Raw genomic sequence first — 243,793 nt, 5'->3', positions numbered from 1 at the left:
CACTGGAGAGGCTGCAAACCATGATGCTGGTCAGCCTTGGAGTGCTGGGAACCTGGTCTGGGAAAGGTCACACTTGTGTCTCAGCTCCCACATGCCTCTCAAATTTAACCCCAGCCTTCAGCAAAAAGCCAATCTCACTCCCTCCAGCCACATAGATCAGACCCAAAGGGTTAAAAAGTGTTGCTTTCCAGCAAGGAGAATGCAAACTATCCCACCTCCTTGCTTTTTCCAGCAAACGTATAAAAGCCATTTACAATATGAATACGGAGATGGTCAGAATTTCATGGCCTAAAGGTGAATTTGGAAAGATTAATCCTCTATTACAATTCAAGCTTTGATTTCGTAACCTTAGAGAGCAGATTCCCTAAGACTCTACTGGGCTGTGGCAGGATGCCTGAGTTGACAACACTGTGACCTGACAGAAGCCAGAATCTGACATACTTTAATTCTTCAAGAAAAAAACAGCATCAACACGGGTTTGAGGAAGGAGGGAGATGGGAAATCCAGCCCTAATGGAAAGGCCTGGGATGTTGCCAATATTTTACATTCTTCGTGACACAGTTTGCTGCTGGCTCCATTGCCTGATGTGATTAGTCCAAGAAAAAATTGGCCACTGCGTTCCCATCCCAGTGCTGTCCAGATGGTTCTTGCCTCCCTCTCTGCCCACAGCCAGAATCCCTGCAGTCACCAGAAGCGCTGCAAGCCCCCAGGGACCCATCCAGGAAGTGCATTATTCCTTTCCCTTGCATTTGGTGATATTATCTGGAAAAGCACTGGCACGATTTCAGTCCAGATCTTATTGACACGGAGACCAAGGCGGGGAAAAACATTCCTAGAGGAAATGAAAAGGTCTAACATGTAGTTTAGTTCCAGAATAGACCTCCTAAATGCTTGCACATCACAGCACAGCCTATCTACCCACTTAAAGAGCAAAGAAATTCCTCCCCATCCCCAGCTCCTCACAAACCTGGCACCAGGTTCATAGAAATTTTTTTCTGAGTCAACATGGTCAAACTAGTGTAAAGCCTCTGCACAACCAACCTTGCATATGTTTCCACCACGGTTATGCAAAGTGATTAGTGATAAACCTATAAAAATCTGGGGTGTGAACCAAAACAGTTGGATGAGCCCATCCCTGGGCTGCACTGGAGCAGCTGTACTGTGCACACCAAATGCAGAGCAGCTCGTTACCACTGAAAGCTGAGAACCAAACCACAAAACCACACTGATTTCTCCCAAACCCTCTTCCCTGGGCTGGCTGAGGAATGCCAAGTGCCAGCACTGAGCCCACTGTGCTGCTCTGGGGACTGGAGTTTCCATGGACAGGGTGATCCAAAGCAAGAATAGATCCTCCAAATGGCAGCACTGCTATAAACAGGGACGCTGTCTTGGCTTGCCTCTTTGCTAGCTGTACAAATAATTTCTGGGCAGCAGAAGCGTAATAGACGAGAAGCACATGAGAGGATATATTTCTCTAATTTACTCAAGTCACTGAGAAGCACCAGGGCAATTTTTAAAAACTGCTCACCGCTTGGGAGGTTAAACTCTGTCAGTTTCTAAAAAATTTATTATTTCTGGCTGTAATTACAAATCTGAGTAAGAGACTATCTAGAAAAGCAGATCCATTTAGCCTCTGTAGCAGAAGTGTATTGGGGACTCAGAGCACATACTGGGGACCCAGAGGAACCGCACTACTGTATCATCCATAATTCAGACTTTCCCCAGATATCCAAGCTCACAAGTCAAAAACTGCAAAAAAAGCATCCAGAATCCAGCGCAGAGAAACAAGTTTCCTTCATCTGTACAGCCTGGCACAACAAGAATTCTTGTTTGCTGAATACTTGTGAAAAACAGTGCCCATTTTTTGTGTCTCTGAGAAATTTCATTAATTTGGCCTCAGAAGTCCATGTTGCAAAAAGCAGGACCCTTTCAGGCAGCCAGAATTCCCTGACACAGGCTCAAGCAATACCCTGAGTTCAGCCTTTATTACATCATTTTTTTGATTTGCAAAGTTGGTAAACACAGACCCATTTTCAGGCTCCTGCGTAGCTTAACCATTTGTCATATCAGTAATGTGGGAGCTGGGATGGGCTAAGGGTACAGGGACACGTAGAGAAGAGTTACAGCCACAAAGGTGACGACTGTTATGTTAACAATTAGCATCTGTTGCCATTAGAGCTTGTAAGGCAGATCCAAGCAGGGAGGAAAATGCTGTGCCAGCATCTCCATTGGGTTTGCAGCTGGTCAGTGGGACTCTCCAGCTTCCCACCACCAGGAGGGAATAGTGAAAGCTCTTGGAGCCATTGACAATTGTAAGTTCAGAGCAGGGCCTGCACATCTGGCAACAGGAGGTCCATCCTTTTCCTTGCCAAATGAATCCCAGAGACTTTGCTTAGACCTTTTGCACAAACCTGTTTTGGACAAGAGAGAAAAAGACCACACCACAATGAAACCTCATGTTTCTTGTACTGGAAAAGCCCTTTATTCCCAAAGCACAGAGCTAAACACAGCCTGCACTGGCTCCTGAAGTAAACCTCCCTCAGTTGATTCATCAAGTGATGTGCACACTTGCTGCCTGAGGGATTTCCAGCACTGGAAGTTACTCACTCCGCCTGCGAGATGGACTCCAGGACACAGTTGTGCTCCTGCCACTTCAGGGGATGGTGTTTTTCCCCTGCACCTTGAAAAACTCTGTCCTGCCACCACCTCACACAGCTCAGGAGCTGAGCTGGGCAGAGGTTTTTGCAGGGGCCCAGGCACATGCTAGCCACATCACCCTGCTGTCTGACTAAACAGAGATGAATAGCAACACTCCTGTCATGGCCCTCTCTGGTGTTTCAACAAACACATAATGAATATCTCACTGACTCTTGGAAAAAATGCTCTGGAGTCACCTTTACTAACTGCAATCTTTTTCCATCTTGGTGGTCTCCTGACAACCAGGATTGCAGCTCCAGCTGTGAAGGTGCTGTTCCCCTGCAGCCAGCCCTATCCCCACCACCTCTTCCCTCTGCCAGCGGAGCAGTGCCAGGCGGGAGGTTTGCAGAGAAACCAGGAGTTCCAAAGCGTAATCCCGAACAGATGGCAGCTGTAGCCGTGCAGCCTCAGAAGGGCACTTTTAAAAGTAAATAGCAACAAATGTTTTGGTGTGTAATGCGTTGAAATCTTGATCTCACACAGAGCTTATTTTCTTTTTTTTCCTCTCCCAGCAGTGGCAAATGGCTGAGGACAAATGCTGCTGAAAAGAATGAAGAAAGAAAAAACCTCAATCAATTAAATGTTTTAGAAACAATTGTGTTTCAAAATCAACAAGAAGAATTCATGAAAATCAATCCTAATTCAAGAGGGCTGTACTGATTTGTTCATCTTTCCCTTTCCCTGCCTAAGCAACCAAAGCAATAAAAATGATAGCTCCATCTCAGGCAAGGAAGCAATTGAAACTTCAAAAATGTTCAACATCAGCTGATGAAGCTTGATGCAGTCTCCATGGCCTGAAAGCTAAATATTCTGCAAGAGAAGCAATGTACCAGGCAGATGAGTGGGAGTTTCAGATAACTCCTACCCCTTCAGCTTGTTTCTCTCAATAAAGTCAAGCAAACCAAGGTAAGATTGCCCTGTCAGAGGGGAAAAGCAAAACTGTATCAGCAAAGGCACTGCACAGACAGGAGCTGCCTCAGTTGCTCTTCACCAGTAGGAAACAACTGCTCTCTCCTATGGTGCCCACTCAGGGCCACCACCACAGGGACATCAACAGGGCAAATCTGGAAAAAAAAATTAGGACTTGCAATGCACATCCTGATGCACCTTCCTGAAATGCTACAGTCACTAGGACACAGGCAGCGTGCCACAAACCTGAAGCTCTTCATCTCATCATACCAAGTGGTCCCAGAAAAAACACGTCTTGGGAAACCCAAAGAGGAAGGATTGGGCACCTCCTGCTCCCTACATCTGGCCCCAAAGTAGTGTCATATGAAAAAAGCATTTTTCAGGCTGTCACACTGGCATGGAGGGTGTCTGGGGGATCACTACCAGGTGTGTTGATATTGCCCCAAATAATGACAATTTTTCCAGAACCTCCCACTCAAACGTAGTGTGGGGGAACACATCCCCCTGCCAGGATCTGCCCTGCTCTAAGCTGAAGTCATGTGAACATAATTCTTGCAGCACCCAGCCTTGTGCAAATAAACAGTGTCCAACCACCTTCAGAGAGCTTCCTGGCAGTGCAGAGAGCAAGCAAACCCAGAGCAGAGCACTCGTATCCACAGGCTCACATCATCTCACCTTGGCACCACCAACAGCAACTACTGAGTTTTGTCTTGAGACAAGCAAACGCAGACTCAAGTGTGGGTTTAAAGGTATTTGGAAGATAAAAGCTTCTTAGTTAGCAAGGACACACTCCCAAAGGAGGGTTTCTCTTTAACAGGCACCGACTGCACCCTGTGTCATTGCAAGGCAAGATCTGAAATAGTTACTCACAGAGGAGATTGTTTATCTGTGACTCACAGACATCTTTCCAGCTACCCCCATGCTCTCTAAAACGGAGCAGGAATCTGAGCAAGAAAAAAAACTGGGAATAGCAGTGTGGAATGAAATGAGGAAAGGCAGTTAAGAGAGAAGGAGAAAAAATCTGGAGACAAAACATCACAGGAAGAAAAGAGGAAATGTAAAACATGATCTGGAGAAGGATCTCAGACACCTGAGATTTTTACAGGTTCAGATTTTCTTCAGATAAGGTTTTATCACTTCTTTCTATAAAGTAAGGAATTTTGTTAGACTTCCGTCTGCCCCATACAATCACAAAAGTTGTTCAGACACACTCCATCATTCTTCCTATGTGTCTAGTGGAACCAGATGGAGATTTTAGGAGGGAGACAGTAGGGACCCACATGTCCTGCTATGGTCATAACCCAAGGAACTTAGATACCATTTGATAACTCTGTATATACTTAAGGATTCAGTGCCCTGTTCTTCTGTTCCCTGCAATGCTCCCTGTTACTGCAACTTGAGCAAATGCTTGAAGACTTGGGATGTATTTCTCCATAGCACTGCAAAAGAAATTGTGAAAATGATTTTCAGAGAAAAGAGCAGCCCCTTTTGAGATGGCATCCAGGATTCAGGGTTCTCTTTGTGACCCCCTGGTAGTAATGCACAGCCTAATTTCCGTTTTGTCTTATATTCCACAGGAAAACACACTGCAGTTTCACTGCAGAGACCAGGACCCAAGAGTAAGACATGGGGCTGAAGTTCCTACAAGCAAAGAGAAAAACAGGCAGAGATTTGTGCTTTACCAGCCCCTGCCTTGGACCAGCCCAGCAACGCAAGCATGTGTTTGTGCTGCTGTTCAGTGCTGCCATCACCCAGCAACCACGGAAGCCACTTGCTCATCACAGAAGGCTCAGGATGGTGACCAAGTATCCCATGGCAGGGTGGCCTCCTGGGCTGCTCCTGGAGTGGTGTGATCAAGGGGTGCATCACTGTGCAGCCTCACCATGACTTGGTCATTCCCAAAATCCTCTGGCTTGCCTGGGCACACAGGAACGGAGGATGAGCCCAGCAACCCACTCACCCAGCAGCACAGCCACACTGCAAGCAGATTTTTCTTTCTGCAAATATATCCATTATATCTCTTCATTTAGCTGGGATTCACTGAGACTCATTTGCTGAAGACTTGGTTAAGAGATTAAAACTGTATTTATTCCTGAGCCAGCCAGTATGACCCATTTGCTATAATGGATAGAGGAAATACATGACCTCACTATTTTTTTATGTCAAAACTGCCCAGGATATATCCTCAGTTCCTTCCTGAGCTGTGGTTTGATTATTTTGTAATCACATGCTAAAGTAGACAGGGCTGATGTGTGTGGGGGGGCACATTTTATTTGCTTGATAACACTTGTGGTGCTGAGCTGCCAGAGACCCCTCCAGAACCATCTTCCTCCTGCCAGGAGTACAGGTCCATTCCAGTATGTGCCTCTGGTGTTCAGCTCGTGCAGGTCAGGGCTGTCCTGGGACAGAAGAGATCTATGAACCTCCAAACCCTCTACAACCACTGATTATCATCAGGAAGAAAAAATAACTGCTAAGACCCTTACTTTCTGCTGTAGAGAAAACACATTTTAATTCTACCTTGGAATCAGCCTGTTGAAGGCAGTGGACTTACATACAGCCAGAATTTTCTCTCTTCCAAACAACTTCCAGCTTTGCATACAGGTTAAATCCTACCACATTCATCTTCAGTACTTAAAAAACCCTTTCCATTGACCTGTTTTGTTCTTCATATCAAGCAAAGAAAAGGAGAGAGGGTAGAAAGAAATACCATTCTTATATGTATGCTAATGGATTATCTACCTTTTCCAAAGATTTTTAAAAAAATCACGAGGATATTAATAACTTATATTTACATATCTGTTCATCCCAAAAAGAACACCAAACTATAGGACTACCTGCTGAAAGGTGGAATAGGACAGGTGGTTAATAATTTAATGTAATTTTTTTTTTCAGCAGTAAAGGAGGTGAAGATAAGAATACAACATTTCATGAATTCAACAAAGCAAGAGCCAGCCAGCTTAATACCCACATGAACTATTGATGCAGGTTGCCAGAGATCCCACCCCAGCATCCAAATCTCCTGGACACAATTCTGTTAGGAGATCAGGGAACTCATGCAGTGCATTTGAAAAAACCCTTCTTCAGCCACAGAATAAGCATTTTCAGCCAATTTTCGGATCTTCTGGTCCAGGCAACAGTCAAATATATCTCAGACAAGTTGGACCACTACAGAAATTGAATTCTTCATGCTGTGACAATGCATTTTTCAGCATCTTAGTCATTAATGTAGAACTCTCTTGAGCTGGCCAGACGCTCAGTTTCTGACATCACTGAAACCAAGGGGAGTTTCACTGCTGCCTGGTGAAACCCAGAGAAACAGCCAACAGCAGCTCCCAGGCACACATCCCCCTCTTGGTAAGTTTTACGGTACTTGGTGGCCACAGCCAAACTCAGTAGGTAAGAATGGCCACACCATGGCAGACTGATGAGCTGCCCAGCCTCCTTGACTCTCCAAGGCTGGTGGGGGATACAGCAGCTTCTCCTCCTGCACTTATGCTCCTGACAGTCTGTCACCCGGGGACAGCTTTTGCCAGAGGCAGTAATTTTCTGTATTTAATAACCTTTGATGGATCTTTTCTACAGGACTTTTTTCTTCTGCTTTTTGAACCTGGATCAGATTTAGCATCCAGCCAATATTTTGATATTGAGTGCACTGATACTCCAAATACGGAGCTTCAGGTACTGTTTCCTTCTTGCCTGAGATGTCATTTCCCCCAACATGACCTTCTCAGAATACCACTGCCTGTTTTGCATGTGCAGAATTTGTTCTCCCACATCCCCTCCCTATGAAAGCAAGTCCTTGTCTCAAGGCATTATGAGGGATACTCACGAAGGTTAGCTTCAGCCAAGGACAGCCAGTCTGTGGGCTCTCTTCAAAATCAGAGGTGAGAGATGATGCCTGTTATTCATCCTCCAGAGGAGTGTCTCTTTTCCTCCACTGATTACAGCCTCTGTCAGCTAAAGCCAGCCTTTGTGAATCACATCAGTACTTAGAATCAGGAAGCACTGCATAACATTGAAACAACACTTGGTAGAGCTGATGCTTCTTTTAAATATTTTAACAGATATTTCTAATAGAAAAACAATGATAATTCTGTTTAAAAAAATTGAGAGGTTTCTGCAGAGAAAAAGTGCAGGAGTTGTAGGTAACTAATGGTATATTTGTACTTGGAGTTAGCTTCTGAGAGCTGTGAATCTTATAAGCATACACTGATATTTTCAGGGACTGAATTAGCATTCCTCAATAAGATCACTCATCAGGACTACTTGTGTGAATGAGAGCTGCAAGGTTTCTGGATAGCATTTATACAAAAACAGGAATGTTCCTGAAGTGCTGTAAATGGAGCCACTTTAATTGTCTATCCAAGTCTTGCATCTGATGACAGTAGCTGAATGAAATGACACTTGTGTGCAATCAGTAACATGTCTGAGCTTGAATGCGCAATGCAGAAGGTTAAGCTCAGTTTCACCAAGACCAAGCAATGACTGATTTTCCTACACAAAGTAATCAAGACTTTGACTCTAACCAGCACTCCTGGATTGTGGCTGGAACAATTTAATTCCTACTAAATCATCACCTTTGATGTTGTGGAAACAGAAGTAGTAAAGGGCTGACGGATCCTTGTCGTCATTAAGCTCCAAGCCAAGGTCAGCTACCCTGTCTCATTTTTGGCATCATTTCACCCTTCCCTGAAGGGCAACATTGCATAGCTTCAGTTTTGTGGCTTTTCAAGGTTACTGGTGCACCTGCTGAATCAGCCATGCTATTATATATTTCCTACTGTGGAATGTGGATAGATGTCAGCTTCTTCCCCACTTACAGTTCTGTTCCATTTAGGTTCTTCCATCACCATTGAAGCAGAAATATCTGCACTACCTACCATACAAGTAGAAATTGGATCAGATAAAGGGGCAGAAAACAGCCCATCATTATGTAAACCTAAACCTAACAGTGAAAAGACCCACGAGGGAAACTGTACTGATCTCCTCTCAATGACCAGCAGCAAAAGAGCTAATCACTTCACTTAGGATTTTTTTTGTAGGCCTCCAAGCCTTTTAGCCACCATGTGTCCCTGAACCACTAGAAAATGGAAAACATTGACACTGCAAAGACTCCTTAGAGCTGGGAGTTGAAAGTCATTACAGAAAAGAGAGAGAAGCTCCCACTACATCAAGGGTTATTGACAAGTTCTTTCTCACTTTGAGAAACCATAACTTGGGGCTCTCTGCTGATTTAGGTAATCTCCTATTTCAGGCCACACAATAAATGTCTTCTTAAAATAAGCAGTAGAAGCCTTTAATTTTATATTAAAAAGACTTTATTGGGCAGAAACTGATGTGGATCCTCAGGAAATCGTTGGTTTGAAGCACAGTACTGAGCAGTGCTTTCATTCAGCTGCTGTCTTCTGGGACTGGTAGACAGCCCAGCCCCAGGACCTCCTCCAGCCCTGGTACATGCAGTTCTCCTCAGCTTCCTCTGCAGATCTTCTCTCTGGCATTTGTTACTTTCCCCAGAACACATCCCGTTCTCCTCTCTGTGGCATGACAGACCTGAACAGAAAACTTTCTAAGGTTAGTTCCAAGTACTTTGAAGACAGGCTGTTGTGTCTCTCTGCCATGCAAATGTGTTAACCCCATGAGCCCTAGCCCAAAAACTTCATCCAGTTCCAAGACAGGAGCTGTCAGTGACTCCCAGGTACTGTAGTTATCATCGTCCACCCAGACAGGCATGAAAAACTAACAACAGAAGTAGCTTTTTCAGCATTTCTCTAGACTCCATCAGGCTGTCCAAATTACTTCTTGACACCAATTATACTGCAAGTCATACTCTTATTGACAGGTCACTTTTTTTACTCTTGGTGTCTCATTCTTTTTTTATAGCCAATTTTCTATACAATAAATCCACCCCAGACCATCTCTCCCTTAATATTCATCTCTACTTCTCTAAATTGCTAGTCAAATTCTAAGGTGCTACTTCATTTGATTTGCTGGAGTAGAACATATTTGTGGGGTATGGAGTAAGAGTGAAGTACGGATATCTGCAATTTAACCCAGTATCTGTGCATTTCATTAATCCTTCCTGCATCAACCATTTAACCTTTATGGGCGTTCTTATTGCCTCTCATTGTATTGATTTCTGTCCATTTCTCCAATTTAGTGAGATCATGCAGTATTTTAAACCTGTCTTCCACTGCATAACTAGGTTTAGCTGGTGGGTAATTGACATCAATTTAAAGAATGAAAAATTAAGCTGAATATCTGGGGAAAACTTCCTAATGGTGAGATCTGCTAGAATGCATCGCTATCTCTCCATGGGATTGGTGGCCGTTCCATTAGCACGTACATTAAAACTGTACTGAAGGAATATAAGATTATAGATTGGACAGAACAATCCCAAAGTAGCAGGGGAAAGACAAGCTGCAAAGCTCTGCAGCTTTCCTCCTACAGTCACATCATTCTGGGCTTGCCCCACTCCCTCCTCATCCCACCCACCAGTTCTCTGAGGATGTGCTGATCCCGCAATATCAACTAATTACGGGGATGGATCCAATGTGGTATTCCCTCCAATACTATTGCAACCTCAGTTGTGGTGGTGGGAGTGTCATGGTAGCCATGAGACTTTTTCAAAGCCCACAGAATACTTTTCTCACCCCTCTTTACTACCTCCTGGCTGTGGGAACAAACTTTTCAGTAAGATCTGTTGCCATAAGAAAAGGAGTAATGGTTATACACCAGAAGAGGGTAGATTTAAATTAGATATAAGGAAGAAATGTTTGATTTTGAAGGGGGTGAGACATTGTAGGTTCCCAGAGAGGTGGTGAATGCTCCATTCCTGGAAACATTCAAGGCAGGACTGGGGAGGGCTCTGAGCAACACAGTCTAGTTGAAATTGTCCCTGCTCACCGAGGAGGGGTTGGACTAGATGGCTTTGAAAGGTCCCTTCCACTCCAAATATTCTGTGATTCTAGGAAGAAAGCCAGAGCACTCTACAAACCCTTGAGCTGGGTAGCAGAGCCCAGGATGGTGATGTGTGCTGGAGGGTTAGCCACCATGTGTCCCTGAACCACTAGAAAATGGAAAACATTGACACTGCAAAGACTCCTTAGAGCTGGGAGTTGAAAGTCATTCCAGAAAAGAGAGAGAAGCTCCCACTACATCAAGGGTTATTGACAACAATAGGACAACACACACGAGATCATAAAGTTGTCATTTACCCCGCAACATCACTTTGGCACAGTCTTTTTCAAAGGCATCCATCAGTCCTGTTACCACCCTTCACTTCTTAAAGAAATTACTATCTGATTAACTTTTCTAGCACAATGGTTGAAAACTGATTGCAGAAAGAAGCTGGGTTTTGCTGAGGCACAGATCAGATATAGGAGAATAAAGACTTCTGTTTAAAATACACTGCTGACTCTTAGGTTTGGAAGAGAGGACTCGAGCAGAAACAAGTACGTTCTTTATGCACCTTGATGAAATAGTTTAACTGCAGGAACAGCCAGAAAGAAAGTTCCTCCTCTCCACCTTTAATGGAGAGGTTCTCTCATTTACAAGGGGAAAAAAAAGAAGCCTATTTTCATCTGAAGTTGTTACTACCAGCAACCACTTTTTATTAAAAGAGGACTTCTGTCAGCTCCTGAAAAAGGGAAACATCTTTTTCAGCAACAAAACCCTATATATTTATCTCAAAAGCCAAGTAGGCTGGAATGCATTTTGTTTGGTGGAGGAGGTAGTCTTTTTTCTTTCAGGTTCTTGAAATTCATCTGCCATGAATAAGCAGATTTTTTTAAAAAATGAAATTTCCCTCTAAGAAAATTTCAAAAGAAACATTTCCTACAGCTCTGCTCAGTTAGCAGCAGCAAAAAAAAATGGCTCAGAAATGGTTCAATTTCACAGCTGCTCCCCTGAATTTTTCTGAGAGCTAAGAGAGTAAGGAAAAAACTTGCCAATTTCTGATTTTCCCTTAAGAAAGAAATTAGCAGATTATTGTGTAGGAATGGGGATTTTCATGGGACAAAGGGCTGAGTGCAGACTCCACACTGGTCAAGAAGAAGAGAAATAATTTTCTCCATGGCAGGAGGCTTGGGCTACAAATTTGTCAGATAACGAGTAGCCAGAGGCTGATACAAAAGACTAATTCTCTTAGTAAAACCCTTGGAGAGTTTCCCAATATGAGTCCAAGGCTGGCAAGCTGCAGGAGGAGACGGGAAGAAAATGCAGCCATCTCATGAGGACACCGCCTTTGGATTTCTTCATTGTGTTTTTCCTATACAGCACTCCTCATAATTCCCTCTGGCTAGAACCATTGAAATGAAACTTATTGATTGAAATTCTGATCTTATTGATTTTGCACATGAGATTTGTGTGAATATGAAAGAGCAGGAACTGCTCTACAGCCGCACCCATCTCCATTTATTCCCTGCTGAACACATGGTGTAGGCTTGCTTGTCCATCTCAGCTCCCTGAGCTTCCAGAAATAAATCACCCAAAATTCAAATATACTGCATCTATTAGCTCACAAATGTGTGGTAAATATTACTGGTCCTTGAATAGACTGAGTTACCTTTTACTTTCTTTTGTCTGCTCTCCTTTCATATCCCCTCTTTACCTCGTTAACCGCATGTCCTGTTTTTCCCTTTCATTTCAGAGGTGAGGAGGGAAAATGGGAAGAACATGTTCTGAGAGGAAGAAGGGATGGGAAACTGGGAGGAGATTATGGTTGCCTGGAAGGAAGAACATGACAGCTTAAAATGCTCTAAGTGCTATTAGAAATGGTATTTCTACCCCTAAAGAAAGGGTCTTGGCTATGGGAACTGGTGAACGCAGGACAGCAGGTAAAATGATCACAGGGGGCAGCGATCAGAGGTTCCAAGTGGAAAACCAACACAGTATAAGCACATGGTCACCCCCACCCAACAGCAGGAACAGCAGCCCCCTGCTTTCCCCAAGCTTTGTGGGGCAGTCCTGCATTTCCTGCCCACAGCACAGGGACGTTCCTGTCAAGCCTCCTGTAGTTGGGTGCTTTTTGGCAGAGAGGTGGAGTGGCTTTTAGAGGCAAAATCCGCAGCCTCAGCATTCACATCTACTTCCGAACAACCAAACCTCCCTTTGCAGATTTCTTGTTTACTGAAATGGTGAGTGTCCTTTCCACGGATCAGGTAGCAATCCTTTATTATCTTCATTTTAGTTTGATGCATTTTACTTCGCTGTGCTCAACACTTCCTTCTTTCCTCTCTAGATCTTTTTATAGCTAGATTATCAATCATACATATCAATCAATGTTATGGATTAAAGTTGAGTATATTGTGACTTGTCTGGGCCTGTAGGAAAGCATTTTAAACAAAGTTCTATTTATTTTATTTTCCCCATTGACATTTGTTTTCTTCTCTCTTTTCCAACCTTCTGAAATGGCAAAGCCTGCCAGGAAAATTGTGGGATTTTAACTCACTAGAATTCTTAAATCACTGTTAGATGTCATGGAATGGTTATGAAAAGAAGGCAGGTCATCTGGTGAGATCTGTGACCACACTGCAACACAAAAACCCAAACCATCTGTTAATTACGCTGATGGAAAACATAATCCAACATGGTGGTGAAACCTGATGCTTTGCATCGAGCATGTAAACGATTCATGTTGCAAGTGTTGATCAAAGAGCTCCCAAAGGGCTCCTCCTCGTAGGTCAGGTCACAAACACGGCACTGTGGAGCAGGGGCAGGCACAGGGTGTGGGTGCAGCAGCTGTGGGGAACCCTCAAGGCACGTGGGGAGCCAGGGCCTCCGCAGCACATGGGGCAAGGTCCAGGGGAGCCGAGTGCCCACGTCCACACACTGCTGTCCCATCCCCAAGCACTGAGGCGCTCAACCCTGCACTGCTGGCCCAGACCACAGAATCAAGGAATGTCCTGAGTTGGATGGGACCCACAAGGAACATCGAGTCCAGCTCCTGGCCCTGAACAGGACATCCTTGAGAGTCACACCACGAGCCTGAGAGCCTTGACGAAATGCTTCTTGAACTCTGTCAGGCTTAGTGCTGTGATCACTGCCCTGGGCACCCTGTTTCAGTGCTCAAGCACATGACGGATGAAGAACCTTTTCCTAATATCCAACCTAATTCCCCCGGCACAACTCCAGCCGTTCCCTCGTGTCCTGTCACAGCAAGCAGAGATCGGTGCTGCCCCTCCACTGCCCCTCCTGTGGAAGCTGCAGCCCACGACGAGCTCTGCCCTCAATCTCTTCTCCACGCTGAACAAGCCAAGCGCCCTCAGCCGCTCCTCGTACGGCTTGCCCTCTAGACCCTCCACCAAGGCAGACCCCAGCCCTGAGTCACTGGGAAAAGGAGACAGCAGCCCGAGCCACGGCCTCTCCCGCCTGGGGACAGGCGCCAGAGCCTGGGGCAAGGGACGGGCACCGGGACCGCGACCTCCGTCCGTGCCGTGCGGCGGTGCCGTGTGGCGGTGCCGTGTGGCGGTGCCCTGCCGCAGGCAGCGGGAGCGGGCCGGGGGCCGGGTGGGGCCGCCCCGAGCATGCGCGAGCCGCGCGCGTCACGGGCGCGGGCGAGGCCGGCGGGAGCGCGCAGCTCGGCGCGCCCCCGCGCTCCCTCCTCCCTCCCTCCCTCCCGTCCGCCCGCCGCCGCTCCCGCGCCTCCATTCGGCTCCGCCGCCGCCCGCCGAGGAGGGGACAGCGACAGCCGGGAGCACGAGAGAGGGACGGACCCTCCCCCGCCGCCAACCCGCTTCCTCCTCCTTCTCCTCCACCTCCTCTCCCGCCTCCGCCTCCGCCTCCCGGCCGGGAAGAGCTCGCCGTGCCCGCAGCAGCCCCGCTGGATGCACTGAGCGCTCGGGCGCGGGGAGAGAGGGGCAGGAGGGAGCCGGGAGCCCCGCCGCGGAGGCGCTGCGCTACCCGGAGCCTCACGGCCATTTGCTGTAATTCTTTTATTGCCCCCCGGCCGCCTCCTCCTCTCTGCCCGCGGGAGCCAGCCGAGGCGGCGGGGGCTGCATCCCCCCTCCCCCCCTTTTTTTTTTTTTAATTTTTTTTTAAATTTTCATCGCCGCCATGGGATGTACCCTGAGTGCTGAGGAAAGAGCCGCCCTGGAGCGGAGCAAGGCCATCGAGAAGAACCTGAAGGAGGACGGGATCAGCGCGGCCAAAGACGTGAAACTCCTCCTGCTCGGTGAGAACCCGTCGGTCGCCCCCCATTGCCCCCCCTCCTCCTCTTCCTTCCCCGCGCTTATCCCACCTCATCTCTCTTCCAACAGGAGCCGGAGAGTCGGGAAAAAGCACCATCGTGAAGCAAATGAAGTAAGTCCCGCAGGTGGGGGGGCGAGCGAGCGGCGGTGCGGGGCGGGAGAGCGGGGCGGGGGCTCGCGGAGGTGAGCGAGGGCCGCGGGCGCCATGTTTACCTGAGGGGACCGCGCAGGCACAGCGCGGCGGGGCCGCCGCCGCTCCCGGCGCTGTCCAGGGCCCGCTGGTGCTGAAGCGTCGCCCCGCGGCCTCGCCCCCGGCGGCGGTGGGGGGAGGCCGGCAGCCCACCTTCCCCCTCCGCGCAGATGTCCCCGTGAAGCGAACCGCTGTCAGTTAAGCTTAATGTCGGGGTGTTATCTGCCGGCTCTGCGGATTTAAACCAAGGCTCCCTATCACTGAAAGCCCCTTTTATTGAGCTTCTACCTTCTCCTTTTAATTAATGAACGACGAGCTTGGCCGCTCATCTCATTCAAACCTCTCCTGCTCTGGGATCCGGGTCTCCCCATGGTACTCGGCGCTGCTCCTCGCTGGGGCTTCCCGCACCCTCTTCCTGTGTTTAATTAGATGTAACCGTGCAATAAACAGCAGTGAAAAGCCCCACCGCAAGGTCTCTTCCAAGCATCCCTGTGGCTGGTGTAAATGCACCCCGTAGGAAAGCAGGCGCAGGGAAGGCTAATAGGGGTGGAGGTACACCCGTGGTGCGACTATTCTTCCCCCCGCTCCTTTCTTTTTTTTTTTTTAATTAAAATACAATGAAATACCCCGTCCTCCCACCGCTATAAACATGACGGGCTGGTTGGAGGCGGGCGCCATCACGGAACAAGCCTGGGCGCTGGTTCAGGGTCTGGGTTTCAGCTGGGAGCGGTTGCCGCTTTGCGATGCTGGTGGTTGCAGAGGGATCCGTGGCTGGGAGGGGCCCCCCCGGGACCGGGGCTGCTTAGCGAGGGGCAGAGGCTGAGAGATGGGTGTGGATGGGGCGCGGGGAGCGGGTCCTGGCGCGGGAATCCGGGGCTGCGCGGGCCGACGGGCGGGTCCCGGCGCGGCGTTCAGGCGGCTCGCGCTGGACAGCGCCCGGCGGGGGCTCGCACCGGCGGCGGCGGGGCCCCTCCGGCACCGCGCGGCTCCTCCCGGCGGCGGCCGCGCCGCGCTCGGCTGCCTCCGGAGGGGCCGGAGAGAAGCCTAAGGGGCTCCGGAATAACCAAAGGGGCCCGCGCCCCTCGCAAGCTGCTGCCCTGAGCTCCCGTAGCCGCCCCCGGTGTGCGAGTATGCGTGTGTGATTGTGCGTGTATGTGAGTGTGCGTGCGCGTGTGTGTGAGTGTGGGTGTGCATGTGCGTGTGCATGTGCGTGCACCACGGGGGCAGATTGGGGCCTTCAGCCCAGCTCCCCTCCAGGCAGGGTGGTTTAGCGGGTGACCCGGATATATCTGTATCAACTCTGTGGCCGCTGTGTCCACCCCTCAGGGGTTCAATGAAACCATCATCCCCGCCTGAGGCAGTGCTTTTCCCAAGGCGCTGCGGGGCTGGGAGGTCTCACTGCGGGGAGACTCGCCTCCAGTGCACAGTAGTGTCCGTGGCTTTCCCCATCGACGTTTGTGTACCTTATTCTGTAAAGGATCTGAGCACCCCCTTTCACTGTTTGAAAGGGGATTTTCCCACCTTTCACCTCACAGTTTGGTTTGGGGCTGGGCTGGGGTGGGGTTGGTTTGCTCTTGTTTGTGTGCAAAAGGTGGATCAGGAGACATGTCACTGCAGATGAACACCAATAAATTATTTAATCTCTAAGAATTGCTTCTGCGGAAGCATGCTGGAATGGTAGGCGATGGGTTTTGGTTGAAGGGAGAGTCTGTAGGTCTCACAACAGCAGAGTGCACACACAGAGCCCACAGGCAGGAGGGCAGGCAGTGACTACACTGTCTACACAATTAGTGTACAATCACTCTTGTTTTCCAAAGAGCAGAGCTCTTATTTTTTGAAGAAAATCACATCAAGATAATAACCTGTTTGCTGCTCTAGATTGGTATATTGAGGTCTGAAATATACCCTGTTTTGTGTGTGTGTGTATATATACACACACATTTCATTAAAAAGAGACAAAGTAAGGTATGCTGGGCTTGCAGCTTTGTACCTGCTATGAAAATGTCAAGGAAGCTGCCATGGTGGATGGGCTTATAGTGCTGGAAATTGGAGGCATCCGTGAGTGTGGAAACTCCAGTGAAGTGTGCGGAGGCTGGGGTGGGGACAGCGGTGTTGCTATGAGCACGGCAGCAGCATCTGGAGAGAGCCGCGCAGCCGCGGGCATCGGGGAGAGTGATGTGCAGGGAACAACGTGGGGAAACTAACATTGCTGAAAATTAATTTAAATATAATGTGGGCATTAGCATTTCACCTGGTCAAGCTCCATTAGACAGGCTTGCTGAGAACCTAATGAATTCTTAATAAAGATTAAATCGCATGTTCATTAGATTTTGATGAAAGAGACTGCTATTTTTTTTTAATACTGTATTATTGGTGTGCTTCTAGATAATAAATCTCATCCTCTTGAATGGCTAAAGCAGCTTCACACTTGGATATTGCCTTGAAAACAAGCACAGGAATCTATAGATAGATTGGAGAATGCTAAGACAAAGGAACAGAGAGCAGACATTGTTACATAGGACTAGAAGAGGTTACACACTGCCCAGTTAATCCTTGAAATGTTAGGTAGCGGGAGAAGAAGTAGAAATTACAGTAATTTGACAGTGTAGCCAGAATGGAGATAAGGATTTGTAAATTTAATTCAGGATGTTTTAGTAAAATATTTGGATACCTTTTAGCTGGTGAGCAGGGGGTTATTGAGCAAAAAAAGAGGTACTGGTGAATGACAGAGAGGTGGAACTGGAGTCTGGAATGTACATCTCAAACAGTGGCACCACAGGCTAGGAATGATAGTTTTCTTAGCACCCATGGTTGTTTTGACACCCTTAACCCTTGCACACCTCCACCTTGGCTGATTAATTTTGCTATATTTTTTCACAGCCAGTCCTGCAGTCCAGGTACTTTCACCCATGCCTCAAAATGAAGGGTCAGAGCCAAGCTAGTCAGAGGAACAGTCCTGAAAGGCATGGTTGTGCCATGCAAACCAATGAGACTCCAGAGTGTGCCATAGCATTCAGAATCAGGCTGTGACCAGATTCTGTTTTCACTCAGCTTAAAAAACCATCTGTAACCAAGCAAATCTGGGGCTTTCTTTTAAAATCCAAGCTAGAAGGTTAGAGTTACCGGACAAGAGAAATTCATCTTCCACTCACACCACCCTATCAGTAAATTCACAATGATGTAGGAGTGCAATGAATGTTAACACTTTTTAGATGTTATATATTGAAATAAATGTCAAGCACATGCAGAATTTGGAACTTACAATCTTCTTTTCTGGAATACTGGACTGTAGTAGCATGAAGTCGAGACTGATGTTATTTTAAGATATTTTTGTGGGGACTTAAAACTCTGGTGAATGTGCTTGTTCATCAAAAGCCCCAGCCTAGCATACCGAGCATATCTCCATCTCTTACTACTTAGCAGGACATTTAAATGTCCATGCAACGGTCCAGTGGTGAGCAGGGTTGGACTGCTCGGGTGGGGACACCATCCGCTGCCATCAGCACAAGGCTTCCAGGGAATTCAGTGTTTAATCGTGCCTACACAGAGAGGCTGAGTTAGCTGGCATGGCTTCAAAAACAAGGTCCTGCCACCTACTCAGCAGCCACTGTTCTGAATGGTGAGCCAGGGCAATATTTCACCTTCCCAAACGAGGGGTTAGTGATAGGTGTGGCATTCCAGAGGAGACATGGCTTCACCTGCACACTGGAAAAATCTCAGGGCTTGGGATTTGGTTTTGGATTTTGCCTTTGCAGAAGCAGCAGCTTCTGTCCCCTGCGGAGCTGAGCGCAGAGAGCTGGGTCTGGCTCCTTTTCACAAGATGCCGGAGCTTTCCAGCCCTGCATGTCCTCCAGAGCAGCTGTGTGTCACTTCACCAGCAGTGCTGGCAGTAACTCAGTTGATAAGCTTCTGTGCTGTGCCATTTTTCACAAAATGTTTTTATGTTAAGTATGAGAAGGATGGAAATGTACAATCAGGAGAAAAATACACTAGTGTACAGTGCTTCTCTTGAAATATCTGCTGTCTTCTCCCCAGCAGCCATCAGTCCCAACAGCCGGCTGATAGATTATTCTGACCTTTTTCAAAAAGCCCCTCAAAACAGCCCCAGGTTCTACTTGCTCTGTGTAACCAAATTACTTATAATCTAATGAACTTCTTCAGTGAGAAGCAGTCCCCGCCCACAGGTTTTACAGCAATTTGATGCCAAATGCCATTGAAATGAAACGATGTGTTGTGAACACCCACTTGAGTGCTCTTTGCTGCATGTCTGTGTCTCAAATCCGTAGTGATTTCACACTTGCAGCCCCTTCCCCCAGGAATACTTCACCCCACAGGGGCTTGCAGCCCGGAGTTGCTTCGCCTCTGCAGCATCTTTCCGGGGACAAGACTGGAAACTGCATCTTCCTGGTCTGTTCCACTCCCCAGCACAGCTCTTCTGCCCTGTGGCATTGGGTGCAGAGCCCCACTCGGCTCTGCTTCTGTCTGGGAACTGTTTGATTGTGCTGTGAGCTGGCAACCCAGAGGCATGAGTCTCACTAGAGCACCAGGTCAGGCTGAGCCATCCTCATCCTTACTTGTCTCCTGCTCTGTTTCCAGGATTTCTGTGACTTAAGACCCAAAGTAGGGCAGTGACAGGCTGCACCTGGGCAGTACTTGAACTGGGTTTCAGTAAGCAGGGGAAAGAGCTGCAGCCTTCCAAATGAAGTTGTTTCATTCTCCCAAGACCTGCCCCAGTGCACTCTGCCCTGGGTGTGGATTTGGCACCATGCACGTGGCACATGGACCCCAGCAGGGAGGAGCCTCTAGTGGAGCTGTTTTGGCAGTGAAACCTGCAGTAAAACCAGTAGAAAACTGCCTGCTGGGGCAGCTCTGGGGTGTCTGGATGGCAGCTGGGCAGTGCATTACCTGCCCTGAGGAAGGCAGGGTCTTCTGCCAGGGTGTCAAGAGAATATCCCAGTGGAGGCTGCTGTAGGAGGGGGCTCTCTTCTTACTGCAACTTTTTTCCCCACCTTCACAGATGCTTTCTTGCATCCCTCGATGCTGTGGGTGCCATGTTTCACACTCTGCAGTGGCACAGCACAGGGAGATTGCCCCTGAACCAGTCAAGAATAAGAGTGGGAACAGAGGAAAGTGAGGCTGTTCATTTTGGCTTGTAGTTGCAAAGGGTAATCATATTTTCAGCATTTATTTCCTTCCTCTTGGATTTTTAATTGTGCTAAAACATTAACAACCATAGTTCCTTCTTTTATATTTAAGGTTCTTGTTATTAGACTGAGAGAGATTTCAGAGAAAAGCAGTAACAATATTAGGAGGCAAGATGGAATACATTTTGAGTTTGTGTTTTTTCTTTTTCCTTGACAGTTCTTAATTTGTTTCTTGTTTTAGGGACTCATAAAAGTAAAAATATCTTTCAGTGACAACAGTGAACTGCATAGCTTCTCCTCTTCCAACCCAGTTTTAAAACCTTAAAAGAAATTTGCCTGTCATATTCTGACATGACACATCTAGTCCTGTTGGAAATGTTTTAGCAATCTAATGAGATGAAAGCAGTTGTTTCAATGAGCTCAGAAGAAAGAGACAAATCTGCTGCACAATTGTAACCGGGGATCTGTTTTGTTTTATGACTTGGCTAACCCAGAAGTTGTAAGAGACATTAGATTGACAAATGAATTAGATAATAAATGAGAAAAGGTTGTGGTTTTCCTCTTCAGCCTGTCCTTTCCCATTTGTCTGGTATACAACTTCATACCTGATTTGAGTTCTTCGGGGTGCTTACCTGGGGAATACAGGGAGGATAATCAAAATGGGTGAAGAGTGAAAAAGAGACAAGTAATGGAGGTCAAGGCACTGTGTTGGGTCTTCTGTCTGGTCTGGACAAGAGAAAGAGTGAAATGAAGAAGTGCTTCACTGATGGCCAAGGCAGGAGCAGGTTGGTGGAGAGTAAGAGCCAGGCAGTCAGGAGTGTCTCGCACACTCATAATTACCTAGTTTTCTTCAGTTCCCTTTTCAGAGTTGCAGCCTGTCTTTGCAAGTATCAAGCTCCCTTGGTTTCTCCTGGATCTGCAGGATACAAAATCACAACTAAGCATTGAAGCTGGTGGATATGCAGCCAGAAAGGCTGATGCCAGTGCAGGGTCCAAGAGCTCGATTTTGCAAACTCCTGCTCAGGTAGCAAGGAAGGCAAAAAGCTTTTCCAACAAGGCAGCCGTACACAGTGCACAGAAGGACTCATCCTCTACGCTCTGAAGTCTGTGGTTACACCCTGAGTGCAACTGAGTGTGGAAGATGGGATTTGGTCCTTTATTTATAACATTGGTTTAAAGAGGAGCTCCAGCAGGTGAGAATTGCCAAAATCTCAAATTCAGATGGCCAGGGTGTTTAGGAGTCTAGTCACTTTTCCTGGTGCTATTGCAAATCTCCTGATATTTGTGGGTTTGTGTAGAGCCTGAAATTATTTCTATGGAGCCTGGACTCACATGATGACTGGATAAGCTCTGTTTTCAGGTGGTCTTTGCTTAGGCATGTATTTTGTTTTTGAAAGAAAACTTCCAGCTCTCCTCACTTCAGAGAAAAGTTAAAAACCAAATTACCTTATTCTAGCTTGAGGACTCAAGAACTGGGAGCAAAATAAAAAACATCCCAAGTGAAGGTGAGGAAACCAAATACATCTCAATTGCTTGGTTACTTTTGAAGCCTGATTCCTTTTTTGCATCGGTGATATTGAAACCAGCAACCTCTCTTATTTCAAATCAGTTTGAATGCTACTGACCCCAGATCCTCTCTTTGAGCTCACTGGACTTTGGGCCAAGTTCTTCCTACACTGAAGATGATGTCTGTTCAATCTGCAGGTTTTAAGAGAGGTGATGAATTTCAAATGTTTGTGTGACACTTGGTGGGATCCTGGATATTGCTAAGTTTCATTCACAAAACCAAAACCAGGAAACAAAAAGATCTGGAAAGCATCGGCACATTAAACCTACAGCCATTTTCCTTGCCTTAATTTTTTTTTTCTTTTGTTCTTAGAGGGAAGTACTAATGGTTTATGCCATGTTTTTCTAATGCTGAAGAAATGTTGTGCCTAATGTAAAAATCCCCCTGAACTGTTAATTGAATCATTCTCATTTTAAGACCATTCAGGCAAATGACAGATGTAAGGGAAGTTGGAGGATTACAGTCCTGATTATAAGATACTCTTAGGAATCTGCCTAAAATCAGAAGATTCAAAAGGCTGAAAAATGCTACCAAGTAACACAAAGCAAGGGAATGGATGGTTTTCTAGTGCTGAACAAAAAGGAGAAAAAAGTATTTTAATTCAAAACTTAATCATTGTGTACTTATTGCAATATTAGAATAAAACTCTTGATGGAGGCACTTCTTACCATTAAAAATGCTTACTCTCCCCAGCTTTCACGTTAATTGAGAAAGAACTGAGGAGTGCTCTCAGAAGGGAGCCCAGGAAACTGTGTAGTAAGCTGACATCGTGCCTGTTTTCAAATTGCTAATCAATAACATTTTTGACATTGAAAGGGAAGGACTGGCAGAGCTGAAATTACTTTGTTTTTCTTAATCTTGGACATGTCCTGCTTTGCCTGGTCTCCAAAAATTGTTTCAGTTCATCAGCACACCTTTTATCTGAGTATAAAATCTGTAAGTTTAAAACAAAGGAGCTGGAATATACCAGCTTGAGAGGGAGACAAGAGGAATGGGTAACACAGGGTCCTCCTGCAATATGAAGAGTTTGGGCCATGGCTGTTAATAACCCTCCTCTCCCTATCAGGCCCATCTGTGGGGTCTTGTGTCCTCAAGAGCCAAAGACAATTTATCATCTGTTCTATTTGTTACAGGATAACTTCTGCAATCTTTCAGCAGAAATTCTGCTGGTTCATGTTGCAGGAGTTGCTTTTGGGAAAAGGTTGGGAGATGCTGATCCTAGTAAGTGCTTTGAGGTGTAAGTCACTGATCTCTTGACTGACTGTTTAGGACTGTGGTGTTCCAGGAAAATCGGGAGCAGGTTTCAGAAGAAGCACGATCCAATGCTGGTAGGAAATACAGGGTTTGGTAACAAGGAAAGGGATTTTCTTCTCCTTGGCACATGTCAGGATACTCAGCATAGGAATGGGGAGATCCGTGTTTCCATTGGGAGACCATGAGTGATATCTTCAGCAGCCTTTCACTTGTCCGAGAGAAAATATCCTCTTTAGAGAATTCATGACCCTAGTCTTACACCTTGGCAGGGAGGCTGGCAATGGACATTTCACCTCTGTGCATGTCCCTCCTCTGAAACATAACCCCCACCAAGTGCTTAAAACAGTCTGCAAGGCAGTGCAGTGACTCAACATGCTTTGAGATTCCAGCAACTTCAGACTTGTATTAAATGCTCTTGTCTACAAGAGCATAATCAACAGCAACTTGTACACACCATAACAGTCTGGTACAAGACTTGGAGTATTTCTGCATCAGCTGGAAATCATTACACAAGGGAATGAGATGAGAATGGGCCTCTATTGAGGAAAATACCACTTAAATGATAAATTGTATACTACCTCCTAGCAGAATTTGGTGGTTTATCCTCACTCTCTTAGAGCTGACTTGAGTTAGTAGCTCCAGTTCTAAAGCATTAAATAAAAGTGCTTAGGAAAGGCTGAGTGCACAAAATGGATGTTAAGCAGAATCATCTAGGTAACAAATGAGAAGTTTTATAGGTGGATTTCTGGAGCTGAGGTGTGCGCTCTCTCGCAGTGATGTAGAGATGTTTCCTCACTGCCAGGACAGTGTTCCTTATTTATTACAGCTGGACCTTGCTATAATCCAGCTCCTGCCTTTACAGCAAAGGTGGTGGAGTATCTAATTTTGCTGTCTCTCCATGAAGTAGTCCCATGGATATATTTCTGGAGGAATTTTGTGTGGAACTGGTGCATAGCATCTCCGAGTCTCTCCAAAATTCATGGTGAGATCTTTACATTACTTCCAGGGCACCACAATGTGGATCTGCATGCTCTAATTTGAGATTGCAATAACTAAGACTACATGAATTTGTCATCCTCTCCTGTGCTTCTAAATGGTTGGCATGACACAGCACGTGTTCCTCCACAGCATGAAGGTTTCTGCTCAGTTTCATCCACAGGAGGGAAATACCATCCTCATAATGAGTTTTAAACGTAACACAATCAGCTTGGCTTCTTAAGTAGTGCAGAACTGAGTATTTGATTCAGTATATTTTGGGAATCTGTTTTTATTTACTCACAGCCTCTTTACATCTATAAGCAGAGCAAAAGGATGTTACAGCAGGGGTGTTTACAGGGTGGTTTAGCTTGCTGCAAATAAACCAGCTCTTTCCACTGGCCAAAGAGAGCTCTAACTACAGGGCCCTTGGTAGAATAAGAAATTAGTCACTCATTGGCAGGCTGGTGCACTGATGCCCAGGCAATCGATGCTCCTTCCCAAGGTTTGGTGGGGACCCCATCTCACCTCCTGTAAGTTCAAAAATGAGCAGAGTTTTATCATTGGAATATGTGTACCCCCAGCACTACACTACACCACAGACACTACAGAGCCTTTATCATCACATTTTGTCAGGAACACCAGCACAAATCACTGGGATGAAAGAAAATTGCCATGATGAACATACACCTCAGAAAGTCATCATAGTGTTCATTAATCGCCAGTCACTCTTTGGTGATTAATTATTTAGCCAAATTGGAAAAAATTTTCCACATGAATGAGAAGATGTTTACTTAATAAAGCAGAAAGCTCCTAGAAGCATGCCCTTGTTTTCCTCAGTTTAGTGGTACGATAAATTTATATCCTCCTGCTTTTACAGCTCAGGAAAAAAGCCACGGTGCTCTATCAACTTGTTGCTGTTGGTTTCTGTCCAGCCAGTTCTTCAGCAGGAAACCTGATGCTGCTCAATGTGTGCATTTAAGATGTTTAAATGGTACATACATGAGCTGATGGTCATGGTTTGTTATCTGCATCTCTCTGCATGCCCTGAGCCCTTGTGAAACACTGCTAAGGAGGAACAGGAGAGTGCAGTGCCAAATCCCAGCTCCAGGGTTGGCATTTCTCCAGCACTGACTGATGGCATCAGGGTCATGTTAGAAAAGAGGAAGGGCCCCCAATACCTTCATCCTGGCAACAGCCTTGTGCTTAATAAGGACTCCCCTGGAAGCATGTTGCTGGGACCAGCCAGATCTTACGTCTGCAGTGAGGTGGGATGTGCAGGAAAGAGGAAAGCCAGTGCTGGCACTGGAGAATCCAGGTACTGATAGCAAATCAAAATCTTTGTATGTTCCATGGTAATATTGATGTCTGTTCAGTGTCTTTCACTATAGCTAATTATTAAAAGCATTCAACAATAACAAACATGTGAACAGGATAGAAACACTAAGAGAGCCCATAAATGGTCAAAAATTAGTAATTAGTAATTTTAATACGATTCAGAAAATAATTCAGAATCTAGCTTTTATTTATCTAAGTTTTTACTTATCTACCACTTCTGTTTGCTGATACTTTCAAGAAATCTCTTTATTTTAAATCCATATTCAGCTGAACAAATTATGAAGTTTTTCCTACATGACAGAGCATGAAAATTGAATTATTACACTGGTACTTTAAGTTCTAATCAGTGAGATCAAATTGTACTAATTTCCCCATCTGTGATCAAACAAATAGGTGAGGCCTTCTGGCATAAACAGATACACAGGATTAAACTGAAATTCTGATTTTCTTCAGTACCCTTCATGGTCTTTGAAATAGGTTTTTGGAGTTTCCAGTAAAAAAGTTGGAAAAAAATTTGTACAAAGTGTCCAGAACAATGATACAAACCCAGCCAATGTAGTGTATTTAAATTCTAAAGTAACTGGATAAACATACTGAGATTTTTAAAATAACCAAGACCATTTTTAGTGGCTCCCTCACTAACTTGGGCACACACCGGTGCAGCGCAGAGCCTGTCTGAAGCTCTCAGACACATCCTGCTCAGTCTGTTCTCCAGGAGAATCCTCCTCATTCAGCAGAACAATTGTCTGGATCCTCCTGAAGACTCACTCTGTGCTTAACCCTCCGCTGTCGGTTTTCAGCAGCCCCGCAGCTGTGTGACAGCTGTACAGCTCAGCACTGCTGCAGCGAGGCCACAGGACTTGTGGGGCTTCCAAATTAGAGCTGCTATTAATCTGTATGTGGTTAAGTCCCAGTGTTAGAGGTAGCTCATGTTTCATTCATGCTCAGACCCCAAACCCCAGAACAACTGAGTTTTCTAATACTGTGGACATCAACATCAACAGGCTTGAACAGAACTGGGTTAACACCTGAGCTTTGCTGAAGACCACATCATCTCTGCTTGTGCTGATTGCTACCCAGTTTAACATCACTCTGTGTATCTAACCATTGTCCAAATATTATTCTGTTTCTTACACCTTTTGGAAAATAAAAGATCAGGGGAAAAAAATTATTCTTCTGTTGTGGGCTTTTTCATGCCACACGCATTTCTCTTTTGCCATAGAAGCTCTTAGGTACTAGCTTTCAAATTTATTTCAGTTATAGTTCTTTGCCATGTTACTTGTATAAGGAGAAGGAAAAAACACTGGTTTTAGGAAGAGCAGATTTAATTGTAGCATTTTATACGTATTTAATGACTTCAAGAAATGAGGTCGTGTGAAATAATCTGGAACTAAATCTTGCTGTTACCCCCCCACTTGGTGCTCACAAAGCAGCATCTGAAATGTGTTCAGTTTTGGATCTCCCAAGTCAAAAGGTGAATCACTGATAAACTGGGCCCTCCAAGGTGTTTGGGGCTGATGCACAGGGTCAGTAAAGGGGGGCTGAGGAGCTGAAGAAGAGAAAGCTGAGGAAGACCTTGCTGCTCCTTTCCAAAGAGGGCCAGAGAGAAGGTGAAGGCAGACTCTTCTTCAGATACACAGTGAAGGGATGAGAGGCAACATACAAGCATTTCATGGAAATTAATGGAATATATATAAGGAAAAAGTGTTTCATGGGAAGGTTGATGCAAAAGTGGAACTGGACCCAGGAAAGGGGAGAGTCATCGTCCCTGAAGATTTTCAAAACTCAACAGGACAAGGACCTGTGCCTACATGCGGAGGTAGCTCTGCTCTGGACAGGGACCTCTACCCCAAGTTATTTGATGATTCTATTGTAAGAAAATCCAACTTAGTCTCCTTATTCAATGTTCCTAACGTCAGTGTTGACTAAAGATCTACCTCTCTTAACTGGAAACCAGAGGAACAGCACTACCAGAATTTTCCCTGCAAGTGCATAAAAAGCCAGGCTTAGCTGGGACTGTTTAGTTATCATTTCTAGTTCCCCTTCACACCACTTTGGTTTGTTTCTTTGCTTCTGAGTGTTGTCTTCTTGGAGATATTCCATACAGCATTTTATAGGCAGCCTTCTGAAATCCTAAGCTGGGGTTTGACTAACATTTTGTTTTGTTGGTGATGTCTGTCCCTACTCAGCTACGGTGGTATGTTGGTATGGTCGCACTTCTGTGGTGATGTATGGCAGTGCAGTGAACCAGACTGTGGCACTGATATGGGTTAACATAACTCAAAAAAAAAAAAAAATCCCAAAAACTTGGAAAGAAATGTCCATCAAATGTTCCCTTAAGGCAGGAATGTACTGAAAGTTGAGATGTGAGATTGTATTGAAAGATTCAGTCACTCCTGGCTAGTTCTGTGTGCTAGAGCTTAATTTTTGAGGGTAAACCAGTCACATTCAAAGATTGAAAAGTAGTTTCTAAGTCCTTCTGTACCTTTAGGCGTTTAAACAGTGGGGTTTTTTTCCTAAACCAGCCTATTTTCTCCATGAGTTCTTGTAAAAGAAATGCAAATCTCTCACTGGCTTGAAATTTCTGTGTTGTTTTAAATAAATATTCCTGTGATGCATAACGCAGTGAAAAGGAAAGTGCAGCCATTTGTTGCTATTTCACTGTATTCAGACCATCTTTCGTGCTTGTAGAGGTCAAATCCATTTAATCTGGTTATGCTATTTCAATCACATTCACATTTTTAATGCAAAGCTCAGGTTTGCTCCACACTAGAATGATCGCTCTGGTTTTGTAACAAGCTTTAGTTGTCCTGGGCGTGGAGACTTCTCTCTTCTATTTTCCCTCAGCCTTAGACACAGTCTTTGTCATTTATCAGGTAATTTTCCCTCTTGGAGAGCCAAAATGCTACAGAATCCTGATTACAGGAGTGCTGAACAACATTTTCAGATTCTGTGTTATTGGGAGCAAATTTTGAAGCCTGCATGAAAAGCCTGGCATTGATGTGGTTACCCTAACCATGGTGCTCAAGGTGGTTTGCGCAGGTCACTGCTGCCTTTTAAAGGGAGATACAGAATCGCGTCTTCACACCCTAACTCATTCAGACAATGAGTTATCTCAGTGCTCCCCTGGCCTCACAAGGGCTCACCAGTTCACAGCTTCATTAGGACACCTTTTGTGCTCTTACTGTAAATAAACCAGGCTAGAAAGTCTTTCTTTCGAAAGATATTTGTCACAGTCATAGCTTCTCAAAAGCTCCAGAAGGAACCTGCCCTATCCCTTTCCTCTGTAAGTTTTGTGTTTCCTCTTTTTCTTAAAAGAAGGCTTCTCACTTAAACACCTTTTTCCCAAACAGAAGATGCTGTATGTTAAGGAACTTAGGAAAAACCAAGAAAGCACACCAGGCAGTTTAGTGTTCTTTGAAGCCCCACTTGCTTCTGAATTTGAACAATTCACCGCTCCCATTGCCTTTTGCAGTAGTAACCTTCTGGCTTCAACTGTGTTCCTGCATTATCCCCCAAGGAAATAGAAAATAAGGCCCTAAATACTTCTTGTTTTTTACTTTTAACATCACTTACAAACATGCAGGAGAGAAACGGCCAGCCTGGCAGAGGTTTAGCACTACCAGGCAAGACAAGAACTTAGTGTAGATAGTGAAAAAGAGGCAGAAAGAGACAGAGCATGATGTTTTGAAGCAGGAGTCAGAAAAGGAATCATGACCAAGTTCAGGCTTTGGATAACAAAATGATGCTGTTTGCTAAGCAGTCATCCAGAAGACTGACAGCAGCTTGATAAAACAATGCATGGACCAGACACTGACACCTTTATGTGAACCTTGCTCAAAGCAAGTGCCAAGAGTAAGTGGATCAGAGCTGTCAGAGCTGTTAATAAGGGTAAAAGCTGGCAGGAGAAATGGCAACCCCCATTTGCAATGTAAGATCTGACCATAAGAGATTGCCAACAAGAGAGATCCTAGCAAGCTTTCTTTTCATGGTAAGACTCTAAGACTAACTTCCTAAATGAGGTTTCCGAAGCAGGACTCAAAACTCTGCAAGCTAAAAGATACAATGATATGATGTGCTTTTCCTTTTTAAAATACATCCTTCCATAGCCGACATCAAAACGTGGGGGAAAAGGAGAGGAACTGTTTCAATTCAACTTCAGTTACAAGCAAGCTTTCTTTAATCTCTGATTTATTCTTTCCTAGAAGACCTCCTTAATACATATTATCATGAGTAGTGGTCCTTACTGTAAGTGGAGGGACACTGACAACCATTTGGCCAAAGTTCCTGCAGTCTATATCCAATAGCAGTGTGATGAGTAAAAATAAATGCCAACGAACATAGCTACAGAAGCAGATCTTATATCCAGTTGCAAACTCACACTTAATTATTAATGACTGAAGTGCTGTAGTCTTTCACTTAGTAGCAAAACATACCCTGAATATCTCTTGGGTTATGTCAGATTGACAGAGCATCAGTGCCAAAGACAATGTCAGCTTTTCACTGATGGATCAAGTACCGTGTACAAGAGCAAGAAAAGTGAATATTCAAATGAGAATCCCAGTTTCCTCTGATAACGAGCCAGGAATTCCACATTCAAGAACTGATTGATGGAAGTTGCCCGTGTCATAGACAAAATGATAAACAGCTTCAGAATAATGAATTACAAGCAGAAATTATACTAGTGAGTGATGGAGTAGATCATGGAAAGGTCATTTTGTCCATCTCTGTCCTAATGCAGAATTCTTTTTGACTACACATTCCTCAGTGTTCTGCATGGTTTACTTGTAAATGACTTAAAGACACGAGTATTTGGATTGTTATATGAATTGTACATCACTCAACTGCAGATAGATTTCACATTAAAGAACTTTCTCCAGTGGCCTGATACTTTTGTGTGAAAATTTCTCTTGCCTCTCCTAATCACTTCTCAGCACAGAAGAGTTCTTATCACTGTCAGCTGGAGTAGTAAGTATGACTGGTGAATCTGGGAGGAACTGTATCTTTTCTAGCCTTTTTACCAAAGTTTGGATGGAGGAGTTGTTGTGTTTTCCTGTACTGAAGATTTCCAGTGCAAGAGATACCGTCCTCAACCACAGACGGGAATTGTTCAGTCCTCACAATGAAAGGAAGTAGTTGGAGGAAGCAATACCAATTCAAGGTGGGAGATTTTGCAGGTTACATCTCAGATCCCTCTTAGTGAATTTGTGTCTAATAAAGCAGACTCAAAGCTGAAAGAAAGATTATGCTGATGGCAAACAAATCGGAAGTGAAGAGGTTGTGGCTAGACAGTGTTTGGAGTTTGCTGGCCTGCCAAGAGCTCAGGGCAGTTTTTGGGAAATGTGGAGGAGAAATCTCAAAATAACTATTTAATGCTACTGCAAAGTCCTCTTTGGCTATGCTGACCCAGCAAAACAGAGACTGTAAACCCAGACACGGCTTTTCGTCCTCTGCAGCGACAACTGCATAGCTCTGCAGCACTCCATGTCTCATATGTATCTTCCAGAGGGCAGTGGAGTTAATAAAGAGACTGGTCTTTCTGAAAAGCAGACTTCAAGCTTCACAGAACAAGCACGGGTGTTACTTGGGCTCTTGGTGCTTTTCTAAAAGTAGAAGATGCCCAAGAACTCGTTGTATCTGCAGCTGGTGCTTGCCAGAAATGCTTGTATGATCTATATGGATGAGTGGAGAAAAGGGGGGAGAGAGGGGGGGAAAGGCCTTGGAGGGGAAACAACTGAGGAGATACAAATGAAAATTCAATTAAACAGAAGAGAAGGAAAATTCAAACTAGCATTGACACCCTGCTCAAGGCTGCTGATGCATCTTGATTTCATCTCTAAACCTAGTGAATGAAGGTGACAGTGAAGAAAACAAATTACCTCTCTGGAAAGAGCTGAATTAGATGACCAGGAAGATGAAAACATTCAAATACAGATATTCCTCTATGATATGCCCAGGGCTTGTAACAAATTCAACCAGAACAATAGCTCTTGGCCTTGTAACCATTCCAAAGCTTGTTCAATATATGAGATTTTTTTTTTTTTTTTTTTTTTTTTTTTTTTTTTTTTTTTTTTTTGGTAAAGGACTCAGTTTATTTGCCAACTGGAAGACTTGAAATGGACAATTAATGTAATCCCCTGTTGTCCTCCACCCTTTGTAGCCATCTGTCATGGTTTGGCATAGTTTGGGTTTGTAGTTAAAGAGGGCTCCATCAGCCATGGAAGTGATTCTTTGCAAAGAGGTGCTTACAGCTTCCTCTAGACCCAGTAGAACCAATCAACTGGCTAGTTTGAATACTGGCAACTTTTTAAAGCCGCTTAAGAAGCTTGACATGCCTCTGTGGTCCACATTTAAGAACGAACAAAGCCCAGGAAAGCTCTCTTGCTTCCAGCTTTTGGACAGGTAACTGGGAGGCCGTGGTGCAGCCCAGCGGGGCCAGGCCAGGCCCTGCTCGGTGCAGCCCGGCCGGGTCGGCTGCGGCGCGGCTTTGCTGAGATCTCAGCCACTTCTGCTCGCTGGACACCCGGCGCAGCCCCTCAGTACAGGCCGGGCCGGCCGGGAGACAGCCACCCCGGAGCCCTGCAGCCCTGCTCCATCCGCAGCCCTGCTCCATCCGCAGCCCTGCTCCATCCACCACCCTGTTCTATCCACCGCCCTGTTCTATCCACCACCCTGCTCCGTGCAGGCGGCCCCGCGGCTTGGCCAGCCCCTCCCAGTGCAGCCGCTGAAATAAAATGCCACACCAAAACGAGCTCTGGCTGCCACCCGGCAGAAATTAGGTGACCAACAGCAAAAGGCGAATTCCAGCTGCAAGGCCCGGGTGAGATTAACTCTCTTAGTGCTGTAAGATTCTCCAGAACAGATGAAGCCTGCAGACACCAATCCTCTCCCAACTCAGAGGAAAAGGAAAGGTGAAGGCACATGAAGAAAACACCATAAAGATACCAAAGTCAGTGAAGAAGGAAGAGCTGAAACCCCAAGAGAGGAGAAAGAGTAGATGCTTCAAACCTAGAAACTGAAATTCTGTTGTAAAGCTATGGTGATGGACTATGGTACATCCAAGTACCCGTTGTAATTTCATGAAAGCATGGGGGGGTGGAATGTTCAAACTGCAATTGTGATCAAAAGTACCTGTGCTGAAACAAGCAAATGTTGAAGTAGCTGTGATTTGATGAGAAGCTTAAACAGAGAGAGATGAAAGTGATGAAGACCCTTGCTCCCAGGCAAGAAGAAGACCTCTGTTCCTAGAGATGAAGATGCTCCCAGAGATAGGTGAAGAGAACCTTTGTTTCTGAACAGCTCAGCCTTAAAATGGTACCCCATTAGCTCAAGATTGAACCCGCAAAAACAGTTGTGGGGAAAGCTGTAAGTCAAAGGAAAGGACTTTCACATGCGAGCAGAGAACCAACCCGGGCGGCTGTCTTGCTGTGACATTGAAGCCATGAGAGAATTGTTTCTTGTGGACATGTCTCTATAGCATGAGCAAGAGAGACTCCTCTCCCTAAGTGAACTGAAAAAGATTATTATAGAGGTGGTAAACTGTCTGAAAAAATCTCAAGGGTTGTCTTTTTACATTGTCAGTGGGAGAAGGGAGAAAGGTGGGGGGAAGAGAAGTGTTCTGAAGGTTTAGTCTGACTTTTTTCTTTCTTTTAGGTCTGTTAATAAACTTCTTTATATTCTTTTAAGTTTTGTGCCTGCTTTGCTTTCTCCTAATTCTTATCTCACAGAAGGAAAATAAGTAAGTAATGGATATTTTGAACCAAACCACTACACCATCAGAATGATGCTAATTGGACATACTGAATTCAGAATGGTGGCATTTTGCACTCATTTTAATTTCTGCCCTCAGTTATGCTGGTGTGGGATACAGAAAGTGATCTGTTTTGGTTGTTCTGGTTGCTACTGGTTTTCTTGTTTGTGGGAGAGGTGTCCAAATGCTCAGTGTCATAAACTGTTGTAGCAGAGAAGCTGAATGTTCTTTTCTCTTTTAAGATAAACTGTCATTCCTCCAGAATGTGGTCGTCATCAATTTATTTCAGCTTTATTTTGCTCTTTGCCAGCTGTGTGAGGAGCATGTTCAATATAACCAGTCATTCCAATAGCTTAATTTCTCCCCTAAGTATTTTGCTTCTTTCGGGTTGTCACCACAATCCTGTTTAAAAGCCTGCTAATAGTAATTGAAAGCCATTTTAAGCTTGCATGTAGTATCAGAGTTTGAGCTGTGTTTTATTTCTGTAAAACAGAAATAATAGTTAGCTATGACAGATACTAGGAAGCTAAACAACAGCCAAGGCTACCACACTTTTGGAAACATACATTGCTAAAAGAAACTCATGGATCCGGAATCCAGTGAAATGAACATGAATCTTCCCAAGGACTTCAGAGGGATTCTGATCAGGTTCTGAGTGCAAAGTGTGATCAGCAGTGGCCAGATGGAGTTTAGGCACAATATAACCAGGAACTCTGCCTTTGCCAAGAGGGTCCCTGGGACTTCAGCCTGTGTTTAAGATGAAAGTTATTGATACTTCTACAGAAAGCAAAGGGCAATGGAAGTGAAAGGGTGCTGGCTGGGTTGGACTACTAAACCAAGTAGTCCTCTCCACTACTTGCAAAAGGATACCAGCTTTGTTGGGAAGGAGGGAGTTAGCTGATCCTGTCTGTTCAATTCCTCGTTCTTAATTATTTTGGCTGATATCATCTATATGCTAAGTCAGTCCCAATGAATGGCATTTGAAACATCCTGACCGAAGTCATTACATTATCACATTCAGGCCAGGCTTTAAGTAAAAGAGATTTGGCTTGTTCTTTACACTGCTTGGCCCCTCTCCCGAATGTACGGCCATTATAACAGAGGATTATCTACATGGAGGTTTTCTTCATTTCCATTAGGAGAAAAATTTCATTCAGTGCAGCAAGGGCAGCCTGAGATGGCAGGAGGAGATTGGCTCCATGCTGACGCCTTTGTTATCCGCTGAGCAGAGCCTGACATCCCCTGACACTGCCGGGGCCTTGGTGAGGGGCTGTTATTTATTTCAGTGTGTGGAACACATTGTTTTCTGAAAGGGAGGAGAATCAGCCCTTTATGAACAGGAGTCACTGGGCAGCATAGTCACCAAGCTGCAGGAGCTGGGGTTTGTTGATATAGTTGGCTTTTCAGCAAGTGCCTTTGTTGGGCTTATCTTTTCTTTTAGTCTGCATCTCTTTGGTGGTGTTTAAGGTGGATCTAGACTCTCTCTGTCTTTCCCAACCCCTCTGCCTTTTCTAACACAAAAACACAGGGATAGGGACAAAGGGACTTAAATTTTTTCAAGCTTATGGATCTCCACAAGGCCACTTCCCTGAGATACATAACTTCTCATCTAGAGACACTATCTGTCCTGCCGTGAGTTGCATTAGTTCAAGAGGTTCCTCCAGTCCATTTGCAGACCATGAATAACCCTACTGCATTGGTAGGCACTGCTCGCTGGTTTTCAAGAGTGCATGACACCCACACAGAAAGAGCTGCTGCTTGCTGGTTGACACCAAAGCACTGTGACCTCTGCATCACACAACTCCTTGTTACAATCCCCGTGATGTGTTTGCATTCAAGTGGAAGCCAGCTGGTGTAGTGTCCTCATGTCTTCCTAGAGCCTACACTGCACACATATGATATGTTCCCCCCCTCTGAGAGACATCATATGAACAAAGGACAAACTTCTGGAATCCTTTGGAGCAGTGACCAGTCAACACTGAATTCACTTTAAAAGTCAAGAAATCAGGCATTTGGTTTTGGTATTAAACACTGAACCAGCACCAGTGTAGGTGTGGAAACCAGGAGGTTTTCTCACAGGTGTCACAGAAGCATTAACCTAGCTTTGTGTGACACATTGATCATGCAGTCATCTCAACCTGCCCTACTGGGAGTGTTTTTCCAGGGCTTGATCTTCCCAGAAAAGTCTTGGAAATATAAACCCAGAAGTGAATAGAGACATAAGTCTCAGACTGCTCTGGACCAACAGCTTATAGGGCAGTTTCTCCAAGACACGCCCATAAGGGAAGAACAACTTTCTTTCTGCCAGATAAATAGACATCTGGTTCCAAGAGCCATCCGGTGACCCTCTACATGAAACCACGTGCCCTTCCCCCTGCTGCCTCATATCCTTGCTGAAAGGCTCCAGGTGCAGCCAGTATGCAGATCAGCCCTCAGGACCAAATGTATCCTGCAAGCCTGCACCACACTTCAGCATAGAGTCTGGCATGTGCCTTGTTCATGCTCAAGACTAAATTCAGGTTGCTATCTTGTTAGCATGGCTGCTAAGGTAGATTCAGAGGGCCAGGTGCCACCAACCAGTTCACCAAGTGTTGTGATGTCTTCAGTTAGGAAAAAATTTTAGCATGAATAGGAAAACACATAAGCATGCAGATCACTTTTAGTTATCTTTTTTACCCTAGAGACATGTCAACAGTAAAGCTGAAGGGGCAGTGGCTATAAGGAATAGCAGTAAAATGCCATTTGCTGCCCAAGATGGAAGTGTGACTTCAAACCCAAAATGAGAGAATTTACAACTGTGGATTTGTGCTAAGATAACTGATTCAGAGCTTGATGTCTCTGGGAACCTAGTAGATAAATATTTTGTGTCAGAGATAGCCAAACCAATTTCATCTGATATTGAACTTTCCATTTCTGGTTGATTTCTTATGTTATGAACCTTTTAAGTAAATCTTTTTGTGGGTGCTGCAAAACGTGGGGAAACAGTTCTTATCACTCTTAGTTTTTCAATGCCTGCACAGAACAAACTGATAGTGTCCTAGTCTGCTCCCACCTAGCTGAGGTGTGGGGGTTCTGGACTTTGGTCAGTCCAGGAACAGGAAGGGGAGTCTGTCCCAATGGGCAGAAGTGCACGGAGCAGGAGTCTGCTGCACACCTGCAGATGCAATCAGGTTGTGCAAGAACATATTCCACAGTCCAGGAAAGCCAGGTTGAGGTGCAGCAGCTCAGCAAATTCATGAAGTACCAAGGCAGATTTTATCCAATGGTGCTGTTTGATTATTTGTCGGTGTTGCTCTGATCAAATTTGCTTTGTTGCCATAATAGTAAACACAGTACATGTGAAGCTCAGGGCCATGAGCCTGTATAAAGGGATAAGATAATGGATGTGGCTTGAGCCTTTTACTGTCTTTGTAGTTAGAGCAGTTATTGGAAGGCACTAATCCCTTTCTGCTGATTATTGACTTTTGAATGAATCTTCATACACTCTCCAGCAGCAAAACTTGTGGGTTTTCAGGCTCACTAAAGCTCAGCAGAACCAAGACCTTGTCATTTATTTTCACTGTTACTATTATTTTTCTATTTCAAAGCAGAGTTTTTTGCTGTGAATTCCCCACTGTTTGATCACAAAAGCAAGCAAGGGAAATTGTTATTTTTCATCCTGAAGCTTTTGTCCTTTTTACTTTTCTAATCCACATGAGGCGACTTTGCTGGTCATTAGCCGAGTCAGTAAAGCGAGCTTTCTTTGTTGGGTGATAGCAGGGAAACATCAAGTGTCTGGTTCCATGGTAGCAATTTGCTCTTGAAATAAAGCAAGCGTTGATAAGTTGCTACCCTCAGCTATATTTGTCCTAGTAAATAAACATCAGGATTTGAGCACAAATGCAAGTTGTTTTGCTCTGTTTAACTGTTCGGAGATTGTGTTGGGCTAACAAGATTTCGTCTGCATCAGATAGGCTTGTTTTGTAGCGCGCTCGTTTCGCTGATGATGTGTGTTTCTGCACACCTAGCCAAGGATGTATTTTTTAAATCATTGATCGGCACAGCAAATATGCCTGGAATGCATCCCATTAATGCAAAGCAGTACATGCTTTTGATGGGTTTGCTTTTTAGAGGCCAAGGTTTCAAGCAGTGGAATGATTTGCCTCTGCAGTGCCTGGGAATGGTGGATTTGCTTAGAGGGTGCTGTGGTGTGCCAGCACTGGTCACGCAGAGGACATCACACCCTCAGTGCCTGCACTGCCAAGCCAACTGAAGGGCAGCAGTTGATACGTGCTGGCTTACGCAGGCCAGGAAAAGCCCTTAGGATCTGTCATTGGGAGAAAGATTCAATTTTTCAGGATACTGATAAAAACGGTCATTAACCCTTTGGCAATGGCCTGTTCAGCTTCAAAGTGGAATGCTCATGTGAACCTCACAAAATCAGGATCATGCTTCTTCCCTGACAGGCAGCAGGACCCAAAATAAAATAAAGCAGCAGCAGGAGACCAAGTGAAACGTGACAGTGACATTTGTTCCACTTGGAGCAGTGGAGCCACCGCTAATTTGGGCTGGAAGAACGGAGCACATGGCAAGAGATGGTTTGATGGTTTCAGTAAATTAACAGATTGGGTCAGTCTGTAGCTGCAGGTGCCACATACTCTACAGTGAGATGAATCACAGCAAAAATAGGCCAATTCCACCCCTTTGCCATCACTAAATTTCCCATAGCCTTTTCTAGAAAATACAAAGGGATTACACAGCTTCCAGATGAAATTCCAGCATTTGATGGGGGTTTCAGCTGCTTTGACATGCTGCAGGATTTGCAGTGTAGATTGCTTTCCCTGCCCTTAAAAAAACATATGTCCATACTCCACAAGTTGGCTGCCCTGCCTGCTGTGCACCTGAGACCCAGAGAAAATGCTTTTCTTCACACTTCTGATTAGCAGTAATTAGATTAGAGAAGTTCACAGTGACGGAGGAAGGCTTTCCTCCATGGAGAACCACCCAGTGGAAGGTAGTAAGGGATCAGGACAGCTCTATTACAGTGATTTGCCAGAGTACAAGCAAGCTGTAACTTGATCCCATCACGCTAGGAGCTCTACATCCAGCACAGAGAGATGGTGCCTGCTGCAGAGAGGTGTGCTCTCACTGATTCTCCCTGCTCCTTTTAAACCTCCCAATCACTCAAATCATGCCTTGAGTCCTGGAAATGGTGAGTTCCCGCTTCAGTGAGTTCTGTCTCAAAAGCGAGCATCCGTTTGGTTCCTCAGGGGTGCCTGTCCCCAAGAGAGGGATCAGGGAGGGTTTTTCTCCTCTACTACGTCTTGTATAACTCATCTAGGAGCTCAATACCTTTGAGGTCTCCACCAGATTTGCTAAAATGGGCCAAGAAACGGAACCATTATCAAAAGAGGGGCAGGAGGATCATGCAGGAGCACATGGGTGTCCATGCAACAGGTGATGCATGGAGAAAGAGCAGACTGAGAAACACTTCAGGGGACTTATCCCCCAGGTTTCCAAAACCACTGGACAAATATTAAGCCTAATTACTCCTAGGCAAGTAGACATGCTACTCTGAAATCATTCTTCACTGAAGCATTTTTTTGAGAAGGAAAACTAATTCTGGGCTTATTAACCAGTTTCAATAAATAGAATCGCACTGACAAACAGACACTGCTAATTGCCTTCTGTAAGATAGCTGGGGAAGTAGAAAACAGGAGCTGAATCTCCAGGCACACAGCCCCCTTCTTAGTGCCGCCTTCTCCATCTCCCTGAAAAACAACAGAAAAGCTGATATCCGCCTTCTGGGCAGGAATCAGTTATGTACTGCTTTTAGCAGAGTTTCAGTGTATTATTCTCCAATTTAGGCCAAATTCATAAGTGAAGCTGAAGATGGTTAAGATGCATGTCAGAAGGAAATTGGTCAGAAAATGGCTGTCATGTGGGTGTGAGTAGTGCGGCACAGTGTAACTCACAACACTTTGGTACTCAGTGGGAAAGCAAAATTGGTTTAAGTGAGAATAACTTACACAGATTTGGGGCGGGGGTGGATGTAGAAGTACAAACTCTGAAAATGGCCTTTTTCTGAGAGGAGAAAAAAAGGAGAGGCCGGGAAGGGATCTGTTTGTGGTGAGAAGTGGCTACCAGCCGCCAGGAACAAAGGGCCCTGTTTGCAGGATGTGCCCTGAGGAAAATGCAGATTTCTTCCAGGCTCTCAGAGCTTCCTCTTTCTCCTTGTGTCCTGGGAGCCACCCACCCTGCCAGCCCCGCACCCAAGCAGAGTGCAGAAGGATTCTTGGGGTTTGTTGACTAAAACAAAGCCACCAGCAAAGCTGGAGGTGACTGGCAGCCCCCAGCCCATGCAATTTCAGTTTGTAGTTTCCTAAGAAAGGAAGGGTTCTGTTCAGTGCTGATTGCTTTGGGGTAAAGAAAAAAGAATTGCTGTAGTGACAGAAAAATGCAGAGCTTAGATTTTGCGTAGATGGCTTATTAGGTCAGAGCTGGAACACACTTTGATTTGTATTCCTGATGATTGTACATGGGCACTAATTGGCCAAAGAAGCAAGGGATGTTTGTAGTTTAATGAGGAAAATACTGTGTAATGTGATGATTATTTTCTAATCAAAAAGCAGAGGAACAGAATGGGAAAGAAAACCTGTGTGTGAATACAGACTGTAATTTTAATTAATATTTGCTTGTGCTAATCAGTTTTTCTGTTCTGCAACCAGCTTTTAGCCCTAAATATGCCCTATTATATAAATATTATAGAAATTAATATTTAATATTATATTATGCTTAATATTATAGAAATAGTTCCTTTAATATGCTAAGCATTTTGCCTATGCATACTTTTTACTCACATGTATGAGCTCATTTAAGCCAACAGGACTGGCAATACTAGGTGGATAAATGAGAATAATACCCATCAAGAGCATTTTTCTTAGTGAATCTCAAAGCACTTCACAGGTGAGACCAGTATCATTGCTCTGTTTTACAGGTGGAGAAACTGAGGTAGGAATAGGTTGAGGGACTGGCTTGTGCATCTGGCAGCGTGTTGGCCAAGCCAGAGGTCAAACCCAGAGGGTCTCCCATGCCCTCCTTCCTCCACATCCTGATCACTACTCCAAAACCTGCCCCCTTTCAGCAAGCTCAAGGTACATGCTCGTGTCTTCCCACTCAGTGCCTCTGGGAGAGGAGCTTTGTAACTCTCCACAAGTGGCCCATTTGCCCCACAGAAAAGAGCTGATTGCAAAGCTGAGCCTATGGAGGAGGGAGTCACACCACTCTGTTTTAAACAAAGAAGACGTAAAGAGCCAGTGATCCCTGGGAGCATTTGGAAGAACAGGTTGGTGCTTCTCTGAGTTGGAAGGACTGTTTGTCATGGCCGCTTATGTTCCCAGGAAATATTCTTTGCTGTCTTTGAGTCTTGGTGGAAATGAATCTGATTCACTGAGCTTCCACGTTGCATAGCACTGTGACACTGTGCTGGCCTGAGAGCCTCCTAGCTGATTACCTCCTGGATTTTGAGTAATAAAAAAATCCCAGTCCCTCTTTGAAGTGTAATCTAAGTAATATTATTTGAAATGAAAAAGAAATAGGGTTGGTCATCTTTAAAACATAAAGGATTATTCATTTCAGTTTGACAGCCAAAATTTTGGAGCAGTCAGTGAACATAACTGGACTTCTAGTGCAGTAAATAATTGTGGATGATAATCAATTTTAACTTGGTGATTTGTTTTTTAAAAAAAAAAAAGCTAATGTTAAGGTTCTGTGGCTCTACTCTCATAATTTCAGTGTTGACTATGCTCAGAAGTCACTGCAGGGTTCTCACTGTTCTTCCTGCAAGCCTTGTGATACCTCCTGAACTTTCCTTAAAAGCCCCTGGAGGCACGTGAATTTGAGAAACCTCAATTCCAGGGTTTGGGGTTTAAAAAAAAAAAAACAACTCATCCTACGTAGCAGCATAGAAGTTGATGGTGGACCCAAAAACCTTAAAAATCTAAATACAACTAGAAAGAAGTGTGTTCATCATACTTTAATATAAGAGATCTGAGAAATGCAATTTTTATATGCTACAGAGCAGCAATTTCATATGAGTCATCTCTTTAAACACCTGAAAATCTGCAAAACCTCTCATAATCAAGATTTTTTTCTGACTCGTATACATACCATTGCCAGTGACCATGGTCGTTATGTGTCATCCTGCCCTGAAGAATTTTGCCTTGCACTGGCATATGTCCTGGCAAGCGATCAAGTCAAGAGATCCCTCTTTCTGACTCTTTGCTCTTGGTGTGGAAGTTGCAAAATGTAATTTTTGACCCTAAAAATGAGCACCCCCTCCAGGAACAGAGCTGCTACATAAACACCTATGATTTGCAGGCAAATGTTTTTTGAAATTGCTCTTTTGGAGTATGACTTCTTCCATGTAGCCCTTCAATTGCTAAAGTGAGAGTCATGCCTGCCAAAGAAACCCTGTTTTAAAAAGGAAAGGAGGGGAAGGGGAGAAACTTCATCCCCTTTGCTGGCATTTCAAAGCGGGCATTCCCTCGGAGAGGCAGAGCCAGGGCCGGGGCTGCTTCCACTGACAGAACGGGGCCAACGGCCCCTGAGTTCTTTGCACAACGTGGCCTTTTCCGTGTAAAACTGCAGAAGTGTTAATTATCCGGATTGGGCAATAGCAGGAGCTGTTTATTGAGTCTTGCTGCTTTCCCGCCGGAGCAGGCTCTGGATCCCCAGTGGAACCATTCATCAGCGCTTTGACAATGACAGTCTGCTGCAGGGCTTTCAGAGCACAACAAAGATTTCCTCACAGCTCCGAGCGACCGGAGCTGGCTCCCGTTATAGTACGGATTTGACAAAGGCAAAAGGAAAGAGAGTCACTTGCTAACGCGTATTTCTCTTTCTGTACTGTATTTCTTTCTCTCTCATAGCACTTCACACAAGATAGAGAAGTGATGTTGCTCGCATTTTACAGAGGGGAAACTGAGACCCAGAAGGGGAAAGCAACTTGTACGAGCTTTTTCAGCCAGTGATGGTTAGAACAAGGAGCAGGAGCACTGGCCAAGTCCTAATTCCTTAGCAGAGCCATGCATTCATCCAGCTGTACTGAAAGCCACTGTATTTCCATTCACTTGCAGTGTGAGGTACAGGCAGTAGGGGAAATACTGGGGGTAATGCAAATTTTTACACCCCTTTTTCATCATCTGTCAAGACTCTACTTTCCTTCTCCTTCATTATGTCATTTACTTTGGGGACAGGCTGCACATGCCAGTACAGTGTACTTTGGGCACTATGCATATTCATAACAACTAAGCTCCAGTTTCACTTTGAACAGGCTTTTCTCCAAGCAATTCTTGCTGCTGTTGTTGCAAAACATTTTAATTAATCAGGAATTTTAATTAATTGTACCCTGCTGAAAATGCCAAGACAAAAGCACAAATACAAGGAGACAGTTGCTCAGGTCAGAGCAGCCCATCTTCGGCTGGCTGTGTTTTCTCTGAGATCATGCAGTGTGATTACAGACACAGGCACAGGGAAAACACTGGATTCTGAACAGCATTTTAAAGTCTTAGAGAAACAGGGTGGTGTTTTCATCAAGTCAGGAAGCCTGTATTGAAGCTCTGACGGTGACACTGAGCTGGCATACTGCTAACTGGAAAGCTGCTTCCCAAAAGGATTACAATGGCCTTTTTTCTAGTCCTCCAACTGCTTCAAACAATCAGTTTCACTAAAGCACTTAAAATGTTCTGTGTTTTTATAAAACTGAAAATCGGGTCGTTTCTAGATTGATTTCACGAATGAAACTAACGAATTAGCACAGCTGCTTATTTCCACCTTTTGCTGAGCGCCTTCCCAGGGACACGTACAGTTTGCAATGTTAGTGGCTGACAGAGATCCACTTCTTGTTCAACATGTTTAGAAAAGAAAATAATCTCATTCTGGTCTTGTTACTTGTCATTTTGCCACAATGCCCAGCGAATTGTGGCACATTTTGTACTGAAGTAATTGGAGTTCATCTGTCCAGTGATACGAAGGCCTGGACCAGCACTCAGCACACAACCTGATTCACCTTTCTGAGCCTGAATGTCATTTTCTACCCTCTTAAAATGGTTTTATGCCTTGGTGCACAGTCTAGACAACCCCCAGCATACCATGAATAATAGATCCCAAAAATCTGTTTATTTATTTAAACAACTAAATATTTAGAATTTGTTCATATCATTGGCATATTTACCTTCCTTCCCCTGCAGTAAAAGGTCTCCAAAGGGTTTCCACCTTGTAAACCTGCTCTGAGCAGTATTTACAGCCTGTTGTGTGTTTAAGGCCCACAAGTGAAGCAAACAAGATTTCACCCTTGGTGACTGCAGCCTTACCTCTTTCTGGAGAACCAGTGGGTTGCATTTTTCATCATAGAAGCTCCTCCTTAGAAAGCTAATGACAAAGCCACGAGGTGAAAAACCCTGAAAATGTGTCTTTGCTCACAAAACCATTTAATGCCCCCGTTTTCTTCTAAATGCTGCCACGGGTCTCATGTGAACTAGTGCAGAGCATGGAGATCTGGGTTCTGCTCATGCCTTTTCCACAGACCCTCTGCTGCTTACTCCATTTCCCCTTGGCACATGCTGTGTCCTGCTGGAGAGCAAGTCCATCTGCACAGGGAGACCCTGCACAGGGAGCTGTGCCCTCTTGAACATGGCAGCCTTTCCAGGCTGGTCTCAGGCCTAGGGATAAGCTATTTGGCAGCTTAGCAATAAGCAGGTGTGAGATCCCAGTGACTCGCTGTAGGGGAGAGCGGACAGGTGGGAGGGGAGGAACCCCATCTCAGGGCTTTCTTCCTCTACAATAATTTTGTTTTCTTCTGAGCTGTGCGCTTGCTTATGGGCACAGCTGGCCAGGTCAGCTGCATCCCTGGCCATGTCAAAGAGCTTTGAGATGAACTTCAACAGGAGCAGGACCACAACCATTTTCTTGCACTGAGACTATTCCTTCTCTGCTGTTACTGATGTAAATCCACAGAGCTCCACGGATCTCAACAGTACTGCTTTGGAGGGTGAAAGCAGGAATAGCCATGTGTATAGCCTGGGGCTGATGGCTTACTCAAATTGATGAGCCCCTTGTGAAGATAGCTCTAAGTGACTCAGCTCTCAATCTGTTTAGACCAACTTCATGGATTGAGGTGGAAATTGAGCCTGAGTAAAGTTACTTCTCATCCCCCAGGTTATGCCTGTAAAGGTACACTTCGCCTGTGCACATTTCATTGTCACAGGTGGTATCTTAGTGGCAAAACCCCCCTGGCTCAGAACTGCTCAGTTACGCATTTGTATCATTTAAGGTAAGACTGGGCACCTCAGGGTTTTCCTGTGCTGCCAGATTATTGTCCCGTTTCTGCAGACCAGAGTTACTGCCTGGCATGCTTAGCTGAGCCCATTCTTCCCAACACAGCCCAGGTAAGAGGTTCTACACCACGGGGCAAGAGGCAGCTCGCTGTTTTGTCTGTGTGTTACACGGGCACAGGCACAGAGTGAGGCTGAGCTCACTCTGCCTTCTCCTCCGCTGTGTGCCACGGATCCAGCAAGAGAGCCGTTTGTGTGTCAGCAATGGGATCCCTGGTAAAAGGTGTCTAACTGCAGAATTAGTCACAACAGAAGTTGCTGTGCTAAGCACTGAATGTCTCTTGGCTCTGCAAATCTTTAGGTTGGTGGTGGAGACGTAGGGGTGAGGCTGGAGCTGGTATTGTGACGAAGAGAGAGTGAGCAGGCAATTTGCCCTGGACAATGGGTGCAGGGAACAACCCCTACCAGGTTCCGGCTCTCCTTTCCAAGCAGGTACTTTAAATTTCAGTCGTGTTTAACACGCTGTTAAACAACAGAACACTTACCTTCCATAGGGAGCACCAAAGGGAAATGCAAAGGATTTCCCTTGGAAAAGGAATGTCAACACTAGAAGCTCAGTCCTGAAGAGCCAAGGAGAGGAAAGGAGACAACATGTTCTGTTACAGGGTCTGTTAGAGGTGCAGAGGAGGGAGACAAGAGGCTGGTTTGGGGTAGTGCAGACTGAAGAGGTTCGTGCACTGGTTGTGGGAGATAAGGAGAAGCACAAGCAGGAAACCAATTTCCCTGTGATCACCTCTGCTACGTGGCAGTCCAGCAAGCTGGGTTAGAGAGCAGACTGCAAGGCTGGTGCTCAAGGTACCCCCCAGCCCTATACTTCTGGGGTGCCTAAGGCACAGAGCTCTTTTTTCTAAGGCAAGTGCTTTACATGTCCTGGAAATCCATGCTATGTGAACACACTTCTGGCGCTACACCAGGAAAAGATGATAACTTGATTTTCCTCTTCCTCTAAGTTATCTCCACTCACGAGCTCTTATTTTATTTTCTCAATTTTCAGGGTTTTTTGTAAACAATTATTTTTGTTATTTTTCCCTATACTCGATTTTTTTCTTCCTCTATAACCATTTTTCTAGACATTTGGGGTTTCTAATACTTTTGCTTCTGAACAGATTTTTTTTTCCCCTTCTTTCCCCCATCCTGTTTTCTTTAGCCCCAGGTTTTTGCAGCTCTTACAGCTTCATTATCCTCTCCCAGCCTTCCCGGGAGGGGGCTGGAGCATACATCCCACTTGCTTTCCAAATGTTGACAAGAGTGTTTTGGAGGACGAGTGACTGACAGACAAACACCAGCCCCAAATACTCTGAATGCTCTGTTACTAATAGCTTTATTCTTGTCAACACCGTAAGCAAAATAACCCTTGAAAGGGATAGGCCATATTTTTAGCCAACCTTAAACTCAGCTTCTAAAAAATAACTTTATGCTCAGCTGTCTGTCTTACTCCTTGGCTCTGTGTTCCCCAATCAGATCTTTAGAGGGTGGCTTTTCATATTGGGGATGCATAATTAGACTCTTGGAAGCTTGTTTTCTTCAGGCACCTGGCAGTGCCACAGAAGTGGGGTTCTGAGGCTAACCCACAGCTTGTAGCTGAGTAGGAAGTAGAAGGCAGGAGATACTCATCTGGAACTTTGCTGCATAATTGGTCCCATGGCTTGGACCTGCACAAAGGAACCAACAGGGTGAAGTTTGAACTCAGCTAAAACTAACTGCTAACAAAGTGTCTGGGTTTCTCTATCACCTGCAGTCACCACCAAATTCAAAGCTTGACTATTTCAGTATATTGAAGGAGTTAACATTTCAAACAGCTTAGGGAAGATAAATAAGGATGTTTCTGTGCTGGCCTTGGATATGCATGACCTTGCCTTTCTCCTCTCCTATTGGTTTTAGGACAAGCCAGATTAAGGAGTGATCTCTTTCAAACAGTCTTCAGTTTGTTAAGCTTGTAAACAACAGCAAGGGTGGAAACCTTCGCAAGATGAATAAGGTTTAGAAATGCTGGCCCGGATTTCCTTGTGAGTGATGTAAGGAATGTGTGCTAGTTAACAGGGCTAATTCATTTTGCAGGAGCTCCTTTCCTGATGCTCCATGCATTTCCTTTTCCAGACAGGTCCCTGAGGTCCCCTGTTGCTTGTCAAGGCCACCACAGCCTTCAAAAAACAGGCCTCTGTGGGACATTATTGGGAGCAAGGAGGGGAACCTACCCCTGGGAGAAGGGACAGGGGCTTGGTCTCTGTAGTTTGAGCCTGGCTGTGAAAGCTCAGCATTGTTCCCCTAGCCAGGCACCCTACACTACCTGCCCTTGGATCAGCTGAGCTCCAAGCAGTGCTTTGACACCCAGCCAAGCTGAGAGCATTTCAGCTTGGCTCTGCTCTGTCTTCGCACAGCATTTGGTGTCAACACATCCTTTGCTGGAGCAGGGCAGGATCGGAGGCAGCGCGCTCAGCAAGGGTTTTGTTCTTGCTACTCTGTTAGGCTGGAAAGAAGCCAGGCATCATCCGGGTAGTAGAGGCTGGTTTGTTGCTGATCAGTTTGGGATTTTTTTCCTCTGCTCTTTCAGAAGGGATACAAACCAAAGACACTTTTGCAGTGGCAGCATTAGAGGCTGCTGTGTTTGGGGTGCTCTCATTCATTTGTAAGGGATTACCTGCTTATGGCAAAACAACTCAGAAGCAATCATTAGGATAGAAATTGAAAGGTACACTGTTTTCTTTTATGGATTATCTGTAAAGGGGGTAGAAAGCAAGACCACTAGTTTAGAAAAACAAAGAGGGATTACAGAAGTGAGTGTTGCTGTACCTGAACTTGGTAGTGAGGGATGCCATCAAAAATTACCAAGCAGCCTATAAACAGCACCGTGTAAGACATGGTGTTGAGCATAGAGTGAGTGTGCAGTGGGCTTGTAAGTGCCCACATTGTTTTTATTGCCTTTCAAACTGAGGGGATGTTTTTCCTGACATCATCTGGTCGTGCTCCCAGTGCTATTCAGTGTTGCCATTCGTGTTTGGTGTGGTAGTATAAAAAGAGTACAACTCAGAGGAAGATATAGCTCAGAAATACTGAGGAAGAGCTGGAAGGGTTTCTGCAGACAGCAGGAGTGCTGCTGAAACAGCCCAGGAAAACCAATGAGGTAAAACTCAGTAACAAATATAAAGGTGCTGCATTTAAGAGGGAGAAACTACATTGTCCCAGAGCTGCAACTGTGCTTCACCCAAGTTAAGCCAAGTTCTTACATGGGTACAGTCTGTACCAAGCAGCTGCCATGTGAAAATAGACTCAACATTTCGGAGCCAAGAGCCCAAATCTAGGTGAATATAGCAAAGGAAAACCACCCTTGTTGGTCACAGGAACTGTACCATTCCCTCTGTGAAATACCCTTTATCCACAGTTCTGCACAGCATGGAGCAGAGCAGACTCCCTTTCCCAAGCATACTCTGCTTTAAGATGCCACAGCTGCACATCCACTCAGGAGGATGGCAGGCCATGTCCACTGCTCATAGACAAACTGCTGGGAAGGCTTTTCTCTCCAATCTAAGAGGCATCTTTTCTGCTAGCAGGGCTTTAGCTGTTCTTTTGGCAGTTTCAGCTGGATATGGAAAATCCTGTCCAGATGCAGACTTTAAGACATTGTTTTAGGACAAGACCTGTCAGGAGGAATGAGGCATTTTGATGGCGAGTCACTTATGTGGTGACTGTCACATGTACACAGGAGAGGCTATGTTTGCCTTTGTGCCTGCTGTCCTTTCTGTATCTGAAAAAAGCAAGAGCCAGTGCAGTGTTTTCCTTTGGCCATTCAGCATTGAGTGTACCAATAATAGCACAGTCACACAGAGTTTAGGGGAAGGGACTGTGTCCTCTTCACAAGGGACATGGCCCTAGCACACCGGGGATGGTGCTGCTACTCACATAATGAACAGAACGTGATTGTCCTTAGCACTTTTCCCCAGTTCCCTTTGATCTTGGCATAAAGCTTTGGTGCCCCTGGTACTTCTGTGTGGTATGGGAATGTAAATGTAAAAGGCAGATCAGAATTCATATGCAAAAGGTTCCTCCAGTTTAAGAGGAAAGGTCAGAACAAGTTTCTTCACCCTTCAAGTGAGTGATGGGGTGAGGGACAACCAGGTTCTCTCTTGTTTATTTCTATTTCAACCCTAGCCCATGGTAGACACTGTGTCTAGTTGGAATCCAGCTCTGCAGAATTAAGACACCTTTCTTCCCACAAATCAAGGAGAAGTTGAAGAAAAGCTCTTGGAGGACTGGATGAGATGCTTTCAGGCTTCCCAGGTTAGATAGGTTCATGATGCGATGTAATTGATTGCATTGCAGGGAGTGCCTTGGGAAGTCCCATCACTCCTGAATTTTGCAGTGAACAAACCCCACACATGGCCACAAAAATACACATTTTCCTGTCTCATGGGACACCCATCCTGTTTGTAGTGCATGCCCGAGGACAGGACACGTTGCTCTGACCAATAAAGAAAAGGAAGCTATATTGGAGGATGGTAGGGCAAATTTTTGTGCTAAAACTTAACTGACATCCATGCTGACATCCAGCCAAATTCTTGGCTAAAGACTTGCCAAGTTGAGCAAATCTATGGAACCAAGTTTTTATGCAGGTGTGAATGAGCATGAGACCTCAGAAGCCAAGTGATGAAAGTTTACCGAAGTCAGAGATTTTGCCATGGAGTTTCTTCAGTGGATTTTCACTCACCAGAATTTTTTTTTTTTCTCTGACCACCCTCAGGTTTTCATCCCTGTTTTCTGTATATCTCACATCTGTTCCCTCACCGTGTTTTTTTCTTGAGCAGTTTTTAAAGCCTGCTGCAAATCCAACAGCCCTCAAGTTCATGTTGAACTTCTGAACCTACCCCGTTCAAGTGGGTGCTAAATCAGGCAGGACAAGTCAAGCCAGCTCTAATTCTGATGATAGCAATTGTGCTTTTGGAAAATAATTGAGAAACATTCTGCATTTAGACAAAGCTTGTCTAAGGGAGAGAGAACGTTTGTATTCTGCAACCCTGGTCTGCAGAGAGCCTGTGTTCAAGTAGGACATTTTAATAACATCCTTTATAGACAAGTGTTTTGCTTGGAACCCTTTTTTCCTCCCTCCACTCAGACAATTGTCAGAGAAGGGACTCACAGGGAACAAAATGGAATTACATCTATTCAGAAAATTAGAACAGCCTGCATTTCTTTCTTTCTGTGCTGAATTCATTACTAGCGGGGCTATAATCTGCATTTTTTTGCCTGAAGCACACTCCCACTCTTACCTCTTCACAGCAGTGCTGCTATTCTCACAGATAAACAGGTCCTCCCTGAATGGATTATAGCTTTCAGCCAAAGGCAGGCTGATGACAAGGGAAAAACAAACAAAAGCATTCCCAGGGCCTGATCCAACTCTTCGGTAAGAAACTAGAGACACTTAGAGATTTCAGTAGAGTTTCTATCCAGCACTTAACAACCCCTTTGCTGATGACTAATTGCACAGGGCCCAGGAAATTTGCGTAGTAAGGACTCAGCGTTAAGTACATTGTGTCTTTCCATCATCTGGCAGGTAGCTCAGGGGGATCGAGCCCATGGTCCCCCCCACAGCTGCACTGCCAGCCGGATTCGACTGAACTCGGACACGTTGGCTTTCCATGTGACAGGATTCCTTCTGCTGCCGCAGGTTTGCCAGGTTTTATGAAGCTGTGAGTTCCTGGGTGGACAAACTGATAAAAGGAAGGTTCCAAATTGCCAAAGGTGGTTCCTGAAGGGAGTGGGGTAGCAAGAGGCAACACTAAATGAGCCGAGATTGACATTAATATTCATGCTTCAAGAAAAGGAGAGTGAGTAAAATAAGGAAATGAGGGGCAATTGAAAGAAAAATATGCCAGAAATATGTATGTTGAGTTAGGAAGATAGTAGGGAGGGGACAAGAGAGATCTGAATTGAATGATCAAGAAATCTTGTTGGTTTTGAGGTGCAAATAGTCCTCTGAGGTGACTCTGTTCCCCCAGCCCTGGCAGGGGGGCCTGCCTGCCTTCTGCTGCCGCACCAATGGATCTGTGCCGCTCCTGTGTACATCCTTCCATCCCGGGTGTTTAGCCAGCCAGGTTCTTCTTCTTTCTCCCACTCAATTCTTGTGTGCTACTGCAGCCAGGGACCAGTGCTTTCAGTAGTAATAAGCTCACTATTGCTTTGAATTAGGAAGACTTTTATCAGCCCACTGTTCCTGTAATTTACCGTGGTTTAGAGTGATAATGAGGATTTGGGTATGTAAAGAAACCCTAAAGTACACATGGAAATCAACACAAGGGAGTGCTACTCTGAGCCTTGGGCATTAGTGACTGTGAATGGGTGAGTGAGTGCTTAGCACAGGAAACCAAAACAGGAGAGACAAAAGCCACACATAATCTTCCTGGACTGGGAAATGCTGTTTATCTTATTGTTTAAATGACTGGAGAACAGAAAGCTTTTCTTTCCTTTTGTTGCTCAGTAGCTGTGTTGCAGTTTAGCCTTAGCTGTGCACAGTTGCTTGCAAGACTTTGGCAAGGAAGCCCTTCCTGGGCTGGTCCTGTGTGGGACTGGGAGGTGGTCTGGGGAGTTCTGGAACCATGGGCATGAGTCCATCGCACCACCACAGAAACCAAAAGAATCGAAGTACTCCTTTCAAGCTTATTATGTCTGTAGAACCACAAATAAAAAACAAGGGGAGGGGAAGTTCTTTAATGTTATTTTGGGGTAAAATGTGAAATGCTTTCTTGCCAGGGATGGTTTCTAGAAACAAATGTAAACTGGCCACAAATACTCCTGCCAGTGGCTATGCACCCTTTGAATGGACAGTGGCATAATTGCATGTGCAAGTGGGGTTGGAAGCACGCTGGTTTGCTACCAGATTCCAGAGCGGTGCAAATCGTTTGTAACATTCTTGGTACTCAATTAGTGCTCCCATCTATAATTTCAGAAGCCTCATTCTAAGCCGGGGGGAGGAAACACCTCAGGCCTGTTATTTCTGCTGGCAACACTGGTACTAAAAATAGCTGCGTGAATGACATTGTGGAAGCTGTTTTTGAGTTTGTCAATAGATAAATTTTAACTGGATGGCAGGAATTATTTATAAGGGATGAAATGTGTTATTCTATGGATTATTATTCCTAGAGAAGAGGTGAAAACCTCATTGCTGAGGATCCTCTAAAGAAAGGATATAGGAATGAAGAAGAGGGAACAATCTTGCATCATGCCCTGATATTCTGAGGAATGTGGGATATTCTGGGAGGTATCAGTGAAAAACAGCAATAGAAGTTTCACTTCCAGATAAAGCAACCTCAAGGCCAGTCTGGTTCCTGGGGTTGGCAGTGGCAGATGAGCTCCAGTGCCCAGGTTCTCCCTTCAGAGGGCCAAATCCTGACCACTTTGAGCTGTGCATGGGCTGCCTGCTGCCACACATTTCTGGCAGGATCTGGTATGGCCACAACACCCCCAGACCAACAGCGTGGTTGGGCTGTAGTGGTGTCACATGAGCTGCTGCAGAGACCAAGTGGGTCACTTGGCCTGCCCACGAGAGAGGCCCCTGGCTGGCCTGCAGGTGTCTGCTGTACAGATATGTCTGCTCTCCATCCCTCAAAAGGGATGGCACCTTCATGCTGAAGTCCTGTGTGGCTCAGGCTCCAGGGTGTGAGGTGTTGGATGGGAGTCCCTCAGGACATCACAGCCTGCATCTTGGAGTCTTCCCTCATGCTGTGGTTTGGTCCCAGCAGGGTGTATTGGAGTTGTTTCAGCATGTGGCACCTTACAGAAGTCCCCAGAAGGCCAGGACACCAAGGGAAGAGAGAGGCTGTGTCCCATCCGTGCCTAGTCCTGGAGATGCTTGCAGAATGGTTTTCTCAGTGGACCTTTGACCCTGTCTCAGGCTCTTGTTTGGGCATTAGTTGGAATAAATGTGATTTTCAGGTCTCCAGTTCCCATGTGGAGACACTTGTGACAATCCTTCCCGAAGTGGGGATGGGCTCATCCACCCCGCCTGCCTTCCCCAGCCCTGCCAGGGCAGCAGCAGTGTTCAGCGTGAGTTATTCCATTTAACATTGTCAATTGATTGGTTAATGAGCCACTTGTTTGCCGAAGGTTACTCAGCACTATTGCCTCTGCTCACAGATTAGGTGCTGCTTTTTATCATGCATTTTCTCATATTCTGTCGGTTGTAAATCTGTTACATGGATATTAGTAAGCCACGATCACCCTGTTTAAAGGGGACACTGGCAGACCTATTGGATGCTAAATCAGCAGTCCCTTACCTATGTTTCCTAAGATTAGATCACCATTGTATTTGTTTTCTTTTCTTCCCGCCCACATCCCCCAAAGGGCAGAGGTGCTCCCAGCTCACCTCCCCACACCAGTAGTAAAGCTGGGAGCAGTTCCTGTTCGTGGGACTGCAGGTGACAGGAGGGAAGCCCAGCCAGAGAGGAAAGGGAAGGTCTGTGCTGCTTGGAAAACTTGAAAGTTCTGAGAAACAAATGAGTTGTCCAAGCTTTCCTAGATACATTTCGGAAAAACAGAAATCTACACTATCAAAATGGCTCATCATCCAAATACCAGCAGTGCACCCACTATGTGGGTGGGAAGAGAGAGTCAAAGAAGTCTATGCTCATTAAACCTCAGCCTCTCTGAATCTAATCAAACCTCTTCAGAAGGCAGTAATCTTTTACACTGGGGACAGTAAAATAATACTAGAGATAAGCTTAAACTCTGATGATCAGATGTGGAGTAAATTTATTACAATGCAGATTTACCATATCTAGCTGGATGCTTTATAAGACAGTTCAAACAGTCACTTTGAACTGTCTAGCATCTTCTCAGGTACTCTTGGGAGAGACTTATAGGCAAATTTGCAAATTAAATCAATAAGGAATTTTTCAATTGAAGATGAGGACATGGGGGATGACAAAGACTGATGAAAGCAGTAGGAGGAATATACTCATGTTCTGAGGTGTTTGCAGCAGCGGTTGCTTCCCAGCGTAATGGGCAAACACATTTACACATCCATTTAAATGTGGCTCTGCTCTCAGTTATTGTGTCTCCTGGAAAGACAGTGGTGGCTGAAGCAGAATGAGTCTGTACAGCCAGGGGCAGCTGCTTGCACCATGGCACCTGCTGCCTCTGTGGGGTCTGGTGACCACGAGGCAGTGCAGCCACAGGAGGGGATGGGGAAGAGGTGCCAGGCGTGCTCTCCGATGGCTGTCCCCAGACAATCGCTTCCCAGCAGTCTCCACCTTGGTTCTTGGTAGTGCAGTGCTCCTGGGGCTCTCATTAACAACGAATGGGCCTGGGAAGGAGAACTTAAGTGCCGGCCTGGCTGTAAGCCAGGCTTTCAGATGGAAGAATGTCTGGCCAAGGTACCCCAGATACTTGATTCTTGATCACTCCTTTCTCTGTTGGCAGGAGCTGCTGTGCCAAAAGCTGACATGAAGCTCTAGGAAAGTGCAGGGACCCATGCCTTACCCAGCAAGGGTGTGAGAGGTGTGCCTGGGGCACAAGGGCACTCTACAGATCCCATCAGGGTGGCTGAGTCACCCAGGGATGCAGGGGAGCTTGTCTGCTTTGTGCCAGTGGCCAGCCCTTGGTCTGCTGATTTTACAGGAATTCTCCTGGTTAGAGCCCTGTCCTTCTCTCCCACTGCCAGCGGGAGGTCACAGGACAGCACTTGGATCCGGTTACAAAGGGCCAGCTCACTCTGCGGAGCAAGGGCAAATAATTACTTGTGGTCTTTTGGCAATGGGTGCATTCACTGTCTCATATGTTTGTACTCTTCCTCTACTGACAGCACCCCACCTCCCAGTCCCACCCAGCGCCCCAGCAGCCTCACATGAAGGCTCTGACTGGCTGTCTCAGCTCAGAGAAACAGGAGAGAGAGAATCACACAGAGGGACCCCAGAGCAGGTGTCCTCTGTGCCAGGAAATGCCATGAGACACTGAGGATGCCCAAGGTCTTCAAATCCTCTTTGAAACAGTATTGTGCTGGAATAGGTTGGCTGAAAACCTTAGAGAAGCACTGGAAAAAAACTGTTCCTTCATCTTTCTGTAGCAGTTTTAGGTGGGAGACTCAGAGCTGAGGTGGGGCCTTCCCCCATTGCTACAGGTAAGGTATCTCTGGGTGCATGTGCTGAGTTAGACCAGCCAAAGTCTTGTCCTCCCACTGGTATTTTGTGAACATCAGCTGCATCTGAGAATCACTGAAAGGTTATTTGAATCCTTGTGGCAGGTATCAAGGAAAAGCTGTAAAAGCTGTGCATTTGTCTTCCCTTCAGATAACTTCTACACTTGTACTCAGAGAACAGGTTATGATTCAAATATATCCAAATGCATGTAATTAATCACAAGTGCAACATATCTCCTTCCTGCTGTGAAATCTTATTAGCAGTGTGGGCAGAATCCTAAAATACCGTATCTGCCAGGTTTCAGCTCAAAGTCTTCAGCTTGGAAAGCCTGAGTGAGCAGACCTGAGCAGCCAGGCTGGGAGAGCTCAGAAACATGACCTGGCATTACTGAGCACAAGGGCCCAAAGCAAGCTCTCACCACCCCTGTTTGGGGAGCTGCCTACCCCTGCTCTATCAGAGCCATGCTTCAGCTGCAGGCAGACTTCCATGGGGCTCCAGTAAACGCAGAAACTTTGCAGCCCCATTACAAGCAATAGCACGGCCAGACAGGCAAGGTTTGGGTTTCTGCTGCCAGCAGGAGTGACAGAGGCCAAACTGCTGTTCGTCCCCCCAGGACTTGTATCTCATCTACACCAGCCATCCCCATTTTGACTGCAAAATTTTCCATTGATGGAGGATCCGTTGCAGTCTTCAGGGATTTTTCCCAGCAGCCAGATACTCTCCCCTCGGCCTGCGATCTGTGGGGTGTGGTGCTTGATGACATCCTCTGACGGAAAGGCAGCACATTGCAGAACTGGGAACACCATGACTCAAAAATCTCTGAGCTGAGATTAGTGGAGGCTAATGTCAGCTTGGCAGCACACCCAGGGGCTCACTCAGAGATGGATCCCCTGAGCTGTAATCATGCCAGAGAAGATGGACAGGATACAAGAAATGGCATAATAGCTCTTTCCAGAATTGATTCCTTCTCAGCTTAACATGTTGAAACATCAAAAGTACTGAAAAACCCCCATCTGCCACCAGACCTAATCAAATACATCAATTATTGCTTCAGAAAGACAGTTGCTGCTAGATTTGATATCCCAAAAAAGCAAAGCTGCTTTAAAGCATCTTTTTATTTTAGCTGAGTGTTTTCATGACAGCACACAATTCCTAATGAGCACTAATACAGCTAGGACACACAGAAAAATATGTCAACTGTGCAAAGATCAGCTCTAGACACAGAAGAGGAACTCTGAATCCCAGTGTATTTCAGTAGAACGAGGGGCTTTGGAGGCCAGGTTTGTTGCATTAGGGCACGAACCAGATGCATTCTACCAAAGCGTTGCTTTGATACACTGAGAGAGTCGTACACTCATTCTTAATGTATCAGTAAAATACACAGGGTTGGCTTCTTATTGTGGGTTTTGGCAGTGGTACTGGATTGTGAGGATGAAATGCATGGGGCAATGAAGAGACTGTGCATACCTCTTGTTTCCTCTGTTGTCCACAGAATATTTGGTTATGGAGAGCATCATCTGAAAAGGTTTTGAGAGGCAAAGTCACCTTGCAGCTATCAAAACACTTCAGATGAGGCAGATGGGAAACCAAAAATATTATTTAGGTTTGGGCAGTAAAACTGACATTGAACCCATTTGCCTCATTTTTCAGGCTTTGATGATAGTTAATGACAGCTTACAGAAGTTGTAAGTGATCTAAAAAAGCCATAAAAAGCTGCTTTGTGTCCTTGTTCAGGGGATGAATTTAACAAAACCATTATGGGGCTTTAAAACACTATTTTGACTTTCTAGAACCAGCTGTGGGATGATCCAGCTGCAGTTGGGTCCCCCTTGCATCTAAGAGAACATTTAAGAGGATTAATCCCAATAATTTTAATTCAACAAAATGACCTTATGTAACATTACCGAGGAATTAATGAGAATTCTCTCATGTGGGTCATCACCAACCCGGTGGATTTTTTTTCCCTGAGGGATCTCATTGGTCTCAGGCAGAGCGTGGACAAAGTAGATTGACTGTGCAGCACATTGCATGGGATGAGACCATAAGTCACTCAGAGCAGGAACACTTTTTCCTTTGCTTAATTATTATTTGGGAATGCACAACAAAGAATGCAGCTGTCAGCCTCCACTGGTGCTATTTGAAACCCTTTTGGCTCTGAGGCTTTTTCCACAGAAAAATGCAATCTCATCTAATGCAAATGCTGCTGCAGGAATCTGTAGTCCAGCTGTCTTTTTTTAATAGAAAAAAGTCCTGATCTAATTGTTTTTGACTGTGTTTCTTTGCTGTTCTTACTGAGCTGAGCAGGATGCATATTAAAACTAATTAGTTGCATGTAGGGTATTCAATATTTGATCTTAATATTAAGGGCCCCAGGAGAGGGCACATTATCAAAGCTAACCAACTGCAAATTTTAGTAAAACCAAACTATGCCAGTGGCCTGACATTGCATAAAAACCAAGTCTGCTCTGCTCCCAGTTTTGTGCAGGACATGGGGGTTGGGGCAGCCTCTGCCTGTGCCCCTGCTTCCACCCTTTTCTTGCCATCTGGGCAGATCTTCCTCTCAGGAGCAGAGGAAACTGATTTAGGGCAGGACAAAGAGGGTCTATGTGTGGCTTCTGTATTAGCAAGTGTGATGGGATTTTCTTCCCCTGACTACACCCCTGTAGTGCCATCCCCTATCTGTGCTGTAGGGGAAGGGTCTGAGGTTTGGACTGGGGACTGAGCCGGGCGCTGAATCCCTGCAGTTCCATGCTGGGAGTCAGATCCCAAGCCTGTGTACATCAGTGTACCTTCCCCAGCCAGCCCACAGCCTGACCCTCACCAGAACCAGCAGCTCCTGAGAAAGGAGGAGCTAATTTGTAGTCATCAGCACTTGGGAACAGAATAGTGCGTCTGGGTACCAAAACTCCTCTGGGGACCAGTGGCCAGCAATCTCTGCAGGAAAAAACTCATTAGGGTGCCTCCGGTGGGTAAAAGCACTGATATGGTTGACTGTGCACAATTAGGCTTGGTGTGGGTAATGCTTATTGTCACAGGTAAACCATGGGACAAGAGGAAATGGCCTAAAGTTGAACCAGGAGAGGTTTAGATTAGATAATCAGAGGAATTGGAGGGGTTGTCAAGCACTGGAACAGGCTGCCCAGGGAAGTGGCAGTCACCATCCCTGGATGCATTTAAAAGATGTGTAGATGTAGATATGACACTTAGGGACCTGGTTTATTGGTGGACTTGGCAGTGCTGGGGTAAGGGTTGAATTTGTTGATCTTTGAGGTATTTTCCAACCTAAACAATTCTATGATTTTTCTGACTTTGTAGTGTTAAATTTCAAAGGATGACTACATTCCTATTGTGTTTCGTGGAGTACTAGCACAGTAGCTGGCTTTGCTCTGCCTGTTCAGCCTTGCCTTCTTTTGAAGTATCAGAACTGGTGTCTTTCATTCATCAACACTAATTAATTACTTTCAGGACGCAGTAGACTGTTTACACTCTTGAACTTGTTTTATACACACACTTAAAAACAAAGTATTTCACGCCGCTGCTTCCTGTTGAAAATGTAAATGCTGAAACAGTCCTCATGCTGCAGAGATGGGAAGGTCATTGGTGCATCCCAAATGTGGGGTGCAAAAGCCAACCCAACACCCCAGTCCAATGAAGGACCCATGGCAGGAACCTCAGCGTGCAGTCCAGGAAATTATCTCTCGTCTCAGCTACAGCATTCAACCAAAGCAGGGATCACCCCTCAAGACAGCCCAAAGCCAAAATTAGGCATTGATGTAGAACTCAATTAAAAAATAATAATAATAATTAAAAGAAGACTAAGAGCTGCTTCCAAACAGCCACAGGGCTGCAGGGACACAGCACCATGTTGGGAGTGCTGTACATGTTTCTGGTTTAGGGCTGTATTAAACTGGAAATGAAGCATATTCAGCAAATATTTTATACACCTGAAAACAATCTGAAATCAAAGGTTTTGGGGAAGATGCAGTATCTGATCCCTGTATGTCTGGAAGCTAATCACTGTTAGCTCAATAGCTGCTTGTCTACAGACAAAAATAAGATGGTAGCAATGTCAATTCTGAGCAGACACAAGAGAGTTTCTTATAACACCAATCTTCAATCTTTTTGACCAGCAGTTAAGGTGCATGGCTGGTTTTAAAGAGATGCCATGTAGGCATCAGAGGGACTTACAGGCAATAGGCACAAACTGAACTGCCTTAGAGGGGCAAGAGTGCTTCTGCCTTGTACAGGTCCGTGAAACTTCTGCAACTGATTTAAGTAAGCTCCGTCATTTCCAGGGCTGTAGATTTTGGCAGCATTTCAATCGCCTGATGGATTTGCTTATTTTTTAACGTGAACCATCTGGTTAGTTAGAATAATATCTTTGCATGCAAGAAATACTTTGGTGGTAAGAATTCAGTTTTGAGTGACCCAAAAGTATTTCCTCCAGAAAGGAGATTTTCCCCAGCTGGGTGCCTATCACAGGGCTCCATCAGTATTTCTTGGACCAGTGTTAAAAGTCCAGGTTGAAAAAATTATGCTTTTTAAAATGAGCTCCATTTGCAGTTTTTGGATGATCCTGACTAAGGAAGTTGTTTTTCTTTTTTAAAAAAAGGGCATGTAGGCAAACAGTCATCCTAATTTTCATCTTGAAGACTTTCTTGTGGAAATAGGATGTACAACATGGCATTCTAGCACAGCTGGGGGGAAGAAGAATGAGAGTTTAGAGAGATTTGCACCCTGTCACGGAGGTCTGAACTGTGCCTTTGCAGTCTTTGAACACAAGGTCATGGGCATCTGCGTTGATTTAGTTTAACATAATCCAGGAGTTTTTAATCGCATTTCAGGCTATTAAATGAGTGAGAAGAGAATCACTGGAATTTAGCTTCATAACTCCCCTGTAAACAAAGTTTTTAACCTCATATCAAGATAAAAATAAATTTAAAGTAGCTGATTAGCAGGAGATTTTCCATCAGAATTTGATCATCCTCCTCTCTACATGTTAAAGTCAGATTTTTGTGCTATTTTTCCCCATTTACAAAGAAAGATTTCAGAGTTTTCTTCAGAATTAGATTTTTTCTTTTGACTCAAGCTCTGCCTAGCCCCACCAGAATAACCTGCCTGATTCTGGGTAGGAGATGGGAAAAATTATTTTTGAAAGAAAAATAGGGGGAGAAGGGAGAAGAAAAAGAGAAGAAGAGAGAAGAAAAAAAAAGCTGAGCTGTTGAAAAATAGATTCTGTGATGTGTTTGTTCCAAGATTCTCCATCGAAAATCCACCTTGGATCAGTCTATACCATGAACGTGAATGTACTAATGAGGCTCTCAACACCCTGAACAAAAATGTGTCTGTGGGCGAATGCTCAGTTGTCCCTATAATGCCACCTCCCTTCTGCCATGGCCCGAGTCATCTCCTCCCTTTTAAGCAGCACTTTACACCCACCAGCATCATCTCACACACTTTGCATTGTCTGGGAGGTTTTCCCTGCCCACAGGGTCATGTGGACTTGGAACACTCTGGAGACCTGAGCTTTCCTGAGGTGGAAGGAGATGCTGCTGAGGAGCTCGGAGCCACCCAGGCTGGAGGGGAGCTATGGGTGCCACACAGGGTGGTGCCGCTGCCAGCCCAAACCAGCTCGGTGTCCCAGAGCCCCGAGAGCTGAAACTCATCACCAAGGCACAGAGCTCTGTAGGAAAGCTGTGCAATGACCTTTCAATTCCTTAATTTGTCCCAGTGAAGGTGGGCAGCAGGTCTGCTTTTATAGGAACTGGACCGTTCATTTGTAAGGTATTTGCTTGCAATACACTTCGAGTATAATAATCTCCTGGTGATTTCTTGCCTGGTTTTATTCAAGCAAATCACTGTAATTGTAGGGATGTGCATTGATATGGGAAAACTTCATTCAGCTGGAAACATCTTGCTGATTGAAAGTAAATCATCTTAGGTAAAACAGAAACAGTATGGGTTTTATTTTCTCTAGTAGGCAATTGGAAATTTATGAGTATGTCTTTCACAGTGATGCAGACAGTTTGAAGCCACACATAGTTCCCTGAATTTTGCAGGAAATGTTTCAGAGGCATTGGCTTGAGGTTTTGGAGCGATGACAAAGGGCAGGAGATGAGACAGGGATGTATCAGTTGGGGCACGAGAACCTGCATGTGAAGCTATGAAAAGAATGGAGGATGCTGAGCACTGGAAGCAAGAGGGGATGCAGGGATATCCACAAATCTCCACTGCTGAGCATGCCATTCCCTCCTGGCACAGAAAGGACAAGTTTAATAAGATTAAATGTCTTCAGGTCAGCCATGTTTAAGGAAATTCTTGGTACATACTTATAGGCGCCATCTCAGAAATACAAACACTTCTTCAGAGCTCTTGGAGGGCAGGTGAGGCACCAGAAGACAGGGGAAAAAATGTAAACATGGTGCCTGTCTCTAAATATAGAGGCAGAAAAGAGGAGTAAGAATTATAGACCAGTCAACTTCTAGAAGCTTTCAAGAGAATTGAACTATCAATCATATAATTTGCCACCAGGTAGGAGATAAAAAGGGAGATGAGTGACATCCAGCATGGATTATACAAAAATGAGGCATGTTAAACTAGTCTCATTTGATTTTCAGCAGAAGTAGGAGAGGAATAGTTGGTGCCATATCTAGATTTTGGGAAGGGTTTGTCAGAGTCCACTGGATTTTTATAAAGTGACCTGGAAAAATACTGCAGATAAACCTACTACAGGTCTTACACAAAAATGGATGAGTAGCACAACTCATTCTCAAAGTATACAATTATCAGTGGCATTTGGTCAGAGCAGAGGACTCTGTCAGTCAGAACTCCACTGGGGTCCATATCAATTTCCTTCTAAATTTTCATCAGCGAACCATGGATGGAAATACATCATTACTCCTGGCACTGATGTGGAGCTGGGAGAGGTGCTTCAGCATATCAGAGGATAAACTTTACAGCTTCAAATGACCTTGGCAGACTGGAGAGGTGAGGACTGGGTCTAGTCTGGGGCACTGTGCCTGAAAGAGGAGGAGGAGAAGGACCTGCTTGGAGAAGGTGTAGGCAAGTGTCAGTGTGTTTACTAAACCTGACTCAGGTTGGAAAGGCTGGAATAGCTTGGCTGGAACTGGTGTGTGGGAATGACGATAACTGTAGCCTCTGCTCCAGGAAGTTTTCAGGATGATGGACATGTATTTCCCTCAGAAGTGACCTGGGCAAACTGGCTCCTTGGTGAGATCAGCCTCCAGGTGAGATCCAGCCCTACTGCACTGGAGCTGTCGTGGTGTGTCAGAGCCGCTGCTCCACAGCTGCTGGGGCCGTGCATATCAGCAGGGACACGCGGCAGAATCATCTCTGGCTTTGCCTTCTTAATGCATTCGTTGTGTAGTGAAAGGCTGAAGGCACGTAAGTGCTTTGTTGAACGGAAGCCAAAGCAAGCTGCTATGCAGAATGCACCCCCTGTTTCCAAGTATTTCATTTATTTTGTAATTAAGCAATAATTGCTGAGGCACTGGGCACTTCTTCAGGATTAATGACTTGCTGGGGGATGGCAGAAGATCTGATCTGTGGTGGAACCATTTTCTCCAGCAAATACCTGCCTGTTACTGCCATTCTGAAATGAGTACAGCAACACAACATGCCAACATATGGGTTTTGCTGTTAGCAGCTGAGGGAAGGGGAGCAGGCATTAATGGGTACCTTAGGCAATCAGGTTGCTTCGGTTGTCTCTCACCATTCCATTCAGAGCACAGTGTTTTATTAGTCACTTGGTGAATGAAATGGCTTTGTAATTGCTCAGAATCACTTTTTTAAATTACAGCACTCTCTCCCCCCCCCCCCTCCACAGCCCCTGGGGATCCTCTTAAATCCCTTTTCTTCCTTTACCCTGGAGTCAACCAGTTCTACTGTGGCAAAGAGGAACCTGCTTGCAGCAGTTTCCTTTTAATTCGGACACTGGGAAAAATATATGCCATTTAGAAAACAGAGGATTCACTTTTTTGGTGCTGAAAACCCTCTGCTCCCATAATTTGCACATTGCTTAAGGAGTAGTTCACCCTGTCAAAACCTTTAAAGATTTTACAGTCTTGGCATGCTGCTCACTTCTATTAGTTCCTACACCTGTATGTTTTTAATGGTCACAGCTCATTACAGCACACAAACCCCCCTGCTTCTCCTGTCCTATGGCAGCAGGAGCTGGCTCAAGCCATGTCCCATAGCAATACACTTCCCAGGAGTAGTGTTGGAGCTTTAAATGTCCTCTAGACAGTAAAGCACAATAGCAGGCAAGAAGAAAGGTTTATCCCAAACAGGTGAGTGGCAGCATGAATGTTTCCAGATGACTATGGAAAAAGCTGCTATGGGATTAGAGCCATCAGATCACCAAGGCAAGCAAATGGAGAAACATTTGTGAAAAGCATAGAGGACAATAAACCAGTTCACAGTGCCCTAGCAGGCTTTGGAACAGGAGTCAGGGGGGATGTGCTCGCACAAATATTAGGTAATGTGCTAACTGTGTGATTCCGTGAATCCGTAGGTACTTCCTACAGCAAAACCTCAATACTGCATCCACAGTGCTGCTTTCAGTCACCATGGCTGTCTTCCCAGAGAGATTTCACACAGGAACAATCAGGGTGGTTTTTCTCCATGCTCTTTCTGCCCCCTTTAAAAGAATCAGTTTTCCTTCTGTGTTTGAACGGCAGCAGTGTTGTTGCCCAGCTGCAGTGTGTTCACTGAGGGATCCCAGAGCCACTCTCCATCCCTTAATTCTGCCTCTTCACCACCAAGAGCCCTGTTACTCGATAGGGAACTTACTGGCTTGGAGTATTTAGAAGTGAAAATATCAGGCACCAACTTCATGGCACAAAGCTAAAAAGTTTAAACTCTGAGGAAGACCAGAAACCAAAGCTCACCTCTTTCCCCATGCAGCTGTTGAGCCTTCTTTTTGCCTTCTAAATTGCTGAGTTGATGTCTGTCAGTGACAGCCAGAAACAAATCCAGCCCAAGCTGTGGACATCACTCCCATCTCCTCCAGCCTGGCCAACGGCTGGACCAAATAAATTTCAGCAGCATCCTTTTGATGCCATTACACTGCCCCTTGTGCCTGTCCTCACCCTTTTCTTTCCCCCTTCTTATGTTTCCTTCTCTTAGTTGCCCAAAACCCAGCATTTATTCTTGCTTGCCCCAAAATCGAGACACTAGCCAACCATCCAGAAAGAATTAATTATTCCTGGTGATGCTTTCACAAACTGCCTGCCTGCCTCCTGTGGGACCCATGCTCTGCTGTGCTTCTTGCTGTCATGCTCAGAGCTGGGAGGCACTGGTGCTGTACAGTCTCTCTTGAATTCAAACAGAATTGATGCAGATCCTTGTGCCTTGTGCCACCCATAACTCTTTGGGTTTGACTGCTCCTTTTGGCAAAGAACACATTTCCCAGAAGTTCAGCAGCTTGTCTGAGTAACAGTAAATGATCCATGAGATCCAGTGCTGATACATGGCTCTGCTGCCCCACCTCCTTCCCCATCACTCAAATGCTACTGTTCCAAACCTTCCCACAATCAGTGGATTCACAAAAAATTAAAGCTACAGAGTACAAGAACTGCTGTTGCCCATAGCTCCATCAAAATCAAAACAAGCTATAGAATTTTTTTGGGCAAGTTGGCAAGTCTGGATTTATTAAGTCAGAATGGTTTTCATGCACCCCTGTTCTCCTCAGCTTAGGTGAGGGGAGCCAGCAGCCCCCTGTGCTATTCCTGGACACCAGCACCATTTGCCTTTGCTGGAGGGTACCCAAGCAGGGGGTTGTGCCCAGTTTCTCAGATCAGTAGCTTAAAACTTTCATCACCAAATGATTTGAATTATTGTCTGTCTGAGGCTGTCTTTGCTTGTAGTCATGTTTTTCCAGGCTTGATTGAGCACCTCCTCCCAGGAGCTCGGTGTTCAGTGTTGAGTAAGCAAAGGTTGTGGTGGGGACAGCAGAGAGCCAGTCACTTGTGTTAGCAAACCTTTCTGTGAGCTTCACATCAGGGAAGGCGATCTCTGTCTTGGTCAGCATGTTTCTACCAGCCTTGTTCTTCATGTAGTCGTCTGTTAATAACACTGGGCTGGCATCCAGCCCTGTTTTCCATCCCAGCACTGTATCTATTGCAAGCTCGTGGTGTGAGCTAGTGCTCCCTCTCTCCCAGGGGATGCCAGCACTCGTCAGGACCTTTGTTGGTGTGTACCTGATTTAGAAAAAAAAGGAATCAAAAATCCTGTTACAGAAAGGGTGCTAGGTTTTATCAGAGACCACATCTGTTACTGAAGGACCCTCTGTTGTCCAGTAACATCTGAGGATGAGCAAACAAGGATTTCACTTTAGCTAAGTAGATCATCCTCTCTTCCGACATTTAAGATAGGATCATAACTTATGTCTTCACTGGGAAGAATTATTGTCAAACACAATTAGCTTTGCAAATCCTAGCTGTTTTGTAGACACATCCAGGCTTAGTTCTGGAGTTACTTAGAGATGAATAAATTACAGGGGTCAGTCTGCTGACCTGAGCAAGGGACTGCAATAACTTGCACCATCAAATAGTTCCTTTGCAGAGTTTAATAGAGACCAATGCACAGAGCATCCGGTGTGCAGAGCTAGTAGGACTGTGGGTCACATTCCCATCTTGCTTTGGGAAGGGATAATATAACATGCCTTGAGGCAAAAAAAAATCTCAGCACTTATTCTAAAGGAGAGAGAAGGAGGGGGGAGGAAGTGTGGAGGGTAAGTACTTAAAGTGCTTCATAACTAAGACACTTCCCCTCTCCATGCCTGAGTCCCCATGTGTACAGGGATATTTCGGGTCTGGTTCCTTTTGTAAGGTACCCCAGGAGTTACTCCTACTAAAAGGACTAGACAAGAACTAGGGGGTTTCTCACTTGTTTCAGTCATTAAGATCTGATCTGATGGTTGTTTGTCCGCACTGAACATATTTCCATAGACCTTGACTGGGAAGGTAATGTAGGATCTGGAAACCTCCCTGCTGTGGCTGCTGAGTGGGCAAACACAAGGTGCTCCAGGCTCCAGTGTTTGCAGTTCATTTGGGAAGGAGGTACCACATGCACCAACTGTGCACAAAACCTTCTTGATAGAGAGCAAAAGGGATGCTAATTCCAGCACTGGGCTCAGACACACTACTGGTGAACAACCAGAAAGGTTTAAAAAGAAATGCTGACTAAATTGAGTGAATCAAGCCAGCAGATGTGCTCTTCAGAAGAGCACAGCTGTCTTTTAAATGTCTCTCCCACTGAAATTACATTCTCAAGAGATTTTGTCCTTTGCATTTTCTTCAGGATCATCCATGAGGATGGCTTCTCTGGAGAAGACGTGAAGCAGTACAAGCCAGTGGTGTACAGCAACACTATACAGTCACTGGCAGCCATTGTCCGTGCCATGGATACCTTGGGCATTGAGTACGGTGATAAGGAACGACGGGTAAGTTAAAATCACCACTGCTTGCATAGAGACAGCTGAGCACCCAGAGACTCCAGAGCATGAACAGGAGGCATTTGCACAATCTCAGTACCTTGGAGGGATAAGGAGGGAGAGGAGAAGATTTACATCACTGTTGTATGCCTGTTGCACATGCAGTCTGTGCAACAGATGCAATTGCAGCAATGTGCCATTTGTACACTTACACTGGGAAGTGTAGCCCTGGGGACCACTGTGTCACAACAGCCACAATCTCTCATGCCCTGGCAGTAGTCAGGCCAGGGCAGAAAAATAATCTGTTGTCTAGGGACAGCCTAGACAGAGGTACTGATAGATTTGAGGAAACAGTGAGAACATGTGTCCTGTCTCCTGTGCATGTGTTGGACACACAGGCTGCATGGACGGATGAATCAGGGAGAAGTCTTGCTGCTGTTCAAAGCCCTTCCACCAGCTTGCTAATGTAGGCAAACTTTTAGGATTAATGTGATTGGGGCCTGACTGGCTTCTACTCACACATCCCCCATTTAAGTGTACCCAAACAGTGACTTCGGTTGCAAAGGGATGTATTATTTCAGTGAGGTTGGTATGGACAGGCTCTTAGGCAGCAGCATTGGCATCTGTCTTATCAGAACAGCTATGTGATGCCTGGCAGCCTTGTGCCACACACCTAGGCCAGCCTGTCCTTTTACAGTTGCTACTCTGTGATTACTTTCACCAGCTCCCTATTTTTAAACAGTGGCTCCTCTGTGAGGTGCCCCTGCCAGCCTCTGCCTTGCCTTATTGCATTTCTGGCTCAGACCAAACCCACACAGAGGAACTCAGAACCCTGGAGTAAAGTCAAAACCACCCTTTTTGCATGCAGCAATCCCAGAGAAAGTAAAACTACTTAATTTTACTGGAAATAAAATAATTTCAGATTAAAGACCTGGTAAAGGCAAAGTCCTATATGCCAGTGAGTTGGTCATGACTATTTTTAGATAGCTATCAAATGACAGATGTACAACATACTCCAAACTCCTTATCTGAGTGTTGATAATAAAAGCATTCACTAGAATGGATGCCAAAATCCTGCTGTGGTGTTTCTGTATGAAGAGCTACCTTATTTCTCCCAATTGCAAAGAGGTACTTTGATTTCTTTGCATCTAGGGATTTTCCCGTAGGAACTCTAAATCCTGGAGACATTTCCATCCCAAACATGGAGATGATACCATAATGGAGTTCTTGTGAGCTTGCCGAGGACTAATGGTGATGGCTTTCAAATTGAATACATTAATCTGTTGATTACTTGGTGACTCAGCTCTCAGCAAGGCAACGCATCTCGTTCAGCTAAAAACCTATGCCTGGGAAAACAGAAACAAATCATTCTCCATGTCTGATAAATAGTCTGTGGCAGACAGCTTTAAAATATAAAATTCTTTTTTTTTTTTAAATGCCTAAATTCCTAATTTGAGGAGGGAAAATTCATCACTGCTTTAGTGCCAGGCCTGGCACAGTACAGGGTGTGGAGGAGGAGAGCTGTTATCAGGACTGCCAGGAATGAGAGGTGGAGTACTGGGCTGAACAGAATGTTGTGTCCGTTCATATTCCCATGGAAAAGATGCCAAATATTCCTAGGGTTGTACAGTAACTCAGGAGGTGTCAAGCCCAACCCGTGCTCAGGTACAGTCTGAGGTCAAACCGGGTTGCTCAGGGCTCTATCCAGTTGGGTCTGAAATCATTAAAGGATGGAGACTGCACACCCTCTTTGGGCAACCTGCTCCACTGCTCTTACGTTCCTCATGATGAAAAGGTTTCTCCTTATGTCTAGTGTGAACCACTGTTGTTTCAATTTATGCTTTATGGCAGTAGGGATCTTGTGTTATGCTTTGCAAAGTAAAAAGCAGGGTAGATTAAGTTCTCCCCAGCCTGGTTTCCCCTAAGATAAGTAGTTCTGGAGGAATAACTCCTGTCTTACGATGGTGTCATGGTGACTGTGTCAGACAAGCCCGCCACAAACCACTATAAACCAAACCACTGTCTGGGAGGGTGATTCAGGGTATCTGTTCCCTTCATAGCTGGCAGGAATATTTCTTCATCCAGTAGCAGACAAAGGCGAAGGAAACCAACTCTCTCAGGCTGTGATCTTCCACTTGCTCCTTTCTCTTAGGCACAGAAAGTTGCTGGTATTAGTATGAAATAGTATTTATTTTAATCTTACAAAGAAGCACATGGCTTCTGCTGCCCTGCTTTTGTTATTAATACACAGCTGCTATAAAGAGAGGCCATTAAACAGGCGATTTGTTGAGTATTATGCTGCGTGGTTCATCCTTTTCAGGCAAAGCTTTTCTATTTTAAAAGTCATTCCTCAGCCAAGGGTTTCCAATGCAAATCTTTTAGTGGGGGATTTTCCCCTACTCATCACTTAAGCCCCCAAGAGAAGGGAGCTCAGGAAGGGGAGCCAGGGCTGTGGCTGCTCCAGCCTGATTCAGCAGCAAGGAAGGAGAGAACTTGGACCTGGGACAGGTTTTCCCCAGAGACCACTTGGCTGTTACTGCTTTGCCCATCCCATTTTCTGGAAGATGGATCTGCACCCATATCCCTTCCAAATGGCACCCTGACCAAGCGAAAAAACCTTCCCCTACTTAATAAATGCATGTTGTTATTGAGAGAAAAAAAACAAATCCTCTCACTGTTCTCATTTTTCTCCTGCCCACAATTGTACTTCCAGTATTTAGTCTAACAGAAGTGAAAAGACTGGGGGAAGACTAAACCCTGTTGCTTTTGGCGGTCAAAGCGAGATCAATGTAGGAAATAGGACCTAAAAAGACAAAATAAATCACAAAAACCATATGCTCCAGGTCTTGCTGACCCTCTCTGCTGATAAGGACTTGTCCCCAGGTTGAGAACAAAACAGTCTGGATTTCACTTTTATGTGTGCTTCTCATCCAGGGCAGCGGGTTTTCTTGCAGCTGTGCCCGGCTCACGAAAGGTTCATGGCCTGTGGGCAGCACCAAGGTCCTTGTTTTGTGTCCTTCAGCACGGGAGGCAGGAGCACATCCTGCCAGCTCCCGGCACGTTATCACTGCACACAGCATGGAAGGTCAGGCTGAAACTCCAGAAAAGCTGTGCAAGTGCAAAGTCAAATCCCTCATGTGTTACAGGAGGGCAGGCGGAAAAGGAGCCGTCAGTGAGGAGACAGGAGCCAGCTACAGGAGAAGTGGCATCCGTGGGTGTTGCTCATCTCCAGGGCCACCCCTGCCCTGGGTCAGGATCCCTGACAAGCCAAGGGGTTACACGCAGGAAGAGAGGCAGAGGCTTAGTCCTGCCTGCCTACTCAGGACTCTCCAGCTGGTCTGTAGGGCACTACTCAGTCCTTACCTTGATAATCAGATTAATGGGCAGGAAAGAGTCAGGCTGTAACATGTAGCCTGTGGATTAAATGGTCCTCTAAAGTGCAAATGTATTAATAAAACAAGCTCCTCACTGATTCCATTTCAGTGTACTCAGGCAGAGCAAATGGGAAATGGAGGTTGGAAACCAGGAATCTAAAAGTCAGTCCAAGTGTTTGAAAAGGATCAAACAGGAAGGGCAGGGTAAAGATGGATTTTCATATCTCTATTTGAAGATCTGTTTCTGAAGTCTGGCTTCAGAAACCCCAGCCAGAAGAAGCATAAAGTCTCTTCCTCTGTGGGTCAATGCTGACCCCAGAAGCTGCTTGGAAATACAGACTTGCAATCCCCTTTAGATGGAATGCCAGAGCTGCAGCCAGGCTGGGAGGCCTGGGGCATGTCTTCGAGTTGGATTTGTCCCAGGCTGCAATGGGCATCCTGCCCTGTGCAGGCTGGTATGAAAGCAGCTGTGGAGCATGCTCATATTTTCATAAACCAGACAGAAACAGGCTGAAATTGTTCAGAAAGTACTCAACAGAGAATCCAAATATCAGTTGCATGGCTCAGATCCAAGTGTCTGAGGCAACAGGTCACAGGTTTAGCACTTGGGGTCCAGAGGTGGCAGGCAGTGACCTTCACACTGAACTTTTTCCCAGTGTGAGTCTGGACGTGTCTCTGCTTCAGCTATGAAAGGGAAAACTAAAAAGCTGCTAAAGTGTTAAAATATTTTGATAGGGGCTTTTTTTCTTTTGGACTTTGTAGCAATATGTGTCTGTGGTGACCTTCTGCTGTGTACAGTATGCAACTCCTGAAACGTGAGCCAAACAAAGATGTGCCGGGACATTTTAAAATACTGGCTAGTATCCTTAAAAAAACCCTTCTGTAGTGTAATTGAACAGCCCACCCAGGGTGGCTGGCAAAGAGGTCCACATTAAATCTGCTTCTGAACAGAGAGGTGCCTGTAGTAACCTGGTGCCTTCAGCCCCTTCCCCTCTGCACATGCCAAAAGGGGATTTTAGGGGCTGCCGTCTTCCTCTCATTCTTGCTTGGCAGTGGCAGGAGCAAAGTCACAGCTGCTGTCACCTGCTGCCTTCCAGGCGCTGGAGGGGAGTAGTGTGGGGGAGGATCTCTCTTTCGTAAGATCTGCTCCTGTGTAACTGGTTTTTTGTACTCGTCAGCTCAAGATACTGTGCTACTTCATTTGAGTCAGGTATCTGTTTAGACCAGCTGGCTCCTACTGTGTGTCCCTAACCCAAGCTCTCTCAGAAATGCAAAAAGGCTGCTAATAACTTCGGGGAGGGCAGGTGAGGTTAATCAGGCATGGCTGTGCTGGTAGGAAGCCTCTGTTAGCTACCTGGGTGATCTGGGGGATGGACACAGGATTCCTGGGCTTGTGCTGCTTCACTGAGGATGCAGCCAGTCCTTGCTGATCTGCTGTTTTGAGTGATGGGAACTTAGGGCTGCTTTGTAGAAGAGCAGGATGGAGTGGAAGAAAAGGGAAAATGGAATAAAGAGGTGGCACTAGACGTGCCATTTGTACCTGGTGTCAGCATTCGTCCGGATATCCAGCTGCAGACAATGTCTACTTGCAATAGTCACAGCTCACATATAATCATATTTACTGTACTGTATTACAAATACCAAGTAACAGTCCAGGACAAATACTTCAGCCTGCCCTTCATAAAGGTCTGTCACTTTACCATTGAGGCTGAAGCCTCCCTCTTGGTCCTTCCACAAGGTGCATTTCAGTTGCCATCATTCATATTTCTGAGCAGTAGGGAACAACTAAAGGGCAGGGTATTTCTTGAGAGGGGGGAAACATGAAACAGAGAGGAAAGCACTTGTTATTGTCACAGCCTGCCTTGTTGCCAGGGAGATGGTTGGCTCATTCAAGAAACACTTGTGGTTGCTGGCCAAGATGGCCAATGTATTTGAAATCTTTGCTGAAAAACGAGGGTGTGGGAGAAAGAGGGAGACAGCAAAGAACAAGGGAAAGCCCAGAGTAAGCTCTGCCTGCGTGGTCACAGGGCATGACCCACATGCCCCACAGCACCACTTCTGGAGTCTCTCTAACCAAAGCAGCAGTTTCTACATTCCACTAATGTATTTCCCTCCTTTGGAAATCCCTTGAGCCCCTGAAAATACAAGATCTTTCCTCATAAATGATAGCAGTAAATTAACAGCAGAGCACAAAGGCAGTTTATGATAGCCCTTTGTGCCAACTGAAAGAGCTTGGAACGGTCTACTTCCATGCCTTTGCTCTGCCTCTTAGGGAGAATGAAACTCCTTCATCACCAGGAGGGATCCCAGCCAAGTCAGCTGAGACCCATGGATGGACCTGGGAGACTTTGCTTTGCAGCAGCAGCACAGCCTGGCCCCGTGCTCCTGCAGAGCTGAAGTCGTGATCATCAAGTCTGTAACATACAATGATCTTCACATAGCAAAAAAATTCCCTCAGAACTGGTGTCTGCTTTGCTGTACTCATGCTGCTAATAAAGATAGTGATCAGAAGAGAGACAAAAGCAGCTGGAGTCATGGCTATTAACACATCATGGCCAGAAAATGTAGTGGTAGTAGTAGTAGTAGTAGAAACAGCTGGATGCTCTAGGCAAGTGACTGAACCGCATGGCCAGTGCTGCACCAGAGGCTATACCAGTAACCTTTCTTTCAGCAGAAGACTGTCAATCACTCACAAGAGCTCTAAAATCCCAAACTTCCCCAGGGTGGCCCAGTATACCAGTTTTAGTTAAAATTCCTGAAGAATGAAAAAAGATGCTTGAAATGGATCCAAAAGGAGGCAGGGCAGCGTGGGCGGCAGTCGCGTAGCACGTAGGAAACACGTGTCATGTGGAAGGCAGCTCGCTGGAAGCTGCCACCTTGCTGAGCATTGATGTGCCAGCATGATGTTTTTCACATTGGTCCTGTTTCAGGATGATAGCCATAGTGTTGGCATGGCAACCCTCACTCTAAAGTAAACACTGGGTCTGCTTTTTGCGTTCTCCTGGACACCAGTTGTGAATGGGCAGCAGTCAGGGGACAGAGTGGGATAGAATTTCACCTGGTCTTCCAGTGCCTCTGTGCAGTTAGAAGTCCGCTCCCAAGAAACACATTTCTAGGGAAGAAAAGTATTGTGAAGCACTTCAGTATCATTTCTAAGTGAGCCAGATGAGAATAAGAGATGCGGTCACACCTTAAAATGCCACCAGATCTGTTTCTTTGGTGAACACCTGGCATCAGCCAGGAACTGTAGGTTGATGATACTTGCTGTCCATGCTGCCTTCCCAATTCTGAGATGAGTTTTGTAGCTAAATGTCCTACAAAAGCACTGACCAGAACAGACACCATCAATTAAAACTAGCCTTTTCATTTTCTTTTGAAGAAAAACAGAAGATAAAGAGAGGTCTCAGGGGATCATTGATTAGAGAGAGACCACAGTCATATCTTTCCAACTCCAAGCTCCAGACTGAGTCTAATCCCATCTTTCACCACCTAAAGAAGGCTTTAAAGAAGATGGTGCCTGAGTATTCCCAGAGAGACACAATGAGGGGACAAGGCAGTGGCCACTGGTGCCAGGAAAGGGAATTACAGTCAGAGGTGAGCTTGGGCTCGTAGTGCTTTCCCTCTTCTCTCCATGACATCAGGAAAGAGCAGGGCAATCTGCACTTGAAGGACTACCCATCCTTATGGGTATTAGATGAGTGGAGGGATAAGAGGGTCTGAGGATGTTTGTTTATGGGAGGATCAGTGAAAATAGAAAATACCCAAAAGTTTTTAATTTATGGGTATTGCCTTCCTCTTCAGCCAACCACCAGCAGAAAAGCATCTCTGATGAGTTCTCCTGGCATTGTCTTCTCCCTGGATAGTGGAAAACACAGCCTCTTCAGGTGCAAATCCATCTTTAGAGATGTTGGTTTTTTCGTGGTGCTTCTGCCGTCAGCTGCCATTTCAGGCTTGATTTCTGAGGAATTAACAACACTGGTCCTCCAAAGCATCCTCGAAAAGGATCCTCACTTCCCCTGAAACTGTCCAACACCCTGTTCACCTGTGAAAATGCAGACCCTGTGCCACAGCAAGGTTAGGCTTTCCTCCTCCTCCTTGTGTGCAAGCTCTCTCTTTTCACTGAGAGAGTGATGTATTTTTCCTCCATGATCTTTATGTGTTTGATACTGATTTTTTGGATGATACAAGGAATATTTTTAGCTTGAAAAGAAGAAAAAAACCCCACCCATCCCTGTTCTTTGGAAGAAGGGCTGCCTGTCTTCCCCTGTGAGATTTATTATTCAAATGCAGCCGCAGTTAGGGCTGCCAGAGCCATGGTGTGACAGGGAAGAGGCACAGAGGGGATGGTGAAGCAGACACGGGACTGTAACATTTGCAGGGAATTAATGGGAGGTGGAGTGCTGCTTTCCATTCCCACAAGATACTGATGGAAGACGGCTTCTCCGGGAGCCCCTGGAAAGCACCAGAGTGGGACAGCACAAAAGACAAAGTGTTCAAAAATACTTGGCAGCTAGAGCAGAGCCCTGAGAAGGTGAAAACCTTGTTGCTTGAAAAGGGGCTTCCGGACAGCTCCTGGATCCAGGGTCAGGAGAGACCTGGCTGCACACTCCATTCACTCCTTCTTGGTGGATGGCACAGCCAAGCCAAGGCAGATTCCATCCTATCCAAAGGGGCTCAGCACAGCCACTCCCCACAGAGCAGGTGGTAGTGGTCTTGCCCTGGGTGGCATCTGGTGTTGGTGAGCACAGGCAGATACTGTCTGTCCTTCACTAGAGCCTTTCTGTCCAGAAAGGGATTGAAGGGCCTGTAAGTCAGGACAAAAAAATACATCTAGGTATGTGAGGTACTTGCAACAGAGGCACTGAAGTTAAACACTGACATGGCAGAGGCTTCAAAGATGCCTATACACGTTTCTGACTGTATGGCTGATCAGGCACTCGCTGAAGTCCTTCCAGAAAGTCACCACCATGTTTGAGACTGAAGTTCAGGTTGCATCTGGCCACAGCCTTGTGCAGGCAGGATGTTGCCTTTAGGTATGATTGCAAGTCAGCTCTCCAAGCAGCAATTGCAGATAACTACTAACTACTCAGTGCATTTCAAATACATGTCAGTTATTAAGCAGATTTATTTCCATCTCTTCTGGGAAATGTTGGGAAGCACTGCTGAGTCATGCTGCTTACTCACCAGTTTTAAGAATGCCATTAAAAATATCTATTTTCCACATGCCTTCTACGATGCTCCTATTATTTGAATGTCTCCAGATGTAAAACGAAAACATTTGTATAGGGTATTCCTGGCCTTAAAGAGATCTCTGATGCATAACTCACAAAAAGGCATAAAACGTATCCCTTGGCTCTGCTGTATGATGCTTGTTCAGGGATGGTGGTGAGGGGTAGTCTTTGCTCCAAAACGGCAGGAGCACAGGCAGGCTGGGCTTGACACAGCTTGGAGTGGAGGAAGGAGAGAGTGAGCAGCTGCTTTGCTGTGTCCAGGCACATGGGAGAGGACGGACACGGGACATGGAACATGTTCCTTGCTTACAGCAGATGCTCATAAACTCAGGACACAGTATTCTGCTGTGGTCTGCTCTGGGCACAGACCCCAAAGCAATTGATCCCCCAAGGAACACGATGCCAGGTGCCCTCACAGGAGTGCCAGGTCCAAGAGCCCACTGAACCCGGGTGCTCAGCTGCCTCCCGCTCTGTGAGAGCAGGTTTCACTGTCAGCTTCAGCAGGGAGGTGTGTGAAGGCGTCCCTGACAGCCCACTCCCTTCACACCCTGGAATTAACCCAGACAAAGGAACACACTGGAGCAGAGGAGCCATTTCATGGCCTATGGCTGTGAAATCCCATCCTTCCAAAAGGGGAATTTTGCTGAGCTGGTGAGGCAAGGATACAGAGCTCCCAGCTGATCACTGCCCTTAAGGAAGCTAAAATGTGCCATTGCCATATCCAAGCTCCACACCACCCAAGGGTCACCCTGTCCCTGCAAAGTGAATAGCTGCTTCTCGTAGGCTGGGAGAGAGTGCAGCGGCTGCCTTCCCTCACACAGAGGCACAGTGAGATGGTGGCACCTCAAAACGTGTCCCTTGCACTGAATCAATCATGGGGATGGCAGAATGTCTGCCACACACGAAGACTTTATTACCCGAATACAGGTTTTACTGAGGCTATTAATCAGTATTGTGTACCTTGGTAATAATTGATTAAAGATATCACAAGGGAACTCATTTAACAGCTACAATTACTGCTTTGACCTCAGCGTCACCCACTGAGTTGGATGTGAGGGTGCCTGGCAGCGCAGCAGGGAGCAGCCTCACCCTGGGCTGCAGGAGCTCAAAGATGCCATTCACCCAGGTCAGAATTGCTGGGGCAGGTGACTGGGCAGGAGTTCCTGGTGTTTCATTGAAAGGAAGGAAAGAATCAAGCTCCAGATGAAGGTTAGAAAAAACAAAGCCTCAAGATCTGCTGTGAAACAGTATCATTTTGCACCATGGCAATGTTTAGCCTTGTCGTCAGAGAGAGAAAATGTGGAGGAAAAAAGTGCAGGATACATGAATTAACCTGTGTTTGGTGTAGGGTTTTTGATAGTTGCTGGGGGCCCCAGGATGCCTCATCCTTCTCCAGCAGAGACCCACATCTGCGTCACATCACCCCGGAATCGCTCCAGGCAGCACAGCACATCCCTTCCCAGTGTCAAAACCCACTCAAGAGCCAAAGAAATTCTCACCCACAGGCTTTGAACACATTTACTCCTTTTTGCTGTGCTATTCCCTTTCCAGGGCTGTAGGAGTTTCTAGTTTGCAAGACATTGTATCTGTGTTGATGGTGTGACTGTTGCTAGATACTTTTCCCTTAGGAAGAAATAATTCCCCTAGGTTGCCTATGTATAATTAAGTCCTCATTTTCCTACAGGTTGGTTTAAGACTAGATTAACTGCACTGATTAGAGGGGAATTACTCTTGATTTACACGGAGATTGTGGGAATGGAGAATCAAGTGACACACAGGAGCAATCCTACAGTAAATGCTCAGGGTAGCTACATGGTTGTCACCCACCTTTCTGTATTTGGAACCTCCCTGGGCAGATGTTTGTTCCTTTACGTGAAGGGGGATACTAAGTCATTCTCAACTGCTGAATACACCTTACAGATGTTCAGTTGGGTATCCAGGTTGTTGTGTCATGTGTTGAACACGAGTTATTCCTTAGTTAGTCTGACAGTAAAACTGGAGCAAGACTGTCCTCCAGAGAAATTGCTTCTGGTTTGATGAGGTTTTACCAGTAGGGATGGGAGGGGACTGTACTGCGCAGAGGAAGAGGAGCATCCAGGAACGAGAGAAGATACAAACAGGCTTACATTTCCAAAATAACCCTTTACATGTTTGGGAAGGAAAAAGGGTCCTATCCTGCTCCCTCCTAACTGCCAGCATCTGCTGTCCTCCAGAGGAGAAACCTCCTTGCCCAGTCCTCCTCAGGAAAGGCACAGCAGGGCACAGCCATGCTCACTCCATTTGGATCACAGCTCGGCCCTGCTCCCACCCATGTCTCTATCCATGCCATCAAAGCCAAGCAAAAGGAGGCAATGGCAGAGAAGCAGAGTTTCCTGAGTCCAGGAGGGTGTTTGGCTTGCCAATTTTACTAAGTTTTTATTTAAAATTGTGAGAGCTTTTAGTGCTGGTAGATGATATTACAGGCAATAAAAGATCTTTTTTTTTTCTGAGAAGAAAGAGGTGCCAGTAGCCATCATCCAGTGAGTTTGAGTTAGTTCTGTAAAGTTACAAATTAGTTTCTTCCAAGCGAGGAGCAGGTCTCACCTCTGTTTCTCCCTTCTACATGTCATCGCATTTGTGTCATTTTTTTCTTTTCTGCAGGTTTGCAACACAGCCTATCTGGAGGTGCGGTGTGACATTGTGGGTGCCAAAGACAGGGGAATTTTAGGCTAGTTTTTCCTCACCACCTCACTAGCACCTTAGCCATAGGTCTCACAGCCATTTTTCTTCTAGCTTTTATTCTTTGTAATTGCTGTTATTGGTCCTATAAGCTTCAGAAAGCTTTTCTCTTGCCAAGCTCCCCTGCCATGGGCATGTTTCTAACTGGTGACATCTGTGCTGTCCTTATTTGAGTCCCTTGGTTTTAAATAGGCTTTTGTCTTACTCCAGCTGCCCTCAATGCACATGGCAGGCACCCCTAGCAAGATGGACACCTTTTGCTAGCGAGCTCAAGTTCTGCATCTCATAGCTGCTGTGGCTTTTGAGTCCTCCCACGCTCATTTCCAGTGGTGAGGTCCTTCACCTAGGAAATGGCACAAGGTTAAATCTGCTGTCTGCAGGTGGGGTGTGCATGCTGCTGTTGCAGCCTTCTTTATTTCATTTGCTCCAGAGGCAAAAGTCGTACCAAGGCTGAAAAGACAATATTCAGCATTACAGTGGATTGTGAGCCAAGTTCAGACAGGTCTTGTGACCAGTGAGTAGGCAAAAATCCTTATTTTCTCAACTTTCTTTTCAAGAACACAACCTCAGGGAGGGCTGTAGGACAATTTGTAGCAGCATGTACGGCTCTGCAGGGCTGAGCTTTTGGGTCAGAGGATCTTTATGTTGTTGCAGACCAAGTGTTGACCATCTTCTATTTCTTGTTGGTGATGCAAGCAAAACATTTACACCTTTAAAACAATCCCAACCCTAAAGCCCTGCACAGTGTACCAGGAGGAGGAAGTCTGTCCTCCAGCTTGAGGACTCTGAGCAATTTCAGCATCAAGGCTCCCTGGGCCATGAGGTTTCAGAAACCAAGAGGCACCAGACCCAAACCACAGCTGTGCTTATTTCAGTCATGAGTTGTATGCACAGACATTGAATGAGCTTAAAAGCCACCTCTTGGGGTGACACCCCTTTTCTGGCTCTCTTCTTCCCATTCCTGAAGGAGCTGTAGGGTGCAAAGCCTGGCCCCAATCAGGCAGTGTCTGGGCTCAGTGTCCCACAGCTGCCTTTGACCACAAGCCAGCCGCGCCACCACGCAGACACCTCTGGCTGTCCTGCCCTGGGCATTGCTGCGTGGCACGGCCAAGGAGCAAGCCATGCCCACCACATTTAAATTTCCAGAAAGCATGATCAACTGATACATTTGTAAAAAGAAGAAAGATGATGAGGAGAGAGCTGCTAATAGTAATTCACACAGGCAGCAGCAGCTCTGAGCTACCTTTTCACCACTAATCATCTGTCCCCTGAAATCCTGAGCAGGTGAGACCCCAGTTCGGGGGTCACTCTGCTTGCCAGCCTGCATTTTCAGCTTCATATCTCCAAGCCGATCCAAGAGCACAAAGGATGGAGAGTGAACAGGCTATTGTACTGTGTCCCTTTCCCCTTTGCCATCAACTTTGCAAAGAAAGAGTGGACAGCAAATAAACAGCAAAGGCTGATGAGGAGGGGAAGCCTATCAGTTCACACTATCATTATCTGACTTGCCTTGAAATCTTCCAAGAGACTGCCAGAAATTAGTTCCAGTGCTCAAGAGTCTTCAGTGACCCTTTAGGGAGAGAACTGAGCTCAGGAGTCAAGTCCACCACAAAGCACCAGCTTTCTGCAAGCTAAATTCCAGGTGTAAACAGATGTTCTCCCCAGCAACCCTTACAAACCCTATTATACACGTCAGGCAGCATCAGCACACCGTGCAGTTCTAAGCCCTTTTCCATAAGAAGCTGGAGGGCATTGCCTGGGATCAGAAAGAGTGAGTCCAGCAAGTTCCTCAAGCCAGAAAAATCAGATTTCGCTTCATACTGATTATGCAGCTCCTAGTTCAGACCATGAGTTACTGATCAATTTGCTACACTCAGACCACAAAGGAGGTTTAATAACGCCAGGGTAGTTTCCAGTTTGTCCCTGATCCTCCCCACCAGCATTGAATTGCATTCTTCTCTTGACCGTTCTGGAGAGGAGTGATCATCTATGGGCTAAAGAGTGGGGTCTTATCAGGTGGGCAGAAGCAATGCTGGATCCACTCTGATCTTCCTCGCTGAACCAGATGACTCCTCTCCTTTAGGGCAGGGGCTGGGGTAAGTATCAAGGCAATGCTTCCTCCCAAGACAAATGGCAGGATTCAGGTGTGCTTTGCTCAAGTACCCTTTGCAAATGGCAGCCTGAGTCCAGGCATGCTACAGGGAGACTCCAACTTCATTTCTGTTTCCTCTCAGCTGGTCTGGAAAGGGAGACTGCTGATGAAAAGTGCCCATTGATGCCTGTGATAAAGGTGGTAGCACTGAGAGATTAAATTGTTCCAGAGCCACAGAGACTTGAGGGTTACTGCAGTTCTGGGCTTGAACCAGACATCACCATGTTGTGTGAACCAATTTGCTGAACCACCAGCACCTTGGTGCAGACACAGAAAATTATAGCTGTAAATCCAGGGCAGCTGAAGCAGCAACCAGCACCTAAATATGGATGGACATATGCTAGAAGCAGTCATAAATAAAGGGCTTGAGATGTGTGGAAGGAAAGGAGATCCAATTTCATGTGCAGGACCACCAGCAAAGATCCTTAGATGGTTGTTTCCAGCTCTTACAGGAAAGAAAGGGGCAGTAGATTCTAGCTGAATGCTGAATAGAATAGCAAGTAGTGGAGTGATAAACGTAGCATCTCTGTAACTGCAAAAGGTTGTTCTAAAGGTCAGATCTGCATGTACTCTCCTAGTTCTGTGAACAGCTATTCCTTTTATCCACAAGTTGAGCTTTTGGCTGGGACAGGCTGAAATAAACAGGGCTAAAGCTGTCCCATCCGTTATCGCTGGGAATGGCTTGGCTCCAAGAGCAGGCTCTGCCTCTGCAGATACAACACACAACATGGCAGGGAGCAACCCAAGAGGGCAGATGGCTCACGTGGACCATCCTCACCACCAAGCCTTCGTCCCTGGGCTTAAAAATGCTGCAGTGCCCCTCTGCGGAGAGAGAGCAACGCTGTTGTGCTCACTGCCAACACACCCTGAGCACAGCCCTGCTGGTCAGCATCCCTTTGAAAGCACAGGCAGAGGCCAGAAACCTTTCATTCCATACACACTTCCCAGGGCTGTTTGTCTGGAGTTAGGCTTCATTTTCCACTCTCTAAGGTGAGATGTCAGGAAAGAAACACTGGAAGGCCTGCCTGTGTGTTTTCTCTCTCTCATACCAAGTCAAAACCAAAGTGCCCCACAGTCCTGGTGGCACAGTCATACAGATTGACAGCCACTCTGCACAGAATAGCCACACAAGGCTGGAGGTAATCCAACCCTGCTCTTCCCATGCTTTTATGGATGTCCTTGTGTTGTGGTGGCAATAAGGCACTTTATTGGCAACTAAGAAACAAAACTGAAACCAAATCAGTTTATTAAATGTCAAAAGGAGTTGGTGTGTCTCACAGAAATGATCCCAGGACACTGAGACGGCAGCGCAGGGACTCTCTGAGCGTTCATTCAGGACTAGAGGTCCTGTAGCAAACACGCAGTGCCAGAGGGGAAGGAGACATGGGTCTGCACATTGCCATCATCTCCGAAGCAGCCATCCTGCCTTCTTCACACATCAGGCCAGGGATGCTGGAGCCAGCCAGCTCTGAGGCATCTGTCTCAGCAAAGCCGTTTCTATCTTAATGTGTAGGTGGAGGAAGGCAGATACATTTGCAGGCTGTGCTAAACCCCAGCAGCCTACATAGTGAGGTTCTGCTGCCACCACCATCTCGAGGTGCTCCAGAGGGAAAGCCCTCAAACGGGTAATAAGAGCCATGCCCATTATGAACACAGCATTGGGTCCAGGAACCCTCGGTATCAACAGCCCTCTCTATCTGCTAGGCCAATACAGGTGCAGTAGGTTGAGAGATGATTTCTCAGTGAAAGCAGCTCGTCTTCAAACAAAAACTTTTAAAATGTTGTCAATGACCCCTTAGTCTCTACCCAGAAGAAAGCATAAGCTGAAATACTTAATTTCGGCATGTGGAACCAGAGAAACTAATCTTTGCTATCCTGTGAATCAGCTATCCGGGGCTTGAGCCAGGAAGACCATCAAGTGCTCAGGTGAAAGAGCTGATCCTATAATACTCTTTTGCATTGCAGGTTTCAAGAAGCAGCTTTTACTTGGTCCATCTTGCTGCTGTATTTATAACCAGCTTACATAGAATAAAAAGTGTATAATTTACAGTGCTTTCTAATTAGATGTTGAAACTACAATCCTATTTCACGCCACTCTAATTTGCTCAATCGCAGTATTTTTGAGTTTTGTATTAACTATATCATGCAGGTCAAACTCTTCAAGGGTTTGAAGCCAGCAATTATGCACCACTTTGATTTGTACATAAAGCTGATGTGAGTCCCCATGGCAACATCCCATCATGACGTCTGAAATACCAGGGTTAAAAGACACTGTTGAAATTCTGTCCGAAGTCAGGACTCACTTAGTCCAAACCATGGCAACTCAGAGCAAGCTTGCCAGGCTAGAGGAGATTTTGCAATCCCAGTCACTTCTGACCTCTCTGAAAGGACTGAATTTTGAAGAGTCCATATTTGGTAGATCTCCAGAGCAATCTACATCTAAGTTTGTGTCTGACCTTTAAATCTCTAAAAATGGAAATGGGCCTTTGCCACTTGAGGTTCAAGATTATTCACAGTAGAGGGAAAGATCTTGGGAGTAAGTGGACTAGTGTAGTTAAGCAAACATGATGGGATTAGCACAGGGCAGGATTAGACATTCCCCATTAACACACTGGCACTTGGAAGAGCAGAAGAGGTGTGGACTGATTCTCTATGTACTGTAAGTGACTCTGTTGTACAACTGTTCACCGTGTCTGTGGAGATCTGATAACCACTTTGGATCATTAAGAAACTCCTTAGTAGGTGTGAACACCAAAGACTTGTTAAATGCAGTGGCAAAATTATCCATAGGAGGTTTTTCCATGCTTGTTTTAACCTTGGACCTCTGGTTTGCTATTTGCAAGTGTTTATTAAAAAAAAAAAAAAAAAAAAAAACACCAAACACATTTTCCTGGTATTCATCAAGTGAAAAAACACAGTAAGACTGTAGAGTCCCTGTGATATTTTCAGATGTTCTCAGCTATTTGTTTAGCGTAAGAGTTCCAACTTCAGAAAAACAATGATTTCTAAAAGTGCCCTATATCTGCCTTTGCCTCCACCTCTTTCTTAGAGACTGAAACCTTTGAAATCCTGCAGATGTGTGTTAACACAGCAAAATTGGTCTTGCCAAGCTTCTACATTAAGGAGAGCAGCAGCTCCAGGTTAGGGCTTTCCTTAGCTGAGCTGTTGGAAGAAAACAGCAGGAAGGTGCCAAAGGAGTGTCTCTCCCTTTTCCCCCTCTTCTCCCAGCCCTCCCTGCCCCAGCCACACCAAGCATGAACATCCCCATGCACAGGGCCAATCCTTAGCCTGAGCACATCCAGCTCCCTTGGAGTCAATCTGGCCCCAGGGCTTGTTTTGGTATGTTACAGCAGAACAAATAGAGCAACATTTCATAACGTTCTAATGAGGCACATTGTGGAATGCCCAGGAGACAGAGACAATATCAGTGTTCCTTGGCACACAGAGAAAATCAAAGGCATTTGTTTGTTATCTGAAATGTTGATCTGTGTTCCTTTCCATGGTGGGCAGACATTTTTATAGTGTAGGTTCCTGGAAATACTCAGATGTCACTGTCTGTGCGTTCTAGGAGCAGTATTTATTTGCAGATGTACCTAAACATTAAAACTGAGACTGAAGCACGGAAATATTCAAAGCCATTACAGGATTATTAGGTTTTGAGTAGTGGTTTGCACTCTGTATGGCCCCAAAAGACCTAACATTTGTGGGCCCGTTCTTCTTTCATTGAATAGGAATTTTATCATTGACTTGAGAAAGCTCTACTGAGAAAGGAGTCAGGAGTCTTTGCTCAAGAAATTGCCCAGGTTGGAGCCACCCAGCAGAGATCAAACAGAAAAGACACCAACTACATCTGGCTGAGGCATTGAGGAAGCACCATCTCTCCTGTTAGAGTTAAAATTTGGGAGCAGCTGGTTTGGATCTCTGCTTGATATATCAGAATTTAAACCAGTGCCATTAAGAGGCATCACTACTGCACATGCTACTGTGTTACAGTACAGCCCAGTACATGAGCATGGGATCTACCAGTGTCCCAGTATCAGTCCCGTCCTGGGAGCTGGCAGGGCCCACATCTGACAGCTAAGGACACCTCTCTGAGCACTATCATCACCCTCCTGCCTGTCCTCTGTGTCATGACATTTGCTAAAGTTTCATTTACATTCCTGACAGTGCCTTTAGAGGATCAGAGAATCACAGAGTATCAGCTGGAAGGGACCCATAAGGCTCATCATATCCAACATCCTGCTCCTCACAGGGCAACCTAAAACTAAATTATATGACTAAGAATATGCTGTCCATTCTGTCAAGCTTGGTAATTTTTTTAAAAGTTTGGACCCTCATTAAACATTTCCCACTTCTCTAGCCTTGGTAGTCAGAGACATACCCCAAAGACAGAATACTGATGACAGGGGATTGTCTCTTCCTTTTCCACCTTTTCCTCTTTGGAGTCTATCTCAGGCTCACGCTGGGACAGGAACTGGGACTAGTACTGGACGCATTTGCCCTGAGGAGCTGACAGCAGGTGACCTCAGATGAGTCACTTCAGCTTTAGGCTCAGAAGGCTCTTGAGATCTGCCCCTCAAGAAAGTGGCAGAGACAGCCTGAGCTCCATCTCTTCACCCTCCCTGGCAGAGAGGTATTTGCCAGTCTGGGGTAGCTGCTGTTACAGGGGAAATGGGAGCATTTGCTGCCATCTGCATCTCAGAGGGACAGGCTGCAGGATGGGCATATCCAGGTTGCCTGATCAGAGAGAGGGAAGACTTGAAGCCCAGGGAGGCTGAGCTGAGCTAACCTATTCTTCAGTACAACTGAAAACATCCTCTTTAAACCCTTGGACAGCAAATGCTGCTGTATTATTAAGAAGCCAGGCAACTGGAAGGTATTACCCCATTAAAGGAAGTACATCTCCTGCAAAAAATGTTCCTGAGCAAGTAATGCCATTCTGCTAAGGTTGGCCTCGACAGAGATTTTTTCCATTCTCATTTGGATCTGGGAAGCAAATATGTTGATAAACTCACTACTGAGAAACTTAATGTTATCCTATACATTCTACTCACTCTGGAAGCCCAATTAAGCATAAGAGAACAAGGATATTTCTTCTTTTTAATAACATTTTTTTCTGATTGTCACTATTTAAGAAAAAAACAGAGATTAAATAGCCCCTCCCCCTTCTCCCCCCCTCACCAAAGCCAAAATGATCTCAATTAGGTCAGATATGTTCATTGTGGTTTCTCCAATTAAAAAGCTATCATTCATCAGGATTGTGATTATCCATCCATCAGGACTCTATCAGCCAAAAAGCTTGTAAAGGCGAACACTCTGTTATTTTTGAGGACATGCAGGCTGTTCCACAAGATCAGCTCATGCCCACTATTTCAGAATGCCTCTGCAAGAGATTGAAAAAAAGGAAAAAAGTGGTTAAAAAAAGCAATTCAGACATTAACAATGTCATGGCAACAGCAAATTAGAGCCTCAAAAGCAGAGCTCAGCTTGAGAAGGTTTAGGGAGTCACTGCACTGCAGGACTGAATGAAATATTCAGCACATAAAAGACATCCCCAAATGTTTTTTTGTATTTGGGATAATGACACCAAGCTGACTGCTATTTATGTATACTTTTGCCCAACCATCGATTTTTTTTCCCGCAAGAGATTTTAAAATAGTATACTTGTCAGGTAATCGCAGGTCTGTTTTGTTTCTTGGGGAACTTTGGCATTTGGAAGTGTAATCATAAACATCAGCTTTTCCTCAAGCGGGAAGTTACTGTTGTAGGAAAAAGTGATAGAAGGAAAACCTGAGCATTTGGGGAAAAGTTACCCAGCAAGAGATTCTGCTTGTTGGGTAAGATGATTTAATGTGAGGTGACAGCCTGACCCGTAACCAATAGTGAGGTATGCGGTCTCAGTTTCTGTGTTTTCACCTAATGCTGTGCATGTGTGCAAGCAGACAATAAACCTCCTTTGCTATTTCTTTTCCTGTAACACCCTATAGCTTCTCTTCTAAGTTTTTCTTCCCTGTGAGGTCAATCATGTCAAGCTGTCCAAGTATCCAGTGACTATTCCTACATCCCATAACCTTTGCTTTCCTGATCTTTACTCCAAGCTTCACTCTAGTGCTTACTTTCTTGATTATATTAGCTATCCATGTCCAATACCAGTAATGGTATGAGATCAGTGGGAAAAAGCCTGCACTCTGAAAAATATCCTTTAGTTTTAATTTGGGCTTATGCCAGGCTGGCAGGGAAAGAAAAAGTCCAACAGAGTATGCTCTGTACATTGAAGAAAACTCAGAAGTGAGACAGTACTCAATATTTATTTATCTTGGGTTTGTATCCTTCTCTCTGCCTTTTGTCCTCCACATCTCTCAACTTTACCACTTCCTTTTTCTTTTGCTGTACTAGCCCAGGAACTTGAAATGAGGTTTGAAGCACCTCAGGGATTTCTGTCCCTGTAAGTGGTGTCCCACAGAACACTCCATTTTGGTGGTCTAGAGGTCACTGCTAATGTTTCCAAACTCATCTGCTGGTAGTGGGTGGGAAAATCTCTAAGTATCTGAGGCTGTTGAAATATTTGCCCATTCAGTTGCCACATCCTGAGATTCTCCTGCCTGCAAAGATGCTGGGTGTCTTTTAGCCAAGTCTCTACTTCCTGTTAGTCCTCTAAACTCTTGCAAGTTTCTCCTCCAAACTTGTTCAAGTTATTTCTCACAGTGCTGGAATCTTAAGGTTTTGAACCTGACCTTAAAGTTACATTTCATATAGTGCTTACACAGCATCCCCTGAGTCGTAGGGGTCAGGTCAGTTGGGAGCTGTGAACTTTCCCAGTGTTTCAGTCCAAGTTCTGCATCCCAGTGACTCAGTACCAACAAGTAATAAGCCTCACACCCTTCATACACAGGCATTGAAAGAGAGTAGCCTACTAGACTTTAAAAGTTCCAAGCTTTTATGTTTTGCCAGCTGGGAACTTCCGATACCTGAATCCAAATCCACTGTCCTCTATATCACTGGAAGGGCTGGGGAGCACTTAGGGTTTGGATCAGTCAGTTCCAGAGCTGCCACTGAGCAACGGTGGAAGCTTTTATGGTTTGTGCAATTAAGCTTAAGTGAGTAAAAAGGGCTTTCAGACTGTACAATGCCTGAAGTTAGGGCACAGCAAGATTGAAATCTGCTGTTCCTGCACGCTCCCTGTGGCACTTACTATTGGCACACTGGGCACCACCATGGGGTTGTCTGATGGAGAGGTTTTGTGGCTGGAGCTGACCAGTGGGTTGCTGAACAGCCTTAGGGTGGCAAGTCAGTTTCCCATTTCCAGAAGATGAGCAGGGAAACAGCACATACACAAAGCAGGGTCTGAATAGTACAAATCAGAGTAAAAACAAGCTGCAAAGAGGTAAAAATGTATCTAGAAGTCAAAGTCAGAGGAGTTCCCAAGGGTCAAACTTCCAAGTTTATGGTACAGTTTTCTATTTTCCACTTCTTTAGGAACTTTTTAAAAAGAAATACGAGATCTTAGATTTCACACTCCTTGGGTTTCCCTCTCCTCCATGGCTGAGCTCCTGACTCCTCTCAGTTGCAGGAACCCTAAAACCAGAAGTTCCTCCTACACTGCTGCAACACTCAAGCAGTTGAGCCAGAGCCTAGAAAAGCCTTTATTGTGAAGGTGATAGAGCTTATTTCTCTCCCAAAGAAAAGTGTGTAAAACTTCGATTCTTGGTCTCAAAGCCATGACTTGGGTCCTTCTGTGTTCAGAGGACAGAAAGCTGCTTCCAGACAAACAGGTGGCTGGAGACGAGCAGTCAGGTTCCAGACAGAATTGACCAGGGGCAGGTAACTTGGGTAAACCTTTAAAAATGGGCAGTTTTTTCCTCTCCACATTTAGAGAGGTGACTGTTTTAGAGCCTCTAGTTAAAGGCTAAAAGGGTTAGAAGACAAGGATGATAGCAAAGGGAAAGAGAAGACATCAGCGGTATCTTGCCAACTTGTAACTTGGTTGCCTATCAACAGCTTCACCTTAAAGAGAACAAGTCTGCTGTCACGAGCTTCAGAGCCCCTCTGTACTCTGCTAATCTCCTGTTATTGCTTGTCAGAAGTCCCTTAAAGCAGAGTATGGATTTTCTAACAGAAGCCCTAATTGCTACATTTGAACATGATGTATCCTCTCCAGTGCATAGAGCCCTTGACTTATCTTAGACAACAACAGAGAGGTGCTTTCCTTGCATCTGCTCAGCCCTTCAGAATCTTGCACTCCTCAGTCCCTCAGCACAAAAGCCCTTTTGGTACAGCAGTCTCTCCATTTATGTGACTCTGCTAACCATCATTAGCAGATGAGAAGTACTGGCTGTGTAATCACCTGACAAAGAGTTTCTCCACAGACTGGGCCCAAAATAGTGGACAGACGTCTTCAGGCTGAGCCTTGCTGTAGCTGCTAGTGGTTGTGAGCACAGGGTCTGCTACCCAGCCCACCTGACTCTGATGTGTGCTCGCCCACAGACACGATTCCTGGATACCACACCTCTCTGTCCAACTTGCTGCTACTGGAAACATCTGTCAGTTTGTTGACGCTTCTTCATCTGCCTTTGCCACTGCTATTCCTTCAGTGAGCCTGCAGGGTTCTGGAAGGTGGGCTCAGTACTTTGGCTTCGTGTGAGGTGTGTTTGCGTGGCAGCCACTGAGCCTGCTGCCCCACGGAAGTGCAGAGTGCTCCCCTGTGTATGTGCTGACCACCAACTTAGGAGGACTTATCTTTACCAGGCTCCCCAGGAATGTATGAGGAATGAATGCAACTTAGGCCATCACAGCAGGATCTTCCCCTGACATTTTCTTGGAAAAGCATGGTTGCTGTGTGAAGTGCATGGGGGAAGAGCTGGCTCTGGGTACAGACACATCCCTGGTGCTGCCCAGGGTGTGATCATACACATACGACTCTGGAAAGTAATTTACTGTTGAGAGCACCCTTTCCCTCCACCACTTCTTCATCACTGCTTGCAAACCACCCACTTCTCCCTAGCTTTACCTACCTTTTGAAAATTCCTCTCAGGCTAGATTTTCATCAGCATCTTTGAAGAGAAGGGGCTGCCAATCTCACAGTCACCCCATGTATGTCTCAGAGCCACACAACCACCCTTTCTTTTCCTCCCACAATGCCTGGTACCAGCAGTGACCAGGGAACCTGAGCAGCCTCAGAGCTCTCCTGGCCCTACAGTGTGGCTGTCACCCTTTGAGGATGCTGTGAACTGTTAAACTACTACAGAGCCCCTTCTCTTTGCCCATCTCACACTTGAAATGTAGTAGACGGACCATGTTTTCTTCCCAGTAACATGTAGGTAACATCACCAATGTAATGCTGAAGGATGAAGCCAGGGATTGCTTCCTATCCCCACAGCAAAACCACACAGTGCTACTTGGATGTTCACCATCAGGGCGAGAGCACTTTTGCTACTTAAATGCTGTCAGCAAAACCTGCCTGATGGATCAGTTAGCACAGAATTCCTGGTCTTCACAGCAGTAGGAGCTATTAATAAGGAATTACTTACAGATTTCTGTGTCTGCAGATGAATGTGTTCACAAGTATGTAAGCCTTTAACCTTGACATAGTGGTTGGTTGTAATGTGGAAATGACCACCAAGGCCAGCAGTGGCAAGTGGCCCTTGGCAGCTGGAGGTAGCCAGTTTCTTGGTCTTCAATTACTGTTCAAGGATAAACTTTCCTTCATCTTGCTGTCTGACATAAACACGCTCTGAATGATGGACAGGAAACTGATATTTTTGGACATTTAATCATCAAAACAAATCAGAGCCTTTTTTTCCTGCACATCCAAGTGATTGAATTTTAAAACAACTCCCCTTCCCTGAGATGGAAGGAGCTGAGCTAATGCTAGTACATGTACTCTATCCAATTTTATTTATTTCCCTGAAGTAATTTTGTGTCTAAAAATGCAGATTTTTCAAAATCCACCATTTTCAGGGAAGGTGGTTCTGCTGGAATATTTGACAATGAAAAGCTGAGCAGAACAGTTTGAATATCTTAATTTTTGCTACATAGCAATAGCAATGCTTAGCTGATAAATGGAAGTGAGAGGAAAATTAAAATTTAAGGAATAAAACTTTAACAAGAGGATATTTTGCCATTACTCTGGTGCAGACATTTGATACTGCTGAAGTGAGAGAACCTAATACTATCTAAACAGGGCATAGGAAGAACCACCTGCTGAAATCTATTGGCACATTCGTTTTGCAAAAACCAGTGTAAGTTCTTGTCATGGCACTCAGGAGAAACCCCAGCATCCAGCTGGCTCTGACGGACATAGGATTGGCAAAGCCATATAAGACATCTCATGTCAAAAAAAGAAAAAAAAATTAAGCCTGAATTAGTGTGAACATCATCTCTCCCTCCACACCTAAGCTGATGAGAGCGATGAGTGATCACCCTCTTCTCAAGTGTTGACTGCAGTTCCTTGAAGAGGCTGGTGGCACCCATGTAGGCAGTGTGAGAACAGCCCCTGCTCCCCTCCTCTGCAGGGGAGAGTCCTGGATGCAGCATGTGCTTGGCACTGCCTGTTCCTCCCAGGAAAGCAGATCCTTCATCTGGCACCTGAGCCTCTCGGAGCGGGCTGCAGCCGTGCTTCCCACCCAGCATCTGTCTCCTACCCCTGCGGATGGGCACGCTCCAGCCTTCATCTCACACATCCCCATAGCCTTGACTTGATGGAAGAAGGTGTCACACAGACTCAGCAGGAGTGGGTTCATGGGCTCTCATTCTCCTCTCCTGTATTTTAGTGTGAGCAGAAGCAATTTCACCAAAGCACAAAGGCACAAACTGGGAGAGAGAGGAAACAGGACCCCTCCATCTATATCTTTTTCAGGGTTGGAGATGGTCACCTTGAATTTGGGAGATGGTGAACTAGAGGAGAAGGTGCAAAGTGTCAGTGAAGCAACAAGAAACATGTTTGGGAGAAAAGAAAGAATAATTAAACAAGGGCTGAAAGCAGGCATTTATTGTACTCTGGAAATGCTTCCAAGCTTGAAAGCGTCTGAAGTACGGGAAAAACTGAGTGTTGCCATCATGGTCCCAGGAGAGAGGGACACAAAGTATGTGAACTTCAGAGAAATACAGGCATGTGTTATGTCAATGAAGCCTATATTTTATTTTCTTTTTAATTGAAAAGATGTTTTGAATTTTTCTCACTAGCTGTTTCATTTATTCTCCAATCTAGTTAGAAATCAGCTCCTACTAAGGAATGGACCTCGAGAATAACTTAATGGGAAAACAGTAATGAATCTCTGAAATTAAGCTCTCCATCAGAAACATGGAACACAATGCAGCACACAGGGACTTCAGTGCAGAGGAGATATACCCGGTGGGGCACAAGGCATCTCTCCATGGGCACATTATTCCCCACTCTCTGCCTAGGTACTTGGAAGATACCCTGAGTGTGTCTTCCAGGAGGGAAAAGCCTGGCATTTCTCTTCTGCCTGAAATGCCGCCTGGTCCATGGGGCCCTCTGGGACCAGTGTGCCTGTGCTGAGACGTCAGTAGCTTTCCACGTCAGCTCCATGAGCACAATTCCTGTGCATAACTGTCTGAGCATCTTTAGTCTCTGAAGATCTCTGTGATTTCTGCCGCTTCCTTTGGCGATATAAATAATATGGTCTATTCTTAGCTCCACAGCAGTATATTCAAATCTTTATCTAAATTCTGCAGAATTTTCCATTTCAGATGTTTGGGCTTCCAGAGGCAGACTGCTACTTATCCCATGCATGCCATTATTCCTTTGACACATGATCTGAAAATTCAATTATCAGACCAATTACTGATTTTACTGAAATTTACAAGGAAAACATTCAAGTTTGATTAAGTGAGAATTCCCACTGGACTTATCAGCAGAGAGACCAAAATTAAATTGTATTTTTAATAGCTTCATCCTGTTGCAATGCATGAGGAGTATCTGACTGTGAAAGCCCGTTGCCAGAAAACAAAATTCTGAACTCTGAGCAGCTCAGCAGAACTTTCAGAAGAACTCTTGAAAGACATTTTTCACTCGTCATAAAAATGAGTACATTCTATTCAAGTGCCAGAGTGGGCCAGGCCAGTGGTGTCAGAGGTGCCTTTCCAGCAGCAGCACTGGGAGTGAGCACTTCATATGAATTATACATGCAGCTGAACCTAAGTAGAAACAAGATGGGGTCCTAACCTTTGCTGTTGGAAAGGCCTGAACAGCATCATGTGGAGGAGCAAAGGAAAACAACCACTTATCTGGAGCTGGATCAACAGCAAAATAAAATGGCATTGTCATCCCATGGTAACCTAAGAGGCCTGGGCTGCTCAAGGCATCAGTCTTAGATGACTGCAAGTCTTAGATGCCTTGCACCAGAACCAGGAGAATGATGGCTGTGATGGACCAAAATGCTAATGGGGGTTCCTGTTTGTGAGGCACATGCTCCCAAAGGATACTCTTGCAGGGTAGAAAGGCTTTTATCCCTTACAGCTACCTGTGATATGCACCCAGCTTGTTATGGACAGATAAACATCCGCCTAATTGTGCCCTCTGAAAGACTGGACTCACATCTTAAAATACAACACTTGCAACTTGCAGATGTAAAAAAGCAAATTCATTTTAAACATTTGCTTGAGGAACAGATGAATCCGTAAAAAGTAAAGGACGGAGATGTAGAGATCTACAGTTGCATCATCAATTAAATGACTGAAATCAGCTTAGAAACTCTGACATCTGCCAGCTGCTGGTTTACAAGCTTAGGAATGTGCAAGGTCTCTGTTTGGACCTTGTGCCTTCTCCATGTTCTTGCAGTACCCAGAACTATATTTCTTAACAGGGCTGAAGGTGAGGATTTGGGTGGGTTTGTGTACTGATAACACAAAACTGTTCAGAGAAAGTAGGGACTTTCTAGGGGGTGGAAATGTTTGAATTTGGTAAGAGACATTAACATCAGGGGAACACATGTCCTTCAGCAACTGTGAAGCTCTTCCCATCTGCGCTGTGGCACCCAGTGTCAGGGTACAGGGGCTCTCACTCCCCCAATTTTCCCCACCTCCACAATATCTCTCCATCTTCCAGCATGACAATGAGGAGCAAGGAAAAGCACAGAAATACCTTTTAACTTTCAGTCTCCATCAAATCAGAATTTCCCGATGATGCATAATGCATAAGCACTTAGTGTGTTCCTTGTGAGGAGGGGTTAATGAGTGAAATGAATTGTATCGTGCCAGGGCCTGATTCCTTTGGAAACCTCTCCTCCCCTTCCAGAGCATCTGGATTTATCTTTCTTAAATAAACACACTTCAGAAATCTTTTGGAGTGTAAATAAGTCAGGGCAGCAGCAAGAAAGCAATTGCCAGTGAATAATTTGTAGAGCTGCTTGCAGCTGGCCCATCCTCCTGGGGCCGGACCTGCTGGTTGGCAATGCCCTGCTCATACCTTGATGATCTCGGTACATAAGCTCCTTCATTTAACGAGGTTTCCATGATCCCCACTCATTCTTTTCCTCCACCCTCCCTCCCTTTTTGAGCTGTAATCACCAAGACACCATTGACTGCAAGCACTTCAAATAATAACCTTCTGAATGATTTAGCAATGCAGCTCCTTCAATAACAGGTTCCTCTTGCATGAAATACATTCATATTTATGTAGGACAGAGGTTTTGGAATGCTATGAAATTTACATGGTGAGCTGGCAGAGCAGCCATCTTCATCTGATATGAAGAAAGGGAAAAACAGCCTCTTCACAGTAGCCGGGAAATATTTACGAACACAGAAAATTTCTGCCAGTGTTCATTACCCCAGCTGGGGGATGAGGACCATTCACATTAAAATGGAAAAGCTTGTGAGGTTATGAGTCCATCAAGCTAGCCTGAAGCAGTGGGACGGGAAGTTTGGTGGGGTAGGTGGTGCATGGGTGTTACTCACTTGTTTGACAAGGTCCTAATGCTGGAGCAGGCTTTGTACAGCTTCTCATAGAAATGGAGAAGAGAAAGAAAACTTGCTGGGGTGCAGTGAAAGCAGGTAAGATACCACATCACACAAACTCTGGTTTGGTTATAGATGGGCAGGTAAAGGTAGCATGGCCAAAGATGAGGAGAAGGCAATTAGCACTCCCATGGAGCAAGCAAAGTTTTGTCCAGGGCACAGGTGTCAGACAGAGAAGGGCACCAGCACCTGACACCACAGCTTAGAAGGATGGATGTTGCTATGACCCAGCCCACTGCGGGGCTGGGGCAGCCAGATGCCAATCAATCCCAGCCCTCAACCCATCCTCCGAGTCCATGTCTTGGGGAAACTCGATCCAGAGGAGGGCTTGGGATTGATTGGCATCTGGCTGCCCCAGCCCTGCAGTGGGCTGGGTCATAGCAACAGGGATCATGGGCTGTGATGGAAGGGAGCGTGGGCCCACAAGTGGCATGTCCCCAACTTCACCTCCCATGTCGAGGCTGGGAGCAGAGCTGCTGGAAAGCTCCTGTGCCACCTTCACATCACAGCAGGGCAAGGTCATCAAAGACCCAGCACCTCGGTGCTGCAGATGAGTGACATACAGGGTAGCCATGAGACTGGGTTCAGCATGAGCAGCCAAAGGTCCATCAGGAGTGGCTTTGCTGACCCCTCTGTGATATGGCACCAGCACCATTGCTGACACTGACCAGCCCTGTGTGTATTTGCCGTGTCTGGGTTTGGGGAGCACTGTGCTGCTCACCAGCTCAGCCCCATGGCATTGTTCCCTGTCTCATGAGCACTATGTCAGTGACATCATCAGTCTGGGATTGTTTGGAATGGCAGTGCTAAGGCTGCCCCTACCTCCAGCAACTCTGGCCAAGCCAGGATCAGTACACCCAAGGATAGATTGCTCAGGCAGGCTTTCCAGTGAGGGAGAAGAGCGTCAGAGGAGGGATGCAGGGCTGCCGAGCATACCACATCCTTCTCCACCTCAGAGCTGGCCTGCTTCTCTCTTTCATGTAAGGGGCCCCATGTTGGCAGGAGAGATGTGACCCCGAGCAGCTGAGCGCCTGTGACCTTTGAAGGGCCTGTAGCATTTTTTACAAGAGCAGAGAGTCATTTACAGCGACACTGTGGCCAACCTCCAAAGCATGCAGATTACTTTTTGTCTCCTTAAATATTCTTTGTGGTGTCCATCAGCTCTAGAAATGCCAAAAGCGCTGGAGCAGCTCCAGCTGAAACAGATAACTTGGTGTTATTCATTTGGCAAAGCAGTATTTTCACCTTTCATCCTAAACTGTTGTGTGTGGTAAGCAGGCTGTTCAGTAACCTCTACATTTAACCTCAGCAGCAGCTGCCCCCCAGCCATTGTCACAGTGGTGGCTCTGTGGTAAATAAGCAGTTGGAAGGAAGAAGTAGTATGGAAACGTATGATCCCTTTATAAAACTCACTGGGCTGTAGGTGGCAAATAACTTCAGCGATTCCCAAATGGCCTCAAAACATAGCGGCTGCAGAGGCAAATTAGTCATTTTATGCTCTAAATACTTAATGTCAGTGCTAAAAATGAAGAGATGGAAGAATGTTGTGGAGAAGCAGATCAGGATGCGGCCAAAAACAAACCCCATCCTCATCTGGTGTAACTCGATGTGGAGCAGCAGCAGAACCAACACAGCGGTGCCAGCTGACAGCCACTTGCCCAGCCAGTTCCGTGAGCATCACTGACCAAGCAGCACTATGGGAGAATGACCCATATGATGCTTCAAATACTGATACTGAAAACCAACAATCTCCTCCCACTTCTTACAGAGAAAGTGTTTGAGTTGCAGAGTTCGAAACAGAGGCCAAAAAGATGATTTCAAAGCTGCTGTCCACTGACAGGCTGAGGGACATGAAAGGCACAGCATGAGGCTTTTCTCCTTATGTGGGAAATGAGGAGGGGAGAGATAGGAGGCTGGCATTGCAGAACAGAATTTTAAAAAAATAAAGGACTAACAAGTACAGGCTGTGGTGTGCCTTGAGAGGGATCAGTGCAGCAGCTTTCTGACGCAGGCTAACTGAGGCAGCAGTAATGTGGACTGGGAGCAGCAGAGCCCACAGCTCTCACCCCAGGACGGGCAGAACAGGAGCTGCTCAGAGCTGACCGGTCCAGCTGGTGGTATTGTATCCACGGGCTTTGAGCTGGGAATGGAGCCTGGTACTTGAGCTCTTTTCCTCGTTTGATGAGCTCCTTTTCCTTTGGCAGCTGAAAGGATACTTGGCAGCACCAGGGCCTCACATCTTGTTGAGTTGTATAGGAGGGAGCAGGGTTTTGGCAGGGACAAAAGAACATACCACTGCTCCATCAATGGCCTCATTACTGAGTGCTGTGGCTCACAAGGAGCAGCAGCAAGGAGTGAAGGAGAGCTTGGTTCTGGTAGGCAGACTCGGGTTGGAAATGCATTTCCAGTTTGACCTATTACTCTGAAGATACCAGATCAAAGGCAAGTTGAAAGCTTGACAGTTTTTATTTATGGGGGAGATGTAAGCCTGTATTGTCTATCCCTGGCTGAGGGTCTGGAAGCCAGCCTGAGTGCGTGTCTGTTGAGCCCAAGTCAGTGAGCTAAGCCACCTAAAGCAGAAGGGTGGCACAGAAAATGAAGGGGCAGGCAGGTTTTTAGGAGGGGGTTGGAGTGCCCTGACTGCTCAGCAGATGCTTATCACCTGGTCATGTTAGGACCAAGGGTAACAGGTGTGTTGTCTCCTGTTCAGGCCTCTTGAAAAACTAAAACATGAGACATTTGCCAGCAAATACTCCAAAGAAGGATAATACAGCCACACAGTTGGCTGTATTTTATCTCTTATTTATTCTATAGATTTATTATAGTATAAATAAATACTATTTATTCATTCAGACATAATGACAAGACTGTCCATGCAAATGCCATTAACAACCTGAGCAGATGCATTTTTAAAGACATCTAGGTGAGAATTTTTAACAAGCCAATAATAATGTATCCTGCAAAGTCTATTTTCTCTATCATCATGTCCAAGCAATGGGATTTTCAGGAACATTCATTGTTTCCTGTTGCTAACAATTTACAGTCAAGCCCACTGTGAATCAGATTAGGTCAATATCAAGTACCTGGGAAAATCCCCACTCCTGTATTAATATTTTGAACTATTTTGACAGCCAGTTGTACAGAGAGTACCACACAATTCATGTCATGGTTAAGTGGGGGTGAGTCCTTTGAAAGTGGTCCAAGAGAGGGTATTTGCAGGTGAAAACTCAATGTGATCTGTAGGAATCATTTCATGTAGAAGTGAAGTTCAGCCATGTAGGAATGAAAGTTATGGCAGTGGAAGGTGATCCAGGAACACAGCAAAGGAGTTTAGGATAGAAAATTATCAAGTGCACAATACTCTCGATGGGTACTTGCAAGAAGGATGCAATGGGGATGAGAAGGTAAAATGGCTGTGGTGGTTTTGGTACAAACATCCAAGTCCCATGCTCTCCCGATTCTTAAGTCTCATCCCTACTGGTCCATCCTCCAGCCCCAGGAGCTCCCTGTTGCCCAGGTTTCCCGCCACTGAATATCCCCTGGGAAGAGGGGAACAGAGTGACTGGTCAGACTGGTTGTCCTCTGCTTTTCCAGCAGCCCGTGCCTCCCAGCACTGTGCTGCATGTACCCGACTGCTCTGCACGAGTCAGGGAGGGTGACACACCCACACTGCCCGTCGGGAGTGGTGGTGGCAGCAGACAGGCCAGCTCTGCTTCCCTGCGGGCTTTCCATGGCAGCCCTCCAGCTCTGGGCAGAGCTATAGGGACCAAATTCCAGCCTTGCTTCTCCAGGGCAATTTCAGAGGAATTCCCTGAACTTAAGCTAAATTTAAAACCATTTCAAGGAGGAGGAGTGAGAAGCAAACCTCATCATCTCAAGACTTGCTCAGACAGAGGCTCTGCTCGGCATACCAAGATGAATAATAAATAGTAGTCATCCATCCATGTGGATGGATTGGCTCTGCCCACAGCAGAGGGTGTGAAAAAAAAAGTGTGAGGTGAGCATTTCACATCAGCTTTCCCTCTGGAAATCTCTTGCTCACATGGTATTGATTGAGAGAAGGTACAAAGAAAAGACATTAGTTAAATAAAATGTTTTAACATCAGGCAGGACATCAGTAGTTGAGTTGTTCATCATCCCAAAGAGTCTCTGAGGAAAAGGAGAGGGAGAGCTTGAGCCTGAGGCTGACTCCCGTCCAGGGCAGAGATCAGCACCAGCACACCCCAATGTCCTCAATCTCTCCTGGCCACCCCAGGGAAATGCCCAGGTTCCCTCCTCCTCCCCTCCTTGTGTTGGGAGCCCGTTTCAGGCATGGTGGAGCTCTGTGTAGGTTGTGCTGCTGAGGAGCTGAGAGCCAGCTCATAGGAGCTCCTGACCCAATGCCTCTTGTTCCCAGGGCATCCGTGCCACCTCCTGGGACACAAAGGAAAAGCTCTGGCAGCTCACTTGGCATCATGATGCTCAGCTTTTAGGCATTCCCATGAGACACAAGGGAGAGGAAAGACAGGAGCAGTGCATCTGCAGGCAGGCGTCTCGGCTGGCGCTGGAGAGCCTCTCCCCTCCCTGTCTGATACCAATCCTATAAATGATCCCGGGGGCATTTGACTGCAGCAGTCACTTACGTAAGGGCAGCTTGCACATTAGATGCACCATGGTGGAGCCCCACACCTGCCTGCCTGCCTGCCTGGCCTGTTCAAGGGAGGGTGCTGTCAGACAGGGGCCATGGGTGTCATGGGTGGGACACAGGGGGCAGAAGGGTCTGTGCTTTCCCCATGTCTGATGCTCCAAGTCTGCTATCCAGGCAGTTGGCTTAAAAGGCTGTAAGAGCAAAGCCATCCTTGCAGCTGTAGTGAAAGAACTGACTGCAGCTTGGACTGCACACAGATGTTAACACACAGCACAGCTCTGGAAACCTTGGAAAATGGGTGAAAACATGTTTCATTCCTGGAAGAGCTGGAGGGATGCTCTGGTGCTCTGGCACCTCCCGCCTGCCTCACTGCCCTGGGCTGTGGAGGGAGGAGGCAGGTCTGGCAGTGGGAAACTGGGGTGGCCAAAATCAATAGTGAGCTGCAGCCCTGGCTGGGGAGCTCCTGGGACCGGGGAAGTCTCTGCCTTGGACAATAGATTATTTTTAACCAGCTCCAATCTTCAAACACTGTAGCTTAAAAAAGGGGGGAAAGAAAAGAATAGCTGATTTGTGCAAGCTCCCCTGCTCCCATTAAGTCTGTGGAAGTGGTGCTCTGCATTTCAATGGCGGCAGGACTGAGCTTCTCATGAGATAAATTGCACCCTGTCCCTTTGCATGCTCTGTGCAGCTACTCTTGGCTTGCTCAGCTTCACTCTTTATTGGCCCCCCTACAAACACCCCTCCCTCTCTGAAACACTCCCCATCAGATTTTTTTGTTGTTGTTGTCATTTAGCTATTCATTTTCCATAGGCTGCCTTCATTCCCGTGGCCTTTTGCAGCTAGGAGACAAGATGTTGCCTTGGAAACAAAGCCCCTTAGATGTTTGGAGTCTCTGGGATTGCTCTGTCTGCTCCCGAGTACTTTTAGGTTATTTTTATTAACCACACAAAGATGCAGCAGGCTCGTAGCCAAGGCAGAAAGTAGCCCTGGGAGGTGGAGGGAAGGCAAGAGTCTTACTGACATCATTCACTCTGCTGGGGATATTTTTTTGTGATGCACCATGGGCTGAACGCCTGCGAGAGAAATGGCATCTCCAGAGAGCACTGCACAGGCAGGGCTGTTCCTGGGGCTGGGATGGCTGCAGGCAGGCAGCACTGCAGCAGTGCCGGGGAGAGAGGCTTGCCAGGAGAGAAAAAGCCAAAGTAACCAAGAAGGGAATATAGAGAGGAGCTAGGAATCACAGACATTTGGATTTCTTGGGGTTTCTCTCTTTCCAGCTAACTGGCTGTGCCATGGAGAGACCCACTGTGCACTCTGCTGCCGAGATGTACATGGTGACTATAGGCCTGGGCTGCTTATTTTAGAAAAAATCAGATTTTTAGATCCATTAGGCAGCTGTGAAAATCTCTGCTCCAAGGTTTTATTGGTGATTCTGCTCTGTGCCACTGGGTGAGTCCAGGGCAGCACAAACAGACCCAAGCCTGAGCTTTGCTCCCAGCTGGGTGGCTGGAGACTGCTGGTTACTTCTGCCCCAAATCTGTCTGCGGGAGAAGTCTGACCCCTTCTGCAAAGGGGCTCTGGGAGGTAGTCAGGCTGTGCTGTTCTCACATCCCATTATTCACTGGCATCACTGCATGACACTGCCAAATTCCACTCCCTCCATGGAGGACATTTTGGAGTAGGCTTTTACTCCTTTTTCTGCAAAGATGTAAAAAAAGAAACAAAACAAAAGCAGATTAAAAGAAGCTCCCTAATCCCCAAATGGTACTTGAAATATTTCCAGTTCAGCCAAAGTATTCCAGAAAAAAGTGAATATATTTAATTTTCCAAGAAATAATCAGTGCAGTATTAAGCTCGTGCCTTGCTACTCATGTCAGCACAGTCCTCTGCTCTGTACAGCCACCAGGGAGGGCTTCCCACTGCAGCAGCTGCAGACCCAGGAAGGGTGGCACAAAGAGAGAGGGAGCACAGAGGGGAAGGAAGGAATGCACTGAAATAGGATGAACCTGAGAGATGGAGGGTGAGGACTGGCAGTGCCACACCCCCAGAGATGAACACCAGCACAGTCACAGTCACGGAGAGCCTCGACCATGGTGCTGAGATGGTGCAGCCATTTCCGCTCTTGGCTACAGGCAAGCACTGGCACCATGCCCACTGTTCTGTTGGGCTTGAGGTGACCTGTAATGGCAGCAAGTGTTTTAGGGGGGGATCCACCCTCAATCCTCTATATGTATCACACAGGCTTGCACCCAAGGGAGCAATTCCATTGTTTGTGGCATTTTCCACCACAGCTGAGCCTCACAGATGCCCAGGCTAGCAAGATGCTCCCAGATTTTCTTATCCCTTCTGGTGCATCCTCACCAGAGCGAGGAAGTCTGCCTCACCCTCACAAGTGTTATAAATGCTGGGTGCTTTTTTCCCATTGTTGCTGATTTTCCTTGTCATTACTACATGATGCCATGGTTACAGAGATGTAGGACTAATCCAGTGACAGCAGTTTATGGGCTTTTATGATTTTGATATTCTTTGATGCTATATTTGTGCCAGAAGAATAAATAATAAATACACACAGCAGCATCAAAGATTTCTGGCCCCCCAGCCTATTTCTGCCTACCCTTGTTAAGCTGTTAGAAAGGTAGTTCTCTGCCAGCCACTTATTTTACGAGCTGTCCTCTCATCTAATGATGCACCTGAGGTCCCATTTATCCATTTCCTCTGAAAAGAGCAGTTAATAAAAATAAAGTTGCTCTTAATATCCCTGAGAACAGCTTCCCCTGGAACAGCAATGCTCACACTCAACCCAACAGATTCCTTGCCCTCCCTCTTCTTTCCCTTTCCCTCTTCATCCTCTCCCACCCTCCCCCTATCAAAGGGTTGGGGAACTTTCTTGATGCTCTTGTAAGAAAAATACAGGACATTTTTTCTCTGCAGTAACCTGAAACAATGCATGAGCAAATCTGTTGTTCTGTGATGTGCCTCAGCTACGGAAAGGAGGAACTTGCTGGAGGTTAGTCTCTGTAATCCCTGCTGATCAAAGGAAGAACTCCTCCAAGCCTGTTACAAGCACCCAAGTCTTGATTTTGCTGAAAATAAAGCAGCAGGGACATTTAACTAAAAATTTGTCTTTCTTCTGCTATGAACTCTGGGGCTCCTTTTAAGCAGCCACAGACACCTCAACCAGCCACTGCTCAACCTCAGCCCCATCAGATGCAGCTTCCACTCACAGCAGAACCTCAGCCAAATGCTCCTCTACCCCCATCTCTTGGAAATTCTGGTCCTCCCTGCAGAGAAGGGTTCATAGTCACCTGAAAATTAAGAGGGAGAGAATTTAAACAAAGACTGTAGTAGTAAGAAGTCATAGACAAAATTTTGCTGACTAGTCACTCAGTGAATTACATCTTGTTTCAGTCTATCGCCTTCACAATGTTAATATCATAGAATCCTAGAATGGTTTAGGTTGGAAGGGACCTTGAAAATCATCTTGTTCCAACCTCTCTGCCATGGGACAGACACCTCCCACTAGATCATATTGCCTAAAGCCCCATCCAACCTGCCTTGAACACTCAGGGATGGGGCATCCACAGCTTCTCTGGGCAATCTGTGCCAGTGCCTCATCACCCTCACAGGGAAGAATTTCTTTCTAATATCTAATCTAAACCTGCCATGTGTCAGTGTGAAGTCCTTCCCTCTTGTCTGGGGTCACCCTGCATCTCCATTGCTGGTTGTGTTTCAGCCATAGACCAAAAACCAGGAAGTTACCACACCAGCAAAGACAGGAAGCACGTGCTTTATTCACGACTTCTCTTGGGTATTTGCTTTGGGAACTGCTGCCAGTGGCAATGCTAAAACAACTGCAGGTTTGCACACTTCCATCTGCACACTTCCATTGTCTCTTTCTGTAGAGGTTCCCCAGAAAATACCAATGTGCATTAGGGTAAGCTGGGCAAAACAAAGCACTGCTATCTTTTCTGAGATCCCTCTTCCCAGAGTACTTAAGCTTTAAACAAACAAGGAAAAGTTTGCAGAAGGAACTCCGTTCCTGCCTGTCGCAAGGCCCCATTAAATAATTATTTATCCAGATGCTGGGACAGCTCTTAAACCCCAGCGCCGGCATAGCCCCAGGTGTCCTGGTGGGCAGGTGCCAGACTTTACACACCTCATTTTGTGCCTGTGAAATGCAGGTCAAACCTAAGGAAAACCCCTTCATTGAAAGGAAAACGCAGCAGTGATCATCTTGTAGGACATTTGGTGAAAGAGCACAGGACCTAAAACCAGAAAATTTGAGGCAGTGACAATTGAAATTAAAATAGAAAATAAGCTGTGAATGAAGGACTCCTGGTAAGAAAGTTCTTGTTGTACTTATTAATTGACCTGGACAGAAATGTTTGATGAAACTGCTAAAAAACAGTCTGAAATAAACCAAAAAAATTAGTAAAATTAGGTCAAAATCTAGAAATCCAGTTAAAATCTACAAATCCAGTTAAAATCTACATGTAGTCATGTACAAGAGGAAATTATGTGAGAATTTTTCGAAAGGATTTTGCATTCCTGAAAGGACAAAGTAATTTGTTTTCATTTTTCCAACTTTTCATTCAAAACCAAAATTTTTGTTTGAAAATTGACATACTTCTAAAAAATAATACTGAGCACATATGTAACTCAAAATATTTTGATAGGGCTTAAGGTGAGTACTTTGGCTGGATGTGAAATTAAATTTTTCAGAGGATTTTGGGTTCACAGGAGAATCCATGTTTCCTCCAAGATGATTTCTTACACCACCTAATTTTTCAGTTCTCCTGCCAAGTAGAAGAATCAGTATTCTTTGGCTGCTGTGATGCCTAATGTCACATCAGCAATGCAAGAAATAATTTTGAGACCGTCCCCACATCAGGCACAAAGCTTGAGTATGTACAGCAACCCCACTGACTGCTCTAGCTGTTTCAGTGGAGAGCAGTAAGAAATCCCTACCCAGATATCCCAATTATGGGTTACAGAGAAGAAAAGAGGCAACAGGGAGATGAAATTTAACAGGGTTGGGGCGAAGGGATTTTTCCTCTCCCTGTTGTCTTTTAAGTATATATCTTCAACAGAGATCACCAAGTAAAAAAAGACCATAAAACAAAATAGGGGTCTTTCTGATTGAAACACCGTCTCTTTCTTCAGGGACAGATGAATGTAACCCACAGACTTAGTGCTTCATCACAGAGGCACTGATAAATCTGCAAGATTAATTGTAGAGTGGAGATTAGCACCCACCGTTCAGCATCAAGCTCTGAGAATTAAACTAATTACTAGGTTCCAGTACTGCACGACTTCCCAGCAGGAAGGCGCTGCCCTATAAATCATCATACACAAGTGGCATTTAGCCAGAGATGTTAAAAAAATCTTTCTCCTGGGGATGCACCCACCCTAGGAGCTGGTTTCCCTTTCTGTTCCAAAGACAAAGCCTGTTTTCCCCCTTTGTGGTGGGAAAGCTTGGAATGAAACTGTGTCTCCTCTGCCCTGCCACCCTTAACACAGTCGCCTGGAGGGATGTTGGTGTGGAAAATCTTAAAGACATTTGAAGAGTGGAAGATGTGCAGGCTAAAGCCATCAGGAATTCCCAAACCCAGAGTGGGTTCCCAGAGAATCACCATCAGTCCCACTCTGTTCATCCTCAGCCTCAGTGTTGCAATGAATGGAAAATAGCCATTTCTTTTACAAATGCCAGGGGCCAATGCAGCTTCCCCACCTGCGTTCTCACTGTGGCATCTCAGGCATTTCCCTGCTGTTTACTGCAGCACAAATACTCCAGTGCTGTTACATTTTATGGACTTTAACCCAGCAGAGGATATTAGAGAGAGGAGAAGGGCAGTAAGCTGCAAGGATTTTGCTCTCTCATCTTTACATGTTTCCAGCCTGCTCCTCAGCACTGCGGCACAGCACTTCCCTGCGGAGCATGAAGCCATGCGGCTAATGTCCCCCATCTGTGACTCTCTCTCTCATCCCCTCCCTGGTGGGCAGTGCTGTCTGTGCCTGCATGGCCTGAAAGTCCTCAGTGAGGGATGACGTTTGGGCTTTCAGGTCCTGTACCCAGCCCCTTTGCTCAGTGCTTGTAGGGCAGAGGACCCATCAAAGCGTCCTGCTCTGGGAGTGATGCCGATGGAGCGTGCAGGGGTTCTCGGTCTCATGGGGATGCCCTCTTCTTGAAATAGAAGGGACTGGAATGGACAGAGTGCTGTTTTCCCTCCTTCCCTTGCAGGTAGTGGGTCAGAACCTGTTTTGAGACCGTTTAACACATGCTTTCTGTCTTTCCCATCCTTGCTTGGAAAAATCAGGTCAGCTACGCACTGTGTTTGTCTCGCCCAGCTCTGGAGCGTCTCTGAGCTCCTCAAGAACAGGGGAGGACCCTGCATTTCCTGGAAAAAAGCAAATTCAGGAAATGACTTGTCCTTCTTGCAGGTCGAGTTCTGTGTTGTTGGGTGGTGGGTTTTCCCCCAGTAGTGAACGAACCCCTATTTTCTACAGGATGTGGAGCTATAGGAATTCTTACTATGGTGGTGGCCAGCTGGCAGCCCATGAGCTAGTCCATGCATTATCCAGTCCCTGGATTGCCAGATAGTCATCAGTCCAAGTAAACCAGGAACATTATTTTATATGTGTTGTAGAAAGGGAAAAGAGGGCACATAAGGGCTGGCAAATTTTATTTGATCAACCGCATTATCATGCAGAATGGGAATGAAGGTAGTACTGAACATAGAGCCGTTGGCCTGCTGTAAGAAACATTATAATCTATGATATCAGTCCTGTTCAATGTCTCCTCAAACAGGAAGCAGCAGACAGAAAAAAACAGCTGTAACAAGGTTTCAGGCTAGAGATCCTAGACCACTTCCCAGACACACAGAGCCATTTGTCCAAGACAGTCAGAGGTGATGGTGCCATCTTGGCTCCAGAAGGATATGAAAACCAGGGCTATCCTAATTGCCAGCTGGACAGCACAAACTCAGGAGAAGATCTGGACGTCACCGTGGCTGTTGGGTTATGTACAGAAGAGTCTGTCTGCTCCCAGACAGACGGCAGCCCTTTGGCATTGTATCCAAGTCAGCCAACCTTTTTGTGAGACTTTTTACACAAGGGTAGATTAATACTGTCCCTGCCCGGCTCCGTGGGGTCCCGTGTGCCCCCACAGAAGCACGGGTGGGTTCAGTAACGCAGTCGATAGCAAAGAGTCAAGAAAAGCATTTACGTGCTTTCCTGCAGGAGCATTTATTGCTGCTGCACTGTCGAAGGTTGCAGAGGGAAATATGAACATGAGCCCAAAACTCACAGTTTTATCCGGGGGTGGGGAAAAGGCAGGACTATGGAACAGGGACCAATGGGGAAGCTCTGGGGGAATGATGAGGGGTAGAGGCCAACAGCCAACCGGGGAATCCAAACTGGGATAGATTAACGTAACAGAACAATGCATCCTGGCAGAAGCCTTTCTGGTCACCTTACCATAAAGTGGTTCCTGTGGTACTGGGGACTTGTCTTACTGAAAACTCTCTGTCCCTTGTAATGTATGTTCACCAGCCACCACAGTAGATGGCTACTGTGACTCTGTGGAAAGCCAGCCACCTCTAACTTAACTTTTTAGGCTTAGCTTTGTTGTGTGATACAAACTGCTAGAGAGTGCTATGCTGAGCTTTTGCGTAAACCCCTTTCCCAGACCACTGGGATCTGTGTCCAGAGTTTTGCATTTCCACCTCCAGCTAACAAGAGTGAAGAAGGGATGTATTTTGGGTGCTCACCTCAAGGTAATTGCCAAAGGGATAGATATTAATAAGCCACTGGATAGATTCTTACCTGCTCGGTGCCTTCCAGGATCTCTCAGCAAGCCAAATGCCAAGCCGAGGTGGGAGGCCTCAATTAAATGTTCTGAGGGTAGATGGAAGGGTGCAGGAGGAAGGTGTCTCTCCCACGATGCACAGCAGCTGCTTAAGGCCAGACAGATTTCCACAGATTGAGAGGTCAGCTCTGAAACACAGATGTGTGAGAAAGAGAGGGAGAGTGAGGGCAAGAGTCATACATGTAGCTATTTATTCGGTGTCTACAAAAACTTCTATGGTCTTGGAGCCGGGCCCTGGATGTCTCTGGAAAAGGCATATTCACCAGCCATGCTTTGTTTTCAGGATTTATTCAGGCTGAAATGCTGTGAAAATCACTGGCTTTTGCTGCAATGCAACCACACTTTGGCTGGGAAGTGGGGTCCGTATTTCTGAGACACTCTTTAAGGAGAAGAGGGAGGTTTTCAGTTTATGAGAGACATTCTGCCGCAAAGTTACAGGACATCATTTCTCACTGGAGTAGCAAAGGCACATACTGCTGTGCCCTGAGGTCAGGATCTGAGTCCCCCACAAAGGTTCCCTTCCAAGGATGTCCTTTTTGGATGCTGGATGGCCTCAAGACATCAGTTTGATTACCCCCAGGTTCATGATTCATGATGGTCACTACTATTTTCATGAGATTGCTTGCTGATGACTAATACTGTGCTGATTTGCCTTGCACCACCAGCCAAATTGCAGTGCTTATCTTTTCCCCCACTGCATGGATTTTCCGAAATGTTCTGAGAAGCAGCTCCTGATACAACCAGCCACCAGAGAAAATTGCCCCAGCGTTAACCTTTGAGATAGGCTACATGACAAGCATCATTAATCAGAGTAAATAACAGCAAAAATATGGTATTTACTGGGATTTAGTTCACCAAAAGGAAAGGACAGTACAGTGTGCCACACCAGCTCATCTCTCCAGTGGCTGTAACACAGCACAGCTCTATAGGGTTTAGCAGATTTGTACCACAGAGTTTCACACAAGGTTTTGCCTCTCCTTTAAATTTCCCCTTCCAGAAGACTATTCCTTTTGGAAAAAAAGGAGAAAAAAGAAAAAAGAAAGTCTCCTAGTCAGTGTCCAGGCAACTTCAAAGGATCAGAGCCAGGATATACCCTGGGATAGTCAGAGATGGGGACCTGGGTCCTACTCCAGTGCGACTCTACAGCAGCCAGGGCAGCAGCAGCTTTGCTGGTACCTTCATAGTGCAGCTCTGCTGGTATCTTCATGGGCACCATGGTGGTGAGGGGCAAGTAATTAGGGGTGGTCTGTATTGGTGAGATTGAAAATGACTTGCTTGCAGCGACGAACACGACTGCTGATAGTGTCAGACTGCTGGGAGGGGCCCCTCTCCCTTCCAGCCAGGTAACACATTAATTGGGCTGTGTGGCTGTTGCAAGCGAAGTCACAAGTACGCATGCTGAGCACAGGCTGTGAGCTTGGTGACAGTGACATATGGGAGACAATTAAATAACTGCAGTTATGTCCAGGTTAGGGAGAGAACTTTTGAACTGGATTTATACTGAAAGTCTGGTGCACAGGTAGGCCCACAACCCGGGGTTAGGAATGACACACGCCGACTTCCCTCTGTGTTTACAAGCTTATTGTTCACATCTGCCTGTGGATTTCAGACCCTGCCCTGGCCTTACAGAGCCCTCTCCATTCCCCGGCCAGAGCGGAGGTTTGTTCTTCAGTAAAGAGTTATTTGGTCTTTTGGCTTGATGTCTAAAGCCTGGATGTATAATTTCACCTCACCACGGTTTCTAAGCTCAGCTGTCTCCCTGGGCCATGCCCAGCTAGCTTTAATTCTCCGGCTGTAGGTGGATGGAATCAGCGTTCAGGAATGATACAAAGTGACAAATCCAACTCTCCGTAATGAACAGCCCAAAGGCAATCAGCTCAGGTGTTAGAGTTTCACCTACTATGGAAAATGCAAGCTATTAGGGAGTGGCAGCAGGACATCTGGGAATGCTGCAGTGATAGACTAGGATGCTCCTGCCAGATAAGAACCAGCCTGACCTCTTATCCTCCTCCCAGACATCTTGTTCTGAAGAGATGGGAGCCAGAGCAGCTGGGAAAGGCAGAGGCTGCAGTGGTGGAAGGAGCCCTGCACCATTTTGTAGCTCCTTCCAGCAGTCCCAGGGGCCAAGCACTGCCTATTTTTAGTTCCCGAAGTAGCTGAAATACCACCGTGATGTTCATTAACAACAACCCTGTCGGATGGGAACTGCAAGGCAGGGGAGTGGGGGGGCTGGTTGGCCTGTTTTGTTTTGCTTTATTTAATTGCTGGCTGCAGTACAGAGGCAGAGCGTGGCAGGAGGCTCAGCTCCTCTCACCTCAGGAAAAGCAGGAGCAGCAGACCCGGGGGAGGCAGGCAGGCAAAAGTCAATCAGGCAGTATTTAAAAATCTACCTGCTGGGCCCAGGGGGAGTTGGAGATTTTAATGTCATTCCCAGCTTGAGACACAGCCTGGAGAGTGAGAAAAGAAAGGGATATCTTCCTTTCTTGGATCCTTAATTGCTCGTTAAATCATCTAACAAATGCCTGAACTCCTGGATGGCCCCACGATCCTTGACAGAGGAACTTCAACCTTGGCAGGGGGAAGGAGTATTTTTAAAAGTACTCATTTCACCTGCTTTTTCTGGGTCTGTAAAACCAAGAGTTTGGTGGTTCACTCTGCAAAATAAAACTAAGTCTGGAATATTTTTATTACCATTCAGCAGGAGCAATAAACTTTCCTTCGAGTTCTTCCCCTGTTTCAGCCTGCTAACTCTCAGTCTGCCCTGCAGGCAGGTGTCCATGCTGTGGGAGGGCAGCCTCTCCTGTCCCCAAAAGGGACCTCCAGGGACTGCAAAAAGAGCATGTACCAAAATAATCCCCTGCCCTACATGCTCAACCCCACTTCTGGCCCAAGCAGACTGGGAGATAACCACAGCCAGAGATGTCTGTGGTTGAGCACTCCCATTCTGCCCTGTCATTGCTGTTCATCTCTGTCTTCTGCTCAAACCCTCCTGTTCTGGGTCTTACTCACAGGGAACTGCCACAAGTCTCAGTAGTTGAAAAGGTGATGCAGCTGTTTCCCAGCACAGAAAATATGACGACTGTGCCATTCCCTCTGATGCTTTGCAGAAAGCAGCCTGCAGGTAAATCCACAAAACTCAGAAGAAGCCCAGACCCTGCCCATGACAGCTGGAGAGCTTAAAATGTGCTTTGCCATCACAGACAGATGGGCAGATCTGTGACTTATACCTATAACCTCCCCAGTAGCCAACATAACATAGAAAGACATCCTTCTACCTGACTGGAAGCATGGATGCTTTTCCTGCATCACCCATGCACAAATAATGGGGCCAAGGCAGACCGCAGCCATTAGCAGGTTTTATGTCATTTAGAGTCTGTGAATAGAGCAGAACTGCAGCTCCAGCAGGGCAGGCAAACCATACAGATGATTTATGAATATTCACTCAGCTCACAAAGCACTGCAGGGCAGAAAACAAGCTTTTGAAATTAACTGAACTCTTCAAGGTTCTTCGTTTGTCTTGGCTTTGAGGTGTGAGTCACCAATACTTTTTCTCCAAAATGAGCAGAGTCTGTACAGAGGGCCGGGAGGATTCCTGGGTACTAAAATATGAAGTTAAGTGCTCTGTGAGAAAGATTTTATGTTCATAAAGCCTTCAAAGCATAGAGTCCACCCCATTAAGTTTTATGGGATACAGTACTGATACATACAGTACTGAGACTTCTTCAGCCCATAAAGGCTGGATATTCAGGAGACCTGACGCTTTCATTGTGCACTGAAATCTCCAGCAGCTTCAGTCTCCAGTGCTTTCGGTTTGGTGCCCTGCAATTTTTCCACAATTTCAGTGTTCAGCAAAGAGGCTACAGAGTTTTGATCCTGACCATGCAGACCCTGTCATACACTTGTCATTCCCATCCATACAATAAGGTTATTGTGGTGTTCCTCAATGATGGCACTTCTAATTGTACCCAGCAAAGCATGGGCAGAGCCTGCACTCCCTTCTCAAGATTTGTGTTTCTGGTCTGCACTTGGTGGTTTAGATCAAACACCCTGGAAGGCAAAGATTTCCACCTGCATTTGGCCTAGAATGGGTTCGGTCTAGCATGCAAGAGACAAGGTAGTAAAGCAAGGAGGTTGTCTTCACAAGTTTGCTGCACATACACAAGGAACAAGAGCTCCTCTTTTCCAATTAATTATAGCAATAGTAATTGGGTTTGTTTCAGCTCGTAGAAATATGAGACATTTTCAAAGCAATGAAAGATAAACTCTGCGGATTAGCCAACATCCCACGGGTTTCAGTCTGTGGGTGGTGTGGGACATCCACTTCTTGCAAAGCAAGCAGAGGGGGTCATGAATTTGAGTGTCCTGCTTCACAGATGAGTGAAGCATCAGCCACTGCGGACTATTACTGTAGGGCTGAATTCAGCTATTCAAAGGCTGTCTAGACGTTCCCATCCTAAATCTGAGACACATTCTGGACCCAAGTTGTGTCAGAGCACTATCCTCCAGGAAAAGTTGCTGCTGCAGTGAATCTCATTTCTCACCAAAAAAGATTCCATCTGAAAATGGCCACCTGTCCCTGCCCTCCCTGCCATGCTCCGTAACTGTGTGAGATTTCTCTTCCTCTGAGTCACAGAGCACCACAGCCATCCAAGGTGGTCTGCATTAACATGAATTAGCCCTCATAGCAGGGGCTCATAGCAAAGAACAAGAATTCGGGAAAAGCAATAAACCAGCATCTGGAAAAAATTGTTTCTGGAGTCTTTCTGCTGTTTTTTCTCATACAAAGCCCCCACTTCAGCAAGGTTCCACACTCAGTTAAAGCAGGCGTTGTTGCTAACAATTTTAAATATCCTTGTACATGTATGAATTTCTTTCTGTTCCTATGAAACTCCACACATGTGCAGTGCAGACTGCTTTGTCTGCTGAATAGAAATACTTGTTGATGTGAGACAGATTGCACAAACAACCTTTTTCCTTGTGATTTCCTTCCTCCATCCTCCTTTTGCCCTTTCAGCTGGATCACACAGTGTGGATGCTAAAGCCCCATCCCAAGAAACACAGCTTCTTTACTCCTGATGGTTTGGTGAACTGTTTCTGAAATCTCTGGCTCCAGATTCTGCCTTGAGCATCTCTGTGACCTCTCGTTTCTTTCTTCTGCAGGCTGATGCCAAGATGGTCTGCGATGTCGTAAGTCGGATGGAGGACACAGAGCCCTTCTCTCCAGAGCTGCTGTCAGCTATGATGAGGCTCTGGGCAGACTCTGGGATCCAAGAATGCTTCAACCGGTCCCGGGAATACCAACTTAATGACTCAGCCCAATAGTGAGTATCCCTGTCCATAGTATTTCATGTTAACAAGCTGCATTTGGTTCTGTTAAAGTTTTAACTGGAGTGAATGACCTCATAGCAGTGGAACTGAATGTGTCTCTGCTTGCAGTCTGGGATGTATGTTATGTCACAGGATGCTGCAGGGCACAAAGGATCAGGCAGGACATTCATGTCCCCTCTTGGCCAGTCTCGGGTCAGGTCTGTGACCCCAAGGCCAGGTTCCCAAACTGCTCCCGAATGGCTCAAGGTAGGTTTTTGCAAACATGGAGCGAATATAGGCAGATCAACCTGCAGGCACAGCTGGTGGCTTCTTTGTCTATCTGACTGAGAACAGAAGGGTGCAATCGCCTCCTTTGTACAGCAGTACAGCTCTTGGGTTTGCTTTTCAGGTAGTTGTACAGTGTACTGATAGGTCAGCTGGGTTACAACCAAAGGTTGGTTTTTTTCACTTTTCCAGGGGCATTGAGTTAGTTTTGTAATACAGTCAGTGGCTTCTCCACCATTAAGGCCCATATCCAGATGTCATTCAATGGTGATTGTCTGAATCCATAGCTTTGGTTCACACTGTCATGAGGACAGGACATCTATGCATAAATGGCTGCTGTGGCTCTGAAGAGACGTTGAGTGTCTCCCCAGTTTCAGTTCAGACCCCTTTGCAATGATAATTGATCCAAGTAATTTGCATCCACCTAGGCCAGGAGACAAAAGGTTTTCATCCCATAATTTCAATCACAGCATCTGTTGCAAGTCAGGCAAATGTCCCCTGGCCCTGGACTGTGTCTTGGGCAAGAGTCAGTCAAAGGTGGTTAAGTATAAGTGTAAGGAAGAAGCAGACACAGAGCAATCATTTCCCCAGTTGTACCCTTGAACCTTTTGGTAGTCAGGGAAACAGAGACTTCCCAATGGTGTCAGAGCAATGCTATGTCCATGCTTTTGGCTTTCACAATATCCCATATCAACAAGTTCACCAGCTGTTTCACGCAATTCTGGAGCTGCCTTTGCGTGTTTGGAGTGTTTGGCATCTCTGCTTAAGGTGTTCCTGGATATCTCTCAAAGCACGAACCCAGGCACTGGTGTGGCTGCTGGTTTTGTTCTGTGTGGTGGGTCTGGTGCTCCCAGCTGCACCAGCTGCTCCCATCCAAGCTGGCAGGGCAGCTGGGGAGTGCAGCTCTTGAGGTGCTGCAGCAGAAGGCAAGTGGTGACACACCACTTGGCATTGATGGAAAACTGAATGGGAAACCTGCAGATGTGTGGTTGGTGACACAGCATCCTACCCAACCATGATCACACCTCAGAGATGATCCTGGCATTCTGCTGCCTTTTAATCAGTACTAGGTAGATGATGCTTTAATCTATATTTCATTGCCTGTACTAGCAAAATCAGCTTTCTCTCACCAGCAGATTTTTCTTTTTTCTTTTTTCTTTTTTTCTTTTTTTTCCCACAAAATAGGAGTATGATGGCATAAACATACCTTTAGAGATATAAATTATCTAAAATGCCAGTCCTAATTGCATTACAACCTTGTGGAAAATTCTTCAATTGTTTTAGAGCCAATTACCTTGAGGAAAGTATTTTGATTTTCCTTCCATGCAAGATAGCAGTTGAAAATAATAAGCAGAGCCCTCCCAATATGACCAGCTGCTGGGCAATTCATCAGCAAGAGCTCTGAAACCAACAAGCAGTTTCTAGACATCAGCTGAAGAGGCTCTGTGCTGTAGTATTCACAGCAATTTCAATCTGGGGTTGCAGCCCAGCCAAATGAATTCTGGTGTCTCTGACAAAATCTCTTGCATCCAGATGAGAATGGATGACCCTCCTTGCTAGGGGAGTGCTGTGCTGCCTCTCTCCTTAGCTGCACTGTGAGTCGTGCTGTGGCTGAACACGATTTTTCTCTTGGCTGGGTTGGATGGGGATCTGAAGGTAACAAAGTCCTTCTCATTTACAGCCCTGCTGGTGTTTATGAGCCTCTGGTGGTTCCACCACTGGGAGCAGAGATGCTGTCACATGGCAGGGCACCATAACACATCCTGCTGCACCTCTAGGCCCTGGTGCTATCATAGGAGATGGTGGTGCAAGTGAGAGCTCAGTTGGCACTTATTCATGCCCAGTGAAAAGAGGCATATATTTTATTTAATCCTTCAATGCTTTGGGGTTGTTTACTTTTGCATGAGTGAAAGATTTGAGACAGTTTTAGATTTTTTTTCCCACCCTGGGAAATGGCTTATCTTTATTGACACTGATATTCGATTTAAAATACTAACAGCTACAAAATGTGTTTTCATTAGGGCTGAGAAAAATAAATTCCAGACAAGAACTGAATTCTAAGTTCCCCAAAGTCTGAAAAACAGTGACGGGCAGTGCGCTGGACTAGCTTTTCACTTTAGGCTTCTTTTGGTGTTAAGCCGTAGGGACTGGCGTTTTGCTGGCAGGAGGGAAGTTTGCTGCAGGAGTTGGAGATTGTGCTCCATGGCTTCTCAGCATGTCACAAAGCCTGAAGGCACCAAGTGACCAGGTTATGTTGTGGCCAGCACAGGTGAATCCTTCGGGAGTGCTCCTGGCACTTGCCTTCACCCCAGAAACCACCCACCAAATGCCCTGAATGCTTTTCAGAACCTCCCCCCACTGCTTGGCTATTTCTAAGGAACCACCACCTGGGCTTCTCTTCTTCAGTGCTGCTGTTGTCCTTAATTGCTCTTCCAGTGCTTTACCTTGAGTTTTTTTAAATAGCTGGAACAACAGGCCTTCTGTTGCAGCCCCTGGGAGACCAAGTCACAGGTTAATCAACAGCCTGCAAGGGTCGACAGCATGGCTCTTACTAGTCTGTCATCAATTTCACTGAAAATAAGTTCAATCTTTTGTGTTAGACTAAACAAGAAGTGAGTAGTAGCTCCCTTCTACCAAAGATAGGCCAGAGCACATAGCTTTCTAGCCTCTGATACATGCAAATGGTGTGGACTTCCTGCAAAGCTTTGTTTCTTTTAGGCTCTAAAGTCAGCCTGTCCTTAGCAAGGATTTCGTAGCTACTGCAAAGGAGTAGTAGAAAAGAGCACTTTTGCAAAGAAAAAACATAATTGAGGAAAAGAAAGGGTTCTGTAATGGACCCCCTGTGTCTTGGACTGCAAAAAGCAAAACTGTAAGGAAGGCAAGACAAGAGTAAGATGTAGCAATTGGTTTCTTTTTTTTTTTGTTACTGCATTTTTTTGTAGTTCCCTAAGGCAAATTTACGGGTGGGTTGCGTTCCACATTCCTAATATCTTGATTATGTTTTTATTCCTACTTCGTCTCCTCTTCCTTTCTTGTCTTTATGCCTAGGAGCTAAATCTACCTCTGATCATCAAAGAGTCTGGGCATTGCTGATGTCTTTTTCTTCTCCAGCCAGTTTTTGTCTGTGGAAGCACATCTGTGACCCACATTTTGCTTTCAAAATCAGCAAAATAGAGGTTTCCAGCTGGTTTCCTTAATCTCCTACTTTTGTTCAGATTTTAAAATTGTCTTGTGTTTCCTAGCCTCAAGTTCCTAACTAGGCTGGTCAGTGGAGTGGAGCACATAGGGCAAGTCTGATCTTAACCACCCAGGGATGGGGACCTGCTTTGAGCAGCCTCCAAACTTCAGGGGGGAAATGGAGCAGACAGAGCATCCACACAAGCACTGATTTTCCGTGTGCATCTCCAAACAGGAACAGGCCCTGCAAGATGTGTAGGCAGAAACAGTTTGCAAGTACACAGACACAAAAAAGCCAGAATCTATCTCAAGTTCTTCTCCTCCTGCTTCCAAGTACTTTGAAAGATCGTTTGATAATGCCAGGGCTGTGAAACTACCGTGAAAATGTAAAATATTTTAGGCCTGCATCCAACCCATCCATCTTCACACATATCAGAGGTGTCAGGGCTAGGAAGCCTGTTGCCTTTGGCTCCCTCCATCAGGAGCCAAGGGAGAGAGAGATGCCTCTGAAGAGGGATACAGACCTCACTGCTCAGTGGAGAAAGAGAGATGCAATAGTGTTTGTTGCTCTACCACAGCTAACCACAGCACTGACATCTCAAGTCTGTGCCAAATACCAAACCCAAGCTGGACAACATTTTGGTTATTCCATCTTCAAGAACCGGTCTGGCAGTGCCTTACAGAAAAAAGCACCAGACTCAGAATAAAATACTGCAGTGCCTTTCTTCTCCCCCCATCTTGTGTGGGACTGTTTTCTGATCTATTTTCCTTGCAAAAGAATTGTCTTTGCATGATGCTATCACCTTCCCTACTGATACTTACTGCATCCCACGTGCCAACACACACTTTGCATCAAAAAAGCAGTTAAGAAAGTAGAGCCAGATGTTGTTGTGATGTGGTGAATGGCTTCCAGATTGAGCCCTGACAAGGCAGCATTGGAACAGAGTGCCCAGAGATGCTGTAAAATCTCCATCCTTGGAAGTGCTCAACACTGAGCCACCTGAGCTAACTTTCAAACTGAATTTAACTTTGAAGTTGGTCCTGCTTTGAACAGGGGGATGGGCCAGATGAACTCCAGAGGTCCAACCCACACTGGCACTCTTGGGTTTGTTTTTTTTTTCCCTTCACTCTTTCTCTGATAACACTGGTTTTAAAAGAGAGAAAGGGTCTTCAAGGTTTGCTGCAGTTTCCTGTGTCTAGTCATGCAGGACCATGCAGCTCTATGATAATGTCCATGTCCCACAAGTCCCATGGTCTAAACATTTACCTTGCTGGCTTCACCAGCAAGGCAAACATTTAGACCATGGGACTTGTGGGACTTGGGTATTATGCACAACGGTCAGGATATGATCCATTTTAATGAGCTGCAATTGTTTCTGGTGCGCTAAGACTGAAGAAAGAAAAATTATAGGTCAAGGTTTTGCATTAATATTCCCATCAGGTGGGTAGATTCCATTTTCTCATCACAGCTTTTGCATTAGAATATGGTTTTCTGCACACCCATCTTACTCGCGCCTGTCACTTGCGCTCCTTTGCATTTAATTGGAGGCAGCAGCAGCATAAATGGAACCATCCAATTAATTGGGATGACTTGCATTGCACTGTTTATTGAACAATCCACCTTTGTGTCTTGGAGCCCAATAAAGCAGAAAGGAAAAATACATCACAAGTGTAGAGGTAGGTACATTTGTCTGAATTTATGGTTTAATTTACCCCAGTAAGTAAATATGCCCGCCAACTCTGAATAATCAAGTTCCCCCTACGACAAACAAAACAAAGCAGTCCATAAAGGCCAGAGCTGGTTGACTGGAATGAGCAACCTTGCTCCATTCCCACAAATGAGATGCAAATCTATTTCCAGGGAGGAGCAGCTCTGCAACATCTGCTGGTACTGGCTCTGGAGTGGGGCTGTTTTTTGTCAATGCAAGATGAGGGAGACACAGGCAATCTGAGCTTCAGCCTGTTATAGTCTAGCAGGGCTTGGGCTTGGGAGAGGTCTTAGGTTTCATTATTATCATCATAAATTAAGGAATTGCTATTGTTGTATGGCTTCACCTAGGGCTGAGTGTGAGATGGAGGAAAAGCACAATAGGAAAGACACTGTTTTTTAAATCAGCTGGATGTTTTCCAGGATCTCCCCATCAGTCTTCATCCACCTGGAACGCCCAATTTCACCAAAATTGGGTACAAACTCTCCAGGGGCTCTGTTGGCCCAAAGCAGAGTGATGCTCACCTTCTTATCCCACCAAATGCTGACAGGAGAGCTTCTTTGCCTGAAAACTCACAGGCAGAGGTCTGCAGGGCTCTGCATAACACAGCCTCATCATAAGACATTGGAACTCATTATAGTGCCCATCCCACTTGGGCCCTCTCAGACCCCAGGGCAGAGGGAGAGCTCCACCAGACCCACTTTCTTTTGGGCTCTGAAGAGACCAGGAGATACAGACTGCCCTGCAAGGAGGAGCAGAGAAGCTACTCTGTAGTAGCTCATTCCTTGATAGGTACTTCATTCCTTGAGGACAAAGGCGTAGCAGTACCTGCCACCTCCCTGCCATTTTTCATTCTGTGTTGCATCGTAACAGTGTTGTCTTTGGCCTGGGATTAGTAAAATCTTGACATCTTGACTAAATAAATTGGTATTTAATGAGACACAATTAAATGGGCTCATCATATCAGGGCTGTCCCCATTTTGGCAAAGCTCACACCCAAAAGGGTAGGAGCTGAGGTAGTTCACACTGCCTGGAGGAGGAGACACTGCAAGAACTTGGAAACTATTTCTTCTCCTTTCACATTTTGCTTAGTGACAAGGAGCAGCCAGCACCATCTATAAACACAGCACAGGGCATCCCCCCAAGGAAACCTGCTGAACTGTAGTCCTGCACCCCAGATAATCTGTTCTCATCTCTGACTGACAGACCCAACAGGAATTTCTTCCTGCCTTGTGAAGGGCTGTGGGTGACAGATTCGGCGCAGAAAGATTTGACTTTTTTTGGCTCAGTATTTGTGTATTTTTAGGCTGAAATGTCCTTATGAAACCAGCTGGAGCTGGCAGGCTGCCACCAAGGGTTGGGGTTGTTTTTTTTGTTCCGTTCAGTTTGTTTTTTCACTGCTGCCCCTATTGCTGGCTGCAGCCCCCTTCTCCCACCAGCTCCGCCCGTCCACAGGCAGCACTCACACCCTGCAGTGAGCCCCTCACTGTGTCTCCCACCTTTCACCCCAGCCTCCTCCTCACACCAGGGCATGGCAGTGCTGGGATGCAGCTTCACAGCCAGGGAGTCCAGACTCTCCTGGGAACCTGCAGTCCCTGCTCCTCCTCCCCTGCAGCCAAGGAACCCAAGCTTCCCTCTCCCTTTCTGCACCTTGAGGTTTGATGTACCATGCACCCCCAGCTCCACCATCACAGCCTGCCCTGCGAGACAAACAGCATCACTCACACAGGCTGAGGGCAGGAGATGGGGTATCTCCTACAAGGTGCACCAGAGAGGCTCTCGGGGCATCCTATTACTCCTAGAAGATCCTTAGGGAACTGGATAGCTCTGGCAAAGCATATGTCCCCCCCCCATGTGTGATTCCTGCTTTATGCCAGCTAGTCAGCACCCAGGTCTGTGCACTGGGGGCTCTGAGCCCTGTCCCCCAGCAACGTGTGTGACCACGTGGGGGACATCCGGCTGCTCTCAGCCCCCTGATTCTGCAGTGTGTCTGCAGGAAAATCTGTCAGGAGACCACCATGCTGAGGCTCTTCACACGGCTGGCGTCAGGTCTGGCACCATCTGTGATGCTGGGAGGTGAGCATGTCGGTGGCGTGTGGTTTCCTGATGTATTTGCTATCCGTTTGAAATCCTTAAATGGCAAAGAATGGCAGGAACGCAGGAATTTCTTTGTAGCCAGGCTCCAGGATGAAGCAAGCTGTCTTCCACACAGGTCTGCAGGCACCAGTGGTGGTGGTATGAGGGGGAGATGCTGCACAGCTGCCTGTGCCCCACCCCCCCCAATTCTATTCCAGAAAGCATCCCAGTTTGGAAGGAAAACTTGAAAAAGGACTTTACTGCAGTCCAGGGAGCATGTAGCAGCACATTGGGAGCTCTGGGGCAGAGCTGCCTGCACCAGCTGTGGTGTGAACAGCCCAGGAGGAGCCACTCCAGGCCAGGACAAGCCCTACCAAGCAGGACAGATCAGCTCTGTGTGCTCAGGATGCAGTTATCTTTCTTTCCCCCTCCTTCACAGTTTCCACTTCCTCCACGGATCATCCCATTCCCCATCCTGCCCCTGCTCAGGGCACACCCTGTGCAGGAGTGGTGCAATTCATCAGGCCCCACGGTGCAGGAGAGCTCCAAAAGCTTTTGAGTGACTGCTAGAGGTGTGCAGCTGCTGCCACTCATTGCCCCCACCCCCTCTTGGGGACCAGACAGTGCACACACATGCACCCTTCCCACTAGAAGAATGCAGCATTCCCATGCTCAGGTTAGGAGTTTATCCAAAATCCATCTTTAAGGTTAGGAGATAAAACCAAAACCAATCACAAGTTTAGCTAAAACTCCCCGTTTTTCAGGATTATATATTAAGACAACCATTGTAAAATTGCTTTTATCTGCTGCTTCCTAAACCCTCTGGCTTGTACTTTAAAGCCTTTTGTCTGTGAACAGGAGAGCTGGAAAGCCCTTTTTTATTTCCTTAAGCAAATAGCCCATCTAATATCCAGCCTTGAGGGGCTTGAGAGAACAAAAATGAAGGGGAAAAAAAAAGGATGTAGCAAACATTGTGACACAACGTAAGAACACAAGATCACAGGACTCAGCAATGATGGGTTTGAAGCACCAGATCTGTGCCCATGAAGCCTCTGCTAGGAAGGCAGAGCTCCCCAGGCTGCCTGGGAGCCCATGGTGCCTGTCAGCCAGCAGGCCAAAGCTCCTTGCCCTGGGTCCCCAGTGGGGATAATAACACGCTGCTGTTTATGAGCTGCTGACGTCCACGGTGGTGAGAGCAGCAGAGGCAGCAGCAGAGCAAGGCAGGAGCTGGTGGGGCTGGGCAGGCAGAGCATGGCAGTGGGGCTGGGAGAGCCCCATGGGAGCAGAGTCCCAGCACCTGGCCAGGATGGTTCTGTGGCTGGGATTCGCTCTGTGGAGCTCAGGGCACTGATTCTTTCACAGACTAATTGATACAATAGCTCTAATTAGCCCTGGAGCGAACAGCACTTCGTGTCTTGCTTATCCAGGCCCTGTGCTGAGCCAACATTCAACCCCAAGCCATCAAGCTGCATTTTCGATGGGAAGAGGGGAAATACAGGGTCCTTTCTCCAGGACTCAGCAGCATGGCCACATGTTTGGACATGGCCAGTGCCATGTGTGTGGCGTGTAAAGGGAGTGTCTTGGGAGAAAGCTGGTACCGGGGGCATTTAGGTGCAAGTGGTGAGGGGGCTGTGCTTTTCCTTGGGATTTCAGTGCAGCCCTTTGGAGACTGGCACTCCAGGGCTGGTTCAGTGCCAGGGGTGGCCTTCCTGCCTCCTCTCTCTCTTGGAAACCTGACAAGGGGTTTGTTTGTACCTGTTTTTCCCCAGAGCACACACAGATGAGACTACGATTGATTTGGGCAGAGGAACCGAAGGCAGACAAACGTGATGCTGCCACAGCACTGCTCGTGTGCCACTCTACCATACAACACTAAAAACTACCCCCATCAGCATAGGAGGCCTAATACGCTGCAGATAGATTTTTGACCTTTTCCTGTAATTTTTTCCTAAAAAACACACTAGTTGGGACTAGCTAGTGCTAGATTCATATCAGTCCATTCATCTGCACCTTTTACACTATTATAGTAAAAATAACAGAGACTGTCTATGAACTATTGTTTCACCTTCCCCGTATATGTTCTTGCCTTCAGACCACTGACATATTGCACAGATCCAAACCCAAAGCTCCTGTATTGTCAGTCCACCCAGAAAACCCTGTAAGTCCCCCACCTGCTTCTCCCCCTGCCCAGCTCAGGCTCTCAGGGTATTTCTGCAGGGGCTGTCAGGGACAGGCACACACTCACTCTGCTTTGTGGGCACAGGCTCTGGGCAGGGTTGCTTAGTTTGCTCATGACAGCAGAAGGAGGCTGGAGAACACTAGAGTGAACACCCATCCTTGTGCCAAAATCCTCATGCTTACAACCTTCTCCACCTCCAATATTTTTAGTGCATTTGAATGCTTGAGTGCCTGGAGAAGGGTCCTCCTCAAAAGTCCCTGGGCACCCTGAGACTCTCCTGAGACTGAATTTATTGGGGAAAAAAGAGGATAAATGGTTCTGAGCCTAGATTTTAGGCAGCACCTACTCCATGCTGCTGAGAGGGGAAGGAAGAAATACAAGGGAGAGGGAAGCCAGGCACAAACCACACCATGAAGCCATGCCAAGGAAGTGTCAGCTCTGGTTTTGGTGGTTAGTCCAAGTCTTTTGCTGGGGATTTACAATGCACTTTGTGTCATGGTAACCCCTTCTTTGCTGGGCTACATTGCCACCCCAATGCTGAGCAGCACATTTGCTGGGAACACCAGCACTGAAAAGAAATTTAGTGCTCTAAAATTGCAAGCCTGGTCCATGAAACACCCTGTGAGCCATCACTGTAGCTCTGAAGTTTTTACAGCACTTTCAATGGTATAAATCAGAATTTCCCAATCCCTCAATATTGCTGTTGGTATGTAAGGTTTGGCAATAGCATAAGAACCATTTCCAAATCCTCCTTCAGGAAAACACCACCCAGTACATCCTACTGAGCATCATTAATGTCAGTTTAAACATTTGCAGTTAAACAGATCCACAGTGTTGCAGTCCCCAACATGAGAAATACTGCACCAGCGTGCTGAGCAGTGAGGCCAAATCTGCCATGGGCAGGAATAGGAGAAAGAAAGAGACAAGAGGTGGCTGATGCTAGTTAGCAGATGCTGAGAGCTGGGAATCCATAATGGGAGTCCAGGCAAAAGCCTTTGTTCAAATTAAACTAATGTTAAAGTAGCAACTTCACATGAAGAAATCCTTAGGGGACCTTCTCATTGAAAAAAAATGCATAAACAAAGAAATGAAACAAATGCACAAGTTACAAACAAATTCAGGAAAAAAAGCTGCACATTTCTGCCCAGGAGCTCAACTACCTATACCCGGGCCAGGGGACCACACTTGGGGATGGAAGAGCCTCTTTCCCACACGTGATAAAGAGCTGCATCTCCTGATCCACACTCTCGATCCAGTCCCACCTGCATGCAGGGCTGGCAGTGCAAGGTGTAGGATTAGCACCCTCTGTGAAGTCCCTGGCTTGTCAGGGCTTCCTGTGGTGACAGTGGGAAGCAAGCAGCTTTGCTCCATGGAAGGGGAGACCTCCTATATGAACATGTAACTCACATCAACAGGGAAAGCCTGAAGAAACATTGGACAAAATCCAGTTTCTTTCTTTACACATGCTACCTTGCCTCTGCTGCCACATGTTCCCATAACAACAGTGCCACATTACGCACCTCCGTGGTTTGGGCTGCAGTCCCCCAGCTGCTCCCTTTGTACCACGGGGTGACACGTCATGCTGGCTCCCTGCCTGTGCACGCCAGGCCTGGGCACATGGGATATGCCTGCTCCGTGGCCCCTTTCTCTGCAATGCTTCTTCTTCTTTTTCCTTACTTATGCCTTAAATCCCGTCAATCCAGTCCTCAGCTCTAGGGACAGCTGGGTCATGCAGTGAGCATATGAAGAAGACCCCACAAGAAAAATATTTATGCGGATGCAGAGGAAAGGAGACAAGCAACAGTGTAGATATGACCCAGATCCATCCTGCAGCCTCACCCTGTATGGACCTAAGGAGACATTCCTGGGATTCAGGAGGTTATTTCTATTTTCACTTTGCAGCGGGAGCCAAAAAACCTCTGTATTTTGAGAAGCTTCAAACATTGATTGGATACGGCTGATCCTTCCATCAGCTGGTGCAGTGCCACCAGATGAATAAATCTTGCATGCATCTGTAATTACTGCTTAGCTTGTGTTTAAGTGCTGTGTCATTGATCTGCAGAACTCATCAAAATCCATAAAGGAATGCATGAAATTACATTGGATGGAGCAGAAAGGTACATGACAACATCCATTTTCAGCCTTGTTTGTTCACCAAAAAAAAAGAAGAAAGCATTTATTTATCTCCATTCAAATTCTTGGGTTAACTTGTGATTTAATCATCAATTGTAACACCATTTTATCAGCTCTTTTTGTAGGGAATATATTTCTTTCTTATAGTAGGCCTTAATATAATACGTTCAGTTTCTACCAGCCTTGCAGTACCTGCCCCTAAGTGGGCAAAATCTCTATTAAAAGCATGGAAGAATACTGCTTGAGGGTTATAAAACTCAGTATGGAAAGGTCTTGTGGTCAAAGCTTCTGACTGCGTTTTAGGGAACCCATAGTGACTTCCAAGTCCCACCACAGACTTCCCATCATGTCCTCAGGAAAACCATCTACCCCCTTAATACTTCTATTCCTCCTAAAGCAAGTCTGATTAATAGTATTTCCCTGCTCCAGTGGGAGGCTGGGAGGACACATCAGTTGGCTCAGAAAGAGCTGAGGTGCTCCAGCAGCCGGGAGCAGGGGCAGTGCTTTGCTAACCAGCCATCTGCTCGAGGTGCTCTCCTCCCCTCCTGCAGCCAAGAGGAAGCACACCAAAGGCATTTATTGGCAATAAAGCCCACGACTTCTGGAAGAACTCCTGATGTTTTTCAGACCTAATGTCTCTCTGGCCCAGCTCCATCCTCCCACTGGAATTGAAGTGCTCCTGGGTCAATTCAAACTTCTCCCACAAGCAGGGAGGAACTCCTGGTCCGCCCACCTTGTTTACTGCAGCACCTTGGCCTATGGCGTGCCATAAGCATGTGTCATGAGCACAGGGATAGCCCACTCCTGCAGACACCTGAGAGCGACCCAAACCTCTGTCTGGAGGACTGCAGGAGCCTAACCCCAGGGGTGGGTGTGTGGTGACAGGGGACTATGGTAATAGACCTCTGAGGTTGCTTGTGCCAGTAGAAGAGGGAGAAAGGAAAATGGGGGGCCAGCAGGTGACAGCCTTTCCTGGTGAGAACAATCAAGCTATTTTGGTATATGATAAACAAATCCTCTCCTGACAATGATTCGGTTGAACATTTTCTGAAGGGATGAGAAACTCCATGAATTTTCCCTTACGTGTCTCTGCTTCTGGATCCGGCCTGGACTAAAACCAAAATGCTGCAATACCACAAGCAAAGCTGTTCTCAAAGGAGCCTCAGCGTGACAGCTGCTGAGAAGGACCAGAAAGTCCATTTGCGTAGCACAGATTTTACACGCCCAAGAGATCCACCTCTGTCTGGGATAACTAAGATATTTTTAGTGTGCAGCCAAGGGTAAAATTTCCAGGTTTTGCTTTTGCTACCTATGAATCACATTTGTCCATGGCAGAGCACTGGCTAATTTTGGTACCCAGGGTTTTTGGCAGGGATGCTTAAATGACATTTGAAAGCAGAAATCCTCATAGCTTGCTAATAGATCAAGAAAATGGACAAATGAGAAAATCCAGAGATACGATTCCCACTCCATCACCAGCAATGCATCTTCCTCAGCAGGGTGAGTGGATAAATGAGGCCCCTGATTGAAGTCAGCTCCCGACAGACCTATCCCACTCCTCATAATTGCACCGTCATCCAGCCATGGGCATCCTCCAGCTTCTTGATACAAGAACACAGATCTCATTAAGTGATGCTTTCCTTCGCAGCGTTAGGTCTAAATCCCTCACCAGTGCTATCCCTGCTGCCAACAGACTCCGAGCACTACAAAACACTGCAGCTATATCTAATTTTTTTCTCCCAGCTTAGAAACGGAGATATTAATGCTGCTTCACCAACAAGTGTGTAAATAGATGTCCCAGGCTTTTGTGTACACTCTGATGAATATCTCTGGCCAGCGGCTCATCAAAAGGTTAAAGTCTGTGGGACTGGTTTCATCTGTGGTCCCAGCTGTCTGCTTTCCAGGGCTGGAGTAATTCTGAGTAATTAGCTCATTTGTCCTTGGGGCCAAATTGAATCGTCTGCTGTGCAATGCAAGGAGCACTGGGGTGAGCGATCCTTCGTGCCTGTGCTGGTGTGCTCACTGGGGGCTGTGCATGCAGCAAAGTGGGTTCGTTGATTTGTCTCCCTTGTTAGGGCTCAGCAGATGCTTGTGAATGCATCAGGGGCCCTGCTGCAGCACGGGGCCTGCATTCTGTGAGCAAGACTCCTTCCCAGAACAAGCCCTTCATTATCCCAAACTCCCCGGGGCTTATTTTTAGCCCCTCCTTTTCTTTCCTTCCTTCTTTTTACAGTATAGAAAACCATCAGTTCCACTGTCAGCAGGCTTATAACAGCAGTCCTGGAGCAAAGAAAAAAAGCTTCAAACCCACTAACTCTTGCATAAAGGTTTAGGCACAGATCCTGCTCATTTCCAGGGTTCCAAGTCCCACCATTCCTCATCCCTTTCCCAGCTCAGCTACTGTCCTTCAGAGCTGGGTGTCAAAAAGAAGCAGAGACATGAAGCAGAGGCAAGGCTGGAGCTTTGAGCTTTCCTGTGCTTCAGCCGAAGTTCGATCAGTGCCTGCGTCTGCCCTGCTGTGCAGAGGACACCTGCGTGCAGGGCCACCAGGAGCAAAGACCTTGCACAGCCTGAGCCATGCGTCATCCCGGGCTTATGCAGAGCCACTGGACAGACACAGCCAGCCCCTGTAAAAATCCTTTGCATATAAAACAAAGGCAAGGTTGCCTTGTGGTCAGCAGCTCTGCGCTAAACAACAATTTAAATCACAGACTTTATATAAAACAGTGGCATTGCCCAGATGAGGACACTGCTAAAAGGGATCTCAGCACTGTTGGTGGACTGTGGTCACCAAATGTGCCCCATGTAGCAGCCCCGGGGATGTGGCATTATGCTGCCTGGTTCTCCAAGTAGCATCGGATTCAGTGACTGTAAAATAGATGGTCACTTGTAGAACAAGGCAGCTATGGCTCTCTCCTTTCTCCATCTCAGGTAGGATTTGGGAGATGAGGAAAACCCCTTCCTATGTGACAAAAGGCTCCAAAGTGCTTCTGTGCAGTAATGTCTTGGTAGCAGAGTAAAGATGCTCCACATCAGATGTTGCGGAGGTCTCAGAGATGTCTACAGGGAAACAAGTGGAGGATAGAGCGGAGAGAGGACAGCTGTTCCCATTCAAAGATTAACAAAGTTAAACTCTAACATGGCAGTTTAAAAACCAGAAAGAGCCGGTTTGTTCACAGACAGGGTAGCTGAGCTTGGAAATTCCTTGCTGCAGATGTGGTTGTTAGAAGTTTAAATCGCTGCAAAAATTGCCTAGACAAATTTCTGGAAGAAAAATCATTGAGGGGTAATAAATATAAAGATATCACACTTCTCTTTGAAACTCTGTTATCCATATGAAGTAGTGGAGGCTGGGAAATCTGAATACTGCATACTTGCTCTGTATTCATACTTTTCTCTTAACATCTGCTCTTGGACACTAGCTAAGCTAGGTGAGTCATTGATCTGACCCAGACGCATTGTTTTTCTATTTTGTAAGGGCTCCTATATGTTAAAAAAAAAACCCTTTATCATCCCCTCTTGCATCCCATCCAGTTTTCAAGCTTCAATGCAGAAAGATGAGTCCACATCTCCTCTCCCAGGGCCCCTCCAAAATCCTTTCTGGGTGAGTTGCTCATGCTTGCTTTTCCTCCAAAACCCGCCTCACCCCCAGCCAGAGCTCTGTGGTCACAAACTCAGACCATAACACAGTGGCCTTTAATTCCAGCTGTAAGGAATTGGCCAAACTGCCACCTGCAAGCAAAGCCAGCCAGCACTTAGACCTGGAGACCCCTCATGTCCTCAAGTACCTTTGTTACACAGCTGGTATTTAGTGACTCTGCTCATCCACATGTGATGCTAAAAATTATTCTGGATCCAGTCATGCCTTGGAAAACTGCAAGTCTAACTAGGACAGCTAAACTCCAACCTGCTTTTATTCACTCCTCCTGCCTATCATTAGTATTAGTATCAACTTGTCAAGTTGATCTTGATGTACAAGCCCTGTACAGCCTTGCTTCAGTGCAGGGCCAAAAAAATAAAAAATGCATCTCAACTCAGCATCTTTTTTGTCAAGATTTGGCACCTTCCTTTAATGGCAGGGACCATCCTCCTCACTCCCCAGGGAAGAGTGATGAAAACCCATGGGATCCAGCAAGGTTCTTTCAGGAGAGTAACCCCAGTAATCCCTGAGCCTGGTGACCATCACTCCAGCTGTTAGCAGCCTACAAAGAAGCAGGCACCAGAAGTGACCTGTCACGGGTTGGATTTAGTTAGGGGAAGGAAGTTGGGAAGATTTCATGCTGGTGTCTCACCTGGTTGGACCTGAGATGAGATGTATCATTAGGAGCAGCAGCAAGACAGCAGAGCTTTCCATGTAATTCATGTGATTGCCATGGAGGCAGGGCTGGCTGATGGAGGAACACAGCCAGAAACACCAAACGCATAACCCAAAGTCCAGGAGCAAATTCCCAAGACCTTCCTTCTCTAGGCTGGACTGAGAAAACACCAGATAATGTTCTTGCCCTCTTAGCTGAGTTACTTATCGCCTAAGGTCTTTTCCCTGCTTGCCATAACCCACCTGGAAATGCCTCAGGAGCAGTGTGTACCACCTTCTGGCTTTTCTTAGGAGGAGAGGAGGGTTCTGCACAGTCTCTCCCCTTAGACAGGTTTGATTCCTGAAGGGACACGATGCCACTGCTTGGCAACATTTCAAGCCTTTCATAACTGATGATTATTTAAGACACCTGTGACATCACCTCTATGTGTGCTGGATGGATGCCAGATTCTGAGAGTGGGCTGTGCTTGATTTTCCCCTTTCCCTCAAATATAACAGCAGATATGACTGTACATAGTGTCTGCAGAAAAAAAATGGGGTGCCATGACCTCTGGGTACTTGCCCAGCACCAGCTGCCCTGGGCAGCCAAACCAACCTGTATCACACCTTCAGGCAGCAGTGCCCACATGGTTTTGCTCTCTGGTAGGAGATACTACAGGAGTTTACTCTGCTGTTTTAGAGCCACTACTGACACTCCCTTAAACCCAGTGCTTATCCTCTGAACGCTTACTCTACGGTCACTAAATATTAAATGGTTTTAATGCTAAATATACATTGAATTGTGTGTTCATCATTGAAAGAAAGGAGGAAGATGAGGTGGAAGATAAGATCAGATACAGGTAGCCTTCCGTCCATGTGCAAGGAAGGAGTGCTCAGGTAGAGCCATCTTTACCTAAGCATTTAGATTTAGATTTAGATTTAGATTTAGATTTAGATTTAGATTTAGATTTAGATTTAGATTTGGTGGATCCTACTTGTGACAACCTTGATTAAAAACTCAGCGTTTGCCAGGACACAGTGTTGGAGCTGCCCCTTGAGTGCCTCAGTACACAGAGTCCAAAATAACCCAGCAGTGACTCAGCTGCATGTGTTGACAAATGGGGATCTGCTTCCTCATCAAATACAACGCAAGCCAACAAATCGAGGCTGGGGTATCCCACACACACATGGCCTTTCCTTCACGGAGGAGACATGGCCAGAACTCAGGACAGCCGAGGTGGAGGAGCCACTGGGAAGATGCTGCTGTCTCCAGGCTTGCTGTCTTGAAGCTCCAACTCCCACTCCCTGTAGACCTGCCCCAGACCAAGACCCAGCTGTGGCTGCTGCTGCACCGCAGCTCATTGAGCACTGAGGATGTGAGCGTGGCATCAGCACAGTGTGACCACCTTGGGTGTGCACGGGGGGAGCTGGATGATGCAGAAAGACTGCAAAGGTGTCATGCTCAAGGCAAGGAAAAATCCAACAGACATTTGACCATCCTATTGCCATGAAGCTCAACAGACATGAATGTCTGTCTGTGTAAGCTTTGCCGCAGGTATCCAGCCTTGACCACAGCCTCCAACCTCAGCTGCACTTCTTCATCCAAGAAAGCAGCCAGTGGAGCTTTTGGCATAGGCAGCACAGTCCTGGGAGAAGGTTCCCATAGCTGAGAGCCTGGGGAGGGGTCCCTGTGCACACACTGCACGAAGGCTGCTGCCGCTGAGCTGTTCTCATGGGACACGTGGACAAAAGTTCCTTTTCTCCATGCAGTGTCTCTGGCAACAACAGTGCTGCTACCAGATGCTTTTGGAAACAGCAAACGAAGGGGCAATACAACTGTGTGTAGCTATTCACTATCAGCTAGCCTGTATAGAGCTCCTGCCTTTCTTAGCCTCTGTTCAATGATCTCTCCCTGTATTTGTGAATTGCTATTTCCTCTGCATTTTGCTTTTAGCAGCATAACATAGTTGGGCTTCACCTTCCTAGGCATGGTAAACTGAGTGACTCAGAAACCTGCAATCTGCTTCAAAACAAAGCATTTAAAATAAGATATAAGCAGTAATGGAGCTACGCGGCTCAGGAGCAGAAATGCTAGAGGTTTACTCATGTACTCACAAACCTTCTAACCTTCCTTCAGCTTTTTTTAACCCCTGCAAACCCAGGGCAAAGCAAGCTGCAAGTAAGAGCTGATGTGTCATTTCAGATATGCTTCCACTCCAGCGTGCAAACCCTGGAGCTGGGAAATGGAAGAGCTCTGATGCCAGCACCGATGACATGGAAGGGGGAGCCAAGCTCTCACTCCGCGGCCTCCAAAGTGCTCTTATTTCTGCTGGTTAAACAGATGCCAGCTTCTGAGGGGATTATGTGTCATAGAGCCTGTTGGCTGTGACAACTAATTATCTCCCACAACAGTTTGGCCTTGAGATTTTCAGCTCAAAGGGCATACCAGGAGTGCTGCATTCAGCACCATGTGTAGCAATTTGTCCCCACTTGGGTTTCCCTGTTCCCAAAGAGGTGGCACACCCGAAGTACACCATTCTCCCCCAGCTCAGGCTCACACCAGCAGGTCCTTCCAAGCAGCATGGACAGGGAGCACCAGCACTCTCTGAGATGACATCTCAGAGATACCTCCAGCAGGAACCCAGGAAAACAAGCAGCAGCTAAAATCAGCTCAGCATCCAAACAGCAGCCTGACTGATCCTTCCATTCCCACAGCTGGGTGTTAGTGTGGCAGCCATGACATGGCACACTCCTCCAAATGAGCTTCACAGGCTGCACTCACCGACAGGGTCCAGCTCAGCTGCAGCCGAGTGCAGGGGAAGAAATACCTGCTGCAGCCGGAGTCTCTGTCTAGGAGAGAGCAGCCAAAGATTTAAACAGTTTTGGAATGCAGCCTCAAAACCAGCACTGAAAATGTTTTATAACTTCATATAAATTGATGGCTGACCCCCATCGAGACTCCCAGGAACAGATGAGAAACAGACCCAGGCAACTGAAAGAATTTAAGTCATTGAGAAATACACAGAGTGCTGGAAAAGACTAGAGATAAGGAAAGAGATGAAGAGAGGAGTTAATAGAAAAGGCAAAGGGTGTATTGGCAAGCAGGTATTGGAGCTGGAGTGCCCAGCAGCCAGGCTGGAGGCATTGGTGGGGGAGTGACATCAAGGTTCTAGACTTGCAGAGCTCAGCTCACCTGCAGCCAGAAAAGGTTGAGTACTGGGGGTACTGAGTATTCTTGTGCCAGAGCACCAGTTAAGCACTGGGAAGCAGGTGCTAGAGGGCCCCCAGCTGAGGTTCCTATGGAGATATCCCAGCTGGGATCAGAAACTAGATGCTGTCACGTAGGAGAGGGTAGATGGGATGGATCCTGCTTGGCTCTCCCCTCTCTCTGTCACTATCATCCTGCCCTCTCAAGAGGCTGGCAGGCTGCACCAGCTTCCCCAAACCTCTGATCCCCCAGAGAACTTGGGTGGAACCAGGCACAAGAGGCTGCATCACAAGGGAAGGGAGGCAGAGCTTTCCAAGCCTCAGAGCCAGGTTGAATGCAGGATCAAATCAATCTGGAGCTGCCTTGCTGTCAGGCAGCCACAGGGAATGCTGTGTGGAAGAGCCATGGACTGGGCATTCTGTAGTGTGAGTAAGAATGCCCTGAAATCCCAGCACACAGCCCAGAGTTTAGGTGATGCTGCCATTCACCAGCAAATCATTGTGGGTCAAAGGCAGCAATCACAGTAACAAGCTTCTCCATCACTGCGCTGCTGAGAACCTGTGTCCTTTGGGTGCTTTGCAGTAGATTTCTTCATTTGCTGCACTCCCAGCATAAAAGGAGGATCTCAAAAGCAAGAATAATTAATGGGGAATGTTAAATTGAAGAGAGTTGGGTCATCAGAAAATGCAGAAAATGAAGATGGAGGAAGTGATAAAGGACTTCAGGGTACTGCTAAGAGCTGCAAGAGGAAAAGAACCCCCCCCCCTTACACCTCCACTTTTTAACATCACCTTGAAGTACTCTGTTCCTGAGGACAGAGGAGAGCCTGGGTCTCTGAATACCAGCACTGCAGAACTGCCTCAGTCTGCGGGGCCCTGTGAAGAGATGCAGCTGTCTCTTAAATAACAGGAGTTGACACCAGTTGTGAATAGATGAGTGATCATGGCTTCAGCCGTCACAGCCAAGGATCTGATTTCAAATGAAGCCCCATTCATCCATCCAGTGCCCATCATAGGGTTATTAAAGGAGCATCTGTCACAAAACCACAATGCCTTTAAATGCTTGAAAAAGGGCACAACAAAAATAAGCCTGGTTAGCTTATATACTTTTCTCTGGGTGATGTGATTCTTGGAATTGTTTAGCAAAAATAAATTATAAATGTGATGAGTAGGGAAAAATATGTGATACGAGCAGGGTGAGGTTTGTATTTGACCTCAGTGTAGAGTTTGGCTGTCTGTTTGTTGTTCCAGACTTGTGGGGTAGGCATGAGAGACAGTGGCAGGGAGTTTTGTTGGGTAGCAGAGTGCACAGCCCCAGCTCACCGGGTGTCCTGCTCCAGAGCCCTGGCTCAGAGCACTCTGTCCAGGACACAAATGGAAAGCTACTCCTGGTTTTGGATGCAGCAGGGATATCATCTCCAGCAGCAGGTCAGGGCCAAGTTCAGGCCAAAGGGGATGTGCTGTGGCAAGGCATGTGAGCTGAGGGGGGGTGGTTTAGTTACTCATCAGGACTAGATCCACACTCTGTGTTAAAAAGAAATTGCATTTAGTTAAACTGAAAGTCAAGCATAGACATCATGACTGTCTTGAGTGAATAGCTCCAGCTCATATCATCTCACACTCACCAGCAAAATCTTACCTGAGACAACAAAATCTTTTCCTTCTCTGCAGCTGTGCAGCTCCTCTTACTACTCTTTATTCTCTGCCTGTTGCATTGGGCAGAGCTGCCATCCTCTGCCACCTAAATAGGTACCCTCCTGTCCTGCCACCAGCAGGTCACCTCCTGCCCCACTGCCTCTCTGGGTGACATCCAGGAATGGGGATCAAAGGAAAAGATCACTGTTCATGCACAGACGTGCTCTATTATATCCACAGTATATTGAAAGCATCTCAGTGCATTAGATTGATGCTCCTGGGGCTAGAGGTGGGCATTTATGCCCTGTAATGCACATCAAAACCCTTTTAAGAGAAACTGGAGTGTCTGCGTGCAGGCTTAATGGTGGTGAGAAAGACTGCTGTGTGATGCAGCTCTGTGTTTATAATTTGTATTAAATTGTAATCCCAATTCCTCTTTTCTTTATAAATTGTTTTTTAAAATTGTCTTGAATGTGGATGGAAAACTGGGCTGTGGTCATATGTGCAAAGCTGTTGGGTTCCTCTACACAAACATTTCATGCCAAAAGATGGAACTTCCTACCACAAGTTTCAGCCTAGCGAGGCATTGCCTGTGTTCATAGATTTTAAGCCTAAAGCAGAATGAAGTTACATGTTTTAAACTGTCCAAGTGCTTTAGAAAGCTAAATCTCCCCTCTGCTCCCCCAAAACCCCAGTTTATACTCCCAGATTATCACCATTTAGGTGGGGTCCTGGATTCTTTCCAAGATCTGCTTCTCCTGCAGCCCCAGCCCCATGCTGGATTTCAAACTGAAGCAGTGACTCACTTGTGCAGATTCATCTCCCTTCATCTGAGCTGACTGAAAGCAAGGCACGGCATATCCTCCCTTCCCAGCACAGAGAGAGGTGTTTCCAAAGGGGACTCGACCTGTATGTTCTGGGAGCAAGACCTGTATGCTCCAACCTCTCATCTGAATAAACTCTTGCAGAAAAAGGTGTGTGTACAGGATCCAGTACAATGGACCGATTTGGACCCTTGTTCCTCAGGGGATAAAAATAGCAAGTTAATATTAAAACTGTGTATTTTCACAGATTGCAGTCGGGACTCACAACACACCACACTTAATTTCCTGCTTTCAGTTCCCTATCAGATTTTATGATTAGCTTACTGAGGTTTGTTTTTCCCTAGAATAGGATTTTTTTTTCCTTTAGCTACAATATATTCAGCCATGAAAAATGAGATTGGAAAAGATTAATAGGAAGCTGAAGGATTCATCTGAGATTGACAAAGATTAATGTGTGTCTTATTCTTAGCTGTTTTCTTTTCTTTTCCCTTCTTCTCATAGCTACCTAGACAGCTTAGATCGAATTGGAGCTGCAGACTACCAGCCCACGGAGCAGGATATCCTCCGAACCAGGGTCAAAACAACTGGCATCGTAGAAACCCATTTCACATTCAAAAACCTCCACTTCAGGTTAGTCTAAAACTGTACAGTAAATTTTTAGAACAACTATTTATCACAGGGTTTCCCCATACTTCCTAAAGAAGAAGTTGTTAAATTGCTGGTTAATGCATGGATAGCTCCCGCTGCAGAAGACACAGCATTTTGGAGGGTCAACAAAATGAAATGTTTGGCAATCCTGTCTTGAAAGTCACTGCCTGTAAGATAGAAGCTCATGGCAGCTTCTTCTAACCCAAACACCTCTTTGTTGGAATGTATAATACAAGACTGACCCCCAAATCTGATCAAGCCTCATAAATGTGAAAGTATTTGGCTAGATCTTTTCTCTTAAGTGGGTCAGTCACATGTAGTTAACACAATACATTGACCTTCATGATGCCATCCAGTAGAGAGAAGAGGGCACAAAGACAGAAAGCCACACAAAACAGTATTTAGAGCATATAAAAGTCAAGAATATGTGGTCTCCACCTCCACAGACCCTTTGGGACCCAGCACGCTGTTAAGGCTCTCCCACAAGTCCCCACATCCCTGTCTGTAACTGCTCCTTCTGGTCCTCCTCAGCTGCAGGCTCTGGAGGAGAAGACCAAACTAGGAGTGAAAGACCCACTGCTTTGTATTTGGAGCCTCCCAGGGCCCATGTGGTCAGAAAATGCCAAGAATGCTAAAGTTCCCTGCTAACTAGAGAGGAGTGGGTGGTGATGGTCCTCTCCTGTGCTGCAGGCTCTTCGATGTCGGGGGCCAGCGATCAGAACGCAAGAAGTGGATTCACTGCTTTGAGGATGTCACAGCAATCATCTTCTGTGTCGCGCTGAGTGGCTACGACCAGGTGCTCCATGAAGACGAAACCACGGTGAGTCTAACTGGGTCTTGGAGGCCCCAACACCTCTTTATGGGATTCTGCATAGCCAGCAGCTCCTCAGAGATCGCCGAATGCTCCCTGAGGTGCTACAGTAATGTGCTTTTGTCCGTCGCTCCCCCTTGACTCTGAAATCCTGGGGAGATCTGTCCTCCTCCACATTTTTTGATATGAAGTCTGCGTGCCCAGGTAATGCTTCCTTACGCTGGTAAAGTCGTAGTGGTTTGCTTCTCCTTTCTAGTCAACTTGTGTTTTCAAAATGCATTACAGGACCCTATATCCAGCGAGAGGATACAGCTGGGTGGGCTTTAAAACAGGGATGCAGTCAGGCTGTTGTGCAGAGGTGCAGGACAGCAGTGCACACCTGGGGCTCAGCCTAGGAATATAACCTATTTCTTCAGGCTACAGAAATTCATTTTCCTTAGTGAGAATGGAACTGTTTGATTCCTCAGGTAATTTGCTCTAGGAGAGATTTTATGACTTCCCACTGTGACATTAGGCTCAAAATACCATCTGGAAATAAAGCTGGTGAGGACCTGTGTTCTCCCTGGCATTAGAGTGCAATTAATACAAGTGAATTGAATACACAGAAAGGATATGGTAAGACTCAGTAGTTTATTCTGACCATTCATTCAGTATGATGGGGATACACGATTTTGGGACTAAAGACAACTGTTGTGGGCACTCAGTTATATTTGTCTAATGAAAAGGAATTGAAGGCCATACTCAGTAATGATTTCATCGATGCCCAATCTGCAGCAGCAGCAGCACAGAGGGCTCACTCCTGCCAGCTCTGTCTCTCTGAGGCTTTTTATTCTCCTGCTGGTAAAGATGTCAGGCTTGCAGAAATCTGTGGATGAGGATGGGATCAAGGGAAAGATTGTTGTTAGGTGATGCTTGTCTTGTCCCAAAAAGACGAGGGGGACTTTGGTTTCTAGTCTCTGAGCCAGGTGTATGAGCTCTAGCAAATTCTTTGATGAAATCACCTGGTTGTTTGAATCATATCGATGCCAGAATTCTGGGTGATATTAATATTACCAGTCACAGGACTGGTAACGGCATGAAGCTGTGTCAAGGAGAAGTTTAGGCTGGAAATTAGGAAAAGGTTCTTCACCCAGAGTGTGATCAGGCACTGAAACAGGCTCACCAGGGAAGTGGTCGCAGCACCAAGCCTGACAGAGTTCAAGAAGCATTTTGATAATGCTCTCAGGCATGTCTTGGGGTTGTTCTGTGCAGGACCAGGAGTTGGACTTGATGGTCCTTGTGATTCTGTGACCATGACTGTGTCCTTCCAGATTGATTGAGACACTCTACATCCTCTCATGTCCACTTATTTATCCCCAGTTGTCTCCTCCCTCTGACCCTGGCCTTGATATGCTCAAGGATGCTCAGCCTTGTAGGATTTACTGGTAAGGAACCAAAATCTCCTGATATGATTTGAAAAATCCAGCCATTAGCTCAACACTATAGAGCTCTGCAGCTGGGCAGCAAAATCAGCCAGGAGACACAGAAGAACACACAGGGAGAGGGCAGGTCCAGGAGACAGGGAGCAAAGCTGTGATATGAGCAGAGAGCAAGGTGCTCTGTAGGTATAACTTGGACTGTGAGACCCAAATTGTGAAGCCAAAGGCAGCTTTTAATACAGGTCACCTTTGGGTGACCATCTACACAAGTCAGAGCCTGTGATTCAAAGCTATAGAGCACAAAATGGAATGGCCTGAATGTCAGTGCCATTTTTTAAATGTCAGCCTTAACTCTGCTCCTCTGAACTGGAGGTGAGAGCATCTCTCCTGGGGAGAGCCCTGCCAGTGATTGTCCCTCACCCAGCACCACCCCGGAGCCAGCTCAGCCTCCCCCCTGAAGTGCTGCGCTGCAGAAACTGGGATTTATGCATCTCCAACTTTCCTTTTGCAGCAGGAGAGCAGCCTGGTGCAGCTCTGGCACAGCACTGACATTTGCTTGCTATTTCAGTCCCTGTTCACCACACATTTCAGGAGATGCTGAGCAACAGGAGGGCAGAGGCAGCTGCTGCTCATTTACACATTCGGCGTAAATGGGGAAAGGATTCGGCATCGCCACCACCACGCCGGCAGGACGCCCCTGCCTAACCCAAATAAACAACCCTGAGCAAGGCCAGTGCAATCAGGAAAAAACAGTGGTGTTGGATCTTGCCTGTCCTATTATATCCCCATCACAAATGGCAGGTGGAAAACGTGGCGCCCACAGACCCTGGCCCCTCCCAGGTGAACCCCCAAGCATTTGGTCCCCTCCTTGGTAATGTGGTGCCTTTCCAAAAACCCAGCAGTAAAACAGCATCTCATCAGTCAGCTGATTTGCTGTCTGCATCCGTCACATCTGCCGGCTTTAATGACGTCAATCAGCTTTTATTGCTTCTCACTTGGAAAACACAAAGAGGAGGCAGCTGAGAAAGTGAGCTGGATGCTGCTCCTCTAGCTTCATTTTTTAGAGTTACTTACTACAGTCCAGGCGCTTCCAGCTGCGTGGATCTGCTGAAGGTTTGGGGGCTGTACAGACGTCTCCATGAATATGAAAGGACTTGTAGAGAGCTTTCATTGCTGGCATGGAGCCATGAGAGGGAAAGAGCCCTACTGCATATCAAGGTCCAAAAAAACTCTTCTGAAGCTGGGTGCACATAGAGAATGGCTTTTCCTCCTGCACTCAGCACCCTGTTGTCAATGGGCACAGGATTTCACAGGTGCTTTTTGCACTTCTCTAAGTCAAACCACACTTCAGGTGGAGGAAACTGCAGTTGAGATGCAGTCAGCTTCACGTGGACCAGAGACAGGCTCACCTTGGTAAGCTCCAGGTGGGACAAGTATAGGGTCAGTTTGTCTCACTGAAAAAAGCTCACAAACAGGTTTATTTTGAATCCTTTCCAAAGAGCTGGTTAAACAAAGCTAGGTGAAACACTCTCTGACCTGTCCCTGCCCTTAAAATTCAAACACAGCTCTATGCTTGTAAAGTTGTTTTGTGGGTTATTGTGCTCTTTGTTTTAAAAGATGGAGCACCCATCCTCCTGCAGCAGCTAAAACAAGACTGTTGTGTTTGAAGCTGTCCCTGCTCCTTAAGGGCAGGCAGTCTTTTATAAGGGATGTGTTTTCTCTCTAATTCCCTGTCACAAAGAGCCACATAGCAGGAGTCAAGGAAAGCAAGTACTTCCCTATGTCCGGATCAGAAAGATATAAAGAAAATAAAGAAAACTTCCTGTATCTGTGATTTTTAGGCCCATACACCCGTAAAGATCACACTTTTCACAGAAACTCCCAGTACTGCTGAATCCAACTTCTCCCATTGCTTCCAACACCTTATGCTGCTGTTGGCAGATCTAAACTGTGTCCCTGTGTGCCCAGCTTCCAGGGGAGAGGAACAAGGCATGAGAGAGATTCAAGCAGTGCCTTCATCAGTCCCATTGCTGCCAGCCACAGCCCAAGCCAGAGCTCGTGGCAAAATGGTATCCTCTGCCCAGCCCATCCAATGCACAAGCCACTGTCCTCAAGGTATTACACCTGCCTGTGCCTTTACAAAGTGCTTCACAAGGAGCTGCCCAGCTCTCTGCCATATTTGTACACAGTGGGAACATCCTGCTTTAACTGGCAGAACATCTCCCTGGATTATGTCTTTGCATAACAAGGCTATTTTGTTTCATTTGTGACTTTATCTTTTTGTTTCATAAATTGAGGTTACAGAAGGAAAAGCCCCAGCTCTGTAATCTGGGAAGAGAGAGGGGCAGTCATATCACTCAGTAAAACTAGAGAAGATGATTCACACAGGTAGATTTCCATTGTTCCTTCTAAATAGAATTCCTAATGATATTTTTTAAAAAACAGCAATGGAATGGGATCTGCTCTGGGAACTAAGACTGTCCTCTGGTTTTTACCTCGCAAATTCAAAGGAGTAATGGCAAGAGAGGGAGGTGTTGATGCTACACATAGCTGCCTTTGAAGCTAAGATATTTAGGTCAACCATATCTAGCCAAGGCATCCAAGTATTGTTTGTGTCCCTGCTGCTGAGGATGGGACAGGTTAAAGGCTCTGTGCTGGTAACCCTTGGTGTGCATTAGTGTTGGCCTGTTGGTTCATACTGCACTGTGTGACCTGGTTAGCGTGCTCTCTCTGCTGTCATTGGGCAAGCAAAATGGAATTGCAGTGCTCAGGAATTGCCTCAGGAGTGACAAAGCAACCAAAGTGGCTTGGGCATCTTAGGAAATACAAGCAGGAGGGGCAATATGGAGTTGGCTGTGTATTGGATAACCATCAGTGTCCTTATAGTTTGCGTGACAGCAAGCACTTAATCACCAAGGAAAACAGAAAACATTGAATCAACTGTGTGTTGCAGAAATCACTAAGTCTCCTCCCATGCTCTGGTGAAAAAAAGATGGTTTTTATGAGTGTGTTTCTGCCTGGACAGAGTCTTGACCGCAGCATCCTTTCTCCCTCATGCCAAGTGAAAAGCTGTTTGCTCTTCACATCAGTGACAGGAACACAGTTGTGCAATGACATCTGAACTCAGCTATGAGCAATTCTGTCTCTTGTTCTGTGCAGGAAAAGTTAACTGGACTTTGAATATGCATGGACAAGTGGTTATTCCTCTGTAACATACCCATGTTGGGTGGGGCTGCTTTTCTTGTTGGGGTACAAAGTATTTGCAGACTTAAGGATTTAAAATACCAATTTTGAAATAGGAAGTGACATTAAGAAATTCATGTCTGAAGAGCTCTTCCCTTAATGATAGACCCAACATAAAGTGAGAAAAAGCAGCATGATAGGTCCAAAAGCAGGTGAAGTTCTTTGTGTCACTTCATCTGAAAGTATGAGGAGCAAAACTGTTAGTGCCTCCTAGCAGAGTAGGTACATCTGCCCCATCACAGCAGCACAGGTGCTCCTGAAAGGGGCCCCAGGCAAGTTCTAAGGGACTAAATTGGTCTTCCACTGTGGCTTTACTGGGAGGAGGGGGATTATTTGGGGGATTTAACTTCTCACTCCTCCTTTGGCAGCAGCCTGTCCTTTTACATATGGTACCCAGACACTGCTGCCTCATCCTCGCCTCTGCACCTGGGTCTGCCTGAGCTGTTGGAGGGCTCCTACAAACATCTATTGAACTAGTAACAGTTGGGAATGGAAAGAAAAGGGAGATAGTGAGGATTCCTGATGCTAGCCAGCACCAGGACGGCTTGTGTCTGTGCATGGGCTCCCAGAAGCCCTCCTGGGAGGCAACAGCATTTCCCATATGGCATCCCAGTATGACAACAGAAGCATCCATGCCTGCTCACCAGAATATTGCTCTGCACCTTTGCCAGACACAGAAAGCAATTTCTGGCTTTTGAATAATGTCATCTTCTCTTTGGTGGTGGGGAAGGAAAAGGTGGATTTTAAGACCGAAACATTTCCCACGTAAATAAGGATGAGTGGGCAGAGTAGTTCATTATGTTTACTTGTCTAACTGGCAAAGCTGGAGGAAAAATCAACCGGTAGAGATCAGAAAGCCAGGTCAGACAGCATTAGGAAGCTTTGAAACTTGTTTCTGGAATCTGAAAGGAATAGAGGACATTTCATGTAACCCTCATGTTTTAGAGGGATGTTTTAGAGGTTTGTGCTGTGTGTATATGATTCTGTAATCCTATATTCTGGTTACAACTGAACACTACGAGTCATTATTTCTTGGGAAAACAGTCTCATCTCCTAACATGCATTAATGCAAATTGATCAAACTGTGTAAGAGAAGTAGGAGGACTTCTGTAGGATCCTTACACAGTCTTAGAACTGAAGAAAAGTTGGCTTCACCTAAGCATGAAGCCCAGCTGAGAAGTACTCAGTTTCTGTTTCTTAGACAAACCCAATGTCGCCTATGGTGTTCCCCATGCCATGAAGAGCAGTTTCACCCCTCTGCTCTCCTCCAGGACTGTGCAGTGTGGCAGCTGTGGCACGAGGCTGCCTAGATGGCTGTTGTCTGCTGCAGATGAGCTGTGGGTTTAGCCTGCAAGCAGCATTCACGTGTTTCTCCATGCTTTTATTTTAAATCAGCAAGGATGATAAAAATGTCATTTAAAATGTTCTGTGAGGGACCCTGCTTTAAAAAATGGTTAATTGTATTTGCTTTATGTTCCCCTGACCACCCTCCACTTCATTCTCTCCTCCCAAAGGCTTTGGGTACCCAAGGATCTCCTGTAAAAAACCTTTGTACACCAGGTTTCTGTGTGGTTACAATTTTGGTACCACAAGTAGGAGCATTGCTCCAGGGGCTCCCACACCAGCCAGTACCAAATGGGTTAGCAAAAAACCGCCCACAGACACAGGATGATCCAGATAAGCAACGTGTTGCAACTGAGACCCGATGAGCAAATGCATTTTACGTTTGTATGTGATTGCATTGTCCCTGTGTGTCGATACAAACAGCGGGGAAATGCGCGGTCATTCAAGACAGAGCACAGCAAATCACACGTGTCCTGTTTCACTCTGGGCTGGATCAGATGTTTCTTTCATCCACGGAGCCTCTTCTGTCTGTATAAAACATTCAGTAGATGCTAAAGTGTATCAATGAAAAGCAACGTGTTAATCAATGAAGTGCTGGGCTAAACTGTGCTGCCAGCACAGGTGTGAAATGGAGTGGGAGCAGGTGAAGGCCCCTGGCTGACTCACGTACCACTCCACATTCCCAAATCCAGGGCTGGGGGCAACAGGACATGCTGCACCCACCCCAAAAAACCCTCCAGTAACAAGCCCGTGCAGCCCTGTTCTCTTCAGTATCTCTGTGGTGATAGCTGTAACCGGTTTCTTCCGTGCGCTGGCGGGTTTGGGGAGTGCTATCCCAAGGAGATCCCGCTGGGAAAAGCCGAGGAGCCGGTCTGGTCTGTACCATGCTTTGCCTTTGATAACCCCCTGACTCTTGGGTGTGCTTCGTCCTCACCGCGCCTGCTCTCTGCACTACCCGGCTCCCGGCTGAGAGATGGCCACGCGACCGGCGTGCGCACTCCGGCGTCGGCCTCGGCGCCAAACGTCGCCAGCCTCGGCACCACCACAGCTTTTCCTCGGCCGTCTGACCTTATCTAGCCAAACAAAGGCCAAAAAATGAGCATTTGAGAGACCAACCAAATTTGGCAGGTATGAAGCTTCTCTTGAACCGAGAAAAAAAAAAGAAAAACCGAATTGAGAGTTGAAAGCAGCGGGGAACATGACACTTGGTTGACTTTGCCGTGAGCTCTTTCCACCACCATAAACCCATGTGGCGGACTTTGCAACTCTCTAACTGGTCTGGTTTTTTCATTCCTCTTATCTCCCTCCTTTTCTGTGTCTTTTTTTGCATGACCTATAACCAAAAAGCTGACTTCTCGCTGTGCGTGCATTTGGATGTATGGCTCTTCTGCTGGCGAGTGGCTAATCTTCTTCTAGAGGCATGAGCTAACACGAGTGGTAGCTGCCTGACTTCTAGTCTGGTTGTTCTTAGATGTTCTTTGTTATGTTTTCCTTTTTATACTATTTCTTCTTCCCTTTTCACTTTTTTTCCTCTCTGCAAGACACTTTCTGTTGAGCCATCTTCCAAGAGAACTAAAAAAAAAAAAAAATTAAAAAATTAAAAGCCCAACAGACAACACTAAACAAAATAACAAAACCAGGCAAAGGTCACGGCAAGGTCATTTCCAAAATTATGTCACCTTGATGTCTGCTTCCAACTCTAGATTAATTCAAGGATCTACCAGTCCTTGGTTAATGTATCCAACCAGTTGTGTGCCGCACACATTTGAGAAAGTGGAAAAAGCATTTTAGAAAAATTATTGAAAACATTTTAGAAAATCTGCATGAGCTACACCGACACATAAATCTGATCAAAGGGCAAAAATAATTCTCCATCCATGCATGGTGCATGATGATTTCTATGAGCTGGGATCCTGTAAATTAATGTTATGCAAAATCAAAACAGCTCTGTATTGTTAAATGCCCTTAAGTTACTAATTGTATGTCAGATGTTACAGGGATTGCATCTGTGTATGTATATGTTCAGCTGTATGTATACATAAATTTATTATGTATATTGTAGATTTTATTTTTTGTTGCTTTCCTCCTTAATTTAGTTGTTTTAGATTTCCCTACATGTTGAACATCCCTGGGTTACTAGCTTTGGCCTGATGTGATCTTTCCTTTCTATTGCAGAACCGCATGCACGAATCTCTGAAGCTTTTTGACAGCATCTGCAACAACAAATGGTTCACAGATACATCTATCATCCTGTTTCTAAACAAGAAGGACATATTTGAGGAGAAAATTAAGAAATCTCCACTGAGTATCTGCTTTCCTGAGTACACAGGTAATGAGAAATGTGGCTGTACAGGAGTGCTTAGCAAAGGGACCACAGAGCACTCCCCAGCCAGGCTGATGCTGTAGTGTATCGCAGGCAACGAGGCTAAAGATGCAGAGATAGAGCTCGCACTGGCTTTACTACAGGTTTTATTTCAGTAAGTGTCACAGGATCACCCCCACCATGGTCCACTTAAAGCAGGAGGATGACTTGACCCAAGTTCTTTGCTGGCCCTTTGGCCACCACCACTGAGCAGGGTGTCCGATTTCTACCTCACTGATGGGTTTGATGCCAAACCAGCACCTGCAGGTGTGGGGCTGCTGTGCACTCCCCAAACCCATGGTTCCCTGTGTCACATAGGATCATGAACCTTCTTGCAGGTCTCTCAGAAAGGTGCAGTGAGCATAAGCATTGTAGATGGGTGACTGGTCTCCAAGAGACCAACACATGGGTTTGTTAGGCTGTCCTCGGCTGGAGTACAGCTTTGTTCTTTCATACCCGACCATGTTCCCTTATGGCCACAACAAGAATCCTTCTGCAGATCCTGGCCACTTTCCTCACTGTGGGGCTGTAGAATCATCATGATCCTGGAAACATTAATGTCCGTGCTAGATAGGGCTCTTAGCAACCTGACCTGCTCGAAGATGTCCCTGATCACTCCAAGGGCGTTTTAGATGACCTTTAAAGATCGCTTCCAACCCAAACCATCCTATGATTCCATGATCAGCCCTCCAGTGTGCAGACAGCAGGTCTCACAGCTTGGCTGCTTCAGCTCAAGCAATAAATTTTCATCACATTAGTTGAGGAGTCCCCAGTTTTGCTCTCAGATTTGCCGACATCAAGTGTCTGTACGTGGAAACACTTCCAGTTAAATGCCGGGAGAAAACAAGGTGTTTCATTTTCTGGTCTACCCACACCTCCTAACCCACAGTGCAGGCAGAGGAGAGCCACAGTGAGCTATGCCCTGAGCTTGGCTGGGGAGAAGGAGGCCTTGGTGATCTGTGGAGGTGAGAGCAGGAGCTCTGGGATGGGCAGTGTGCAAGAAGCCCCCGCTTGTGCTGCCTGCCTGGCATCTGACCCGCTAATGATGGGAATACATCACCCATGCAAAGGCTGCAGCTGCACCCCGCTGCTTCCCTCTGCATCTCGCCGGCTTCCACACACCCTCATTACCATTCCGAGATGGCACAAAAATAAACTTTTATCGTCATGAATTATTTAAACTCACCGGAGACATCCAGATGAATCAAGCCAACAGACAGAGAAGCCAATCTCTTTGTCAGGAAACACAGTTGTGAACCAGGAGCACCAAGAGTGTCACATTTCTGGGGAGGCCAACAAATTATTAACCAGAGCTTCTTATCTTTGAGCACTTGATTTTTCACTGTGAATAGACAAAAGTGATTCCTCATTGCTGCTTTGGGCTGAATGGTCTGTGGCCATGGAGCTGAATGACTCCAGCTGAATTCAGAACATCTGCAGGCTTCCTCTCTGGGGAAGATTTTGGTGTTTGTTACTACCAGCACATTTCAGCCATCTACTCATCTGCTTGGTCCAGACAGAACCAACATAGTCCCGACACATTTGTCTGAAAAGATCTAATCATGGAAATTTCAGTCTTTACAGCTGAAAGCTCACAATAATGCCTACCCCAAATTTTCCTGGTTGCAAATTAGATTGCTGCTTTTGGATGGCTTGTAGGGAAGCTCATCACCATCTTCTTTACAGCAGTGCTTCTGTATGCTGGATGGCTTCTGTCATGTCCTCTTCCCTTTTCTCAGTGAAGCAAACCTTCACCTCTCACTCCTTCCTGATCACATTTTGTGCACCCGGTTTTGTGGATCTTCACTGTTGTCTCCCAGAAACCTCACTCTGAAATACCATTCTTACAGAAGCCCTGATGTCAGAGAGACTAGAACAAGAAGGAATGTGATTTTAGATATTCCTTCCCAAGCTATCCCAGCCCAAGAGAGTTCAGTGGGGGAGGCAGACCCTCGTACATATGTAGCTAAGCTCTTGGCTGATTAAACAGAGGAAAACAAAGCGTCTGTCTGGAGCACTTCAGCCACAAGTGAACCAAACCAATCTTCCCCAAGTTTCAAGGGACCTTAAAGGTGCTCTAAATTCCTTCAAGATGCTTTTCTGGAAGCTGGGAGTTCTCACAATACCAGAGACCCTCAACAGATCTCCTGTCTCTCTTGTGCCATCAGAGAGGGCAGGAAGTCTGACTGCTGAAAGTCGTTTAAATGATCCAACAGGGATCTGAGGTAAGGAGTATCTCACCCCCAGGTATTCAGCAATGCTCTTACAAGTTAGCTGTGCTAACATTCAGCCCAGGCTTTAGACCCAAGCACACACTTCAGCCTGCTTGCCCCTGCTTTGCTGGCCACAGCCCACAGGATGAAGCCCTCGTGGCCTCATGAAAAAGCAACATTATTAGAATGTTGCCCTGGAGTTAAAAATAATTATTTGATAAAAGCCTATAAACTGAACAAGCAGACTTTCAACATCACAAGTAGGTTCCACAAAATGCTTTTAATGAAATGAAATTTCTGATGTCCATTAGTTCTGCTGACAGGGAATTATTAGAAGACTGCATCCACAAATTTGCCTGCTGTTTGCTGGAGCACTGTTTCCATCCCCTTAATTCACTCATGCTTTTAACTAATCCACAATACTTAGTAAAGCAGCAGCAGAATCCACGGCTTTTTTTAAACCAAGCTGGCATTAGTGATTCCCTGCTCTCCTAAAGAGAATCGAGCATCTAAATCCTCATGTCTCTGAACAACCAACTTCCTGTTCATAAAATACCCTCCTGGTTGTGCTTGGCATGTGGAACTGTTCACAGATTCTTTACACAGCTCTTCATGCAAGAATCTGCTCCCAGAACAAACTTTGCTTCTCTTACTTCAGGCATGTTTTCAAGTCCCATGGTCTTCATGAACTTGTGTCTTCAACTAGCAGTGCATGTGTGTGCACATGGGATTTCCCCGAGCAGCTGCCTTCCACCACAGCACATCTCCAGTAAGCCTCTCTCTAGCAAATAACAGCATTTCCCATCAGTAAAGCATCATGGAAGGAAAGGGACCCAAAAGCAGTAGCAGTGTTACTGTTGTGGAGCCTTTTGGGGGTCAGGCAGTGCCTGGCAGTGCTGGGAGCTTCACTCCAGGCCAGCCAGAGTGCCATCAGCCTTAAGCAGGTGCCCAAGTGGAGCCATGTGTGTGAGCAGGGTCAGAGCTGGCCAGAGGAGAAAGGATCTACTCATTTTCATGACTCATTCTAAACTTTTTTTAACACAAAATTTGAGGGTTAATGAGGTTTGGCACAGATATCTCTATATATCAAAAGAAGAAACTCCTCACAGTGTGATTTTAGCCATGGCTCTAGCAAAGAGTACTGCAATCCTAATTCCTAAAAAAAAAGGACATTCTTTATCAGCCTTTTTTTGGGTTTGGTTGGGGTTTTTTTTGAGAAAAGTCCACTTTGCCCTGTAAGAGAGGTTGGATCTTTTCATGTCTCTTTCTCTTAATGATTTAGGGAAAGAAGGGCACAGCTACCAATACTGCCCTCAATTCTTGTTAACTCTTCTTTTCTATCAAAAACTGAAGCTTTAATAAAAAAAATCTAAAAATGGAAAAAATATAAGCCTTTTCCCTAGGTCAAGCATTTACTGCATTCCTGGCAGTTTTCTTCTCTTTTTTGTCACCATGATGTGGAATTTCTTCCATCATAGCCTGTTTAACACTCAGCTCCCTCATCCATTTCATCTCTATAGACTATAAACAGCAACTCAGAATAAAAATACAGCTGAGCTGACAGTCAGGGAGCATCTCCTGCTTGGCAGCAATCCTGGCTGGTAACAGTGCCCATCCCTGAGACGGAGATGGGGCGCCCGCACGAGCTCCCCACATCCCCACAACAGGGTGTTTGCAGGCACCCTGTGGATTTCAAGTCATGGGGTTGCTTTAACCCGCTCTTTTTCCTTTCCTCTCGGCTCTCTTGCAGGTCCCAACGCTTTCACAGAGGCGGTGGCCTACATCCAGACTCAGTATGAGAGCAAGAACAAGTCAGCCAACAAGGAGATCTACACTCACATCACCTGCGCCACCGACACCAACAACATCCAGTTCGTCTTCGACGCTGTCACGGATGTCATCATCGCCAACAACCTGCGGGGATGTGGACTCTACTAAAGCACCCTCCTCCCTCCGCTCCCGGCACCCGCCCGGAGTATCCTCCAGTCCCGCGGACAGGTCCTCCCTTTCCTTGTTTTTTCCTCCTCAGAAGATAACAAGGAAGAAATACATAAATCCCTCCTCCTGTCCCAGACAACTCTGCAGCAAGTTCTGATTTCCCCAGACCCATTTTATTTTACTTCGGTTCATTTTTGGTTCATTCCCTTGCTGCCCCGTTCTACTCCTCCGTTCCAATTCACAGTGTTGCGCAGGGAGCTAACGCATTTCCCACAAAGTGCATTTCAACTGCCAAAAGACAAAAATACTTCAGTTTTAAAGAGAGGAAAAAAAATCAAAGCCTTAACATACTGGTCAGGAACAGTGTAGTTTGGAACCAAAACTTTTTTTTTGCCTTGAAAATTAAGGGATATTGTTCATTCTCGTGGTTATCTGCCTTTTTTTAAACACTGTTCCTTTGGGAAGTGCTAGATACAACCTGATCATTTTGAGGGTACCTTACAGCTCCAGTTCTGACCCCAAAGCTGGAGGGTTTGGTGTTGAATGCAGCCACCATAGCTTGGATTTGTACATTCTCCTTTTTTCCAGACAGCTATTTGAACAAGTAAGACAGCCATATCAAGTTCTGCTGGTGTCTGAGTAACAGGGACACAGTAACAAAGCCTACTAAGCCTTGTCTAAAAGCATTCATTACTGTTAGCAGTTTCACCTCAAGTTTTTCAGAATTAATGATAAAATTTATCTAGTGATTGCTGTAACCCATTTCTGAGGCACTTCCATGGAGGCCATGGGGCCGCTGGGCTGGGACCCCTGGAGCGTAGGCAGTGAAGATGCCACGGGAATGGTGTCCTGATGGGGACCTCACACTCAGTGGCATCCTGACAAGGAATCCAGCCTGGGGACATTTCCCACAGCACCTCCCAGCCTTAGTGATTTCAGCAGAGGTGATGCTCCTGCAAACATGCAGCATCACTTTCAAGCTTCAGCCCTGAAACGCTGGGGTGAATGAAAAATACTTAGCCCTGGCTTCTTGTAGGCAGAATCTGACCTTCAAGTGCCTGAGCTGGGGAGAGGTGCTTTGGGAAACCTCCCCATGCTTGGGTGGCAGCAAAGTGTGCAAGAGCCTCAAAGCCCTTCATTGCCCCTTGGGCATCCAAACCCCTTGGAAAGCTCAGCCTTGTGCTCTGAGCCTCCTTGGCTGAGCAGAAGCCGGTGGCTTTCCTGTGTCAGCTCCTGCCTGAGCATCCCAGAGAGACAGCTCCAGGGTTGGTGTCTCCAGTCAGGGCATCTCTTTACCAGTATCTGTAGCAAGATGGATGGTTAACAATGGCAAAGGAGAGCTCAGGGAGCTGACCTGAGTCAAGTGATGGAGTAGGAAGGAAAAGTGCAAGGAAAGGAGGAAGCAAGGGCAGGGGAGAGGAGTGGGAAGGGTGGGGGTAGCACCCAGCACAGCAAAAGTGGGGGCTCAGAGATAAGGACAAATACAGGTGGGCTGAGGTACATGTGAGGTACACTCGCTTGCCATCACCAAGAGCTCTGGATGCTGCTGGGTCAAAGGCAGAAGGGAACGTGAGAGGTGGGGTGTCACTTCTGTGGACATGGAGGTACTCTACAAAGTCCACCCCAACAGCTGGTTTGTTCTCTGGGTGAGACAACCACCTCTGAGGTCCCACTCAGGGCCCACCTCACCTGGAGGCAGGCAGGCAATGGTGATCCCTGCCTCTTTTCTGCCTCTCTTAGAAGTCCATTATCTTGGAAAACACAAATCTTTCCAGGCTGGCCACAAGTTCAACTGTCCTCTCTTGGGAGCCTGATCTAGGAGTGGCTTTCAGGTCTCAGGAGGTCTCTCCAGGGCTGTGTTGGTGAGGGACAATATCTCTTCTCTCACTGCCCATTTAGGAGAGATGGTGTGAGAGCAGCCCAGAGCAGCACAGCCCAAGGGGAGGTGCCAGGTGAGCATCAGTGTGCAGGAGGCAGTGACAGGAACACGTATGGTGGCACAGGAGGGAGAGAGCAGTCAGAGAGGTTTAGCGAATGGTTTGGGACAGAAGTTGCAGAAGGGAGATGAGCCAGATTGAGAGCAGGGAAGATGGGAAGAGAAGGGCACCTGTGAGCCAGAGGAGAGTCCCTATCAGAGGCTGTGCTCTGCCAGGACATTGTTTGTGGGACATCTGTGACAAATCCCCAGCCAGGGATATGAGCAGGAGCACCCCAGGGAAAGCCAGGAAGGCCTGCAGAGGAAAACAAGGTGTATGTCACCCATCCAGCCAGCTCACAGCCCAGCATGGCTGGTAACTGTCAGTAACCCCTAAACAGCATTAAAGGAAGCATTTGCTATTGTACAGCAAGGACCTGCTGCTGCTCTGCTGGGCACTAACAGCAATAACACAACTCCTGCCTCCCCTGCTCTGGCACAAGCCAGTACCCATCTTTCTCTTCACCATCTCAGTCTTAAAATGCCTCCCATGACATCAGCTCTGGCGAAGAGCTGGCCAGCAAAACCAGGAGCTCCTCTCTGCTCCTCATTCCACAGCCCACCCACACATCTTGTCTGAGCCCCAGCAGTAACACCCATCATCCACGGGTGTTGTGTCAAATCCAGGGCAGAAAAACCACAAGCTGGTTATGTTTGGTATGTAAAGCGTGTAACCACCGGACCCAGAGTGCTGATGGCTGGTGCTGGCAGGGATGCAGGCCTTTTACTAAGCTCTGTAAGAAGAGTTTGATCAGAAGCACTGGAGTTTCGGAGATTTTCTGTTCCCACCCCTTGAATGTGAATGATGTTTTATCCAAGCAAATAAGTAACAGAATCTGTTCCCAGGGAAGGCAGCACCACACCAAGGCTTTGTGAGCTCCAGCGTAAAGCACGCAGAAATATTTTGGTAAAGACAATTCAAATTAACTCAATCCCAAACTCTGCCATATGCAGTCAAGTGACCAGTGCTGGCTCAGTGCACTTTTACCGCTCTCCAGCCTGGATTCAGGTAACCCATTCCCAGCTTTGCCAGCTGGGAGGTCCTAACCCCCTCTTGCAGCTCCAGCAGGTTCCTAGCATGTTGGTGATAACCAGCAGCTGGTGCCCCATGGGGAAAAAAGGGAGAAAAAGCAGAGGAAATGTTGCCACACAGAGCCTCTTCTTTCATTTTCTTTGGCATATTGTGTGTCTAAAGCTTCATCTCAGCTGCTGTTGCTGACATTCCCTCCCTCACACGAGTGCCATGAGGATTCACTGACAAATGCTGGAAAGAGCCTTTGGAAGATGAAATACTTCCAGTGTTAAACACTACTATTTCTCCCGCTTGATGGCCGCATATAGATTTTGTCTCCAGAACGCCTGCCAGATCATTACTCACTGCTGGCTTCTGCATCCTCCAAAGCCTTTCCTGACAGATGTGCCTTCCGCAGGCAATCTTTTGCCCCATGCTTTTTCTAAACACCAGCAATTCTTGCAGCAGTTGCCTAAAAAGTACCTTGAAATACATCGCCTGCTTTCAAAAGCCTTTTCTTAACAGCCCCTTGTGCTTTGCAATTGCCATGCTCTGAATCCAGACCCTTGGAGACCTAGAGCTGTGTTTCATTAGCAGTCACCACACAGCAGGGATGTTGCAACTGGCACAACTGCATCAGAAATCATACCAGGGCATGGAGGATAGATTTTAAAAGCACAAAGTTGAAACAGCTATGTATAAACCCTGCTGCCCTTCAAAGCTAATGTGGGAATTTGCAAAAAAAAAAAGCTCTTTTTGGGATGCAGAAGGTTTTTAATGACTCAGGTCTCGCATCCGAGGGGTGTCAGCATTGAAAATAGCATTAGCAACTCATGATGAGCTTCAGACAGCAGCAAAAAGAAAGAAGGAAGCTCCCCCTTGGCTTGCTCTGTAGTGAATGAGAGGGTTGGGTATGGAGCCATGAGACCACAAAAATGCAAACAGCTTCTTTATTTAAACAATAATTTCAACGAAATAGAGAAACCCATACAAGGGAAGTCTTGCAGAGCTGCAGGGCTGAGCTGCAGAGCTCCTTAGGAGGATGCAGTAGCTGGGCTGGTTGGGAGAACGAGCAATAACCACGCACTGGGAAAGCACACACTAAAATACAGCCCCAGACTGCCACGGGCACTTTTTAATCTTGCCTACAGAACTCGCACACACTCTGGTTGTCACAGGGGGCCGGAGGAGCCCAGCGGAGCGGCAGGACAGCAGGAATGCTCAGCGTGGCCATCTGGCCCTGCCGTCTGCGAGCGCAGAGTGTCCCTGCTGCCCCCGCCCTCCTGCCGGGTCTGGATGGTCACATTCCCACTGCCTGCCCAGAAACACTTCCAACTACATCTCTCTCAGGAGTTTTGTACCGGAATTAGCTTCTTGCCTTCAGCCAGCTTTCCTGGATGGCCAGCCAGCCTGGCCCTCTGTGGAGGGGAGAGCATCCTCAGGAGGAGCCTGCCATGCCTCCTCTATTGATGTGACTTTGTTTCACGGGACACTAAAAGTATTAATGAGGGCAGTCTTTAATGTATATTAAAATGTATCTGGCATGTTTAATCTATCATGGCATGAGCCCAGTGCTTGCCTGCAAGGGAACAGACCTTGTTCTCAGTCCAGGAGTGCAATCTCCAAGAGGTCAGGGTGTGACATAGAAGATGTCCTTTTGCCAGAAGGTCCCCGTGTGCCCAGCCTCACCGTGCAGCTCAACAAGGCAGACATCGCCCCTGGGGGATTTTGCAGTCAATGCTAGGAAAGAGACCAACCCTGCACTGTTAGTTTGTCTGACATATCCCAAGCTTTTTGTGGTCACTAAGTCTCCTGGAGCCAGGGAGAGATGCTGAGTTCCTGGGAAGAAGGCTGACCATCTGTCAGGTCAATTAGAGAAGCTTAGTGCTAGTGTGCTTGGGTGTTTCCGTGGGCCAGGGTTGTCTTCAGGCTTACCACCAAAAACTCCACAACCATTTCCAAGGAGACTAAAACACTCATTAGTGATCTGACACTGGACACGTCAAGGTCAGTAGAGATGGTGCTACTGAGCATCACCCTGAGCACCCAGACACATCACTCGCAGCCCCAGTGCACACATGAGAAAGCAGAGACATGGTCCAAGTGGCACAAAATTGCAGACCACGGTCTTGCCTCTACCTCCCTGCAGGAAAGAGCAGGCAAACACACCCCAAGGCTCCCTGAGACTTGAGGGTACTGTGTCATTTCTGAGCTCCAGCACTGACACAAGGTAATTGATGCTGACAGATATAGGTACATGACCTATATAGTTATACTGAGAATGTGGCTGTGGGAAGGGACTTTGCACAGGACCACTCATGCCCCAACCAGCAGACCATGAGATCTTTTTTTGTGCAAACACAAGCAAATGTGACCCTTAAACACCAATGCCTTAGTGAGAGGAGGACCAAAGCCTCCAGCTGGCACCCTGCAGGCAGACAGAAAGGGAGCTGGATTGAAGAAATAGCCCCATCTCCCCAAAAGGGCAGCTCTGTTCATGGACACTGAGTGCAGAGTAAGCACAGGGAGGAGAGACCAGGAGAAGGGGTAGAGGAGCTGGGAGCCAGCTGGATGCTCACTGCCCCAGGCCTTCTTCTACCCAGTGTCTTGGAAATTAATGTCAAGACCCAGTCCTGACTGTAGTGGGGGCAAGCAGCTCCAGAGCTAAAGCCCCTGCTCCAGGTGGGGAGAAGAGATCATGGCAGGTAAAACACCATTTTCAGCAGTGCCTGAGTCTCACCAGCGTTTCCAGTGCTGGATGAACCTGGTGGTGCTGGGCAAGCAAATAGGGTTGTTTAAAACACCAGCTATTGCCCTGTTAAATAGCCTAGGTCCCTAATTGTGCTCCTCAGCCCTATTCCCCCACCTCCTTTTTCCCACTTCATCTTGACAAGGGAAGAGTGACCATCACCCTGTCTCTGGGCTCCCCACCACATTTCCCAGAGGATCACCGGAGGCCGTCACCATTTTCCTTTTGCTGGTTTCCCGCTGAATCATTTCTCCTGCATGTTTGATGGCCCAAACTGTATTAACTGTAATTTTGTACGAAGAGTGACTGTCCATTGGTTTAATAGAGCATTAGTTATTGTAATAATTTATTGGCTGTTGGTAATGTATTTATTAGTTACAAAATGTTAATAAAGTGCCAGCTCTTTTCTAGTGTGAGAGTGGTTTTATTGTGTCTCCCTTAAGCGCATCCAGCTTCTCAAACTTGTTATTTAACCCTATGGCTCCTCCACAAACACTTGCACAAGACACAGCAGCAGCTGTCTGCCATAGCCTCATCCACCTGGAAAAAAGGAATTGGAAAAGGATATAACCAAAAGATATTTCATTTTATGTAAGTATTTGGCAGGAATTTTTTTTTCTTTGCTCACCAGAGGCAGCAGCAGGGCAGAGCATCCTTGCTGCCCCATTGCTTCCTCCATCACTTTGGTTACAAATCCTTTACAAGTCACAAGCTTTGCTTTTCCACTGTCTCTTTGTGTGAGCACGGAGTCATAAGACCCATTGCTGGTTCAGTTCAGTAAATGGTGTGTTCTACTCCTTGCTTTAGCACAGAACATGGAGCATCCCTCCCTCCCTTTAAAATAATGCTTGAGCCGGTCTCTGTTCTTTTATGTTTAAACTAAAGATCTTCCATTATTTGGGGCATAAAAATAGAAGTAAGGAACTTGAAGAAACCAAGAGAAAATTTTCTATAAACCTCAGCAAAGGAAAATGAACCATTGCTCCTACTGACTTCACCAACTTCCAGTGATGTGGCTTCAGCTGGACTCATCCTCAAACACAAAATTCCCACATGGCCCATCCTATGAATCCAACAGAAATACAGGCCAGCCTTGAAAACAGCACATGGCTGAGAGGGAAAGGATTTTGCTTTGTGTATTGCTATCAGGGATTTTTTAAACTTCCTCCAGGACACCATCCTGCTCGGATCTTCTGCACAGCTGTCCAGGACCCAGAAGTCATCGGGGTTATTTGGCCTGAATGGGGATTCCTGTTTCCCTGGGCAGAAGCTTTATTTCAGCTGCTCTTCCACCAATAGAATCACTTCTTTATTTAAATATAATACATATTATAGGGCAACACCTGAGATGAACAAGGAAAAGCCCATCCTGATACTCCCCATGAAAATCTCAAGACCCAGCAAATTTTGCAACAACAAGTCAAGAAGAACCACATCCTTTTGTGGCAGTTTCTGGTTTCCCTGTGAATAAGGCCTTTTTTTAATTTCAAGATAAGGATCAAATTGAAGTCCCAAGGCTTTGGAAAGCGCCTGCTTGGCATCCCCAGCTACTCTTTGTCAAGGAACCGACAGTGCAATCGCAAAGCCTTTCAAGATGAAATCAGACAGCTGCTAAATTTTGCATGCAAAAGCTACCGTTGAAGTGGAGCTAATAAAATGACTCACTAATAAAACATTCATGGAAAACTCCAAAATGTGTAATTGGGTCATCATTTCATTAGCAAACACGTGTTCTTGTGAATCTTTGGCGAGTCCAGAGCCCCCTTTGCTGCGCCTCCAGAAAAGGGGGCTGTGGGAGGATGTTGTGGGGGGATGTTTGCCGCAGGAGCATTCCCCACTGGCTGCTGAGCCCCCAGAGCACAGCTTTCTGTGAGATTTCCACAAGGCTTTTGTGAACAGCTGTGTCCCCACATGAGCTTCAGGCAGTCGAACCAGAACTGGGGGGCTCAGCCCCCAGAGGGGCTTACAGAGAGGGGCAGCAACTTCAGACTTCACCAAGCCCTGGGTTTGCACCAAAAGCTTTGCAAGTTCAAGTAGAAACAAGGTGGGTACAAACAATGAAAGGGACTCATGGACTTCCTGAAACACCCCCCAAAGCTGTCAGTGAACTAGCAGGGAGTGACTTTCTGGTGATTCTAAGAGCAAGTTAATGATGGAGAAGATGTCTGGGAGCTCCTGGAGAGCCAGATCTGTCCTGTCCTGTGGCATCTTCACACAGTGCATGCACCTGCATGGGAACACCCTGCTCTGTGGGGCCCTGTGGCAGCCAATGGGGCACAGGACAACCTCACCTCACCTCCTCCTGTTCTGCTGTCTGCTCTCCACTTCTTAAAAAACTTAAGTAGCATAGGGGGAAAATGGCTTTTTATGGGTTTTGGCCACATGTAAATGGGAAAAAAAAAAAAAAAAAAAAAAGGAAAAAAACCCCAACAAAACTACAGCTTTTAGAAATTTACCCTTATGCTCCTACCAAAGCCTTTCCAAACTTAAAATCTCCCTGGAGCAGTCTGCAAGCCCAGAACACTCACAAGAGCTGGCAGAGGCACCTGTACTGGTTACCTCCATGGGAGTTCTTAGGAGCAACCCCATCACCACTGGTATTTAAAGCTGTGCTGAAGATTTTTCCAGGGACAGGACCTGCTCCTACCTCTGGGCAATTCCTTGGCATTGGTCTTGCTACAGTGGCACCACTCAGTGCCAAGTACCCTTCCAGGCAGGTCCATAGGACCACCCTGGGATGGCCAAAGCCCCCTCCATCCCAGTCCCTATGCCCAGTGTGGCCAAGCTGCTGGCTGATGCTGTCTGTCCACCCTTTATGTGGGCTCTCCAAAGGATTCTTCAGGGGCACCCAGTCCCTGAAGAGAGACTGAGACCCTTCCCTACTCCTTTGGTGAGGCAGGAGAGGAGCAAATTAACTTCTTCCTGTTCTTCCTTGAGGTTGCAAGTGTCTGCCCTGCCAGACTGGCCCCACAGGGATGTGGGGGAGAATCAGCTGCAGCCCCCCACCTGCCCTGGCCTCCAGCCCAAGAGGAGGGCAATACCCCATTTCCCCCACTTTTGTAACCAACTCACATTTACCACTGTCTTACTATAGAGATTTTGTTTTGCTTTCTAACTTTCAATTCACAGAAATATTCTCCTCTCCTCTAACTCTGTCTTTGCCTTCCTCTCTCCCCTCTCCTCCCTCTGTGCTCCCCTTTGCAGAACCGCATGCACGAATCTCTCATGCTCTTCGACTCCATCTGTAACAACAAATTCTTCATCGATACCTCCATCATTCTCTTCCTCAACAAGAAAGACCTATTTGCTGAGAAGATCAAGAAGTCACCTCTGACCATCTGCTTCCCAGAGTACACAGGTAGGTGCCAGGGCCGACACGGCACAGCCACAGGCCCACCCTGCGCCACCGGGGCTGGGGGGACAGAGGGGACAGGGTGCCTTTAGAAGGGGGCAAAAGCACTGCCCACCTTCACGAGCTGTGATGCAGCTCCAGCACCCCACTCATGGGCTGGGGCTGTGTCCTGGGTGGGGCAGTTCTTGAGGCAAAGGTGCACAAGCAGCTGGTGGGACAGAGAGGGGGTCCCAACAAATGGAGATGAGCTGAAATGAGCCTGGGCACAGGGAGCTGTGGAAAGAAGCCTTGGCAGGAGCTGAGTGGCCACCACTGGAGCCATCCTGTTTGCTGGTGGTCCCTGAGAAGCTCCTGCAAGAGGAGCCAAGACACGTGGTCCTCCAGGCTGCATCCTCCCAGGAGTGCCTTCACGCTGGGTGTGGCTGGAGGAGAAAAGAGCCCCTTTACAGCAGGAATCTGTGGAACCACAAGAGAATCGTACATTTTGTAGTGAAATCAACATGGCCTAGAGAAAAGGATAAATAACGAAGAAGATGGGCAAGGATAGATACTCTGGATTTCTCTAAGGGAAAGGAAAAAGCCCATATAAATTCAGACTCCAGCATCCCCTACAGATACTGAGATACCTCTGAACTATTCCACCTATGCTGGATGCCAAACTCTGGGGACAAGGGAGTCCCCCAGCAAGATGGCACCCATTCCCCTACAGCATAAGTGCACCACTATTTCCACCAGAGGCATTTAGGCTTCTCCACCATGAAGGCACCAGCACTTTTCTCACAACCACCCGGTAGAGCAAACCAGGCTATCCCATGTGCAGCTGTATGGCACATCCAGGCTACCCTGTGGAGAGGCACAGCCCGGTGGCACCTGCCCACTTTCCCTCTCCTTCGGCCACCCACTGCATCAGGAACAAGGGGAACCAGCAAGCTGGAAAAGGAAAATAAATCTCCAGATAATAGCAGCTCTTGCAAAGGCGATTTCAGGGGCATAACTCAGCTTTGTGGCTTCCCACGAGGGGCCAGCACAGCCTCTCTCTCTGCCCTAAGCAGCTTAATGCAGTAACGCACATTTTTCGGCTTGAGCATCTGGCGCCTCTCCAGCCCACCTTCCCAAAGCAAACCTCCCTGTCACCGAGCCCGCAGGCAGCACGTGTGTCCCCAGACGGCTCCTAGAACACCACCACCCCTCGCCCACTCCAGTGCCCAGGGCAAGACCCCCACCCACCCCAGGTGGGGCACAGAGGAGCTCAGCCCCACCAAGGGGGTACAGCCAGCGTCCGTGGGTGATGCTGAGGTGGCCACCAACTCTCTCGGCCATCCCTCCCCCTGCCTGCCTGGCCGGGGGGCCACCAGGCCCCCCGGCCTTCTTCCCCCCCCGGCGATGGGCGCTGTCGGGGCGCGCCGCGGGGACTCACCGGTGCTGCCGCGGGGACATCCCTCAGGCACAGCCCGGCCGGGCGCAGCTGGGGAACCCTGCCCTTCCTGCAGGGAAAAAGGGGAGAGTGCGGAGCGGGCAAAGCAGCAACACCTGGGGAAGGAGGAGCCCTCGACTGGGCCCAGGTGTGATGTGTTTTAGGGAGAAATGGGGCAGAGGGGGAGCAAAAGGGTAGTGGGGGTGGAAAGGAGGGAGATGGGAGGGAAAAGGGTTAAATGGACCCTGAAGGGGGCGGTTAAAATAAATAGGTTTGCCTGTTTCTGTTATAATTAAAGCACTTCGCAAGCAGCACGGGGCCGGGTGTGGCGGGGGGTGGTGGCCCTCAGCCCTGACAGCCCCGCTCTGCCCCCCCGCCTGTGCCCGCAGGTCCCAACACCTACGAGGACGCTGCCGCCTACATCCAAGCACAATTCGAGAGCAAAAACCGCTCCCCCAACAAGGAGATTTACTGCCACATGACGTGTGCCACAGACACGAACAACATCCAGGTGGTTTTTGACGCCGTCACCGACATCATCATTGCCAACAACCTGCGGGGCTGCGGCTTGTACTGACCCCCCCCGGCGCACAGCGACTGCTTGGGTGGCGATCCCGGCGCCAGGAGAGAAAAGAAACATAAAAATAACAAAAAAAAAAAAAAAAAACAAAAAACACCAAACAAAAAAAAAACAACAACAACCCCAACGCAACCACACACAGACACACACAGACACACACACGCGCGGGGGAAAAAAAAAAAAAAAAGAAACGAAAAAAACAGATTGATGGAGAGAAAAAAAATTGTCATCATAATCATGCGAGTTGGTAAATAAAAAGGCATAAGGAAAAATTATATATATACGTATATATATATATAAAAAAAATCCACACCCACCTTTTTAGTTTGTTTTTTTGAACCCCCTTTCCCCATCAGGCTCCTCACTCCGGCCCCCAGTGTCCCAGCCTGGGGACACCCCGGGGGCCAGGGGGGCTCTGCCCGACCCCACCATCCCAACAGCTCCCCCGGTACCAGGCATGGAGAGGGGGGAAAGGGCAGCGCCCGGGGTCACCCTGGGCAGGGGCTTCTCTTCCCGGCAGTTATTTGACCATGGGCTACTATTTTCTAATTATGATTATTAAAATCCATTATTGTGGGTTGGCTTTTTAAAATTATTATTATTTTGGTTAATTTTTTTTTTTTCCAGCATGGGCAAGGCCGGGCTGCCCCTGCCTGCTCCCGGCCACACTGCCGCTTTCAGAAACAAAAAGGATTTTTGGGGTTTTTTTTTGGTTGGGTTTTTTTTAAAGAAGGAGGGAAAAAATTGAAAACTGCCCCCGGCCACATGTCACAGCTAAAAAGGGAAACAACGACATCAACAAGCAGGTCTCCTCCCATTTCCCACCCTGGCTGTTTGGGGGGAAGGCTGCAGTGGGGCATCCTCCTCCTGCTCTCTTCCCAGGGTTTCAGCGGGGTTAGGTCAGATTTTTTGAATTCCCACACCAGTTCGGGCCAAAGCCCTCACCAGACAGAGCCGGTGGGTTTTTCCCATTTTTTCCCTCCCTCCTGGTTTAACAACTCCCTGCTCCTGGTCACTGCTCACTCTCCAGGTCCGTATCCAAAAGCACAGCTTGGCCCCCCCAACCAGAGTTCCCCCCCCACCTCCCCTTCAGGGCCGACCAGGGACATCAGGGAGGGCTATACAGATATATATATTTTATTTTATTTTATTTTTTGTTTAGAGTATTTTTTTGTTTTCGTTTTGTTTTTATTAATTATTTTTAACTCTTTCCAGTGAATGCTTTTTTGTGCTGCTTTTCTCTTCCCCTCTCCTGCCCCAGTCCTCTCTCCCTTTTAGTGAATGGTGTTTTCTCTCTCATGTGGGGATGTTTGTGCTGCAAAATAAGTAAAAAGGAAAAAAAAAAGAAAAAAAACTTTAAAAAGCAAACTTAAAAAAAAGCAAGAATGAAAATAATTTAAAAATTTTAAAAAACACACACAAAACCACAAAAAATAATTTAAAAAAATAAAAAAAAACAACAACAAAAATCGAATGTAGTGTTTACATGGAAGCCACCGTTTTCATGACCAATCCCTCGTCATTTCTATTTTGATTAGTAACCAGACGTCTTCACAGTTTCACTTTTACGAGTTACCTTTGCTGAAGAAGAGCAGTCACACCTGTTCAAAAGAAAATGAGTAAATAAAGAGGAAACTTAAAAAAAGATATTATATATATATATATATAAAAAGCGCCAGGTCTTTCTAAGCCTTTCTATTACCAATCAGTGAGGTTTCTGTGATATATTACACACTGCCAATCTCTTTCTCTGACTAATGGAAAAATTCATGTGTAGCTCAATAAAGAGAATGTTTGTCTGTACCCTGGGCTCTCCCCTCCCACGCCTCCGCCTCCTTCTTTCCCCCCGCGCCTGCCTGCCTCCTTCCAAAGGGAGGAAGAAAAAATACCAAAAATCGCATTTGGGGGGGATTTGCTGCTGGTAGCAGAGGAAGAAGGGAACTACGGATTGGTGTAACTACTGATTGTAAATTCTGGGAAAGCAGTGCTTGGAAGGGCTTTGGTGCTTCAGAACATCACTGTGAGCAAAGGGCCCCCCCAAAGACCTCCCCAGGCAAGAAAATATTTTTATTTCTTTGGGGAGTGCAAAGCTAATCACCAGGATGAGTCCTTCATTTATGGCAACATCACAAATCTCACAATATTAAAGTTTTTCCCCTTAAGATATAGAGGAAGGTTCTTCAAGAAAGTTGAGGTTTTCTCCCTGCTGCTCAAGCGATTCTGGGTTTGTTTGGATTTTTTGGGGATTGGGGGTTTTCTCCACAGTTTGGGTTTTTCCTGCATTCTCCTTCATCCCAGGTTCCCAGCTCCTGTGCATGCCAGTTCTGGGCACCATGACCACAGGTGGGACACTTGGAGAGACCCCGGCCCTGGGCACAGCGCCGGCACTGCCGGGCACGGGGCTGGGGCTGGGCACCACATTTGACATCCCCTCCCGTACCACGGGAATGCTTCCAAACCCCGCGGCACCGCCCGGGGATGGAGCCATAGAGAAGGTGACCCAAGCCTCCAGGACCCCCCTGTGCCACCCCTGGTATGTCCCCTGCCCAGCCCCGAGGAGGGAAGGGTGGGTGGCAGAGACTCCAGCATGCAGCAGCAGCTCCTGACCAACACGGCCTTTCCAAGGTTCCTGCTGTTTACAGCGACCAGAAGCGTATGCTGGCACTGGGAAAGTCGATCAGGCCTCTCCTCAGATGACCTCCCTTTCCAGGGAGGCAGAGCCAGCCAAGAGGCCACCGCTGGTCCTGTGCTCCTCTGCACAAACCAGCCTTTCATGGCTCAAGTAGGTCATCGTGCAGCGGTGCCGCAGGCAAAGGTGCCATCCAGCGGCTGGCCAGGGTCCACTCCTCAGGGAGCTGCCGGGAAAAGTCAGGAGCGCAACAGAAGTCCGGAAAGAATAGCCCCAGTCTCTGAAACACCCCCACCCTCCCTGGTGGAGCTCCAGGAACCTTCCTCTTCTCACGGACACCGGGAAGCTCCTTCTCTCATCTCTGCTGCAGCCCGAGGAACTGCAGGACCTCTGGCAGGGACAGGCTCGTGGCACCTTCTCCTTCCCCACGGATCTGCTGCTGGCAGAAGAACTGGATTCCACAGCAGGGTCCTGCAGCAGACAGGGAGGGCTGGGGAGAGCTGCTTTGCCGGTATCTTCCCAGGCACCTTTTTTGCAGCAGTGAAATTGAGGGGGGCAGGATGTCACAGCTCCCAGAGCACCAGGAGGAGGAGGAGGTGGCTCATGCACCGCTGGTGCTGCCAGCCAAGCCCTGGGGAACCAGGGACTCCTCAGCTTCTGTGTTCAGGAAACTGCTCCAGGGCAGAGCACTCCTGCCCTGAAGGTGGGTGGGCTGGGAGAGAACAGGCCAAAGTGGTGGACATTGCCCACAGACAGGTCAAAACCCATCCTGGCTGCAGGCAGCCCCTCTGCCGAGAGGGAGCTGGGATCATTCTGCCTCATCATGTACAAAGTGCATCATCAGGTAAAACATCTCCCAGAAATGCAGCAAGGAGGAGGAACTCATGGATACCCAGAGCCCTCGAGGATTTCTGTGCTGTTTTCTGCACTCCCAGAGGAACATCGACTCTGCTGCCTGGATCACAACCCAAACTCTGCATTGCTCACACGAACAATAGCTCTCATCCATCCACACACTGCCAGACAGCTCAAAACCCACCTGATTTTCAGTCCCTTGAGACACTGTTTCTCTGTCATTTCCCTGTTCACAACACAGCCAAATTCCAGTAGCAATTACTACCCTGCAACCAGAGGCTTGGGAGAATGTTCCCAAACCCAGTGTCAGGTGCTTGTGCTCCCTCTCATCAGATGAAAGGGGGAACCGACAGGGACCAAAGTGCAGATGCCCCATTTACAGACCAAACACGCACCAGGTACATGAGAAATCACACTACAGAAATTTACAATTTCCAACACTGATCAAGGTTTTATTTTTGTTTGGTTGGGGTTTAACAATAAAAACAAAACAGCTATGTTCTAGGCAAAACCAAAGATCTCAAAAAAAATTTTTGAGGTTTACTAATAGCATTGCAAGGTAAGGCTTCCCAAAGAGTTTTATTGAAATAAATTATTTTCACCTAAACATTGATGCAATTCCTCTCATTAAATTCACCTTCACCTAAAAACCAACAGTAAAAAAAGTTACCAACAATTCTAGATAATACTGGGCTCCTTCTAAAGGACGGTGAAACTAGAACTCATTCTTCAGAAGTTTAAAAATTAAGTCACTGCCATGTAAAATTCAACTATGTAAGCTAGCGGCGGCAGCGCCAAGGGGATCTCAAAAGTTCTTAAGAAAATCCAGGTTAGCAGGTTGGGCTGCAGCCAGCAAAGGTCCAGCTGCCCCCATTCCTCCAGTCTTTCATGGTGAGGTTGTGGGGTTAAAAATGAAATAAAAAGCAAGATATTGGAGCAATCTCCGCACCATCTCATCAGTGTTGCACTGGAGTCCAGGACAGGAAGGTTTTACTTTCAACTCCCCCAGCTCATGGCAACAACATAACCTCACCTTAGGTCCCTCTTCACTCCATCCCCCTCTGTCCCTCGCTTGTTTCTGGACATAAAAGGCAAAGGAAAAGTGCAGCCTTGGGGATGAACAGAGCCAGACCTCTGCCAGTGCAGAAGAGCCCAGCAACAGTGAACTATTTCATGCTGGAATCGGCGTGAATCAGCGCTTTGCTGCACAATTCATGAATTCAGGTTTTCCTGTGTTGTGTAGCCAGACAACTTCATCCAGTGTAAGAACCTCCCAGCAATGCTACCCCAGCCCTTCAAGCCGCCCTACATAACACCCTTGGCTGCTGTAGGAACAGGGACTGAGCAGCCTGCTCGTCTAACACAGGGCTTGCTGCAAGCTTCTAAGCTTCCTTCCCTCGGAGTAACTGCCCCTGATTGCGAGCAGAACATACCCGTGCGCTCCGTGACCTGCACCCACAGCTACCTCAGAACACACTTCCCCCAGCCTCTGCTGTGCAGTCAGCCCCATAGCTCATGCCAGCTGCAGAAATCATGCCCGTGGTTTAGAAATTGCATTTTGTTGTGGAGAGGATCAACGTCACATAGAAAATATTACAAAAAAGGTTAATTTGTCAGCTGTCCAAACATTATTAGACCACATGCTTTATACAGCAGAGAGGCAGCCAGCTCACTCGGCAGCACAGCCAGCTGAACTCTGAAGAGACACTTTCCTGCTGGTATAGAAAGCGCAGGGTTTTTTGTATTTAATTAATTTATTCAACGTTGCTCACGAGGAGGAGGAAGGAGGGGCAGCAAGTGCTAAGAGTTTTGCTGCATCTGAAGTCTCCGTTCAGCGGCGGCAGCGAGGGTCCTGCGGCGCAGGGTGACGGCGTCGGCCGTCGCTCCCTCGGGCAAAGGCTTCTCTGTGCTCAGCTCCTCATCGGAGGTTTTGTTTAAGTAACGCCTGAGGGGGAAAAAAGGAAAAGATGAGTGAGCAGAACCCACCTCATTCTGGCTCTGAAAAATGCATCCCCGCAGTCAGGGAGGGCTGGAAGGCAAACTAGCAGGAAAATGCCTTAATAAACGTGCACATGAGCTATGTGCTCCTAAAAAAAGCCCACATCACCTACAATAGGCTCTGCAGAGTTGGCAGGAGCTCTTAGGTTTTGTGCAAGATCCTTGTGCCTGTGGGAAGGAGCCAGTTCTGAAGGTCAGGCCTGTCCTCTCAACTCGGAGCCATTCACAGCAGGTGAGTTACAACTCCCTCTGTTCCTGTTACTCCACTCCTCAGTCTCTGGCTTTGCCTACCACAAGAAGGCAGTCCCTGATGACAGGGGGTAAGCCTGTGACAGAAGGGGCACTAGGGGCTGCACAGTGCAAGGTAAGGCCAGAGGACAAGGAAGTTGCTGCCAGAGTTAAAAATCCCAGTGAATTTTTTACACTTTAATGGGAAAAAACGGTAGTTTGAAATTCAACAGCTCTTCAAACTAGTAAACCAGAAAGTCAAAAATACTCTGTCTCCCTAAAAGACATTTTTTCAAACATCAAGGAAAAATTTAGTCTAGGAGCAAGTCTGTTTACAGACTTATAAAAGGTGTCACGGCCCCAGGTATTTATAAGGCATTTCAGTATGGAAAAGAACAGGAGCAGCAGTAGCCTGACAACACCAAAGGACCCGGAACTCCGTGGCGTTGTTGTAGGCCCTCTCAGCAGTATCCCTGTGATACAAAGGAAGGGAAAACACTTGTTAAAAACACTATGAAGTGTTTTCTGCATCACTAAAGTGCTTTTCCTTCTCTGCTTAATCAGCAACTGGGTGCTAGTAGAGTCCACCAACATAACTGGAATACCAGTAAAAAAGTTGAATTCTACCTGTAACAGCTGTTACTGCTTGGGCTAAAAGAAACAGTTCAAGTTGGTCCCTCTCTCTTCAACAGTGCTGACTGGCTGGTGCTGAGCTCCTCTGGTGAGGTCTAGACAGGGTCACCTGTCAGATCTGTGCTGCTCTGGGCTCTGTATTTGGAAAAAGTGGTGCCTGACAGGAATTTCAGCTGTAAGAGCACAGGCAGTGAGGGCTGACACCTGTGCCAGGAGCCGAACTAAAGATTACTAAAGGACTCAGCCCAAGTAACCTGTTCTCAGTAAATGCTCAGACCAAAGCCCACTGAAGCTGGAAAAATCAGCCTTTGATTTCAAAGAGCTTTGGATCAACTGCACAGGAAGCTGTGTGTGTGCTGGTACACACGACACTATTTCAGAGTTGGGTTTAGTTAGCAGTGTCAAACAGCATCCTGAGCCTGCTGTGGCAGATGTATTCATTCCTCTCACTGCTTTTCCCATCAACCCAGGCTCTCAGTGGTCTTAATCCATTTGAAACCCATTCTGGGGGACTCCACCTGAGTGGCCAGGCTGGTGTTTCAGGAAGGAACATACTTTCGAGCTTGTTGCAACAAGTCCTCCTTCCGCTGAACCAACATACGCTGCCTTTCGTCAGCTGACTTGGAAAAGCGACTTCCCCTGGCCTCAAAATCTTCTGCTTCATTAGGTTCTGCATCCATTTCACTGAATTCCACCATTTCTTCCAGTCTGGAGTTCAGTTCAAGTGGCACTCTCTCCGTCTAAGAGAAAAGGAAATAAGAAATAAGTCTTTGCAAAATTTGGGCTCTTTGCATCAAAACAACAAACTACAAAGAACTGTCATTTTCTGAGGCACTGGAAGAAACCAGAGTCTCACCTGCTGTACCCAATTCCCTTGGGTTCCTTTGAAAAGCCCAGCCAAAAAACAGAACAAAGATATTTCAAACCATGCTCAAAGATCCTGTATCCTATAATGCTGTATCTTTTATGCCATGTTTGAAAGTAATGTCAAAGACAAACATTAATTACTCATAATTAATGCTCTCTGAAAATGGGGCATTTGAAAGTCAGATTCTGCAGCTGACTTGACAAGTGATGCAACAGTAAAGAGTTGAAAAAGCAGAAATCCACGTACTAAGGAAAGAATAACAAATGTATTTGCAAAGATCATTTGTGCTCAAGAATGGAATTTATGAGGCTTTGGTTCACTGGGTTCTGCAGCACCCAAATTATCCTGTTTTAGACTGCTGGAGCAAGGCTGGCAACTGTCCCAAGCACGGTGTGCCAAGAGAGAAGCTGGCAGGCCCCACATGGTACCTCTCCCCCCTGACAGCCAGCTGATAACACTAACCTGAAAACTGAGCTGATGGATGATGGCTCTGGGTACAGCAGCTGAGGTGAAACAGCACATCCTGATCACACCCTGTCAGACAGGATCAGATCAGCCCCGCGATGCAGAGCCACGGCAATAACCAAGCGTGGTGGCATCACGAAACAAATCACCTCAGCAAAGGGCTGAAGGGTGTAGCCATCATTTGGTACCCCAGAAGATGACTCAAGCAAGTGGGATGCTCCAGAGAAGTACTGGCCAAGTCAGCCCCTGCTGCCTGGTTTTGGGCCTTTGGCAGAGCTGCTGAGGAGCTGCGATGGCCGGTTCCATGGGATTGCTGCTCCAGCCCCAACAGGCCGGCCGCAGCAGCATCACAGTACAACACACAGGCTTAGGCAGCTGATGTGCAAAACAAGTTGAGTCATCCCAAAGCCCTAGAGACAGGCCAGTAACGCCATCTCCCCGACACAACGCCTTCAGAGAGCAAACACCAAGACAAATGTCACTTCCCATTAGGTAGGTGACCCAAGCAGGAATCCCAGAGCCCAAGTCAGCACATTATGGACACTGCAACCTCAAACACAAGTACGGGTGTTCAGCATCTCTCAGCAAAACCCCAGTGCTGGAATTTACCAAACGGCTCCAGCACCACACACAGGAATGCACTGGGATAACGTGGGTGTTGGGGTCTCTTCTGTAACACGTGGGGGCACCACTGGACTGCCTCAAAGCACTGCCACATCCCTAAGGAGGGAGGGATAGCCCTGCAGAATGATCCCATGGACTGTACTTGGGGCCAAGATGACCTTGGCAGACCCCGTGGAACAGGTATGGAGCAACTCAACTGCTGCTTCTGATTACCACACAGGTGGGCAGGGAAAAGGGAAGCTCTGCTGTGGGAAGCAGTGAGGAGCCCACTCATTGTAGTCAATGTTCAGACAGTGATCTTCACTTGTTTTTCCCCTGGGCCATTAGTATCAGAAGATACAAGTTGTCTCACCTAAGGTTTGGGGGTTTTTCATAAGGTTACAAAGATTCAAAAATCAATACCCAGAGCCCAATCCTCTATCTGAGCACAAGGAACAGTTACCAAGGAGGTTTTAGAGACAAAACTATCACAGCTAATTGCAGTAAAGGTTATGACAAGCCTCAGGAATGCAGCAGATCACAGATGCAGAAGCCCATATACTACAAAACTATTCCTCTTTCAGGCTCCAAAAGTTTCATGAAAGCCATGGGATGCCTCAGAAGTGTTTCTAAATAGCCACCAAGTACTTAAGCAAAGGAGGGCATATAGCATAGGAATGGAGAGAAGGCAGAGCATTATGCACATCACTGGAAGCATCAGCATTCCAATGCACAGCTGGAGAGAAGCACATGCACAGTGTCCCACTAACGGTACAGGCCAGGACTGATAGAGGCTGTCAGTATTTAGAGCATTATCTCCAAACCTGTAACATGATTTATACCATGATGGTGCTCAGAGATGCCTCTCAACTGCCATTACATTATATCAGCACTTACACCCCAAAACCACAAGCTACAATTGGGGAAAAAAAATCAGCCATTATCTCTATCTTAAGACCTTTGAACTCCAAGTAGAATGAAGCCATAATATGACATAAGGCACTAGGAAAACCAACACTACTCGTGAAGAAGGGTTCTTTTATTTGAGTGTCTCAGCTGCCCTAAGAAGTGTTGTTTCCAACAAGCAGAACTGATGGTTTTTGATCTCCACTTGCTGTTGGAGATTTACAAAGATTCCCAGTGGGTATGCTGATTAAAAAAAAAAAAACAGAACAGGTAGAATGCTTATAAGACGTACCCTAAGGCTGCAGCACAAGGGAACTGGGGTTTTCACGGTCTCTCTCAGAGACTGTGTCATAAGGTGTCAAGGTCTATCTATCCATAATTTAGAAATTCAAGTCACACTCAGAGGAGATGATGGCAACTTATGTCCCTTCCCATTTGCCTTTAAAAAGATTCTCAAAACTCCAGTGCACCCTGCTGAAGTAGCTTGTTTGCTGTTTGCCCTTTTCTCACAGACAAGCCTTTGACTGACTACAGCAACAGATTCTTCTGGCAAGCAGAAAGAGATACACCAGGCTTTTGGTTACAAATTAAAATCAAAATCAAGGGGACACCAAAGTGACAGGAGGTTCCTAGAGCAGGAGGCTCCCAAGGCTCCTCTCCACGACAGAAATACTCTCAATAGCAAGGAGTTAAGTAAGACTCCTTGGTAGAACTCTGAGCTCTGTAACAAGGGTGTGCAGCTTGTCCCAAGGCAGCCTAAGCTAACACTAAATGCACAAAGCATTTCTGAGGCAGGAAGAGGACAGCAGCACCTTCCAGCTTCCACAACACTACCCAGCAGCACGTTTCTCTCTATGCATAGCAGTCTCAGTCTCCCACTTCAGCTCATGCCTGTGATTCCCATTTGGTACAGCACATATCCATCCAGGAAAACCCACACAGGGGCCACCAGTTCATCCTACACAAGCAGCCAGCAGCAGCCCGACTAAACTGTGGGGTATTCACAACTGTTCCACTGTCTCTAGGCCATCTCTGTGCTATCCTACACGGTAAAAACAGGTTCTCCATCCAAACCACCATTCACTCCAGCCCAAACATACCACCTGAGCAGTGCTCAGCAGCACTGCAAAGCAAAAAGGCATCTCTGTTAGAGAGCACATGCTCAGTGCTGTGATGTATGAATACCAGACCCAGGTTTTTCAGGTTTGGTAGTGCCAGGCAGGAGAGAAGAAAGATGAACAGCAACACAATCATTCAAAGCGGGATTTGAAACCAGAACCAAGCTAAGGATAACTAGTTAGATACCATTTGTACCAAGAGAGGTTTCTCTCATTAAAGAGCAGGGCAAATGCCTCTAAAACCTTCAAAGAAACCCAAAAATGCTTGATCCAGACCAAGATTTTCATTCCTGCAGTTCTGTAGCTGCTACCCCAGGCTCTTACCAAATATCTGTACCATCACTACCACCTCTTCCTCAGCCTCAACTGCATAATTAAACCAAATCAAAGGTTTTTTGTCTTGCAACCTGCTAACAAGGGAACTGCCACAGTTGAATTCCAGGTAGTAACAGGAATCTCTGAACATCATCATGGTATAAATCATGGGTATTCAGGTCACTAAAGGCTGCAGAGAAAGTCATATGCCTCACAAATTCACTCAGCCAGAAGAAAGGGAGATTTTTAAAACAGAAACCCTCAGGATGTCACTATTACAGTCAGAGAAAACAAAAGTGAAATGAGATCTTACTCTACTCGCAGGGTAATTTTTTTCCCTGCCACACTTTTGCTAGCACATGCTGCTTAGTAAAGCCCTTAGTGAAGAACAGCAAAACCCATTATTGTGCTTTGTATATAGAAGGGCTGTTATCTCTTGGTCTGTTTATATCTCACTCCATTTCCACCAAAGCTCCCCGTGTCTTAAAGTGCTTCCTCCAGAACACAAAAAGAATTCTTATACCCAGAAAAGAAATACTCCTCTTTTTAATGGAAGTGTTTGGAGATGTACAGAATGGGAATGAGAAGAGAAAGGGGAAGAGCAAAGCAGCCTGCTCTTCATATTCCACAGATGGGCATGGGCTGATCAGACATGAAAAGAGACATGATGATCTTCTGTTCTTTGTACCATTTGAGAGCACTTTCCTTCAAGGAAGAAAAAGAAAAGCACACAACTAATCCTCTACAGAGGCACCATACTCATATCTGATTTATCCACCTGACCGTGTTAGCTCTGATGTGAAATGCAAGGAAGGGCTGCCACCAACCTGACCTGGGGTACAGAACCACAGGCACCTACCAGTCCATGCAGCTTCTAATTGTGCTTTTTGCCTCTTTTTATGCCAAATTACCTGTGTGACAGTTCCAGTATCCTCCTGATCAGTACTGTGCCTTTCCACAGAGTTGTTCAATGCAGGTCTAATGCTATCTGCACGCTGAAATGCAAACATCATGGGTTTAAAACACTGTGGGAAATGGCAAAAAAACCCGAGTTCTTTGAACACATTCAAACTCTGCCCTCTGCAATGTCAGGCGTTGTGTTCAATTTAGAAACAGATAAGTTAGCAATAAACAGAATGCTCTGTGTTGAGAGAGAATTCTCTCTGTTTCCCCACACGCAGACTCCAAATAACAGTGCTATCTGATGTGCACAGAACTTGAATTCAATATTCTTATTAACAGAAACATTGTCCCCAGACTGCTTTACTGAAATCTGCTGGCACTAATTAAGAACAAGGCATCATTTTGCCGACTTTCTTTGCAAAAAATCTTCTTAAGTGGTACAATTCAATTATCTGTCAGCAGAGAAATCAACTGGAAATGTTCTAAAAGCTCTGCACAAGAGAGACCAGGAAGAGCTGCATTAACTGAGCAAATATTTGTCTCTTGTCTAGCTAGGATATTTTCAATATATTTTTGGTACATGACTGAATACACTGCATTTACAGAGATTTAAACAAAGGGAAAAACAAATCCCAGATTCACCAGCGCTTCAACTTGCTTCATTCTCCTCACTCATTATTAACAGGCTCAGTGCTGTGATAAGAAAGAAAGTAATTTTATGTGCACAGTCTTATAACTCACCTGTGTGGGGAAAGGCACCTGGATGCGCCCTTCTAGGATGTTGTCAGTGGTGATCTCTACAGAACGAGTTAGCTGCAGATCCTGCAGAACTAAATGATAAGGAACCTGAGGGAACATCTCCTGAATCTGATGGGCCTGGAGAAAGCAATACAGTCAGTATCAGCAGTAAATAGAAGTTAGCTGATAAGTATGTCAACAGAAAGAGATTAAAAATATTATCAGCTCTAAGATGCTGCTCATGATATGCAAACCCACACACACAAGCAAGAGAGAAAGAAAACCCATGCTGGCATTGACTTCCAGGGCAACATGCTGCCTCCACTGAAGTCAACAGCAAAACTGCAGCTCCTAGGGAGACACCACATGGCCCTGAACAGTGCCTGTAGATGCACAAAGGCTTCAAAGGCTTCCCAACCCTCTTCTTATGACAGCCTTTTAAATAAAGCTCTATGCAAAACTCATGGCTGACTGAAAGTTAGATCAACACTGGGAAGAAAAAACCAATTTTGCTTTTTGACAGATTGGTTCCAAAATGGTACCGATAAGGACAAATGGAGCAAGTTTTAATAAGCCACTCCCTCCAGCCATCCTGCCTACAAACCAGTTTAATAGGGTCTGAAAATTCAAGTAAATTAAACTGAGTTGTCAGGGAACAACTGACACTGAATTATTATTGAATTTCAAGTAAGTTAAATAATATCCAAATTAAATAAGTAAAGGTAAGAGGGAAGACAAATAATATGCTTTTAGAGACCAACAACTAGATTTCATTTAATATTAAAATGTCTATTTTCACTAATGCCCAAAGTCATGGGGGTCAGGGGGGAATGAGAACAGCAATAAGAAAAGAAAGGTGGAGGAGTTCTGAGAGCAAAGCAAAAACTACACACCAATTGACAGTGAGTTCCAACACAAGCAACTACTGCAAACCTAACTCTCCATTGTACTAACTTGTGATCAAACCAACTGATTTAGCATTTCAGCCTCTGGCTTTCCCCTCAGAATACTTCCCTAGGTTTTTGTTCAGTAACACAAGGGAGAATTTCACTTACTTTCTATTAAAAATGTGTAACACTTTAATAATTTGCTAACCTGAGCCTTTCCATTAAAGTAGACATTTTAATATAAGTTGCTACTGTACTTTTGATAATACACAATCCTAAAAAACCATTACTCATCCTTAACAAAAGCCCATTTGTGTCACTATGTCCAGTAAAAGAAAAATTAAACTGACCTCAGATGGAGAGTTCCTGCATATTTAACTAATAAATCATCTGCCAACACCTTATTGCTCCCTCCCTGCTTCAAACACCCTAAAAATAGTGGCCTTACCCTGCTGATGTTTAAACAGAAGTAAAGGCTATGGGAAAGACCTAATATTATGAAAACTCCATCACTTTCATAAGACACCTCACTGAACATTTATTAACATGGTACAGAATACAGTAGCTTGAAGAACTCAAAGGAAATAGTACTTCTCAAAAAAAAAGAAGTGTCTCATGAGGCCTTTCCTTTTTGTACATTAGAGTGTTTATGGATGAATTCAACAAATCTGGAATTTCATCCTCTACACTTCTACCATCATCATGAATCAGCAAAAGCTGAGGGTGCTAGAGAGACCACCTCACACTTCTAAGACACTGGAACTGCTATCTTGAAGCTTAGTGCTATTAAAGATTAAAAAAACAAACCAAAAGCTATAGAATGAGTTTGATCAGTTACTATTCGACCAACAGCTAAATTCTCTTTACACACCCTTTGGTGCTGCAAGTTGTCACAGAAGTAATGAAAAAGAGCTAAAGAAGTTGAACTAAGCAAGCTGACAAAAAGTCTGCCTATCTACACAGAAGAACATGTCATTTTTCTTCCTCATTCACCTACCTCCAGAACTGTTCTTTTATGCTGGCACATTTGAACCCAAATATAGCCCTAACTTCACTAAAATAAAGCTTTTCTCACTCAGAAGAACAGCTTTCATCTAGTGTCTAACCACTGTTTTACTTCCTTCCCCTTTCTGTTCTCCATCTCCATGTAACCCCTTCCCCTACACAACACAAATGGGAAGGCTGAGGTGCAGTCTTACCATAACATTGAGCTGGGAATTGCTGGCTTGTGCAATTCCGAGGATGTTGGTGGTGTGCATCACTTCCACGGAAAAACTGGGCAGCCAGCTGGCAATTCGGGAGCCTGGAAGTAAGAAATGGTAAAAACCAAGAAAGTCAAGAAAGCACATGAGGATCTGAGCAGGCCAAGTACTTCTACGTGTATTTAATGTAAGTCTTCATATTCCACAAGGTACATGCAGGGAGTTCTGCAGTGCAATCTATCCCTAAGGGGTCCCAAACATGGAGATGGTTGGAGTGAATCAGTAACTGCCAGTACTCTCTTCAAACACACTGTCACATAGTGGTTTAACAATGTGGGGGCTGGAAAAGGATCAAGGAAACAACATACCCTTACTTTCTTCTTTTAATGTTCCTATTAAATTGAAAATTAAAATAATCCAGAGTCAAATCCAGTTCTGGAATATATTAATAAATCCAGCAATTTTACAAAAAACGGGACAGCTTCTAAGCAATCTGAATCCAGGCCCAAAATGGGTAATCACTGAGAAATATTACTTCAAAGGGACACAGACTAACTGAAGAAAGTGACTGCTGCAATCATGTGCTTCAGCTCAACAGAGTAGGGCACATGGGTGGCTCCCTCCTCCTTCTATGCTGCCACTTAAATAAACACAGGCTTTGCTCTATGCCACTTCTCCTTCTATCTCCATGGTAATTCTGCAGGTCTCCAAGTCACCAGAAAGCACTGGGGAGGGACAGCCATCAAAAATACAATGTTATTCTAAACATAAATGTCCTTTGGAGACCTAAAGTACCTCAGAAGTGGAAGCCATGCAGAAGCTATCAGCCAGTCGCCATGTACCTAGAAATTGTCTAACCCTTCTCTGCCCATTATTCTCCCCCCACAATCTCCAAAGATTTCAAAACAAGCACAGATGAGGAAAGGTCACTATGTAAGTTTGCAGCACCTCAACTGCCTCATGGGAGCTCCACAAGGCCAGAGCCCAAAGTTGAATATTTGCAGTAATGAAATCTACTGAGAAACACCAAGACTGCCATCAAAACCTGGGAAATTGTGAAAGACAAGCACACACCAATGCCAAAATTCTAAAAAAATCTGGAAGACAAACAACATAAATTGCCTTTTTCAAAACAAGTTGTCTCCATACACAGAACCTACCATGGCCTGGAATTACATCTGCTTTGTGAGTACTTGTAACACACTACTAAAAACCCCCCAACATGTAAAACTGTTGTGGTTACATGATTCCTTCTGAAACTAATCTTCTACACCTAACCAGGAACTGCAAGTGTCTTGTAAATTGAGTAGCAAATGGACTTTTGACAACCACACAGTAGCTAGGGGATAGGGGAAAGACTGACTTTTAGACTGCACCACAGAGGGCTTTTATTCCCCCTCTTTGACTGTCCTTGATTAACTACCACATGGTAACAAAAAAAGACACAGACACTTCCCATTCTGCTTGTCAACACGGCACACAATGAATAAATGCCAGTAACTGAAGCTGCTGACCACAACAAATCCAGAAAAAGGGAGCACTTGTACAAAATCTTTCAAGGAATCTCCACAGCTCTGGGAAACCTCAGAGATGCATCTGAGCTCTTGCAAAAGAACCATCAGAAACACAAAGGTGTTTGACAAACACAAGCAGAGCATGGTTTGAGTTTCAGCTGAAGCACAGGCAGAATTCCCTTCTACACAAGGCTGCTCCCCCTGTTTATTTGGGCAACAGCAGCAGATGTCAAATGTGCTCAGCTCACCGTCAAAGTGGAAGAAGTGATTGTGCTGGTTCAGGCGTGGTCTGCCTTCTGCTGCTGCCACAGGAACCAGGTTCTCATCCAGATTTTCCCTTTGGTGATCCTCCCTCACGTGATGACTGTCAGTGATATTAAGAGACATTCTGCAGGTGGGGCAAGATGTGTCTTGTTCCAGCCAGGAACGCAGGCACGAGCTGACAGGAAAACAGTAACACTGTGGTGAGTTTGCAGTGTTTTTCCAAGACACCACTATCACAAAGTACATCAAGCAGCTGTAGCACATTCTGTACACAACGTGGACTGCTCAGAGATACCTTTAATGAGCTCCTGATGACTCTGGCATAGGTTTCTTATTTCTTTCAACTAAAAATACTCAAGTGTTCACTTTTTATAAACATGCATGCAGATTTATCGCAAGCTTAAAACACTCTTCAAGCTTGCTGTCCCTCAGAACAAGCAAGTTTTGCCTGGAAAGGAAAAGAAAGCATTTCTTTTCTCTCACCATTCCCAAATGAAAAAGGCAAAAACCAACTGGACACATTGTTAATGTATCCTGACACATTTTCATAGAAGTTCTGTCTGTGATGAGGCAATGGCACCTCCAGTGTTTTCAAACAGCTTTTCAAAATACCAATACCCAAACCACAAAAGTCAGTACCACTCCAGGAACTCTCTAAACAGATTTATTGATACTAGCAATTCTGTGCCATTACAATCCTTACTTAATTCTGAACATTTTCTGTTCTGCAGAAAGTGAGAAGTGTTTGAAATGCAGGTTGAAACACTCAAAGCTGTGCATGCTTTTTTATTCATGCTGATATGACCCACTTGCAGTATTTGCTCAAGTTAAACCTAATTTTCAGTGTGGAAGAACTGAATTTCACAGAGCTGAACACTTCCCAATAGTATAACACATACTTCAGATTTGCAGGGTGTGTTTTTTTCCCAGAAGTTCTCAAAACACTTTAGAAAGGTAAAGACATACAAAAAGATCAAAGAACGAAGGCACAGATTACAGGTTTGGGTTGACAGGGCAAGGGAAAAGCCCTAATTGCAGGACTGTAGTGAAGTAAAGGATACAAGGATTCTGTCCAATTGCTGAAACTTTGCCACAGTGTTTTCCATCATATTGCATGGAGGGATATACAGTGATGGGTATCCCAGAAACAACCAAAGCACCACAGTAAAAATCTGCCACCTTCCACCACCTTGGTCACCAGCACAACCAGCATGCTGGCGCTGGCACTGCTGTCCAACATCACCTCCCTGACCACAGGAAAACCACCCTGCCCACAGCGAACTCAAACCTCTGCTAGAGTTGTACTCCAGAGGTCACTTGGGAAACACCCGGAGTTTCCCAAGCTGCCACCATGCTGCTGCTGCTGCTGCTGCTGCTCAACAGCTCAACAACCGAGATGGTGGAATGGGCACAACCCCGTGTCAGCTGCATCAGCACCAGGCCCTAAAAGCCAGATGTGGTCACACCCATTGTGTACCACACAGGCAGAAGAGCTTGGTCACCCACAGCACCTCAGTAGGAGGAGGGCCAGCAGGTCAAGGCTGGCAGCCTTTCAGAGCAACAACTCTTGAAACTGCCTGCTTTCTAGAAGGTAAAGGAGAGAGTTTCAACATGCCTAAAAGATTCAGACACCTATTCCCATACATTTCCTTAATATTTAGGCACAGGGTTGACCTCAGCAACGCAAATCTTCCCTGCCACCTTCTCTTCCACTCCAAATAACTGATGGTGGAAAAAAAATCCCACGTAATTGAGAATGGACACAGTGTTCAGCCTGTTGACAAAATCACCAGGCTTTTATGAGGAGAGAAACCACTCTCAGGTTGTAAATAGGGTTATTAGTTACATCTGGTTTTATATGCTAGCCATCCACTGTAACATGTTCCCTTCCTAAAAGCACCACGGAGTGTAACTTGCTTCAGGACTGTAATTGCTTCAGAAAAAAATACAAAGGGATCCTTTTAAATACAGAGAAAATGCCTTTCTGAAGAGAAGACCCTGGGCTTCTCAAGTGCTCAGCAGGTGATTAAATATTCACATGATTCAGTAGCACTGGAAGAGGAGTTTCTGCTATGGAGGCACATTATCTCATTAGAGACTTATTGGAACACAGATAAATATTTATGGCAAGGTTTGTCATAAATGACAACAAATTAGCACACAGATTACAACCTCTGGTTTGACAGTTACCAGAAGAGTAAAAAGCTATTTACAGAAAGTAATGCCACAGGGACAATTTAACTGACCTGCATATTCATCACATGGCCCTCCAGAGATGCCTGATTCAATCCCTGTATCTCCTTTCATATTTAAGCACAGGTATGGAAGTGTAAGCACTGCTACAAAAGAGCCAAGGAAAGTCACATCCAGCTCAGCACACTGTGTCCACAAGCATCTACCACTGTTCACTACTGAATGAGTGTAAGAAGCAGTGTATGGGAAGATCCTTTGGCCCAAAGTCTCCCCATTCTAACTACCAGCTGCTTAGGGACCATTTCTGCTGATTTGGTTAACCTCTTTTACAGCCCTGATGGACTCATTGCCCCTTGAAACACAAATTCAGACCCGGCCTCCTCAACTGTCCTGGGTGACTCACCACCATGTGAGGATGCACTATAGAAAAATATTCCCTGTTTTCTCCCTAAAGTTGATATCTGGAAGGTACTTAAGGATTCGGCTCCCGTTTTTCTTCTTCACCTGAAAATCAACACAACCTCCACACAACAAACCTACTGACCCGTGTTTGAGAAACTCAACACTAGTTACCCACTAGATGACAAGGGGCACACTCTTAGTTTGGGAGAAAAGAAGTGCACCAAGTGGAACAACTCAAACATGAAAATGACTGGAGTGAACAGGACTTGTACTTTGTTGTCAGAAGAAGACCAAGACAATCCAGGCACCAAGCACCCAACAGCTCTGCTAGTAGTTTGTCACTTGCCATCCCACAGTAAATTTCAGCCATGCCCATCTATCCCTTCCCTTCTCAGCTGGGTGCACCCTCCCCATCCTGGACACGTACTTGTGGAAGAGGTGGCCGCAAGGGAGTTTACGTGCAGATTGCATGGAGTCCCAGCAAATGGCACAGTCGTCATTGTTCACTGCCAGCTCCTCTGGTGTTGCAACTGCAAATCTGGGAAGAACAAACAGGAAGAGACAAAAGGAATGACTACACAATCTCAGCATGGCCTCCTCTCTAGAGAATCCAGTGCTGAGAAAACCTTACCCTTTGTGTTAACATTTCATTAAGAGAGCTATGCCAACAGATTTGTTATTTTTTTGATAACTCAAGCTACACTGCACTGTGCTTTGGCTTAGTACTTTCCAAGAGACAATTATATGATCATTTTGTTGAGATCCTTAAATTATAAACTGTATAGATTTGGTTTATGTCATTTTTCTAAATGAGTTTTAATAGCTGTACCCATTAAGCTGTCTCTTTGGGATCATAAGCATTTATGGACTGACTACTTTTGGCCTCAGATCTTGCCATTCCCATTTGTCTTGACTTTTTTCCCTTTTTTTAAGCTACAGTGCCATGTAAGCAGTTACTACACAGTATCCAAACACAGACAATATAGAGATGAGTGATGTAACAACATTTCACAGCAGTGCTGGTGTGGAATATACCTGAAGAACAACCACAAAAAGGCAGCTGCCAATGGCAGCTTCAGAAAGAAGTTAGAATGTGGTTCTTCCAGCACAATCAGAATGACCAAAACACACTAAGTCGCTCAGACAAGATGTCTGTGGCACAGGCAACCCAAACAGCTTTGTGAGCAGCTCCAAGGGGATCAGTGGCTGCATCTTACTGAAAGGAAGCAATGCACTGTGGATGAACTTTATTACATAGCTCTTAACCTGGTATCACAGCCATTAAATGACTTTCCAGAAAGAAAACCTCATGAATTTCTAGACAAGCTAGCCTTCTCCACCTGGACTACAGCAGCAGGAATGAGAATTAATCAAACCCACAGAGGCCCAAAATTGAAACAGTACAGTGATGTACAGAAAGAATAAAACTCCCTGTGGCTCTTAAAATTTTTAAGAACATAGCTGAATGTTGAAAACATTGGATCAGAGATGCAGTACTATCTGGTATAATATTAGGTTTTGGCAGGCCTCCCAATTTCTCCGTATCACCTCACTAAAAGGGAATGAACTAAAGTACTGCCAAGGTGCTCTCAGCTCCACTTCAGGTACAGAGAGCTGGCTTTAGGTTTAGTAAAAACACAGTTAAAGCTAGGCAGGTTTTCATTAATATTTTGATTTCATTTCAGTCAGTAACTGAATACTATGGTCTGATGAAATTAAGAGCATTGATTTCTATCCCAGCCAAGCAAGCATTTGACAGCTGAAATAGGCAGAGCTCTGCAGAGCTTCTGTCACCTCACTAAGGTAGTATGTGTGAGAATACAGGAGAAGAAATACTGGACAGGGGAGTTCACTTTTTGTCACTTAATATGTTACCAGTAATACTGCCATTCTACAAGTCAATCCTACGTATCTTAAAACCAGAAAGAGTGTCCTCTCTACCAGATCTACATCAAAATTACAGAGCAAGTAAGAGGCTCACCTGGCTTCCATGTTTCCAACCACACGCAGGTAGTTCTTGTGCCGCCGAATTCGCCGCTGCACCTCGTGGAACAGGTAGCGCAGCTGCATGAAAATCACCAGACTCGCCATTGACAACCAGATATTGCCAAACAGCTTGGGAAAAAAACAGAGCAGGGATTAGAAACAAGCACCATGGCAAACAGGAAGCTGCATCAGGTCTTAAGAGACAAAGAAATCGAGAAACCAGCCCTGAAGAATTTCACTTTTGTTGGGTCCATTCACACCAACCGTGCATATTCAAAGATACTACCACTTATTACTTCTTCAGATACAACTTTGGCAGCACAGCATTTATAATAAGGATAAACTGTATTCAGTACTGTCCAGCTTAGCATCCCCTGCTGCCAATGAAAATAACTCACTCTGATATTACTCAATAAAAAAGCTAATTAAACACCTACTAAACAGATAATTACACACAGTAGTTAATACTCCTTAACGAAGTTATTTGTGATTACTCCAACTACACAGGAGGAAATAATGCCAGAATCCCCCCTCTATATTTTCATCTCTATTTAAGTTACTTCTTTGTAATATCTGGTTTCTAAAATAGGCAAAGTAAAAATATATATATAAAATACGTATACCCAATACCCTTTAAGGCCAGTCTATTCATTCAGCATTATGTCCAGTATTTCATACCAGCATATGAATATGATGCATCAAGTCCAGGGAAAGCAAGGTTAGCTCCATGACAAAATCTGTGTAGTAGACGTAAGTGCCTTTGCCCTCCCACGTTCCCTCATGGTTGAGATCCCAGAGATGAACTACATATCTGCAAGAGTGAGGAAATGAACATTATTCTTATTTTTTCTGTCAAATAGCATCTCTATAACTCAAACTATCTTGTCCATTTTTCAAACAACTTCTGAATATGGATTCTTTGCCCTTCCTAGGCCCTGTGCCCACAGTCTGTGCTCTCTCCAGGGGGACTTCTTTTAATGTTACTGGTTTCAAACAGCAACATTTTTAAAAAGTGAAAAGCAGTCAATGCTTAGCCTACATTGACACTACAGACATTACCAGCTAACAAAAAAGATGCAGCATTCACTAAAAACTACTTCATGTACTAAAAGTCAGAATTATAGTAACTACAGAACCACACTTTTCAGCACATGAGGTGTTTCTCAGGTGAGTCATTACAGCTCAGTGTCAGACCTGAAATGCTGAGTGACCTGCACAAAGAGGCTCCTGAGTCACACACCATGTCCTACCTATGCACTCACAGGCGTGTAACAGGTACACATGCACGTGACTTTTTCAAAGCAAAACTTCGAAAGACCAAGACCTTAAAACAAACCCTGTAGAATGACATTAAGTAGCATCTATCAATCCTCATCCAGCAGCACCCATCCACTTTAATCCAAGCTTCAAGCTATCACCACCCGCTAAAGTTATCCATGCATTTCAACCCCCATCTGTAAAAAGCACTCTTAAAATGCATTTCCATCTGTAAAAATCATTCTTAAAATGCTTCTACATGTATTTAATCCTTTGTACTATCCAACATACCTGCCAACTGTTTACTAGCTGGCTTTAAAATAAATGTTCCTGTAACTACTTAAACACCAGTACAATCTTTTATTCAAATAAAGGCTTCAGGATAAGACACACACATCACTCAAATAAAACAAAAAAAGTCAGTTGCAAAACTTGTGCTTAAGAAACAGCACAGGCTAAAGTTAACCACCTTTACTCATCTCATCAACCTGAAATGGTTTGGGTTGGAAGGGATCTTGAAGATCCTCTCTTTCCAGTCCCTTTGGCTGCCTCATCCAATCAGGCAGTGACCAGTTCCAGGACAGGGCATCCACAGCTTCTCTGGGCAACCACTCACTATGCCAGTGACTCACCAATCTCACAGGGAAGATTATTTTACCTCGTATCAAATCTAACTCTGCCTTCTGTCAGTTTGAAGTCATTCCCTCACTCCATGCCCTTGTCCAAAGTCCCTCTCCAGCTCTCTTGGAGCCCCTTTAGGTACTGGGTGAGGCTCTAAGGTTTTACCAGAGCCTTCTCTTCTCCAGGCTGAACACCACCAGCTCTCTCAGCCTGTCTCCATGGCAGGTGCTCCATTCCTCTGAAAATCTCTAAGGACTTTTCCAGACTCACTCCAGCAGGTTCACATCCTTCATAATGGGGGCCCCAGAGTTGGATGCAGCACTCCAGGTGGGGTCTCAGCAGAACAGAGCAGAGGGGCAGATCCCCTCCCTGGACCTGCTGCCCACACTGTGGGGATGCAGACCACAATGTGGTTGAGCTTTCTGGGCTGCAAGCACACAGTACTGGGTCATGTCAAGATTCTCATCCACCAACACCCCCAAGTCTCTCCTCAGGACCGCTCTCAATCTCCAAACACGTATTTGCAATTCAATGAGGTAATTACATACACCTCTTACATCAACATGCTGTATGCACTACTGTCCTGAGCAACCATCCTGTGAAACATAAGCTACTCACCGTAAAATCACATGAGCAGTTCTGACTGTCACCAGCAGAGACTGCAAAAGAGGAAGAAAAAAACCATACACGTTAACATTCTGGCAGGGACAGTGGTTCAGATGCAGGAGCTCAAGGGCTAAAACACAAAACGTATTTATTGCAGCTTAACAAGTTCCTGTGAACCAATGGTCACTATAGGTGACTGTGTGCACAATATACCTGAGACAACCATGAAGCTTATAAATAAATATGGAAGAAATTGTTCCCAAAGACACAATGCTATTAAAGCAGCCACTAGTGCTACTGCTGTTACGTGCCATTTTTTCCTGAGTACACAGAACGTATTGCCTTTTTCAATTATTATCACTCAGCAAGTGTTGAGACCACAGTCCCACCAACTAACTCTCCTAATCCCACTTCTTAAAAAAAAAACTGGAAGAACTGAATAATAACAGAAATTTGAGGAAGTTAACTTTAAATAATTCCCCACTTTGCTGAGATGTAAATGCTGCTAAAGTAACTTCTCTCTTTAATCATACTTACATTTCTAGGCTAAGTACAGAGCAAAAAACCTGAGTATATCAGAAAGTGTAAGATCAGAGGTGTAAAGACAAGTCACCAAAAAAGTAATTACATTTCCATGGGCTCTTATCATCTAAGAGACAGTGGCCCCATCACCTCTCTGTAATCCATCAAGCCCACAGTGCTCCATCTCTTCATTCTATCCTCACAGTGAAAAAAAGCAGACATGCTTCCCCCAGAGACTGCCCACACCACCCTGTAGTTAGCAGGGGCCAAGTGACACTGAGATCCAGGGGATTTACAATGAGCAACTGAAACCACTTCTGTGAAACTGGTCTGATGGCATGCCTTCAGCATAAGTACTACAAACAGGACAGAAGAACTATCAAAACCACTAACTTCCCAAAGCAGCAATAAGCTGGTTTGTTTGAATAATTTTTTCCATCTGTAAAAAGCATTCTCAAAATACTTCTATGCATATTTAACCCTTTGCAACACCCTACATATCTGCCAACTGTTTACTAGCTGTCTTTAAAAAAAAAAAGATGCAATGACAGACAGACTGGACACTGCTTGCTGTACTATAATTCTTAAACACCATATATTAAGGCAAAAAAAATTAATGTTTACTCAGAAATACAGACAAGTCCTTACTCAACTTTCTCTGGGCATTTGCACATTTCACATCCACCCTCTGCAGTAAAGAAAATGCTGACAAGCAGCAGAGAACATGGGGAAGTCTACCTAAAACACAAGAAAAACATCTATATTGCTTTATTGAAAACCCTGAGCTAAATCAATGTTTGCAGAAAATAAATTAATAGCTTAATGTAACTTAATGTAATTCATTCATACTAATGGAATACACTTGGCAGGGTCCCTCTCAAGGAGCATCACACAAGCCACCACCAGAAAATCATTTCAGTCTGAGAGATTTAATGTTTTTTACTAAGAGCTTCAAGTCTGCTATGAGGTGTCACTGCCAGTACCTGTACAGAAAGAACCCTAAATGTTTTATTCTACTCACATGAGTGCTGGGTATTAAAATCAAGGAGATTACTCATGGTTGCCTAAACCATACAGGAAATATTTAAAATGTTCAAAAATGGCAAGATATTAGACAATCTCCTATGAGGAAAAATTAAACAGACTAGAATTCTTTTGCTTAGAAGGAAATGCAACAAAACAACAGGCAAAAGAGGATGATAAAATCACAAATTCTATGAAAAATATTAAACAGGGAATGATTCTTTGCTTATTTTCATCGTAAATGTATTTGATGATAGCTAAGGACATTATTCCCTGCCCATGGCAGGGGGGTTGGATAGATGATCTTTAAGGTCCCTTCCAACCCAAATCATTCTGTGATTATTAAACAGAAGATTCAGAACAACTCAAAGAGCTCTTTCGTTTACATAGAGCCAAGTAAATGTGGAATTTGTTGCCTTTGGATATTACAGAAGCTGACACACCAACAAGTTCAATGAATGATCAGACAACTTTCCATAGTACATCTGGGACTATCAAACCAAATGGGCTTGTGCAGCCCTCAGCTCAGGAATGTTCTCAAACACCAGTGGCTGCAAGCAAAGCTAGGAGATCCTTTCTTCGGCATTCCCCACAAAGTTCCTTGCTGCCCTGGAGCAGCACAGCAGGGGATCCATGGCTCGGCTGGAGACCCCATACTTACATTGACTGAGCACTCCTTTGTTAATCAGCACACAGAACAGCTCCCACCGAAATGAACAGCTGGGCCCCATCCTGCAACCCTAAACATTCACACACAGCACAGCGCTAAAGAGGCAACACAGGCACCACAACACTCCCTGATAAACCTACCCCGAGCTGGTGCAATGCTGATAATCCTTCTCCAAGCCAAGATAACAGACATGACACCAACGAGACCCCACTTTTTAGAGACACTGTTAAATCTTCCAATACCCTTCCACTGTTTAATTACAAATCTGGTCTTGCATATTCTCGTGTTCAGGGAAAAATAAAGCGATGTAATAAATAACTGACCTGTGGTGTGACAAGCATCATATTCTCCTACTATCAGTTGTTTTCCTTCCTGCTCCCTAACTCCAAGTATGAATTCAAGATAAGAGAAGAAAAATAAATTGTACATGTTACTTGTTATCTGAACTAAGGATGTGCTAACACAACATACTTGCAATTATACTGGATTCCTTTTGTTTGTTTAAGATTATCACTTCCTCAGGCAGAGTGAAACAACCCATCACAATATCAAAAACACACTGATGTTCACTCCACAAACATACTGATGTTTACCCCACAGTGCAAAGTGTTCAGGAGCACACAAAAATGCCTTGCTCATCTCAGCTGAGACAGAACTCGTTACACAAACATAAGCTAATCCCTTAAGTATGCCTTAAGGAAAGGATGTTAGTCTCACTCCTTTTGGAGAGAAATGAAATAGAAAATACAACCTCAGAGAAAGAGGCTGAAGTGCACATTATACTTTCATACACACTCTCTCCCTCTCTCAAGCGCTGTTTCACCAACCCTTCTTGCAATGCTCATGAAGCACAATCATTACTTTTTCATAAGCTGTCATTTGATTTCAGCATCATCTTACAGGTCTATCCTCTCATTCTCTTCTTCAGACCAAGATTTTTTTCAGGGAGTTAAAGGCTAAAGACAGAAAGCATGCCAATCTGGCAACTTCTGGAAAACAGGAGGATTTGTTTGTGTCTTCGAAGTTTCTTTCTTATGGGAATTAAAAGTAAATCCATTGTGTACCAGGACACCCCCAAGTAAGGGGTCAAAGGCAAAGCAGAAACCACAACACATATGAAGAAAGTCTCACCTCTGCTGCCATGAAAGCCAACGTGTGCATGCCATGGGTGTAGCCAACAACTCCACAGACAACTGCTAATCCACAGCAAGACAGGAGCATGGCTATGAGCAGGGCCAGCACTCTGATGTGGCTGCTCATGGGTGTGGTGGGAGAAAAGGAAAGCTGCAACACAAATACATAAATACATGACAGGTTTAAAGGATTACTTCATCCACCCTGCCTTCTATTGACACCTCACCAAACAGGACCTCATTCAGGAAAATCTTTTGCTTTCTAGCATAAAATCAATTTCACAATGCAATGTAGTAATAAATAAAGAAGAATAAAGCTAAACCCACACACCATCCCAAAGCCTCATTCGTATTACTGTCATTTACATTCACTTTTTAACAATCAGTTACAATTTTTTTATTTACAATTAATTATTTGAGCTAATGTTTAAATCACCTGTGCAAGAAAACCAGACACAGTAGTTTCCATATCAAACCCACAGCATCTGCTTAGGATGAATAGGGACTTTAGAAAGACACCTAACCTAACACGGAGTCTTCGAGCAATGTTTTGCCAATTTTTCACCTGATAGCTGATCTGAATTTCTCCAGCTTGGTCTTCCATCCCCTAGTTCTTCCATTGTCATTTTCTTCTGGAAGAAAGAGACTTCTACCCAAAAAAATATTTAAGCTGCAGCTAGAGACTGCTGGACAGACTCTACTGAAAACAGCTGTCTCATTCAATAGCATGCAAAGTGAGTTAAATCTCTAAACTACCTTAACAGAGGGTTACTACACCTAGTCTGTCTGAATCAAAGGCAATCCAAGGGGATGTTGGTCCATCCTCTTTTTTCCAGGGCTGGATGAGAAAGAACAGGACAAGGAAAGAAGGAGTTGCCCAAAGCTTCACTCTGGTTTGATTAACAAAGTCGATTCCCATTTTTTGTTTTCAAATGGGTTCTTTCTTATGTCTTTGTATCTGGTTCAGCTCCACATGCCCCTGTCTTTGCAAGGCAAATCACAAAACTATCATTTATCCAAGCAAAAACTGACTATGCATGCTTTGAATGTAAAAGGAATATAACAAGGATTTCTTCCCACATGACCTTTGTTCTTTCACAGCTTTCTGAACAACACTAAAAATACCAGATGACTGCCTTGTTTCAATGCTGTCTCAATTTTCCTAAGCCCAGCCAATAGAGTTTCAAATTTAAGTGCTCAGCTACCTGTGAACTAACAGGCCTTACTGGACATTATTAAAAAAAAACCTGCAAAGCCCAGATCTACCTAAAAGAAATTAATGGATTCAATTTAGGTCAAACTTCTATTCCAGGAGAGAGGAGCCTAGGAAAATGCAGGCCCATTATAGTTTAAAGGCCAAGATTTACTGTTTAAATTGCAGTTTCTTCTTCCTTGCCTAGCCTTCACTTTCTGCATCTCTACAGAATTTATTCCTGGTATTAACAGAAAGTGGAATGTAGCTTAGAGAGAAAATTGCACAGTATATTGTAAAGACACTGGCAGTCAAAATTCAGCATATCTAAGTGAGTGTGAAACCTGAGCACAGAAGCTGCAGAAACAGGCTCCATGGGCCAATCCTAAAGGGCATCAATCTAAGGAATGTTCTGTTGCTAAGATGTCTTTACTAAGGAGAGCTATGAAGCCATCTCATGCAGTTATGTAAAAGTAATTACAGGGCACATATAAGGAGCAATTTATTAAAGAAAATAAGTATCTTCAGCTCCATTTGTCTCTTGGGAAAACTGAAGGAGTAAGATTGACATTGTACTTTAAAGCAAGTATTTGAAGCTACTGGGAAGTGCACATGTTCAGTACCGCAGAGTGGGGAAACGGTTTAAATGATCTGTTTGTACCTTATCACAAGCCAGTGCTTGAACCAGAAACAGAATTTGTGTGTCCCAAAAGACAGCCCTTAATCAAAACTTACATATTCAAAGCGATCCTTGCAGAGCTGAACCATCAGATGGAGAAACACAAGTCCAGAGAACCAGAGGCACCACATCACTACTTCTTCCACTGTCTGAACATTCAGCACACCAAAAATGAAGATGAACTTGTAGAAAATGAAATTCCAGAATTTATCCTTAAGGTGCTGTAATGAAGGACAATTGGTTACTGTAGTGAAAGCACTGAACAATCCACACACAGGGAAGAGAAGGAGGGGAAAAGAGAAGAAGAAAAAGGGAAATTTAAGAAAAAATGGAAGTAGAAATGCAACAATACAGTAGCTAAAGTCTGCTGCATACACATCTTCAATAGTATTTGTTATTACCCTTACTGAATTAAGTAATGTATTAAAAATATTAGTAGATCTTAGTATCTATCTAGTCTTTTATACCATAGCACCGTAACTGTGCTACACAGCACACGATGCAGTTTCCTGCTATACTCCTAAAACAGTGCTCAGCACAAAGCAAGTCTGATCTCACTTTGATTCTTCATGCTCACACAACTCAGCTACCAGGCTGCAAACACACAGTCCTCTCTGAAGGTAGAGCTGCCACAGTTAGTTATTCAAGATGCCCAAATTGCCTAGCACCTTGGTTACAAAAACCTGCCAAAAAATACGGATGATTAAGAAAAGATGACAAAGTCTGTTCTTAAGAATCACAGTGCCTACAGTGGAGAATGAGATGGATGAGCAATGAAAATAAAATGATTCCCACACACACGCAGTATGAAAGAAACAATATGATGTTCTCAAGCAGCAGACAGCAAGCCAGCTTGGAGGGGATAAAAAAAAATTTATGAAACAAAATGTTTTGTTAAAGTACATGATGAAGTCACCAGGAGTTTAGTTAAGACAGGCCCTGAATTCCTTAATGATGCTGCCATTTTGGGCTTGCCAGTATTAATAAGCAGCTTTCCTTTACATGACAACTGAGGCAAACTCCCACTGTCCAAACACAAATGGATCCATCCCGCTACTGCTTTTCACTTCAGTTTTTAAGAGGGTAGAGAACATCCTGGAAACTATCACCAGTTAGAATTCTACATCCTTATAGTCAACATGGACTGGGTAGAAAATCTGGCCCACTGCAGTTTGATAGTGCCTTGGTTTTAACAAACCACTCAGAGACACTATAGGGGATGAATTACAAATACAATAGGCTTTGAGAGATCCACAGTTATTAATGAGGCTTTGTGTACGTTAGTTCTGCATGTCAAAAATCATCACGACCTGATTCCTAAAGAACTGCATTTAAAGACTTTTTTTTAATATGTGAACACACTCCAAACCAGTGCTACTGCATTTACACAAGCAACTTATGCATTTGCCTTACCGGTTTTTAAAAAAATACTATTAAAAAGATACTATTCAAGGTCCTGCTGCTGCTTTCATCTTCTGCAGGATCCTGTTTTTAAAAACCCTGGGCTTTCATAGTTCCCTTGCTGAATTTTTACATTCTCACACAGCCCAGAGCCAGACTAAACAGCCTCAGTTTTCAGTCCTGCTCACCTCCTTTCTCTGGGGATTTTCTCGCCTACTCCCTCTTAAACCTGCAGGCTGGCAAACCGTCCACTCAGTGAATGAGGATGGAAAGCACTTCTCCAGCAGTCAAGGTACAAAAGAAGAGGGAACTCAAGACTGCCAGTGCTGACAACTACAAAACGCCATGGAGAAACACTGCCAGGTGCAGACAGGATAGAGAAGAACATGCTACAAGTATTTTGAAGTGAGGTGCACTTGTAAAAAATCTGACAGAGTTCATTAAGAAACAGGATTTTCAAGTTGACTGTGGGCTTATGAAATACAACAGGAAAAATTCCCTTAAATAAACCGGAAGCTTGTGGCTGTGGATATAGTAGCTAACCAAATGGTAAGACCTATATTGTAAAATTTACTTTCCTTGTGCAGTTTCAGCAGTTCTATATAGAAAATCACAACATTTGCCATGTTTCACGGTTTCCTTGTTTGCTGTCTCACCTGCCTCTCGCTGACACGAAGAGGACCAAACACCATACACTGGATTAGCTTAGCAACCAGCATCAGAAAACAGCAAGCAGTGTTCACTAGCACCTGGAAAGAAAGACAGCAGTCAGCAACAAATACTTTTGCTCTATTTAGAAAGAGGGAGAGAAGGGGAATGAACGAGTCTAACAAAACCTGCTGTTGTTCACAGAACAGTATTAGTTCCTCTTTTTTTTGTGAAATTTAAGCCTGGCCTCTTCCAAGATACATTAAGTAGCTGATAAGTCACTTAGCTTTTTTTTTTCTTATAAATACTAACACAGTTAGTTTGATACAGCAGTACAGCCAACAAACTGATCTACCTCTTCACAATACAGATTAGCAAATTTCAAGAAGGAACACCGGGACAAAACTTCGAGATCACCAAGATGCTAATTTAGTTTAACACATGGCAGATAAGAAAACTCCAGTTTGAATCTTTGTTACAGTAAGAGGATTCAGAGGTTGCCTCAAAACATGCTGAATAGTACACACCTTCAGTAACAACACTGCTTGAGGCTTTCTTGGGAAACTGCTTTACAGCAAAGGAGAAAGAAGCACAACGCATGGGCCTGGGAAAACTGCTATCTCACATTTGGCAAAGGCACTTGTAATTAACTTTTGACCTAGGCAGGACTTTAAAAAGGCGAGAAGGTGGATGATGAAGAAGCCTCGCCCTGCCATTTCCAAAGGACATAGAAAAAACTTTTCCAGGACCCTTAACTTAAGGTCCAGAGACCACGTTTCAACAGAATGAATGTGTTTGGTATATTAAAAAATCAGCATCTCAGTCAAGCAAGCATGTTGTGAAGCAGATGTCCAACTACTGCCACCTTTGAGTGACAGACAGATGAAAAGTTTAACAGCAACAACTCAGCAAGGTTTCGATATCCCCTTGTTGAGCCTTTATTTCAACTACAAATCAGTGAGCCAAAATTCATAAACCATTATGAGGTTTGGGTTTTAAAAGATACAGACAATTATTTTCTTTTTTCCTTATATGGTGAGAATGTTTCCTCTTACCTACAAGACTTTAAGTCCTATATTTAAAAAAAAAAAAAAAAAAAAAAACCACGAAAAAAAACAAAGACGTGTAAAGCTTGGGCTCGAATGCCTGACAGTCCCTTACTCAGATTTCTGGGAGAGCAGGTCGGGCAGTGCTTGGCGAAGCTTAAGCCCAGCACCCGCCTGGGACAGCGGCAAACGTTCCCAACAGCTTCTCCCAAACGCCCCGGCCAGGACGAGCGAGAGGCGCTCGGGGAGAGAAGCACAAGCCGCGGGCTGAACTCTCGGGGCGCTCGGCTCTAACACTGCCCCACTGCCCCGGCCAGGCAGGAAGGGAAGTGACTGCGGAGGCGGCCCGGGGCGGGCAGGGGGAAGCCAGCCGAGCCCCGTCTTTATTCCGCGAGCAGTTTCCAAACAACAATAACGAAACACCCCCCGGACCCGCCCGCCTCCCCCCGGCCGCAGGGAGGTGCTGGCAGAGGCCGATCCCGATCCCAGCCCCGCAGGCCGCGGGCCCGCAGGCCCCGCCGCCGCCCCGGGCTCACCCAGACGCAGAGGCTATCGGAGAGCAGGTAGTAGGCGACGTCCAGGGCCCGGGGGCCGGCGCAGCGCTGGGGCTCGGCCGGCTCGGTGTCCGCCGCCCCGCCGGGCGCCTGGCTGAGGGCGCGGTAGGCGCTGAGGCCGGCGCCCAGCAGCGCCAGGGCGCTGAGTGCCGTGTAGGTGCGGAGGCTGGGCCAGGGGAAGCGCTCCAGGAACAGCAGCGGCATCGCGGAGCCCTCACCGCCGCCCGGCCCCGGCCCCGGCCCGCCGCGCTCCCCCGGCTCAACGCCCGCCCCGCCGCCCCTCCCCGGGGCCGGGCGAGCCGCCCCCGCTGGAGAAAGGAAAGAAACCGGGCCCGAACCGCCCGCCCCAGCTCCGGGCGCCGCGTCCGCCCGTCACCCCGCGCGCTGAGTCACGGCCGGGGCGGCGCTTCCACCGGCCCGGCCCTGCCCCGCACCCCCCCGCGCCCGGGACAGCGGCCGCACCGCCGGAGCCGCGCGTGGGGGAATTAGAGGGGCCTTCGGGAGGCCCCAAACCCACAGGCAGGGTGGCAGAGGAGAGCGCGTAGAGACTGCAGGAGCAGCGCCCTTCCACAGGCAGCCTGGAAGAATTAGTCTCCCTAACTACCGTGTGGTAAGTAAGGTGAGATGTGCTCTTAAGTGCCAGGGCTCAAAAGCTGCACTCTGCTCCTTGTTCTTGCAGCACCTGACTTCCAAACTTCCACCTGCCCTTCCTTACTTCCACGGGCAAAAAGGGTTCTCTTTTCCACTCCCCTGCTAGCTTTATTTCCCCCAGGTGGCAGCTAAGAAACCATACATTCTACTCACCATCTGTCTGGGCCTTCCATCCATAGGACCGAAGAGAACAGCCCTTCCACTACCTTTGATGCATTTGTCAGTACATTTCCCATACTGCACAGCTTCAATTTGACCAAAGCACCAAGCTGTCAGGATTGTTCTGTACATTGCTTACCAGTGCAGATGGCAGCAGAGCCAAGCACTTTGGCAAGATTCAGTTCTCTTGGCAGCAGGCATTCTCCAACCCTGCCTTCATATGAGAGGACAGTGCACAAGCAACAATGCATCTTCTGATCAGAGGCAGAACTTGGAAACAAATCTTTTAAAGGCTCATTAAGCAAAATAAAGGCATTGGGAAGTGTCACATCCAACTGGACTTTACTTTTTGCCAAGCATGTAAAAACCCCAGAATTAGGAAGATTGGTATTTGCCACCTACAAGAGACTGAAATGTTGAGGAGAAAAAGCAGAAGCGTGGGTATCCCTTGCAGGACAAGACAGCACAGGTCAGCACAACATGGAACCACTTGCATGGGGCACTGGCAAAGCATTTCAGCATGACCCTGATTCTGTCCCATAGCTGAGGAAAAATATACAAAATTAACTTCACTTTCCCTATTTTAACTGTATCTCAGACCAGTCCAACAGAATTTTTTGGGTTGTTACTGTCTTAAGACAGGGCACTGAAGGAACAGATGCATGTTGCATCTCCTCCAAGCCCTGTACAAACAGATCAGTTCTGGTAAAAAAAGGTAAAGGCTACACTTGCCATTAAGTACTCATGCTCCCTCAAAACAGCAGTTCCGGTCTCCTAGTTAATTAAGTCTCAAAACAATATTGCACCCACTTATACTGTTTCATTTCTCCCGGATCCTAGGGAAATTCCCTGCTCAGGGATAGAGATTGCAGCATCTGAATGGGCTCTGAATGGCTTAGCTCCTCCTCATTTCCAAGGTCATCTGTATTCCTGAAGAAAAGTAATAATGTTTAAAATATGGACCTAAAAGAGACAATTAAAGAAAAATAAAACAACTAAAAACAGAAGGAAAAAAAAACACTAAAAAAAAACCTCCCAACAACAAAAACCAAACCAAACCCAACACAAACAGAATCTTAACCATATTGTTTAATGTTGTACAAAACAATAAACTGGTGAGTATTACAGTGAAAAGGGATTGAAACACTGGTAGCCCATTGCCATCTCTCTAGCTAAACAGTTGAGATTCACTTCTCTGTTCATACCATAGAATGTTTAGTGGCCTTCAGGAACAGAATGACTTAAAAAAATTCTTGTGTCACACATATTCATTTCTCTACAGTTTAAAGCTGTGCTCACAGAGACGGCTTCTTCTACTGGAGTCTTCAGGTATATAGGAATTCAGTTGTAAATAAAGTTGAACCTAAAATTAAGAGCATTATACCAAGTGAGGAATTTTCATTCTTTTTTTAAGGGCATTTTTGAATGAATAAGCAAATGTTTTGTTTCTGTTCTGAACAGAACTCTTCCACCTGACAGGGCAAAAGTGCATTTTTTAATAAGACAGCTTTACAGTGTAGCAGGAAGCATCATTTTTAACAGCCAATCCTACACCAGCATTGCACAACTGTCTCTTAAGGTTGCAGAAGAACTAATTATTAACATTTCATCTCCTAGAACAGGTTCATAGATACAAAAATCACAGTGAGAGTTATATTCCTCCATCAGCTACTCTTTTGCAGCATTTCTGCTGCCAGGCCAACCTTACATATTCCGAGGGGAACATACAGACATACTCAAAAGAGAATTTTTCCCAACTAAGTTTCATAAATAACAGTAGAAGCAAGCATCCATCTCAGCTTCCAGATGCCCAGCCTTTGGGTGTGTCTGTTGCATCACCACCCAACCTGCATAACAGATAGTGTTTTGCTGGTACCCAAGAGCAAGTACCTGCTGTCTTTAGAGGAGGAGAAGCCAAAACTGGGGCTAGAGAGAAAAAAACTCAGCAGGAAACAAGAATATTATGGGCAATACCAGTGCTAACATTCTGCTAACATACTTTTTTCATCATAGTAGGTGGGTGACAGAACTACTTCCCTGAGGAAGAGCTGGCAGGCTGTGGGACACCTGGGATGTCTGAACATTCTCTAAAGTAAGAGACCAGTGAAACTAGTGAGCTCTGGAGGGACGAGTCACAAGCCATTTCCAGGTAAGAAAGTCAAAGCATGTACACATTGGAAGAGGAAGGAAAAAATATAGCTACAGATATTTGTGTCATAAAGATGCTACACTTCATTAACTCTACTACAGAGTGTAAAAAACCCACCACATTTAACCAGCACAAAGCTGTATTCGTCCACACCTAACTCAGTGCTTCAAGCTCACATCCTGGCTTCAACTCTCTAGTGGTCCACAGTAGCTACAAGAAGCTGTTCCTCAGCCTCTGCACAGCCTCATCCTCACTATCTTCCACATCTTCCTTAGCTACAACTGCCAGGCAGGACTTTGGTGCTAGCTAGTTGTGATCAGTGCCTCGAAAGTGTCCATCACACTGCATCTGAGGCAGAATCTTTGGGATAGATGCAACCTTTTCAAGTTGGTTTCTGTAGCGCATTGCCTTGCTCTGGAGTCCCACAGCAAACGTATTCCCAAGAACCACTATACAAATACAACATACCTGCTCAAAAGTTGAGGAAGGCTGGAAATAATGGGTCCATATCCTGGCGCATTGTCATAGAGCTCAAACAATGGTGCTGCAACCAGCTTGTAATTTTTGGGGACTGCAAACAAAGCTAAAAACAAATACAAGCTGACGAATCAGAAAAACCAGCACACATTCAGCCAAGGTATCATCGCTCCATGTAGACCTCAAAACAAGTTTACTACATGGAGCACTCAAGCAGGTTTTTTTCCTTCTCTAGTTAAATGTGGGATTCACATGGTGTACACAGACCGATGCAGGAGCACGAATGAAAATTTACTAGGAACTCGTGTTCAAAGGATCTACCTTCAAAACAAATACCAACATTTAACTTTATTAGTGATCAACTACAAACAACTGCAAGCATACAATCACAATGCTACTACATTCCCTTGTGTGAAATACAAGCATTTAAACGCTGTAACAAATACAGCACTTTGATGTAAACACTTACCCTTTTCTTGAAGCTGGACCAAAAAAAGCTTTTTGTGTTCTTTAGGCTTTGTAATATGAGCTGGGATATAGGGATACTAGAAGAAAAATGGTAAAAAACAGTTGTACAGAGCTTTGAAAACTGTGCAGTCTTAAGTGCTACTTTATAAATTATCAACCCCTGTACAGGCTTTCAATGTGTCATATATTGTTCTTTTGTGGCATAAAATAAACCATTTTCCTAAGAAAGTACTCGAGAAAGGAATGCTCTTGCTGTCACAACTATTGACAGAATCTAAAGCGGCACCAATACTCACAAGCCGTTAAAACAACCCAATTAAACAGAAATGCATAGAAGCAAACTGAGCAAGGATTTTCATTAAAGCTCTAAGAAATAGGGTAGTGAGGCTAATTTATTCACAGGGTATCTGTTCCATAAGCAGCAGTGCAAGAGTTTCCATTGTGGCTACAAAAGGAATTTAAATGGTGCATCTATCTCAGCATAGAACTGGAAGCTATTACATCCAGTGCTTTCTCGTCCATCACATGGGTGTGAGGAGGGAGACAGCAGTGTCCATTTCAAAAAGGGCTGTGGTTTCTCTTCAGTCATAGAAACGAGATGAAATAGATAAAACCCAGAAAAACTAATTGCTCATGCAGCAGGTACTGAAGAAGCCCATCTGGCAGGTTGAAGGCTTTTAGAAGTACAAACAGAACTTGACCAAAGAAGATGGAAGCCCACAGAAGTACTCACCTGTGGAGGTTCGAAGTTTGGTCTCCACCAGTTGCCAATGCAGTCATCAATCACCCAGTCTTGCTGAACACCATCCTGACGACCCAGTATCTATCAAAAATCCAGTAATAGTCAGACCTTGAACTACCTCAAGGAAATTTTTTTAGTAAACACATATTGGAAGCACAAAGACTTGCTGTAATATATGTCTGATGTAGTTCATAACTGCTCTGAGACAGCTTTCAATAGAATTGTAGAGTATTTTTGTATAAAGTGAGATTTTTTACTAAAAGCCTCCGCACGTGGTAGGACAAGGGCGCTCTAGAAAGCATTTCAAAATCTATGCTGTACTCAGTTGGACTGAGTCCTATCAGACCAATGGGAAGAATGAAATACACTGTCACACTATCTGGCAGAATTAGTTACTTGGAGAAAATGGTGCATTGGGAGGACTATCTCAAAGGCAAGTCCCCATCAGTTGTCCTCCACAACATATTTTATTGCTCATCTCTACACACACTTGCCTGAAGCCAGTCAGAAAGCAAAGCTGCAAATGAACACAGGACTTGAACAGCAGGTAGGAGTCAGCCACACTCATGATGCAGATAAATGAAAACTTGACTGCTTTATTTGTTAACTACCTGAGAACATCACAAAAGCAACAAAATAACAACAGTGGTAAGAAGACTACTCTAATGCTTTAGCTTATTCTGGCAATTCTAAAATAATGCAACATTCTGCTAAAGAACATAATGAAAGAAAACAGACCTCTGTCATTAAGCGTTTGAGCCCTTCTACCTCATCTTCTCCTGGATTGAGTTCACCACCAGGTCTGTTAAAATAATCAATGATGAAAGCTAAAGTTATTTTATTGCATTTACCAATCTTCACAGGCAAGTTCCAGTGTGCTTCCAGGCAGGGAGTTACAAATTCACTTATGGCTCTTAAGTCAGAAGTTCCAAATCTAGCTTTGCTGAATTTGAAGACAGCAGGACAGCTTTCACCAAAACTGAAACTAGTACGTTTATGTCTCTTATAAAAATAACCATTGCATAAAATACTTCCAGTTTAGCAGGACAAAGCATAACAATACACACAATGATAATTGGGACACTCAAAGGGTAAAGTTTTAACAATAATAACCAGAAGCTGAAGGGCTGTAAATACTGCCTGTATTTGTTCTTATCACAAAAACAGCATTCACTGAAGCATACAGAAAGCAGAAAATAAAACTCGTGGGAAAATGATGCAGGATTACTCATTTTCATCATTACAGCATTTTGCAAATCATTTACAGTCTTGCCTGGTTTGTCCACAAAAACCCTTCAAATCAAGATGTCAAAAACGAATCTAGACGTAAAATTAGACTTAACACATACAAAATTGAGAACAATATAAAATGTTAAAACAGAATAATAAGAAGACAAACACGGTAACATAAGACAAGCCAAGGCTATCTAGTTTGAAAAATAATATCACCACCATCACTACAAACATCATCAAACACTAAAATTTCACTCTGGCTGTGATAACTATGAGATGAACTGGAGCAATTTTCTCAAATTTAGATGCCTACCCTTCTTGCTATCCCAGCTCAACCATTAGTTTGTAAACAGGTATCATTCTGCATTTACAGGGGGTTAGTCCTTGACCTCCACTTGCTCATTTTTGTGGGCATAGCATAAGCTACTGAAGCCTAACTGCTTTCACAATGCAAGTACAACACACCACCAACTGCTGCTAATGAGTTTTAAACAAGATTTTACTGTAGTGATGCACTGTAACTAAGATTCCCAGTCAGTTCCAAACTCAATCACCCCCCTCACAAGCAGAGTCAAACAAATGCACTTTAGATGAAAACCCCACCATTCAAAAAATACTTTTGAGACTTAAGTCTTTACAAGCAATGAATCCCATTCAAAACATTGAGCAGTTGGACACAGTTTAACCCCGAGCCTGCATGTTTAGTGGTCTGTGACAAAAAACTGAAGTTACACTTAAGAAACAGACACTTACAGCTTGAAAAAAGTTGTACCCAGCTGCAGTAACAGCACGTGGGGCAGCCTGTGCTCATGCACAATCAGAACCCCTTCCACTGTCCGCCTCATGCCAATCTTGTCAAACTCTTCTCTCATGCGCTGAAACCGAGCTGCCACAGAACTGTCCTTCTCATACAGAGGCTCCTTTGTGCCAAACGTGTAGTTGGTCAGAGGATACCTATAAGGAGGAGAAAATATGTTGCTGCATAACAAGAAATCTAACTTTAAATCACCATGACACAGCACATAGCCTGAGGCAGACCCTTCACTGCTTGACGGGTAAGTCATAGTGCAGGGCTAAAATCATTGTTGGTGGCTTATGAGTCCCCTGTCCCAGGGAGATTGGCACTATGGAACACACAAGCACAGACAGTCCTGTTGAGCTACACTCCAGCCTGGTGCTAGCTCAAAAGAAGGAAAAGAAGCACAGAACCAACTGTCATTCAACAGACACCCTCTGTGATCTCCACACTGCAGGGAAAAGGCAGCTGAAGCTCTGAAAGGAGCTGGAAAAGAGACTGGAGATAAAGCTCTGCTGGGAAGGAAGGAAGGAAGCTGCACAGGACTGCAATTTTTTTCTCCAGATGTAATGAGAGCCTGAGAACTAAACTGTTAGAAGTGTTTTGTTTTGAAGTGGGAAATCAGACATGTGGATCACAGAAGAGGAGAAATATTGAGTTTCTGAGTGTAGGGTTGGGAGCCTGGGATAAGATCAAGAGGGTGAGCAGATCCCTCTGTTGGGCTGATGCTGGACCCCTGCACTCTTGTCACAGTGTAGCAGAAACTCAGCGATTTCTCCAGGCAAGAGGGAATGAACACAGAAAAGAAAAGAAAAGTTAGTCAAGAAACTGGTCAGTGCAACACAGCACAGAGGGCAACAGGGGAGTATTATTATGCAATTAAATCCATGTAACATAGAGGTCTGATGGCAGGAGACCTGGAGGAAAGACAGAATCACCCAGCTAAGTCAAAAGGGAGAAGAAAATGGTTCTGGACAGAGCAGTGATGAGTTATCACCATGGTTTTACTGAGTTGTGGCACACAGCAACTGAATTAACAGAGTGAACGACTGATCTTATATTTTCCTTGAAATGCATCTTGTCATGGATTCTTTCCGCAAATATGTCAAACTTCTGTAGCATACACTCTTCCCCCCTCCAATTCCAGCACCCCTCCTCCTCCAATTTTCCTCATGTTTTACAGTGGTGAAATCACATGCCAGTTGCCATTGTTAGAGTTTTTTCTCATGTAGACAAGTGAGCCAAAACAGTTTCCAAACCACAGATTCATTTACTAACAAGCTTCTCCACTTTCACTTATAGTTTAAAACCATCTATGTTTCTTTTTCCTTTTCCATTTTTAGATACACAAATGGCTTATTAATAACCTACTATGCTAACCCATACTATACTAAAGTGAGTGCATTAGTCTGTACATCAAAATCCTTAGCTTCGACTTAATAAAAATACTGCTGGTAACACAGCTTCCTGATAAATCTTTGCTTCAGAAACCCAGTAGAAATATTCTAATTTCTGAAGTTGGTATTTGAACTTTCACAAGACTCTGAATAAACTCAGCTACACTAAAAAAAACACAAAAGTGTCAGTGATTAATAGCTAAAATTGAATATCCACTGTTGCAGTTAACATTTGCTGGTTTTTGCAACTTGACAGATGCACTTAGCAAAGAACACATCCCACATCCACCAGAGTCTACTGGAAGAAAGAAAAAAATATATTATTTCCTCATTAAAAAATACATAAATACTTATTAGTAACACAGTGACATTAGTAACATTAGTGACAATTTTCTCTGGTAGCAAACGCTCTGATTTTAACTCCAACATCTGCACCAGACAAACCACAAACACCAGGCACATCTAGCCACATCTTACTGACTGCCCAGGGTCAGCCCAAATCCCAGCGCGGCCAAGAAAAAGCCCTTCTCTTTCTGCCGCTTTTCTGGATGCCTGTGAGAGTGCGAAAACCACTGTGATGCTCAACACACCTAAACCCTCCCTGTGTTACTTAGGGTTCGCACCTCCCGAGCCAGACACTGTTTCTAAGCACTACAGCGTTGACACCAAATACTCCACACTCCCCCGGAGGCTAGCAAGCCCTCGGTACCCACAGCGCGGCTCAGCAGCCCCTGTGAGGCGGGCGGGTCCCCACCGGCACCCGGGCTCTGCCACCGCTGAGCCCTCAGCCCCCCGAAGGGCCGAGACCCTCGGGACCTCGCACGGCGGGCACTGAGGGAAAACCCGCCGAGCCTGCTGACAGAGCGGGGACGAGCTCGCCAGCGGGGCGGGACGGGAGGGGGCAGAGCCAGGCAGGCCCGAGGCGGCGCTCACAGGTTGATGGTCCTTTCGAGCGTGAGCGGCTTCGTCTGCTGGATGTATTTGTTCCCAAACTGGTTCACCCCGCGGGGCCAGCCGGTCTGCGAGCGGTTAGGCGGCACCACGGACATGGCGAGAAGCGGCGGGAAGAGGCGGCGGGAGCGGTAGGTCAGTGCTGGGCGGCAGGAGCGGCGTCCGCCATTAACACCCGCCAAGCCCTCGGCGCCGCGCGCCGCCTGCCGGGACCCGCTGCGCTCCGCCCCCGCCTCTCACCCATTGGCCAACGGCATTCCGCCCCGCCCCCGTGCGATCCGATTGGCCACCGCGGGCGGAGCGCGGGGACCGCAGGGAGTTGTAGTCCGACCGGACGGTGCTATGGCCACCAAGCGTCACGGAGCGGCAGCGCCGGCGGCGGCGAAGCGCGGGAGGCGCGAGGCGCGCGCAGAGCTCTGCGCGGCCCTCGGGGACGCGGCGCTGCGGGAGCGCGCGGGGGCGGCCTGGGCCCGCGGGGAGCGGCTCCGGCACGGTACGGCCCGGCCGGGCCCGCGGGGAGCGGCTCCGGCACGGTACGGCGTGGCCCGGCTCCCCGCCCCGCACTGACGGCCCTTCCCTTGCAGAAGCGGTGGTGCTGGAGTCGGCCCCGTTCCGGCACGCTGTCATTCCCGGTTTCCTGGCAGGCCCGGCTTTCGCGGAGGCGCTGCGGGATGAACTGCTGGGCCTCAGCTTCCGCGGGCGGCGCAACGACCTCCTCTCGCTGTGGCAGGTGGGCCCAGGGCCGAGCTGAGCCGGGCCGGGCAGAGCTCGGCCGAGCCGAGCCGCCCTAACCTCCGTCCCTTCTTCTCTTCCATGGGCCGCCGCAGTCCGAGGAGCTGGGGGCAAGCCCGGAGCCCCACGTCGCCGCCCTGAGGTAAAGCGTGGGCTCGGGGCTTTGCCCGCTCAGGGTGGGAAAGAGCCGTGGTGGCTCCCCAGAGAAGGCGACTGCGGGGTGGGCCCACGGCGTGGCCGCCTGCTGCCCCCGTACTCGGGCCAGAAAACGGCCCTGGAGAGCTGAATCTGCTCTGTGCTTGTCATGGCACTGAAGTCTGTTCAGCTTTCCTTGATACTCAGCCCTTCTGCATCTGTCACCTCTGAAACGCTTCCCCGTGCACCTTCTGACTGGTTGCATGCTTCCTGCTGGTTATTCCCTTACTCTTAACCCTAACCCAAACCTTAACCCTCATCCTAACCCTAACACTTACTGTGTACTTATCTTCTCAGGCATGCTCTGTGTGAAGAATTCCGAGTGTGGCTTTCTGCTGTGACCCAGATAGAGCTGGAGCCAACTATTGACATATCCTGTGCTAAATATGAATATACTGGTCAGTCTATAAGTGATCCTTTCCCTAAAGCTTCTATGCACATGTAGGGAACAAAATGTGTATAGAATACCTCATTTTATTCTAGTTCCAGAGGGTCCCAGAAGCTGCCAGCAGTAAAATAGTGTCTGAAATGAATTACAAATGATGAAAAAACTGTTGCTGTTGTGTAACTGCCTGTACCTTCAGAGTGGCCTGATCTGCCAATTGCGGTGCAGTCCCACAGAAGTGAATCTTGCAGGTGTCAGGCTGGTGATGCTGATGAGTGAAAATGCAGTTCTTGGAAACAACATGTGTTTTCTTGTTATATCCTTGTGGGAACAAAGCTGGGTAGCAGCTGTTGGAATGAATCGTGCATGTACTGGAAAGATGCTACAGCAGCAAAACGTGTGTAATTGCAGATGTGTTGCTGTGCCATGATGATGAACTGGAAGGTCGGAGAATCGCTTTCATCCTCTACCTCGTCCCACCCTGGGAGAAAAGTGATGGAGGAACATTGGATCTGTACAGCACAGATGGTAAAAGCTCCAAACTCAGCCTCAGGTGGATGAAAAAGATGAAGCTTATGTGCCCCTTTGCAGCAACTCTCACCTCAAACAGTAGAAGGGAGTTAAAGAGTCCTCCTTTGTTCAGAGAAGCTGATGTAGAAGTAAAATGTGCACCTTAGGGATGGGCTGTAGCAGGCTTTGCAGACAGTGCTCAGAGGCAACAGCAGACAAAGAAACTTTTGGAAGGGCCAAGAGTAGGGGCAAGATGGAAGTAATGCCAGTAACTGTGCTTGGAACTCCAGACTGATGACAGTAACTTCCCTTTCCAGCAACAGAACCACAGAATGGTTTGGGTTGAAAGGGATCGTAAAGCTCATCCTGCTGTAGGCAGGGACACCTTCTGCTAGACCAGGTTGCTGCAAACCCCATTGAGCATTTCCAGCCTTCTCTTCTCCAGGTTGAACAGCCCCAACTCTGCCTGTCTGCACCTCTGCATGGATTCCTCACCAAGCCCTTGCTCTGAGCTCTGTCCCTTACACCCAGATGTCCCACCAGTCAGTGTCATGAAGTCAGAGAGAAATGGCACTTTCTTGCAAGTTCCAGTTCATATCTTAACCAGGGTATGTTTTCTTCCTCAGAACACTTTCAGCCACAGCAAATCACCAAGTCATTAGTGCCTTCGTGGAACACGCTGGTTTTCTTTGAAGTGTCTCCAGTTTCTTTCCACCAGGCAAGGAGCTGTCTCTTGTTAATTTTTTGATCCTCATTGTTGTGGTTATTTACTCTGTGTGTTATTACAATCCTGGTGGGGAGGGGGAAGAACTGTGGGTAGAGTGGATACTCATGCTAAGTGCTGTGTGTTAAAGAGAGGGCTTCAAGGACTTTAAGGAGGACAAGAACCAACAAAGCCAACTTTAAACCATCAGTCTAGCTGCATCATCCTGGGAAAGAAAAATTTCCATTTCTATTTTGCATTACTATCCTGGCAAGCCACTGCTGTGAATTTGGCTCTCACTTCTGTTTGCTGGCTTGTTTTAAACTCGCTCACATTTTTGATGTGGCAGTTGTTACTTTGCTCCAGAAGAGCTCCTTGAGCCATCCATCATCTTGCCAACAGTGCAAGGGCACTGTGCAGATCTTGCTGTACCCCCTCAGTGATCCAGACATGGTGCAGTGCCCTGCAGCAGAAATGCTGATCCAGTTAAGGAGTACTCTGTGATACTTGTCAGGAAAATGCCTGGGAACAGGATGAATAATTTGTGGAACTGCGTGACACAAACACCTTACTGAAATCTGAAACTCCTGTGTATTTGAGAGTACCAGGGACTGTATCAAACAGGGCCAGAGAGCAGAAGGCTGGAGAGAAAGATGATCGGTGATAGAGGTTGGGTATATCCTGACCTAGGCTGCTTAGGGGGTTATTTTTGTGTCATTTATGTCTTAATTTTGTCTTAAAAATCCATGACTCAAAGCTCTCAAAGGGAGAGAGAGAATGGATTCTCTGTGAGCTCGGAGTAAAATCTTCTACTGGAATTCTGGAAACCTGCAGTGGACTTCAGGACAATAGGCCTCTGTCTGATGATCTATCCTGGTCTAGCCCTGTCTGACATTTCTGTGTATGCAGTGGGCTCTCTGGAGCCAAGTCCATTTCCCATCATGAGTTGGCATGGTACCTGTGACACCTGGTCCTTGTCTAACCAGGCGTGCTGCCCAATGTTGTTGCAGGTGTCCGAAGTTGTGTCGCAGAAGTGCCGCCTGTCAGTGAGCGGTTGGTTCCACGGCCCGTCTGTGGCCAGACCTGCACGGCACATTGAAGCGCCCTGGGCCAGGAGCCCACACATCCCCTATGATGTGAGTAACAAGCCTGTATCTTTATATCTGCATTTCTGTACCTGTCCCGTTCCTATAATACCAGTTAGGGAATGCACTGATGCACTGGGGATGCTTTAATCTTTATCCCATTCTCCTTTTTGTTTCCTGTCCATAAATTTGTATCCTGTTTCTTTCTTATGCATCTTAGTATGTTTTGCTTACCTGCAGTAGTTCAGAGAAAGTGGTGAATACCTGTGGTGCAATGAAATAAGGGAATGGAGTGTGTGCATGTAGGAATGTGGCCTGCTTGGTAGGGGGAATTGGGGAATCTTACTCACTTTTGAAAATTCAGTGTTCTAATCCATTTCCCTTCCAGCATGAAATATTATATGAGTGGATCAATCTAGTTTATTTGGACATGGACTCCCAAGCTCAAATCCAGGAGGAATTTGAGGAGCAATCAGAAATTCTCCTGAAAGACTTTCTTAAGGTGAGCCCAGTGGTTCAATTTGATGTGATCTGCCAGAACATGGTCAGAGGGCTGGCAGGTACCACATGGCATGGAGGTTGGGAAGGGGCTTGCTTGCACATCTGTTAAAACAAAACACCTTCTGGCTTCACACCTAAAGGGGAATGGACCAGGCAGCCTCCAGAGTCCTTTCCAATGTCAACCACTCTGATTCTATGGAATGATCCCCTCTGACTGCCTGTACACTGCTGCATAGGGACTCAGCAAAAATAAAACACTTGTCATCAACCTTCTTTTCCTGGGAGCTAAATATTAACATTTCTGTGTCTCTTTCTCCTAGAAAGAGAAATACCAACTACTCTGTGAAGCATTGGAGAACAAAGAGATCCGGTGGAGTAGTCAGGGGCCAGCCAATAAAAGGTGGGAACAACAGCACGCTGCACCTGGTGATCAGGCTGAGCAGGAGCTGCCATGAGGCTACACTGGTCAGTGCTGTCCCTCTGGACATGGTCATTGTTGGCTCTCCAGCAAGGAGATACATCTGCTGTCTTTCAGACTCTATGAGGCAGCAGAGGAAGACAGCCTCCCTGACACTCTGAAGAAATTCCTGCAGCTGTTGCGCTCTGAGGCCTTGTTTTTACTGCTTTCCAACTTCACTGGCCTAAAGCTGCACTTCCTGGCTCCTTCTGATGAGGATGAAGATGCTGGGGAGGGACAAGCAGCAGACACCACAGGGCACAGCAGTCCCAAACCTAAGCAGGAAGAGACTGAACAACCTGCTAATGGCAATCCCCATCAGCCATGCCAGTCTGACAACACTCCTGAAGCACAAGACAGTGAGACACAGAGCGGTGAGTAGAACAGCAGCAGTGTGAAAGGTTTCCAACAAAGTTCCCAGTGATTTTCATGGAACTAGTGTTTCACTTTGTACTGCAGCCAGCACAAGGCCCCAGCACAAACATGGGACTTGAAGCATGTTAGATTGCTTATTTGAAATCAGTGACCATTGCAAAAGAATTCGGAGTAAATCAATGACTAATTTGAAGATACCATTTTGAACAGACCTAAGTCTTAAGGGTGGGATTTTTGGGGGCTGTTAATCTTTTGTCAGTTGTTACGTGGTTTCTATATCCACATAGCCCTGCTTCATATAAAGCATATTCTTGTATGAGATAATAAATCCAAAAGAGAAAGGTGAACAGGTCAGAAGTAAGACAATTTTAGAATTAGAAAATTGATACCTAAAACTAGGATTCAACCTTTCAGAAAACACTGTCAGCCTAAACAACCACTTAGTTGTCAGCAGTGACAACTATCAAAGATTAGATTAATTTTGAATTTGGATTGGTGATGTTTATTTAAAACAGTGGCTCTGAAGTTTAAGTGAAAATGCTCATCCTTCACTGAGTCAGGCAAGTTTAGTGGACACTGGAATAAAAGGTAATATAAAACCAAGTCCTACTGAAAAAAATCCCACCAGAACACTTACCAGGAGCAAAGGCTTTGTTTTTCTGATTTCCACAACTAGTCATTTGGCTTGCTATTTGCCCTGTTCCCACTGTTTGATTTTAAACTCCTCTATGAGGAGGGCATATTTTGGGGCTGCGTGGATTGAAAACTGAGATAGACCCATGAGAAAATAAAGGTTTCCCTAAAATGACATACCTCCTGGGATACTCCCATGTAGAGTGAGTTTGGAGCAATATCCTTCTTTCCTGAGGCTTCTGGTAGTTCCAGGGTACTTCCAGAACAGATAGGTTGCTGGCTCTTGAGGTCCGAAGCTCTACTGTAAATCCAGGGGAAACATAACAAAAAAAAAGAAAATGAAGAACTGGTTAAACCAAAGCATGTTTTAGCTTGGAGCTGTATGGAGCAAATCTTGGTCCCACTCCTACACATTGTCTGGAGTACCTAACCTAGAGCCACCTCTAAGAAAGATATTGACATGTGATCTATGGTTTTACTTTGTTTTCACTGGGGCCAGCAGACAATTTCACAGTGGTGTGAGATCACTGGGCTCCTCACATGCTTTGAGTTCAGCTGATGTGGCTTCATGGCTCTCCCTGTGTGTTTGTGCCCTCTCCTAGGCTCGGGCACCCCTGTGTGTGCGGGGGAGCTGCGGCGCTGGACCCACGGGCACTACACTCTTGTCCACGACTCTCAAGCTACAGAATTTGCTCTTGACCTGCTCTTCTTCTGTGGCTGTGAAGGTAAGTGGATGAGAGAGAGATGATGTCAGACACTCCTTTTAAAAGGTTTGCATAAAGGAATGACTTCTGAGTTCTCAGCAGTGCTAAAACAGCCAAAATTTCCCTGCTTTTTTCCTACATAGAAGGTCTCAGTAGACTTTGTCCTAGTCCTCACTCCAGCATAAACCCTGGTTTCAGTAGTCCTTATGCAAAGGTTTGGGATTGCGGCCTTGGAATCATCTTTGACCCTTCCCGCTTGCGCCAGGAGGTGGCGCTTGGGCAGAGGGAAAGGCTGAGCCTCCCAGACCGTTCCTCTCCTAAGCAATGGCTCACAATGGCTCTGGGCACGCTGCAGAGTCAGGTGGCCACAATACCCGTCAGAAGTGTTCCATGGCTTTCCTCATCAGAATTATCACTGCACCTCCAATTCACAAAGCCCAGGGTTATCAAAAGTTACTTTAGGCATGTCTAGGCATTTCGGGTTGATTGCTAGTTAAGATAGTTGTAAAAAAAAAAAAAGTCTCAACACAAGCATTTTAGACCAGATGAAGCCAGAATGTACAGCTGAAACTGGCACGTGCTGGTGATGATACTGAAATCTGCTAAGGCAGAACTGTTCTACAGGCAAGGAGCAGTGCATCAAACAACTTTAAATAGCCCATCTACCGTAAAAGGCAAATCCACTACATTTGCTTCAAGTTGTTTCTGAGCAGAAGAAAAAAAATAGACTGGAGTTTACAGGAGGTAAACTGGGGCTTATCCTGTATGTAGTAACTTTGTGGAGCAGGGTGAAAAAATGGCATCTCCTGGAAGGCTGTATGGAGACTGGACAGCATTGAGGTTTCTAAGAATTTTTCTTTTCTATTTTAAGACTGGGATCCTGAATATGGTGGCTTTACTTCCTACATTGCTAAAGGTGAAGATGAAGAGGTAAGGACCTCAGTTGCTAGCTGCAGATCAGATAAAGTTGTTTAGGGTGGAGAGACACAATTACGCTTTGTCATAATGCCAGCATAATGCTGAGGGTGCTCAGTAGTGCACTGGAGTCTCCTTGCCCTAGACACTGCTCGTGGGTGTAGCTCTGGCCTCAGCTTCAAGAGGCTGCTGTTCACCTGAAGCATGAGACCTGGGCCCTGAGAGTGCCTCATAGCACCCGGACCCAGGGCCACTTGGGAAGCCTGCCTTGAAGGGACATAAGGCTATAGCAGAGATAACACTTTTCCAGGGAAGTGCTGTTCCCTGGGGTCACATTCAGTATCAGTACTAGTGACAGTACTGAGCAGTCATGCTAGTAAGAAGTCCAGAAGCCCTTAATGTATAATAATGCTTCAGGTAAGGGGTATTAAGATGAAAATGGTGTCACAGTTCATTTTCTAACACCAGACCTTTATTCTCACTTTTGAAACTGTTTTAGTTTTTCTTAAGGATTTTATCAAAGCTATTTTTGTGAAACTGATTCCTTCCTTATTTTTGTGTCCTCTAGCTGTTGACAGTGAATCCAGAGGACAACTGCTTGGCCTTAGTTTATAGAGACAAAGAAACTATGAAGTTTGTGAAATACATCAACCATCGAAGCTTGGCACGCCTGAACAAGCATCCAAACAGAACAGGATTTTGGGACTTTTCCTTTGTCTATTATGAGTGATGGTGCAGCGTGACCACTGTAACAGAGAACAGTGGTGGGTGGTGGGCAGGTTCCTACTCAGACGTTCAGCTCTGACCTAAGCACAGACAAACTTTGCTCATGCAACTCCATCACACTGTATAATGTGGGGGCAGGTGGTTTTTTTAACTGCAAAAACGGAAATTAACTCTTCTCTTGAGTCCATTGTAACACACACTCTCAACTGCTTTTAATGTGGGTGGGGTGGTCACACAACTGTCAGCTTTCCAGCTGTTCTCTCATGGGAGCAGCACAGTGGCATCTCTGACCTGTCGGGGTGAGAATTACAACTGTACATTGCCCCAAGCTGATGACAGATTTTATTAAAAAAAAAAAAGGAAATGAGTCAGTTAAATGTTTCATCCACTGGTGGGGCAAGTTTTGTTACAAAATGTCCAAAACATTTTCTGGGGCTTAACTGTGTTCCTGTTTGTAGAGAGAAAAATAAAGGAGCTGCCATGGGAAATATGAGGTTTTTCCAGCTGCACAACTCTGTGGAGTTGGGAAGGAAGACAGTGAGGCTGTAAAGGCATTGGGAAGGACTTGGCACCATAACAAGGAGCAGGACTTTATTATGCTAAATGCTGTGCAGACAGACCTAGATGCAGCCCTTTTTCCAAGGAATTTCCAAGCTTAACAGCCAAGAAGAAACCTGTTCCTGCACACTCTCCTTAGGTGGGTGTGCAGACAGCTCCCACCTCCAGCCTCAGAACAGGGGCCAGGGACTAGCAGCAGGAATGAGGCAACTTACCTTTTAGTGGCTTGGCATCCACAGGTACTAGGGAGGTCACCAACAGCATGGCCTCATGCCCTTTTCGTTATGTCCTGGGATCTGCTGGGTCTTAAGATGGCTTCTGTCACTGGAGATCAGCTCAGATGTTTCAAGGCAGCAGCCAGCCAAGTCCTGTGGTAAACACGGCAAGAAAGGCAGTGAGCATGGCCTTGGTGCAACACCTCCCTGCACGTTTTTGATACTGTTTACCTGCCCCACATTCACTGCAAGCAGGACTGCCAGCCTGACCTCTGAGGTGTCCAGCCCACCAAGAGGTGCAGCAAAGCTGTACTGATGCTTCAGGAGACAGCCAGAGTGCAGAACACCCTGCTGGAGGCTTGGCCCTGGCCTGCACCTGCTTGCCTGAAACTTTTTTTTGGCACTGAGGCACAGGTGTTCTTTCAGCTCATCCAAGCCCAACAGTGCAGGCCACAGGCTTGCAGTAAGCTGGGGAGTGTGCATGTTTCATCCCTCCTGTCTCTCCTGGGTGGGGAGAGGGTAGCTTTGGATTAAAGTCTGCTCCTTCTCCCATTACAGACCTGTTGTTGGAGGCCACCACAGTGGTGTAAGACCACAGCTGGCAGCAGAGGAGCAGTAAGTTCAAAAGCAAGGCTCACTGCTGACATGAGTACTCTGCACCCTTTCCCGAGCAGGTGGGATGTCCTGTGGGCATGTCTTCATGAAGATACAGGAGCAACAGCCTTCAGCTTCAATCCCAATACACAAAGTTCAAAAAAGGAATCCCTGAGGCAGTTGGCAGGAACCCATACCATTGCTTCCAAACTGAAAGGTATCTCAGCCCCCCCAGCTACCAGAGCAAGGGGCCAACACTGCTGTTAGAGAGCTCTGTGCAGGACTCTCTAGCTCTAGTGTCAGTTCCATCCCAGATGATAAGCAGCTGCTCAGTTCTAGCTACTCCCTCGTGCTCTTTTGGGCAGGAAGGACAGCTGGGAGGTGGTTGCCCCGAGCTGCTGTTGCAAGATCTTGTTAATATTCTGACTTGTTTCCCTAAGCCAGCATCTCTGTGCATTGCCAAAACTCTCTTGCTCAGTTTTAATCTGCCTTTGCTACTTAAAAAGACAAGGGGATGAAGCTAGAAACAAGTCCTGAAGTGAGGACAGAACTTGTGAATCATGGCTTCTGAGGCACTCTGCTGCCTCTTGGGGCAGTAGCTCTTCCTGGGAAGAAAGTAGTTCTTATTCTGAACTCTCCACTACAATGAGACATGTAACAGAGGTTTCGAAGAAAAAGAAACAAAATTATTTGGGTAGTTTGGAACAAAAGCAACAGACACCACAGCTATTCACAGCATAGTCTGCTAGGCAAAGTTGGGAGCAAAGTCATTAACAAAACAGAATTACTTCTTTGACTGCATTGTGAGCCTAAGAATGTGCTTGGTAGATCTTGGAACATCCTTCCAGGAGACTGGGAAGAAGCTAGGCTCTCTAGAGCTTGCTGCTTTTTAATACTAAGTATTACACTAGAGGGCATACCAGCCTCTGCTTGAACAAGCCCCTATCTACTTGATCATACAAGGAACCACCCCTTCTTCCTCTGGTGAGTCAGATGAAGTAATTTAAGAAGCCAAATTTGCAGTTAGCTTTAAAGGTTTAAAAATGAGTATGTCTCTGCTCTCCCACCCTTCTTGTTAGGTCCTAAAGCCACAGGCAGCCCCAGGCATGACTGGTGCTGCAGGTACAGAAGAAAGACTTCACTCACTGAAATTTCAAATAACATGACCTACTGGAGGAAGAGGGGCCTTCATTTATACAGTGCCAGCAACGGGAGCTTTATGGATGCTCTTCCTGGATACCAATCTGTATTTACAATTAGGTGTAGCTCCTTGCAAAGTATGTGCATTTTTCATTTGGCGAAGGTAAAAGTTGGTTTTACAGGAAAATTAATGACAAATTTGCTGTCAGAAACTTAGGGGAAATCAGCCTTACCAGAGGTCTGCACAGTGAGTGAAGGTCTGACATCACCGCCAGGAGCAAACCAGAGCTGGCACTGGCAGTGCCTGGTGCGTAGTCCTGAAAATCAGGCTGATGGGAAAGCTGCTTTCTGATCAGAGCCACTCTCTTACCATTAAATGGAGTACATAAATGTAAGCAAGCAAGCATTAGGATTTTGAACATAAAGAACAAAAGGTGGAAACAGTGGGAACAGGTACAGCAAGTGGCAGAAAGCCCAGAACTTATGCCAGGAGACTGTTCCATAATCAAGTCTCTGAGCTCACTCGCTTAGAACAGCATGGGTGGCTCACCACCCTTCTAGCAAGCAGCTGGATTTGACTAACAACCAGTTTCTTAAAAAGATTCAAATGAGCTCCTGCTGCAGATTCTAACTGACAGAGGTCTGCTTTCAGCAGCACAGTTTTCCATAGGGAAGAGGCCAAAGCAGTGACAAGGGGAAGTTTTGGGGATTAAAACATGTTGCAAAAATTACATTCCCCATTCAACTGGTCACAGGCTCACCAGTGGCTCTGTAACACAGGGTGGGTTACTGGTTTTAATTCAGTAGTGGCTCGTAAGAGCAACCAGTTAGAGGATTATGACTCCTTCTGACAGCCCCAAGAAGCCATCCAAGAACTTCGACGTGGGCCAACTCCTCCCTGCCCACATTGCAAACACCATTGTACAGTGGCAAGGGTGATGCTGGTGCAGGAGCACTGGGGCCCAATCTCCATCCTGTGCAGGTTATTTTTAGCTTCTAAAAGAAATTTGCTTTGGCAAAGGTTCTAAAATACCTTTAGATCTGAGATAGAGCCTTACTGTAATATTTTAATCCAATTCTAAGAGATCACACAATTAAACAGGTTTGAGCCAGGAGCCAAGTCATTTTCCAATACCTTCTTCTTTTGATCCCATTAAGTACTACCAGCTCTTCATGATTATGCACCAAGCTTGGGTGTGTAGTTTGTTTTTGTTTTTCCTGAAATGCACCCTTGCCCCCCTCAGGATCTGTAGTTTTTCCAGCAGTAGCACAGAACCACTAGGTGGAAGCAAAACTTTCTGCAATCCAGGTGTGGGGAGAGTGTTGGATACTAAACTGACCACTTCCTACCTCTGCACAGATCATGGAACTGGATGCCTATCAAAGATCTTCTGGCTTACAAGCCAGAAAGACATTATCCCTTTGGTGGTTTTCATGCACTGCACTACAGTTTACCTAAAGCCACATATCCCTGCAGCGAAATCCAGGATTCTCCAGCATAGGAAGTTCAAGTATAAAGCAACTACACAGCAGAAACCGGAGAAGTTATTTGGGTCAGGTTTTTTCAACAAATAAACTTAGCAGTGCACATCTCCCCAGCTAAATCAGAACAAAATCAGTCAAGCTTTTAATCTATGTTTTAATGGAAAAGATCGATGCCTTAACTACAAAATATTTTTAAATACATAAATAAGTTACTGTAATAAAAAACAACTGTTTGAACTTCTGTCTTGCATAAATACCACATCTGCACTTAAACTCTGATGCTCTCTTCATGGAGCTTTGGTCTGCATAGTATTTCTCACCTGACAGCTTAACTACAGCACTACTTTTGGAATTACTTCACTCTGCAGTGGAGTAGGGGTCTGAATTAACTGCTTTTCATCCATTCTCTGCCCACTGCATAGAAACACTGCCTCTGCACAGCTGCTGAAGAAGAGGCTCTTAAGAAGAGGCTGTTCCCACACGCATTATCCTGAACAGTGTGTTGAAGTTGTTGCTTCTTATTGCATCCCGACAAGCACTGATCACTTGTGTCTTCGGTTTGCCAACTGCAAAAAGGAAAAAAAGGAAAGAACAGAAAAAAACCCTCAGTTACAGAGTAAGAAACTGGTAAAAATACTTATTTGATCCAGTCTGAAAATTTAGGGGTTTCTTTCCAATGCTTTTTAAACACATGATGAAACACCACCTTTTTTCTAGTACGTAAGTAAAATCCTTTCTTTAAAGAAGAATTGCCTGTAGCTCTGTTTTATGAGAGCTTGTTGGAAGGGGAATGCTATAAACATACAAAAAAGTACCTCCCTCCCCAAAGACCTACAGGCCTAATAATGCAGATAAAACAGCCCTGCTTAAGTTGGTAATTGCTTTTTTTAAAGCAGAATTATAAATTAAGAATTGAAGTGATTCTAAAAGCATTTTAAAAGTAGTATGTTCAACAAAACTATCAATTTCTGCCTCGTTTAGAAATCTGGAAACTATTTCAAGTTGTTCTAAAATTCTGATCCCAGATTATACTGGACACAGTTGACTATCACATGTAATTGGCTATGACTGAAGAACAAAAGATTATTTATACTGAGTTTCAGGCCAAAAAGCCTGAAGCCATTTAACTAACCCAGCTGACCTCTGGGACACATCTGCCTCACTGGGGTCTGAGATGCCCCATTCCTTTCAAAAACACAGACTTACCACGTAACCGCCCAGCCCTCTGGATTGCCTGATTCACAGCTTTCAGATTATTCAACAGCTCTGTGTGATTGTTGCAACGAATTTTGTACTGATTTATTAAATCTCTGTTCAGGTCATATAGCTCACTGTACCGTGTCTTCATGTTTTTCCTGGGGAACAATCAGTCCAGTTATTTGCATCTCTGAGGACAAGGATGTCATTCCCGGTTTGTCAATACAAAGGTGCAGCAATACATTGTTGTGTTGGCTACCACAGTCACCTGCATGTCTGCCAGCTACAAGACAACAGACTTGTCTAGACATGTTGGTTAAACTCATTATTTTACTAAAAAAACCTGAACAGTGTATTTTTGCAGTTACTTTATCCAGCAAGACAAAGTGGAGACACCACTTTCCCCAGTGAAAGTACCACTGCCCTGCAGTAGCTTGGGCCTCTTTACTGCTGCTCTTCAGAGTAAAGCTCAGCATAGTAGGAACTGCAAATCAGAGTGAAAACCTGACACCTAAAATTTCCTTCTTGGTGTTCTCAAAAGTTCACACACCACAGATAGCTTTCCCTGCCCTCTTCCCATAATATATCTTTCCTAACATATCTCAATATCTTGAAGTAGATTCACCTCCCCTGCTCTACACTAAGCCCCTAGTCTTGCCCTCTTGCCTTCGCCTGACTGGTTTCCCACCTAAAGAACATGACAAGGTTCAAGAAGAGCTCATGGTGAGATCATCAAAGGTACAATTATACATCAAAAATTGTAACTAGGCAACTCTTGTATCACGCCAATGTTTTTCTGTGCTCTTTTCTGCCTGAAAAGCAAAGACTGGCCATTCTAAACCCCAAACACATAAGCCAGGCAGCAATTGCTCACATGTCTCCCAGGAGCCGGGCATCTTCTGCCTGGACCAGCATGCTGCGGATGAGGTTGGAGTGTTCAGCCATGTCAGCAGTGAGCCTCTGATTCACTGCGTGGTGCTCATCCACCTGTCCAAGGTAAACAAGTTGTGAGCAAGGGTCCTTGACACCCTGGGCACACAGGGTTCAGGCTAAACCTCAGCCCAGTGCAATAGGAAGTAACATCCCAGCCTAACCAACCAGCATCCCTGACATTGTTCTTCCCCTCACCCCCCACTGCAGGAGCCATACCTTGGCCCCCAGAAAGGGTGAGCAGACTGAGATACACATCTCACATGCTGACCCAGATCCACAGCTCAGTCTCCCAGACAACACATTTACTTTATCCTAAACAACCAATTGATGGGAACCAAGGGCCTGTTCTACAGAACAAAAATAGAGAGAAAGTTGAGGGTGTCCCACAGAATGTACAGCAAGCCATTGTGGCCTGATTCCCACAACAAAGATAAAGCAGTTTAGAGATCCTCTCATAAAAAGCCCCCAGTGACTGCTTATCTGCTTACTTAGAAATGCCCAAAGCCTCCTCACCTTCACCAACACTTTCCGCAGCTCCTCAAAGTATGCAGGAAAATCTGCTTCCACCTGCAAATCTTCAATGGCCAGGAAAGAGGCCATTGACTGGATAATATCACCAGCTAGATCAATATCATCTGTGTTGATGGAAATCTGTCAGAAAGGGAAAAAAGCACTTTAGCACTCTTCCACGCCAGAACATCTCCTGGAAGTTCCCAGCAGTACTGCCTGCCCAACAGTTACCCAAGCTCAAACAAAGGGGCTTTTATTCAGGTTTGGGATAGAGAATCATCTGTGCACACAGGACCAGTGCAGAAGTTACAGGCAGCCTTTGTGCCTCACATTATGGCTCCCTGAAACCACTCTGTGAGGAAACAAATTCCCTCCCTCCTGCAGATCTGCAGGCTAAGCAGTTTACTTCACTAACTGGCCATGGAATTTTACCCACTGACAGTAAACAGACACGGAAGTTTCCAAAAGCATGAGTACTTAGCCTGTTCCGTCATTCTTCACTTTTACTGCCTCATACTGGGCAGGATGAGTATACTGGTTTCACTGGAGTATCATTAAAGGGCTGCTCTCCTTGTCCATGGAGGTACTCACCTCTCCACCAGGCTTGATTTTGATGCAGAGCTGACCTGCATTACGAAGGGAAGTGAAGCAAACCTGAAAGGGAGCGCTCTGAAACTCTGCATCCTCTGGCAGCAAGAAGCTCTGATTCAGCCACATAACAATCTTGCAAAAGTAAAATTAAGAGAATCAGCCATCCCTTGTGTGGAAAGCGTCAGGAACCGCACAATGTCCCTGCACATGATGTGCACCAGAACACTCTGCTCAGGGTACCCCAGAAATTTAATTTACTAAGTTTCATCCCATAACCCCATGTCATGAACTTGTTAGAATGAGGACAATTGAATCCTTGCACCAAAGCTAAATATTCCTAAAAAAATCAAATCCAACAATCAGAGACTGCTATGAAACTGAGCCACTACCTGAGCACTGTGCTGCCTTTTTCTTGTTCTCTGGTCATTTACAAAATTCAACACTCACTACAGGTCTCCTGCTATCAGCAGGCCTACAGCAAACAAGATAGTATCTGAAACACCTTCTGATCTCAGGCCTTTAGTTCCTGCAGGAATTCCTAATGCTTGGAATGCCTCAACTGAGTCATCTTTTAAAGACAGAAAAAAGCAGGGTTGAGTCGAAATACACAGATTCCAAAGGCCAGTAGTGCAGTTCACTACATAATTTTTCCTTTGCTATTGGAAATCTCAAGCTGACTGCAAATGCTCCACCTGTGTAAGACTTGAAACCAGGAAGAAGAGCAGAAACTCACCCTTTGTGGCCTCTCATTCGTGGTACAGTTAACAAAGCTCAGGGGCTCTGTGGCTGAGTCTGGGCTGCTCAGGGCATACATGGAAAAGCGGGGAAGCTGTCTTGTCAACTCAAATACGTGGAACTGTGTACTGGAAGCAATCCAATGGAAAAACAGAGAGTTACTAACATACCTGAGATTCACCTATTGCAATAGTTCCTGGTTCTTTTTTAGCTGGGGACTGAGATTCACAGTTTCCAGTTATACAATCAGCTGCTTACTGCTACCCCAGAAGAAACACTGGAACTTGGAAATGCCGGGCTTATCGCATCATGAGGTTGTATGATTCCTCCCCATTGCTGTCATTTTCAATAATCCTTCCACTAACTATACTCTCTAGGCTAATACATTTACAATTTTACTATATGATTGGATATTTTCTTTACAAGTTCAGTGAAGTCTTATTAAAAGCAATAATAAAGGCAAATAGAGAAAACAGAAAGGGAATTCAGTCCCATACAGTCTTCCTGCAGTGGGTGGCTAGCTCTCTAAAACATGCCTCCCTGTTCCAGGAAAGAATGCTGCCTCCTCAGGCACCAACAGCTCTGGCAGATGTGAGCAGGAAAAAAGCTGTTTTCAAGGGTATATGAAGAGACATTTTATTTTCTATGAAGAGATATTTCTAGGGGAGACTGGAAAAATGTTGTCTTGAAATCAAGCATGTGCTACTTTCTATTTGCCCTGAAGCCAAATGGGTCCAGGGTTACTTTATAGCTTGAGAGACACAGCTGTGTCTCCAGGCTTGCTCAAGGTTCTCCATCCAGAGCAGTCACCACCCACGGCCCAGCCCCCTAGGGATGACAGGATAGAGTCTCTGCATCTCTTGATTCCCTCCACACACCTACAGTAAGACATCTCCTGGACAAATGTGCATTCCTTCCCTAAAGGCAGAACCAGAACACTACAGATCACAGTGATTCCAGAGGATTTAGAATTTGTCTGAAAAAGAACTCAGTGCCACAGGTACATCAATGTTTTAAAGAAAGCATCCCAGCTCTCCTTTCAGTAACAGAGAGAAGTGGGGCACCCAGGAATTAACGGTGCACTCCCCATAGGACAAGCATGAAGCCACATTATTGCTGTTTCCTGGTCCCACAGCTCTGGAGACCAGCAGATACAACACCACAAAACTCACCTGTTTCGGTAACCCACAAAGGCTTTGATGTGCAAATCCACAGGGACATCTTTGGGTGGAGTAAGGGGAACACGAACACAGCCTGAGAGGTTCTGGAGACTGGGGTGGACCACATGGCTCTCTCCTTCAAATATACCCTCAGCAAAGATCAGCACAGCACGGATGATTGTGTCTTAGCAACAGGAAGAAAAAGCAGTTCCTAAATTTAAAGCTGTCCTCTGGGAACAATCCACCACTGTTTTCAGAATTAAGCATGGTGAACTCTTTATACCCCCCCTATGAATTGTTAAAATATCCAGGTGACCAGGACTACCACATCTGGACTTGACTGCATCCTCAGCATGCCTGTTGCAAGGTGAATTTGCTGTCTCGGGGTAGTTCCAGTTTTGCATGAAAAGCCAGCTGAGGTCCAGCTGCATTCATGCAACACCCTCACTAATGCAGCTGTGGGTTGGTGCTTACAGCCAACACAAGAAGTGCTGCAGGAATCACCAAGGCTGGTTTCATCCAAGTTAATTGCCTCAAAAAATAACACATAATAAGAAACAAATTCCACCAAACTCCTCTCCCCTAAGACCCATCTAAGGAACACAGCTTGATTCAAAACTCTGTGAAACGAAAGAAACCACAAAAGGGACATTACAGACAATAAAGGGGAGACATTCAAATCACCAGCTAAATATAACTAAAAATTTGCATGATTTTACATGAAGTGAATATCAATGGTTGCAGGTTACCACTCACCATTTGTGGTGGAAATACACAGCTCCACATGGGCAGACTGGCTGTCAGAGCCCAGATTAACTGACAGGGCTGTCTGGAGTTGGGTGTTTGCTGGAATCACACCTCTCTGCCCATCAGCTTCCTTCAACTGAGTGTTCAATTCAGCCTGTTGCAAAACACATACCCTTCAGTATCAGAATTTCAAGATTTTCATTCAAAAAACCTAGAAAACATACACACAAAACAGTTCTCTTTTCTTTCAGAAGAAGGTTGCATTACAGCAATTCCCAGACACTTCCAACTAGCTATGAGTGGGGGCTGGATTAGGCATGAAGCTGTGGACAGTTGGGCTACAAAGTGTTTGAGTGCCTTACCATGGACAAACCTCAGCTGTGTCACAGTGGTCATTTGCTGTTCAAATATGAGTTTGCTCTTTCCTCAGACTATTTTTTGAAATGTTCACCATCAAGCCACAAGTGCAATTCCTAAATCCTGGCAGTGCTCCCAGCCCTCACCCAGTGACATGATCCTCTCACACAATCCCCTCTGACTCCCAAGATGCATTGAAAATTACACTTTGCAGTCATAAGCCAAAGCACAAGGCTGAAGGGAATCCAGCTCCAAACACAACTGCTCTGGCGAGAGGAAGGAGCAAAGAAAGCATTATTAAAATACAAAAAGCAAGTTCTGAACTTGCACAAGGAGCAAGCCAAATGCAGAGGCAGGAACCCCCAGCAGACAATCTCACTGCATCCTGACAAGCTACAGTTCTGACTTGTCTGGACTGCCCCACAACCGCCTCCCAGGTTACTCCGGATTTATACCAACAGGAAAGTGTGTTTTGGCCCTACACATTATTTAAACAGTACCTTTGCATTTTCCTCATAATTTTTCAATTCCAGCAGCAGATTTTGTTTCTTTTGACTAAGTTCTCGGATAAGATCCTGCTCAGCACTTGTATCCATTAGGTTCCCTTTCATGTCCTCACCTCCTGGCAGATAGCCTCGGACTGTACAGAAACAAAACAGCCTATTTCAGCAAAGACTTCAACAGCCTCCCCAGAACTTCAGTTTCTGTGACATGACTCCCTTGTACCACTTCTGCAGCAGATACTAGTTCTGGTCTTCAGCTAGTACTATCCAGCTGAAAACCTGAGCATTGATTTAGACCCACAGAGGCTCTCACTTTCTTGGTGACTGGGGCAAGAGAACTGCACATTAAAAAAAAAAAAAAAAGAAAAGAAAAAAGGTGCATTTCCAACCTGTCTTTAAGCTGTACTCACCTGACCAGACAAGTGCAACACCCAGTCCTTTTGCAAGAGGATTCCCACTGCAATCATTCTTTCAGGTGCTCAGGCAAGCTTACAATTATGCAAAATTAATAAAACGTGTACCTGGATTTCTAGAGCTGGTCAGAGGAGTTGTTGCTGTCTAGAAGTGACTGTAAGTCACTGTTAATCAGCCAGTAAACAAGATTTACCCACATCAGTTTTTCCCCAAATCAAGGGATACTTCACTTCAAGGGGTAAGACTTGTTTCCCAGTAGCACAGTGGAGCACAGCATTATGGAAATACCTCTAACTGTCTGTGGAGACAGAGGACCTGAACAGGTGATGAGACAACTTCCATTGTGCTCTAAGGCTGTGTGTTCTGATTGCAGCTGACAATGAAAGCCAGGGACAAAAATCTTTTACCTGGGAAGAATATGCTGCCTGATTGCATATGACTGCTGCCCTGTAAAAAGTTGCATGGAACTTGAAATCATTCAGCTTGCACAGTGTCCTCCGATGAAAGGACCCACTTTATTATTTCTGAGTGAGTAATTCATTTAAAATGACACAGAATGCAACACAGAACAACACCTCATGTGAAAGGATGCTGGTCCCAAATAGAACTCTAATAACATTCTCTATATTACCCCAGCCACACTAATTACTAAGGCCTAAAGGGATCCCCATCATGCCAAGGCTTGTTTACAATGGACCCACCAGAAAAAGATGATTGCATTCAAGGATACCAACCTACACAGCTCTGCTAGGACAAGGTTCTCCAAAACTGCTTACAATGCTCCCCTTCTGTAAGCTTGGGAAAAAGCTTTATAAGCTGAAGCCCAAGTGCAGCAAATCCCCACAGCCTGTGATTAAGACAGACAGCAAAACATTCTGCTATTTAACAAGGACAGGCTTTTGTTTCAAATGGGTTGTGCCAGACCTGCTTGTCTCAGGCCACTGACGCCAAGGAGTCGGATAATCACACCAGTGTCTTTCCTGGAGCCATCCCTGTAAATTCATACTGAGCTTATTTAAATAATCTGTGATCATATTTGTTTCCACTCACAATAACCAGGTCTGACTTCTTGAATGAATGGTGGGATAAATCCACCACTTCTCCAATCTCAGGATAGCATTTTCCAGGAAACAAAGCACTGTTAACATCTAATAAAAACTTCATCTGCAGAAGAAAACCAAAACACACACACCCTTAGTTCTTTAAACACCTTTACCTACTGAAAAGCAGCCAAAGAACTAAAACACAGGAAAAAAAGATTTCCTATACATTCATCTATTATAATGTAGCCTGAAGAACCAGAGTCTGTACTGAACATCACTATCTTTGCATTAGGATGGGGTTTCTTCCATTAGACAAATGAATTTTGATGGTTTCTTGGATCATAATGAAACACATTCTGATTCTCACAGAGAAGGCAATATTCAAAATCCTGTTTGCAGATAGCATAACTCAAAATTCCCTTAACTGCACATAAAGCAAAGGGAATTTGGCACACAAAATGTTGGAACCAAAACAATGTTTAGCTAATATGAGATGATGTGATGTGCCTGATATTACTGTATATTGCATTAATATCCTGAACAATGCTTTTACCTTCACCATCAATTGAGCAGCAGATTAACTGGGTGCTCCCATCCATTCTGTAATCCCCCTCCACCAGTCCTGCAATCGAGGAAGCAAAGTTGTCCTTAAAGATGACCTCCCCAGTCCGGTCACTGCGTGCATCAACCTGGAACAACAAAAAGTTCTAAGTCTCAGCACGAAGAGAAAAGCCAACTCCAAAACACATGTCAAGCCACAGTCTGAGCTGTTAACTGAAATCCAGCTCTGCTCACAGAACTGCAGGTAAAGTTGCAGCTCTGCTCATCCAAACATCATACATGAAAAGAAATACTACCAAGAAATGACCTCTAGGCAGGCTCTAGAAGGAGCTAGAAGGAATTTCTCTTCTGAGATGCTTCCCTAAATTACAAAACTAAAAAAAGGAAGGCAATAAAAGGGACTGCAAGTCTGCACTGGAAAGGTTATGCACATATGATGCAGCAATGATGGGACTAAACCAGAAATAACCTTAATGCAGTACTTGCAACCTCTCCTCTTAGCTGGAGCCCTTGTGTGGTGAATTATTTTTACACACAAATACCACAACCTTCAATTATCTTTCATTGGATAAGAAGGGTGAGGTGGGCTCAGTTCCATACACCGTGAATTTTCCAAAGCACAGGTCACAGCATTACTCTTTCTAGGAGCTATGGACTGTTTCAGACCAACAAGTAGGGTAGAGACTGCCAGTGGAAAACAACAGGAGTAAAGCAAGGAGAGGTTCCCTCTTTAACAATGTTGCACATCTAATCCAACTTAAGTTACAACACATCTGGGCTCCAGACTGTCAGCTTGATATTGAAGCTCTTAAAGTGCCGCAGGCTAATGAGAGTAATAAGAGGTGTGAAGAAAAAAGCACAGCTTTACAGAAAAACCTGGCAAGCTGCATCCAGGAGAGATGTGGCAGTTAAAACAGTCATTTCTTGCAAAGGGGAATACCAAGGAACAGGCTTAAAAGACTGAGCTGTATAGAACGCCTTTACATAAAATGAAATAATGCTTGATTAATCCTGCCACAGTCAAGACTGACGCTGCTCTCCTGTTACATAACTGCTTTGTCTTCCCTGGAGTTTGGGAACAGTCAGGAAACACTGCAGAGGATTATTAGCGTGTCCTCAAGACACACCTGAATAGAGACACCCAAGAACTCTAAGATGCAGCATATGATCTCTGCTGCCATGGAAACAATTTGCCACACCTTAGCAATTGACTCTGAGCTAAGCAGGGGAAGCAGTTTTCCTCTGATCATGCACTTGGCACAGGACTCACCAGCCAAACTAGGTTTATTGCAACAGATCTGCAGTGCTCAGGTTTCTCAGTCTTTTTCATTTTTTGGCTGTTGTTCTTCAGATAACTTAACAGCCTTGTTCAAACACAGCCCCCATATCTACAGCTCCTCATTTTCCCCCTGTATAAACTCACCTTCCCATTAGACCAGCCAGTGATCAACTCACACACTCCATCAGAGTTCAGGTCAAACGCATGTATGCTCATGGCTTGGTTTTTTGACTGAGGACAGAAAAGAGAGAACAAATTAAGCTTGGGTATGTTTTCTAAACTGCACATGCTTGGCACATGCAAAACACTGGACTACAAGACTACAGAGAGTACAGAAAGAAATACAACTATTTCTCTGAACAGGAAGTTTGAGCATTACTATTTCTAAGGTCACACACACATGTGACACCTTAGCCCTTGCACTACTAATCTAGTACAGTGCTTTCAGAGGACCTGATCATTGCTTTGAATACATTTCCATCCAAGCAAATGATTAGAACTCACAAAAACAAAGTGTAAAAAACAAAATCCTCTAGGAAAAAAAAATATCAGGGCTTCAACGCTGTCATATAATGAGACCACTGAGGACAGCCATGAGCCTCTTCCTGCCACCTCTTGAGGAATCTTCTTATTACTATTAAATATACTACTCTGTGTTATATTAAAATGAGCATCAGGAAAGGATCTTGCCGAACTGGTTTGCTGGAGCAGGAAATTGCTATTGATGAGAAAAATTACCCTTGAACACAGACAATGCAAGATTTCAGTCTCTGAAAAACAGTTTATTGATCCAACCAGAGGATCCCCTAACATGAACTCCAATGTCTCTGTTGTTAAGCTGAAGAATCCCTAGTTGTATGGTTGTACCCCTGTAGTTTAAACCATGACCAACAGCCCAAAAGTACTGCAGGAACTGACCTGGTATTTTATATGAACCTATAAAAACAGGTAGATTTTGTAAGAACAAAATTACATTCAATTCTCTGCTCAGCAAAGTTCACTTAAGGGTAACATCAGAATGACCTGAAATTAGATACCAAGTCTCCTGGCAGCCTTCAAGCTTCCAGCAATGATACTCCAACAATGGACTAACCTTAATCCTCCAGTACCGCGCTGTCTTGTTATAAACTCCGACGGTGCCATTAGCAAGAGCATAGCCAAAACGACTGCCATACATGGGGCTAAGTGCAGTGACAGTCTGGGGGGGAAAGGAGGGACAGAGAGGATACAGAACTGAAAACTTGTGCAACTTCCAGTAACAGGGAACAGGCTATAGATCTATCATATGAAGCCTACAGCTCTTAAATGGTAAGTAAGTCTGTTGTAGGAAGCATTGAATACTGAAGTAACTACTTCTAAGAATCAGTCTGAAATCACTGAAGGCCTTGTAGGATTTCCTCACACAAGCTGTATTGCCAGTGTTAGGACACACTTCAGCAAGGATTGCAGAACTGCCCTCAAACTGCGTACTTTGACCAACTATTTCCTACCACAGGCAGCAAAACAACTGCTCATAGGATTCCTGTGGTCATCAGTGCTAACACACTATCATTGAGAAACTACACACAACATTCCTTAAGCTTAAGGAGCTGATGATGCCAAAGGTTCAACTTGGCTCGGTTGGGAGAGCCCCAGAGATACTACTGGTAGAAAAATCTTTGCCCAGTACTAGTAAGATAGATTAAAAACTCCCACAGTTGGACTTCTTTGGAACACAACTGGAACACCAGGCTAGGTGCCCTACCTGAATAAGCTCTGGGGAAAGACCTGAGAGTTGTAACTTGGCCTGTTTCTCACTCCTTTTAAGACCCATTCCTCATTGAGGTTCTCATTGGAAATGCAGGTTTTTCCATGCACTGAGACTAGAGATTTTAATGTCAGGAGGAACAATTGCAATCATCTGTCTGGTCTTCTGTACAACGTAGCACAGGAGACTTCCTTCAATTAAATTCTTCCCCAACTTCTTATTTAAACTCATCTGACTGTGGTCCTTGGATGTTTTTACCACAAAACTTTGTTTCCAAACCCTTTATCCTTTCCTCTCACAATCTTCTGCAGAGTCTTTCCTAAGTATCGAACTAAATTACAAGCACCCAGTAAGGACAGAAGACCACAGCAACAGTCAGAAACTCAAATGTAACGATACTACCTAAATTTATACCTGATTGTCCATTTACAAGAATCACAACAGCCTACAGCTTCAGTTTCACTAGAGTGATTAAATACAGAAAATGAAAACTATCCAAGACTTCCAAACCAAACATAATGTATAAAGACATTGTTCCCTGAATTTACCTTCCAAAAAAGAAAGGTTTAGGTTCAGCTGTGTCCTTTTATATCAGAACAGTAGAATTGTAACAGGCCTCCTATGACTGCAGGTGTGAATTTAAAACAATTCTACTGAGGATCTGGAAATAAATCACACTTGAGAGTGACGGACCTTTCTTTTAACTAGAAATATCTACATGACCAGACTGACTACTGCACAGAGAGCAGAACATATTACAGGTCCAGTTCTAATTGTAGTGATAGCAACAGCCTCCTTTTCCAGAACAGTGCCTGGATTTGTCTTTTATAGCTCTTCATAAGTGGTTTATTAGCAAAGCCTTTTAGCCCTGTCTTGGGCAGCAGGGAGACCTCAGATCATTAAGGACAAAGGTCTGTGGCCTTACTCTGCCTTGGGTCTAGAAGGGCCATGACAAGACTGAGAACACTTCTAAAAGCAGTGATAACGGTATTTTACTCCTTTCCAAGAAACCAGAATCAGTGGGGATCTTCTCTCAATTCTTAAGCTAAACAGCAACTCCTACACCTTTTATTTACCCCTCTGTAAACCTTTCTGCCCCATACCTTACTTTAGTCACCACAGCTCTTTTTATATAGCTAGTGTGTAACTCCAATTGCAATATAAACTTCCAGTTTTGCCTGGGCATCCCCTTTCCACCATGCCATGCACTGTCTGGATATACACACAGGGATAAGTTACATCACCCTGATTGCATCAAAAACATTTGAGGAAAACTGTAGAAGACATCCTTTTACTCAGAGGACACTAAGAGCTTCCATCACAATCCAGCAACCTTAATCACCCTTGCACAGGGTCCTGACTGTCAGCCAAGAATAGTCACTTTTCTTAATGGGGCGAAAGGTTTGTAAATAAACAAAGCAAAAAGCCCCCTGCATAATGAAAGATATTATTAAACTTGAACTTTTGCTGTTCTAGCAGAATAGATAGTGTGCCAAATAGTTAAGTAACTACTTAACTACACAGTAAATCTGAACCAGAGAAGCTTTGGAGTACACAACACTTTCAGCTCTGTCAGCAACTATAATAAACATTAGCCAGAAATAGTTTACCTCAGTCTCTGACATTTCTGCCACAATCTCATCTTCTTTAAACACACGGATGTCAAAATCTTCAGAGCCAACAAGAAGCTGAAAAAAAATAGTGCTCCTTAAAAATAATTATTCAACCTAAGGAAGCAAGCACCAGGATCCAGAGGAAAAATTAATATTTCACGTCCAGCAATGAAGAGACTTCAACAGATCTATGAAACGTTGCCAGTGTTGCACTGAAGATCCCTTATTAAGCAAACAAACAAACACACACAAAATCCCCCAAAACAAACAAACAAAAACCAATGAATCCAAGAATCAACCCTCTCTGCTCCTCCAACCTAAGTGGTGGCTGCCACTACTGCAAAGTAGGAGCAAAATGGGCTTTATCTTGATATAAAGCACTGGATTGGGTCTTCTGCCTCCTCATTCCTTAATGTTTCCCACATTTTCCTGTTTCTTAGCATTCTTTTCCTGTTTCCTAGAAGGTGTTAACTGAAAAGGAGCCCAGTGGAAAAGCTCATACTGAAGAAGGTGACAATGCTCAGGTTCTCTTTTGCAAATTGAGAAACCAAGGAGCAGATGTGCTCAGTCCATAAAGTCATTTGTCAAATCAATGACAAACAGACAAAAGTCTAAAACCTGGTAGTACTTTTCCCCACTAGAACCCATGAGCCTTTCATCTTTACTTGGCAAAGGAGATACAAATCCGTAACAAAGTTGGATTTTTAAAAAGATTAGAGGCCTTTTTACTTCCCAAGTAAAAATGCTTCAGATTATGTCAACCTAAATCACACCAAGTTAAGTCTACTGCAGCTATTGAAATAATTTACAACAATTTACATATTTAAGAAGCACAGATTTCTTGACCAAGTTGCAACCACCAGAAAAAGGCAACCAGCTAAAAGCACACAATCTTGAAACAATTACTGGTGATGCTGTATTTTCCCAAGGTGCATAGATTTTTTCATTTGTTTGATTTACTACATCCACCTCAGTGACTTTCATTCCACTGGACAGAAATTTGAAAGAGCAAGTCAAAGTTCTGCCCCACAAGTGTTTTGCAAGATGGGAGAAAGTAACCTTCATCAATCTAAAAATCCTGAGGAAGGCACTGACAAGTTAGGTCTGTTAGCTACTAAAAGGATATTCATGTAGTTTTAGAATCAGTCAATTTTAAATGTAAACATGTTTTTACTAGGGCAGAAAGAACAGAAATTAAGCTAGCACAGTCATTTACCAGGTAAGACACAAAGTGATAATTTATGAAGCTGCTTCTGTGCATTTTCTCAGAACTTCAGTTTTAAACCAGAGGCAGTTTCACAAAAGCCACAAATAAAAGTAAATAAATAAGTAAAAACTCTTTAAAATTACCTAGATAATTAAGATCAAAAAGAACTCTAAAAAATTTCAGTAAACGCATGTTGGGGTAACTGGTCCAACAAGTTAGTTGGATAGTGCATCCAGCTCTACTCAGCTCAAAGTAGCACCACATTACACCAACTGCCGAGAATGAACCTTGATCAAGCAGAAAAATATAGCAAAACCCACTTAAAAGCACAAGAGTAAACCATTTACAATTAGTGCCATAAATCACTTTCCTGTTTTCTGAATCCCTGTACACTATCTCCACTTTCTATAAACGCCTCTCAGCACATTAAAAAAATACAAAGAGGAGCTGTGCAGAAATTGATTTGAAAACTTGAAATCGTTTCACTTCCTGAAGATCCCAATGATGCAGTGTCTGTATCAGTTTTGTGCTTATAAAAAACATGTGAAAAGTGTTGAGGCCATTTACACGTCACTATTACATAGCCCAACTCACTATTCCAAACGAGGATTTTTCAGGAACTAAACCAACAAGCTTAAGTAATTATGCTTAAAATTCTACGGCAGATGACAAAAGTAAGTATTTTTAGCATAATGATATAACTTCATATCGATTTGCATCTGATGTATACTAGGAAATCATTACTCTTCTTAAAGATTCATATTTAGAAGCACAATTGTTCCTCTGGGATGAAGGAACATTTCCAAAAGAGAATGCCATACAAATTCAATTTCACCCATCTCTTGCAACCTGCATGATCAGAATGGCAGCTGTTTCCTATTGTTTGTCTCACATCATATTAGCAAGATGTCTGTTACAAGTTACTGTCATTTTAAATCAGCAAAGCAAAGACTATTTCATTTCCCCACTCACTATTTGGAAACAGGAGGGCTGAATGTGAAGACAGATTTCTTAATTTTTACCAAGTGTAAGTGAAGCTTTTCAAAAGGACAGCTTTTTAAAAGTTCACTTTTACATATAAGATGCTTGCAAGTTGTTCCTCTGAAATTTAAGAGTTTATAACTACATTCAAGAAATACCACTAAAATAGATGCCTTGCCAAGTGATGACCGCAGGCATTTCATTGTGTTGTTACTGGCGTAAAGAAAAATGAGAAACTTTAACTGGTAATATAAGTCAGTTGTATTTGATAACCGAAGGGGTTTTTTTTATCATCTCACTTACAAGACCACAAGAACAGCTGAATTTGTGTGTAAATGGTTACAAACCTCAGCTTTCCCATCACCATCAAAGTCACACAGTGCTAAGGAACGAACGTTGTCTCCAGTAACCTGCAAAGAGAAGGACAGTACTCAGTGATGGTCACAGCTGTCAGAAGCTGAATTATTTTTATTATCTCAACTGCAACAGAACAATTGACACAATCAGTGTTCAAGCAACTTCTGAGTGCACTGAATACATGGCCAAAACACAAGGCCTGAGATAAACTAAGAACAATCAACAACTAAATTAATACTTATAATATTAAAAATATATATATCAAGATGAATTACTGCCATTGAAAGAATCTTCTAATAACATTAAAACTATTATGCCTGGCCTTACCGTCCAAAAACGGTCATTTCCTTCATAATCAAAGCCCTGCAGGGCACAGTTTCCACCAATAATAGCAAGTGGAGGTGAAATATCTCCCAGCTTTCCAAGAACTATTGCATTGGCTCCATCTGAAACCTACAGAGAAGCATTAAAAGAAAAAGAAACAGCAGACAATTGTACATCAGAGTACACAAATCAAGAAGAGAGCTTCCAACATTATCACTGTCAGTTTAGCTGAGCTCTGAATGCCTACTATTTTTTTTCAATTTGGTCTTGCTAGGTGATGTGACATATGAATGCGATGTATATCTGTATGTGTGAGAATAAATTTTCATATATTAATTTTGAAATACTGCACATATTCTAGAGACAAAACGTTCTGAATATAGTAGTGGAAATAATACATAGCACAGACAATTGACAAAGTAATGTAAAAACTGCAATCTTTACAATTAAAAGCAACAGAAAATGATGGAGATAGTAAAAAAAGCAGACAGTTACATCAACTTGCCTCTCTGTAAAACAAATCCGAGTTGTTATACACATCATAAGCCAATAAATTAGTCTGTGTTCCAACCAGAAGACAATCATAACCCAGCTGAGGGTTCAGCACTCCTGAAGTCAAACAAGTGATCCCTTGATTAATGTTCAGAAGAGAGATGTCTGAATCTTGGTTACTTTGCACCATTCGGTTTGTGTTTGTTCTCTGTCCTCGGGCATGAGGATTGTGAATAAAAACCTGTAGAAACCAAGATATAAATATTAATACAACACATGTATCTGTTTGTATACGAACACTAAAGACTATTGTTTGGATAATAACTGCGATGGGGAAGAAGGCATTCACTCAACCTAAATGAGGACAAAAGACTGGGGGTTACTGACAATAGTATTTCTCACAGTTATTCTTTAAACTATACTAGAAAAAGGGAAATGGCAGGAAAAACAGTGCTCTAGCCAGTGGAGTTGCAACACCATTGTTTTGTTGGTTTCTGAAAATGACAACTGATAACCCTTCAGAGTGAGGCAAAAACAGGAAACCAAAGGAGCAACAACAAACTAAACAAATTACCCCCAGCTGGTAGCAGTGTTTGCAAAACACCCCAAACATTCAGGACAATTTACCTGGTACATATCTGTAACCTCCATCTGTAGGTGAACGTGGTTAATTTAAAAAGGAAGAATAATAAATATGGTTTCACTCTCACTGACCAATGCTCTTTAATTGTTTGGAGCCAAATAAGAGCATCACAGGCTCAATAGTTTGCTTTCTGGCTGTGCAGTCTGTCCCTCGGACAAGCCCTTGTTCTGTGCTGTTCCTAAAGGCACCAAATAAAATGAATAATGCTGGGAAACATCACAGATGAACCCTGTTTGTATTTACAGCCTAAGTGCCTCTGTGGGTTTATGCTTCAATCTATGCTTTATTAGTCAGGTTGTACTAAACTCTGTTTTGTTTACGTTTCTAACTCAATCATAGCACACAGGATGCTCTCTGTTCCCGTCAGGCTGTTTGTGCATCACCCACAGAAACCTCAGCCCCGTTATCAGCAGGGAGCTTGGTCTGTACCAGTGCCAAGTCTCACTGCTCTGAGAACTGCATGATAAAACCCACGGCTTCAAAAAGTCCCGTTGTCTGCTAGAAAACGTGAACGTTTCCTTGGCGACTTGGGTTTGTAAAGTGGTTCCGGCTGGAAGAAGTCACAGAAGTCCCCTAGTCCAACCTCCTGCTCCAACAGGGTCCCCTAGAGCGTGTTACTCCAGATTGTGTCCAGACGGCTTTTGAATATCCCCAGGGCTGAAGACTCCAGAGCCTCTCTGGGCAGCTCTGCCACTGCTCAGCCTCGTCACCTGCTATTAATGTTTGTAAGCTCCCTGCTACCGCAGAGAGAGGTTTCGAGCATCGCGTCCCCGCACGCAGCTCGGGCGCCTCGGCCGCGGGCCGGGGGCAAGGGACATAAGCCTCCAGCTCCGAGCTCTGCTCAGCCCTGGCGCAGGGGAGCTGGCGGGGGTTAGCGGGGGTTAGCGCGGCTTCCGCGGCGGCCGCCCGGGCTGCTCGGCCGGGGCAGGCCGGGCCAGGCCGCGCCGCAGCCACCGAGGCTACTCCTGCCCCGTTACCTTGCCCGCCTGCGTGGCGGCCGCCAGGCAGGGGTGTGTCCCGTCGTACCGGCCCAGCGCCACCATACGGGGCAGGATCTTATGGTTGAGCTTCAGCGTGAACACGGGCACCAACATGATGGGCGAGAGGCCGCGGGGCGGGGCGCGCCGGGGAGGGCCGGGCCGGGCCGGGCCTCAGGGGCCGCCGCCGGACGCGGATCCGCCGGTACCGGCACCGGCACCGCCCGCGCGCACGCGCAGGAACCGCGTCAGAGGGAGGGGCGCGGCCCGAGGGGCGGCCGCGGGGGGGCGCTGTGGGGCCGGGGTGGGGGGGCGCTGTGGGCTGAGGGGAACCGGGGGCAATGGGGGAGATGGGACTGGGGGAGCAGGGCAGAGGGACTGGGGGCAATGGGGGAGATGGGACTGGGGGAGCAGGGCAGAGGGACTGGGGGCAATGGGGGAGATGGGACTGGGGGAGCAGGGCAGAGGGACGGGGGGCAATGGGGGAGATGGGACTGGGGGAGCAGGGCAGAGGGACTGGGGGCAATGGGGGAGATGGGACTGGGGGAGCAGGGCAGAGGGACTGGGGGCAATGGGGGAGATGGGACTGGGGGAGCAGGGCAGAGGGACTGGGGGCAATGGGGGAGATGGGACTGGGGGAGCAGGGCAGAGGGACGGGGGGCAATGGGGGAGATGGGACTGGGGGAGCAGGGCAGAGGGACTGGAGGAGCAGTTGGTGGAGCTGGGAGGCAGCTGGGGGAGATGGGGTGGGACGGGGGGGCAGTTGCAAAGGTCAGGGGATCTGGGGGGTCAGCTGAAGTGTAGGATTAGAGGAGGTGGGGGTCACTTACAGAGGTCAGGGGAGGCAAGGGAGGAGCAACTAGAGATATTAGGGTGCACCTTAGAGAGTTGGGGTGTGGGATTAGGAGGCCAGGAAGGCAAATGCAGAAGTCAGAGCTGAGAGGTAGTTGGGGAAACTGGGGGCGGTTAGGGGAGCTGGGGGCCAGTTGGAGCTGTGGGTCTAGGGGAGGCATTTGCAGAGGTCAGGAGAACTGGGGGAGAAACTGGAGGTACTGGGGGGCAGCTAGGGGCAGGAGGTTAGAGGCAATTGCCCCCCTGGGCAGCCACAGTGGCCCCCAACACCCCCAACATTGCCATCTCAGTCCCAGCTTCTCTGCAGGGTCAGCACCCAGCTGGGGCCAAGGACTGTCCCTTCTCTGTCCCCAGTGCCCTTGCCTCACCCTTTGCTGCCTGCCAGCTGCCACACACATCCTTACTCACACCTTGCCAGGAGTGTCTTCAAGTGAGAGATCTCCAAGCCAATAAAACCTAACCCAGAGTCACAATGTCCCGTGAAGATAAAAGCACAGCCTCAGAACATCATTACTGCTGCTTTGTGGGATTATGCACTGTATCCTACAGAATCCAGCCATTGGTGCATTGGGAGTAGGTTGGAGATGGAGGGAACAGAGGCCAAACCCCCACAGAACCACAGTGTAAACACTGATGCTGGTCTCCATCCCAGTTTCGATTTTGGTATACAGATCCTCGTGGGTCTCCCTGCAGTGCCCACTCCCTGCCCAGACACAGGCTGGATATGGAAACCCTGGCTCAAGGTCATACTTTAGAAATTATTAAATTATTTTAAGTTTAAGAAATATTTTAACGTGGTAACCCTCATGGGTGCTGCAAATAGACAGTGCTCTCTGACAGTGCCTGAATCCATCACCTGCACTGGGACATTATCACCCCCAAACCAGCAAGAAGCAGATTTGGAAGAGGATGCACTGGAAAAACAGCTCTTTCTTCCCTGTAAAGGCCACTGTTTTGAGGCACAGATTCATTAATTTCTAGGAGAGCTGGCAGACACATCCCAGTTGGCATTTCCTTGTGCGTTGGCTGGGCCCTGGCCGGCAGCAGCGTCCCTGCCCTGCATGTGAAGGAGGGCTCTCAAAAGCAGCACTCGAGCAGGGATCATGCGATTCTGATGTGACAACCTCCTTTTTCTCCTTTTTAAATTGTTTTTACCAAGTTTCTCTGGCAGCTCTATCAATGTGCCATTATACTTGTGGGTAACGAGGCAGCAATTGCGTGCGGCATATTAAGGAGGGTGTTTTTTCCCCTTTGTGGCTCTGTTTGGGGTGAGCGTGAGTGTCAGTGCCAGCCGTGCAGAGCGTCCCCCCTCCCTCACGCTGGTTTGGGTACCAGAGCACAAAGGCAAAGCACTGGCATGAGCTCAGGCACGCAACGGGGTGTTGCTCTAGGCCAGCAAGCACTCCTGTCCTCGCAGGGAAAATCGCAAAATTCTAGAAAGGTTTGGCTTGGAAAGGGCATTAAAGATCATCTAGTTCCAACCCCCCTGCTATGGGCAGGGACAAAGTCCCCAGCTCCCCTCCCAGCAGTGCTGAGCATTGCTCTGCCAGGCTCTTCAAACCCAACCAAGAAAAATGGGGGAAAACTAGCTTACAGACATTTTTAAGCTGGTAAAATTGTAAATAGATGGAAATTTCAACTTTTTGCTAAATATGTATGATTTGAGCTGTAAATATTATTTTGAATCACTAATTATGGTATTGGGTTTGGCACGTCTGCAACACAGTTAAATTACAGCTGCCACTTTGAATCAGCTGGCTCTGAAACTTAATATTGAAATCGTGGCTTTTAACACTCATTTCCCCTCATTTGAAAATAAATATATAATATATTTATTATATAATATATATATTTAATATATTAAATAATAATAATGTAATTAATATAATAATACAATATTTAATATAATAATATATTTAATATATTATATATATAATTAAATTTATTTATTTTATAAATAAAATAATAAAACATAGTAAAATTTATTTACATCCAAAGGTACAGCATCCAGTCCTGGGTCCTTCCATTTTGCCACTTTTACAAGGGGGGAAATCCCATAAAATCCTCACTAAGCCCCTGGGTTTCACTGCTGCACAGACTGGGGCTGCTTTGCGGCCAGGATTAGTGTGACTGTAGTTAAGGGATTATTCAGCTTCTTCACTAGAACAGGGGTCTTAAAATCCAGCAAGAGATCATCACCATCCTCCTTCCTGACTACTCTGCACAGACTTGGCAAGGCAATGCCCTGTGACCAGTGTTTGGTCTTTTCCAGCTCCTACTAACATAACTGATAGACTATAATAATTTAATGTCATATTGTTTAAGCCAATACAATTTAATATAATAAATATAATATAATAACAGATCATATAATAAATTAGAAATAGATACAGATATAGAGATAGATTATATAATCAAACATGCTTGGCACGGGGCGCTGGCTTTCTAGGCAGGTTGCATGGAGAAGCTGGACATGACAGCACAACAGGTACGAGGATTGTCATACACCCAGAAGCTGTTTCTTGGAAAAGACTTCAAATCTAACCAAAAATGCACTCTGCCTTTATCTGCTTGGCAGAGGAATGCTGAGGAGTGCTCACATACTGAGTTTGGGAAAATGTTGGCAAAAATAACCATCCCCATCCTTCGAGGAGGGTGATAATATGGCTGGAGGGAGTGGGGAGGGATGAGCAATGGCATCAGCACACTTAAGCACTCCTTAAAATGAAGAATGCACCTGTCTGCAGGGGCTTTTCTCTTTCCCCATCCTAGGTTTGCTGCCCCAGCTGGAGCAGCATTTCTCCCCCCCATCCCATGCCCATTCCTGGGATGGGAGACACTTTTGGATAGGGATGGAAAAGCTGTTACGCCAGATCCTGCCTCTACAGCTACGCTGCTCTCGGAGGAGGCAGGATCCGGCACAGCAGCTGCGTGAATCATTCCCAGGATAGACAACAAGGATCTCTGGATCTCAGGAGCAAGGCTATAAAGACATCAAGGAAAATATCACATCCTTTTATTTCACACCTTTATACTGAGGGGGGTTGATGTTTTCTTTGCAAGCTCAGGCAAGTGTCTACTTGACATCCCAGGGAATTATTCATCCCTCTACTCTTGGCTTCTAATTAGCAACTAAAGGGGAATATAATAATTAAATATGCCCAAGGTAACGATACTTGGAAACTCTGGGTCACGTTTCAGCCAGGGGAGGCGGCGAGTAGTTGGAGCAGGTGAGTTTGAAGTCTGTGGGAACCTGAAAAATACAAAAGCAAAGGAAAGATGTAAGGAAAAAAAAAAAACAAAACCAAAGAAAAAGAAGAATATCCAAACTGTACACTGGGAAAGCATTAGATTGGTGAATTAAAATGATGCCTAGAGTTAAGGTGATGCTTAAAGCCTGTCATGCATTTGCCAGCAATGTTAGGCAAAGCAGGGGACACCTGGGGAACCCCTATCCCAGAAGAGTGTGCAGGGATGCTAGGCAGCCCCTGACCCACTGGTTTTCTGCTCTCACAGGTAGGGAACAAGGTAAATTCAAGCATTTTTATTTCCCAGCCAAAGCTTGGTTGGTCCTCACCCCCTTCCTTCCCTTGGGGGCTGCAATTCAACCCTTGTTAGACCTCGAAGTAATTCCCATTAACATTTATGAGAATTTCATGATCAAAAGAAGAATCAGCCCTTTCATCTTCCAGACATGCCCCAACACACATTACCTGGCCCCAAAAGCCTGTACTGTCAGGCAGGAGCTCCCACCCTGTGATGGGGTCTCTCAAGATGCACACCCCAAAACTGGCGGGAACTTTGCAAGGTCAGTTCACTCTCCTGGACCCAGTTCATGGCATCAATTCAGCATTTCTTCCTTTCCCTTCTCCCTAAAAATCAGTAATTAGCAAATCCCCACCCTCTCCACACTGATGTTTCAAGGGGAAGGTAATGCTGATAGCTCCGTTCCAGATAAGAAATAAGGAGTAAGGGCCAAACCCTTGCCTGGAGCCACAGGATGAGCCGGCAGCTGAGCCCAACTCATAATCCCGGTTTTGGGAGTCCCAGCCCTAGCGCAGCCGGCTGGGTCACAAGGCGGCTCCCAAAGAGCCCACATCAAAGAGTGCTGCCGGCTTGTGAAAGCGTCCCAGGATTGCACGCCGTGCAATTCCTGCTAAATGGAAATCTCCCCATCCCCTTCCCACTGCCAGCGGGCCGTCGCTGAAGGTGCCTTCCTATGGTTACAGACATGATGTGGGCCAGCAAGTCCCCAAGGAGGGCATTTCCCCAGGAAAATGGGGACATGCCACGTCTTTGCTGATGGCTGGTATCTGGAAAAGCACTAGCTGGGATTTATTTTCCTAAAACTGCAATCAAGGTGCAGGCAGGGAAGCAGGCAGCTTCCCAGGAAGATGCAAGGAGGGAAAACAGACAATGGGTTTAGCTAATGTCTGCCACTGAGAGCAGAACAAGTCCTTGCTTCCAATTTTCTGGGAAAGAAGTCTCCACCGCCTGAGGTCACTCCACTGATCCGGTTTCACTCCCAAATGCTTCCAAGGCTTTGCCTATGCACATGGGGAGTAGTTGGGAATGGCTTCCCAGGGCAGACAAGGGGTGATTCACCCTCTTCCTCCTCTGCCAAAGGGCTGGCAAGCTCCGGCAAAATAAAACGACGTCAGCACCTATTTCCCGTGTTTCAAACACTTGTTTATCATCAGCAAACAATAACCTGAGATTCGGATCAAAGCCGAGCCTGCTTTCTAAGCAGCAATCACTCCTAGGGCTTCCTGCTGGCTTTCAGCACTTGCGTGTGCTGGATGTTTGCTGGGTGATAGAATAGTTTTTATTTTCTCTATTTGGGTTTGAAAGACTGGTCCCAGGTGGCCTGTGGTCCCAGGCACCTCTGGCAGCTGAACCGTGGCCAGCTGTGGCTCTCCTGCCCAGAGTCCCACACAAAGAGGCAGCTGGAGCAGGCAGAGCTGAGCTGCCCTTGCTGCTGCAGCGTCAGGGACACCTCTGGGTACTCTGCATCACCACCCTGCCTGGCAAGCAATAGGCAATGGTGAGGGGCAGGGTACTCCCAGGGACTGTCCCCCAGGGTCTCAGTGCTGTGCCCACACGGGGTTCATAGCTCCCTGCATCCCTGCCCACAGTCTGTACCCACTGAGCCATGGTGCTTTGCCAGCGGAGCCCCCTGACTGCCTGGGATATGTATCTGGGTGAAGGAGGGGTCACAGAGCTGGTCACTGCTCTGGAGGGGTAGTGAGCCCAGAGCAAGCACTTTGGGGGAACACATGCCATGAGAGGGGGACCTGTAGTGGTCTGCAGGGTCTCCTGAAGGCAATGTGCTAGGTGGCTGCACCGTGGGCAGCTGGAGGCTGATGCTGGTCCATTATGCACCTCTGCATGCCCACAGGTGACTGGAGCCATGTGTCCTTCAACAGAGAGCCAGGGCAGACCTGTGCCAGCTCACCTCCACAGGAGCTGGCTGCTGTGCCTCCCTCCTCGCCTGCCTGGCACCAGCCTTGAGTCACTGCCAATCACCGGCACCAGCCCTGGCACCGTCCTGTGGCTTTCAGCAATAGGCTGTAGGCACCCCAGGTGTCACAGGAACAAGTGCTTCCGCCACATTGTCCTGAAAGCTGTCAGCTTCCTTCACTCCTTTCCAGGGAACCCTGTCCCTGACATGCCCATGGTGATGCTTAGCCATCATCATCCCCGTGGTGAACATCATCTCCAGCTCTGCCTAGAGCACTGAGGCATCTCACTGACTCACCCTGTTAATCTGCCCGGCAATCTCAGGGTAATTGCCACGGACATGCCTGGGGACAGAGCCAGGAATCCCACGAAGGGGACATGAGAGCCAAGGGGTACAGCTCTGGCATAGCAAGGGCTGGTGAATAAATGCTGTGCAGGGATCCTGCCTGTTTTGCTCGGCTCTGGGAAGCAGCATCAGGCCCATTTAAATGATGGAGAGCCCTCAGGCAAACGGAGGGCAGGGGCCAGAAGGCAAACTGAGGCTGTCAGGACCTTGTCACGGGGGTATTTAAACAGCAGGAAGGTGTCCCCAGCTTATCACCTCAATCACAGGTTGTTTCTGGAGGCAGCCTGATTTGTGTGTCTGCCTGACAACTCATACTCCAGTCCTATGCCAAATTAATCATAGAATGTATCCCAAATCAATTACAGAATAGACCAGGAGCAACGCAAGATCTACCAGAGCCGTGGCTCCCAGTCTTACATCATCTAGAAGATGCTTTTTCCTTTGTGCAGAAAGGGGGGAAAGAGGTAAAAAGGGCTGGGGTCTGACTGAGAACAGATGCTGGAGAGCTTTTCTTGCACCCTGTCCTTTCATGGCAGAGATTGTTCTTTCCCCATTTTGTGGGCTTCACCTTCCTCCCCCCAGGCTGGAGGAGAGGGACCACTTTGGAGAAGCTACCTGTCCCTGTATCCCTGGGCCACCACCAGCTGGAGACAGGGGCAATTTTTGCCTGTGTGGCCAAGGGTGCCAGGCAGTGGGGGAAGATACAACAGATGCAACAGTGATATTGCTGTTCCCCATGTATCCATCATGACAGGGCAGGAAGCGTTTCCCTGGGCATATTACTGTACCACAGGAGTGCTTGGCTGACTATTTCAGCTAAGAAGCAGAGCAAATGCAAGATCCCAAGGAGATGCGGCCCCTTTGCTATGACAGTACAGGGGGCCATAGCCAGGGAGGCAGGTGACCCTTTGCACGTGTGTTTCCCATGTTTGTGCTTCCCTGCTCCCACAGGAACAATAACACTCTTGGCACGCGCCTGGTCCCTGGCACTGTCCCCTGCCATCACGCCCCAGTGCATCAGCAGCAGTGTGACATTCACACGACCGCAGGGCTGGCATGTCGGGGCACCGACAAGCTGCTCCAGGCTGGAGGAGTTGAGGAAGGGGCTCATTGGCTCTGCCTTCCTCAGGCTTTTCCATATTGATTTCCCACACTGGCCTGGAGAGGCTGGAGGAGACACTGAGTTGGGGCGCTGGCAATGCTCCCCATCATGTCACCCAACGAGCTCCCAACAAGCCCAGACAGACGAGTGGTAAAAATACTCCCTGAGCTGCTGTTTCAACTGGATTAGCATCAACAAACTGCCTCAGCCAGGTACCTCTGGCAAAAGTCCAGCTGGGATAAAACCCCAAGGCGAAGGAGTCTCAAAGCAGGGGGCAGCTGGGATGGGGTATCACTGACACCAAAGAGCACACAAAAACACAGGGATGAGGAGGAAGGATGTTCCACAGCTGACAATGCCTCCTGCACACAAAGTAGACTGTCCCCACACCAAAAATCTCAGCAAGCCTAATTTTTTTTTTTGTGCCTTCCACCCCAAACACTCACTGTGCTTTCGAGTGCGTGGGTAAAACCTGCCAGAGGAGTTGACCAGGGTGATGGCAGCTTGCCTGCCACCCTCCTCCACTGCACACCCGGCTAATGGTGCACGGAAATTAATTCAGAGGAGTGGGATGGAGCACCACAGCCGAGAAGGAGACAGGCCCCGAGGTGCCATTCACGGCGTCGAGGGGACGTGGGTGCTGCTCTCCTGGGGCACTGGGAGGGCATGGCAGGCTCCGGCCAGGCCAGTCCAGCTTGTTGCTGCTCCCGCTTGCGGGGAGGGTGTAGGAACCACAGGACAGGGTCTCAAGCAGAGACTGCATCCCTGTTGCCTCATGGTGCCAGGTCCTCCTCACCCCACTGTGCTAGCTTTGAGAGGAGGGGACTGAGATTTCCCAGCAGTGGTGGCACTCCTTGGATTAATGTACCCCCCCCAGTCAGATTGGCAGCTTGATTTTGGCATCAGTCAATCAATCAATCAAGGGCTGGACTGTGGGGGCTCCCTGGGTGCACCCCCTCAGTCCCCAGCCCTGTCGAGTGCAGCAACACTTCCGAGACTGGTGTCATCTGTGTGATGAAATCTGGCCGTTCTCTGCACCCCTCCCAACACCTCAGCGGAGACGGGTGGTCACCCCGGCAGCCATCCCTGCTGCCACAGCACCCCGCGGAGGGGGCGCGGGGGGATGAGGGAGCCCCAGGTCACGCTGAGCCGCCCGGGGAGTGAATCAGCAGCGCCCGGGGCAGGAGCCGGGCTGAGCCGTGCGCAGGCTGCAGGGGCGGAGGTTTTGCACTCGCTCTCGCCTGGCCAAGGATAAATAGGAGGCGGCTGCGAGTCCTGCCAAAGCTTCTTCCCGTCGCCCAACGCGTCCAACAGCAGGCACCCAGCCCAGCCAAACATGGACTCTCAGGATTGCCCTTGTGCCACAGGTAAGGCAGCGCTTCCTTCCGTCCCGGGGGGCAGCGGGAGCCCCGGCATCCCAGCGGGAACACTGACACTCCCGCCCGCCGGCCTCCTCCGCCGTTCCCGATGTTCCTTCTCGTACGGGCTGGGGCCAGCAACTGAAGTCCTTTCCCAGCACTGCGGTGTCACACTGGGAGCATCTCACGAAGCGGCTGGGAATGACCTCCCCTCTGAGAGAGGCTGAATCATCAGTGGATGCTCGGAGGGGAAGCAATGCTCTCCCCCGCGGATCTCTGAGTTGTGGGTATTCCCTCCTACCACCTCTTCTCAACCTCTTTTTCTCCTTTTCTCTATGTTTTAGGTGGCACCTGCACCTGCGGGGACAACTGCAAATGCAAAAACTGCAAATGCACATCGTGCAAAAAAGGTAAGAGGGATCCCTGAGCCCCCGGGGGGGGGGGGGGCAGAAACACTCGGGGGGTTTTCACTACACGTCCGTGTATGCAGTGAATCAAATCAGTCCCAGCATTGCCAGAGGCGAGTTTATTCCTCACATATGGTTTTTTTCCCCCCAAAGGAGCACTGTGTGAATCCCACCCCCTCTCCAGGCAATACAAGTCACTCAGTACCACCTAAACCTGAGCATTCCCCTCAACAGCACCTCAGGCTTAGCACAGGGGGATGCTGGGGAAGAAGCAGCACTGAGATTTCTTCTGGGTGCTCCCAATGCTGTCACTCCCAGCAGAGCAAGGTGCCATGAGGGTTTGCAAAGAGAGGGACTGGGGGAATCCTGGTGAACCCCCGGAGTTCCACACTCTCCCCCTGCCTCTCCAGTGCCAGCCCCGACTGCACAAACACCCTGGGAGACACTGCCAAGGATGGGGATGCTGCTAAAAGGGAACGACATGGATACATGGGAGGTCTCCAAAACAGTGAGACCCCCCCAAGTCCCAGCCTGAGACCTCACAAGAATGTCCTTAATATTTTTTTGTCCTTCCCACAGGCTGCTGCTCCTGCTGCCCAGCTGGATGTGCCAAGTGTGCACAGGGCTGCGTCTGCAAGGGGCCTCCCTCTGCCAAGTGCAGCTGCTGCAAATAGGGGACCCCTGGCTGCACATCTAGGGGTGATGCACATCTGGGGGGGCCAAAGAAGAATAACCTTATTGTGTATGTTGGTTGTCTTTTTTTATATATGTGTTCAGATTTCTTTAGTGTTTGTCACTTTGACATGTAATAAGCTACCTAAATAAAGTGATATGTATATAAAGGTCCATAAGGAACTTGGCACTTCTGTTGGATGCGGCGGTTCCCCTGAGGAGTGGGAGGACAGTGCATGTGGGGGATCATGGCAAAGAGCCTGCGTCTTATTTTTGCTCCTGTCTTCCATTCTTGGCTCTGCTCTACCTACCAGGAGCTCTGATTCTTGTTTTAACAGTTTCCCTACACAACAAGGGATTTCCCCCCCCATCCTCTTGTTACCCAGAGGCAAATCCCATGCTGTCTCCTCCAACAGAGATCCTCGGGGCTAATGAGCAGCTCATTATTACAAGCTTTCACTGTAATAACCACCCCAGCCCTGCCCATTTCCAGGGGGAATGTTTCCACGGCAGGTGGGGCAGCAGAGAAACAGGTTTAGTTTTCCTCCTGGCAATTTAGTTGAAATGGCTGGCAGAACCACACTGCTTATTCCCCTGCCACCTCTGCCAGCCTAGCTGGATGCTTCTGGGGAGCCTCAGGTGACCTGGTTCCCCACCAAGGGGTGCAGTGCCCACAAAGGGGCGTGATCCCCACAGCCGGGTGCCCTGCTTGCAATAGGGTTCAGTGCCTGTGATGGGACGTGATGCCCAGACCATATTGTGATGCCCACTATGGTTTGCAATGCCCATACCAGGATCCTTGTGATGGGATGTGATGGGGTGCAATGCCTGTGATGGGGCAGAATGCCCACGATGGGATGTGATGCCTATGCCAGGGTGCAAAGCTCACAATGAGGTGTGATGCCTGCAATGCCAATGTCAGGGTGTGATGTTCACCCTGCCTCAGCACAGCCATGTTGCTGCGAGAATGCTGCACTCCAGGTGCCACATGCCACCCTGCTGCTTCCCAGGAACATGACAGGTTCTGCCTGTCCCCGCACTCCTCAAATGCAACCATTCATGGCCTCTTTTTAGGTTAAAAACCTTTCCTGACCCACCCACTCACCACCGCCAGGACTCAGCCAGGGATTTGGCACAGCCTACAGCACAGCACCCCTGCCCACGGGCTGCTCACGGTGCCAATCCCTAGGGGTTACCCCTTTGCTCCAGGAGGGCTCCTCCCTCAGGGTGTCCCCTGAGATGTCACCATCACCCCACACTTCTAACAGGTGCAAAGGACACCCCTACATCACCAAATGTAGGGCAGGGCAGGCATGCGGCAGGCATGGAGCAATCACACTGAACTCCGCTCTGCAAAGAGCAGGGTTACCTTTATTCTTTCCAACCCAGAGAGATGTAAGTGCCCACTATACAAAAACATCACTGGTGGGTGTTGGGGTTTCAGTTTAGTCCTAGTTTTTTTTCTGTTAAAGGAATTTTTTCCCATAGCATGTTGCTAGGAGATAAATGGCCATACTTGAGAGGAGATAGCCATACTTAAGAAAGACAAAAAGGGCCCGGCCAGGCTTTTGTTCTCCCCTGGCGGGCAGTTCAGTTCGCTCTCAGCGTCTGGAGAGAGAAGCCGCGGAGAGAAGAGCTGCTGGTTCCCGTTTTCGGCGTCTTTCCTTTCTGCTGGGAACAACACCGGGGATCCCAAAGCTGCTTTCCCTGCCCTGCTGGAGGCTGGGCTGTGGCCGCCCGCCCCGCTGCTGCTTCGAGCCTTCGCTACGCTGTAGCCGTGCTTACCCTGCCTGCCTGGAGCCCCGGGGGGGTTCCCCTTTTGGATACATCTCGTCTGCCACCCGGGATTTGTGTTTGTGCCTGCCGCTCCAGCCTACCAGTCCAGCCGGCTGTTTCCGAGACTCCGGGACCAGCTGCCCACCGGTTTGTGAAGCTCCTTTGTTCCATCCTTCCCCGGGATCCCAGGGCGCCAGAGCAGCCGCGTGCTCCCCGAGCTCGCTCCGGAGCGCCCCCTGCAGCCGCGGGGGAACCATCGCACCTGCCCTGCTCACCGGGAGCCGCCAGCGATCCCTGCCGGCTGCGAGCGGAACTGCACCCGAGGGGAAATAGCCTGACAGCCGAGAAGGCTGGGACTGGGTTTGTGTTTGCTGTTACTGCCACAGTTGTTGTTGTTTTGTTTGACTAGTTATATATATATATATATATATATATATAGTAAAGAACTGTTATTCCTATTTTCCCACATCTTTGCCTAAAGACCCTTGATTTCAAAATTATAACTCAGAGGGAAAGGGGTTACATCTGCCACTCCAAGGGAGGCTTCTGCCTTCCTTAGCAGACACCTGTCTTTCAAACCGAGACAGATCTTGGCGCCCAACGTGGGGCCTGAGGGCATTAAGAGAGAGAGGTGAAAAAGGAATAACAGTTCCTGGATAACTTAATTTGGTGTGTTGGATATAGGAACCTTGGTAGGCAGCACTATGTGGTCTACTTTGCCCTGGTTCGGGTGGCATGTGGCCGTGGCTATATTCTTCCCCTTTGCAGCTCCCTACTTGAATATGGGTCCTCTGACTAAGGCTACCATTGCTGTTATCCAGCTTGTGCTATGGGTCGAGAAGGTGAGGAATTCATGGGTTTTTAACTTCCTCCGGAATGTGGGCACGTGGATAAACAGCTATCACACACTGAGCGCATGTTTTTGGGGTTATGTTAACAATGGTACCTTCTGTGAGGAAATGACACCAGGGGAAGTTTTCCCCCAACCCCTCAACCAGTTATTTGGACCCACCCCATCAATTTTTGAAGGGTTTAGATTCCTTCTGAATACTAACCACCTGCTGCTGGTAGGCCTACTCTATTTAGCATTCAAGGATAAGTTGAGATTGGCTTGGATAACTACCCAGACACCAGCCCCAGAGACTAGAGATCCTGCCCCAGAGCCTGACCCTGCCCCAGAACCTGACATGGCCCCAGAGAGTAGAGTTCCTACCCCAGAGCCTGATCCTGCCCCGGAACCTGACACAGCCCCAGACACTAGAGATCCTACCCCAGAGCCTGATTCAGCCCCAGAGCCTGACACAGCCCCAGACACTAGAGACCCTGCCCCACAGCCTGATACCGCCCAACAGCCCACCTCAGAAATGGACTACCCGAAATGGGTGGGGGTACTGGCGAAAGGGATGCAGGAGATGTGCCAGGAGATGGGCCAGGTGCGCAAGGAGCTATGCCAGGAGATGGGCCAGGTGCGCCAGGAGATGGGCCAGGTGCACCAGGGGATATGCCAATTACTAAGGGAATACACCTCCTCAGCTAGTGAAAAAACCTCTCCCTGCCCCAAAGAGGGTGAGTCCGACGGTGCAGCAGTGGAGCCCACGGATGTTACAACCGCCCAGGCTTCAGCTGAACCCCAAGGACAAGTACAGCCAGCAGCAGTCGCCCCTGTGCAAAGGAGGAAGTGTAAGACCAAATCAGTACGACCAGTTAATGATGATGGGGAACCAGGGCCCTCACAACCAGCAGGGGAGCCAGAGCCAGAAATCATCATTGAGTCCCTGTCGTACGACAGTCTCCGTGGTATGCGAGACGACATTGTGCGAAGGGGACGTGAGCCTTATACCACCTGGCTGCTTCGGGTTTGGGACCTCATGGGCACAAGTGTGCAACTGGATAGTGGTGAGGCAAGGTATCTGGGATCGTTGACCCAGGACCCAGGTGTGAACCAGGTATTTGTGAGGGAGCCAGGACCCCTTTCTCTCTGGGACCGGCTCTTAATGAGTGTGAGAGAAAGGTTCATTCACAAAGAGAGAATGCAGGAGTACCATCATAGAATGCAGTGGAAGACACTTGAGGAAGGGATCCAACAGCTAAGAGAGGTGGCAGTATTAGAGGTACTCTTTGGGAGGGATGGACAGCACGGTAATGACCCCGATAAGGTCAGGTGCACAGGACAGATGATGTGGAACCTGGCAAGACTAGGGCCATCGCAATACACCACCTTCATTGCAACCATTGATGCTGACAATAACCGAGAAACAGTGGGCTCTGTTGCCAACAAGCTCAGGAATTATGACAGCATGGTCAATGGTCCACTGAAAGCTCATGTCTCTGCTGTGGTCCAGGACCTCAAAGAGGAGATGAAGGAGATGAGGAAGGAAATGAGGGAGGAGATGGAGGAGATGAGGAAGGTCAGTGTGGCACCAGTGCGAGTCACAGGCCCCCAGGTCAGAGCCCGTCGTCCCCCTGCGAGAGAGAGAGGGTACACCCCACGAGCTGAGCTGTGGTTTTTCCTGTGTGAGCATGGGGAAGACATGAGAAGGTGGGATGGGAAACCCACTTCTGTCCTGGCAGCGCGGGTGCGTGAACTCAAGGAGGGAGGCACTAACCGAGGGGGTTCCGCTAAGGTGAAAGTAGCCTCAGCCTCCCGTGACCGAGCTGCCAG

General features: G+C 46.1%; 6 protein-coding genes and 1 long non-coding RNA gene across 12 annotated transcripts; 3 read left to right on the top strand and 4 right to left on the bottom strand.

The window, feature by feature from the left end:
• Positions 1–14,289: 14,289 nt before the first annotated feature.
• GNAO1 (G protein subunit alpha o1) lies at positions 14,290–157,862 on the top strand. Of its 2 annotated transcripts, none has more exons than XM_069026465.1 (8): positions 14,290–14,779; positions 14,865–14,907; positions 65,832–65,973; positions 111,068–111,228; positions 133,235–133,363; positions 134,072–134,201; positions 155,651–155,804; positions 157,602–157,862. In XM_069026465.1, the coding sequence occupies exons 1-8, from the start codon at positions 14,662–14,664 to the stop codon at positions 157,787–157,789; spliced, it is 1,065 nt and encodes a 354-aa protein (XP_068882566.1). In that variant the 5' UTR covers positions 14,290–14,661; the 3' UTR covers positions 157,790–157,862. The 2 variants fall into 2 exon arrangements, with proteins under 2 accessions (XP_068882566.1, XP_068882565.1); XM_069026464.1 differs by lacking the exons at positions 155,651–155,804; positions 157,602–157,862 and adding exons at positions 142,373–142,526; positions 146,523–152,856.
• On the bottom strand, positions 152,829–157,307 carry LOC138116778 (uncharacterized). Its single transcript, XR_011154353.1, has 3 exons — positions 157,216–157,307; positions 155,914–156,254; positions 152,829–152,986 (listed from the first exon to the last, which is right to left on the bottom strand). It is a non-coding gene; the product is annotated as an uncharacterized lncRNA (long non-coding RNA).
• A 3,838-nt stretch (positions 157,863–161,700) lies between the features above and the next one.
• Positions 161,701–190,222, bottom strand: AMFR (autocrine motility factor receptor). 3 transcript variants are annotated; one of them, XR_011154574.1, is made up of 15 exons: positions 189,834–190,222; positions 188,260–188,352; positions 186,259–186,423; positions 184,330–184,482; positions 180,996–181,036; positions 179,178–179,310; positions 178,495–178,628; positions 176,941–177,051; positions 173,903–174,093; positions 172,138–172,241; positions 170,055–170,189; positions 169,322–169,405; positions 164,691–164,875; positions 163,388–163,975; positions 163,135–163,221 (listed from the first exon to the last, which is right to left on the bottom strand). XR_011154574.1 is itself a non-coding variant. In XM_069027300.1 (14 exons), the coding sequence occupies exons 1-14, from the start codon at positions 190,053–190,055 to the stop codon at positions 163,077–163,079; spliced, it is 1,896 nt and encodes a 631-aa protein (XP_068883401.1). In that variant the 5' UTR covers positions 190,056–190,218; the 3' UTR covers positions 161,701–163,076. The 3 variants fall into 3 exon arrangements, 2 of the variants coding, with proteins under 2 accessions (XP_068883401.1, XP_068883402.1); XM_069027300.1 differs by lacking the exon at positions 163,388–163,975 and having other exon boundaries at positions 161,701–163,221; positions 189,834–190,218; XM_069027301.1 differs by lacking the exon at positions 163,388–163,975 and having other exon boundaries at positions 163,139–163,221; positions 164,654–164,875; positions 189,834–190,221.
• A 1,510-nt stretch (positions 190,223–191,732) lies between these two features.
• NUDT21 (nudix hydrolase 21) lies at positions 191,733–199,089 on the bottom strand. Its single transcript, XM_069027302.1, has 7 exons — positions 198,857–199,089; positions 196,484–196,684; positions 195,236–195,299; positions 194,489–194,578; positions 193,757–193,832; positions 193,279–193,393; positions 191,733–192,024 (listed from the first exon to the last, which is right to left on the bottom strand). Exons 1-7 carry the CDS (start codon positions 198,970–198,972, stop codon positions 192,003–192,005), a joined length of 684 nt encoding a protein of 227 aa, XP_068883403.1. The 5' UTR covers positions 198,973–199,089; the 3' UTR covers positions 191,733–192,002.
• A 122-nt stretch (positions 199,090–199,211) lies between these two features.
• OGFOD1 (2-oxoglutarate and iron dependent oxygenase domain containing 1) lies at positions 199,212–207,538 on the top strand. Its single transcript, XM_069027282.1, has 13 exons — positions 199,212–199,367; positions 199,459–199,604; positions 199,702–199,748; positions 200,099–200,199; positions 200,598–200,714; positions 201,323–201,414; positions 202,410–202,535; positions 202,873–202,986; positions 203,306–203,385; positions 203,521–203,816; positions 205,053–205,175; positions 206,026–206,084; positions 206,638–207,538. The coding sequence occupies exons 1-13, from the start codon at positions 199,217–199,219 to the stop codon at positions 206,797–206,799; spliced, it is 1,614 nt and encodes a 537-aa protein (XP_068883383.1). The 5' UTR covers positions 199,212–199,216; the 3' UTR covers positions 206,800–207,538.
• Positions 207,539–210,921: 3,383 nt separating this feature from the next.
• On the bottom strand, positions 210,922–229,381 carry BBS2 (Bardet-Biedl syndrome 2). 3 transcript variants are annotated; one of them, XM_069027279.1, is made up of 17 exons: positions 229,159–229,381; positions 227,552–227,779; positions 227,050–227,175; positions 226,713–226,775; positions 224,175–224,252; positions 221,911–222,015; positions 220,962–221,048; positions 219,531–219,666; positions 217,518–217,657; positions 216,670–216,814; positions 215,926–216,097; positions 214,752–214,881; positions 214,019–214,150; positions 213,431–213,568; positions 212,859–212,971; positions 211,994–212,142; positions 210,922–211,353 (listed from the first exon to the last, which is right to left on the bottom strand). In XM_069027279.1, exons 1-17 carry the CDS (start codon positions 229,273–229,275, stop codon positions 211,247–211,249), a joined length of 2,166 nt encoding a protein of 721 aa, XP_068883380.1. In that variant the 5' UTR covers positions 229,276–229,381; the 3' UTR covers positions 210,922–211,246. The 3 variants fall into 3 exon arrangements, with proteins under 3 accessions (XP_068883380.1, XP_068883381.1, XP_068883382.1); XM_069027280.1 differs by lacking the exon at positions 221,911–222,015; XM_069027281.1 differs by lacking the exons at positions 221,911–222,015; positions 224,175–224,252.
• Positions 229,382–238,178: 8,797 nt separating this feature from the next.
• On the top strand, positions 238,179–239,534 carry LOC138116853 (metallothionein-1). Its single transcript, XM_069026628.1, has 3 exons — positions 238,179–238,285; positions 238,621–238,686; positions 239,263–239,534. Exons 1-3 carry the CDS (start codon positions 238,255–238,257, stop codon positions 239,355–239,357), a joined length of 192 nt encoding a protein of 63 aa, XP_068882729.1. The 5' UTR covers positions 238,179–238,254; the 3' UTR covers positions 239,358–239,534.
• The last annotated feature ends 4,259 nt before the right edge of the window (positions 239,535–243,793 follow it).

This window comes from Aphelocoma coerulescens, chromosome 11, assembly GCF_041296385.1.
Source record: "Aphelocoma coerulescens isolate FSJ_1873_10779 chromosome 11, UR_Acoe_1.0, whole genome shotgun sequence".
Classification (NCBI taxonomy): Eukaryota; Metazoa; Chordata; class Aves; order Passeriformes; family Corvidae; genus Aphelocoma; species Aphelocoma coerulescens.
Note: the sequence above shows the minus strand (reverse complement) of the source record. Positions and strands in the feature narration are given on the sequence as shown.

What these genes read in the sequence shown, in the direction of transcription:
- GNAO1 (XM_069026465.1), top strand. Translation starts at nt 14,662, where the DNA reads ATGGGATGTACCCTGAGTGCTGAGGAAAGAGCCGCCCTGGAGCGGAGC. An exon ending in CTTAATGACTCAGCCCAATA is followed by an intron (nt 111,229 to 133,234) that starts GTGAGTATCCCT and finishes TTCTTCTCATAG; the next exon opens with CTACCTAGACAGCTTAGATC. An exon ending in TCCATGAAGACGAAACCACG is followed by an intron (nt 134,202 to 155,650) that starts GTGAGTCTAACT and finishes TCCCCTTTGCAG; the next exon opens with AACCGCATGCACGAATCTCT.
- AMFR (XM_069027300.1), bottom strand. Translation starts at nt 190,055, where the DNA reads ATGCCGCTGCTGTTCCTGGAGCGCTTCCCCTGGCCCAGCCTCCGCACC. An exon ending in TTCGTGTCAGCGAGAGGCAG is followed by an intron (nt 186,424 to 188,259) that starts GTGAGACAGCAA and finishes CCTTCATTACAG; the next exon opens with CACCTTAAGGATAAATTCTG. An exon ending in TTGTTGCAACAAGCTCGAAA is followed by an intron (nt 163,222 to 164,690) that starts GTATGTTCCTTC and finishes TTTCCCCCTCAG; the next exon opens with GCGTTACTTAAACAAAACCT.
- NUDT21 (XM_069027302.1), bottom strand. Translation starts at nt 198,972, where the DNA reads ATGTCCGTGGTGCCGCCTAACCGCTCGCAGACCGGCTGGCCCCGCGGG. An exon ending in GGTACAACTTTTTTCAAGCT is followed by an intron (nt 195,300 to 196,483) that starts GTAAGTGTCTGT and finishes TTATTTTAACAG; the next exon opens with ACCTGGTGGTGAACTCAATC. An exon ending in CAAACTTCGAACCTCCACAG is followed by an intron (nt 193,833 to 194,488) that starts GTGAGTACTTCT and finishes TTTTTCTTCTAG; the next exon opens with TATCCCTATATCCCAGCTCA.
- OGFOD1 (XM_069027282.1), top strand. Translation starts at nt 199,217, where the DNA reads ATGGCCACCAAGCGTCACGGAGCGGCAGCGCCGGCGGCGGCGAAGCGC. An exon ending in GGATCTGTACAGCACAGATG is followed by an intron (nt 200,715 to 201,322) that starts GTAAAAGCTCCA and finishes TTTCTTCCTCAG; the next exon opens with AACACTTTCAGCCACAGCAA. An exon ending in GCCCACACATCCCCTATGAT is followed by an intron (nt 202,536 to 202,872) that starts GTGAGTAACAAG and finishes TTTCCCTTCCAG; the next exon opens with CATGAAATATTATATGAGTG.
- BBS2 (XM_069027279.1), bottom strand. Translation starts at nt 229,275, where the DNA reads ATGTTGGTGCCCGTGTTCACGCTGAAGCTCAACCATAAGATCCTGCCC. An exon ending in CGGATTTGTTTTACAGAGAG is followed by an intron (nt 227,176 to 227,551) that starts GCAAGTTGATGT and finishes GCTTCTCTGTAG; the next exon opens with GTTTCAGATGGAGCCAATGC. An exon ending in ATTATGAGGAAAATGCAAAG is followed by an intron (nt 216,815 to 217,517) that starts GTACTGTTTAAA and finishes GTTTTGCAACAG; the next exon opens with GCTGAATTGAACACTCAGTT.
- LOC138116853 (XM_069026628.1), top strand. Translation starts at nt 238,255, where the DNA reads ATGGACTCTCAGGATTGCCCTTGTGCCACAG. An exon ending in GGATTGCCCTTGTGCCACAG is followed by an intron (nt 238,286 to 238,620) that starts GTAAGGCAGCGC and finishes TCTATGTTTTAG; the next exon opens with GTGGCACCTGCACCTGCGGG. An exon ending in ATGCACATCGTGCAAAAAAG is followed by an intron (nt 238,687 to 239,262) that starts GTAAGAGGGATC and finishes TCCTTCCCACAG; the next exon opens with GCTGCTGCTCCTGCTGCCCA.